The sequence below is a fragment of the Zootoca vivipara genome, chromosome 16 (assembly GCF_965207765.1).
Source record: "Zootoca vivipara chromosome 16, rZooViv2.hap1.1, whole genome shotgun sequence".
In the NCBI taxonomy this organism is placed as follows: domain Eukaryota; kingdom Metazoa; phylum Chordata; class Lepidosauria; order Squamata; family Lacertidae; genus Zootoca; species Zootoca vivipara.
Window position 1 is genome coordinate 24,301,379 of NC_142599.1, and position 279,407 is coordinate 24,580,785.

Genomic DNA, 279,407 nt, shown 5'->3' on the forward strand with positions numbered 1-279,407 from the left:
GCAAATAGGAATCAAAATATCAAATTATTTTTAATAAAGAAGTATTATAACATGCTACACATAAATAAGAGGAAAGTTGTTGTGATGATTTTCTACAGCTACACCGTGACCTAAATTACACGTCTCATTGCTATTATTATTATTATTATTGCATTTTATTTTTTCGAAGCAAAGCAACATATATCCTGTTTTCCTATTTCAGGTACCCGACTATGAAACGGAACCGCCCAAGTTGAGTGCAGTGAAAGAAAAAACAGAAAGTCAAAGCTTTGGAACTGCAGTCACTGGCTGGATCGTTGCTGAAATATGTCACACCTTACAGTTCAGCATCAACATCGAAAGGTCAGGATGAACCTTCACTATGAAGCTGTAACACCTATACATGATAATTTCAAGGAGGTTGTTGATGCCATAGAAGAACTTTAATCCCACAGAAACTGTCGAAACCAGAGAAGCAGCGTAAATGCTTTTGCCAGTAGTATGTTATTTTTGTTTTTTATGTTTTTCAAGTTTCTGGAGTAATGTCTTAGTAAAAGCAAATCACACTCAAAAATACCTACAGAACGTTGGAATCAGTTTTGAGAAGTGTGTTATCAAAATAAGAAGTCTGAAGATCTTTTTGAAAGACAAAAGAAATGAGATTGTGGAGACAGCACTGCAGTTTGCAACCGACACTTGTGAGGAGATGGACATTCCTTAAATGGAAAGAAGGATCGTCAGAAAGAAGCAAATGATACTTGGAGAAAAGGCTCAAGATGAACCACTCATGTTGAATGAAGAATTGAAATCCAATGAAAGAATTGAATGAAGATCAATGTTAGAGTGCATTGACAGGTTTTATCAAGAAATCGACACTCGCTGCAAAGACATGGAAAGTATATCAGCTCGGTTTGCAGTCCTCGAGCCCAAGAATGTGATCACAACTTCAGAAGACAAACTTCCACAGTTAATACAAAACTTTAGTCATAAACTACAATGAGCTGTCTGAAGATGGTATCCTTAGAGAGATTCATACCTGCCAAGTCTCTCGCGGAGAAATCCGGGATCGGCAGCCGGTGTCGCTTTGCCCATCTATGGGCACCAAAAATGGCCGGCGCTAGTGGCGGAAGTTACGTCTACACATGTCTGGAAGTGCGTAGACACAACTTCCGGTGCCCGCACCCGCCATTTTTGGTGCCCATCGATGGGCAAAGCGACACCGGAAGTTGCGTCTATGCACTTCCAGACATGTGTAGACACGACTTCCAGCGGCGGCCATTTTCTGGTGCCCATAGATGGGCAAAGCGGCACCAGAAAAATGGCCGCCGACAGGAGCCAAAATAAGGGAGATTAACAGGAGAGGAGCTGAAACGGGAGACCGCCAGGAAACGGTAAGGAAAAACGGTTTCCCGGGAAATACGGGGTACTTGGAAGCTATGGAGAGATTCCACAAGTAAGATGACATCTACAAGCTGCCAAAGTTTCAAAACCAGATTCTCTGAAATGGTCTTCTTTAAGATTTTTAGAGTTGTTGAATATGAACTTTCAGATTCTGTACCAAATCTGATTTTAGCCTTAAGAATCTTGTTAACGTTATGTGTTTCTGCAGCATCATGTGAGAGGAGTTTTTCCAAGCTAAAATTAATCAAGAGTTATCTTGGGTCCACTATGAGTCAAGCTCGGCTCTCTGGCTTAGCCATCTTGAATTGAAAACAAAGTAGTGAGAGGAATTGATTTTGATGATGTGCTTTCAAAATTTGCAGAGGTTCCGAGATGTTACTGATGAAAAATTTAAGAGAGAGTGGGATGTATACAGAGTTTATTTAAAAGAGCATTGCAAAAAAAAAAAAAAGAATCTGTTGGCAGGTCTGGATTGACGTTCTACGTGTAATGGGAGAATCTTATAAAATTAATGTAAATGAAATAACCTAGAGGAGACAAAGTTTAGTGTGCTGTTAAAAAATGTAATCTGGGAACCACAATGAGGGGACCAGAGGTCATGTGGAAGCAAACAACAAATTGCTACATACAACAAGCACCAACTTTGGAATCAATGTTTGTTTATTTTTTCATTTTTTTTCTGATTATTATGTTACATAGTTTTTAAAACCAATAAAGCATTTTAAAAATTTGCAGATAAAGTTAGGGGGAAAGAGTTTTAAGTGCTTAAACTCACAATGTTAAGTAAATAAACCAGAAAATAACACTTACAACTGTAAGTTTCTTAATTTTCCTTCTTTTAATAATTTCATTTGGGAGGGGGGGAAGTGACAAGAAATTTTCTGCACCGGGTACCTCCTGACCTTGCTACGCCACTGGCTGTATGAGAGAACAAATCGGTAGGTTGTGTGTGTGTGTGTGTGTGTGCAGTACCCTAAAGTCAGAAGATAAGTACTTTCATTTGCTTTTTAGCAAATGCCCTCTACTGGCTTGCGAGTAACTCCATGAAACCCAATGGGACTGATTTCTGAGTAGACCTGCAGAGGATTGGGAATTCTCATATGACCATGGTGAAAAACATTCTCTATAAGGAAACAGGGAACACACTAAAGATTCTGTCTCTGCCTATCATCTGAACTCTGGCTTCACCCATCACCAGAATTCAGCCTCTGCTAGGCTACCCAGAAGGGAAATTGAAGAAAAGAGGTTGCCTATCTTTGGTGTAAAGATTTGAACAATTCATTGTTTATGCTGTGCTTTGACCACCCACAAACCACAATGCTAAGTGCTGGCCTCAGTGTATTAATTAAATTGTTATACAAAGGGGGTCAGTCTAGAATCTAGATTATACCCATGCATCCCTTCCAGGCTTACATGAAGCTAGGATGTATAAAAGAAAACCAGAACCCCAAAAGCAAACCATTTCCTTTGTTAAGGTAATGGCCTTAGATACATACCCATCATCAGCAACTTTAAAAAGTTATCTCTGTTGCCATAGAGACAAATCGTTGGGTCTTTTTCCACTTCACCTGGCTGCCTGCCATGTCATCCAAGGACAGAACAAGAGGCCAAGGAGGGCTGTGTTTGGGTGAGTTTTGGCTGATCCTGGAAGCTGCACACACACACACAGGCATGTCTGCTCTGTGCTGGACCCAAATCTGTGATTTGGGGCTTCCCTGGAAACCCAGTGGGGAAACTCGGGCTGTATTTATGCCCTTATTTAAGATCTACGTAAACCAGCCAGCTAGTTACAAGTAGCTAGCCGTGTTGGTCTGACGTAGTCAAAACAAAATAAAAACATTCCTTCCTGTAGCACCTTAGAAACCAACTAAGTTTGCCATTGGTATGAGCTTTCATGTGCATGCACACTTCTTCAGATACAGTCAGCCAGTGGCAGCCTCCTCCATCTCTCTCCCAACCATTACCACCACCAGAATATCTCAGGGCAGCATACAACTTCCCCCAAACTTGGGGCCTGCAGAGGTTTTGTACCTCGGCTCCCATCAGCCCCAGTCTACAGTGCTGGGGCTGTTGGGAGTTGTAGTCCAAAATTCTGCAGCTCACCAGGTTGGGGAAAGCTACAGAACCGCATAGGACAGCACCATGTAGCACCAAAAAAGCATATCATGTGCATAACTCAGTGAAAGAAAAGAAGTGTGCTTATGTTTTTAAGTTATTTAATATTTTATTCATAAAACGCCAATTTTTAAAGCAAGCATATTACAGAGGCAGCCTGGAGGCAAAGGCACAGTAGTTACAAGCAGTATCTGTTCAGGGTATTTCAAGGCATGGGTCCTGCTGTGGACCTTAAGAGACAAGGACTGTGTAGCACCAAAGCGAGTAGATCCCTCCCCCCAGATGCTGGTCTCCGAGCAGGACTCTCCTCTTTTCTGTCCCACACACTGTGCTGACTTTAAGCAGGGCCTCTATACTGGCCCATAGAATCTCCTGTAAGCTTCTTGGATGCCGATGAGGTCGGCCATCTCGTCGCAGGCGGGGTTCGGCTCACAAACCTCTCGCAGGGGCTCAAGGGGGTCTGGGGTTGGGGCAGCACGGGCGTTGTAGAACCTGCCAGGGAGCAGCAGCCACGGTTGGAGCATTTAGCAGACATTTTGGGGCTATATCAAAATGTTCTCAGTATGCCAAAGGATATCCACGTATACAAAACTTTAACTAGCAAGATACACATTTCTTCATGAAAAAATCCCCATTAAAAATCTTCCAACGTTACTGTAAAATTTCTCCTAATTTTGCCCAGTATACATTTTTGCAAAACATTTGCAAAAACCTAACATAATGATTATGCACACTTTTACCCTAGTATATGCATTTTGTACACATTACACCACACTTTGGAACTCCCTGCCTATTGACTTCAGGCAGGTACCACCACTGTACTCTCTTCAGCGCCTGCTACAAACATTTTTCTTTGGGCAAGCCTCTCCAGATATGTAAAACATTGACATGTCTTTTAATCTGTTTTTTAGCTTAGCATAGATTTTACATTTTTTGAACAGTTGGATTTAACTATTTTTAATGGTAATTTTGTTGTTTTTATTTGTTTGGTAAGCTGCTTTGAGGGTACCCCCCCCTTAAAAACAAGCAGCCTATAAATTCTAATTAATGAAATTAATTCATTAACTAATTTGCTGGAGGACTGCATTGCAAAATTTGGGCATTTCAAAAGACAGCTGTGTTTCAGAAAGTAGGTCCACTTTTAAGCACAAATGGAAATGAATTTCTTCCCCTCCACTCGATGCCAGGGTGGGGTTGGGGGTAGAGATTTTTCATTAATTGCAAGGTTATACTTTCCCCCCAGCAAAGAGCTGCAAGGTGATCAGACACTGTAGGGATAGGAGCTAAACCCTCCCTTGTTCCATCTCCCACCGTTTACTCCTCTGCTCCAATCTGCATAGTCCCACCCCTTCATTTGCATACTCTTCCCCTGGGTTCTGTTTCTCGGTCACACTGGAATGCACATGTGATCAGGGCCGTCCCTAGGCCCGGGCTGGGTGGCGCAAGGTGCCAGGGCGCCTGGCCATCAGGGGCGCGGAAGGGGCACCAAACGCTGGTGTCTGCGTCCGCACGCCTCTGCTGTTGAGCGGCTTCAGGCAGCTCTCCAGAGGCGCGCGGGGAGTGCTGGCCTGGGGCCGCCTGAACAGCTGAGCGGCCCCAGGCTCACGCTCCCCGCACGCCTCCGGAGCTTCGCACGGGGAGCGGGAGCCTGGGGCTGGCTCCTCCGCGCCTCTCAGCTTTTGAGCGGCTTCAGGCCGCTCTCCGGAGGCGCGCAGGGAGCAGGAGCCTGGGGCTGCCTCCTCCACGCCTCTCAGCTCCCCGTGCGCCATTCCTGCCCGCCTCACTCACGGAGGGCGCCGGAGGGATCTTGGCACCAGGGCGCCAGATATGGTTAAGACGGCCCTGCATGTGATGCATCCAGCCAATTCTTGCAGCAGAGAGAGTAACAGCTTCTTTACAGAGCCCTGTGTTGACATTATCTGGGTAACTATTCTCCTCCGTCCAATGTTTGGGACCTCCTGGAGGCGTCTTCAAAGCCACTAGGGAGCCCACCCCCACCCCAGATTCCTAGCTCATGACAAGTTGCACATTTATCTTTACCTGTTATAGTTCCTCTTGTGTCTCTTCATTACTTGAGCACTGACGCGCCTGGAGACAAAAGCTACAAGAGGAAAAGTTGCATATTTTATCAACAGCGCTGCCTCAGCCCTCTATAGGAGGAGTTCTCCCTATTTGCCTCCTCCCTGCCATCAGTGGGGCTTGTGGCTCAGGAACGAAACCAAGGATCCTGACAGTCTCCGTTTTCATTTTGAAAAGCAACGTGATTCTAGCCCTCATTGTGGAACAGAAAGGGAAAAAGGAGATTTCCATACTTTTAGAAACATAAGAAGCTGCTGTGGTCCATCTAGCTCAGTATTGTCTACACCAGAGCTTTTCAAGCTGGGGACACACTTTTTGGACATGCATCATTTCACGAAACAGTCATTCAGTTTTACTAGTGAACTGGAGGTTAAACTAACCCAGAGGTTGGCAACCTTTGGCCCATGGGCCAGATCTGGCCCACGGAGGCCGTTTATCCGGCCCACGAGCCGCCCAGTCACCGAGCCGCCCACTCGGCAAGTCCCCCAGGCATTGTGCTAAACCGGCATAGCACAGCGTGGGGACGTGCGCAGATGCCAAAAATCGCTTCTGCTCATGCCCAGATGCCGAAAATCGCTTCTGCTCATGCCCAGACGCCAAAAATCGCTTCTGCTCATGCCCAGACGCCGAAAATCGCTTCTGCTCATGCCCAGACGCCAAAAATCGCTTCTGTGCAGGCACAATTTTTGGCTTCCGGGCATGCGCAGAAGCGATTTCCAGCGCCCCGGACATGTGCAGCACGACGCCGGAAATCGCTTCTGCGCATGTCCGACCCACGGACGATCGTCCATGGGAATGATCCATTCCACGGCCAAAAAACGTTGCCGAAGCCTGAACTAACCCCTATCCAGCCCTGGAAGGAGTGTTTGTGTGACACACTGCAGCCGACACACTAACATGTCGCAGCGCACAGTTTGGAAAGCTCTGGTCTACACTGATAAGCAGTGGCTCTCCAGGGCTTTTGATAGCCTCCCCCCCCCCCCCAGTTCTAGTTGAAGATGTGGGCAATTGAACCTGAAACCTGCATGCAAAACACATCACCACTCAGCTACAATTCTCCCACCTTCCCTAGTCTACCCCTCCCCCCCTCAAATTTTCCAAATTTGCAAGCCTAGGTCTCTTCTGCAGATATAAGTCTCTTTGAAGCAATTATCTAAAAATAAATAAAAATAAGCAAGAAAGGAATAAAAGTGGAGATAAACTGACCTTCAGAGCTGGGTGAGTCGTTGGCACTGTTGGAGTGGGCAGAGTCATCTGGAAAAGGAGAAGGGCAACTGCAATGAGCAAAAGGCTACTTGCCCCTTGGCCAAGTGAGGCACCAGGGAACAGTTGTGGTGCCTGTCACCCAAGGGCACGGTTTGGGCCTGAGCACTTCCTAAGAACCTCTGCTTTCATTGTAGCGATGTAATCCTGCTAGCCCTTGTGACCAGGATAAGCTTGGTAAGTACAGAGGCAATGCCTGCTGAAACTGTGGCCGAGGGATGGGTCAGGAATGATAGTAACCTTTATCTATTTCATTTACACCCTAGAGTTTGAGGTGATGTACACACTTCTTCCCAACAACCCTGTGAGGTAGGTTAAGCTGAGAGGCAGTGGCTGACCCAAAGTAACCTGGGAATTTGAACCCTGGTCTCCCAAGTCCTAGTCCGACACTCTAAACACCACCACCACCACTGGCATGGAGGGGGTGGGGGAGAAGAGAAACGGTCGGTCAGCTTTGAAGGCAGAAATGAATCTGAAGTGATGTTGGCATCTCTGGGTCCTGAAGGTTATTCTTTTTGTTTTGAAAAAAGCTGGCACACCCTGGAAATACCCACAATCTTAAAACTGTGATTTATTGTCTAAATATTTAGCTTTGCTCACATGTAGGTCCGTATAGTTAAAGCTATGGTTTTCCCAGTAGTGATGTATGGAAGTGAGAGCTGGACCATAAAGAAGGCTGATCGCCGAATAATTGATACTTTTGAATTATGGTGCTGGAGGAGACTCTTGAGAGTCCCATGGACTGCAAGAAGATCAAACCTATCCATTCTTAAGGAAATCAGCCCTGAGTGCTCACTGGAAGGACAGATCCTGAAGCTGAGGCTCCAATACTTTGGCCACCTCATGAGAAGAGAAGAATCCTTGGAAAAGACCCTGATGTTGGGAAAGATTGAGGGCACTAGGAGAAGGGGACGACAGAGGACAAGATGGTTGGACAGTGTTCTTGAAGCTACGACCATGAGTTTGACCAAACTGCGGGAGGCAGTGCAAGACAGGAGTGCCTGGCGTGCTATGGTACATGGGGTCACGAAGAGTCGGACACGACTAAACGACTAATCAACAACACATGTAGGTGCATATGAAGACTGGATTTTGATGGCACCTGCAAACTCATCTATGGCCACATAGAGAATCATAACCCAGAGATGGTTTGACCACTTACCTGCTTGGCAAAGGCAGAGCGTGGCCACTGCCAGGAAGCTCACCAGAATCAACTTGTTCATCTTGATTGATGCTGTTTGCTAACGGGGAGATGTTCTCTGCAGGTCTGGAGATGCTTGCTTCCTTCCTTCCTCTGGGGTCTCTTCCACCTGGGTCTCTGTTCCTGATTTATACTGTTTTGGCACCCCCCCCACCCCCCAGCCCACTTGGCAGGAGGGACAGCCCACAGGACCTCCTCCTTCCTCCTTGCTCTAACCACAGAAGGGGCAGAAAGCCAGGTCTATTTTGGAGCCCATCTGCTGGGCAGGAAGGCTGCCAAGTCCAAGCAGTAATTGTGGTTTGGGGGCAGGGATATCATCTGAAGAAGGCAAGCTTACTTGTCTGCAGGGAAGGGACAGGGCAGGATGGACGCCACAGTCAGACTGGGAAGCCATGATGCTTTTGCAGCACTGGGAGTTGGGGTGTTTTGGGGACCCAAAGCTCAGGAAGGAAACAGCTACCTAGATTTCATCCTGTTGGGTGGCTCAGGTTTCAAATCAAAGCAGACTGGGGACGCAATATATATTGGAAAGCTTATTTGAAACACATTTAAAGCACATAAAGGTAAAGGGACCCGTGACCATTAGGTCCAGTCGTGACCGACTCTGGGGTTGCGGTGCTCATCTCGCGTTATTGGCCAAGGGAACCGGCGTACAGCTTCCAGGTCATGTGGCCAGCATGACTAAGCCGCTTCTGGTGAACCAGAGCAGCGCACGGAAACACCATTTACCTTCCCGCCGGAGCGGTACCTATTTATCTACTTGCACTTTGACATGCTTTCGAACTGCTAGGTTGGCAGGAGCAGGGACTGAGCAACTGGAGCTCACCCCGTCACAGGGATTCGAACTGCCGACCTTCTGATCGGCAAGCCCTAGGCTCTGTGGTTTAACCCACAGCGCCACCTGATCCCCTCCAAATAATCCTGGGAAGTGTAGTTCCCTCCCTCATAGAGTTAGCATTTCCAGCACCCATAATAAACTACAGAACCCAGGATTCTTTGGAGGAAGTCAGCCTGGATAGCTGGGTGGTTAGAATGCAATGCTGATAGTGCCCAGGTTGCAGGTTCGATCCCCGTAAGGGACAGCTGCATATTCCTGCATTGCAAGGAGTTGGACTAGATCAGGCATCGGCAACCTCCGGCCCACGGGCAGGATACGGCCCATGGAGGCCGTTTATCCGGCCCATGGGCCGCCCGTGAACCGAGCCACCTGCTCGGCAAGTCCCCTGCGCACTGTGGTAAACCGGCGCCACGGGGACCTGCCGAGCGGCGCCAAACATTGCGTCTACGCAGCTGCAGAAGCGATTTCTGGCGCTGCAGACATTTTGGAAATGGGCAGCCAGTACCGGAAATCGCTTCTGCGCAGCTGCGGACATGTGCAGAAGCCATTTCTGGTGCTACGCTGCCTATTTCCAAAATGTCCGCAGCGCCAGAAATCGCTTCTGCGCAGCTGCGGACATGCACAGAAGCCATTTCCAGTGTTTGGGAAATGGGCAGCGCGGCACCAGATATCGCTTCTGTGCCTGTGCTGCTCATGTCCGGCCCACGGACAATAGTCCATGGGAATCCTCTGGCCCACGGGCAGAAAACGTTGCCGACGCCTGGACTAGATCAGGCATCCCCAAACTGCGGCCCTCCAGATGTTTTGGCCTACAACTCCCATGATCCCTAGCTAATAGGACCAGTGGTTGGGGAAGATGGGAATTGTAGTCCAAAACATCTGGAGGGCCAAAGTTTGGGGATGCCTGGACTAGATGATCCTCAGGGTCTTGTCCAACTCTAAAATTCAATGCTTCTGTGTGTTTTGCGCTGAATAAACTTTAAATGCAGTGTGTGGATCGAAGATTTGACCTCGTGCTATGCTGCAGCAGCTCAGGTGCAAGCAGCGAAGCTCCTCTTCAGCTGTCGCTTTGGTCATCAATTCACATGCCTCCAGTTATTATTCCAATAAAATATTTTTGGGTTAAGAGACAGTGCAATGCATAAGGGAAGTCCCCAGTCTGAATCTCGCCCCTTGCTATGAACACACCAAGAGTTCGTGAATAGCAGTGAAGCCAGGGGGGCTCTGGGGGGGGGAGGGAGGGGTGGAAGGAAACCCAACTACAAAAATAGACCTCCCTTGGATGGTCGCACCTCATAGGTTCCTCTTGTGGCAGGAGGGGGCCTGTGGGGAGGCGTCACGAAGAAGGAGGAAAATAATGTTGATTTTTTAAGAATAAGAATCGGAATTAAGAATAAGAAACCCGCTATAATGATATTAAGAAATTATGAAAATCAGGAAGAAGGGATCTGAGGAAGTCGCAAATACAACGTTTAACAAAGTAAGAAATTAATTGATTGTTTGTTGTTGTATTATGTTGGAGGATTATGTAGAAATAGTTGGGGGGTTCCCTATCCCAATCTCTCCTTTTGTCTTGGGGCCTCCTGGTGGCACCCCCTTCTCCAGGGGCTAAGGAGAAGGGGGTGAGGACAAACCCAGCTTTACAATGGACTACCTTCGACTCTCAACACCCGCAGGATCCACTTGTGGCAGAAGGGGACTTGTGGGGGGAGGGAGGGAAGGTGGGTAGAAATGTTCTTTTATGTCTTTTTTTTTTCTTTTTTTAAAAAAGCAGTGAAGCCAGCCTCCTGCTTAAGCTATAGGTTTTACAATATATGGTTAGAGATACAGTTTCACTAAAATAGGGAGAAGTGGGGATTGTGGGTTTGAGCCCCTCTTCCTCTCTGCAATCTGAACACTGCACAGAAGGTGGATTTAGACAGACAGTACCACTCTCACTGTCTCAATTTCTACTTCTTGATCTTTAAGGGCTGTTGCAAGGCAGATATAAGCAAGAGACAATTCGTTTGGGAGATAAAATGGCGTCAAAGCATTTGGATGTTTCCATTCATGTAACTTCCAATAATAATAATAATAATAATAATAATAATAATAATAATTTATACCCTGCCCATCTGGCCGGGCTCCCCCAGCCACTCTGGGCGGCTTCCAACAAAATATTAAAATACAGAAATCAAACATTAAAAGCTTCCCTAAACAGGGCTGCCTTCAGATGTCTTTTAAAAGTAAGATAGTTGCTTATTGCCTTGATATCCGATGGGAGGGCATTCCACAGGGTGGGTGCCACTACCGAGAAGGCCCTCTGCCTGGTTCCCTGTAACTTGATCCGATTCTATTCTTAATTGATATAGCACCGTGGTAGTTTACAAATAACAGGAAGGTCAGGTCCTTGCCCCAAGGGGCTTACAAAACAGACACAAGAAACAACCAACAGAAGAAGGGGAGAATAGAGGCACACAGGTAAGCAGGGGAGGCATATGTGGCTGTTTCAATTGCATGTCCTTTGGATTAGCCAAAGGGTTAGGGACCAAGGTGTGGAGGATCCAAAGGCTTCCTGGAAAAGGTGAATTTGGAGGAGGGACTTTGAAAAAAAAAAAAGGGAGGTGGTCACACAAAGATTTTCCAGGAGGGAGTTCCAGGCATAAGAGGCAGTGAGAGGAAATGGGTGGAGTCATTTGAGGGAACAAGGGATTTTCAATGACGGAGGGTGGTGGCAATAGATGAGTGAGGGTCACAGGATGGGACCTCTCTAGAAATAAACACAGATAGGGAGGCACAGAGGGTTCCAAAGGTTCTAGGAGCAGACACAAAACCAGTGTAAGGAATTAAGGGTGGGGAGGGCATCATTAAAAGTAACAAGGAGGTGAATAATTTTGGTAGCAGAGCGCTGGGTGGATGTGAGGGAATGAAGGTGAGACAACAGGAGGCTGCAGTCGTTAAGAGCGCATCCCAGCCAGGCAAAAAAAAGCACCGAATGAGAGTGTAGAGCAGGGGCAAGTGATGGGCATGGCCTGGGGAGTCCAGGAGGCTGGAAAGAGATGCTTGGAGGACCACATTCAATGCCTGGGAAAGACGGTTGGAGGATCCAGGAGTTGGCTTAGGAGGGCTAACTACATAAAGTCAAGGAGCAACAGCAGCAGGCAGTCATCTCCGTTTTCCATGCTCTTTTTGCGACACGGAAGTCCTTTCCATGTAAGGACTGCGCCTCACCCTTAAAGAAATCTGCCCCTGAAGAAAGGAGATCTGGCTCTGGGCCAAGAGTAACTGGCAGCCAGGGGCAGAGGAGGAAACAGCCTATAAGCCTGTAATTTACCCACAAACTGCAGAGATTTGTCGGGCTTTCCTTTCCATGTGGATGTGTTCAGGGCCAAAGAGAAACTCAAAGATTTAATTTGCCCTTGGCTCCTTCTTTTCCCTCATCCGATCACAGCAGGCCACATTGCTGAGCTACAAAGCCCCAGGATGGCCTCCAGATCTGGGGAGAGGAAATGGGACAGGGTATTTTGCCCTCACTTGCCCTGGATGCAAATCGCTAGCAGACACACGAGAAGAGAACCATGCCAAGATAGCATGCCCTCTCTCTCCAGTGCCACGTTGTACTGGATTAATGTTGCTTTGGGGCTGTGAAAGGCCACCCCATTCTGCTCCGAAACCAGGCACTGTCACAACACTGGGATGGGGTGAACAGCATGGAATTCTAACCCCCTAAAAATAGTTTTTGCATTCATGCAATGCTTCAGAATGCTGAAAACACTGCACATCCCACCATGGGAAGGGCCATAGTTTAGTGGCAGAGCACCTGCTTTGCATGCAGAAGGTTCCAGGTTCAATTCCTGGCATCTCCAGGAGAGAGCCCTACAGGGAACTCTGGAGGGATTCTGCCATAATGAGCTAGATGCACAAATGGCATGCTTCCTACATTCCACCACAAGCATTTCAAGAGGCCCATAAGATCAGTATTATCTCCGAAATGCAGGCAGGATTTCACCTGTGCAATGAAGCCAAGAGGCAGCGGCTTGTCTTAAGCAGATTTGCCAATAAGCCCCCATCTCCTCACCCAGAGAGATAAGAACTGCATTCTGCTTACGCCTCAATATTTTACAGCTAGACCTTATGCTTAGAACACATGCTTGAAATTCTAAATATCAAGCTTCTAAACCGGGCACAGGGAGCTTGTGACCCTCCAGATGTTGACTACAACTCCTATCATCCCTGACAGCTCAACGTGTTGGTTAAGGATAATGGGAGTTGTAGTCCAGCAACATCATAAAACCTGCAAGTTCCCCACCTGTGTTCTAGTTGTCATGGCTAGAATGGACCCTTGAAATGTGCTTGCTAAAATATCAGAAGCCAGGGATCACTGGGTATTGTTGCTGGGGGCGGCGGCGGGGGGGGGGGATCTGCTGCCACCTCCCTTCCCCTGACTAGCAAATAGAAGTTATAGGAAAAATATATATTAAAGTTTGCATAAATGTACACGTGTCACAAAATTCAGCCAAATATGCCTGGCCTGGAGGCAAAATTCTAGCAGCAGTGAGGAGCCAAGAGCCCTGACTATAGTCAGCATGAGATGGAATGCCAGCCAGCAGTGAACCGGTTGCCCTGCAGTTTGTTTGCCAATGACAAGACTCCACGTTTGTGGCATTCTACAGGAATCTTTGTTTTCAGCACTCCTCACATCCTACGTGCTGGTTCCCGAGTTCCCAGTTGCTCCCCGGCTCCTGGAACTACATCTGGAAAAGATGAGGCTGACTCGAGGCAGCCAAGACCTCTCCTAAACATCCCACGCTGGCCACTGTTGGCCACAGGGAACGTGGCGCAAGCCAAACAACAAGCACCGGTTGGCATCCCGCTCTATATTTACAGTGTAATCAAGGAACCCATGTTTATACAAGAAAAATATGTGTAGCTGGGTCAACTTTACATCCAAACACAAGCATTGTATCTAATTGGGAGCAGATGCTGACATGTACAATAGAGAAACACCCTCCTTCTCTAGCTTCAGGGGACTGGTATTCCATCGCTCCGAGAAACCCTTTCTATAGGGATGCGTTATTGAGAAACCTGATCAGTTCTGCCACGAAGTCCTGCCTGTTGAAGTGCATTGTGGGTCCTATTTAACACACATTCCATTCAAATGGGCCTCGCTTTTAGCCCACTGGTAAGCAAAGCATGCCCAAAACATACCCAGCACATTCACATTGCAGGGGGCTGGCAACCAAGAATTTCCCTAGAAGAAAATGGGTGACGCATAAAGCAGATTTCTACACACTCGGACTGCTGCTACAACTCAACCTAAGCAAAGCCCAGCTAAAGGTCCATCTTGCCCAGCACTCTGAGCGACGGGGAAGACTCAGCTCAGTCACAGCAGAAATATGTTGCACAATTCACTGCAACTCCAGCTTGGGCAGATGGCAATATTTGTGTTAAAAGAAATGCAAGGCAGAAATGGTAGCAATACTTTATAATGCCGTTTTAATCTGCTTCAAAAGTTACACACACATACACACGAAGAGTATTTCAGAGGAGAGGTTTGGTTGTACTTGCTTTATACATCAGTAACTAACAAATGTTTGCTTCCTTCAAACTAAGAGAGGGGAGGTGCTGCTGCTTAGGTCACCCCCCAATGATTCTGCTGTGAACATGGGCTGTTTTGTGGCAACCTTACCATTGACTCACCAGTAGCTCAGCTTCATGGTGGACAAGACATAGATGGGAGTTTTTGAGAAGTGTTAAGTAGGGAGGAACAGAAGCAGGGAAGCAACTTACAGAAAGAAACGAGAATGACTGAGAAGCAATAAAAACTGGGAGAATATTGCAGTGGGAAGTGACCTTCGCCTCAGTTTCCGAGGGAAAAGGAAGGTTCAAGCAGCTGCAAAAAGAAAAAAGCCCCCCCACCCAGCTTGTACAGTCCAGAGTGTGGTCATATAGTCCAGGTCCCAAACACACAGCAAAGACTTTTTTTTAATAGCCCAGCGGCAGGATTGTGAAAGTAACACTCTGCAAGAACTGGAAACCAGTGAGTCCCACACTGCAGTAGACTTGTGGCCTGTTAGTTCTTTGGGGAATCCCACCTCAGAGCCTATGCAAGTCCTGGGCTGGGATCCTGGCCTTCCAAAGCACCTTTTCAGTTGGGGCTCCGTTCGTGAAGAGCCAGCAAGGCTTTCCTCCTCGCTAAAGCTCTTCAAGGCTGCTCACGATCTGCTGACCTTCTTGAGCAACTGCCTGGAAGGAAAGAAGGAAAAATGATTAAATGCTAGCAAGAGTCTTTCAACATACCTCTTTCCCATTTGTGTTTCCTCCGTTAGATTGTAAGTCCGCAGGCAAGGGCTGCCTTCTTATTGATCTTAAGTTTCTCGGGGATCCTTTTTGACTCCTTAGCAGGGTAAAAATGCTTCCTTCTAGGTTCTGGGAAGGGTCTGAGGGCAATTTTGTTGTGGCTTTGGTCCTCCCCAGCGGGGTGATCCTTTAAATGTTCAAAAACTTGAGCTGGTACAAAATGCTGTGACCAGATTCTGCTTTTACAAGCAAACCCACAACAAAATGTTGCAGTGTGATAAGTGTGCAGTCTTGCAGCCAGCCAGCTAAGCCCTTTTCCAGGACACTCCACTCCATCCATTTCCTCCTCCTCCCCACGATCATTCTGTGTTCCATGACACACTGGGCATGCTCTGTTCTCATTATGGTTTCTTTTTCCCTCTGAAAATTTGTAACTTAGCAATATCGTAAGATGTGCAACTTTAAGAACTGGCACCTTTGTATTTTCTGCTCCAAGCCAGCCAGTTGCCTCCATCTTTATGTGTGGATGATACTATATTGGTTACAAAAGATCCGCATTTGGAGAATGAGTCCTGTGTATATGGGATTACTCATGAAGACTCCTCTTGCCACAGTGGCCCTATGTAGTGTGGGATAAAGAATCATCTCATCTCCCATGAACCTGCCACCGATCTCAGCCCTTGCTTTGTGTCCCATTGCCTTTAGTGGTACCATTGGCAGGGACGTGGGATAGCACATTTTTGGTCGGAGAATTCAGGTTGTGGGACTGAATTCTACGACTCCTTTTCTGGAGAAGTCTTGGTTGGCTCCTTCTTTTGCCCATCAAGCCAACTAAGAAAAACAAATTCATTCAGCAAGGATTCCACCTGACCGAATGTTTCTCACCAGTGTTTGAAGACAAGTGTGGGGAAGAGGGTCCATTTCTCTTCTCCTTCCAGGCTGTTGATGCGCCCCAAGCAAATGAATCCAATGCACAGGTGGGCAAGCTACCTGCGAGGCTCCACTCACCTGCCACTCTTCCTTCCTCTTTCTGATCTCCTCCTGCAGGTCTGCAATTCTCTTCCGGCCAGCCAGCACTGCTTCAGCCAACCTCGAGTTCGCGTCTTCCTTTGCTTTTATGGCCTTTTGCAGGAATCTGCGCTGCTTCAGAAGGTACGGCACAACAGCACTGTGGACGTCTTCCTCTGGGATTCCACTGGGGCGCCTGAATTCAATGAAGGCGTTACAAGAGGGGTGGGAAATCTCAGGCCCAGAGGCCAAATGTGCCCCCTCCCTCCGGGAACTCACTATCTGGTCCTCGGGACCCTCCTCAGGGCACATGCCTCAGCAGCCCTGCTTGTCATTCCCCTCAAGTGCTTTTTACCAGAAAATGCCCTTGAACTCTGTTCACACCCCTTTCTTGCCTGGATGGAGGACAGAGAGGGCTGTGTGAAGAACAAGCCTATTGTACAAAGGTAAACTTCACATTTGTTCCTCCGCATGCTTTTGCCTCTGGCCCTGCCCAACGTGGGCATGTGGCCCTCGAATGTTTCGCAGAAGGGGGAATGGCCCTCGGTCTGCATTACGAGGAACAAGGAATGAGCTTAGAGGCGGGCGATATAGGAAAGCATCGAAGTCACCAGCTTTTAGAATGTGCCTGTTGGTATGTGCAACGTCCGCACATTGCTGCAGAAGTGCTGGCAAAACACTGGTGCTGCAACAGGTGTAGTCTGTGCCTTCTCACAGAAGGGACCGCAGCCTAGCTTTTCATGCAGGAGGTCCCTAGCTGCTCAGTCCCCATCAGTGGAGCGGCAATAAATTGCTAGCACATTTGCAAAGCTAAGCAGGGTCTGGTATGGTTTCCTATTGGATGGGGGGGGGGTTGTGTTTAGAGATTCCCGCACTGCATGGGGTTAGGATAGATGACCTTTGGGTCACTTCCAACTCTACAATTCTATGATTCCATGATCTCTAGGTGTCATGTGTGAAACGTGTGTAGAGGCCGTCTACCAGATTCCCAAATAACAAAAGGTTGAAGGCGGAGGGTGTGTGTGTGTGTGAAGTTGCCCTCTCCCTCTGCTTCCCAGCTCTATCTAAATGGCTGCTGTGAAAAGAGGCTGCCCGACAGGACAGACCTCAGAGTCAATCCAGCCAGGCAGTTCTTATGCCAAGGGAGTCACTCCTTACCATGCAGGTGTACTCCTTTTCTTTGCTTCTTCTGCAAGTTCATCTAGTGATTTAAAGAGCACACTGAGATTCCCTTCTTCCTTCAGATCCTGGATCTCCTCCTGCACAAAAAAAAACACAAGACACACAATCTCTGCATATAACGTGAGGATGTACTGTTGGGTTTTAATTTTCACACCTGTAACATCTGATGTCTCTCTGAGCTGTACTGCCAAAGGTTCGTGCATTGGACACACATGCAAGACCCAAATCCAAACTATTTATTCTAGTTGTGGCTGTAGCTTTTAAATAGATTTGATTTAATATTCTTAAAAAATTAGGGACAAATTGCAGCCTTTTAAGTACAGCCAACAAATAATCCCACCTCAAACAGTAAAAGGCCTTTGACATATCTAAGGCCAAGACTGCAAGAGCTTTGCAATAATCAATAATGTTTAACAACTTTTCACAACAAGGTCTCTTCCCTGTAGCAGATAATGTGGCATGAATATGAACTTCATTACCATTCTCTCACTGGACTTCGCACACACACACACACACACACACACACACACACACACAGGCCTCCTGTTTTCACAGTAGTATCAGTTGCTATTTACTATGTTGCAGTCAAGTCACATCACATATGCAGGACCGAACCATCAAGCTGGTGAATGAAGAATTCAATCCTTCCAGGTTTACTATTTATTTAAAATGAGAAATCTGCACCCTTTTCTGAAAAACAAGAACTGCAGGCTGCACTGGAACCTATTAGGAAGGGTTTTGTGCTATTCCTTGGCCCTTACCCGAAAGGAGGTTTGCAGGTGGGAGATAAACTGATTGTAAACACACTTGGTGAGTTCAGGTTGCACTTTGTAAAGACGACTGTAACACTTCGCAAACCTATTGTAGCTATGGGTAGAGAAAGAAAATGCCATCAACATTTTAAAAAACCCTGCACATTGTTTCTATTATCTACGCACTAGGGTGCATAATCAAGTACTCATTTTTATATATTCTTGCTCTTTTTTGTCCTCTCCTTCCTTTTCTTTTCGCCGCTTAAATAGGATTTAATCAAGAAAGATACCTAATTTTCTGACATGTAAACTTTTCGTTTTCATGTTTATCCAAGCAGGATATAGTTGATGCTGCATGATTTAATATTACAGATTAATATGCTTTAAACATTTACAGTGTTTATATTGGAAATATTTCCATTTTTCCAAATCACAAACACACACCATACTCGTAATTTTTCATGTTTCCTCGCCGGAAAAGAGAATTAGACTGGGTGGCAACTCCAGACTTTTAACGGAAAAAAAATTGCAACAGCAGCATCACCTCTGACCATGGAAGTTCCATTAAAGGAAACCCTCCCCATAGCGCTTATCAAACCCTTAAAAAACTAATCTAAGCTCATGACAACATCATTTCTGTTGCCATTGTACTCATTTAACACTAACCTTTCTGTTGCACCTCATCCTGTGAACAAAAACATTCCAGGGAGGTGCCCTCTGTGCCAGGTTTTTAAATGAATGCTGCAAACCTTTTTATTCCACCAGGCCTATGGAGAGTACACCACCCACAATGGGTTACTGGTCTTTGGTTTTAACTGTTTGTGCTTTTATTTCATGCTTTATCTTATTTTTACCGTTGTAAACAGCTTTGATATGTTCTTGTGATATGGCAACAGGTTTTTTTTTGTTTTTTTTTACGTAAGTCAAAAAGCACCCTTCATACTTTCCACAGCCAGGCTCCCCCCAGGCTGACCACAATTCCCATCAGCCCCAGCCAACAAGAGTTAATGAATTCCGCGTAAACAACTCTCATGGGACCTTCCCCACTAGATGTCGCGATGCTTCCTCCTCATAACACCAAGCCAACTATCGCGAGAATTGCCTCCTCCCGCTTTCGCCTCCCTTACCTTCCCGCTTCCACAATTTTCTGCAAGGAAACCTCGACGATGTAGTCCAGGAGCTGCTCCCGGCTGGGGTTGCTCGGAGGCTCAGCAGCAGCAACAGCAGCGTCGGCGGCCTCCTTCTCCCCGTCGGCAGTACCCACCCCCTCAGCCACCTCAGTCGCCATTTTGGGCCCGCCACAAATCCAAACCCCTCTATAGCCCCGCCCACTGACGCCCACGCTGCTTCCGATTGGTGGAATGAGGCAGTTGTAGACACTCGGCCCCACCCACGTGATTTGTGGTCACAGAAGAGGAGGTAGGACCTGGGTTTTTATTTAATTGGACGCGGCTTCCGCTTGTGCAATGAAAATCCTTTAACGCAGAGCGAAGTACAATGCCGCCCCCTGCTGGCCAGTTTCATATGGCATCACTGATCGGCGTGAGTAGGACAGCCTGGCAACTTGACTATACAGTATTATTATTTCTTGCAACTTTGCTAACACGGTATTGTTATTAATAATTCTTTAAAAGCACCTATAGTTTTCCTAAGGAATACAGGAGATTAAAAACAAAGACATACCGGTAGTCCAATAACCACGAACGGCCCAAACGGAAAAAAGGAACGGCGAGAGAAAGGGACACGGAGATCATTCAGGAGCCATTAACTAAAAGTTGTTAAAATTGCCCTGCCTATGATGGCTTTAAAAGTGAAGTGGGGCAATTCATGGGAGGATAAGGCTCTGAATGGCTTGGGTCTACCTCCACTGTTCTAGGCAGTATGCCTTTTGAATACCAGCTGCTAGGAATTGCAGGTGGGGAGGATGCTATTGCACTCAGGTTCTGTTTATGGGTTTCCCAGATGAAATCTGGTTGGGCACTGTGAGAACAGCACGCTGCACAAAACAGCAAACTGACAAAAGAGAGTATGTGAGAGGGAAATCTCAACATGCAAAGGAATGATGGAGAGCAAGAGCCAGAGATCTGAAATTGGCACTGTGCCTCAGTAAATTCAGACTCAGCTGCCCCAGGACCCCCACGTATCCCCATGGAACGTGTGCAAAGGGTTAAGGAGTGTGCACACACAAGTCACACAGGAAGCTGGAGAGGTTTGTCTGACCTCGCCACCACTCCATATAAACAGCAGTAATGCTAAAAATATACCTCATTTTCATATCCAGCTGCTCTAGTAGGGAAAGATTACTAAAGAGCAAACTGTGTTGTGGTGAACTCTGCTCATCCACAGGCCATCTTTTCAGTGCCCAAGACTCTTCCAAATCCCCAGGCAAGCCTAGAAGCAGTCGGAAAGCCATTGTTTTAAAACAGGAACAGGGAACATCTGTCAAGATGTTATTGGATGTCAATGCCAACCACCCTTGACCATAGGCCATGCTGGCCAAGGCTGATCGGTGTTGTCAGTTCAACAACATCAGAAGGGCCAAATATTTACCCTCTCCTGATTTTGGAGCATTCCATCCCTGTTGAGCGTAAAAGGTCATTCGTTTCTACATCATAAGCAAAAGAAGATTCACCAGGAAAAGGGTCAAATAAATAATAAAAACTTTAATTACACTTCAAAGACTTTTTACAGTGCAAAATTGAAACCTGTTTTAATGTACACAAATACATTCAAACTCCATATTGAAACAGCAGGCACAGATATCGGAGATCGCTTGGAAATTCTCCCCATTTAGAGAAGACATGGACAGGCAAATCCTCACTTCTTGTGGCTGTTGAAGATTTCCTGTTGGCCCTATGCACCCCATGCTCAGATCATGTTTGCATCTGTTTTATAGGTAGTCACTACAGCTTCCTCAGATCCGTTCAACGGAGCTCCCTACAGATTCTTTGTGTACTAAAGACTGCAAAACAAAAATAATTCAGAGTATCATTGCACTTTAAAAAACAAAGTCAAGATAAAGAATGGAATGAGATTTCAGCCCAAAGTGGTTATTTGTACTTGAGAAGTGCATAGGACCTTACCAGGAAAAACACATGCCACAAACCGCTCATCAATCAACCAGCACGAGGGATCAGCTACTCTATATACAATCCACTGATAAGGCTCCAAGCATTTTCATAAGGGTTGGTCGTCATATAGCAGATGAACTGACATAAGTAACATACCAATGCAAAACCATCACAGCAGCTTTCCGAAGGGGTGGAGCATTAATCCATCCAACTCCCCTGAGATTATAATAATCTTCCTTTGCCACTTTATCTTAGAAGCAGGAGCGGCTAATGTTTTTTGGGACCCTCCAGGGGGCTGCAGAGAAGTAGTGGGTGTGGCACCCCATACTATAGCACACACACTTGCATGCAAGCACGCAGGACATTGTGCCTACTTTATTTTATTCTTTTGCCACCACTACCAACATTGCTGGAGTTTTGAGTCAGGGAAAGAAAATTTTACTTGGTGGAGTACATCAGGCCCCTGGATCAAGGGTTAGCTACCCCTTCCGCAGAAAAAGCTAATCCACCACACCATGTAGGTGCTCTTAACACATCACCATGTAAACAACCTCCCATCAAAGACAATTGCAAAATGCAATGGAGGTTTTTTTTTGTGAAACTTAAAAATACAGAAAAGTACAAATTAAGAGAAATATGTTTTGACTGCTGCTCTTACCAAGGGAAGGGGAGTCAAAAAATGCCTCCCACTTGGCAAAAATCAAATTCAACACAATTCCCAGCATGTTGGGGGTATTCTGCAGAGTCAACACTACTCCTAGGTGGCCAAAATATGGGCCTGGTTCTGCTCCCTGTGCATTTGCTGACTACGAAATAACCGTGCAGTATGAGGACTCCAAGGTCGCCTAATTTTTTTCGCTTTATTAAAGCCCGGGGGGGGGATCCTTCAGTCCTCCAACAGGTCACCACAGAAGCCCATGCCACACTCAAAGGCCTCATTCTAAGAGACTGAGTGGGAAACCTTATCTGGGCTGTACTATTTCAGATTCCGGAGGGGCTCACATGGACTGGTCCTCTATTTAAAATAAAGGGGGGGTGACCACCCATTAAGAAGGAAGCTCAGCTAGCAAACTGGCTTTCTATGGCAGGGTTTTGTGAGGTTTAAATATGGGGGGGGGAGTCATGTGAGCCTCAACCTGCACTACTACACCCCAGGCACGTGTCTCACCACCTCACTAAGAACTAAACCAAGTATATGGGGTACAAAACCTTATGGTGACAGGTCAAAGACTTTGTCTACTTACAGCTGATTTTGGCCAGGATTGGGATATTTTACCCCTCTTGCTTTCCTGCCCTTAAGTGGAAGTGGGTTGTTTGTCTAGTTCTACCCCCTGGCCCATCCCTTTTCAGCACACCTCCCTGCCTCAGCCTGGGGTGCATTTAGGTTCAGGGGAGCAGGAAAAGCATCAGAAGAGGGTTTGGGAGGGACAGACAGACTGGCCCACATATTCTACTTCCAGGGCCCACAACATGCCAAAAAATTTCCACAGTACAATGTTTATAGGGTTTACTTAAAGAACCCTATAGAAACTTATAGGGTTTACTTATTTGCAGAGTACAAGGTCCATCCATAGCCCCTTTCTTGGTTCCTGATTATGGCACTAGAGTAAACTCTGATCCAAGTTAATATATATATATACATATATATATTAAAAAAAACACTGCTTACTTTAGAGAAAAGGTCCAAAGTGCAGAGAATATCACCTCTCCTGTATTGCTTCCAAAGATGCCCACCCCCGTAATCCATTTTAAAACAAGTGAATTTACTTCCAACATGGTATTACCACCTCTACTCCCCAAACTGCAGCCTTTCACAGACTTACATGGCTACAAAAGCACTGTGGACACAGGGGAGCAAGGTAAAAACAAAACAAAACATGCAGAATCAGCACCAGTGACAATAAAAAATAGTGACAGAAGCAAGATGGGAGGACAAAATGGAAAGACGCCCGTCACTGGAAAGTGGGTTGCCCTGCTTCTCCTACTAGCCCAACAGCTGGAAGTTCTTAGATCAGAAACAGGAACCCAAAGCAACTTCAACCAAGGTGGAGCCAGACCTGCAAAGGGCTGCAGTCTCAACAGGCTGCCCTGCTCAGACAAAAGGAGAAGCTTCCACCCTTGCCCACCGCAAAAGTAGGTGCAGAGCTCCTTCCCAGTTACTACACTTTCATGAAACACTCATTCAGTGATTGAGACATACTTGTACAAAGATAAAAAAGGAAGTATTATACAACTCTTTTCAGCAAGATAATTATGTTCTGCCTTTCAGATGAATCCTAAAGGAGGGGAAAAGCAGATTTCATTGTGCTTAAAAGGAAAGGGTAAACAATTTTAGGGTAGGAATCTTCTTTCTTTTTTTAACACTCACATTTGCAAAGGCCACAGAATAAAGGGTGCGTCCTCCCCAGAGAGGACTTTAATCCTAGAAGATACATGGACGTACCAAAAGTACCACTGTGCACCTCTACTGCTGCAGACTCTCAAAAGGAACTCCTTGCTTTTGGTATTATCTCCCTGCTTTCAAATCTTAACTCTGTAGACATTTTGGAGCGATGTCTGAGGGGATTTATTATTACAGTATTATTTATTTACTAATGACTTCTTTCCAGGAGGTGTGTACAGTTGCTGCTGCAAGTAGCAGTTTCTGCAGCTCACGGGTGGTGGCAGCAAATAGCACAAAGTCTTCGAAGGTAGGAATTTGGCAAAACGAAGAATAAAAACACATTTTCAGAAGATCGTGTTGTTTTGCTTCATTCGTTTAGTTGTGGTGTGTTTCCTTTTAATTCAAAAAGGAAAAAAGAAGATGCGCCAAGGTTCCTTCACATATGAGCAAGAGGTTTTTTACAGTAGGTACTTTCTTTTACAGAATGCTGCAATCAATCCAAAGGGGTAGACAAATACTGGGGAAGGGGACTTTTTATATACTGTCCTTTGCATTTAATCCTTCACTAACAAATACTTGTTAGAAAGCTCTCCGGGCTCACTTTTTGGTGGCTTTTCAACCATGCCAATGGTCCAAGAGATTACAACAAAATCCGACTCCCCCTTCCCCGGTTTTGCTACCAGTGCCTTGAGTCCACCAACTCTGGGCGGAGGCTCAGTTTCTTCAGAGTCTCGTAGCCCACCACGATGACAATGGTGGAAGGGGTGGCTGAGATGATGCGGGCGGAGAGGCCTTTCATCAGGCCCCAGGGCCCTTCCTCTGCTACCAGCTGCTTGAATGTGAGAACAATGGAGCTTCTGCCTTCCACCTGAGCGGGAGAAAAGAACAGCCACAAAGTCAGAGCTTCGCACGGAAACAACACAGGAGAAAAAAACTGTGGACAAACCAAGCAAGCTTGTTTTCCCCTGCTCCAGAAGCTAGGAACTGAACCAAAGGAATCAAGTTACAAGAAAGGAGATTACAACTAAACATCACTAAGAGCTTTCTGATGGCAAGAGCTCTTTGACAGTGGAATATACTCCCAAGAGAGATAGTGGACTCTCCTTCCTTGGTGGTTTTTAAGCAGAGATCGAGTGGCCACCTGTCATGTATCATTTAGCTGAGATTCTTGCACTGCGGGGATTAGGACTAGATGACCCTTGGGGTCCCATCAAACTCTACAATTCTGTGCTTCTACGACCCACCCCACCCATCAAAACAATCATATTCAATGCTAAGAAAAGCCCAAGTTCCAAGAACCAGATACCATATTGGCCCAAATATAAGCCACACCCACAAATAAGCTGCACCTTTAAAATTCAATATAAAATTGGAAAGAAAAAGAAACAGCGGCGGTGGCAAGATGGGCAAGAAGAGACATTCTGAGGGGGGCACACAACTCGCCTCGCAGTACGTCAGGCGGGGTGGGACGGTGAGTGCCGGTAGGGGCTGCCATGGCAGCGCTGCCATGCGATTCCCCTCTGCCTGCCCCACCACTGTTAATGTAGCCAGGGGGTTCCCGCCCTGTGTCCTGAGTGGCGAGCGGCAGAGCAGGCAGAAGGGGATTGCATGGCGGTGGTGTGGCAGCCCCCACTGGCACTCGTTGGCCCACTGCCCACCGCTCCAGGCACTGGGTGGGCATCCCACCCACCCACCCCACGACAGCGAAGACGAACAGTGGGAAGCGCGAAGTGCCAGCACCCGCCACCCCTGCTCGCCAGGGCCCCAGCACGAGTTAAAAGAGTTAAGGGCAGGGTTCACTGTATGTCTGTTTCAGCCAATTTTGGTAAGGTCGCAAATATAAACTGCACTTTAACTTTTCATGGTCAGAATTTGGAAAAAAAAGTGTGGCTTATATTCGGGCCAATACGGTAAGTTACAGAAACTATAGAATTGTGCCAAATTCATTCTCTTTCCAATGTTTTCATTGTATTTCTATTTTATTTACATATTTTAAAGCAAACCTGCCTTTCACGCACAAGTAGCCAAGATAACACATGGCTACTTCAGAATCCTCAGCTTTGTGGGCCTGGGGCCTGCCTCAGGATCCTTCCATTTCTGAGCAGGACTCAAAATGGTGAAATTTACCTGTAAAGTTCGAGACCTGAAAACATGGACAGGATCACAAAGCTGGAAAGTAATTTAAAGGTCATCTAGTTCAAGCACAGGAGAGCATCCTGTGCCCAAGGGAAGCCTAATTTACCATGAGCCCCTGCCAAGGTAATCATTTAAAACGATGCTTTATTTGGCTGTAGGATGCTCTTACCTGCACACGAGCCCGGATGACATCCATGGGGTTGGTGAGAGTGGAAGCTGTCGCAGCGGCCATTGGCCCGGATATGGCTTGGAGGAGCAAGTGTGGACAGTCCTTGGGTGTCAGGCTGGAAAGCTGTTCTGGAAAGAGGAGTGAGAGCCAGGTTACGTATACCAACATATAGGTGTGCCATCTATCTACCTCACTGTGCTGGTGGTGAAGGCAGAGAACAGGGGAGGGCTGCTGCCTTCTGGTCCTGTATACCTGAAGGAGTGTCTCCACCCCCACCATTCAGCACGGACACTGAGATCCAGCACCGAGGGCCTTCTGGCGGTTCTCTCATTGCGAGAAGTAAGGTTACAGGGAACCAGACAGAGGGCCTTCTCGGTAGTGGCACCCGCCCTGTGGAACGCCCTCCCAGCAGATGTCAAGGCAATAAGTAACTATTCTACTTTCAGAAGACAACTGAAGGCGGCCCTGTTTAGGGAAGTTTTTAATGTTTGATGCTGTACTGTTTTTAATATTCGGTTGGAAGCCGCACAGAGTGGCTGGGGAAACCCAGCCAGATGGGCGGGGTATAAATAATAATAATTATTATTATTATTATTATTATTATTATTATTATTATTATTATTATTCTGGTCCAAACTGGAAGCACCTGTTTGGTAGTTGCTGTTGGGAGGGAAAGGCTGGGCTGCATGGAAAACTTAGATCCGGCAGGGATGATCCGAAGTGACATTTTTCTGTTTTAGATTACTGGTGCTTTGCCAAATGTTTTCCAACTGCAACAGGCAAAGCATTTAAATAAAAGGAAAAAACAAAACCCTTTAGTAGCTGGCTGTTTTAGATGAACTTGTAGCAAATGTTTTTTGTTTTTTCCTAATCCACACACAGGATAGTGAGACAGTATCATTATTAAGGTCAGTTTAAAAAATGATAATCCCGGAGTAACATGCAAACTTTCATGTCCCCCCCCCCTTTAGTCAACAAAGAACAGCCATTGTTTATTTATCACAGGATGTCTTGCTGCAGTACGGGACTTGTGGGCCCCAGGCACAGTCTAACCTGATTAAATCTGCAAAATGCTTCATCCATTCCATCTCAAGACTGCCACAACTTGCAAAAAGGGGCTATCCTCGTACCCAGCAATGTATATTCTCTACCACCCACTTCTTTGTTTTTTCAGGGAAAAGGGGTTGTACCCAGTACTTGATTTGGAGAAGAGTGCCAGAAAGCCTGAAAGGTTGCAGAATACATTGCAATTCTGGGGCTTATGCTAATCAAGGAGTCTTCTTACTCATACCACATATTTTTTCCCCCTGAAGGAGCAACATGGCCACTTGGCTTTTTGTATACATACCCTTAGCTGCAATAGCTTTTTGTAGCAAAACCAGCTAATAGTCTTGAGCTTTCCTTGGCATTCACATTTCAGATGTGCACATGCATTCAACAAGATAGGCTTTTCCAACAAAAGCTCAAAACCAATTATTGGGTGTATGGGAGAATTATAGACAGTCTTTACACCAACCGGTTCCCAAGGTGGCTCAAATTATTTAAAAAATATATATTTAAAGCCCAGTAAACAGGTTCACAAAGGCCTGTAAGCCTAGAAGGTATGGAATGTTGGCAACAATTGAGCCTATGGGGATAAGTAATACTAACTCACCCCACTGTGAATCTGGAAGTTCCAGATCCAGACACAGAATGCCAAATAAAGGATCTCTTCCCTTCGCTGCTACTTTTGGGGATGGCGTGGGATACACTGCTGCCTAATCACCTATGCTAAAATCCTGCATTTCTCCATTATTTTCCATAGGCAGCTCTCACTTCTACCCCAGAGGAGGGGGGTAAATGGATTGTGTCTGTGCGTGCAAAGGAACCAGACATCAAACAGACTGGTTGTCTATAAATTAAATTATGGTTGAGACACAGAAATGTTAAGTGTATCAGCTGGAAAAGGAAAAGGAGAACGATGGAGGGCAGTGGGAGAGGGAGTTGGCTGACTCAACTCCACAACAGCTTGTACCCTTGGAGGAGGGGCGGAATAGGGTTGTGGGGCATAACTCCCTTCCTTGCAGTATGCAGAGAAAGGTAAGAGAAAAGGTTAAAAGGGCATATTTTCCTCTTTCACCTCAGACAAGCCTATATACCAATTAAATACTCAGGTTTGGGGCTGCCAGCCAGCCCTTCACCTAATCCCTCTAGAGTTATACAACACAGCAGAGGCAGGCTTCTTTGACCATTTCCCACTTCCTGAAACTCCTCTGCAAGAGGCCTCAACAGCACTGCAAGGCTCTTGTTTGAAGTTGGCAGGAGCCTTGTATGGGACAATGCCTCTTACTGCAACATTTTGTTGCAGGTCTCACTTATAAAAGCAACTTAAATTCCTGCAACCCCCTACATCAGGCACAGCCAAACTTGGCCCTCCAGATGTTTTGGGACTACAATTCCCATCATCCCTGACCACTAGTTCTGTCAGCTAGGGATGATGGGAGTTGTAGTCCCAAAACATCTGGAGGGCCAAGTTTGCCTATGCCTGCCCTACACCCCCCACCAATAAAAAAAAAGCTCAGCAAGTAACATAGGGGTTGCTACCCAGGATGTGTCTTCTTAGCAACTTGCTCTTGTAATTTTTAAGTTGTTTAAAGCTGTTTTCAACATTGTGCAATATTGTGTATTAATGTTGTGCTTTAATTGCTGTAACCTGCCCTGGAAACTTAGAGTGAAGAGCAGGTAATAACACTGTAATAACAAATGAATGATGGTTTGAGTCGACAATATATGCTTTCAGTTCTAAAAGAGCAAATGAGATGCTTGCCAAGCACATCTGGAGAGGGAGTTCCACAACCTCAGAACTGCTTCCTAAAAGGTTCTGCGATCAGTCGCCGCCACTGACGCCCTCTCAGAAGGTAGGTGGCAGCTGGGAGCGCAGGGGCCAGATTGGCTTCCTTAACATTTGTACTGGGGTTTGCATGGGAACAGAGTCTTGCAGTTCCTCTGGTCCCAGCCTGTATGGTGCTTGCAAAGGCAGAGGGTGAGCTTTGATCACCTGCCAGAGAAATGAACAGAAGGGAAGTCCAAAGGCTGCTTTGGTTTCTCACCTGCATAGAAATGGTAGAAGGGCCACCAGACGGCGCTGTTGGGAATGTAAGTGAGTAGGGAGGCCACATAGCCCCTGTAGAACCCCCTCAGCCCGTCGGCCTTGAAGATCTGTGCGATGATGTCCCGCGTTTGTCCGAAGACCGGGAACCGTTTCCCCTCATGGGTCTGCACTCTGAACCGGCCCATGGTCTCGCCCATCCGTTGCATCATCAAATGCTGGGAGATCACATCAATGGGCACCGTGATGCTCTGGGCCACGAGGGAGGCTGAGCCACCGGCCAACAGAGACTTGACTGTGTTGCTGTTGGTGTACTGAGAGAAGTACTTGCGAGTGAGTTCGTACGTCGTCACGTAGCACTGGCCTGAGATCAGGGTGAAGGTGTTGACCAAGAAGCCCCGGTAGAGCCCAGCTGCCCCTTCTGCCCGCAGTATCTTGACAAAAGCGTCAAAGGTCCCGTTGTAGAGGCGCTTCCCCTTCTGGACCTGCAGTCGCGTCCGGATAAGTGTGAAGGGGTACACGCTGACCCGGATCATCATGGTCATGCAGACGCCAAAGACGTAGAATTTCTTCTTGTCCAGGTGCTCCCACTCGATGATCTGGATGTTGCGCTTGTCCTCCATGGCTGACGCCCCCTAGTAATGAGGCAGGAAAGACACACTGATTATTCCTAGACAAGCTGCTCATTTGGGATTCAGGCTCAGCTGCCCAACCTGCCCACAGTATTTAATCAACCATCAGCAAGGCTTTACAGCAGCTTTTGTCAAACCAATGCCCTCCAATTGTTTAGGACTACAACTCCCATCAGCCCTAGATGGCCTGGCTCTTCTGGATCATAACTCCCATCAGTCTCAGCCAGCACAACCTCTCAAACTCGCATGGAGTTTGTGCTGTGAGCCAATTCTAGAAGTCCATGGAAAGCAATTCCACAGAATATGAGCTCTCAAAAGGTTTCAAGTAGGGTTGCCACCCAATTGAAAGAAACTGCTGCTGATTTATAATTATATGAATGTTATCAAGTCTCCATAAATTTGCAGATGATAGCAGTTGTGACAAAGGCACTCTCTTCAAGTTTCAGATTATGTATTCACAGGCCCTTAACAGGCAGTATATTAGATGAGGCATTCCCTTCTATAAGAGAAGTAGGAATGCCTCTAAGATGGCATACATCGCCTGGTTTTGCTAGCTCCTTTAAATTGTATGAAAGATACTGAAAAAATCTGCCACCCAGTTGAGGGCACATTTTAAATAAAACAAACTGATTAATCAGCTGAGCACCATATAACCTAGTTGCCATCCTTTGCAGTTCCCAGGTGCTGAAATCTTTTATAGTGCTGACTTTGATTTCTATGATTTTCAGTGGTAGTGCAGCAGCAGCAATGGCGAGAACCTCAGCTATTTGCCCAACCACCACCTTTCACCAGAAAAAAAGGAATTATGCAAAACAAGATTTCTGTGCAAACTGGCCTAATTCACATAATAGATACAACTTGCAGTATTTCTTTTCAGTAGTCTCAAGCAAATTCCAAATGCTACAGCATTCTTAAAGGTTATCGCTTTAATTGTTCAGATTTTTATCACTTTGTTTTGCTTTTTTCCCTGGTTGCTTATCAAGGTTGGCCAGAAAAAAACCTCACACATTTGCCTTTTGAAAAGACAGGGCCAAACTATATAAACTAGTAGTCAGTATTTTCTCAGAATGTTTCATTCCACTTCTCACTCCTTTAGAGCAGCAATAAAAGTCTCAGGAGCAACTGTGTCCATACTGCTTCTGAGTTCACAACACAACCTTAAACTGGCTCTTCTAGAAAACCTGCCCATTTGGTGGGAAGAAAGCCAACGTCTCTTTCCTGACAGCTTTCCAAAAGTGGATTGAAAGGAAACTGGGCGGGTCCATGTTCAGGTTTTACCTGTGTAGCTTGGATAAACTCATTTTATTCTCTAGACCAGCCTTTGCAAACCTGATGCCCTCCAGATGACTCAGTTCAGACAATTCTCCCAAACCAGTTTGGAGATGTGGGAATGTGACATAAGCTCCTGTCTCTGATTCTGTAGCAGTTACGCTTTAGGTCCTGCTGGATTTTATTTCGGCTCTATGGCTTGCCTGCTGCATGATGCCTGAACTGAGTCATTCTCAAGCAGCGCAACATTCTGGATGAAGAGATGCTTATTTATTGGATTTATATATCTCCTTCCCAACAGAACTCATCAAAGGCAAAAAATGTAGCTACTAAATGGTACCTTTTACTGAACATGTAGTGCAGGAGGATTTGTGGGCAAAGATGAGATTCTCTCCCCATGCATGTTGAGTTCCCAGCTATTGCCAAACCGTTAGATTTCTTCCATTCCCGACACCAACCTTCTGTAAAGTAAAGAGAATAAGCATTATGTGTTTACAGGGGGTGGAGGTAAGGCAGAGAAGAGAGCTGTGGTGAAGGGATAACATGGCCACCACCCACTGTAGATGATATGCTCTCTACCATTTATGCCTTTGCAAAACGTAAAATACTGTAGGTTTTGCTCTACAATCCTAAAGACTAGAAACTTGATTTTAAATGACAGCTGAAATTCTCAGAAATCTGCAGAAGCAACCCCATTCTTATATTCAGTGCCACATTCCATCTCAGCTGCACAGACCGAAGTCCATCCACAGGGCAAAGTTGGACTTTCTGCGGATGGAAGAGGGAGCTTCCTCAAGTCACATTTTTCATTGACCATTGTGCTCCTCTCCTTCACATCTCTAACTAAGAAAATGTGTCCTATTCAGTCATTTCTAGTTGTGTACATATGAATGCAAGAAGCTGGCTTATGCCAAGCCAGATCAATGTCCATTTAGTCCATTACAATCTATTCTGATAGGCAGCAGCTTGCCAAGGCTCAATGTCCTCCCCAGCTCCAGCAGAAGCTCTTAAAGTTACTAAGATTTCCTGCATTGGCAGGGGTTGACCTTCGAACCCCTTCCACTTCGATGATTCTGGAATGAAAAAAGTGAAGAGTTGTCAAAGTGGAATTAGACCCTCCACAGCAGGGCTGATGGAAGCCTGGCTTCCTATCTCTCCCTCTGTTGCGACTAAATGGGATGGAAAATGCTCCCTGAAAATAGGAAATTAATTAAGCCACCAGGGAATAGGTTCTAGTTCAACCAAGCCTTTTCCCTACTCTGCTGATTTTCTATTTTCAGGCAGCTTTAAAATACACCCCCAACACATACACACTCTTCCACCTGCTGCAGATGAAGGCTAGCCTAAATGTCATTTGAAGCGCAAAATATGGCAAACTTGCAAATAAGTCTTCAGGTTATTAGCTTTTTGTTTTTTTGTTTGTTTTTTTACTAACCTGCTCTTCCAAAATTGCATATGTAAATTGTGGACCGGCAGCTAGAAAATACTGTAGACCAATAACTTGTGTCAATACATTTTAAGTGAGACCTGGCCTCTGTGAGCAGCACTTAGGAGGTGTAAGCAGAGCAACAAAGAGGTTAAGACATAAGATGCACACAAGACCATAAGGGCTAATGACCCTGAGAATAAAATCTATTGGCTTATTCATCTGAAATGGTCAGAATCCTCCATAACCTCAGAAACCCTTTTCTCCCACATCTTCCTTTCTGCCTTGTAACATTCACTTATGTTAGCCTTGCACTTTGTTTACAAATCAGCTGAGACACAACCTCCTTAGTGGTGGCCCCTACATGGTGGAAATCCACTTCTTAGCCAAACTCTAAGAAGGGAGTCTTTCTAATCAAGCGGTGGCCAGCTGGATGCTTTTAGGGATTCCATACCCCAGGGCTATTCATGAAGATGGTTGGGAAGCTGCAGCTCATGTAGAATGTAGTTGTCATGTTGTTATGCACGACAGCAAGATGGAGATCATGGACCATTGGTACTTAAAGCCCTGAAGAGCTCAAGACTCAAGTATTTAAAGGAACACTTTCCTCAGTACTTGCCACCAAGAAGATGCTCCAGGCTTAACAAGGGAGGACCTGCTCATGGTCCCCGACAGGTATTGCCTGTAGGGTGGTGACACAAAGTAAGACCTTTGTGGTGGTAGCAGTGCCTCAGTTGTGAATTCCCTTACTGTGGAGATAGATTGTCCCTCCTGTTATTCTCATCCATAGCTGGAGTGGTACTCAATAGTCTTAAGTATCACTGTCTGCTGAACTTTATGAACTTGGCTAACTCCCTAAAGCTATCTGAGGTCGTGGCTCTCACCATATCCTAAACATTTCTCACCATCCCTATTCTCCACAGCCTGCTGGTTTATATAGTCTGCATTTATTATTAAGATAGTGTTGCATTTTATTTGTTGATACTTTCAGTTCCTTTTTGTTAGTTTCTCTTATTTAATTTTTTTGAATGCTGCTTTGCATATAATTCTTGTATTAAAAGCAGGCTAAGAAATCCAGTTTGGTGTTTTTTTAAGGGACATGTTTCACTTCAGTAGTATAAACAAGCCCAAGTTTAGCAAAAGCTGCAGCTCTCTCTAAACGTGATTCTTTGGCCAATGAAGTTGGGGCTTTTGTGCTCTAGTCTAGAGGAGAGAAAAAAGACAAGGCTCTGGGACTTGCCCAGAACAGGAGCTGAGCAAGGGCCCACCCCACTTGACACAGTTCTCTAGGGACAGTAAGAAGTCAAACAACTGGAAAGGCAGCAGGCACAGCTAATTTTAATTCTGAACTCATCTCTCCGAAGGCTAAAGGAACTTAGGGTAGCCAAGTAGATTAACATTTACATAGTTTCTTTCCCCCAAACAAGAAACAAATATTGTCGTGTTAATAGCTGGAGCCTTTCTACAATGCACTTAATCATCTCCCTCCACCATCCCCAGTTCACAGTGGGGGGAACCAAGTCCTACCATGAACAAAGCCATGGTTTACAAGTCTGCAGAGTCACATGATTACACAGAAAAACTGAGAAGAAGAGTCAGGTATTGTGAATTCTAGAGTAGATTCTCAAACTGCTGGATCACAAGGCAGGACAAAAGTACCAAGATTCACATAACACTCTGCAGAGTGCTACAGAAATACAAACCCAGCATACTGCTGTATGCGGAATTAGCATAAATTATCTAATCTGTCCGCTCAACTCCTGCACTCATTTCTACATATTTCGAGACCCACCAAGCCCAATGCAGCTCTCTTGCAACCTATTGTGGGTTGCCTGGAACGGTTGTTTTCTCTGTCTCTCTCATCACATTTGCATAGCTGTCAACTTTCGGATTTGAAAATAAGGGATCAGGAGCCTCACCTGTCCACTTTCGGATTTGAAAATAAGGGATCAGGAGCCTCACCTGTCCACTTTCAGATTTGAAAATAAGGGATCAGCAGCCTCACCTGTCCTGGGGACAGTCTACGGTATATCTAACAATCCAGGATAGCAGCGGGAAACGGCGCTGGAATAAGGGAATTTCCAGCAAAAAAAAAAGGAAAGTTGACAGCTGTGGCTTGGAATAAGGGAGTTTCCCGCCAAAAAAAGGGAGGGTTGGCAGCTAGGCACATTTGGTGGTAGGCAGCAGAACCAGGAGTATGACTGTGGCTCCAAGGAGCCACCATAAATGGCTGGCAGTCTGTGTTTCGCTCGACAGGTTGTAAGTTAGGCAGGTATGCTTAAGTCTTTAAGAGACACTGCTTTCACCTCTTTATTTCCATGAACTAGAAACTTATTAAGGAGAAAAAGAAAGGGCTCCCAGGTGACAAACGCCAAGGTTTGTCACCATGCAGCAGACACATGGTTGTGTGAAAAAATAAGCTGGGGCAAATTCATGGACAACTAATATCAGCACCTATGAGGTTGCCAACGAAGTACCAACAGTCATACATGACACCTCAGAGGACTTCTCTGGTGCCTGGAGGTTCCCTTCTCTACCCAACCCCACCCCTGAAATCGGCCTTCAAAGACCTATTCTACTGTAGCCAATAGAGGAGTTTGCAGGCATGGAGGTACCTGCAAGTTTCTCTGGTTGAAATGGGCCCCAAAAGGTTGGCAACCCGTGTGCTCCAGAAGCAACTTCTATCCTTATACAATCTACAAGATTGCACTAGCATCCTTCTCATATCCTCTTCCTCCCACCCAAAGCCTTACATAATTTCATCTCCACAGTCTACGAGCCCCAATAGTACCTTTAGCATTGCTCCTACCCACAAGCTCAACAATTCTAGTCTGCTTCATAGCTTCTCCATAGTGCAGATTTCCCAATGAACCCACCTTGGTCCCCTGCCTGCTCCCCCAAATACTCTTTTTATATGCCCCAAATCCTCATTATCCTGCTCCCCATCTGCAGCCCACATCCCTATTCCCACCTCTCTTCTTTCAAGCCCTTTGTAGCATTTGTGTTTTCCACTTTAGACACTTGAGAAGTACAGTATATTTTTATGACCAACCTTGTTTTTGTAATTTTAAACTGTTGTGTGTATATAAAAGTTTCATGTTTTTGTTGCATTTTAATAGTTGCATTAGGGTGAAGGGCGGGAAAAAGATTATTATAGTAATACTATTTCCTCTCCACTCTCACCTCTCCTCCCCCCCGCGGTAAGCTGCCTCACAGGAACAAGCCTACTCCCCACAACATCACCTCCTTCCTATGGGGTGCTTTGGCCCTTTCCCCTTCACATGACCTCTTCACCCCAATAGGAGTCCATCCCCATTGAAACCAACTCTCTCCTAAACCTTATAACATAGACTACACACACGTATACATATAACACCCTCTCGAGGCCAGCTGTTTCTGTTTTTAGTCCCATCAGGGGAAAAGGCGAGGTATAAATAAATTAATAAAATATTATGGGCCCTTCCCCCAACTCTGAATACAGTACACTGCAGATACCTGCTCCCCTCCCTACAAACGACTCTCAAGGGGGACGGCGTCTTCGTGTCCCTAAACATCAGCTCCCGCCTTCATCACGCACCTTGCACCCCCACCCCACGAGCTTCTCCCCACGAGCCCCCCCCCCATGGCGGGTGGTTAGGCCCCTCCTCCTTTCAGAGGCCCCGCCCCGCGCCCCTCACTCACCTCCTGGCGGCGGTTGGGCGTCCCCCCTCCTGTCCCTGTCCCCTGAGGAACCACTCTCTTCCCTGCCCCAGGCAGCGGCCCCTTACCTTACCCCAGCGCGCCCCCTAGCAGGCTGCCTCTCACTGGCCCCAGCTCCGACTATGTCCCCTCAGCTTCTCCTCACGGTGTCCGGGCAAAGCCCTCGGGCCAAGGGGCGGGGCCTCTCGGCCACCCGCCCGAGCCAATCAACGAGCAGAAATCGTCCCTCACGCTCCAGCCCCCATCTTACTTCCTGGCTAACCGAGGCCTCCTGGCCGACTTCATCTTACTTCGCTTGCGCTCGCCTCGCTGCCAGTGACAAAGATGGAAGCGGCGGGTTGGCGGGGCAGAGGGGAGGGGGCATGCGACGCGTTAAGAGCGCATGGAGGCCGAAAGGAGGAGCATGGAGTTTCGAAATACTAGAGTGGTACTTCCTGTGAAAGACGCTGCGATTCTCTAGGGTTTATAGTTATTTTGAATTTGCGCTTTTCAGACTCGAGTAGGTTTTCTGACATCCGGATTTTTTTGGACCTTATATTCCCCCCACTATGAAGACGCTGCTTTTATTTAGCAATCGTTAGGGTTAAAATACTCTATTAATCCACTCACCCCTGAAAATGGGTTCAGGGTTCCAGTAATCTCCCTTTAAACCCAGGGGGTTGCTGTTTTTTTGAAGAAAAAAAGGTGCCACCATGAAGTTGTTATAGTAAGTGCCACACTTTAAACTCTTTTTAAGGTGCTGATACAGTGTGCTCTTGAGTACCCCCAGAATAAAAGCACTGCTTAAACCAATTTTTAAAAAGTGTTTGGACCACATAGCCTCTGCAGCAATTTACACCATGTTGGAATCAAACAATGGTGCTACATATGGTAGAAATTGCCCAAGGGCTTTTCATGGCACAGAATGTTGGTGGTTCTGGTGTTTTTGTTTTCGCTTCTAGCGTGCTTGTAAATTCTCAGTATAGGGCAGCTTGCCCTGTTTTAAAGTAAAGGGACCCCTGACAATTAAGTCCAGTTGCGGACGACTCGGGGGTTGCGGCACTCATCTCGCTTTACTGGCCGAGGGAGCTGGCATACAGCTTCCAGGTCATGTGGCCAGCATGACTAAGCCGCTTCTGGCGAACCAGAGCAGTGCACGGAAATGCTGTTTACCTTCCCACCAGAGCAGTAGCTTTTTATCTACAATACTTGCACTTTGACGTGCTTTTGAACTGCTAGGTTGGCAGGTGCAGGGATCGAGCAACGAGAGCTCACCCTGTCGCGGGGATTCGAACCGCCGACCTTCTGATTGGCAAGCCCTAGGCTCTGTGGTTTAGACCACAGCGCCACCCGCGTCCCACATGCAAGGGTACTTGGTTCCATTTTACAGCCATTACCACTGTGGTAATGTTTTAAAGCACACACTAAAAGACACAGGAAAACCTTCCAAACCCACCCACACAATTCTATTTTTTTAAAATAATTAATTTGCAGTAGGCAAAGCATGGAGCTATACTACATCTCCCACCTACCAAATATCTCAAGCGCATAATAGAAGGGCCCAAGATCACATGAGTCATACACAGGGCCAGCTCTGTCAAAAAGGAAAACGGGGATCCACCTCCACTGTAATAATGCATGGGGGTCCATGTTAACTCTAGGGAACCTTGCACAGAAGCAATCATACCCAGTGGGTCAGGCCTGTCAGTATCCCGTTCTGCAACTCTCAACATCTTCCTGGTGTAAATAGGTTGGGCTGCTCCTTCTACATAGGAAATCTACCTTAAGATTTGACTCCCTCGAATCAGGCACATTCCTCTGTAGCCTTCCTTTCTCTGGCAGTCTTCTGGGATGAATTACATTTAGGCAGCTGCATCTCAGTGTGAAAACTTTGAGCAAGGCCAAATAAACAGCCCTGACCCTACCACCACACCCAACACTGGCATTCACTCTGTTATAAGAATTTTAAGGTTATATATAAAGGTAAAGGGACCCCTGACCATTAGGTCCAGTCGTGACCGACTCTGGGGTTGCACGCTCATCTCGCATTATTGGCCGAGGGAGCCGGCGTATAGCTTCCAGGTCATGTGGCCAGCATGACAAAGCCGCTTCTGGCAAACCAGAGCAGCACATGGAAACGCCGTTTACCTTCCCGCTGTAGCGGTTCCTATTTATCTACTTGCATTTTGACGTGCTTTCGAACTGCTAGGTTGGCAGGAGCTGGGACCAAGCAACGGGAGCTCACCCCGTCACAGGGATTCGAACCGCCGATCTTCTGATCAGCAAGCCCTAGGCTCAGTGGTTTAACCACAGCGCCACCTGGGTCCCATAAGGTTATATATATATATATATATATATATATATATATATATATATATATATACACACACACACACACACACACACACACACACACACACACACACAAACACACCACATGTCTGAAAACAGGGAAAAGTCCCGAAACCATTTTGTCTCTCCCAAATTGACCTCAAATTGTCAGATTGTCTCTTTGCTCACAAATCCTGCCTTAAGGGCACATTTAAGATATGCCTGTGACCTGGACTCAGGAATTAAGCAGTTATCATAACAAACGAATAGCTAGGCTGTCTGGGTAAACCCATTAACGGCCAGGTAAACCAATCAACAGGTTTCATGTCAGACAGGGTTTTGTTGTAGACCATGCTTCTCTGATGTATGTATGATGTATTGGGGTGGTGGTCTTGGGCTCCAGGGTGGGCAATTTCAAATGTGTCTATATTAAGGGCTTGCGCACCATTGTTCGGGGTCCCTCCTGCCTCTTGCGTGTGGGAGTGAGCAGCACCCTGTTGCAACAGTTAATAAAGATCAGGCTTACTAGTGGCTTTGCTTCTCAATATGGTCTGGTTGGCCTCCATTATTTTCTCCTACTGATAGAGAACCTACAAAGGATTCTATATGGTCTCTTGGGTACCCCATAAGGGAAAAGTAGCAGTTTTTTCTTATAGCAACTCCAAACTGACAGCTGTAGAACAGAGATGGGCAAGGGGAGTCTGTCTTCTAAATTTTGGTAAGCATTTCACAGAGAGATTTATGGACAGGGCCGTCTTAAGCATATCTGGCGCCGTGGTGCCGTGGTGCGACGATCCCTCCGGTGCCGCCCCCCCCCCCCCCCGGGCCCGTTTCTCAGCGCGGCTGGTGGGCAGGCGCAGCCCGGCGCCACCCAGCCTGGCAGTAGGGCCAGCCCTGTTTATGGATTTGGCTGTGAGTATGGGGACCCTTCCCAGAATCCTGTCTATGGAGGTAGGGATGGGAACCTGAAAGGGCAGGAAGGATTTGGCCAGTTGTGTGGTGCTAGGTCCTGCATTTACATGGCATTGTACAGACAGAACTAGGTGGGAAAGAACTGCAAACAAGAGGTAACACCCTGTTTCCTGGTGGCATTTTGTAATAGCATCACAGTCGTGACAAGACTTTTCTTCTAGCTAGGTTGCCCGTGTGAGCTGGTGAGATCATGAAAGCTGGTGAGGAATCAGGTAGGCCAGGCTAGATTCTCTCCTCTGCCACGGCTCCTCTGGAGTCATCCCTGTTTGGCAGGCCCAAGTCCAAGCAGTTTTTGGTAGCCCTGATAGCCTGAATGGAGCACGTTGACATAGCAGGTGTTGGAGCTGTCAGTAGTTTTCTTGCAAGGGCCACTTGCAGAAGGCTCTGGCTGCCATTGAACAGGACTTTCTCTTGCCTGGATGTTTTATTGGCTTTGAGGGGGCTCCTGCACCCCTGTACTTTGCTTTTCACTTTCACTGTGTCTGGGTAGCAGAAGAAAACCACGGCCACTACGGCAATCAAGGTGATTGGCCTTGAGGAGGCTCTGCTCTTCCCACTGCTGCGCGTGCACAAAAGGCCCGGGTTCCCGGTCTCAACATCCTGCTTAAAGTCATTCTTTCCTGCCATGCTGGAACATAGTAAGAAGCAGGGATAGAGTAATCTGTCTTTGGGTCTTTCCAATCTTAGGGTCCATATGAAAATTAACATGGCTCCAAGTACATTTCGCCTAATATTAAAATGTTTTTACGCAATTGTCTGAAACATGCATTTTTGCAAAAATGACCCTACTTATTATTACTACTAGTATCTTGAAGCCCGTTAAATTAACGGGTGCTAGAACATGCAATTCCCCCCGCCCATTCCCCCCTCTCTCCCCCTCCCTTCTTTTCTCCACCCACACGTACCGGGACTCTCCTGGGCTGCCACCGGCGCTGCTCCTCTGTCGCTGCTCCGCCTCCTCCTCCTCTACTGCTGCGGTCCATGCCTAGGCAGGGGAGGGGGGAAGGTAGGGGCGGCCAGGGCCCTCTTTCCTTCCTGCCCTCCCCCTGGGCTCGAGCCTGCTTTTGCGAAGGGTTAGCGGGGAAGAATGAGCAGCATCCCTCCGCTGCCACCGGCTTTTTGCTGAACGCAGCGGAGGCACGGGGTAGCAGAGGAGATGCTTCACGGAGCAGGGAAAGAGGGGCGGGCGGCGGGCAGCTGCCACCCGCCCCTCCTTCCCTGTTCCCTGTCAAACATCTCCTCCCCCCCAGCTGCTCTTCCCCCCCCCATGCGCTGTCCCCGCTTCTGTCTGCCTCTGACCCTGCACCGCGAGGGAAACGGTAGGCAGAGGGTGGGGGGAGAGAGAGCGTGTGTGTGCGTGATGCCTGCTTGCTGCTGGTCGTCGGGGGGGGGAGCATAGGAGAGAAAAAAGGGGGGGAAAGCAGCCTCCTTCTCGCCTTTCACAACCCACCCAGAGCTGAGCCTGCCACATGCCGGGTGGGGGGAGGGGTTGGGATGCGGCGATGGGGTGGGGGTGGTCTCTGCGTCCAATCCCTGTGTCCGTGGGGCACATGCTCAGTAGCGCGGAAAACGGGACACACGGAATCTGGATGCAGAGACACAGGGACTTTATTATATAGGATTATTATTTATTGAATTTATATCTCGCCCTATACCCAGAGGTCTCAGGGCAGTAAAAGTAAGCCATTGCACTATTTCCACTAATATAAGCATTTTTGTGCACAGTTTGAAAAACTGCAAAATCTGGAGAAGTATGCATTTTGAAAGATGGGTTTCAACATAATTGTGAACTGACGTGCACATAAGGTAGGTTTGCATTAAAATGTGAATCAAACCAACCCCCTCCCCCAGTCTTACTAATAAATTCACCCTTTCACCTGCTATGTGCTTTCACAGACTTGTTTCTAGCCTGCAAATACCCACCTTTTGTATTTGTTATTCCAGTTATCACTGCATTTCCTTCCATCCCAGGCACAGTAAGGATCTCGTGCTAAAATGCAGTCGGGACAGGTTTTGTGAATGCCACAGTTGGCCAACGGGACTTGTACGATTCCTTTGGAATACCCCACATAAAGGATCCCCTAAGAATGCACAAACAGAAATATTTTGTTACTATTAGGAGGGCAGGCGAAAGGAAGACCTTCCTTACATTGTGTATGATTAACTTGTAGGACTTATTGCCATAAGGTGCAGTGATGGGCCCTAGCCTTAAAAACTATCTAAAAATGTAGTTAAATAAACATGCCAGTGCCTCATTCACCCCAAATAATAGCCAGGGATAGACTTAACTCCATGAAAAATTCTCCCCCTGCCCTTTAAAGGGACCATCAACCACCTCTCATGATAGCAAACTCCAGAGTTTGTGCTTTCCTTTTTGCCTGTGCTAAGCCTTCCACCAAACAGCTTCATTGCAGGATCCCATTGAAATGTAAGTAATTAAATTAAGTAATTAATTTATAAAAATTAATTACTCAATTAATAATAATAAATACTGTAAAAGTGTTATTTGAGAGGGAGAAAAAGGTCTCTCTATCCACATTCTCAACTCCACACACTATTTTATGCCACCTTTCATTATATCATACATTCAATGACTTCCCTCCTTTTCCTCCCATGGTTCATTTAGTTTATCCACCATTCCTACATATTTTTGCTATAACCACCTAATTCAGTTCTCCTGTCTTACATCACTCTAATATTTATTGTACTGTTGAATTTATCTTAATGCTGGCAGTATTTTCAGCTGTGCGCAATTGTTCTCCATAAACTCAGCAAACATTTTTCACTCCTCTTTAAATGTGTGGTCTTCTTACTCACTTATTCTATTCGTTAGACCAGCTAGTTCCGCATTTTCTATCATCTTAAGTTGCCACTCCTCCTTACCTGGGACCTCTTCTCACTTTCCATTTTTGGGCTAATAAAATCTAAGCTGCCGTTTTTCTGTACATAAATAACTTTTTTCTGACACCTGGGGACCTCTGTCTGAACAATTCCTAACAGAAATGCCTCTGGTTTTTGGGAAAGGTTGTTTTAAACATTTTTTTCATCTCATTATAAATTATTTACCAATATTCTTTAACCTTTTTACATACCCACCACATATGAAAAAAGTTCCTTTCATTTCTTTACATTTCCAACACAGATCTGATTCTACTTTATACATCTTAGCCAATCTACTCGGGGTTAAATACCATATTTGAATCATTTTCATGCAATTGTTTTTCAGTGTGTAGCAGGCAATGAATTTCAAGTCATTCTTCCAAAGTTTCTCCCAAAGGTTTAGTTCTATATTGTGTCCTATGTCCATTGCCCAGTGTGTCATTGAAGCTTTAACAAACTCATCCTTTGTTTCCCATTCCAATAATAATTTATACATTTTAGACAGTGGATTTTCCTTATTCTGTAATAACTCTCTTTCAAATTCTGAGTTTTGGTCTGAAAACCCATTTTTCTTATCTAGTTTAAACATATCATATAGTTGATGATACTGTATCTGTAACTTGTCTCCTTAATTCTTCCATTGGTTTCAATCTGGGTTCACTCCCTGAAAAGTCCAACAAATCTCTATAAGTCACCCACTGTGTGTCCATATTAATTCTCTTAATTGCAATTGCTTGAGTGGGTGATAACCATAGGTTTTTTTCTTTCCAAATTTTTATATTTCTTCCAGACTCTATACAAATGTTTCCTAATAATGTGGTTCATAAAACTCATAGATTTTTATCTTTCCCATACCAAAGACATGCATGCCAACCAAATTTTATATCGTGGCCTTCCAAATCTAAAATGTGTGCATTTTCCAATACTGTACAACCCATTCCTTTAGCCAACACAGACAGGCTGCCTCATAATACAGTTGTAGGTCTGGCAGGGCAAGGCCCCCTCTTTCTTTTGTATTTATTAATATTTTGTATTTAATTCAAGGCTTTTCCCCATGCCAAATTTAGAGATATCTATTTTCCATTGTTACGTTATTAACAATCAGGATCGATTGGAATAAAAACATCATTTTAGGAACTACATTCATTTTAATGGCTGAAATTCTACCTAATAGGGAAAGTTTCATCCTTCCCCATATCTCCAACTCTTTTTTAAATTTCTTTCTACAGTTTAGCATAAAACTATTTTCAACCTATTAGCTAAGATTGCAGCAAAAAGTTTATAGTCACAGTTAAGTAAATAAATTGGTCTATCGTTCTTAGTCCTTGTTAAATCACAGTCTTGTTTAGAAATTAGGGTGATAAATGCGTCTTTCCTCTCACCAAAATTCTGTTCATACTGTCCTTGAGTGGTTCAGTCAGTGCATCTTGGAGCTTTTTATAATAAATTGCAGTAATTCCATCTGGGCATGGTGCTTTACCTGTTTTCATTCAACATAACACCAACTGTAGTTCCGGTGTTGATATGAATGCATTTAAAGTTCTCAAATCCTCTTTAGATAATGTAGGTATATTATAGTAATTTAAATAATATTCCATTTTCTCGGGATCTTCCTTCTCACCCCAATATAATGCTGTGTAAAACTCTACAAACGCCTTTCTTATCTCAAATGTTTCCCTTCATCAGTAATTTTATTTATTATCTTATTTTTTCTTTCTTTTTAAAGTTGCCAAGCCAACAATTTGCCCGGTTTTATTTGCAAATTCAAAGGTTTTTTTGTTTCATTAATTTTATTTTCATTTCAATCTCTTGATTCACCAAGATTGAGAATTGTGCTTGTGATAATTTGATTGCCTGCAGAGTTTCTTTATTCTCTGGTTTTATATTTAATTGTGGCTCTCCAGGGTTTCAATCTTTTCCCAGCTGAGGATTGAACTTGGGACCTTCTACACATGGAGCATCTGCTCGACTACTGAGCTGTGGCCCTTCCCCTTAAAATAAAGTACGGTTCTAGTCCATGTGGTCTTCAATAAAGAACGAGTTTAAATAAGAAACTGCCTTATCCCACATCAAACTACGGGGTTGCCTAGGAGCTTTCCAGGGTTTCAGACGTTCTTGAGACTCAGCCTCTAAGCTAAGGCCATTTAACAAGCTTGCAGCTCCTGTTCCTATCCAACAGAGTCTGCCCACCTTTTCAGGCAAGAGCAGCAGGTTTTGGACTGCCTCTGGCTCCTCAAACAGCTGGATCTCCTCGATGATGTGAGCCTCGCTGCCGACGACCACCACTTTGTGAATGGCTCCCTGGTCTGTGGAAAACCAAGCAAAGATATAGAGTCTGAAATTTGATATGGTAGTAGCAGAACTGTTTGTTGAAACCCAGGCCTGTCCGTATCAAGTGGGTGGGAGCTGACGTTTCTCCCTCTTGTGCAGTCCATCCTCACTTAAGAACACAAGAAAAGCCTACTTGATTGGGCCAGTGGTTCCCAACAGGTGGTCCGGGGACCCCCAGGGGTCCGCGAGCTATGCCAGAGGGGTCCGCAAGATGCTATTAGAATAAAAATATATATTAAATATATTTCGTATGATAACAGATTTTTTGTTTTGGCCGCTTCCTGCATGAGCAGAGTCTAGCGCAAAACTAGAATTAGATAGAGGCAGTAGTTCTGCTGTATGCCGTTAGGTGGCACTTTACAAACACTACTGTTTTGCAAAGAGGCAGCGCGCGCATTCTACTAACGCTCACCTCCCCAAGATGCTTTGCGCGCGTCGGCTTCATTTGTGCGCTACTGCGCAGGTACCCTGTCTTCTCCATTCCCCTCCCTCCTCCCTGGCGCACGCTGCCTCTTTGCAAAACAGTAGTGTTTGTAAACAAAGCGTTGTTTTTCGCGGAAGCTACAGTTCGCGTAGTTAAAATTGGACCGTTGGTTAAAAAGTGGTTCGTTAAAACGACAAAGGCCTACCTACAGATGAAGAGGAAGAACTGTAAAAAACGTATAAATATAAAATATAAAAAGACTCTTAATTTGGCTCTCACTTTTTAATTTTAGGATTAGGAATTAATGGGGGTCCTTGTCACAATAGCGGCTCGATGAGGGGTCCTCAAGAAAATTTTGTTGGGAACCCCTGGATTGGGCTAATGGCCCATCTAGTCCAGCATCCTGTTCTCACAGTGACCAACCAGGTGCCTGTGGGAAACTGGCAAGCAGGATCTGAGCACAAGAGTCCTCTTCCCCTTGTGGTTTTCAGCAATGGAAATTCAGAAGCATTGCTGCTTCCGACTGTGGAAGATCGATAGCATGGCTAGATCGATAGCATCCTCCACGAATTTGCCTAATCCTTTTGTAAAGCCATCCAAGCTTGTGGCCTCCCATGTCTCCTGCAGGTGCAAACGCCATAGTTTAAATGTGCACTTCTACTTTCAGAGCAGCAACTGTTTAATTGACTGGCTGACCAAGGCTGGATCTACACCGACCTGTTTAACTTTATTAAAATGGTACAGTCGTACCTTGGGTCGCGAACACCTGGGACTCGGACGTTTTGGCTCCTGAACACCGCAAACCCAGAAGTGATTGTTCCGGTTTGCAAACGTTCTTTTGGAACCTGAACGTCTATGACGGGGCATCCACGGCTTCTGGTTGACTGCAGGGACTTCCTGCAGCCAATGAGAAGTCACGATTTGGTTTTCTAACGTTTTGGAAGTCGAACGGACTTCCGGAACGGATTCTGTTCAACTTCCAGGGCACGACTGTATTAGACATATCATTCTACCGGTAAAACGCCACAGGGCATACTTGTAAATCAAATATTTTTTTACCTTTGTTTCTTTCGCCAAACCCCTGTCTCCCTACTCCCAGTTGCTCCGCAGTGCCCTCTGGTATCACATTTTAATAACACATTATGAACATTAAAAGTACAGTCGTACCTTGGTTGTTGAACATAATCCGTTCCAGGAGTCAGTTTGACTCCCGAAACGGTTCGTAAACCAAGGCGTGGCTTCCGATTGGCTGCAGGAGCTTCCTGCACTAAATCAGAAGCCGTGGAAGCTACATCCTTTTGTGGCATTCAGGAGCCAAAACACCCGAGTACCAAGGTGTTTAACAACCAAGGTAGGATGTCATGTGTCCATATAGTTATCAGAACCATTCCTTAACAACTTCATTAACATTAAAAACCATGAGTGTAGATCTGCTCCAGGTAAGTCCTAGGAAAGTGAATACGTTCCCTAGAGCTCCCCATCCTAACTCCAAGGGTAAATCAGCTGCTAAGCAGAGAGAGCTAAGAGGGGTGAGGAAAGAGCTCTACAATCCCAGCAACCAGCTTTCTCGGCCTCTCCTGGGAGAACCATCAGCATCATCTAACCATTATCTGGCTACTTCTGGTGTAACAAATTTGACGCACAGGCCACTTCTGAGATTTCCACTTTTCAAAATCAAAAGCTTCACAATTGAGTCAGTCTTGCTTGCTCATTATCTGGCTAAACTAGGCTTCCTCAGACTCGGCCCTCCAGATGTTTTGAGACTACAATTCCCATCATCCCTGAGCACTGGTCCTGCTAGCAAGGGATCATGGGAATTGTAGGCCAAAAACACCTGGAGGGCCAAGTTTGAGGAAGCCTGGGCTAAACATTGCAACCTGTGTAATAAGCCCTTGCTGGGTCAAAGGAATAAGGAGGGTTACAGAGCAAATGTATTAATCTCGACCTCCAGGGCAGGGGAAAAAAAACCACCCATACCTGTCCCAAGAAACAGTATGGTGTAGGGAATTCCCAAGATGTTCTCAGTTTTGTGTACTGTAATCCGGGTGTATTTCACATTGAGCTTCACAAACACAGGCTGGTTATAGAGTGGCTGAATCGTCTGATCCATCATATAATGTTCTTTCATGAAAACGAGGGTTTTGTCTGACGGTGGGCTGGCAGAACACTGAAGGGGGAACAGAAAAAGAGGCCCATTGGATCAGGCTGAGACCCATCTAGTCTAGCATCCTGCTCTCACAGGGGCCAACATGCTCCTATGCTATGGGAAGCTGTCAAGGAGGACCTTTGTTCCCCTATTCGCCCAAGGCATGAAGATGTTACTAACACACTTAATTAGGAGTCCTCCATACTGTTCTCTTCCAGTTTTTATCCATGACTTAAGCTCATTCTGGTAAATATTCAGAGTCTTGCACGGTACAGGTTGAGTGTGATGTTCAGCCAGTTAAGTAGGGTGTGTTTTGTGGCTGTCTCACCCATCCGAGAAGCACCATTTTTATTTTGGCTCCACGTTTTGTAAAGACACACAGCCTCCCTGGAGGAGAAACCAAACTGTTTGTGGGGCAACTGTTCATTTCAGGAGCTAAGGACACACTTTTTTTCAAGGGAGATCTACTAAGGGTTCCAGAACCCCTTAGACCTTTCTAATAATTTTCTACAGCCTAAGTGGAATCCCCTACACCAGGGATAGTCAACCTTTTTATACCTGCCACCCACTAATGCATATTTCTTGATGGTAAAATTTCCTTGCCGTCCACCAGTGCTCGATGGAAGGAGGATTCAGCTTGTGCCTAGAATCTTAGTGGGTGTTGGGGACAGGTTGACAATCCCTGCCCTACACGGTCTTGGTTAAGGGTCATAACTGGATGATCCTCTCACTTGTGGACCAGCTGGCAGAACAGAACTACAGTGGTGCCTCGCTAGACGAAATTAATTCGTTCCACGGGTCTTTTCTTATAGCGAAAAATTCGTCTAGCGAATCCCATAGGAATGCATTGAATTTTTTTGAATTTTTTTTTTTGCCCATAGGAACGCATTAATTGAATTTCAATGCATTCCTATGGGAAACCGCGATTCGATAGACGAATTTTTCATAAAACGCATTCGTCTAGCGAGGTAACCTCCGCTCGAAAAATCCTTTCGTTAAGCGTAAATTTCGTTAAGCAGGGCATTCGTTAAGCGAGGCACCACTGTACAGGAAACACTGGAGATGCTGATCTTCTGTCAGGACAGCCTAAGGACATAAGTTTGCTTTAAGACTTGATGGCAAACTATACATTGCATCCCTGAGAACCCGCATTCCCTGATTCCAACAGGCATGTGCAATCACTTTTCAGTAGTGTAAGGGGGAGAGATTATAGAGAACCTCCCCCTCTCATCAGGAGCAGTTCATCCCCGAGCAGCCATGAAAGCGCAGGGTCTGAAGGGGCTAGTCAGGAAACGGAGAGAGAGTGCCAGGTCTCTGGCAGCATGGGAGAGCCCCTGCTCCACAGACGGGAAGAGAGAGGGGGGGAAAAGGGGGGACAGGGGAAAAACAGATTGTAGACCCTTTCCCCCGGCACCGGAATTAAGGAGGAGGAGAAAGGGGAGGAGATTCACTGTCCCGCAGCTTTTATGTTGGTCAAAGTCGCGTAAAGGGGCAGTGCCGGATTCTGAATCGGAATGAGCAGACATGCATCCAACAGCTCGTTACACTGTAAATAGAGTGCACCAATAAAGACTGTTAAAAGACAAGCATGGGGAAAGTCGTTACTCTAGAGTAGTCGCAACAACCTTGACAAGTAGCTTATTTCCATCAGTGCAAAAGGACACAAATTAACAGAAGGAACTGACAGCCAAAGCAATTACACAGGAACTTGCAAAAACATTCAGAAATAATTAAAATTTGATTCCACTTCAGAAAGACGACAACTTCAAAATCTGGGGTTAAATTAGAAGGAAGAAGCATTTCTCGGTATCAGAGAGGCCCCTGGTGTGCATTCCACATGTGTGATGCGATGTTGCACCATCTAAAGGAGGCTGAGTGCTCTGAAGGAGCCAGCCTCTGATGCTGTGACACACGGCACTTGTGACGTCACACCCACACCCCAACCCCATTCCAACAAATATTCAAGGGGCTGAAGACAACTTGCCCCCCTAGAGTTGGGGTGCCTGCTCAGTATCCACACCAGAAGCAGTATTCAGCTGGGCATTGCACACTTCCAAGCAGAGGGCTAAAAGCGGTACTTACAGAGCCAGGGCGAGGATCCATGGCCTCCCCTTCATAGGGCAGCCATCGGGAGCCATTGTGTAACTCTTTGTATCTCCCATTATCAAAGACTTTGTTGATAGCACAAAGGTCGAAGACGCAGACTGCCGAGCTCCAGAGACCTTCCACCTGCCTGCAAAGAGATGTACAAACCAGCTGCACCACTAGAAGGAATAAAGCACTCTGCATATGCTTTGAGTCAATTTACTTCACCAGTATTTAGCACATTGTGGGACCCAAAACAAATTCCAAGGTAGGGATGGATGAATTTGCCTATTTTGATTTCTCACTTTTCCAATTGTAAGTTCAGCTAGTCACATTTCTACATCAGTTTGTGACTCTTTTCTCAAAAAGTCCACATAAACGTGGTCAGCGTTGAGTGCTTATTTCCCCTAAGAGACACATTTTTGCAAGAGGTTTTGCTTCATATTTTTCATTGTGTATGTTGCTTTTCTCATCATATGCATTTTTGCACACACTACCCCGATATATGCATTTTTGCATGCAAACAGCATCACAACTCTGCAAATTTCCTAGGATAGTTGCATTTCAGTTCATTTATTGTTTGGGAATGTGCAAAACTAGGTAAGGACCCATTTAAAAAAAAGGTAATTGAACCAAATCCTATCCCCCATTATGCTGAATGGCTAATACTCTCCCCCCGCCTCCCCCCCCCCGGCTACCCGGCTACTAAGGATTCTCACAGCCTTACCATTGAGGAACGAAGACCCCATAGAAAAATGCACCACCTCCTGAGTGTGGAACAGCAAACATGTGTTGAATGACAGAATAAGGAAACTGCCCTTCCTTGGCGCAGGAAAGATGCGCTTTCAGAAAGGTGGTCCATTTCTTCTGCAGCAATGTTTTTCCTCCGACATCGTTCTGTAGAGGATGGGAAAGCAAACATCGCTGACAAATCAGATTGGTAGGCATAGTCCTTTTAAGGACTCTTTTGAGATAATCTGATTGCCGCTTTTCTCTATTCATCCTGTTAATTTTACGGTTTGCTTTGTTGCTTACTGTTTCGTCATGGAGTGTTGTACATTTCTGTCTCGAGTTCAGCAAGCTTGTAAGCTGCCTGGGAGGATTTTATAAGGGAAGCTGAGCTACGATGAAGACTGGTCATGTTCAGCATCAACTCAGCGTCACAGAATCACAAAATTGTAGAGCTGGAAGGGATCCCAAGGGTCATCTAGTCCAACCCCCTGCAATGCGGGGAATCTCAGCTAAAGCATCCATGACACAAAGCCACCCAACCTCTGCACATGCTCACAGCACCGAAAAAAAGTTCCTGCTCAAAAGCTTCTTTGATTTTGGAGGCAGCTCACCTTGCAGATGCGAGCAACCCTGGAGACGATCACTTTCTCAAAGAAGTCAAACTCCTTAGCTGTTTCCCAAAAGAAAAAATAGACTTTGTCGTCATTTGCGGGGGTTGGGATGTTGAAGGAGGCCACAAATGTTGCATCATCTGGGGAGGGGAGGGGAAGAAAACCGCCATATGTGAGATCTGATTTAGTTTCTAAGGCCCTTCCCCGCTCCCTCAGCATCTGCTCTTACCAGACATCCAGTGCTCATTCTTCAAAACGGAACTACTGCCTAGGGTTCGAATGATGACGGGCTCATTCCCTGGAAGGTTTTCCTGGGTGGCAGTGTAAAGTTTGCCATCTGCAGGGTAAAGGCAGGAGAGAAGGTGACTCCTCCTTCCCCTTCAGCCCATTTTCTCGAGCGCTTGTAATTCACTGCCCACAAGGCCAGTTCAATATGTTTTTGCACTTGAGGCGAACTGCAAAATGGTGCGTGTTCCCCACCAGGGAAGAAGAAGGTGAGTGAAGATGTCCATCAGGAACAAAGGTAGGGAGAATCAAATCAACCTTACCCAATAGTTGAGCCGGGAAACAAAGGCCGTCTCAGTGCCAGGTGGGCATGGGCACATAGCCCAGGAGACTCCAGCGGGCAGCCCCCATCAGCAGTGCCTCCTATTTACCAAGAGTCTGCTGTCGAGGTGGCATAGGAAGGGGGGGGGGCTGCCAAGGAAGTACTGGATCTGGCCTCCAAGGAGCACATTGCTGCCGCAGCTGGCAATACATTCCTTGCTGTTCCTGTGGATGCTGCTGCTTGAGGCGGTCGCCTCATCTTGCCTCGTGGGTGGGCCAGCCTCTTAATTTTGCCTTGTAGATACCTTGCTAAATATCTTGTAAGTCAGTGTGCTTTCCTAAACTTGCTCATCTCCCTCCCCAGGACCCCTACAAGTTAAATCTCAGAGGGGGTGGCTTGTCCCCCAGGGAAAGGTAGCCGCGTGAATCTATGCATTGTTCATCAAACTGCTTCACACATTGCAGTGCCTGGGGTATATTTTAATCACACTGCAGGGTGACATGTTGTCCATCTTTCAACAGGAGGAAATACAGGCAGGGGATGGGCTGTCGTCCTCCCTAGATGGATGTTCTCCAAATGATTTGGACTATAATTCCCATCAACCCTAGCCAGCACAGCTGATGGGAGTTGCAGTTCAAATCATATAGAATGGAGCACAACCTTTGGCAAGGAATTGAAGGGGTGCAGTGCCCTTTGGGGCGCCTCGCCCAATAAAAGCGCTTTTAAAGAGGGAAATCATGGCGTGAAATCACGTGAGATCATGGCATCAAAATGGCTGCCATTCTTTCACGCTGGAAAAGAAAGAGAAGGTGGCATCTGGGAAGATTGTGTTGCAGATTTTGTAGTTGAGTTGTTGGGGGGTACGGCGTGAGAGCTGGGGATGTTATAACAGACCTCTGTCTTCCTCTATGGAATGCAGAAGCGGGCAATAGGTAAAGGTAAAGGACCCCTGACAGTTACGTCCAGTCACAAGCAACTCTGGGGTTGCGGCGCTCATCTCGCTTTTCTGGCCGAGGGAGCCGGCGTTTGTCCGCAGACAGTTTATACGGGTCGTGTGGCAAACAAAGCTGCTTCGGGTGAAACCAGAGCAGCGCACAGAAACGCCGTTTACCTTCCCGCCGGAGCGGTACCTATTTATCTACAGTGGTACCTCTACTTACGAATTTAATGCGTTCCGAACGCACATTTGTAAGTCGAAAAAAATTGTGAGTCGAATCCCATAGGAATGCATTGGGAGAAAAAATTCGTAAGTAGAAGCAACCCTATATAAAAATTCGTAAGTAGAAAAAATCCTATCTAAACCGCATCCAAGATGGCGGACGGAGCTCTGTTCGTAAGTAGAAACATTCGTAAGTAGAGTTATTCGTAAGTAGAGGTACCACTGTACTTGCACTTTGACGTGCTTTCGAACTGCTAGGTTGGCAGGAGTTGGGATCGAGCAACGGGAGCTCCCCCTGTTGCGGGGATTCGATTGGCAAGCCCTAGGCTCAGTGGTTTAGACCACAGCGCCACCCGCATCCCTATACTTTCTATGGAATGCAGAAGCGAGCAATAGGGTGGTGCAAACTTTCGACATCCACGGAAGTGGAACCCCCTCCCCTTCCAGGTGGCTCACCAACGAGGATTGCGGTGCTCCCATAGTGAGGGCTATAGGGGGAGACACCCTTCCCTTGAAGGAGGAGGGGCTTGCCTTCTGCATCTTTCACCAGACTGAATGTTGTTAGATCCTAGCAAGGCAAGGGAAGGAAAAGGAGAAAGGTCAAAAGAAGCAAAATCGATGGGAAGGTGTCCTTCAGAAACAAGCATCCCCATGGAGCTGTTTATTGTTGAAAGGAAGCACAGGTTCTGGGCGCCTATTGATTTTCAGCAGGAATGCTGTCCCATAGAACAGGGTCAGCCACACTGAAAGCCCAGCTTCAAGTTGCTAGCCTTATAAAGCCCCCCCTCCCTCCCCAAGAACTCACAATGTAAGCGCAGGTGGGATTGAAAGCATACGTCCCGCAGGTGTAAAGGTGTGTGTTGTTCAGTTGCACCAGGACACGGATGAAATTCAAGCATTCCCTCTGTGGAGATGAAGGTGAGAAAATCAGGATTGAACTTCCAGTTACGTTTGCATCCCAAACGAGGTTTCCACTGGGTGGTTGCTAAAAAGCAACCAAGAATGCATGAAAAACCAGCCCCTTTCCTGCATGCAAGCGCATAATAATGGCAATAAACAAAATCTGCCCTTAGTCCCTCATGGGGTATACAAGAGCCCTTATAGAGTCCTTTGTAGGTTCTCCATCGGCAGGAGAAAATAACAGAGGCCAACCAGAGAATATTGAGAAGCAAAGAAGCTAGTAAGCCTGATCTTTATTGAACTGTTGCAACAGGGTGCTCCCTCTCACGCAGGAGAAAAGAGGAGGACCCAGAACCAAGGTGTGCCTGCCCTTATATAGACATTTAAATTTAACATTTTACTTATGTTTTACTTATATAGACATTTAAGACCACCCCCAGAAACATCCTTGCAGAGAAACATTTTGTCAGTTTGGGAGTCAAAAATGGTTTCAGGGCTGTCTTCCTGTGCTGCTTCACACATGTGGTTTATACATTTGTGTACGTGTCTGCTTGGTACATTGATGAGCATTTATTTTATATATATATATATATATATATATATATATATATATATATACACACACACACACACACATTTATTTATTTAATAATAATAATAATAATAATAATAATAATAATAATAGTTCTTGAAGAGGTTAAAGGATAACAGATTATTTATTTAGTCAAAATAAGCAGTGGTGCAACCAGATAATGCTGCAGTCTGGTCATAATGGTGTTTTGTTAGAACTGCCTTGCTCCAAAATGTGGCAAAACAGCCCTGCTGCTCACGAGGGGCCTGAACCTCTGCCCTAACGTCTTACCCTGATGGTGCCAGGTGAAGCTAAATAGCTGAACACAAATCTTACATGCTTAACATGAAAAGAGGCAAACCTCGGGGGTATTTTCAGGACCAAGGCAGCTCTCAGCACCCTCCAGGTAGGTACTTTGTCTTTTTTTTACCCTTTACTGAGTCAGAATACAGGAGCCAGATTGACCTATATGGTAATGAGAATGGTCCTCAAAGTTACCACAAAGTCAGAGATGATGGATATGGCTGCCGTTTTGGCACCCCTCTGCCCCAGGCGAGAGATGCAAAAGTCTGCAATGCAAAGAACGTCCAGGACAGCGGTGGTAGAAGTGTGGGCTACCTTTTCAAAACACAGATTTTCTTTTCTCCTGAAATGTCAGCAGATTTTTGGTGCAAATTCCTCTTAACATGCACATTTTTTGTGTGTGCTGTTTTTCCTAAAAAGCACATTTTTTTACAAAGCAGTTTCCCAAAATATAAGGCACTTTTGTTTGCTTACTTTCACCAATCAATAGGCACATTTTATGCACACTTTGCCATACAATATACATTTTTTTTGTACACATTACTTGGCCCGGAGAACTGCGTTGCAAAATTTGGAGATGTTAGGATTTTGAAGGGTGGCTTTGTCTCAGTCTGTGTGTTTTTTCAGAAAGGGCAAATTTGTTAAGTACGCCTTTAAATGAAAGCAGAATTGAATGCAGGGCAGTCTCGAGCAGGTCAGGCGCTGAGGCAGGTCAGGTGCTCTGGCGCCCCCGCTCTCGCAGCGTGCAGCACGGCTTCTGCGCGGCTTCGTCGCGCAACGCCCCACCTGCCGGCCGGAGCCCTAGCACCACGCACCACCGGGACTATACCTAGATTGAATGTCCCTGATTACTATCCTTCCTTTTAGAGCTGGGGTGTGCATAAGATAGTTCAGGATGTTATACTGGTATTATTTCTCAGCAATTTGAAAGAGGATCGCCCGTGGTTCTTCTTATACTGCCTGTGTTCACGCAGCTGAGTTTCTGTCTCCATCCCACCCACCTCCCACCCACAGGTCAAGTAGCTGCTTTGGAGTGGAGGTGAGCATTCAAACCAGCAAAAGGAAATGCACAGGCACATGCCATATTCCTAAACTAAGAGGTAGCACTTCCTCTACCCCCACTGCAAGTCAAGTACCTATTCCGGCGTATAAGACGACTGGGCGTATAAGACGACCCCAAACTTTTCCAGTTAAAATATAGAGTTTGGGATATACCCGCCGTATAAGAAATACGACCCGGCGTATAAGACGACCCCAGACTTTGGAAAAGATTTTCCTGGGTTAAAAAGTAGTCTTATACTGTACGCAGGAATATACAGTACTTTATTACGGTCATAGACCAGCATAAGCAAAACATCTAAATAAACAGCCTAACATTATGAATCCTAGCGAATAATTATTAAATAAATAGGAGCAAGAACCAAACGTAGATTTAAACATATACATAGAATACTTAATTAAGAAATGGGTGTGTAAAAATTTATAAGAAAAATTAAAAGATCGGTTAACACAGCTATATGGGGTGGGCTTCAGAAGAGCGGATCTAACAATAGGGGCCTTCAGTTTAGGACTGAATTGTAGCATAGACCAGTGTTTCCCAACCTTGTGCCTCCAGATGTTTTCGGACTACAATTCCCATCATTCCTGACCACTGGTCTTGCTAGCTAGGGGTGATGGGAGTTGTAGTCCCAAAACATCTGGAGGCACAAGGTTGGGAAACACTGGCATAGACCATACTTCGTGAAATATCTGTCCCCACTCCATTACCTCTTTGTTTTTCACCTTCAAGGCACAGTTATCCTTTATATCAGCCGTTGGACTCCACTGTATCTATTACAGGAAAAGGGGAGGAAGGGCATTTCAGAGGAGGAGAAACAAAAGAAGGGGGAAATAGTCAGATTGCAAATGCTCAGCCTTACTGGGATTCACCTGTGGAGTTATTTTGCAAATAGAAAGTCAAGACTAATTTTCTGTTTATAATATAGTTTTAACGGTTTTGTGTTATCTATACAGTGGTACCTCGCTTTATAAACACAATAGGTTCCAGAAGTCTGTTCATAAACTGAAGCGTTCATAAACTGAAGCAAACTTCCCCATTGAAAGTAATGGAAAGTGGATTAATCCGTTCCAGATGGGTCCGCGGCGTTCATAAACAGAAAATTCGTAAACCGAGGTGTTCGTAAACCAAGGTTCCACTGTATATATAAAAATGGTGAAGGTGCATGTGTGTTATTCCCCACTTTTCTCCCACAAACACTTACCCAATCGTCCTGAAATTTGGCCACAACCTCAAACTCACATGTGAGCATCATGCACTTACACTGACCAGCTGACAGGTATAAACCTGGATTTGTGGTCCAAAAAATTGCGCCCTCCTGTGGACACTCAATGAATAACGGACAAACATACTCCCACAATCCCTCACTCCCCGGAGACCACGCCTCCAACAGAGAGAAAACCGCTCGGAGACCAAGCCACTCCTCAGGGAACCAAGCCTGCCTCGGAGATCGCACATCCGAGACCAGGCCGCTCCCCAGGGACCCGCGCCCGCTCAGGAGATCATGTACCAGCGACCCCCTCCCCCCCCAAGCGCACTCCAGACACACACACACCCCACGGATCGCGCCCCCGCCGATTCTACCGCCTCGCACGACGTCCTTCCACCCCGAACAAGCCCACTCCGCACCCTCCCCACCCCACAGATTCCACCCCTGCCGATCCCGACGTCTCCCGGGGACCACCCCTGCGATCCTGACGCCTCAGGCCTACGTCACCACTCTTGCTTTCTGCAAAACCCTCCCCCCCCCTTGGGAAGGCTGCACCCAGAATCCTAAGTAAAAAGCCATTAAAACGAACCAAAGACATGATGATTAGTTTACCTACATTGAATCAGGACTTTAACCAACATTAAGCTGCTGCTTACCCTTCAAACCTGGTGCAAGCCATAGTTTCCTGGTTGGGGTGTCTTAATGACAAACAGTGGTTTGATAAAACTAGGAAGTAATGTGGTCTGGGGGCAGGGAGGGCTGAAACGCGAAAAACTCCAATGCACACATAGAAACATTTTTTTAAAGGCTCCTCAGTATCTCCCACAAAACAGGGAGCAGGGCTGAAAGGGTTGTCTTCTTGAATAATGTGGGTGAGCACCCTCATCAGAACACCACTCCAGACCTTTTCCCTCACTTTCTCCAGCACTCCTTATCCTGAAACCCCATTTCCCACTCACCTCATGCTTCACCCTGATGGTACCCATGCGAATGTCAAGAGCGAAGATAGTGTCTCTGGCACCCGCATAGAGAGTTTTCTTGTTTTTGCTCAGTAGGAAAGTGTCCCAATTCTGAACCCCCTTTTGCATGAATGGGAAAATCTTTCGTCTGGGGTCACCTGAGGATTAAAAAAAAATAAGACTAGGTACATTTTCAGCAAGCGTTTGGTAGCCAGTCCTGGTTTCCAGTGCTCAGTGGTGCTCAGCTTTTTCAGTTCCTGCTCCTTAAAGTCAGTGTGCCCCTTTTGTACCATGACCAGTGAGGGTGTATTATGGGGTGGATCATTGGGTGGTGTGTGTGAATATGTAGCAACTCTGTCCCCAACATGGGCAGTGTGCCCAGCATAGCGCAGTCTGGTGCCATTTTGAAAGGAACATCCTCACAATGGTGGGTGCAGACGGCATACCGTATGCATACAGTGCAAATACTCAACAGTCTAAAGTTTCTAGTCCTGTGCAAGTGCAAAGAATCCACAGGTGACAAACATCAGGAGCAGATGGGTGTGATCCTGCTCTCCCACCGAGATGTGCATGATCCACCAATTCTGAATGTTCACACAGGACTAGATGAGGTATAATAGTTTATTCCTACCAGTGAATACACTCACAGCCCACTGTTAACCTTTCCCATCCCAAATCTTGCTCATCTCCTTTGAGGCACCCTTTCAACTTCTCCCCTAGTGCACAGATGTTCACTCCGCCCTCCTTTGAGTTACTCACTTAATGGGGTGGTTTGCTTTGGCATCAGCTCTGTGGCCAGAGCGTTGGCAAACGTCAGAAGGCAAATGAAGAAGTGTTTGGAGTTCATGGTTGGTTATCAGCAGATGGTAGCTGTCAATAAATGCAGAAGAAAGAAAGAAAAGGGAAGGGAGGAAGGAAGGAAGGAAGGAAGGAAGTAATCACTAAAAAGTTAACGACATATTAAACTCTTGTTATATGAGGCCTAAGTGTCCTCTGTGGCTAGATGTCCTTTTCGCCAGCTTTGGTAGAGTGGAACCTCGGTTTTCAAACGTAATCCGTTCCGAAATGTTTGAAAACCAAAAACTGAAAGCGGAAGCTTCAATACAATAGGGAAACTCAACTGGCATGTTCGGCTTCCGAAAATCATTCGAAAAAAACAAAAGTTACTTCCGGGTTTTCGGTGTTCGAGTTCCAAAATGTTCATAAACGGAGATGTTCAAGAACTGAGATTCCACTGTACATTAGCTAAGGGTGTTTCTGGAACAGGGCCGTCTTAAGCATATCTGGCGCCCTGGCGCTAAGATCCCTCCGGCGCTCCCCCGCCCCATTTCCCAGTGCCCGCTGTGTGGCTGCGGCAGGCGCAGCCTCGCGGTACCCCCCTGGCGGCCCGGCGGCCTGGCCACCCAGCCTTGCTGTTCTGGGATACAGTAGGGCAGGCTGTGGGTTGATAATCCTGAGACTGGACTACTGCAATGTACTGATTGTGGGGCTGCCCTTGGGACTTGATCTGAAAGATACAGCTGGTGCACAAAGCAGCAGCCAGAATGCTGATGGGGGCAAACAGCCAACATCTTAGAATCATAGAATCAGAGAATTGGAAGAGACCCCAAGGGCCATCCAGTCCAACCCCCTGCCAAGCAGGAAACACCATCAAAGCATTCCTGGCAGATGGCTGTCAAGCCTCTGCTTAAAGACCTCCAAAGCAGGAGACTCCACCACACACTCCTTGGCAGCAAATTCCACTGCCAAACAGCTCTTACTGTCAGGAAGTTCTTCCTAATGTTTAGGTGGAATCTTCTTTCTTGTAGTTATTTCTTGTCTTCTAAAATATTGGCATTGGCTGGCCATATGCTACTGGGTCAAGTTCAAGTTTTATTTTAACATACAATGCCCTGAACAACTTGAGTACCAGACATTTTAAGGATCTGAGCACGTAACATATATCGCAGCTTCATCACAGGGATCACTTATAGGAATGCTGCTAGTTGTCCCCTGGGTTTCCAGATAAGTCAGGTATGTAAGCGTCTGGCCAGCATCCTCACTGTTAAATTGCAAGACTACCTTGAAGACCATTTTATGCTGACAGACCTATTTGGCTGTTTACATTTTCTTAGGTTGGACTCTGTTGGGTATTGTTGGTATGGTATTCTGTACTTTGTTGCATCTATTTTTGTATACCACATCGATATTTTATGAGTTTGGCAAGTGTGAGAGAAGTATTTATTACAAAATATACTGTAAAATCAACTACAACTGCTTGAAATGGGACGGCTGATCAGATATTCCTAAATATATGGCTCTCAGTTGCCACAATGGTACCTTTAGAATGCATCTGCCTGAGGCTCTTCTGAAGATGCAAGAAGGAAAATAGTAGTACAGTAGTAGTAGTAATTATTATTATTATTTATTTATATCCTGCTCATCTGGCTGGACTTCCCCAGCCACTCTGTGCGGCTTCCAACAAAATATTAAAAATACCATAATACATTAAAAAAACTTCCCTAAACAGGGTTTCCTTCAGATGTCTTCTAAGTCAGGTAGTTGTTTATTTCCTTGACATCTGCTGAGAGGGCGTTCCACAGGGCGGGCCCTCTGCCTGGTTCCCTATAACTTCGCTTCTCACAGTGAGGGAACCGCCAGAAGGCCCTCAGAGCTGGACCTCAGTGTCCAGGCTGAACGATGGGGGTGGAAACGCTATTTCAGGTATACTGGGCCGAGTTGGGGAGCTAAAGTTCTCACGTTGTGGGCGAGAGCTTCAGTGCGGGTGAGGTGGAAAATACCTGCATGGGTTTATCATTAGTTGTGGGAAGATCCACTGAAGAAGACAAGTGATGGTACCAACTGAAGGCTCGTGCTCTTTTTTATCCAAAATTCCTGGGGCGGAATTCCAAAGCCACAGAGGTGGATCAAAAGCTTCCCAGGCCTTCTCTGCTCATCCTTTAAATGTCTTTCCCCAGGTCCTCCTTTCCCCAGGACCCCACTCCCCCTTTCCCTGGACTCCCCAGGCTCAATTGCTCTTTCCCCAGTTAGGCCACAAGGTATTCTCCTTCACCAGCACCTACTCTTTTCTCAGGCTCCGGTTTTTTTGCCCTGCATTTGCTCTGCCCCATCTTGCACCAATCCTTGTTCTGACCTCTCTCAGTAAGCCCCAACCCTTTGGTGCTCAGCTCGTCTGTGACATCAAACAATGGCAACCGATGGCATCAGAAGTCAGGAGAAACAATGATATTTTTTTCCTTTTTGAACGGTGGCTAATTGCCCTGGTTCAGATGGAACCCTTTCCTATAAGATAACTATGAATTCAAACATCTGTATGAACTAGCGGCACTGGATGTGCATGGGCTTCTACATTTAATTTCAAAATCGAATCAAACCAGGCATTAAGAAAAGTGATCTTTAGCGCAGTGACTTTTGTATACATTACAGAGCAATTTGCCAGATCTTCCAAAAATAGGCTACTGAGGCCCAGGCTGCCATTAGGAGATGTGAAATAAGTTCTTTATTTTTCAATTCCCCATCAGTTTCCACTCATAAATTCAAGAGAGCTACAGAAGATGGATAGGCTGCCTCCTTGGTTTTTACATCAGTGTCCATGAAAACCCATTGTCCATAGCTCTTTAATTTTGGAACAATCTTACCACAAATGCTTCTGTTAAGGGGAGAAACAAATGACAAATGCTTTTTTAAAAAAAATCAAAGTTGTTTTTTGTTTTGTTTTTTACCACACATGCATCCCTCCAAAGGTTATTAGAAAAAATCAAGCTGAGCAACCTGATATTGCAGACATTTGGCCCGTTTTAAAAGGACCAAAATAATTGATAGGATTTTAAAACAAAATGGATCAGGCTGCAAGTGCCCGTTTGATTAAGCAGACTAATGTTTTAAATAAAATTGTGATGGGCTGTGGTGGGAGATCACATTGAGGGACGACATGGTGCTCTGGGCCTCAAGTGAGGCCTGGCCAGGAGGGACTTGAGAGCACTGTTGTTGGGGTAGTGAGAAACATGGCTCCCCCCACCCACCCACATGAACTCTCCAGAACTGAGTTCTGGCACCTCTCAGGTGGGTGCCATTGCCATTATCAAAAAAGAACAAAGGAGGTGTTCATGGTGAGTTCCAGCACCTCTTTTTCTAGAAAAACAGCGCGGGTGAGAGATGTCTTTGGAGGTGAGCTTCTTCATCATCGTGTAGCAGCACTGCCCTGAGATCAGGGTGAAGGTATTGACCAAGAAGCCCTGGCAGAGCCCAGCTGCCCCTTCACCTTGCAATTTGAAGCCTTCCTCACAGACCCTGAGAAAGAAAAGCCTGAAATTCCACGCCACAGCCTGATATCTGGCAAGCTTAGTGGCTGCAGGTAGTGGAAGGGGGGGGGAGGTTTAATGCTCAAGGTCCAAGCTTCCCCCCCCCTCTTTTTTGACCTGAGTTTTCGCCACGAAAACCTGCTCTTTAAAGCTGAATTGGAGCAAATGTCAATGTTTGCTCCAATTGAGCTTTAAAGAGCAGGGTTTTTGCAGGGAAACTTCCAGAACAAAGATATGGAGCTTTAAATCGTGCCTGGAAAAAAGCAGAGGAAAGGCAAGTACTTCTGACTCAGGTATTGCCTCTGACACACCTGCCCCAAGAAGAGAATCAGATACAATAATCAAGAGTTATTAACCACTAATACCACAATGCATCAAACTTTTTAATAAAAATAGTACATATAAACACATAAAAAAACAAGTTATAAACAACACAATGAACAACAGACAAAACACCCTGTTGGACATGCATTTTCCTCCATTGAGGAGATCAAATCAGGCTGGAGAGAGGTTGTTGTTTTTTTTCTGAAGGGCAATTTAAAGGGGGGGTCCCTGCTTGAGGTGCTCCCCACTTCTGCCTCCACCCAAGCAGAAATTAGGTCTTTTTTATTTTCCCGTTTTCAAAGGTCTGTTTGACCAGAGGCAACTGCGGAAGAACTGTGTACCTGTGCATGCCAGCCTTTGCTTACCTGGTGCCTTTCAGATGTTTTGGACTAACCAGCCCCTGACAGAGGTGGCCATTTCAGACTCCAACTCCCATCAGCCCCAGCCAGGAAAAGCATGAAGCCGGGAGTCCCAAACACCCAGAAGGCATGAGGCAAAGGCTAGTGTCCACCACAGAAAATGATTTTTCAACTGACAATTTTATCTCTCTCTCCAGCCTCAGTCACTCCAACTTAACAGCAGCCGATAAGAGCCATAATCCCCCCCCCCATCTTGGTAAAATGAGCTTTGCTGTGGGGTGAGGAGGGGGGGCATCATCTGACTGGATCTCAAGGAGCATGGGAAGAAAAAGCAGCTCACCTTTAAAAATCCTCATTTGGTGATACTGGCTGTGTACACACCAGACATTTAATTGGCACTCCCCCCCCCCCATGAATCCTGGGAACTGCAGTTAGGACTGCTGGGAATTGTAGCTCTCTGAGGTGTAAACGGCAGTTCCCAGGATTCTAGGTGTGTGTGTGTTTTAAATATATAGTGTGTACACAGCAGCAATATGGTGTGTGGCAGGGAGCTGTGATTCCCTGCATTGCAGGGGGTTGGAGTGGATGGTCCTGTGCCCCTTCCAACCCTGCAATTTGATGGCTCTGCAAACATGGGAGTGCTTTTGCTTATTCCTCAGAAGGGAAGGATAAATAGGCAAAAACCTGAGAAGTTGTGAGGACAGACTAAGTGATATAAATATTACTTCCTCTGGGAAAAGTCTCCTCCTATATTCCACTTCGCTCCCATTAAAACTTTTAGGACAGTACCTGTTTTTTGTTTGTTTTTTAAGTATACGTTTGAAGATTTCGCTTCCCCCGCCCCCTGCAACTCAATGGCCAATTATCAATTGATAAACAGTTAAATTAGCTGGTTGAGAAGGTGTACCGGCTAGGATTTCCCACCTATCCCTCCTTTGGGAAGAGGTACCACTCCAATACAACAGTTAAGAACATCACTCTCTTGCATACAAAGACACACAGACACATATATGTACACACACAAAGGAAAGGTGTGTACAAGGCATGCCAATAGCTGCTGCTGCTTGGAAGAAACAATGCGCCTTTTGAACTCAGGTCCTCTTTATACATCACTTTTTCTTCAGCGCAGGCCAAAGACGTTTTAAAGACACACCTAAAAAGGCAAAACATGGACACGACAAAGACTTTTATTCGCTAAAAGATTAATCGTGCAGGTATGGTCATCGTGGAGCAAGCCTTTCCTCTCCCCAAAGTGTACAGTTGGTTGCTACTGTATGAAACAGCCTCCGGTGGCAACGTATGTGTCTTCCTACGAGGCATGTCCACATCGCTGAGTCCAGAGCATTAGTGCGCTAGCGGAATCCCTGGACCTTGGAAGTCTCTCATTCAAATAATTCTTCTTTTAGACCAACAAAAACAATGCAATTTTAAAACAAGAAATACTGCAAGTAGTTTTGCATGCCCAAGGCAATGGCAGTAAAGACAGGCCTAGAACTCAGGACAAATTTTGTTTCACACACCTCCCTTCCTCCAGCAACCAAGGTCTGTCCACAAACAGAGCAAATACAACAGAGGAAAGTTGTAGGAGCAAAAGGAAGGCTTGAAAGCTTCTGTGAATGCAGTTTTGCTCACTAGAGGTCAGCAGAGCAACATACATGGGAAAAGAAAGATATGGGGGGGGCACAGGAAACTTCCTAAGGAGTTGTTGATAGGCTCAGTTCCAGGAGCCAAGACTTCTGACTGACTTTGGAAGAGGAGAAAAGCAAATGGGGAAGGGGGAGCCCCCTCAGGCATCCCTCTGCCAAGCCAGCCAAGGCACCTGTGTCAAGAGGAGATGCGATTTGGCTCTGTGCAGGACATTGGGCAAACTCCTTTTGCTGCCCACATGTCGAAGAGGAATAATACTGACCTACCTCACAGGGGGGTTGTGAGGCCAAACGCAGGTAAAGCACTTTGCAACTGAAAAGCGGGATTAGTTAGCAATGAGTCTTCTCACAGTAGGCACCAGCATGAGGCCCAATTGGCTGCCAAAATAAAACCGCCTTACAGGGGAGTTGTTCCCGTAGAGACTCCCACATGGAATCAGGCGATTGGTGCTACAGCGCAGCAAAGAAGATGGTTGGAAGTTGCCCGAGCTGCAGGGCAGGTATAGCCAATGTGGTGCCTTCCAAGTGTGGATGGACTACAATTCCCATCATCCGTAGCACCATGTTGCCCACCCGTGGTGTAAGGGAGCCCACTGCTTTACCCAAGCAATTTACAATGGTCTCCACGTGTGGGTAGCTCTTATATGTTGCATGCTCTAGTTCCGGAAGAACGTGGGCAAGGCGTGCAGAAAGCGTGGTATGCCGAGGGCAAGGGACCATCTTTCGAAGAATCACAGGTTTCACTTTAGGAAGTAGAAAGGGGCACAAGAATCTAGTCCTTATGGTTGCAAAGCCCATGCCTGAAAAACTAGGCGAGTGATGCCTGTGGAAATCGTAGAAGCTGGGGGGGGGGTAGGTATGTGCGGAAGATTTCAAGGGGTGGGGAGACACCCTTCAGGCCTTGCATAGCTAATTCTCCTGGCCCACACAACCCAGAAAACCAACATAAACTATGCAAACATGTCGTGCCTTTTTAAAAGGAAAAAAAGGACCAAAATTATGGCAGCCAACCAAGATTTCTTTTTTGCTTTTTGGCACAGAATTTCAATGGCCCGGCTACGCAAGTATGTATATTATGGAGCAGAGCACACAGACCTGCTACAAAACAGGTGAAAGGGGCCTCTAATGGTTTCGCAAGGTGTGGAGAAGGACTCCTTAGGTAAGCTATAAGAGGGCGCAGCTCAGTGGCGGACCATTCTGTCCCAGGCTCAGTCCCTTACATCTCTGGATAGGATTGAGAGCATCCCTTCTGATACCCTAGTCAGTGTTACTGAGCAGGACGGACCAGTGGTCCGACTCACTGTAAGGCCATTTCCTCTGCTCCTGAGCGCTCCTTGCAGGACACAGAAAGACCTTCCAAACACCTCCCACCTACCCACTTCTGTTTCTTTTTTAATTCAAAGCAGGCAAAATGGAGACCTGCCACACTCTCCACAAATGCAAGTCAGAGGCAGGCCTAGCTTAACCGCAAAGGAAGACTGAGAACCACCTTGGGCACGATAAGGCACAAGGGCCCCTCTGCTCCAGGGAACCTTGCACAGAGCGCCCTGTAGCTCCGTCCTCTCAGTATCCCTGTTCTGTGGCCCACTATACTTTGTAGAGCTGCCTCACGATGATCACTGAGCTTGCCCGTCTGCATAGGAAGCCCAGCCTTGCATCGCCGTGACCTTAAGAACTGCCACCCTCTCAGCCGAGGCCATTCCTCTGTAGCCCCTCTCTCACTCTGGTTGGCATCTAGGATGCATGGCATCCAGGCTGTTACCTCTCCATGGAGCAAACAGCCCTGACCCAACCACTCCTTGCCACACCTGCCCTTGACTCCTGAGCATCTCCAAACCCAACAGCTCTGGAGACCAGGAGTTAGCGAGGGGACTCCGCCTTCTGGGTTTTGGTAAGCACTTTGCAGAGAGGTTTGGCGACTTGGCAGTGAGTGAGCATTTGGGGGTGCTGGCCCAGCACTCTATGGATGGAGGTGGGGACATGAAAGCACGACAGGGATTCAGCCAGCGGTGCAACACTAAGCCCTGGGTTTTACGTGGCATTGAACAGACCAGAAAAGGGGGAGGGGGGAAAATACTGAAATCAGAGGTAACTCTGTGTTTTCTGGTGGTGTTTCAAAAGAGCACCACAGTAGTGCTAAGACTTCTGGTCTTTTCATTTTTGTCAGGTTGGCTGTGTGAATTTGTTGCAATTGGTAATGGTTGCTCCTGGCAACAGCTGGCGGGGGACAAGGTAGGCAAGGCTAGATCCCCTCCGCTGCCACGGCCGCTCTAGAGTCATCCCCATTGGCCAGGCCCGAGTCCAAGCGGTTGTTGTCAGCGTCGATGTCCTGAAAGGGCCCCCCCACTTCAACACAGCAGGTTTTGGAGTTGTCGGCAGCTTCCTGGCAAGGGCCCTGCATCTGGTATTCGCTGTTTTGCGGGGGGATCTGGCTGCTGTTGAGAGGGACCTTCTCTTGCCCGGAGGGCTTACTGGCGTCGGGGAGGCTGCTGCAGCCCTGCACTTTGCTCCTCGCTTTCAGCTTGTCGTGGTAGGAGAAAAAGGCCAGCGCTACCACGACGGCCAAGGTCATTGACAGCAGCACCGTCACAGTGACAAACTGGACCCAGTAGGAGCGATACTCCCCCACTGGCTCTCCTTCAGCATACGATTCACGGGCTCCGTCCACCCTGGCAGGGGAGTCACGGGTCCTCACGTGGTAGCGCGCCACAGATTGCTTGTAGCCGTTTTCGCTGGCCCAGCACTCGTAGAGACCCAACGTCTCCTCGTGCACAATGATGACCAGAGCCTTGTCGTCCTCTAGGATCAGCCTGTCCGGAATCTTCCTGTCTGGGTAGTTCCATGAGTAGTTGGCCAGAGCGGAAGCCTGCGGGCAGGGCAGCCTCACCATGGTGTTGAACGAAGCCGTCATAACTGAAATTTATAGGAAGAGAAACGAAGCTGTGATTCATGCCCTCCACCATTTCATAGATTAAAAAATAAGGATGCGTCGTTTGTACTTATAGCATCCCTATTCTCATTTCAAGAGTCACCATATGGGCTTGATGGCTGGGTACACGCTGCTAGACACTCTAGCATTCATGCACATGCATTGGTTCGCATGCACACTAGTACATGCATCTGCATCTCATGCCATTAAACATAGCTCTAAGGGGATTGCTCCATCAGCGCAAATGTTTCTGCTTGCCTGATGCAACAATCTCCTCTCTCCTCCTGAATTCTCCAGCCAATTTTGGGCTGTGTGCAGAGGGTGGGAGGAGAGCCCTGTTGCACAGGCTTCTGCTAGCAGGACTGGCTAGCTGAATATGCTCAAAAAGGATTCACTTTGGAGGGGAAGGACCTGGAATCTGATGGAACACACACTGTGGACACGATAAGTTTTTCTTTTTTTAAAGAAAACCATTACCAACATCTCCCTTAAAGACAAACAACAACCAGGGACTGTACCAAGGCAGCTGGAAAACACAGCGAACATGGGTGCACATGACAGTTTGCTACCCCAAACCCTCTCCTACCCTTCTGTCATAGACAGATCATTGCCCCCAACATGGTCTAGCTAGCAAATTTCTCCTCCCTGCTTGAAATGAATCTAAAATCCTCAGGAGCAGCAGAGGTTGCAAAGATAGTCAGTTACTGGAGGCGATGCCACACTTGTGATATGACCACAGCCATTGAGATTCCTAACACACATTCCCCTCCCCTATCATTTTCTTGGGTGGTCTTCCCAAAGGAAACGTGTGTGCGGCTTTAGCAAATGGGCAGCTTGTTTTCAAATGCATTGCTTTCGCAAAGCAACAAACAGCCTTGGGAAGTGCAAGGCCTTTTGTTTCCGAACAGGGGAAGAACCTTCGCCGATCAATCAAACTCTGCAAGGCTCATACTAAACTTGTTAGCAAACTGCCTTCAGGGCCACTCCGAGTCCTTGGTATGGCTCTGCCATTTCCGCTCTTGGGCTGGCACCCAGGATCTGGCTTCCCTGCCTCGATATCCTGCACCAAGTCATTCCTAGGAACAAGGAGAAGACAGGAAAGTAAGAACTGCCTTACTGGGTTGTACTAAGAAGCGGGGATGGAAAAATCGGTCTCTTTTGATTTTTCTCGGTTTCCCCGTCTTAAATTCAATTCCCCCCACTTCCCCATCAGACTGCAATTTCCCCAATTGAGTTTTTTTGGGAATTATACGGACAGAACTACCTCAACTGCACAAAAACCTATTCATGTATGCTTCTACAGTGGCAAGAATGTTACTTGCCCCAAAATGGAAAGAAGCAGAAGTCCCAGCAAAGGAAGAAGAATGGATACAAAAAACTTATGGAATATGCAGAAATGGCGAAACTTACCAGAAGAATAAGAAATCAAGATAACAAACTTTATAAAAGAATGGAAATGGTTTATTGAATATTTACGGATAAATTGTAAACAGATAAGAACATTGGCAGGATTATTGTAATAACCTGCAGTTTTTAAAAGAGTATATATTTAAAGTAGATGAATAAATGAGCAAATTAAGTTAATTTGGGTATGCAGAAGATATTAAAAATAAATTTAAGGAACTGCAGAAAGAAAGTTTTAAAATGTTAAAAAGATTGTAAAATTAGTGAAAAGCATAGAAACATTTTTTAAAAACAGATAGCAATTTCCTCTCACAAGTTTACATAATAACTTATACAAATTTTCATGTGCATGCGATTTTGCCTAGTATATGCATTTTTTGCAATAATTTCCCATATTTAATGCATTCTAGCACATTATTTTCACTAATAGAAGCCTTTATTCTTGTAAACATGTTTTGGCAAAATTTGGAGAAGCGTGAATGTTGAAAGATACTTGCATTTCAGTTCACATGTATTAGGTAAGCATGTATTAGGTAAAGGTAAAGGGACCCCTGACTGTTAGGTCCAGTCGCGGATGACTCTGGGGTTGCGGCACTCATCTCGCTTTACTGGCTAAGGGAGCCGGCGTACAGCTTCCGGGTCATGTGGCCAGCATGACTAAGCCGCTTCTGGCGAACGAGAGCAGCGCACGGAAATGCCGTTTACCTTCCTGCTGGAGCAGTACCTATTTATCTACTTGCACTTTGACATGCTTTCGAACTGCTAGGTTGGCAAGAGCAGGGACCGAGCAGCGGGAGCTCATCCCGTCGCGGGGATTCAAACCGCCAACCTCCTGTTCGGCAAGACCTAGGCTCTGTAGATTCTCATTTTAAAAATGTTTTGAATCAAGCCAAATTTCTCCCTCATCCGTACTAAGCAGACCAATCCAGTGTTTTCTCCTATGGCCAACCAGAGGCCTTCAAGAAACCCACAAGTGGAGCACAAAGTATAGCCCTGCTTTTGTCTTCAGCACATGGCATTGGAAGTTAGGCTATTCGACTGTCCATAGAAACCCCAATTAGCTCTTGTGGATTACAGCAGTTGACAGACCTCTCCTCTCAAAATTTGCATTTTAGTTCAGAGAGAGATAGAGAGAGAGAAGGTGCATGCCATCTTGCTGAAGCAGGTGTGGGACAGGTCTGGACAGTACCTGGATAGGTGAGTGCCTATGACCCATACAAACACAGAACGCTCCCTTAGCCTTTTAGTCCATCTGTCTACCAACTCTATCTGGCACACTGGCTGAGATCCCACCTTCCTGGCTACTGTCTCGCCAAAGTGGTACATGCTCTGGTTATCTCCCGACTGGACTACTGCAGTGTGCTCTATGTATGGCCACCTTTGAAGGTGACTTGGAAACTACAACTAATCTAGAATGCGGCTGCCAGACTAGTGATTGGGAGCAGTTGCCAGGCCACACAACACGGGTCCTAAAATAATTACATTGGCTCCAAGTATGCTTCCGAGCAGGGGCGTACGAAGTGGGGTGCGGTTTGCCCCGGGTGCCACCCTGGGGGTGTGTGACAAGATGGCCCCTGCCTCCTCCCAGTTGTGGAGCGGCTGAGGGCGCACGCAGTCCATATGGGCGCCGCTCACGCAGCATCCGTATGGGCTGCCGCTCCCACGCACCATCCATACGGGCGTCTGTACGGAGTGCGCATGTGTGGCATCCTGTACGGTCGCCGCATATGCGCAGTCCATATGGGCTGCCACTTGCATGGCATCTGTACGGGTTGCCACACATGCACACTCCATACGGGCTGCCCCGCCCTGAGTGCTAGAGAGGGTTCCTCCGCCACTGCTTCCGAGCACAATTCAAAGTGTTGGTGCTGACCTTTAAAGCCCTAAATGGCCTCAGCCCTGTACATCTGAAGGAGCGTCTCCGCCCCCGCTGTCCAGGCAAGAAACAGAGTTCCAGCTCCAAGGGCACTTCTAGCAGTTCCCTCACTGCGAGACCTGAAGTTACAGGGAACCATGCAGAGGGCGTTCTCAGTAGTGGCACCCTCCCTGTGGAACGTCCTCCCATCAGATGTCAAGAAGTTAAATAACCATATAACTTTCTGTAGACATCTGAAGGCAGCCCTGTTTCGGGAGGCTTTTAATGTTTGATCCCCTCCGCACTGTATTTTTGTTGGAAGCTGCCCAGTGTGGCCGGAGCAACCCAGTCAGATGGGCGGTGTATAAGAAATTTATTATTATTATTATTATTATTATTATTATTATTATTATTATTATTATATTGTTATTACTGCTTCAGTAATGTCTGCACTGATTTGGGCAGCGACTTCCCAGGGCTTCAGACAGGGACTTTTATCCTTGTCCTACCTGGTGGAGACGTTAAGGATTGAGTTTGAAACTTTCTACATGCAAGGCAAGTATTCTCCCTAACCACATGCACACCAACTTGGGTTCCATGACAGAAGAAAGGTGGGGTTATAAACCTAAGAAAAATAAATAAATAACAAGGGGAGGTGGGCGGGGTGGGGTGGGGATGAGAGGGTATTAACCTATATCTGAGATGCTTCACAAAAGGAGCAAGCACCACAATCCGAAATCGCAGGCTCCAGTGCCACCACAACACCACTAGCATTTAGGGAGCAATGAAGCTGAGCCATGTTGTATCAGACTGGGTTGGGTCTGCCCACCCCACTATCACATTTCCCACAGCAGCCAATCGGATGCTTCCAGGAAGCTTCCAAATAAGGAAGTTCCCTGCCGTTGGTTCCTAGCATCTGGTATTCAGTGATATGGACTGCCTCTGGACAGAGAGGTTCCATGAAGCTACGGGCGTCTTTCACGCTACAGTTGTGAAATTTAGCACAGCATAAGCTAGGGAGGGACTGCTAACACCACATTATGATGTCGTGAATGGATTGTGTCAGTTATCATGCACGTATTTGGGGGCCCTGTTGTTTTTTAATGCGGCAATCCCTGAGGGATACTGCAAATACTCACAAGTTGTCTGTAGCACCCCGGATATCTCGGCACTTCTGCCCATCCCAGCCGCAGTAAGGATCTCGCGCTAAAACACAGTTGGCGCAGGTGGTGTAGATGCTGCAGTTCGCCAAGGGCACTTGCAGGACTCCCGTGGAATAGCCCACATACAGAATCCCCTAAGAAGCGACAGGCAGAGGAAGACCACTGTCATTATCATTCTTATACTTGTTTCTCTCTTTGTGTAGCTATGAGATGGATGCCTGCATTTTTTTAATGAGATACAGCCCCTTAAAAGTATGTTGCCCCAATCCTATGCAAGAAAGGATGTCCACCTTTTCAGGGGAGAGCAGCAGGTTTTGGACCGCCTCTGGCTTCTCAAAGAGCTGGATCTCCTCAATGATGTGAGCCTCGATGCCAATGACCACGGCTTTGTGAAGGGCACCTTTGTCTGTGGAAGGCAAAGTATCAAGTGAGACATAGTGCTGGCAGAAGGGTTTGTTAAAATGCAGGCCTGCCCCCATCAAGGGCTCTGTGTCCCCAAAAGCGGCATGTGGGCATGGTTGTAGCCAAGGGGTGGGGGTGGGGAGGGGCAGCTGCCCCTACATAGTTAACTGTGATTCTGCCCCCCCTAACATAAGGCCTGAAACCCGCTGCCCCACAAAATCCTGACCTTTGACACGATGGACATGACATGTAGCTAGCTTCTGGGAGTGGTGGCGCCCACCCTGTGGAATGCCCTCCCACCAGATGTCAAGGAAATAAACAACTATCTGACTTTTAGAAGACATCTGAAGGCAGCCCTGTTTAGGGAAGTTTTTAACGTTTGAAGTTTTGTTGGATGCTGCTCAGAGTGGCTGGGGAAACCCAGCCAGATGGGGAGGGTATAAATAAACTATTATTATTATTATTATTATTGTTATTGTTGTTGTTGTTGTTGTTGTTATTATTAAAAATCAAAATGCTTGCGATCAATGCTGTTCAGCTCATCAGTTGGTTAAATGTTGCAGCCCTTGTTGGGTCAAAGGGAATAACGAGGTGACAATGCAACTAGCTCAATCTCTACCACCAAAGCAAACAACCACCACCACCACCACCTGTACCTGTCCCAAGAAACATCACGTTGTAGGGATATCCCAAGCTGTTCTGAGTTTGGTGCACCACAATCCGGGTGTATTTAACATTTTGCTTCACTAGCAGAGGTTGGTTATCGGTCGGCTCAATCTTCTCATCCATCAGGTAGTGGTCTTTCATGAACGTCAGAGCTTTGTCTGAAGACGGGCCAACAGAACACTGCAGGGAGAAGAAGCCCAAACATTATAAAAGATATAGGAAGCTGCCTTTGACTGAGTCAGATGATTGGTTCTTCTAGCTTTTTACTGTAAAACTCTATACAGTGGTATCTTGGTACTCAAAAGGCTTGGCTCCTGAACAAATTGGCTTTCAAACGCTGCAAATCCGGAAGTAAGTGTTCTGGTTTGCAAATGTTTTCGGAAGCCGAACGTCTGACGCGGGTTCCACGGCTTCCAAGTGAGTGCAGGAAGCTCCTGCAGCCAATCGGAAGCCGTGCCTTGGTTGTCGAATGGTTTCGGGAGTCGAACGGACTCCCAGAACGGATTAAGTTCAAGAACCAAGGTACCACTGTACTGAGCTGCTGCCCTCAGAATGGCCAATGGTTTGCGATGTCGGAAGCTGTCATCCAACGACTTCTGGAGAGCATCACGTCAGTTACCCCAGATCTATACTGACTTGCAGACACTTGCAGCCAGAGATTCAGGCAGGGGTCTTTCCCAGCCTTGCCTGGAGATGCCAGGGACTGAACCTGGGGGCTTTTTCCAGGCAAAGCTGGCACTGAGCTATGGTGAAAAAGCCAACAGGGTGACCAGGAGCACCACATAGCTCTTACTGTAATAATTAAAATATTGTTGTAGGTTTGTGGGGTTGCTCTGGATTATATCTGTGGGTCCCACCAAGCCTGTGATTTAGGAATGGGGAGCTTAGTATATAGCAGAGTGAACCTGCTGAACTGGTCAATCCAGTCTCTTGGTTAAGACAATATACCCTGGCCAATAGGGTGGGTCATAAAAAAGTTTTTTTTGAAAATGTTTTTTTTGAAAATTTAAAGGAGCTGTTATTACAAATGTTTCATCACATATGTTCTAGCACCCGTTAATTTAATGGCCTTCATGATACTAGTTAAGTATAATGTGATGTTTTGACACAACACATAATATGAGTGGTGTTTTATTGTTTAATGTTTATGTTTACTTGTTTAGTACACCGTTTGCTTAATTGTTCCATATTATTTGTTCAAAACCATTGGTTTTTCATGTAAATTATCAACATGTTTTATCTTAAATAAATAAATATTGCAGAAAATAATAGTATGCAACTATTATTGCTCTACATAAAACCTAAAATATATGTTTATTAGTTCACAATTTAACATACTGAGAATAAATGAGTCAAATTCCTATGTTTTCATCACTCGTAGTGAGGCAAAATTTCAATCTGTAGGAGCAGGGTCTAAATATTAACCGATTTGTCCCAAATTTGAAATTTGACTATGTTTATTCCATACGCCTGATATAAGATCAAGGGAGGAAACATTTTCAAAAAAAAAAAGTTTTTTATGACCCACCCTACTGGCCAAGCATCCTATCTGCATGTGCAAAGAGGTTGGCAAAGAGCAGGAGGTGTTTTCTCACAGAAACAACTGAGTGGGTTTCCCCCACCCCTTCACCTGGCTAGGGGTGACATGATCTTGTAGTTATGAAGATGACAGCCAGGGCTAAAGTGTCTGTGAATCTGGAAGGTGCTGGGAGTTGGAAGGACACAGAGAGGCTTGACTTGCTCTGTGTGCTGAATCGAAAGCTTTGGGGACCCTCCACCTACAGCTGACCAAATGCCATGAGAGAAAAGGGCTGGAACTTGGCAGGACAACAGGAGGAATAAAATCTGGTCCTGCGACTATTTGCAGAAGAAACAGATCAACATCATGGAAGGAACTTTTCCTCTCTACACGCTGACCTTGATAGGCCTCGGAAAAGGTCCACGGCTGATCTAGGTGAACTGGGAGGTTGACACTATTGTGGGGGGCACTATTGCAGGTACAGTGAGACACTCTCCTTGCCTGACATTACTATGATATTGTTGCACAACAGAACAACCCCTCCAGGTGAACTCGTGACCAACAGTGCAAACCATTTTACGGCAGCAAAATTCCAGGCATGCTGGATACATAACACCTTTTGCCATGTTACCACCAGCCCAAGCATATGGAGAGGCAGAGAGACAGGTACAGAGGGGACAAGAAACCTTAAGACAACATGTATTGCCTTTTTAGCTACAAGATTTGTTTCGATACACCACTGGATTGGGCCCAGGAGTATTGCTGATGGGAAGAACATCCATTCCAACCTGGGGGACAGTTGCCTATTCAGTTTACCAATGACTTATGGCTGCCTTTCTATGGCCTGTTAATTTGGTGCAAGAACTAGATTTAAAGGCAGGAAAGTTTATATCAAACTTGATTAAGAAGAGGGCAAGGCAGACTCTGGCTTCAATGCAAGGAGAATGCTAGGAGCAATACATACACTGCCAGGACGAGGGTTCATGGTCTGGCCGTTGTAGGTCATCCATCGGGAACAGTCCTTGTTCAACTCTTTGTATTTCCCATCAAAGGCCTTTTTGATAGCATCGTGCCTGAAGGCGCACACTGCTGAGCTCCCAAGATTTCCTGCCTGCCTGCAAAGAAATATGCAAGGTAGTTGCCCTACTAGAATTTTGCATATTCTCTGAGACTCATTAATTTATATCTAATTAGCACAATGCTAGACCAAAAATGAATTCTGAGGTAAGAGTGGATGATCTGTCAATTTCAAATTTTCCCAGTTTCTCATTTTTCCAATCTCAAGTTTAGCTTGCTGCATTTCCACATCAGTTTGCCTTATTATATTATTCTAAAAAGGTATGTACAAACATTTGTCAGCATTTTAGTGTGCATTTCTCCGGACACACATTTTTTAAAAAACGATTTTGCCTAATATAATTCCTTTTGGCTTCTTGCTGTCAGTAAGATACCGTATGCAAGTTGGGGCTGGAGAACTACATTGCAAAATTCAGAGAAGCGCAAGTTTCGAAGGATAGTTGTGTTTCAATTAATTTAATACTGTAAATTAAAAAATTGTCCAGTAGCACCTTAGAGACCAGCTATGTTTGTTCTGGGTACAAGCTTTCGTGTGCATGCACACTTTTTCAGATACAAATTTAATGTTTTATTTAATGTTTGGGGAAGTGCAGATTAGGGAGGTTCCTGTTAAAATGCAGACCAACCCAAATTTCTCCCCCTCCTTAGTCTCCTCACTAAGACCCTCACAATCTTACCACTGAGAACCAAAGACACCGTAGAAATCAGCGCCACCTCCTGGCTGTGGGAGGGCAAACATGTGTTGGATGACGGTATAAGGGAACTGCCCCTGCTGGGTGCAAGACAGTTGAGCTTTCAGAAATGTGGTCCATTTCCTTTGCAACACCTTGTCTCCTCCAACATCATTCTAGAGAGGATGGAAAAACAAGCATCACTAACAAACCAGGGAGACAATTTAACCCCTTCCTCGCTTACTCACTGTTGGTCTTCAGACAGCAGACCAATGGAAGGAGTAGACAGTGGGTATTTCGGTTGCTGAACATTTCGGAAGCCAAACGTTTCGGTTTCCGAATAGCGAAACCCGGAAGTAAATTGTTCTGTTTTCGAACGTGCCTCGGAAGTCCAATGGCTTCTGCTGAGTCCCCCCCCCCTTGATTTTGGCCTTGATTTTTATAATGAAACCTGAATCATGATGTATTAACCAACAACAGTGGTAAAAGCATATGCTTAGTCCTCACACTGAGGATGTGCAATGTGACTTTTCTTCCTATTTATTTAACTATTTATAATACACACTTGAAAAGTTGTTCATTGAGCCTGTGTGAAGTTTGCCACCTGTAATCTGGAGGCAGGTCTCAGGTTCAATCCCTAGCTGTTCCCTACATGGATGCCCTCAAAATACACTTTGTCCTTTCATTTGTCTGCCCCAAATCTACTTCTTATAATTCAAGCATTATGAGAAGGGAAGGGAAAATCATTGGCAGTCCACTATTGTCCAAAAGGGAATAAATCTCTATTATGTCTCCTTGCTCCAACCTACCAACCTTGGTCTTATTGCTGTCTTTTTTTCCTAAAGGAAAAAACCTTTCCAATGTGTTAGAAAAATAATTAAAATTAAATTCTGGCTCCAGTTCCTTCTTGGAAAACCCTCTTTTCCAATTCCAGATATGTGATGAATGAAGGCAAGGGACAGCCACTCTGCACATGCCCGTGTGTTACTCCTTCAGACATTCAAGAGCTAAAGCTTTGCCACGGAAAATATGTTCCTGGGGCTGAGCCCAAGCAAGTCCCAGCTCAAAAGCTCCCTTGATTCTTGAGACGGCTCACCTTGCAGACACGAGCCACCCTGGAGACAGTCAGTTTCTCAAAGAAGTCAAACTCCTTAGCTGTTTCCCCAAAGAAAAAGTAGACTTTGTCGTCGACCGGGATGTTGAAGGAGGCCACAAAAGCTGCATCACCTGAAGAGGGAAGCCAGACATGAGATCCACTTTGCCCTCCCGGTTCTTGACTCAGCTGGCGTGAATCCCCAGGCAAAAGCTTGTTGCCTAGGAGATGCATCTTCTCTGGGTACCAATCCATTAACTTATCAGTTGCCTAGGCGACCAGGCCATGCTGGATGGTGGGAGTCACTGGATTCTAGTTGGGGGTTGGACTAAGACCCTTCCCCCTTCCCCAGTCCTCCGGTTCTGCTCTTACCATGCAGCCAGTTATCTGTCTTCAAAACAGTCCTGCTGCCCAGGGTGCGAGTGATGATGGCCTCGTTGCCTTGAAAGTTGTTCCTGGTACCCGTGTAAAGTTCACCATCTGCAGAGTAAAGGCAGGAAACAAGATTATTCCTTCTCAGGAACAGTCTCTGTTTTCTGGAGTTCTGGTAATTCACTGCCGCCATTTTTTGCCTTTCTCAATATCTTGTCAGTCAGTATGCTTTGCTAACTTCCCCACCTTTCAGCTCCCTCCCATAACAGGGCCCATAACAGTTAAATCTCAGAATGGGCATCTCATCTCCAGTGCACATCCCTGGGAAAGGCACCACCATGGGTCTGGGCACAGCACAGGCCTCTATTGCCTGCTGGTGGGGGCTGATGGGAGAACATCTGGAGGGGAAGGCTGGATTAGAGCCTTCAGTAATGTGTCGTGGGGCAGGAGAGGGGGGCAGACAATGATTCTGGGGTGTTACAAGGGCTCACCGACTACGATTGCTGTATTCTGATGTTGGGGGTCAAAGGGGCAAATGCCCTTCCCTTCCAGGAGGAGAGGTTTGCCGTTCGCATCAGCCACCAGGGTAAAATTCTCCAGGTCCTAGCAAGCCAGGGAAAGAAAAGGGGGAAAGAAGGAAAAAAGAATATATTGGAAAGCGTCCTTCAGAAAGCACCTCTATTTGCTGCACAATTTGGGAAATGTCATTTCTTCCGCTTCCCTCTCTGCCCCAGGAACTCACAACGTAAGTGCAGGTGGGGCTGAAAGCGTACGTCCCGCAGGCGTAAAGGTGTGTGTCGTTCAGCTGCACCAGGACACGGATGAAATTGAAACATTCTGTCTGTGGAGATGAAGAGGGGAAAGAAATCAAGATTCAGCTCCCATTTAAATTTGCACCCCAGAGGAAGTTTCCACCGGGAGGTTGTCAAAACACACAACTGTGTCCTAAAGTGTACAGAATGCATGCGAAAGCAGCCCCTTTTCCACTGGCAAATTTGAATGGGTTTTCAAAGTGGTTAAGAGGTAACACCTGCATTGTTTTTTTCTTAAAACATGGAGCCTGCAATTCCTCTGCATGGGAAGCATGTGCTCTGTCACTGGGGCTCTGGGCCCTCCTTACAGCTTCTCTTCTGGGGAAACCCTTCCTCTTCCAAGGAGCCTCAGATGGCTCAGGGGGCTTTGCAAGCTTAGGGGTCATGACACAGAGGCATCATCCTGCTCTTCAAAATCTAGCAAAGGCCCACCATCAGTTAGGCTTGGTGGGCACTCCAGAAGACGCTTATTATTATTATTATTATTATTATTATTATTATTATTATCATATTACATATAAGTTACCGTACAATTTCAGTACTATATATAACATGTGGCTCTTTGGGTGGTGGCTCAGGTTTTGAATTACCTGCTCAGGTTTGACAGATTCAAGAGCTTTATATAGACCGCAAACTTCTATTTATCCAGACAAGCTTCAGCTTTTAGTTTCAAGTGTGGGAGGTTGCTGCTCCCCCCCCCACTTCTCTCTCCCCCCCCCCCATTTGTTTAATCAGCTTACAGTCAAGACTGTCTGTTTGTTTTTCATTACTGCTCCTTGAGGGTCTCTCTTGTCCAAAGACAAGCTATAAATTCCCCAATAAGCAAATGAATAAACTATCCACCAGGGGGAGCGACACTTGTGCATAATTCTGCTTTGACAAGTGCCCTGGGTGATTTGAAATACATCGGCAAGGATTTCTGATTCTCAACAGTCTAACAATGGCAGGAACAAAGACCCCCACCCACCCCTTAAATTATACTGTTGGAATGAAGAAATAGGGGTGGGGGGTGGGAGGCAGAGCAAGCAGACCAGGAATGGCTTTCTCTCTGTGTATTTGTGTGTGTTTATGGACTGTGAGCTCTATTCAGTTCTAGCACTCAAAACAAACTCCTGGGCTCAAAAAATTCTCTTAACTGTCAATGTACATGGTTCGCACCTGGCACCAGTTAATGGATCTGAGAGAGCAAGTAATTTCCTCATCCCCAAATACTGACAACCCCCCACCCCACTCAGGGTCTGCTTTTATATTTGCTGCACATAGACATACATAGACACAAAGCTATAATTACTAAGCAAGGAAATAAAGCTTCACACATAGAGAGACATAAGACATATCTTACCTCATTGCTTTTCTTCTTGAAGACGCACTCATCCTTTTTTGTGGCTGTGGGCCCCCACAGTATCTATCACGGGAAAAGGGAAATACTTTAGATAATAATAATAACAATAATAATAATAATAATAATCTGAGTTTCTCATTTTTCCAGTCTAAAATTCAATTCTCCACATTTGCATATCCCATTGCAGTTTTTTTTAATGCCCTTGTGAAATTTGTCAGCATTGTAGGGCTGATAAGCAAATTGCAGTATGCCGTTTCCTCTAATATAGTACACTTTTTGCATGTTATTTCCCCTCCTCTCCCTGTCCCAATACATGCTACTTTATGCCCACTTAGAGAAACGGCACCACAACATTTGGAAAAGTGCCAGTTGTGGCACATTTCTGCTGTCCCCAGTCTGCCCCTTTTAAGATTCTTGAGTCTTTCTAGTCCTCCATTATCTGAAAAAGGAGAAGTCCTGTGCACGAATTGAGATAATGTTGCGGTTTTCACTGGGTGGCTTATTCCCACCTTACAGCCACCTGTCTCTGGCCCCTGGACATTATTTTGGTTAAGGTGATCAGCTGGCTAATTCTGCTGCTTAAACAGGACCTGGGTTGGCAACTTTTAAGAGAAGGCTGTTGTTATATAATCCTGTGGTCCTCAATTAGTTGGACCATCAGTGCAGAGTGCCTCCACCCCCATCGTTCAACCTGGACACTGAGGTCCGGCTCTGAGGGCCGTCTGGCGGTTCCCTAACTGCGAGAAGCAAAGCTACAGGGAACTAGGCAGAGGGCCTTCTTGGTAGTGGTGCCTGCCCTGTGGAATGCCCTCCCATCCGATGTCAAAGAAATAAATCATTATACTGTATGACCTTCCATAGACATCTGAAGACAGTCCTGTATCAGGAATCTGATATTTTGGTGGGTTCTTTGATATTCTATTGAAAGCCACCCAGAGTGGCTGGGGCAACTCATTGAGATGGGCAAGGTACAAGTAATAATTTTTATTATTATTCTACACAGTAAGCTCTCAACTTACATGCATTTAACTTGTGCGCATTCAGCTTTACATGCTTGGCAAAAGGGGGGGGAATTAAGAAGGTGGTGGCAAGGGGCAGGGCATCTGGGGGGCGGGGAGACTTTGGCAATCCCACCCACCATTAAACCCTATGTCGACTATACACAGTTTTGCCTTTAGGCAGGATCCCCGGAACGCAACTCCCACCTAAGATTCCTGTACTTGAGGTGACCAGAAACCTGCCTGTAAGGAAACGAAACCTGGCTTGAACTGCTTCTTTTGCTTTTGACGTACTGTTCTGCTTTCACCTTTGTACTCTTGTCTCTTATTTTCTATCTGAGTCTAAAGAAATTCTAGGAAATTTGTTCTTGCGGCTAAACTGAAAGAGCGTTCTCCCCCCTCACGAGCCTAGGACCCTTTGGTTCATGATCTTATACAGTCATACTTCGGTTTAAGTACGCTTTGGTTTGAGTACTTTCAGTTTAAGTACTCCACGGACCCGTCTGGAACGGATTAATCCACTTTCCATTACTTCCAATGGGAAAGTTCACTTCAGGTAAAGTACGCTTCAGGTTAAGTACGGACTTCCAGAACCAATTACACTCATACTTCAGTGTGAGGGACAGGGGATACTGGGAGGTCCCTCCCATCTTAAGTACCAGCTCATCGCCAAGCGCTGGGGAAAGCAGGGAGAGTTCCGCCTCAAGTGGAGACTCAGGAAGTGGTGACCGAGGCTCCGGCAAGGTAGCGGAGCCCATGCATAAGGTGGGACAGGAAGGGGGGAGCAAGGGGGGAAGGCCGACCCCGCCGACCCCGGAATTATGCAAGAAACGTCGTGGGAGGAGATTAGGTCTTCCCAAACTTCTTTGCTGGAAGAAAACGCGCCAACCTCCATTCGGAGGTACTGACACCTGACTGACAACATGTATATGGATCGCTCCGAGCACTGTAAATAATCAGCACTTAATAAAAGCCTAAAAGGACAATGCTGTGAGGAGTCGTTACTCTAGAGTAGCCGCATCTGCATCTCTGACATTCAGGTTAAGTACGCTTCAGGTTGAGTACTCCGCGGACCGTCTGGAACGGATTAATCCACTTTCCATTACTTTCAATGGGAAAGTTTGCTTCAGGTTAAGTATGCTTCAGGTTAAGTACGGACTTCTGGAACCAATTGTGTACTTAAACCGAGGTACCACTGTAACAGCAGGCTTTGCTGGGCAAAAGTATATTCCTGTGTATAAGACTACTTTTTTAACCCAGGAAAATCTTCTCAAAAGTCGGGGGTCGTCTTATACACTGGGTCATATTTCTTAATGGCGAGTATATCCCAAACTCTGTATTTTAACTGGAAAAGTTGGAGGTCGTCTTATATACCCAGTCGTCTTATACGCCGGAATATACGGTAAGTCACGCTGGTCTTGAGGAAATGAGAAGGGGAATTGGTGCCTATCCCTGCTTCTCCTTGTGGGTATTTCTTTGGGATTCAAAGAAATCAACCTGGGGGTTGAGCTTTCTAAAGAGATGGGGTGGTAGCTATGCAAGAGGGGGGGCAGAAGGCCTGTCATCACCAGAACACCACGCCAGACCCACCCCCTCATTTTCCTCCAGCACGTCTTATCCCAAAGCCCCGTTTCCCCCACTCACCTCACCCTTCAGCCCGATGGAGTCAGGGCTGCTGATGTCAAGAGCAAGGAGAGCATCTCTGGCTCCCACATAGAGAGTTGCCCCGTCTTTGCTCAGGAGGAAAGTGTCGTAATTCTGAACCCCCCTTCGGTGGAATGAGGAAACTATTCGGCTGGAATCCCCTGAGGGAGGAGAAAATATGGTTAGGCTCATTTATGTTTTAGAACACCTCTTCAGAAATTATTGTGACCCCTAAAGGTGGTTAATAATTTTTGTATTGGGGGGGGGCAGCAGCAGCATCTACCCATAGCCAGCCTTCTGGGGTGGACATGGCCAAAAGTTGGCGTGGTCACACAAACCACTTTCTGCCTCTCTCGCACACATACGCAGCACACACAACCCCTTTCCCCAGCTGAGCTGTGCAAATCAGTGAGGAGGAGAGGTCATCACCTCCCTCCCTGCTCATCAACTGATCAAGTGGAAGATTCGCATCTCCATCAGGGGACTGGGCTGGGTGGAGAGGGTCAAGCTTCTTTGCCACCCCCACCCCACCCCGTTCTGTGTCTACTCTGGTGGCAGGGGCAGTAAAGAGGAAGGGGGGCTGGTTTAGCTGGTCTGCTTAATTGCATTCACTCTCAAAGTACAGACCACAGCCTTGCACCCTCCCTGTGGAAAAAATGAGGATAATAATTGGCCTACCTTACAAGGGTGGTGTCGGTAGGATTACAATGATGAGAAGTGCTAAGTTTGAAAGCAGCAACAGCTAGGTATTCTTATTATTTAAAGTTTTGTCTTTGACAAAAGGTAGAGAATTTTCTAAGTCTGGATCTGTGACCATTTTTTTTTTTTGGTGAGCAATTGAAAAAATACTGGGGAGAAAAAGAAGAAACCAAATCTCGGCAGCCACGTGAGCCAGTGAAATGTGTTGATTAGGGTTGTCAGACTAAGACAGGCATCCCCAGATGTTTTGGACTACTATCCCCATCTTCCCCAACCACTGGTCCTGTTAGCTAGGGATCATGGGAGTTGTAGGCCAAAACACCTGGAGGGCCGCAGTTTGGGGATGCCTGGACTAAGAGCTCAAAGACCTGGGTTCAAACCCCTTCTCAGCCATGAAGCTCACTGGGTGACCTTGACTTATCTCTCACCCTAGCCGACCTCACAGGGTTGTTGTGGGGATAAACTGGGAGGAAGAGAACCATAGATGCCACCATGAGTCCCTAATGAGAAAAGCAAGGTGTTCATGTAGCCATAACCTGCTCCATGTCAATCCTTGCCCGCTGCAGCCATCCTGAGCATATCTGCCAAGTTTTCCCTTTTCTCGCGAGGAAGCCTATTCAGCATAAGGGAAAATCCCTTTAAAAAAGGGATAACTTGGCAGCTATGATCCTGAGGCTGCTGGATGTGGAAATGGGGAAGCAAGCAAAGTGGAATGAATGTCCACACTTTTCATTCTAACAAGGAGGAAGTGAATGCAGTCAGGGCTGTCTTAAGCATATGCGGCGCCGGGGTGCAAAGATCCGCCAGGTGCTTCCCCCCCCCCCACACGCCTGCCCAGGGCAACAAACCAGCCCGAGGCGTCTGCGTCTGCAACTGAGCGAAGCTGGGCACCTCGTGGTGTACCTCATTCACAGTACTGAGGAAAAGAACCACCAGTAATGTTTCCCTGTTCACCTAAAAACAATGCTTATATGTCAAGAAGAATTATGGGATATCCTCACTCAGGAAGAGCTCTGCAGCATCAGACTAAGAGCCCATCTAGTCAAGCATTCAGTTCCTACTGTGGCCATCCCAGATGTTTATGGGAAGCCCTTGTGCAGGACATGAGCACCATAGCCCCCCCCCACTCTGTCATTCCCCAGTAACTCTGGCTGCATACACACCAAACATTTAAAGCACTTCTGAAGCACCCGCCCACCCAGAAAGAATCCTGTTAACTGTAGTTACACATCAGAGCGGCGTTTTCAAGCATCCTTCAGTTCCCAGGATTCTTGTAGTGCGTGCACACTTTAAATGTGCTTTGTCTCAGAGGCATGCTGCCTTTCGCACTGGAGATCATAGAATTGTGGAGTTGGAAGGGACTCCAAGAGTCATCTAGTCCAACCCTCTGCAGTGCAGGAATCTCAGCTAAAGCATCAATGACAGATGGCCATCCAACTCCTGCTTAAAAACCTCCAAAGGACTTTTGTTTTCCTCGAATTCCTTGGAAATACTTAAATCTAGTTCTGTATCACACACCAGATACTCTAGGAAGCCCACAACCATGACAAGACAGCCACCCCAGCAACAGGCATTCAGACAAACACAGAGGTTTCTAGGTAGCTGTTATAGCTAATAGCCACACACATCCTGTTAACATCATCCAAGCCTGTAACCATCATCACATCTTGTGGCAACAAATCTCATAGTTTAACTACGTACTGCACGGGCAGATATTGTGGTGCACCCCATATTATGTTGCTGGAGTACAATTCCCATCAGCTCGTACCAGCCCCCATATTGGATGGCTTGGGTTGGTGGGAGTTGTAGTTCAACAACATCTGGATTGTACAGGGTGAATAAATTTGTGCCTATGAATCTCCCACCATTGTGCGTCATTGGATGACTAGTGTTACGGAAGATGCGCAATGACGGTGATCCCATCCCTGTGGCTGTTAATTGCCTACATTCATTAAATGCTACGCGAGGTATATTTACATTGCAAGTGTATGCATGTCTACACAGAAGTGCACCCCTTGGGATTCAAGCGGACTTGCTCCCAAGCACACAGACGATTGCAAACTTTACGCTACCCAGCCTATTTACTGGTATATCCCGCTGAAAAAACCCACATGGGACTTGTGAAGTTGCAATGCGATATACACTTTACTTGGAAGTCACGAGGCTTCCTTTCTGAACAGGCAGCTCCGGGGCTGCATTATACACAGATTGCAAAACAAAAAGGCTCCCCAAATGCAAAACAAAAGGCACCCCTGAAATGCCTTTTTTTGCCCACCAACTTCTCAGCCACACAAGACCAGCCCCGACCTGGCTCATTCTCCCCTTCGCTGCTGTGAGGGACAGGGGATATCGCGAAGTCCCTCCCCTCCTGAGTTCAAGCCCATCCCCGAGCACAGGGGAAAGCAGAGAGAGTTCCGATTCCAGTGGGGAAGCAGGAAGTCGTGTCCGAGGCTCAGGCAAGGTAGCGGAGCCAGGGTCCCAGGTGGGACAGGAAGGGGCAAATAAGGGGGGGAGACCCATCCCCCCAACTCCGGAATTGCGCAGAAAGCGGAGAGGAAAGAGGATGGGTCTACCCAGGCTTTTGTGTTGGAGAAAGACGCGCCAAAAGCCATTCGGAGGTTCTGAACCCGACTGAACACAAAGCTCCGTGTAAATAGCAATGACTTCAGCACTGTAAATACGCAGCACCAATAAAAGAATAAAATGCAGAGCTGTGTAGAGTCGTTACTCTGAAGTAGCCCGCTCTGGCCACTGTGACAGCTGCCCCCCAAGAAGTCCTGACTTCCAGCATCCCTCCTCACAGACGCCTCGCAAAGATTTCTCCGTCCCCCACAGCGAGGCTCCCTCCACCGGTATCTGCGGCTGGGACACCTCCAAGTCCTGATAGTACTTCGCGGCCAGCAAGGCCGCCACCAGCGCCAAGGCCAGGCCCAGCCGATGCAAACGCAGCAGAGGAAGGCGCCGGGAACTCCTGCCACCGGCCTCACACTCGGCCTCGCTGGGCTCTGTTTTTGGCGGGGCGGCGAGGCCTCGGGGGGGCCTGGGACTCCCCTCTTCTCCCCTGGCCATTGCCCACTGCCACGGCCTCTTCCCTGGACTCCAACTCTCGGGCCCGGACTCCCAGCCTGGTGCCCCTGAGAGCCCAGCGCCCTGCACCACTACGGCCTATGGGTAAGATGGCCCTGGATGCAGTGAAATTAGATAATCACCCCCACCCAAACTGTTCAGCAGCTTAACAGGAAACTGAGTTTGAGTAAAATGTCTGCTTGCAATCTTGACAGTCCCTTTTAAAGTAACTTGCCCTGAATAAGATCCATTTCCTATAATTAACACCCTGCCTCCTGCTATCAGGAAATGGCTTGATAGTTAACCGAAACATGTTCATAAGGGCTTCATTAGGCTTCCTCCCTCCCTCTGGTCAGCCCCCCCCCTTTACTCAGCTCCTTTTCTGAAAACAAGTGTTTGTTTGTGTGATTTCTGTTTGGAAAGAAGCTATCCCAGGTGAGAGTTGGGCTAATCTGTTGATTTTGTTCTCTAAGTTTCCAATTCTTCCAATCTTAAAATTTACTATCAGGGTTGGGCCACCCAACCCATGAGGCATACCGAGGCAGTGCCCCAAGAGCGATTCCTGCCCACCCCCGCCAGTGACAGAGAAGTGGTGGCAGCAGTAGTGGAAGCTTCTGGCAAGATATCACCAGAACCTGCCATTGCCACTTCACAGGCACTGCCATGTGACTCAGGTAGCAGCACCTTCCTGTTTCACCTCAGGCGGCAAAACATGATGCACCCCCCTGTTTACTTTTCCACATTTCCACAGCAATTTGCAGATTTTTTTAAAAAATATTCACAGACGTTAATCAGCATTTTAGTGTGCATATCTCCTAATAAATACATTTTTGCAGTCTGGTCTAATGTACACACCATTGCAAGCAAACCTCCCTCATACAATGCATTTTGTTTGTTATTTTCACTTGTATAGGCATTTATGTGGACATTATACACTAGTGTGTGCCTTTCTGTACATGTTACTTGGCTGGAGAACTATATTCCCCGGAGCCAGTGTGGCAAAGTGGTTAGTGTGTTGGACTAAGGAACTAGGGTTCAAATCCCCACTCAGCCATGAAGCTTGCTGGGTGAACCTGGGCTAGTCACTCACTCTTAGTCTAACCTACCTCACAGGGCTCTTGTGAAGATAACATGGGGAGGAAGAGAACTATGTATGTCACACCTTGGGCTCCTTGGAGCAAGGTGGGATATAAATGTAAACAGAAAATAAATAGCAAAATTCGGCAAAGTGCGCATTTCAAAGGATGGCTGCCTTTCAGTTCACATCTCGATTCAGAAAGTTCAGATTAGGTCAGCTGGCCTTTAAATGTGAACTGAATTGAATTTTGCATCCATCTCTACCACTGTCACTGTGGGCCTCCTCCTCCGAGCACAGGAAATGCTGCAACGGAATTTGGCTGCACTCAGTGCACACACAGGACAGGATTAACCACATGCCCCAATGGTGGTTGATGGGCTGGAGGCGGAAAGGCAGAGTCTGGGAAGAGGTTCCTCCTCTTTTGGGTGCGGGGGGTGGGCTTTGGGCCCACAGACAGGTTGGGAATTACCTGTTTAACTTTGCAAAGCCATGGTGACCTGGTGAAGAAGTGAGGGCAGGGTCAGCATCCCACTTCACTGCCCAAGCATTTCCATGTGCCAGAAGTAAGGGGAAAGATGCATTGATGCCACAATGCCAGCTCAGCTGGTTACAGCATGGTGCTGATAAAGCCACGGTTCCAGGTTCAATCCCTGTATGGGACAGGTGCAAATTCCTGCATTGCAGGCGGTTGGACTAAATGATCCTCATGGTGCCTTCCGACTTTATGATTCTACTAGTGTCATTCAGCCCGTTTAGAAAACGGGCACTAGAAGATATGTGAGAGGAGCAGCGGGGCCGCGGCCTTCCCTCTCTCTCTGCGCTCGGTCGCGGGGTGCGCCGGGAATGCAAGTAAACAAACTTGCTCTCCTGTTGTGCCCCGCACCCATGGAGGCTGGCCCCTTGAGGGCGAGGAGCTCAGGACGGGCAGAGGCCAGGGAAGGTGAGGCACACTCGGGCCGGGCTGCTCCCGCTGCTGCTGTTACCGTCGCCGCCTCCGCCTCCTTCCTTCGCCAGAACAACGGAGGCTGGTGACGAAGGTGGCTCCGGGGGCGCCCATGGCTGTCGTGGGGCCAAAGTCGGGGCGGTGGCGGTGGGAGGGGGCGGGGATCCTCTAGGCGCCCATGGAGGCCGGCGCTGGGAGCGGCCTGCTAGCACAGCCTCCGGCGCCGCATGAGAGTGTCCTGGGCGTGCAACCGAGATATTGTCTCTGCGTCCAATCCCTGTGTCCGTGGGGCACATGTGCAGTAGCGCGGACACAGGGACACAGGGACTGGACGCAGAGACACTTGCATATTATTATATAGGATGATAACTTATATGCTAACTTCCCCCCCAAAGGCAAAGATGGGCAAAATAGCTGCCCAGGAAATTTGGTTGGAAGTTTCCAACCTAGAATCTAGCAAGCAAGCAAGCAAGCAAGCAAGCAAGCAAGCAAACAAATAAATAAATAAATAAATAAATGGAGAGAGTGATTTATCAAGGGTAGGGATTAGGAAATGCAAAGTTAGAACACTTGTACTTTGCGGCAGGATGGGGATATAGAGAGAGAATGTTGTTCACAGAATCTATGTGACTGCCCCCTCCCCAGTGAGGCAGCCCCCACCCCAAACAGTAACATATCGCTGCAAGCTTTCTATGGCTTCCTGAACACTGGTGCTAGAGTTACATTTGCTTGGGATCGGGACTGTGCAGAAGGACACAGAGACATAGGAAGCCTCCTTAGACAGAGATGGCCCATTTATCTCAGCATTGTCTACTGTGGATGGCAATGACTCTACAGAGTTTCAGGCAGGGGCTCTCCTAGTCCTACCCAGATGATGTTGGGGATTGAACCTGGGCAGTGCTTTTTTCTGGGGGTACGCATACCCCTAAACATTTTGTGAATCTAAGTTTGGCCACATCAAGGGACAGTATTTCAATATGAGTAGGAAAATGAGAGTACCCCTAAACATTTTTTTTAGAAAAAAAAACACTGAACCTGGGATCTTCTGCTTGCAAGGGCTCTCCCAATGAGCTATGGTCCTTCCCCACAGGTTATGTCAAGATCCAAATGAAAAGGACTATAACTCAGTGGTATAGCATCTTTTCTATGTGCAGAAGGTCCCAAGTTCGTCCCATGGCATTTCCAGGCATGATGTGCAACCCTGGGGAGCTGCTGGCAGTTAAGGCAGAACCAGATGAATTTATAGGAGGTAAGTTCCTAGGTTCCTGTGGAAGCCATTGGGGCTACATTGGGGCCCTGGGGTCTCTAGTTGCCCATTTGTCCTTTCGTGCCCTTCAACCAATGAACACACCAACAATACTTCCCAACATCTGCAGCAATATTCACTCTGCGCTGACACTGTCAGTACTTCTCTGAATGAAAACTCACCACAACCTTAGAGGGAGGAAGTGGTGAGATGCAGTTCAGATTAGAATTAAAACAGTGAGCTGGCCTGCAAGAGCAAGGGTAGGCAGTGGTCGGTTTGGGGACCAAGCACACCTAGGAGCATGCACCCTCTCCCAACATATAGAAACAGAGACTAAGAGCTCCCTCTTTGATTTAGCTTTTAGTTCCATTCCTTGACTTTTCTAGCAATGGAGCAGACAGATTCCTTCCTCTCCTTTCTGAGCAGAGCCAGTGAGATGACTCTGCTCAGCCTTCCAGTCCACCTGGATTCTGATTTAAGTTGGAGATGTCCTAAAATTAATCCCGCAATTGGAGAAAAACAGTCCAATTTGCATTTCTCATTGCGCTATGCTATAGTAACATCACACAAGTATGCACTGAGCCACTGCGAAGAAGCAAACCTGATGTGACTGTGCATTTCTTCCATGTGTTTTACTGATGTGTGCACATACACTCCTGTGGACTTGCATAAACTCCACACAAAATGGAATTTTAAGCACTTGTGCACACAATCTCATTGAGACTGCAACCTTGCAATATTTTCTTAAAGCCTACATGCACATCAGTAGCATGGCAAGGCAGTGAGGGGAAGCACAAATGGAGGGACGTAGCTCAGTGGTAGATCATCTGCCTTGCATGCAGAAGGTCCCAGGTTCAATCTCCGATGGCACCTCCAGGTAGGGCTGAAAAACAACACCCTTGCCAGAAATCCTGGGAATGTTGCTGCTAGTCAGTGTAGTGATACTGAGCTAGATGGAACAATGGTATGAGACAGCTTCTGCACAGGCACATTACAAGCTTCAGGTTTTTTTAAATTAAAAGAACAAGGGGTAATTCCTAATGCACTGGTACCACTTCAGAAATAAGAAATCTAGCAAGAAAATCAAGTGAGATTTTTGGGAGCACTCTTAAAATATGCATACAAGCACACGCATGTTGTTATGTGAGCAGGGCTATCAGTATCCTGAGGCAACACCTGGATTTGACAGAGTGTCAATAGCCTGGCAATATGTTGCCATGGGAACTAAATTGCTAGCCAATTGTTTCTGGATACAGGACCATTCCTATTTTTAATGTTCTGAAGCAGTTCTTCTCCTACCATCTGAAAAGCAAAGGATGTCATCCAGGGGTCTGTGCAAAGGGAAGACGGTCCAGACTGAGAACAGACACAGAGAGCAGAGTTTGGGTTTCTTAGGGTGCTGGCGGTCACCCTAAAGTCTGATATGGGAGCAGCAGACATTGGCTGGGTGCCTCCATCCCCTACACACAACTGGTATATCTGTAAATGGCTCTCAGAGTTATAAACTGGCAGTGAGCCCCTAGCTGTCTCATTCCAAAGGGCACCAAGCCTGAGTCAGTGCAGCACCACTGGAATTTAGGAAAATGAGAAGCTGTCTTACACTGAGTCTGTCTGACCATTAGTCCATCTAGCTCAGCATGGCCTACAATGACTGGCAGTGGCTCTCTGGGGTTTCAGGCAGCATTTTTTTCCCTAGCAATACTTGGAGATGCTGGGCATTGAAGATGAGACTTTCTGAATGCAGAGCAGATGCTCTACTCCTGAGCTGTGGCCCTTCCCAAAGGCATTCGGTAGCAACTTAGGAAGACCATTGTTCCAGGTTCCATCTATCTCAGGACTATCCAAGCTGCAGTATTATTATTATTATTATTATTATTATTATTATTATTATTATTATTATTATTATTATTATTATCTCTCCAGAGTTTCAGACAAGTGACGTTCCTAGCTGTGCCAGTAAATGCCAGGGATTAAAACTAGGAGCTTCTGCAAGCAGTGCAGGTATTAGATGCTCAGCCCCAGAACTATGGGGTCCATCACATCGAAATAAAGTATGTTTCTAGTCCACATGTTTTTGAACAAAAAGGCTGATTTACTGTAAATAGGAAGATTCCTTATACTGGAACTGCCCATTCATCCATCTGGACTGGTCATTCATCCTATTTACTTGACTGGCAGCAGCAATCCAGGGTTTCAGATGGGATCTCTCATAGCACTACTTGGAGATATCAGGGTTTTAAAACCTGGGACCTTCAGTTGGCTAAACACATACGCTCTCCCACCGAGCCAAGGTCCTTCCCAAACTTTCTCATGCTCTGGAGGTGTGTGCACAATGATAAATACAGTATATTAATCTCCACTTTGAGGATTTAAATTAGTTTGAGTTGGAAATTCAGATTATGTAACCCACATTTAAATTAAAATTTAAAAAATACCCTCTTCCCGACACCCACCCATGCACAAGTGTATTTTTAGGGTCCTCTCCTCCCTCCCTCCTCCCAAAAAACTCACAGGAATTCTGGCTCTTGTGTACATTGGCTTCAAGAGGTTTAAGTGCACTTAGTTTGCATTGGACAGCATCCATACAGTTTCCCTTAGGTCCAGGTTGGGCGGGGCGGGGGGGCGTCATAGTGTGATGACAGAACATCTGCTTTGTATGCACAAAGTCCCAGCTTCAATCTCTGGCATCTCCAGGTAGGGTCAGAAAAGACCACTTGCCTGAAACCATGGAGAGCCACTACCCGTCTGTCTTGACAGCCCTGACAGCGAGACGGAGCAATGGTCTGATTTTGTGCAAGGCAGCTTCTTATTCAAAGCAGCCCTTTATTCAGAAACATGTGGTCTAGAACCTTGCTTTATTCGGAGGGGAAGAGCCATAGCTTCATGATTCAGGGCTGGTCTTAGTCTGCAGCAGCTTCATCTCTAGTCCCCAGCCAGCCCCTGCCCACTTTTCTCTTTCTGACCCACTCCAGTCTCCATCTCTCAGCAAAAAACGATCGGAGAGAAGGAATCAATGGGCTGGAGAGGCAGCAGCTGCTGTTTGTTTCCTACACGTCGGCAGCACAGATGTCCGAGTAATTACTGCCGGAAGATGCTGCTTTTACCACACCGGCTCTATTTTGGGTTGACAAAGGAACCGCTGCCACCACTCCGTCTTCCTCCCACCCTCCGGCCGCTTGATAAGTTTCCTTTGCACAGAGCTGTTCAGTGGCCAGAGCTGTGGGCTGCTAAATTAAGCCAGTGTGGAGGAAGGAAGCCCCTCCGCTCACTTGCATTTGTGTGAGCAATGAGCGTATAGGCCAGGCATCCCCAAACTGCGGCCCTCCAGGTGTTTTGGCCTACAACTCCCATGATCCCTAGCTAAGAGGACCAGTGGTCAGGGATGATGGGAATTGTAGTCCAAAACATCTGGAGGGCCGAAGTCTGGGGATGCCTGGTATAGGCAGAGGATTGGGGCCACTGCTAGCACTACTCAGAGCAGATCTGCTTGAAATTCATGGAGCAAAGTTGGTCATGTCCATTCATCTCAATGGAGTCTGCTCTGAGCAACCCAAGGTGAGCTGAACCGGTCATGACTTCAGATGGCCGGTAAAGCATTCTCACCAGCCACCTGATGATGATGCTCTCCAGGTATTGTATTTATTATTTTATTTATATACTGCCCTTCATCAAAAGATCTCAGGGTAGTTCACATAATAAAATACAAGATAAAACACAGTAAATAATTAAACCAAAACAAACAGCCCCCATCTTCCCACAGATATATTTAAACGGCTATAGGATGTCAACGAGCCAAAGGCCTGGTTGAAGAGGAACATTTATGCCTGGCACCTAAAATATATAATGAAGGCGCCAGGCGAACCTGGGCATTTCCCACCACCCCTCACCCTGCTGGATGCCACCATCATCCTAGGAAAAGGAACAGCAAGCCAATGGAAGGGCTTTGTGTAAGAACATATGAACATAAGCAGAGTCTGCTGGAAAAAGGCCAGTGGCCCATCTAGTCCACTGTCCTGTTCACCTGGTGGCCACTCAGATGCCTTTGGGAAATCTGCTAGCAGGACCTTCTCCCAAGATCCCTCTCCCCTCCTGTGGGATTCAGGACCATTGTTGCCTCCGACCATGGAGGCAGAGCAGAGGTATTGTGGATCCTTATCCTCCATGAATTTGTATGTGGGAGTTTTGGCTGAGGAGGCAAGATCTGTTGGGATGTTAACGCTTTGAGCCCCCCCCCCCTGACTCCACCCCATGCTCAGTTTGTATATATGTGTGAATAAGACTATATAACCTAAGGACACCCCAGTCTCTGCTATCCTTCATTCCTAAAGAAATCAAACTCTGGGTAAGTGCCTGGAGTCTCTCACCGCTCGGAGATTGGGGCAGTGCACAGTAGCACCATCTATTCATTTAGGACATTTCATTTCATTTAGGAAACCCTTTCCCCTGAAACTTCCCAAAGCGATTTAACAATAAAGACATATCTAAAAACAATTTAAAATCCAATGCAGATGTCAACTGGGATAAAAATTACTGTTCCTCGGCCATTGATGAGTTCAAGGCAGTATGCAGGCTTATCTCTCTCTCAACCAGATGCCTCTTCTGGGGAGCTTGAAAGCAAGATCCGAGTGCAGCAGCAGCAATTCTTCCCACTCATGTTCCCCAGTAACTGGGAACCAAAGGCACACCACCTCCAACACAAAGCCATCGGGACTGGACCCTTCAATAACCTTATCCTCTACACAGGGGTGCCAACTTGAATGAAATATTGGGGGAGCCCAGGTAAGCCCTGCCCTGCATAATCAATCACAAAACATGGCGCACACATATCAACTTCGGGAGGGGAGGGCTGACCACCTCAGATATTTTATTGGAGGGGCCAAAGGAACCTCAGCTCCCAGGAGCAGACTCCTATGCCTCCGTTGATTTTCCCAGCCTCCTTCTAAAGCTGAAGGGAGACCACTGCATCCGGCAGCAGTAAATTCCTCAGTTTGGTCTTCCCAACGGATCCTGTGCGGCTGAGAGATGGGGAACTGCTCCAAGGTCACCTCACTGAGCTTCACGGATTCGAACCTGGGGTCCTCTCAGTTCCAGGTTCACCACTGTCACCACTATGCCACACTGGTGCACAACGAATGTGCATGGACACGGACACATATGAGCTGGTGCACATGGACGGTGCTGTGGCTGTAGCGGTGGAAATATCAAGGCAGGCCTTGTTTGAATCTGACCTCTGACACCATAAACTTGCCAGCTGGCACTGTCTTTTTGGCCACAGCCACACCATACATTTAAAACAGTCATGGCTTCCCCTAAATAATCCTGGGAGGCATAGTTTGTTAAGGGTGCTGAGAGTTGTTAGGAGGCCCCTATTCCCCTCACAGAACTACAGTTCCCAGAGTGGTTTAACAATCCATTCCTCATCACAGGGAGCTGCGACAATTGTGGGCAATAAGGGCCTCTTAACCGCTGCTATCAGCGATTTAACATCCTCTGCCCCTTGACATCCTATGCCCTTTTAAAATGTGTTTTTTTGGGGGGGGGGGTTATTGGGTTGTTGTTGTTTTTATTTTGATTATGTATTTTGTCATTTTATGTTACGCTTTTATTCTGTGAACTGCCCTGCGGGGTATAGGGAGGCATATGAATCCAATAAATAAAAATAAATAAATAAATAAATAAATAAATAATAAATGATAATTTAAATGTATGGTATCAGTGGGGTCTATGCTACCTAATTGTGTTAGAAGGGGAGGCCATTTTAAGCATGTTCCTTCATTTTTAAAATGTGCCCTTCAACTGATTGCTCACTGGAAGAGCACATACATTCTGCCCCAGAATGTTTTGTGAGGACACTTCGGTTGGGCTAATAAAGACATTGCCCTAATATGGTTTTTAGAAATAAGTGTCTGAACGCTGCTCTTCTGACATATGAGTCAGGCGTGAGCTGCAAGGCCCAAGCGAAGAAGGGGAGCCTGTGGCAGTTTAGCTTGGCCTGTTTGCCCCCCTTCTGGAGAGCCAAATCTCTGTCCTCCCAGTGTGAGAGAGGCTTGGCCTTCAAGGATAATGTCAGGCTACATTCATACCATACATTTAAAGCACTGTGACACACCTTAAACAGTCAAGGCTTCCCCAAAAGAATTATGGGAGCCGTAGTTTGTACAGGGTGCTGAGAGTTGTTAGGAGGCCCTTATTCCCCTCACAGAACTACAGTTCTCAAGAGCAGTTAATGATCGGTCCCTCTTCACAGGGAACTATGGGAACTAGAAAAGACATCTCTGCCGTCAATGCCCCTGTGGTATGTAAACAAACAAACACGAATCTGATGCTAATGATGTGAACGTGCTGATGCAAACAGCTAGAGGAGAAAGAGCCATGAAATGCCCCAGAGGACCAACAACTTCACAGCCTATCTTTGCCACCATGAGGACTAGAAACCTACTTGTGCTTGGTTTGGTGTTTTTGTTTTTTTTCAAAGAACCCTACTTAAATCCTGTGTGGAAATTCAGCACTCATTTCCAAGCTTGCATTCATAAGCAGTGCAATCATCGAAAACACTCATCACAACTCACGTTGCCTTCCCTCTTCCAAATCTCCCTCGTTCTCTTTCGAAGCCCCCTTTCAGTATCCCCCCCTGGGTGCTGCTGCTATCCCTGTCCTTCGAGTTACTCACCTTTCCGGAAGGTTATCCTTGGCATCTGATCTGTGGCCAGAGCAGCCGCAAACATCAAGAGGCAGCCCAAGAGGTGGGAAGACTGTCCGGAGTTCATGGCTGGTTATTAGCAGACGGCAGTAGCTGGGTTGGTTGAGAATGGCAGAGGGGCAGCTAGCTTGGTAGCTGTTAAAGGAGAAGAGGAGAAAAGAGGAAGTCAACCAATAGAAAGAGAACGTATTTGGCCAACTGCTTGTCTGGAGCGGAACTGGGTTGGCTGATCAGAAGGTAGATTTCGAAACACTGTATGCGGTATTTTGCTGCCATGATGGCAGCCTCAGAGTGTTTCTGCTTGTGGTTGTTCCAGTGAAGCAGGAAGGAAAAGAGGAGGCCTTTCTACACAATGCAACGCAGAGAGACCACGGCTGGGAATTGAATTAACCAAAGAAGAAAGCAGAATCTTAATTCTGAATTAACTCTGCAGTTTAGACTGGATCTGAAATCAGTTTACCAAAACCACTGTCCTGGTTTGGAAGGAGTGGAGAGACAGTTCCATGGAAGGGGGTCTCTCCAGAGCTGGAATACCCAACAGGCAGACTAAGCACGTGCTTAGGGCAACCCCCCTCCCCAAAATGAGAAACTTTGCAAAAAGCTTGACATTTGATATTTCAAAAAGGGAAACACTAAAGTAGGCATCATGGGAAAAACCAGAATTTTAAAAGAAATCTCACACCCATTTTTCTGTTCTCTTTTATTACTCATCCTGAAATAAACCAGGGGGCGCCCCACTAATGTACAGTACATCAAACCAGAGGAAGGAAGCCAGATCCTTTCCTGTGTTACACATGGCATCTATGCATGCCCATTTCAGCATACATATCAGTTTTGTGTCATTTCGAAAAATAAAATTATATTTCATGGTTTAGTGTTGTTTTCATTTTGAATTACACAGGCCTGGGGGGCAGGGGTTAAAATAATCTTTTCATTGGTTAGGACTTCTAAAGGTCTTAATCCAGCCCTGGGTCATAGAATCGGAGAGTCGGAAGAGACCCCCAAGGGTCATCTAGTCCAACCCCCTGCAATGCAGGAATCTTAGCCAAAGCATCCCAATTCTGCTTAAAAACCTCCAAGGAAGGAGAGTCCACAACCTTCTGAGGGAGACTGTGTTCTTTCTGTGTCTTCCTTTGGTCCTGTGGCAGTCTTTCTACTACCCATATAAATTTGCCCAGCTTAGGGACTGGTATGATAGAAGCTTGCACCAAGTAAGAGATCTTTATAAATACAAACAGCCTTTATCCATAGAAGGACTTCCCACAAAACCTCAAGGCATGCATGTCAATTAACTTCACATTCTAGACAGTCATTTATCAGCAATAAATCAAGCAAAGATATAGCACTGAGAGAGCTCAGCAGCTTAGAGCTCTTGATGGTAGAATATGAACACAGTACTAAGGGTCTGGTCCCAAAAATATATTCTCTATTAAATGACGAAACAACCAGCTCTTTTCATTTTCTCTGAAAGTGCTTTGGGAATGTGATATTGAGCAGTCTATCACACATGAGCGCTGCGCTGATATATGGGATAAGCAACTAGTTAAATCAATTCCTGCAATGGCCAGAGAATGCCATTTAAATTGGATCCGTCAATGGGATCTTACCTGGTCTGCGCCGGGCACACATTTCCGGCTCTTAGGGCTATAACTGCTAGAGAGGCTGTGAAGTTAGGCTTTTCTTACATACCGGTATGTGCTGGGATTGCCCCCACATTGTTTCGTATTGGAATGTGATATTTGCTTGAATAAATGCTACAAAGCATTTATTTGCTGTAAATGCAAACCATTATGTGACTTTCACTCTGCAGTTGGCTCTTCTCAGTATATGGGATGGAGAAAATGGGGACTTTGTGTACAGACCTTTGATAACTTTCTTTTGGTCAGACCAGGGTTCAAATCCCAACTCAGCCATAAAGCTCACTGGGTGGTGATCTTGGGCTAGTGACTGCCTCCCAGCCTAACCTACCTTGCAGGTTTGTTGTGAGGATAAAATGGGAAGGAGAAGTATGCATACCACCTTGAGCTCCTTGGAGGAGAGGTGGGATACAGATGTAATCAATGATAAATAAATAATAAATAAATTGGCTAAACACACTGTGGAGTATTGGAACTGTGGGGAAATTGACACTTGCATTAAAACTGGCAGAAGGAAAAGCTAAACTGATGAATTTCTTTGTGGTCTGGCACCATTCCACGGAGTACGTTAGAACACATGGACAGAAACCAAATCTGTCTCAGGCATTTCTTAGATTATGGGATGAACCCTGATGCTCTCCTAGAACAGCGGACAAAAGGATCTCAATGCTTTCATAGTACTTGGGCAGATGAAACACAAATGTTGTAACTGCAGGCACCAATCTTTTTTGGGGGGGGGGAGAGAAGGGATGTTGCTTGCATCTGATTTACTTTAATTTGAGCATTAGTCGTGCATCTTATTTGCCATATTAATGTTTGCCATATTAATGTTTCACGCTTTCATGTTTGGAATCTCTCATTCTTCTATAGGGTAAAAACTTTCGCAATAAAAATATGCAGAAAAGAGGAAGACTTAAGGGACAAGTTTATCATGCCCTACGTGAAGATGGCAGCGAGTGGGGAGTTCTGCAAGGTACCAAACAAAGAGGTGCCACTAATCCTGGGACTGTGGGAAAGATCCACCGAAAACAAGTGGTAGCAAAAAGCTAAGAGGGGATTCTGAAGCCAAGGAGGGGGATCATAAGCTTCCCATGTGGTTCAGTACTGGCACAAAATTCAGAGCAGTCTTTGCCACCTGGTGTTCAGCTGTTTTGGGCTACAGCTCCCATCATGGTACAAGAAGGCTGGTTTAAAGCATATCCACCGTAAGCTATGAACTGTAAAGAAATTTTTGTTTCTTTTATTTCTTTCACTTTTTCAATCCTTTATTATTTTTTCAATATTTGGCACAGACGGACTGGAAATTCAATGTTGTAAACTCTTTTCATTGTTGGCGAACCAGCGACCAGAAATGCTCAGGAATTGCATCGGACCACCAGGGTATTTGCGAAATCAGAGGGAGTAATTTGCCTTCTTGTTTCTTAAAGATTCCTGCACTGCAGGGGGTTGGACTAGCTGATCCTCGTGGTCCCTTCCAACTCTACAATTCTGTGCTTCTGTAAACAATGGAGGGGTACCAGGTGCTGGAGAAAGTCTTCTGCATTTTACCTGCTCCAGCCAGTTTACTTACAGCAAACGGGAAGAGAGGTTAGAAGAAGAGAAGAGGAGTTTGGATTTGATATCCCGCTTTATCACTACCCGAAGGAGTCTCAAAGCGGCTAACATTCTCCTTTCCCTTCCTCTCCCACAACAGACACCCTGTGAGGTGGGTGGGGCTGAGAGACTTCAGAGAAGTGTGACTAGCCCAAGGTCACCCAGCAGCTGCATGTGGAGGAGAGGAGACGCGAACCCGGTTCCCCAGATTACAAGTCTTAACCACTATACGACACTGGCTCTCAGGCAGCCTTTCCCCTATTGGTTTCTCTGTTCAAACTGGCAACTTCTCCAAAATTATTGGCATATGCTAGGAGATTGCTTGAGCATTATGCAGTCCGGCTCATACACCCATGCCTTTGTCTAAGCTGGTCCCCCAATTCTCCTTGGAGCTTTTTGTCCATCCGCTGAAACTTATGCCTTCAGGTGACCAAAGCTTGACACAGATGCTTAGCCAATTAAATTGCCCCTGGAAGGCCCAGAAGTAATCCCAAAGCATCCCAAGGAATTCACCTTGCGTTGCAAGCTTACAACGCCCTGTTGGATAATGAAAACAATACTGTAGCATGAGAGCAACCTGTCTGGCAACTCTGGCATTGGCACCTGCCACGTTTATCAAACATGTCCTCAAATTACCTTAATTACAGACAAGTAATTTTATGCAGATGAGCAATGGCCCTGCAGCCCATTATATTTGGCCACTGTGCCTACTAGCAGCCACATGCCCCTGCCTTAAGTCCAACCTTGTCTTCAACTGCTTGGGGCTTTTCCCTTGGAGATGACGCCAAGCTGAGCCTTTGCCCCCCTCCAGTCCTATTCCCAACACGCTAGCCTCTACCCCACACGTCGCGTGCCGCTGGCTAGACCATAATCAAATGCACAATCTGGAATTTAGCCTACAACAGCTCAAGTTGCAAACACAGTAAGGGCCAAGCTCTTGACAAGACACCTTTCCTGCATTGAGTAACTGCGTGAATGGGTTCTAGAGTAAACCACGGGTGCAGGGGCCCTGGCCTGGATTGGGACCACAGGAGAAAAGGTCCCCTAGCAGTGGGGCCAGGATTCCAAGCTGAATGGGGGAGTGCACCTGCTAAGAACTCTAGAACCTAAGCAAAATATTAGGGCAATGGTTCCTGGAATATTGCTTATGTGCTTTTATAATTATATAAGAAAGAGGTAAACACACAAAGAGAGATGCAAATGATATTAGTAGTCGTAGTACCGATGTTGCAAGACATGTCCAAATTAGCATCTTTCTCCCATCCCATAATACCTTTCAGGCCTGGCCCTTCAAGTGCTGAGTCAGCTGCCTGTCCCTCCTCCTGCTGCTGCTGCTGCTCCTCTGGGTGTTACAGAGATCAACCTCAGAAGCCGCCAGGTGACAAGTGGCTGACAGAGGCAGGACAGGCTGGTGATAAGGTCCAGCCAGAGCCGAGTCACCCTCATTTCCTGGCATCACCAGAGCCCGCCTGCAAGGCCCAGCTTCTTCTTCTTTGCTGAGCCTCGGCAGCCTTCATATGACTTGAAAGCAGGTGGTGGGGAAGCCAGCAGTTGTGCAAGGAAGAGCTACGGAAGCCCTGCTACCGAGTGAACAGAAGCAGCCGGCTGGGGCTGCTTCCGACACACCCCTCATTTGCATTTCCATGCATATTTTGGAGCTCCAGAATTACCCAAGTCTAGTTCCAAAACGTGACAGTGATGCATTAGGAGCGCATCGTCGTTCCATTTTCTGTTTTCAAATTTCGTACGGAACTTTTTTTGCATGACCAGGTTGCCACACCTTTCCATTCCTGGATCCCTTTTTATGCATCTCTGTTACACATGAGCATGTTGATATAACAAATCATGCTTCTTCTTCTTCTTCTTCTTCTTCTTCTTCTTCTTCTTCTTCTTCTTCTTCTTCTTCTTCTTCTTCTTCTTCTTCTTCTTCGTGTGTCTGTGTCTAATCCTCCCCCTTTCTAAAATTCATTTATTGGTGTGTGTTCTTCTTTTTGCAAATCCATCAAATAATAAAATAAAATCGGGATTAAGGGGTTCAAGACTGTGGTGGGTGTGCTATGTATGTCCCGTTGGTGTAGTAAGGGTGGCACTCATCCTTCTTCTGATAGGAAATATAGGAGGGGAAGAGAAAGAAATGTTCCTATTTTCATCTGAGGAATGTTGGAAGATATGAACTCTCCCAGGCCTACCTAGAGATGCCATTGGGGTCTGACCCAGGGACCTTCTGCAGATGGGGATTGCATGCGGTTCACGTTTTAAAGCGAAGTAATCTAATTTGTACCTCTCAGATTAATATATGTGAATTGGAATGTAGTTATCCTTCAGACCTCTCTCAAGTGTCAAAAACCAGGGTAAAGAGGTAAGTCTTCAGCATTTGCTGGAAGCTTTATAATGAAGGTGCCACACACTTCTCTGTGGGAAGCTCCACGATTAGGGGCTCCCACAGAGAAGGCCCTCTCCTGACTTGTAATAACGTTTGGGATTTGACCATAATGAGAAAAATAACATCTTATCTCAGAGCAAGAATCCCGAGTGATTATAGAAGCAAATCATGGGAAAGCTGGTTGCCTCTTATACAACACTGCCAATAAAATATTTACCTTCTGCAAAAAAACCAAATTTGAAGTTTTTTTTAGAAGAAATGCTGTAATTTTATGTTGTCCTATTTTCTTGCAGACTACTATACTCTGAAGTAATTTTCACAAGAACAATTTCATTGATTATCGTTAGTAGTTGCCAAGTGATTTTTTTTTAAGTGTTAAAAATGGTTTTTGGTCGCCTTCCAATGATTTGACTTACTTTGTTTTTGTGTTCATTTATTTACTTACAAAGCACCCCATTGGAGTTCCGTAACATTCCATGCTGTGACTTTTTTTGGGGGGGGGTCACATACAAAAACTCAGAGCGTCTTCAGGTAAGGTTAGGAGAGGCCCTTCCCTTAAACCCTGGCAAGCTGCTGGCACTCAGTATAAGGCAGTTAGCTTCCTGTGTCCCTATGCTTCACATCAGGGAGCAAGCCAACTGTGGAACAGCCTGTCAGATACCATTCCAAAGGAATTAATCGCACTGCCAGCAAAGAAGAATCTAATAGCCATTGTTAATAAGAGTAAAGGCTGAGAGGTCTTTTTCAGTGTCTGTTAAATCAGTGCCAGATATGTCACATGAAGACCAGCTGACTGTCATATTGTGTTATGTGCTACACAACAGATCAGTTGAACATTTCATGACCTTCAGAAGCATCAGTTGCCACACAGGGGATAAACTTCCCTCTGACGGCTCAAAAAATTGGGAAAGGCATCAGTCTCCATTGTAGCCAAAGCTATGGCCAAGGCCAGTAGTACCTATTCAGGGATGCTTTGGTTCCTAACATACCGTTGTTGGCTAGTCTGCTGTGAACTGGTGCATGGAAACTATTTTATTTGGGGTGTGTGTGTGGATTTGTTCAAGAATGATACACGTATTTCTCTCCATGAACCAGTCACTTAAGAGACTCACTACCAATTGAATGCCTGGGATGCCTGAATTAGTCTCAGAGCCAGAGGCCTACCTAAGGTCCTTGCACCTTTGACAAGGAACTATATTGGTGTCGTCGTCCCAAAAAAATCACTTTACCACAATAGCCATAGTAGAAATTACTACATTTTATGCAATCCAAGTGCTCTAAGTGTCCAGCATGAGGGTGAGATGAGGAGGAAGGATGAAAAAAATGCACGTCTATGCGCCGCTGTGCAAGAAAGATGATCGTCACACGTCATATAGGTGATTTTTGTGCCCCTGGTGGGGGCTGGTTTCACCAACGCCAGGTACACCTCTGCTCAGGGACAACAGCAAAGCTATGTATACCACAACATTCTCAAAGCACTAGGGAGAAACAAGGGTGATGAATCTCAAAAGGCAGTTGCAAGGATCCTAAAGGGGGGGGAGGACACTTTGGAGGCTGGTATTTTGTGTGACATACTATTTTATCCATTCAGCAGAAGCCATCTAAGCTTGCAAAGTGCTCAAACTGAGCTTTCACTGCTGTAAACCTACTGGGGAGTCCTCTAGAAAATGTTCCTCAGGAAATAGTGGGGCAGTTCTGACGACAAGACTGGGGGCTGAAGAAGGAGCACAAACCGAAAGCATAAATTAGCCACACACCGCAGAAGACACGTGACGATGCTGCCGCCCACAAATTGAAGGCTCGTTCCGACTTCTGCTTGTCCCACTGCTTTCCCTGGGAAAGCCCAATCTTTACCGCTGAATCGGAGCAAACCTCAACTGGGTTTTCCCAGGGAAAGTGGCAGGGCAAACTGAAAACTCGCCGGATCCATGTTTTCTAGACACAGGACAGGCGAAAGTGTGGGTGAGCCCTCAGTCACAAAACTGTCTTCAGATTCTTCAATCCCTGATGAACTGAAGAGAGCCCCAGAACATCAGGGGAAGGCTTAGGCCAATAGTGAGAAAGGTTTCCGTGTCCTGGCAAAATTTTCACCCCATATGTGCAGACTGAACATCTGTGCATGAAAATACCCAGACAACCTTCCAGGAGATTTTAATGAAAGCATTTCAGCCATTGTCAAGATCACATCCTTCTCGGATATTGAGAGAAAAGGCGATGAAAGCAGATGTGTTTGGATTCAGGACTTTCAGCTGTGATGGAAAATTACCCCCCCCCCCAAAAAAATGTTGAAACTGCATTGCATCTGTATTTGAGATGAATGATCAATCACTATAGTGGAGAATGTTCCTTTTCAAAAGGATTTTTTTTAAAAAAGAAAGGCTTCTGATCCACCATTCCTCAAGAGCACCTCGCTGCTTCATCCCCTCCTGAGTGCGGCAGAGATTGAATTTGTTAGATCTTTGAATTACGCCGACATGATTCATGACTTTGCCACATCCAAAGCCAGCAAGAGACAGGGGGAAATGTTTAAAAGAAATCAGCATAGTGAATTATTTATGCTTGGAAGATATTTTGATTTGAATATACTTGTTAATTTTTTGGAAATTTGTTTTGAGGGCTTCGTGATTCAATTTGCTTTTGTAGCAAGTTCAAGCTTTCGTGCCATCTTATTCGCAATACCCTAAAAGATCACATCATTCGATAGAGAGGCAATAGATCATTATGCTCCACAAGATAAAGCCTCCCACAGAAAGCATTTCATCAGGAGGTACCTTCCGTATGATGTAGGAACCAGGACTTTAGTGTGCTGCTGACACTAGTAGTGTGCAACCAGTGGACATGGGGGGCTAGGCAAGTCCCCTAAACGTTCCCGTTAAAAACGTGGATATTAGGAGGAATGCATGGTGCAAACCTGACAAATTTTCATTTTAAATTTAACTGATGCAGAGCGTGCCTTTCAATCTTAAGACTGGAAAAACGAGAAATGGAGAGATAAACCAAAACTGGTGTTCCCATCTCTTGAGGAGGCAAGAGGCTGAAGCCAGCCCAGCCCTGTAGGTCCTCTGTTGCAAGCCCCAGCTCTTTCGTCCTGGTCAAACAAATCTGGCAGGTTTCTGAACCACTCCTAAACCTCTGTAGGGAGAAGAGAGTGGGCTGCACTTATGCACTGCAGACGAGCAATGCATTTGTCATATCACAGCCAACAAAAATAGATATCATTCTCAGGGCTTCCCCCCAGCTGGAACTCACTGGAACTCAGTACTGGCACCTTTCAGGTGGACACCATTGCCATGATAAGAGAAAAAGGGAGGTTTCCATGGTGCGTTCCAGCATCTCTTCTTCTAGCACTTCTCATTCTTCCCCCAGAATTGAAACAGCACATGGATGGGCTTCCTTCTGCTCTGGGTACCTCTTTTCTTTTCTTCTCCTGCCCAGCTCCGCTGTTCTTCCCAGGGAACAGGCTGGCTCCCCACGTGTCCCCTCAGCCACACTTCCATCACTCCCTCTCCTTCTGGTGCTTTCTCCGTGCCCACCCTCTTCTCTTTCAGTAAGAGCAGCCCTCCCGCTGAGGCTCTTTCTAGTCACAGCACCGCAGAAACACAAACGCAGGCCAGAGCTCTCATCATCGCCACCAGGGGACATTTTCACCCAGGAGGCACCAAACTCCACTTCTGCTTAACATTCACTTGTCGTATGAATGGAGAACTTGAGCTGGGCCAGCAGAATTAGGCTGGGGCCGTGTCTGAACCCGGGATTGCAGGGAGAGAGAGGGCTGCCTCCCTCCTTATAACAATTAAGACCATTCATCCAGGTGTTATTGATTCATTGATTTGCAGTGTTTATGCCACGTCAATTAGCCACAAAGGCTCTCAAGAGCAGCTTACAAAAATCACTTCCAAGAGGGTCGCGGCCTGCAGGCTCACAATCTAAAAAGGCATGGCACATGAGGAGAAAGGAATGAGAGGGAGGAGGAAAAAGCAAGGCTCAAGCACACGTTTTTGAAGCTACAATGTCAGTGGGGGTCAGGTTCAGTATCTGTCTATTGTTGGTGGCTCATATCAAGGCACAAATGCAAGATATAAATGTTTTAAATGTAACGATAATGTACATGTATTGAATTATCCCCACATGGCAACCAGGCTGGTGGAAGATGTAGTTCACAACATCCAGAGGGCAGCAAAGCCATGAATTTCCTGGCCATCCCCTGGCCAAAACACTTATTCTTGTTATAGATCCTTTTGCTGCATTAACTACAGTCGCGTGTCTACATAAATAGCGTCAGAGAAGCCCAAAAGCAAATGTGAAGCTCAAGTATGTGAAAACACTACATGCATTTTCTCACACTCGTCCTTTCTCTCCCTCCCTACTTTCAAACTTTAAACCTCGAGGCAGATACCTAGCCCTGGAAAAAAACTTTGGTTCCTTTTGCTTGTGTTGCAAATCTGTCAAGGATTCCTTCTATCAGCCTTTACCAACCTGGCACCCTCCAGATGTTTTGGACGGGGGCTTGCAATCCAAAACATCTAGAGGACACCAGGTTGACAAAGACTGCCCAGGACAGTCCTACCCAAATGATTCTCTCTGACACATTCACAAAATGGGAATAACTGTGGCCTATTTGGAAGAGAGGAAACATGCCACATTTGGCACATTTCCTTTGCTGAAGAGCAAGCGACCTACTCATCCCTGAACCAGTTAGTAAAATTGGCAGCCTAGTTTCTCTCTCTCTCCATCTATTTCCCTCTCCTCCTACTTGTTCCCATGCACTCTGATGCTTGGACTTTGTGGTTATAAAGCAATCCTTGTTTTATGTTTTCTTTGGGCATTAAATTAAGTGTTAAATCCAGAGGGGAAAAGTTTGGGAGGCCATTGACTCTCCCAGCTGCTTCTGCCAAGCCCAGAACTATCTTGTCTTGTGATTCCGACTTTTTCTGTGCTCAAAGTTCATGAACAGCAGCTGTAAAAAAAACGCAGCATTCAAAGGATACCAGAAAAGTAGTACACAGCATAATTGCCAATGTACAGTACTCTGAAAACAACCCTAAAGAAAAAGCAGTTCTAAACAGCCACAATTATACAGCTTTTTCCCCAGCAGGGGCAGGGGGCTTAAGTTACGCACAACATCATGACAAACTCTACAACTGAATTGGGCAAATCTAGAGTATCTGCGCTGACATAACTGGGAGCATAAGCAAAGGGGAGCCAGATTCACCATATTTTGGGGCCGTCTGCTTAGTAATAACAAAATTACTGAACAGACGGGCAAATAGTGTGACGCTTCTGAGAAGTGGCATGCCCACAGGAGTGTGGGTAGGGAGTTTACAGAGACAAAGCAGAAGTAGGAGAAGGGGGAAATGAGGTTTCTAGATGAAGTCACGTCTGTATTCTACGCCAACCTAGAATAAATTTTACGCTATGGCTCTGTACTAATGGCGACCAACACAGACTAGGGCCACATTCACATCATACATTTAAAGCACTTAGATACGACTATGAACAGTCAGGGTTTCCTCTCAAAGGATTCTGGGAACTGTAGTTCATTAAGAGTGGTGAGAGTTGTTAGGAGACCTCTGTTCTCCTCACAGGGCTACATTTTCCAGAGTGGTTTAAAAGTCAATCCCCTTTCATAGGGAACTCCGGGGATTGTAGCTCAGGTATGATCGTGGCCTAGAATCCCCGCTGGACCCAACTTTATACAGAAAGGGAAAGAACCCATATATATATGGATTTTTCTTATTTTTCTCATTTATTAAATTTATACACTGCCCTTCATCCAAATATCACAGGGCAGTTTACAGGATAAAAACACAAAATGCATAAAATAATAACACCCCCAGAGAGAAAACAACAATAGCCCCTTCAAAAACATTTAAAAGGCCACAGATGGTTTAATCAGCCATAGGTCTGGGTGAAGAGGGATGCTTTCGACAGGCACCAAAATATATGTAGTGAAAGCATCATCCGAGTCCCCCGGGGGAGGGCATCCCACCAATGGGGAGCTACCACAGAACAGGCCCTGCAGACTTCTTGTGGAGGAGGCACACAAAAAAGGGCCTCGGATTCTGATCTCAGAGTCCAGTTCATATGGGGAGAGGTGGTCCTTAGGGTATTGTGGTCCTGAGCCTTTTTAGGCTTTATAGGTCAAGACCAGCACTTTGAATTGGGCTCAGAAACTATTTGGCAGCCAGTGTAGCTGGGCTAGGAATGGCATTATATGCTCAAACCGTTAGCACCGGTGAGCAACCTGGCCACCAAATTCTGCACCGGCTGAAGTTTCCGAACCATCTTCAGAGGCAGCCCAATGTACACAGCATTACACATTGCCAGCTTACCAGAGCATAGAAAACAGATAGGGGGTAGCTGGGTCACCACCCAAAGCCGATGGAAGGCACTCCATGCCCTCAAGGCCACTTGAGCCTCAAGTGACAGCAGTGGATCCACATCCACCCCCAAGCTACACACCTGCTCCTTCAGAGGAAGTGTAACCCCATCAAGAGCAGGCCATCTCCCATCCATCTGGTCTAGGGAACCATCCACTAACAGTGCTTCCGTCGTATCTGGATTGAGCTTCGGTTTATTGACTCTCATCCAGTTCATGACCAAGGCAAAACAATGGTCCACCACATCCACGGCCACAGCTACAGAAGAAAAGGAGAAGTAGAACTACGTGTCACCAGCATATTGCTGACAACATACTCCAAAACTCCAGATGACCCCACTCAGTGGTTTCATGTAGATGTTAAACAGCATGGGGGATAAGTTTGAACAATGAGGAACTCTGCACTGAAGGCACCATGGGGCTGAACGACATCCCCAGCATTATCCTCTGGAAATGACATTTGTCATCACCACTGAGGCTGATGGAAGCTGCAGCCCACAACATCTGGAAGGCCCCGAGTGGACAAAAATATGCCACAATGCAGGGAGACATCAGGTGTTTGCTAAGACTGGGAAGAGGACAGACCTCCCACCCTCCATTACCATAAGAGCATAAGAAGTGCCTGCAGGATCAGGTCAGTGGTCCATCTAACCCAGCAACCTGTCCTCACAGTGGCCAATCAGATCTCCAATGGGAAACCCCCAAGGAGGACACAAGAACAAGACCACTTTCTCTCACCGACAGTTTCCTGCAATTGGCATTCAGAAGCATTACTGCCTCCGACTGTGGAAGCAGAGCATAGCCAACGTGGCCATCGATAAGGCTTCCCCCTCAGCATTGCAAGGTTCAGGAACCCTCAGATCACATGCCTTTGTAGGTGAAAGGGGCTCCCTTGAGGAGGGTGCATTGGCTGCGGCCCCCTCCCACAAATCCCACAGCTGGCTCAGGAAAGAGAGACCATTACCATGAACCTCAGTCTTCCTCCCATGCCAGACCAAAAGCCACCTAAAACGCAAACCCTGTGACTTGGCAACATGGACAGTGGTGCACTGGGGTCCATGCAGACTGGATTTAAAAGCATGCTCTTGTTTAGATGGCAGTGCACCTTGAAGTGTGGCAGGTCAGCCCTGCGGCATTTGGCAGGCCCTCTTGCTGAGTGGGGCCCTGGACCTCTGCCATAAGTCCTGCCCTGACAGCGCCACCAAACACGAACGTCAAACTTGCACGCCCAGCAAAGAGTGAGGAAGAGGGGAGGGCATCTGTTACCTTTCCGGGAGGGTGTGAAGGCCAGGTTGCATTTGTGGGCATCCTTCTGTGGGATAGCAAATGAAACCACCCTTTGGCGATGGATGCCTTGGCTGGCTGGCTGGCTGGAGCAATGGTGGCTTCTGGGCCAAACCAGTTCTCCAGCAGCCTCTTGGACCGAGGCAGGCAAAGTTCCCCCTCAGCCACGATCTCCCCAGGCAGCTCTCCCAGCTGAAGACCTGGCTTCCTGGCTCAAGGAAACTCCAGTCTGTTTTCTTGCAAATAAATGGCTCTCTTCTTCCTCCTCCTCCAGAGCTATGCCTTTGCTGGAACCCCGGTTCCCGCTGGAAAGTGCAGAGAATGCTCTCCCCAGAGAGAGCGGGCTGTGGCTGTCACTCGCTGTGAGTCAGGAAACCAGATAGTCCACCCCATTCTCTCGTTCTCTCTCCTTGGTGGAGCAACACAGGCAGCGAGTCTCAACACATCCAGGGGCCTTTCCCTCAGCAGCAAAGGCGGCGCCCGCCTCCTGAAAGCAGCTTTGCGTACCACTCAAGGAGGGGGATATTGAGCTGCTTTTGGACTGAGAAAGTTCCTGCAAGGCCTTCCTGAAGCACTTGGGTTGGGTCAGTGCTAGGGGGCAGGTTGCGGACCAAGGCTGTTTTCACATTCCTGTTTGCTGTGCATTCACTGTGCTCGCGGGTCTGGGTTTCTGTTCTGTGCTCGCAGAATACAACCCAAAATTCATATGTATCCTGTGCATTGTTCTAAAACACCATAATACCGTTTGACGCATTGTTTCTCAAACCAGCTTCAGAGTGGTTGGAGTCCTATTTGGTCTCCAGCCAAAGTGGGAACACCTGTGCGGGGTGGGGGGCAAAGACCTCACCTGTTAAGGTGAGCACCAAAGGAATGATTCTGACATCAATGAAGCTGTGCTGATGTGAACAGCCTGGGGAAGGGAGAGCTGTGAAATGCACCAGGGGGACGGACAGCTTCAGCGCACTGAAAGGTGGTCACGCGAACACACCCCACATCCACCAGATTCCCAGTTCTTGGAGGATTTCCAGTGGTTGTCCCATAAGCATGGAACTCCCTTTCCCTAGAGGGTCCTTCAGAAAGGAACGCCATTCAGAACTGTTCTCACACCTTCCTGTTTGGCCTGGCATTCAGGTAGTCAACTTTTTTCTCGCACCGCTTTGTTCGTCCTGCTCCTCTGCCTGTTGCATGCACAAATTCAGCAGGCAAAAGTTTTCCCTGGCCTGGAGAGAGGAAGCTATCCGAGGAAAAGCTGTACCTGTTTAATGTCTGCGAGTGTGCCGAGCTGTTGCAAAAGGTGCAGGAGCAGAGGCAAGGACAAAAGTTGGCAAGCCAAGGTAACCAGAACTACAGCTGAACAAAAATGGAGTGTGTGTGTTTATTTTCTGTAAAAAGAAACCAATCAGGTAAATAAACGAACCATGCATTTTCACATTACAGCCTCACCGGGGAGAGGGGAATTTTGGCTGTATTATTCCAACTATTCTTATTTCAAGACAATAGCGTCACAACTAAGGATCTGTTTCTCTCCACCCCATCACCGTTAATTACCTCATAAACCCCTGTTCATTTGACAGCTGCGTCTCTAGACACAGTAAGATCAAGGACACACAAGAAGAGTAATGACTCAGTTCCAGAATTCTCTCTGAAAAACAGAAGGACGGGTTGTTTTCAAAGCTTTAGCTCTGTGTGTCTCTCCGCCCCCCTCCGCCCCACAATTCTCCCACATATTGTAGAACATGTTAATTCAAAATACAGCTTACAAAAGGATTCCACTAAAAGGCTATTATATCAATGAAGGTAGGCCCAAAGAGTCAGGGGTCCCACCTCTTTTTGGGGAGCTTGGGGATACATTTGGAAATCTAACAAAACCGGCATGGGCAGCAGAAAATACCCATTTCACATACAAAGAAGTAGTGATGTTCAGACATACCCGCTCTATAAAACTAGGGTTTTTTCCACACATACCTTTTTGCTCTGCTCTTTCCAGGCTCAGTTCATATATTTAAGCTCTGTGTCTGAGCTCCCTTTCCCCCCCCCCCATCTTTTTACTTTGCCTGCAAAAACTTGCTCTTTAAAGCTGAATTGGAGCAAACAGCTATATGTTGAAAACCCGAATTGCTGTTTGGTCTGATTGAGCACTAAAGAGCAGTTTTTTTGTCAGTAAAGCTCTGGAGCAAAACATAGAGCAATTGGACACGGAACTTTAAAGTCCTATGCCTGAAAACAGAGGCAAAAGGTAAGTTTGGATCAGCCTAGGTAAAAAAACCCAACCCTACACACCCTCCAAAGCAAGGAACACTGAGCCCAATAAAGCAGGCAACCCACCCACAAAACAAATACTCCCCTCAACTGAAAACCCTCCTAACGGGAAAATACCTACAAACAAAGTAAAACAAAACCAGACAAAATACACACCATGCAACAAAACAAAGGAGACTCGCATGTGGGGCCCAGAGGCATTGTGGAGAAAGTAGGCAAGGAGGCCAGACAAGACTGTATACAGTGGTACCTCAGTTTACAAACACAATTGGTTCCGGAAGTCTGTACTTAACCTGAAGCGTACTTAACCTGAAGCAAACTTTCCCATTGAAAGTAATGGAAAGTGGATTAATCTGTTCCAGACGGGTCCGCGGAGTACTCAGCCTGAAGCGTACTTAACCCGAAGCATGGGTGTAATTGGTTCCGGAAGTCCGTACTTAACCTGAAGCGTACTTAACCTGAAGCGAACTTTCCCATTGAAAGTAATGGAAAGTGGATTAATCCGTTCCAGACAGGTCTGCGGAGTACTTAAACTGAAAATACTCAAACAGAGGCGTACTTAAACCGACGTATGACTGTACAGTATATGCACTGTATATGCACTCCAGCCAGCCCAGTGCCACCCACAAAAAATAAAATAAATGAAACCCAATTTTTACAAAATTGGGCAATGTAGTGCGCCTACTCACATGCTAAGTGGGGGGGGGGGGTTTCGAGGGTGCCATGATGCCCATGGGCAAATTGGCAATCCCAGGAATGTCTTACAGAATCCTAAAGACAGCCAATTTACAGCAACAGAAATCATGGCTCTTGGGTAGTTAGAAGCTTCCTTTATCAGAGGCCTCCCTTATGCTTCCAGTGATTGTCTATGGAAAGCTCAGAAACCCTAAACCACAAGCCTCTCAGATGCCACCCACAGGACTCTCTGGGTGGATTTAGCAGAGTGGAGATGCAAAGAAGATCCTTGGACAACGTTGCTTATACGTTTTGAGAATCCGCAACTGCCTTTGCAACCAAAACGGGCTCTCCGTGTGGAGGATTAGTAACACACATATCCCCAAAGGAAAAATAAATCAGCATACTACAAAGAACATGAATTTATACGCAAATGGATGAAAAAAACTGTACTCCTGCAGGAGGAGAAATCGTCCTCCTCACCTAAAACATGGTTTCTGAAGGGAGGGGGGGGAAATCTACAGGGCAAATATTTCTATCTTCTTTGCTCATCCTTTTAAATGTCTTTTCCCCCACATCCCCTTTGCCCACCTCCCCAGGCTCAATTGCTCTTTCCCCTGTCCAGCCACAAGTTCTTCTCCTTCACCACTTACCCTTCCCTCAGGCTAATTTCTCTGCCTTCTGCCTGCTTGGGTCCCCTGCTTTGCAGCTATCCTTGCTCTGACCCCTGTCACTAAGCCCCAACCCTTTGGTGCTCAACTTGTCTGTGACATCAACCAGTGGCAACCAAGGGCAGCAGCACTGGGCAATTTGAGCAACAATGACACGTGTTTTTAAAAGTTGGAAGTCGCCCACTCCAGATGGACCCCCCCCACCACCACCACCACCACGAGATTAGGTTTTGAATAGGCTGCTACGGCTTCGAAAAAGAGGTCATGTGCATTCCTCCAAAGATAATGCAAAAATCAAGTTGATCAACCTGATGCCATGAAGATTGGGGCATGTTAACCAAAACAAAATGCTTGTGAAACAGCTCATCAACGAAAAGGGTGAAAATAAAACCTCTCCAGGGTTGCAGAAAGGCGGCATTCCTAGCCCTAGCCTGGAGACCCCTGGCAAAACACAAGCTCTGTCACTGAGCTTTGGCTCTTCCCTACTGTTCTCCAAATGTTGCATGCCATGAATGCCACCTGCCCCAGATTTTTAAGGGCATTCCTCTGGTGCGTCCCCCCGGAAATAAACGATGCTGTCCCTGTTCAGCCTTTTGGGGAGAAGCAATTCTACAGACTTCAGTGGGGCTTAGTGCAGTGTAAGGATAGAAAGGATCTGTCCATTTCAGTTCTCTTGGGTTCTCATTTTTCCAATCTTAAACTCAGGCCTCCACATTTTGCAGCTACATGTCAGGAAAATTCATCAGCATTCTACTGCAAATTTCTCCCCGTAAACACATTTCTATATGCAGCTTTAACTAATGTACGCATGCTGCAAGCAGATTTCCTCTAACACAGTGTATTCATTTTTACTCACGCTTTCCCCTAATACAGTCGTACCTTGGAAGTCGAACGGAATCCGTTCCGAAAGTCCGTTAGACTTCCAAAACTTTCGGAAACCAATGTGCGGCTTCTGAGTGGCTGCAGGAAGCTCCTGCAGCCAATCAGAAGCCGCAGAAGCCTTGTTGGACATTCGGCTTCTAAAAATAGTTCGCACACCAGAACAGTCAATTCCGGGTTTGCAGCGTTCGGGAGCCAAAACGTTCGAGAACTAAGCTGTTCGAAAACCAAGGTACGACTGGAGATGCATTTTTTTTATAAACATTGCTTGGCTGGTGAACTGCATAACCATTTCAGATAGGTGGAAATTTCAAAGGACAACTGTGTTTCGGTTCCATTATTATTATTATTATTATTATTATTATTATTATTATTACCCCAGCCACTCTGGGCAGCTTCCAACAAACTAAAATACCAAACACAGTAAAACGTCAAACATTTAAAACTTCCCTATGCAGGGCTGCCAGTACTGTTTCAGATAGTGTGAATTTGATTGATACAGCTTCAAATAATATCTGAATCGAATTTCTCCCACATCCCTACTCCAGAGTATGTCCACATAGGTTTACAGCCACAATCCCGTGTTCAGGGATGAAAGACAGACGGGAAAGACAACTTTTCCTGTTTGACGGCAATCTTGCACACACTTGCTCCAAAGAAAACATGCCCACGATCAGGACGCAAGTGTTCATCTGATTAAACACTCTTAGGTTCTAAATAGAATTGTGATGATGGACAGTTTCCAAACACCCTCCTGCTTCTGAAGACAGAGTGGGGCAGAGGGGGAGAGATTTGGTTTGATTCATATTTTAAGGGGGAACCGACCTAATCTGCACTTCCCGAAATGCAAGGTAAACCAAAACTCAGCTATCCTTTGAAATTCACGCTTCCCCAAATCCTGGGATTCGGTTCTCTAAACAAATAGTGAGTGCAAGATGCCTATATTATGGGAAGGGGTGCATAAAATGCATGTGTCTCGCCAGAGTGGTGCATGCTCTAGTTATCTCTCGCTTGGACTACTGCAATGCGCTCTATGTGGGGCTACCTTTGAAAGTGACTCGGAAACTACAATTAATCCAGAATGCGGCAGCTAGACTGGTGACTGGGAGCGGCCGCCGAGACCACATAACACCGGTCTTGAAAGACCTGCATTGGCTCCCAGTACGTTTCAGAGCAAAATTCAAAGTGTTGGTATGACCTTTAAAGCCCTAAACGGCCTCGGTCCAGTATACCTGAAGGAGCGTCTCCACCTCCATCACTCTGCCTGGACACTGAGGTCCAGTGCCGAGGGCCTTCTGGCGGTTCCCTCGCTGTGAGAAGCCAAGTTACAGGGAACCAGGCAGAGGGCCTTCTCGGTAGTGGCACACGTCCTGTGGAACGCCCTCCCACCAGATGTCAAAGAGAAAAACAACTACCAGACTTTTAGAGGACATCTGAAGGCAGCCCTGTTTAGGGAAGCTTTTAATCTTTAAGAAATTAGTGTATTTTAATATTTCTGTTGGAAGCCGCCCAGAGTGGCTGGGGAAACCCAGCCAGATGGGCAGGGTATAAATAATAAATTATTATTATTATTATTATTATTATTATTATTATTATTATTAAATGGAAATACTGAATGAAATCAAACCTGAATTAGAAAGAGCAAGACTTTGCTCCTGCCATTTGGTTTTGGGTGGACACAGTTTTGCCCAAGTCACAAGGATTCTGTTCTCCAGGCCACAATTTCATTTCCAGGGAAGATTTTTTTTTTTAAAAAAAAAGCTTCAAAAAGAACCAGGCAATCTGTTCTCCACTGTCTGAATCTAGAGAAATAGTAGAGAAAGAGAGAGAGACGCCAAGGAAGACCCAAAACAAACCATTAAGCCCTTTCTCCATCATCTGGACTTCCTGGGTCATTTTGAAGCTGCTTTGAGGTTTTCCTGGTGCATGTGTAAGACTGCTATTCTCGACAGAATCATAGAATTTTAGAGTTGAAAGGGATCTGGGTCATTTAGTCCAACCCCCTGCATTAATTACATCTGTCAATTATTTACACATTGTCTAAAAACACAGCAGCAGTCTCCTTCCTCACAAAGCAATCGCTTCAAGTGGCGCCTGAAAATTTTGCTTCATAACTTTTGTTCTCCAAGGACTAGAAACTTGCTTTTTAAAATAATTAAAAATAAAGTACAGGTTTTGGGGCCCCTGCTGACTCTGGGCCAGAACACAAAAGTGTCCCCTGTCTCTCCGCCCACCTTCCAGTTGGCCCTGGAGCTTCCCAGAGGCATCCATGTTTAACAAACCGATCTGATTTAAAAAAAATAAAATCCTTCCAGTAGCACCTTAGAGACCAACTAAGTTTGTCATTGGTATGAGCTTTCGTGTGCATGGTATCTGAAGAAGCGTGCATGCACACGAAAGCTCATACCAATGACAAACTTAGTTGATCTCTAAGGTGCTACTGGAAGGAATTTATTTATTTATTTGTTTATTTATTTATTTATTTATTATTATTTGTTTCGACTACGTCACACCAACACAGCTACCTACCTGTAACTAAACCGATCTGAATCAATCATGGAGGAAGAGTGGGGTGGGGGGCAATTCTAAAACCAAAAAAGGGAAGGAAAGGCGAGGAATGCTGAAAGCGCTTTTGGTCAGGCAAGCCTACTCAGATACGTAGAATGTTGACAGGTGTTTTAATGAGGCTTATTGTGGATTTTAATTACTTTTTGAGTGTTTCAAATAGCAGGGTTTTTGTGTTTTTGATAGTTTTACTGTTCATTCTTTTGGCAAACCTGCTTGAGGCTTTTTCCCCCTTGTAATTAAGCGGCGTATAAATTTTATGAAATAATATGAATAAGTGCCGTTATGTTGACTGGCTCATGCTCTCTTTTGGAACCTCGCCTGGAATGACTCCACTGCACCCCAAGCTCTCTAGCCCCATCGTTCGGCCTGGACACTGAGGTCCAGCTCCGAGGGACTTTTGGTGGTTTCCCTCACTGGGAGAAGTGAGGTTACAGGGAACCAGGCAGCGGGCCTTCTCGGTAGTGGCGCCCGCCCTGTGGAACGCCCTCCCGTCAGATGCCAAGGACATAAACAACTATCTGACTTTTAGAATACACCTGAAGGCAGCCCTGTTTAGGGAAGTTTTTAATGTTTGATGTTTTGTTGTGTTTTTAATATTCTATTGGGAGCCACCCAAAGTGGCTGGGGAATGAAGGAATGAATGAAATATGTAGTATATAAGGACCCTTTGCGGAGAGCCGTGGTGCAGCTGTAGATTCCTGGATTTGTATGCAGAAGGTCTCAGGATGAGCACCTCTGGGTGAAAGAATCGCACAGAACAAATGGGGGGGATGCCTTTAAAGAAAAAAAAAAAGACCCTATAGAGCTGCTCCCAGGTAGAGGAAACCAAATGGAGTGACGATCACCCTACTCACTTTATCAAGGCTAAAACTAATCTGTGCCCTTCACCACTCACGTACGTCTCAGTTTTGGCTCCAATGCAGATCCTCCTGGAATTGATCGAACACTGTAATTATTTTGTCATGAGACGCTATTATGCCATACTTCCCCCCTTTCCCCCCCCTGCAGGGGTGGGGGGAACATCCCTTCCTTGGCGAACATTCAAAAGGTTCTCAACACTTAAGAGGAGACCCGCTCTTGTGGCTTTTTGCGCCTGGCTGGTTAGCTAAATCAAGGGGAAAGTGGAGAATAAGAACATAAGGCCAGTGGCCCATCTAGTCTGGCATCCTGTTCTCACGGTGGCCAACCAAAGATATGAGGGGGAACCAGTAAGCAGGACCTGAGCCCCAGAGCCTTCTCCCCTCCTGTGGCTTCCAGTGACTAGTTTTCAGAAGCATTACTTCCTCCAACTGTGGAGGCAGAGCATAGACATATGGCTAGGAGCCATCGTTAGCCCTCTCCTCCATGAATCTGAGGAATCCTCTTTGGAAGCCATCCAGGTAGGAAGGCCACCACTGCCTCATGTGGGAGGGAGTTCCATAGTTTAACTATGTGCTTTGTGAAGAAGGACTTTCTTTTAACTCTTGAAGGTGAGTTCCACAGATGGGATTGACACTGCCCATCTCAACTCCATCTCCATTATTTTCCACTAGTACATTCTACGGAAGGTGTGGGGAACCTAAGGGCCTCCAGATGTTGCTGGAGACTGATGGGAGTTTTAGTTCGGTCTCATCTGGCAGGCCAAAGGTCCCTCACTCCTGCTCTACAGAGTCAGGCATTCACCATGACTCCGTCTCACTCGGGTCTCATTTTTATGGAGTTCTCAACCTGTGTGCAAGCTGTACCACTTCTGAATGAAGAGGGGGAAGGTCTCATCTAATGGAACGCTATATGCAAAGAATTCCTCCCCATACACGGAAAACAAGTGTTTCAGGGAAGATGCCAAGGTGGAACTTGGAGGGCTAGATTTCTGCATGCGGACTTCCTAAATGAGGGGCATTTAGTAATGAACCGGTCCAGGGACCAAATGCAATCTTTCGGGGGAGGTGTTACTTGCTGTTTTGTCTGTGCTTTATTTGGGGCAGGGGGTGGGGTATAGTGCTTTGATTTGGGGGAAGGGTCCTGAGTATCACAAGATTTTTTTTGTCCGTGAAATGGAAAGCAGCCCACACCAGCTCCTTAGATTTCAAAATGTGCCTCCGGGTGCAATAAAGCTTGGGAACCCTTCCAGCACAAACCATGAACAAAGAGCCATTCCTATTTCAAACTGCTTCCAATTGTCTGGGTAAAGAAAAAAATGTTCTTCTCTGCTCCAGCCTTGGTCAAATGAGAATATATACAGTACATGCATATCGGCAAATTTGCAATCCATTCCTTTCTCAATCTGCCCAGCGTTCCATGCCTCTCAAATTCTGGTTGAACTAGAATGATTTCTCAAGTTCTGAAATATACTCGGAGTTGAGAGTGAATTTCATGCTCTTTATTCAGCTCATAGTCATCAAGGAGGAGAAGAGAAGACGAATCGCTCTTTTCCCAAAACCAACTGCTTATATACATTATTTACACAATGGGCCTTGCGTGATTGGCTACTTCAGGGCTACACCTGTGGGCCAATTATATTGTGGATTGACTTCTGCCTGCAGCCTGATTGGCTGCTCCTACAGGCCAATCAGGTAGCAGATTCACTTCTGCCAGCCGCCTGATTGGCTGCTCCAGCAGGCCAATCAGGTTGCGGATTCACTTCCACCTGGAGTTGGATTGGGTAGCTCCCGCTGATTCTGAATCCTATTGTTCTAGGATTCAGCTCAGTACATAACACCCCTCCCCTCTAAGTTCCAGTCCTGCCCGGGAAGTTGCATTCGTAGTCCCCAAGGTCTGCTGGCCGCCTCCGTGTGCGTTGTGGCCTGGGGTGTTCCTTGGTCAGGGGTTCTGGTTCTGGCTCGTGTTCCGAGGCTGCTGGCTGTGCCGGGGCTGTCTGGTCTGGCGCCACTGAACCACTAGGTTGTAGCTCTGGTTCCGGTGTCCTTCCAGCCTCGGGGCGCCCCTCTGTGCCTACTGCTTCTGCTTCCCCTGCCCACCCCTCTCGCTCTACAGGCCTCACTGCCCTGCTGTCCCCTTGGGACCCCTCTGTCCCGCTCTCCTCCCGGGTTCCTCCTGGGAATCGTCGCCGTAGCTGGTCGCAGTGGCGGCGCCAACATTGCCCCCCTTCCGTTAGTACCTCGTACGACACGGGACCGGTCACCTTGGTGACTGTGGCGGGTACCCATGCTGGGCCTGCCCCAAAATTCTTTGCATACACTGGGTCCTGGGCCACAAATGTCCGGGGGTTCCTGCCTTTCCCCACCACTACCTCATCCTGAGCTCTGTCGGGGTGAAGTCGGTCCAGTCTAGTTGCAAGGCGCCGGCCCATTAGTAATTCAGCTGGGCTCCGGCCCGTCGTTGTGCTTGGGGTGCTGTGCTGTGCTAGAAGAAATGTGGCAAGGCGGTATTCCCAGTCCCCTTGTGTCATGCGGCGGAGGCTGTCCTTGGTGGTCCGCACCATGCGCTCCGCTTGGCCATTGGTGGCAGGGTGGAATGGTGCTGAGCGGATGTGGCGGATGGCGTTCTGCGCTGTGAAGGTCTGGAACTCCTCTGACGTGAATGCGGTTCCATTGTCCGAGACGAGGGTGTCAGGGAGCCCGTGGGTCGCAAACAGCTTACGTAGTACCCGGATGGCTGCCGCTGTAGAAGTGGATGGTACCAGTGCGACCTCCAGCCATTTGGTGTAGGAATCCACCACTATGAAGAATGTTTTTCCCTGGAAGGGGCCAGCGAAGTCCATGTGCAAGCGTGACCATGGATGTCGGGCGGACTCCCAGGGCTGTACTGGGGCCCTTGGGGGATCCGGGCGGGATTCTTGGCAGGTCTGGCAGTGTTGGACCCAGGCCTCTATCTCTCTGTCAATCCCCGGCCACCACACATAACTCCTGGCAAGGGCCTTCATCCTCACTACCCCTGGGTGTGTCTCGTGTAGGGCTGTGAGGACCCTTTTGCGGAGGGGCTGGGGAACAACAACCCTGCTTCCCCATAACAGGCACCCCTTGTGGGCCGACAGTTCATGTTTGCGGTTTGTGTAGCCAGCGAATTCTGGCCCGGGGCTGCTGCTGGGCCATCCTCGCCACACCCAGTCCAGGACCCGGGAGATGACCCTATCTTTTGTGGAATGGTGCGCAACTTCTTGTGCCTGAATGGGTCGGTCGGGAAGCAGCTCCAGGGTCATAACCTCTTGTGCAGGCGCTGGGTCGGGGCCTGTTTCTGGTAGTGGTAGCCTGCTGAGGGCGTCTGCGTGGCCCATCGCCTTCCCAGGGCGGTGGATTAGTGCATACTGGTAGCCGGCAAGGAAAATTGACCACCTGAGGACACGTGGAGACAACACTTGGGGGGTCTGCTTCTCAGGGGCAAACAGGCCAAGCAACGGCTTGTGGTCAGTCACTATGGTAAAGGGCCGCCCGTACAAGAAATCATGGAATTTTTTTACGCCCTTCACGATTGCCAGACCCTCCTTGTCAATCTGTGAGTAGTTTCGTTCGGCTGCAGCAAGCGTCTGGGAGAAGTATGCCACCGGCACCTCTCTTCCATCCGGGAGTTGGTGTCCCAGGACAGCGCCGATGCCATAGGGAGAGGCGTCGCATGCCAGCACCACTGGCAGCCTCTCGTCGAAGTGTGCTAAGACCGAGTTCGAGACGAGCAAGTCCTTGACTGCCTGGAATGCGGCCCTTTGTCGCTGGCCCCACACCCAAGGGGCCCTTTTATCTAGGAGTCTGTGTAGGGGCTCCGCTACCGCTGCCTTATGGGGAAGGAAGGCATGGTAAAAGTTCAATAGTCCCAAGAATGACTGAAGTTCGGGCTTGCTCTTGGGCGCTGGGGCCTCACAAATGGCCCGTACCTTGTCACCGGTTGGATGGACCCCTTCTGCGTCCACCTTAAATCCCAGAAAGTCCACCTGCGGCACTCCCAGTAAACACTTTTCCCGCTTCACCTTGAGGCCCGCCGTCTGGAAACGGTGCAGGACGGAGCGGAGGCGGTCCTCAAATTCCTCTGGTGTGGGCCCGGCGATCAGTACATCATCGAAGAAGGGGGTGACGCCAGGAATCCCTTTAAGGAGAGAGTCCATTAGATTCTGGAATATGCCTGGTGCCACGCTAACGCCAAATTGCAGCCGCTTTACTCTGAATGCCCCTCTGTGCGTCACAATCGTCTGAGCCTCTGCTGTGGCTTCGTCCACAGGCAACTGTTGATACGCTTGGGCCAAGTCCAGTTTGCCAAAGATTTTTGACCCAGCCAGGGTGGCGAGGACATGGCTGACCACTGGCACTGGGTATGCATGGGCCGTGAGAGCCTTGTTTATGGTGCATTTGTAGTCTGCACAGATGCGGACCGAACCGTTAGGCTTGACGGGTGTGACAATTGGAGTTTCCCAGGGGGCGTTGGGCACCGGCTCCAGCACTCCTTGCTCCACGAGCCGGTCCAATTCCTCGTCTATGCGGGGTTTCAGGGCGAACGGGACCCGGCGGGCCTTGTGTCTGATGGGTCGTACAGCGGGGTCTAGCTGTAGGGCAATGGGGGGTCCTGTATATCGTCCCAATGCCCCATCGAAAACCCCTGGAAACTCTTTGCATATGGCGTCCACGTCCACTTGTAAGCTAGTGCGGTTCACCCCGGTAACGGCTAGCCCCAGAGGTCCAAACCATGCCAGTCCCAGTAAGCTAACGTAGGGGCCCTTAACTACCAGCAAGTCCAATTGTTGCTTTCGCCCTCGATATTGCACCCTGAAGGTCCCCACCCCCATAGTAGGGACCTTACGTTTCTGGAAGTCCCGGAGGGTGAATGGGGCCGGCCTTAGTTTGGGACCCCCATTAGGGCACAGTTCCCTTAATGTTCGGGCCGAGATTATGGATAGAGTTGAACCCGTGTCCAGCTCCATGCGGCATGGGGCTCCCTCTATCTGTACCTCTATATAAATTTTCTCTGTGCTGGGATGGGGCAACTGGAATACCTGGTAGTCCGTGATCTCCGTTGAGTTGCCTTGGTGCATGGTGCCGTGTGACCTGGGGCTCCTGGGTCGGTCATCTGATGCTTGTCGACGGGTGAGTCGAGCCCGACACACCCGGGCGATGTGTCCCAATTTTCTGCACTGCCTGCACTCTGCGTTGCGGAAACGACAGGTCCTCCTCTCGTGGTTCTCCCCGCAGCTTGCACAGTTCCCTCCTTCTCGTCGAGGCTGCTGTGGTGTGTGTGCTGCTTGAGTGCGCCGCTGTACTCGGTGTACTTCCTCCCTGTCAGATTCGGATTCGTCGGTGAGGTCTTCGTGGTAGACCCTCGGTTGGGATGGCGGGGCCGGTCGTGCCTCTTGCGTTGACCTCTCGGCGGCTTCGGTTGCCAGGGCTTCCTCCAGAGCAATCTGGAACGTGAGGTCTTTTTTGGCGTAGAGGCGTCGTTGCAACATCTCGTCCCTCAGGCCACCGACGAGGCGGTCACGAAGCATGTTCTCCAATTCTGAGAAGTTGCATAACCGGGCGGCTTGGCGGAGGGAGGTCACAAACCCAGTTATGGTTTCCCCCGGGGCTTGCCGCTTTGCGTAGAAGGCATTTCGGCAAGCTACCACCGAGGGCTGTGGTGAGAAGTGCTCCTTCAGCCGTTCCATTATTGTTTTGTAAGAGACGGTAGCGACATCTCTAGGTGCAAGGAGAGCCCGGGCGATTTCAAACGTCTCCTCTCCACAGACGCTGAAGAATGTCGCCCTCTTCATGGCATCGTTGGTGACTTCTTTCGCTTGCAGGAGGAAGTTGAAACGGGCGGCGTACCCTTCCCAGTCTCCTGATGCTGGTTTGAATGGCGAGAAGCTGCTGTCGGTTGCCATTCTGGGTTCCTTGGGTCCTGGAGCTGAAGCCTGGATGCACGGTGCGATGCAGCGGTGCAGCAGGTGGCGGTGCTGCGGTGCAGTGCGTGGTGGCGGTCAGCTCAGCAGGATCCCACCTTCGTCGCCAGTGAAATATACTCGGAGTTGAGAGTGAATTTCATGCTCTTTATTCAGCTCATAGTCATCAAGGAGGAGAAGAGAAGACGAATCGCTCTTTTCCCAAAACCAACTGCTTATATACATTATTTACACAATGGGCCTTGCGTGATTGGCTACTTCAGGGCTACACCTGTGGGCCAATTATATTGTGGATTGACTTCTGCCTGCAGCCTGATTGGCTGCTCCTACAGGCCAATCAGGTAGCAGATTCACTTCTGCCAGCCGCCTGATTGGCTGCTCCAGCAGGCCAATCAGGTTGCGGATTCACTTCCACCTGGAGTTGGATTGGGTAGCTCCCGCTGATTCTGAATCCTATTGTTCTAGGATTCAGCTCAGTACATAACAAGTTCATTCCAGATTTGGACCCTGTGCCACAACTTTTCAGTTGCAACTTTTTTTTTTTAACTGCACCCAAGAAATTTTGATGCGGTTGCAGTGTCTTCATATCAAGATGGTTCGGAAGCTGTTTACCAATTCAGCTCATTGGTCCCTCTAGTTCAGTAGTGCCTGCACTGACCGGCAGTGCCAGGGTTTCGTACAGGGACTCTTTCCAAGCCCTACTTGGAGATGCCATTGGGGATGGAACTGAGGACCTCCTGCACGGAATCATAGAACTGTACAAGGGTCATCTAGTGCAACCCCCTCAATGCCCAACGTGGGGATCGAACCCACAAGCCTGAGATTAAAAGTCTCATGCTCTCCCGGATTGAGCTACGGCCCTTGTCCAGAGTCAGCGTTTTGTGTATTGCAACATACACTTTCAGAGGATTGGGAGAGAAAGTCCCAGATGAACTGAGAGGGATAGCAGACTGAGCATGGTTTGGACATATATATATTTTTTATAAACAGGAGGATTTCTAATGCCACTCAGAACTCTCCAATCCAATCCAAAAGTCAGATGAAGGGAATTTCAGAAGCATCCCTAACTTTGCATCCACCTGGATGAGAACAGCGCGGACTCCTGACTTCTCTGTCACTTGGCCACCATAAGAGGGTGAGGGGTTTGCATTGTGCTCCTTGTCAGATGAAGGCCAAAAGCCCTGAGCTTTGGCAGCAACTCAGCCCCACACCAGCCACTGCTTTTCCTCTGAGAAGGCCTCATGGAGGAGGATGTGAATCGCTGAGCCCATTGTCTGGAAGCCGGGGGGGGGGGAGAGAACGCTCTGAGGTTGGCGGGGTGCGGGGAGCAGAGCGTGTCCCAGAAGCAAGACAGAAAGTTCCTTGTAGTAATGCAGGAAAAACTAGGTTAGCCCCGGCCGGATTTCACAGTCTGCCGTGCACCGTTGGCCGAGAAACAGGGCCGCACAGCATTTTGAGCCCCTTGCCATTGTTTTGGGCTGGGCCCCTGCCACAGGAAAGGACGTTAAAAGGCATTCCTCCTTCCCAGGGAGAACTATCAAGGCTCAGCTCAACGTTTTCAACTAGTGTATTTTTAGCCTTCGGGGGGTATTCCTGCAAGTTCCGATTCAAAAGGCTTGATAGTGTGGCCACGAACCTCAGAGTCCCCTGGTCCAAATGCCAAGTCTTGCAAAAAGAAAAATCTGGCTCCCCTTTTGCGCCCTTGGCAGCTGTCAGCATGCATCAATTGATCAGGTTTGAAGCCTTTCTCCATTGAAAACCTCCATGCCAGGAAGAGGCCCGATTGCTAGATTTTAGCATGCCAGCAGCTATTTAATTTCTGCTGCTATAGGCAGAGGAACAAGGGCCAATAAAAACGTTGGCAACCCTGCCTCTGCTACAAACAAACAAGGTTCCCTCGCACTGGGAACTATGCCTCAGTCTTCCACCTGGAATATGGGGATACCAAAACTGCAATACCAGAACTGGTGTAAGGGTGACAGGAGCCTGCTGCACGTTTAATGCGATGCACAAATGCTGGTTGTTATACCCATAGAATAGATAGTAATATATTCATAATAGAAGAAAGGACGGCCTTCTTGCAGAGGGCAAGCCCCTGATATTCTCCATCCCCCTCCCATGAAGGGGGGGGGAGGCAGCTGATGGGCAGATCCTGCACAGGAGAGAGCGAGAGCGTTCAGCTCTGTAATGAGAAGGGATGAGCGAAACAGCCTCCTCACCGTTTGCTCACTGAGTTACGAATCCAGCATAATAAGCCTTGAGGGAAAACCCTCTCCTATTTCAGGGCTTCAAAGTATCTTCGGAGCTTCGTGCTTGCGTTACCCAAATGCATCCTGCGAACCCTGCACGTGTCACATGCTGCTCTTTTCCTCCCCTCGCGTTGCAGCATCACATCTCCTGATTAACCCTTCCCGGACTGCTTATTGTTACATGTGCTTTCCAGCCTGAGGGCCACATTCCCTCCTCTGCAGCCGTCTGGGGGCCACCCGCCAGTTTGGCGCAAGGCAAGAGGCTAAAAGTGGGTGGAGCTACGGATGTGCCTCTTGCCATTGTATAGAAGAGGCTACATTCATTCAGCTGGACGAAAGTCAGGTGTTTCTAGATACAAGTCTGTCTAGCCTTTGCCTTAGGGAAGTGAGACGCTTCCGCAATTCAAGGGCACATTCCAGCCAGGCTAAAGAGGATGGGGTAGAACAGGGCTGGTAGGGGCGTGGCCTGAGGAAAGGGCGTGGCCTGGAAAAGGGCCAAATTGAGAGGCCTGGGGGCCTGCAGGTTTACAACGGTAGATTAGCAGGCAGCCACAGCTCAAACGGATTGGCTCCCTTTGGCAAATAGTTCGAGCGAAACCAACCCCCCTCACATGCAAACGGGACGTTTTCATTTCCTTTAGAAATTAAAGGGGAGCAAGCAACTGAGCATCCAAAACACATTTAAAGCACATGGTTCCTCCCAAAGAATCCTGGGCACTGCAGATTGTTAAGGATGCTGGGAAATGTAGCTCTGCAAGCAGGGGGAACTACAGTTCCCAGGGTTCTTTTGGGGGAGCCATGTGCCTTACAGGTGCATTCGATGTGCTTTAAAAGTATGGTGTTGATCTGCCCTTCGTCCTGCAACCATGCGAGCACAGAAAATATTCACTTCATAATCTATCTCTGTTTGCATTATGAAAACAGACCCGTCAGGGCTCACGGCACATTTGAGACTTACGAACCTACCAGATTCGATTGACCAACCGACTAATTTCAAGTTTCAGTTCCACCACCAGCAAAGAGGGGAGTGGAAGTGAGTAGCCTCCAGGCAAAGCCTGAGGAAGCTCCTTGCTAGCTTCACTTAAACTGCCAATACACACAGCAGCTTGTGAGCCAGTCTCAGCCTGATAGGAAGTGCCTGTAGCAGCTGCCCTCCCCACCTGTGGGAAGCCCCATTTCCAACTCTAGCATTCTCACCCCTTCCCTGATGTAGCAAGGCCTGGCTTCTCCTGCCAGGGCACTGAGAGCGCTGGAAACACCTCTCTGCAGCTGCCTGCAATTACTGATCCTGATAGCCAACACTACAGTCACCAAGAGGCTTTTAGAACCTGGTTCACAAACCGTTGCATGAATCAGCCCAAAGCCCATAAAGGGCTCTGAGGACGCATAGAGTTCAAGGGCAGGGCGCATTGTGCAAAGGAAGAGCACAGAGTATGTCCCAGAGGATTATTGGATAGGTTGGCTCTCTCTCCTTCCTGGTCAAAAGGACATAATAAATAATAATAATAATAAATTTTTATTTATACTCTGCCCTCCCCAGTCGAAACCGGGCTCAGGGCGACTGACACAGTAAAATTACAATAAGACATAAAAGAAAAAAACAAATTAATTAAGATACAGGTTAAGATACAATTTAAGATTTTAAAATGCAGCCTCATTTTAAAATAGCCCAAATCAAAACCATAGGGAGAAAAACATAGGGGTCAGACTGAGTCCAGCCCAAAGGCCAGGCGGAACAGCTCCGTCTTGCAGGCCCTGCGGAAAGATGTCAAATCCCACAGGGCCCTGGTCTCCTGTGACAGAGATCATTCTACCAAGTCGGGGCCAGTACTAAAAAGGCCCTGGCCCTAGTTGAGACCGATCTAACCACCTTATGGCTCAAGATCTCCAAAATGTTGTTATTTGTGGACCTTAAGGTCCTCCGCGGGGCATACCAGGAGACAGCCAGATTTCCCCTTGTTCCAAGAGCACTTCCCTCCATAAAAGAATTCTGGGGGCAGATTGTGCTGTTTTCCCCCCACCCCAGCATACATACTCTTCATCTCGGGGTTCTCTGGTATGAATTCTGCCCTCTATAAAAGTCCGCATCGTCTGCCCCCACTGACTGAAGTACAGTGGTACCTCTACTTACGAATTTAATGCGTTCCAAACGCACATTTGTAAGTAGAAAAAAATTGTAAGTCGAATCCCATAGGAATGCATTGGGAGAAAAAATTCGTAAGTCGAAGCAACCCTATCTAAAAATTCGTAAGTAGAAAAAATCCTATCTAAACCGCATCCAAGATGGCGGACGGAGCTCCATTTGTAAGTAGAAAAATTCATAAGTAGAGTTATTCATAAGTAGAGGTACCACTGTACTTGACAATTATATATCTAGATCAGGCATCCCCAAACCTGGACCTCCAGATGTTTTGGGACTACAACTCCCATCATCCCTGACCACTGGTCCTGTTAGCTAGGGATGATGGGAGTTGTAGTCCCAAAACATCTGGAGGTCCAGGTTTGGGGATGCCTGATCTAGATCGAGATAGATAGATGTGCCCACTCTCTGACCCACATATCTGACACCCCACACAGCTTTACGTGACCATCTCAGACCATGTGGTTGAGAGAGCTGGATTCTTCCTGCAAGCACAGAGATGCTCCCGGGAGGAAAGATTGCAGACTGAGCTCCGTCTTCATTTTCCCACATCCGACCAGATGCAGGAGCCCCAGCCTTTATCAAATTAAACCTGCTCCTCTCCTCCCCATCCTTCATTCCCCTGCCTCACAATTCCAGCTCCGGCTACCCAAGCATGAAATGGAAAGCTAGCTTCCTTCGGAATCCACCCAGAACATCATGCAGAGAGACAGTGGAAGGGGAAAATCCCCCGACGCTTAATTTCATGCAACAATCGCAACTTAACGTAATGTGTGGGGAAACTCCCCGACATGCGCCGCACGTGCATTTAAATTCTTCCTCATTAGATCCTTGCAAATGAACCAGTGTGAAATCGGTTCATTCGTTTATGGGGCTCCGGCGAAGGCGGAAGAAGCCGGGTATCCACGCCTGTCTCACTCCATTTACATCTCTAAAGGGTTTCCTGGCTGGGAAGCCCACTCAGAACAAGAAGGGGGAAAGAGAGCAATGCTTCTACGCTCTGTGTCTGCTTCTGATGCTTTCAACAAGGAAGCTCCCGCCAAACCAAAGACACACATGTTCTCACTCATACGCCTCTCATTATTCCATGAGAAATTATGGCTTTCAGACGGGAAAATGTTACCTGGTGGCTCAGCGTAACCCAGATCTCCATTGTCTTGGCTCAGTTGTATCGGAAGCACAATGCCAGACTCTGCCCAGATCAGGTCCAGTCGCGGTTGCTACAAAACCGACCTGCTCTTCCCAGCCGTGCGGAGAGGAAAACCCCCTCTGTCAAAGCATATCCCTGTGTCATAACAGCCAGACTAGCTCTGCGAACATCCCTGGCGTTGCCATAGCGACGGCTTACCTCCAGCAGTGGTCCAGGGGCTCCTGCTCTTGAGATCTCTCCAGCGTCAGCCGTGCAGAAAAGACCTGCGAGAGATTCCCGGTTCAAGTTCCAGATGCGGGACTCGGACAGACGGACAGATGGAGGGTGCTCATCCCCCACAGGGGGCTCATCGTGTGGCTGCTAAGAGAGAAAGACAAACATGAATTCATCGGCCTCTCTCCAACGAAATCTGCCGCCCAGCCAGATGTTTCCCTGTAGCAGCCAACAAGGCATTAGAGCAGCTCATGAAGGCAGCCCTTGTCCCCGACACGCCCAGAACAAGACGAATGATCTGATCCCAGCAGTTTCCTTTGATCAAGCTTCACACTGAGCGTGTGGAGTAAATCATGTTTTCCCCGAGTTGCAATTCCATGCCCAGTTATGAACGGGCAATATAAGCATCCTGGATCCTCAAACCACCTGCAGATTCTTTGCAAAGGAATAGCAGGTGCTTGTTTTTATTGGGGGAGCGAGGAAGAAGAGCCCACTGTGCAGAAGATAATTACTTTAATTATACATATGCATTTTTCGACTCGGTATTTTTAGCCTTCCCCACATTTGTTGGCGGCTTACAAATCAACGAAATCAAGCACGTGTAATATTCAACTGAAACTGAAGTGCAATTCATCACACAAAGACCACTCGTGCGTTGCACAGGCAGATGATGTTTCAATTTCCCCCTTTCCTAAAGACCTGAGCAGCTGCAAAGGCTTTATTAATACTAATGCTAGGGTCCCCAAAGTGGAGTCCGTGGGCACCTCTGTACCCTCTGACACCAACTTGGCACCAGAAAAGTCCATTTTAATTCCCCCCCCCCAAAAGACAAGATCATTACAAAAGAAGTACAATATTTTATCTATATGTATACAAATAAAACATACGGTAAGTATAATTTAATTTTTTTGGAGGGATTGTTTATTTTGGGAAAAGATATTGCCTGTTCTTTCGTCTGCGTTTTATTTGTTATGGGGTGCCTGAAATGGTTTGCCTACTTGGCAGGGTTCTAAGTGTTTCTTGCGTTGCAAGTGTTTCTTGTGAAATATGGGTATTTTAGGAATAAATAAACATTCTTTCAGGCAGGGGTCTCTCTCTCTCTCTCTCAGCCCTACCTGGAGATGCCAGGGATTGAACCAGCGACCTTCTGCATGAACATAGCGGACAACTGCGTCTGGGGGAGGGCTAATCCAGAACCCCCCCCCGCCACGCTGGGAGTTCTCTCTGTTGTGCCGGAGAGACCTTCCATTATTGCATTTTATACCTGTAGGACCCAGGTGGCGCTGTGGGTTAAACCACAGAGCCTAGGGCTTGCTGATCAGAAGGTCAGCGGTTCGAATCCCTGTGATGGGGTGAGCTCCCGTTGCTCGATCCCAGCTCCTGCCCACCTAGCAGTTCGAAAGCACATCAAAGTGCAAGTAGATAAATAGGGACCGCTCCGGCGGGAAGGTAAACGGCGTTTCCGTGCGCTGCTCTGGTTCGCCAGAAGCAGCTTTGTCATGCTGGCCACATGACCCGGAAGCTGCCTGCAGACAAACGTCGGCTCCCTCAGCCTATAGAGCGAGATGAGCGCCGCAACCCCAGAGTCGGACACGACTGGACCTGATGGTCAGGGGCCCCTTTACCTTTATACCTGGGAATCCAACCAAGGAGCCCGACAGACCCATGTATATTTGGAAGGAAAGGAAATAAATGGGGGAACAGGACCCCCTTGCCTCCCACAACAAGATGCCAAGATTAAAGGGCTTTCTTCAGTCCCCTTTCAAGATGTATCCAACTCACAAGGTTATCACCCGCCTGGCTGATTAGTTCATCATACGACCGATGGCTAAGATTACGGAGGTAGTGGCCCTTCTTCGTCCCCTGTGAGGACTTGCAGCTGGGACTTTTCAGGGGGAGATTTGAGTGTGCAGACCCCTCCACATTCGCACCATGAAATGCAGGGCTCTGAAATGCAAAGCAGTATATTCGCATTATAGATTGCCAAGGATAACTAACTGTCCGATTCTATGACTGCAAGCTTTACTTTCAGAGAGAATTTTTACTGGTAAGATCCATGTTGTTGTTTTTAATAACTGAATTTCTTTGCCCTTGGGGATCAGATTCAAGAAAGGGGTGGGGGAGGTAAACAAACAGACAAAAAATAAACTAGCTATCTCCCGGGCTCTTCGCTGATCCAGCTGCACACCATGCGTAATTGTATACAGCTTTCAAGGATAGGAAAGACCCTCTTGCCTCCGATCCCCAGGGAGGGGCTGCAATTAACGCATAGCCCAGACAGTGATGAGACAGAGGGACTAAGGATGCAAGTCGGTGAAAGGAAGCCTTGGATATTCCTGGCAATATTTAGGGTATTAGGGGAGGGGTACTACCTCTGATGGAGAACATGTCACGCTCCTGGGCAGGAGTGCTAACTTGAATAAAATATTGTGCGGGGGGGGGGGCAGGTAAGCCCCACCCCACATAACTGATCACATGACACAGTGCATACACACCATTTGAATGGGAATGCCCATCAACTTTGTGGGGGTCCGGCTCCCTCAAATACTTTTAAGGGCTCCTAGGAGGGCTCCCATGGCTCCTAGGAGTTGGCTCCTATGCTTCTAGGATAGTTTGTCCACCTTTCTACAGCAGGCTAGTTTACACACACACACACACACACACACACACACACACACACACACACACACACACACCACTTTTCTATCCTCCATCCAGGCAAGCAAAAGGCAGGCTCAGAGTTGTAGGCCAAGCAAAGTCACCCCAGGAGGGTGTGAAGCAAAGTCAGTGAGGGAAGTAGCCTGGGGAGAGTTCGGAGGGCCTAGAAGGCCTTGACAAACACCTTAGGCCTAAGGTTCCTCACCCATCACTTAAAAAAAGAAAGAAAGACGTAATAAGTCTATTAACCCTTATCAGCCACGATACTGAAACTGAACCTCCACGTTAAGAGGCACTCTACCTCTAAGTACCCGTTGCCGGGGGCAAATGGGGGGTGAGGGTTGCCTGCCTTCATGCTCCAGTGGTGGAGGCAGGTTCTGCCTGGTCACTGCCGGACACAAAACTCCCTGTGGGGTCCCCTCCTCCTCTCCACGCCATCCGGCCCAATCGCCAGCCCTCTCCCCCAGTGCCAAATCAACAAAACTACCCAAAGGGAAAGGAAGGATGTACAGTAGCTGCATGTCCTCCCCACCTTGTTTTTGTTCAGAAGGGTCAAGGGGAGGAAGAACAGGGCCAGGAGGCTCCGGAGGCCAGTGGGGCTGGGGGAGCAACTGCCGGTACCTGCGATGGTGTGGGTGGGCCCTGGGCCTACTGCAAGCACCCAGCCCTGAGTCTTACAGGAGCCTCAGCAAAGGAGGAAAGTGGCTGGAATGTGGTGCATATTTTTCCTTTAAAAAGAAGCAGCAGCAATCGAGGCCTCTCTCTCTCTCTGCCACAACCCCAGCCTATGAAGATGCTTCTTGCCCAGGGCCGGAAATGAAAGGAGAGATAACGTCTTAGGAAAGATAAATACCGTGGAACAAAACAAATCTTCGGGCCCGACAGGAAAATGTACAGGACAAACTGGGTTGAAGTGGAAACGCAGCAGCCACTTTCGTTGCGCTGATAATCCACCCACCACGCAGACCCATCCATCTGGAATCTCTTTCTCTCTTTCCACACGCACAGACACTCTCCTAGACTCATAGAATTGCAGGGTGGGAAGGGACCCCGAGGGTCTTCTAATCCAGCGTTTCTCAACCGGTGTTCTGCGGCACAGTAGTGTGCCACGAGACACCGGCTGGTGTGCCGCGACGTGCGGCGAGGAAAAGGGCGCTTTGCATTGCTGACGGACTTCCGGCGAGGCAAGATGGCGCGCGGCACGGCAGCGCGAAGCTCCTGAGAGCGACCAGCGTGCCCGTGCCGCCAGCCTAGCCTCCGGACCGCCGGAACCGCCGCCGGTATGCAGGCGTCAAGTGAGCCCGGCGGATCGACCGGGGAGCCGCTGGAGGCCCCCCCCCCCGCGACCCCACCGGAGCGACACCGAAAGCGCCCGGCTGGAGGATCGACGGACCCCTGGGCTCCACGGCAGCCGCGTGGGCGTCGGAATCGCCCGGCGGATCAAGCGGGAAGCCGCTAAAGCCCCCCAGCGAGCCCGCCTGCGGCCGGGAAGAGCTCCAAAGCCTGGGACCTCCCACCACGCGACGGCCCTGCCTCGTCGCCGCAGCCGTCGCCACCCCAGCCGCCCCAGGAGAAGAGGAAAAGGAGGGAGGCCCCCCCCAGGTGAGGGAAAAGGGAAAGATAGGGAGGAGAGGGCCCCTCGCCACCCCCCAACCCAGGTGAGAGCGCCTGGTGGGTCCACCTGGCTACCGCGCAGAAGTTCTTCAGTGGCATGCTTTACGTCTCCCCTCCAAACTAAACTAAATATAGGGCGGCACAGAGTTGGTGTGCCGCGGGATTTTTTTTCATAGAACAAATGTGCCGTGGCCCAAAAAAGGTCGAGAAACACTGTTCTAATCCAACCTCTTGCAATGCAGGAATCCCAGCTAAAGCACCCATGACAGAAGGCCACCCAACCTCTGCTTCCAAGGAAGGAGAGTCCACCACCTCTCGTGGGAGTCTGCTCCTTTCATCTAAGTGGAATCCATTGGTATGGGTCCTACCCTCCAGGCTCCAAAGCAGGAGAAGACAAGCCTGCTCCATCTTCCATGTGTCAGCCCTTTAGATATTTGGAGATGGCTGTTGTAGCTCCTCTCAGTCTCCTCTTTGTCAGGCTAAATATGCCTGACTCCCTCAACGGTTCCTCATAAGGCTTGGTTTCCAGACCCTTGATCATATTGGTTGCCCTCCTTTGCCCACACTCCCAGCTTGTCAAGATCCTTCTGTAATTGTGGTGCCCAGAATTGGACACAGAATTCCAAGTGTGGTCTAACCAAGGTGTAATAGAGCGGGATTATTGCTTCCCTTGATCAGGACACTATACTTCTGTTGATGTAGCCTAGAATAGCATTAGCTTCTTTTGCTGCTGTATCACACTGTGTTCTCTCTCTCCATCTCCCCTTCTCCCGCCACCTCCCCCCCAGTTTCCTAACGTCTTGCCCCTTCATTCCATCTGCATGGTGGGATGGGGGGGAGAAGAACTGCACTTGTGGAGTGCATGCATGTTAGTTCTCCCTTCCGGTAAGGGTTGAACTGGAAAAGCTGCCTGCCTGGAACCCCGAAGAGCCATTGCCCACAGATTGTCTCATCAGAGTGGCGCATGCTCTGGTTATCTCCCACTTGGACTGCTGCAATGCGCTCTACGTGGGGCTACCTTTGAAGGTGACCCGGAAACTACAATTAATCCAGAATGCGGCAGTTAGACTGGTGATTGGAAGTGGCTGCCAAGACCATACATTGGCTCCCAGTATGTTTCTGAGCACAATTCAAAGTGTTGGTGCTGACCTTTAAAGCCCTAAACGACCTCGGCCCAGTATACCTGAAGGAGCAACTTCATCCCCATTGTTCTGCCCAGACACTGAGGTCCAGCTCCAAGGGCCTTCTGGCAGTTCCCTCACTGCAAGAACTGAGGTTACAGGGAACCAGACAGAGGGCCTACTTGGTAGTGGCGCCCACCCACCAGATGTCAAGGAAATAAACAACTATCTGACTTTTAGAAGACATCTAAAGGCAGTCCTGTTTAGGGAAGTTTTTATTGTTTGATGTTTTATCATGTTTTTAATATTCTGTTGGGAGCCTTCCAGAATGGATGGGGTAATAATAATAATAATAATAATAATAATAATAATAATAATAATATAGCCAATCTGCACAGACAACCCTGAGCTAGGTAGACTAACAGTGTCACAGTCTTCTTCACATGCATAAAGTCCCAGGTTCAACCCAGTTGAGGCTGGGAAAGACTAACCAAGGGTGAACCAGAATATCTAAGTGCACACGATCACAGTGTGACCTTATGACCCTCAGCAGCATCACCCTTGTCCTTTTAATTATCCCAGTGACTTGAAATATTTTATACTGTGTTGCCAATAAAGGTATTTGATTTGATTTGACTCCGGACCAACATCCTGGAGAGAGCCCACTGCCAGTCAAAGTCAAGAAAACTGAGCTGGATGGGCGGACTCTGCAGAAGGCAACTTCTTATGTTCTCAGATTTCTTGACTCTTTAACAACAACTTGCCCCATCATTCCACCTGCATGGTGGTGTGGGAAGCATGGAACATGTGCCCATTAACCAGCTGTTTGTTTTTTTAAGGGCTGGCTGGCCCTTTGAAGAAGTATCTGAAGAAGTGTGCATGCACACGAAAGCTTATACCAATGACAAACTTAGTTGGTCTCTAAGGTGCTACTGGAAGGAATTTTTTTATTTTGTTTTGGTTAAAGGGCGTGTGTCCATTAGTGAGGTCACACACACACACCCTGCTGCATCTCAAGCTACATTTGCACAGTGATGTTCACATCAAGAGGGGACAGATGTGTCTTCACACACACCCCACATGACCATTTTGGGGTTTCCCTGCCCCCACAAAACTCCTACTCATTGAAGCATCGCCCGTGCATGTGCGAAGGAAATGTCCGCATTACCACTTGTTCCACATCCAGTTTTCTAGCCTGATTGAAACTAGCTTGAGAAATAAAAACACACATCCAACACAGCAGAATTTGTCAAGAAGCTACAGGATCAATAGGGAAGATGGCTAATGGTGTATGAATATGACTTCAAAAACTAGCCATGGGAGCCCACAGCACGAGGGAAATAGGCGGTAATGGAAGCAGCCCCTAAGTGGCAGGGAAGGAGCAAGCCCCCTCGCCCCACTTTGCCAGGATTCAGAGCTGGCCTCTTCCCACGGAGCTCTCCGTGGCTTAACATACTTTGAGCTCATGGGCTTAAGAAGCTTGGACTTCAAGCTGGGTCATGCTATGAAAGGGTTCATTTGCAGCAGCAAAATCCAAGCAGTCTTTCCCAAAACTCACTCCTCTCTCAAAGCTCGCAACAAAGACACACCTTCCCAAGAGAACCTAGCTGGCTTTCGCGCTGCGTTATATAATGTGCCTAAATGAAAGCCGTAGTTTGGCCAGGTGTTGCAACGGAGCTTATTTACAAGGAAATGAAGCAAGGCTTTACTAAACATGAGCTGCTAGATGGGCTCAGATCTTGCAAGGAAGGAGCAGGTCTGTGCATAAATCTCAGCCGGCCTTGCTTGTTCTACAGGAAGGAGGTCAAAACAGATGTGACCTCCAGCATCCACCACACCACAGTCCTCCTGCTACAGGAATTAAAGGGGGGGGCAGGGAAGAGGATATCCCCATTGTCTCTGCAAAGCAAGCTTCTAAATAGAATCACCAACACTTAAAATCCTCTCCTCATCCTGGCTTCTTGGATTTCACCAGTCAGACTTCCCTACACACTTGCAGCATTGCGGAAGACCGGAAGTGTGTCTCCCCACCCCACCCCGGCCCCCTGCAGATGAAACCCAAAGGTCTGACAGCCCACAGCAAATTAGAAATTGATGGCAGCAGGCACGTTATGCTGTAGCTTATAGCGATCTTTCTCAAGCAACCGCACACACCAGGCTTCAAGCACACAGGAGTTTGAAACCCGGCATCCTTCCGTTCGGCCATGCCGCTCCTTCAAACCCTTCTGCGCACCCCGATGCCACAGCCGTGCCAGTGAGTGCATTGTTTTGCACCGCAGGTGATGTGCCACGTAAACCGTACCAAGTCAGATCGTCGGATCAAGTCGGACCATTCGCCAGCCAAGCTCAGAAATGGCTACACCGAACTGTAACAGCTCTCCAGGATGTTTTTCAGATGTCAGAGGCTGCACTTAAGGCTCCGCTGCTGAACTGCAGACCGTGCACAACAGATTTTGCAACTAGTCCCCCACCCCACCCCCGTGCAAGTCTGGGTGATGAGGCTTGCTCGCGCATCGCCGTGCATCTCATGGGTTTGCACGGACAGCCGCAACAGCCTCTTCTTCCCCACCAGATCCACACATTCGGGGCCCGTCTGTGGAAACTGCACAGACTGCATTCCATCTGCGCTCCATCTGTGCGGAGAACGGTACAAACACATTGGAACTTGCCCGAAAACAAAGCCAAGCCCTCCTGCAAAGGAAGAAAAGTTAGCGCTTTTTAGAAAAGGGCACAGATTTCATACCACAGGATTCCCAGAGGCATCCCCAACAAACTCACGTGGCTTGTCTTGGGTCCAGTTTTCGCTTCCTTGGAGGTGTTCGCTCTTTGCACAGCTGGGAAAATAAAAACAGAGCCTGCAAAGGGTGTGTGGGAGGCGAGCTTCCTCTTGGCTCCCCTTTTCCTTTTGCAAAACCGATTGACCGCGGACTTTAAACAGTCCCTCCTTCTTAGCCACCCTGGGAGAATTAGCGCTGCTGTGATCTCGCTGCCAAGTTGCCTGCCAACCGGGCTCTGCCGCCTGGCACATCCATGGTCCCTCGGTGGCTGCTTGAAAAGCCTTGCACAACTTCGCCAGCGAGATAAACACTCCAGAACTCCGTAAGAGCCAATCTCCAACTCGCCGTTTATCACATAAACCGGGGAGTCAGCCGCACACAGGCACACACACACATGCAATCCCGTCCCAAGGCTGCCAAATCCAGGCCAGGATTTATGAGGAAGGCTCGGCCACAAAGGGTTTTATCTTTGGCTTTTAGATAAACGGTCCAAAAGTAGCTTGTGAGTTTCTTGGGGCAAAGGGGAGGGGAGAGGAATCAAACAACAGGCCTTCTCAGCGATGTTTTCTGGACCATGAAAAGGAGGAGGTGCCGCATCATATGATCGCAGCCTATTATTTTAAGTGAGCAGCAGCAGATTCCAAGTCAGGACCGGCAAACAGACAACAGGGGCTGTGCCCTCGAAAGCAAGGAGCAGAAGGGGCCACCCACCACCAGGGTCATCTAGTCCAACCCCCCTAAAATGCAGGACCCCAGGCTGGTGCCCTTCAGACGTTTTGTGGCTTCACTGTCCATCAGCCCCCCCCCCCCCGCAGCATGGCGAAAGTCCAGGGATGGTGGGTTCGCAGTCCAGCAAAACCTGAAGAGCAGCAGCTCGGTAAGGCTGGTCAGGGCCATTCAAATGCTGCAGCAAGAAAAGCCTGATCTTGTAGGCTGCTATGAATTATGCACACACATATCATTGCCCTTCTTTTGCATAATTGAGTCTGCACTTTTGCCTGTTTTGTATAATTTATTCCACCTTTGCAAGTCACAGGGCAGAAGGAAAGAGCTGTGCAAGATGACCCCACCCTCAGCTATTGCAAACTTCATTCCTGTCATCCCCACTGGCTTCTGTGTTGGGCTTTGAGCTAACCGGGTCTCCTCCTTTCGGACTGCAGCTACCATCAGCCCGTCACCATGGCTGTGCTAGAGGGCATGCAGTTGGCTAAAGCTTTGCTAATATTTGAACCGGCATTGCCTGTCTGCTTCTAGGGATGAAGGAGAGATTCAATTTTGTTTGCGTTTTAGTGAGAAGCAACCTGATTTGCACTTCTCAAACACTTGTGCAAAGCAAAACATACACCAGTGTGGCATAGTAGTTAAGAGCAGTAGACTCGTAATCTGGTGAACCGGGTTGAGTCTCCGCTCCTCCATATGCAGCTGCTGGTTGACCTTGGGCTAGTCACACTTCTCTGAAGTCTCTCAGCCTCACTCACCTCACAGAGTGTTTGTTGTGGGGGAGGAAGGGAAAGGAGAATGTTAGCCGCTTTGAGACTCCTTCGGGTAGTGATAAAGCGGGATATCAAATCCAAACTCTTCTTAATCATCAAACTTTGCACTTCCCCAAATGTTGTGATGCAGTTCTCCAGCCAGTTTGTATAAAAATGCCTAATTATTGGAAAGTGCGCCTTAAAACACATACGTCCCTGAAAGTAACAGCCAAAAATTTCATTATATAATAATACATCGTTTGACGGAGTGTGTCTATTAGCCAAAACTGCATCCCAAAATGTGTATATGGCTCTGAAATGCTGACAACTTTTCATAAGGATTTAAAAAAAAAATCTCCAGGATGCTGCAGAACTGTGGAGAACTGAACTTTCAACTGGAAAAAATGAGAAACAGACAGAAACTGAAGTGGATAGATTTGTCCACCCTCATTCCCTGCTTTATTTCTCTGGAAATAGAAAGCTCAGATCACAAATGTGTCCTGGGGTCTCTTCCCTACCTGATATATTTGAACATGCCAAGATCAAGGCTCTCCAAAGAGGCTGGAGGAGCACTTATTTGCTGTAGGCATATTAATAAAACTTCCAACTGGTAACCAAATTTTGCCATGCCCTTTAACACCCTTCCAATGAGATGTTCAGTGTTCTGAAAGAGCTATGTTCCATTCTCTTGTGCACCGTATCTTCCTGTTCATTTGTGTGTTTTTTATGCTGTTAAAAACACTATTATATTTTCATGCTGCAAGTCAGAGCTCAGTGGCTCTGATTGTTCCCAGCCCGCATATCAGGCCAGGAAGTGACCAGCTCATGGGTCCAGTATGGCTCAGGAGGCCTTTTCATCTTTCCCTTTGGACTCTCGCCAGACCCCACCCCTCACCAGCCCACCTGAGTCACAAGCTGCTGTTGCTCCACCCACTATTGTCTCTGGCCCCACCCCCACAGGCATGCAGCCCCGCCCCACCCAGGAAGGTTGTTCATAAAAGAACACAGCCTTGGGTCTGAAAATGGTTTCTGACTCTTGCTGTAGTTGCTATCAAGCAGAGACAGTGCAATGTAAAAAAACCTAATAGTGTTTCCCTTACCATCACCACCTGGCTTTCTATTTAAGTCGCCTACCGTAGCAGCATCCATTACATCAGGGGAGGTGGAGATGCAGAACCTCTCCATAAAACCTGCCAAAGGTCCAGCAAACTTTGGCTCCTCCTCTCTGTATCCTTCCAACCCTGGCGGGCCTTTACAAGAACTTCACTAAGGATTCAGCTACGTTAGTAAAGAAAAGGCGCTTTATACGCGTTATAACACTGTGACACCAGATGGCGCTGCCGAGTCCCATCTTTCGCCAATGTGATTTCCCACTATGACATTTACAATGCATTTTCTTGAAATGCTTTTTTCTGTGTGTCTAGATCCAGCCGCTTGGGATCACTTTCAACTCAATTCTAGAATTCAATTACTGTGACTCTAATAACTAGCCTCTGAGCTTTTTTCTTTACCCGCCTCCCTCCCCATTGCTTATCCTTTTGTGTCATGTCCTTTAGGCTGTAAGCTTGAAGGCATTTGTAAGCCATTCTGGGAGCCCCTTTTCAGCTAAAGAGCGAGATAAACATTTTTTTAAAAAAAATAAAAGCCATGGTGCTTGCATTATGGAGACCAAGCTTCAGTGTGGTATGATGCTTGCTAGCGTATCCCTGAAGCGACATGGTGTAGTGTAGATTGCTGAACTATGAAACTTGGAATTTAATTTGCACTGGGAATAGACATACCCTAACTTATATCATAGGGGAAACAGGGTTGGAAGCAGGGATGCTTCTGAATATCAGGTACTGGAAACTGCAAGAGGAAAGAGGGCTTTTATGTTCGTGACCTGCTTGCAGGTTTTCCCCAGGCATCTGGTGGGCCACCGTGAGAACAGGATGCTGGACTAGATGGTCCATTAAAAGATAAAGGGTAAGGGGACCCCTGACCATTAGGTCCAGTCGCGGATGACTCTGGGGTTGCAGTGCTCATCTCGTTTTACTGGGTGAGGGAGCCGGCGTACAGCTTCCGGGTCATGTGGCCAGCATGACTGAGCTGCTTCTGGCAAACCAGAGCAGTGCACGGAAATACCATTTACCAGGCACCCCCAAACTTTGGCCCTCCAGATGTTTTGGACTACAATTCCCCGACCACTGGTCCTGTTAGCTAGGGATCATGGGAGTTGTAGGCCAAAACATCTGGAGGGCCGCAGTTTGGGGATGCTTGCCGTTTACCTTTCCGCCGGAGCTGTGCCTATTTATCTACTTGCACTTTGATGTGCTTTCAAACTGCTAGGTTGGCAGGAGCAGAGACCGAGCTACGGGAGCTCACCCCGTTGCGGGGATTTGAACCGCCGACCTTCTGATCGGCAAGCCCTAGGCTCTGTGATTTAACCCACAGTGCCACCCACCATTGGCCTGGTCCAAAGTTTCTTACATTCTTAATGTTTGCTGGAGAACAGCATAACAATCATGACAGGCACCATCTAGAAGCAGTTCCAGATCCCTTTGTCTCAGCCTTTGCCGCCTTAAAGCATTCAAAATATTTTGGACTACAGTCCAATGGAGTTGTACTCCACAATATCTGAAGGGCACTACCTAGGTTCCTGATGGCAGCTTTACAGAATGAAGCCTTGGAGAAGGCAATCCTGACCCCTAGTGGCCACAACTACTAAATGCACAAGAGACAGTCTATATAACATGGGTAGGGAAACTAAGGCCTGGGGGGGGGGCAGATCCGGCCCAATTGCCTTCTCTCTCCGGCCCGCGGACAGGCCAGGAATCAGCATGTTTTTACATGAGTAGAATGTGTTCCTTTTATTTAAAATGCATCTCTGGTATATTTGTGGGGCATAAGAATTCGTTCATTCCCCCCCCCATATATATATATATATATATATATATATATATATATATATATATATATAGTCCAGCCCCCTCACAAGGTCTGAGGGACAGTGGACCCCCCCCTTGCTGAAAAAGTTTGCTGACCCCTGAAAAAGTTTGCTGACCCCTATACTGTATGTTCAAAGCTCTAGGCTGGAACATCCTTAAGGCAAATGGGGATGGTGGGAGAGGGGCCTTCTCGCTCATGGGATACACACCTTCCTGTCATTTTGCTGACTGTGCTTAATAGAGATTGTAGTAGATGACATCCACGAGGCATGGAAGAGTTTGCCACAATTAGAGTTGCCGTATTTCAAAAGGTGAAAATCCAGGCACAAAAGTTGTTGAGCTTTTGGGAGCAAAGCTGTTGATCTTCTTTGACAAAACTGCAAAAATAGTGTTTTGGAGCTAATTTTAAGGAAAATCACCAAAAATGTCACTGCCGACATGAGTTGCCATATATGCACCCGGATTTTTTGCGATTTCCGCGTAGACACTACTTCCGACTGCAGTATTCCAGTTATGTCTGGGAAATTCCGGATGTGTGGCAACCCTACCCACAATACAGTATTGGGCCAATGACACTGAAGAAAGAATTTACAGTCATACCTCGGTTTCAGTTTAAGTACTCCGCGAACCTGTCTGGAACGGATTAATCCACTTTCCTTTACTTTCAGTGGGAAAGTTCGCTTCAGGTTAAGTATGCTTCAGGTTAAGTACAGATTTCCGGAACCAATTGTGTACTTAAACCGAGGTACCACTGTATTGCGATTGTCAAATGATGCCTGCGTTTACAGTGCAGATATTGTTTTGGAAAGCTGGAATTGGGTAGGGTCATCGTTCAGCGTGAACTGAATTGAATTTCTCCTCAATCCTTAGTTCAGGCTGATGGGATTTGAGTTCAACATCGTGGAGGATCTAGACGGGCCTGAGTTTCTCCTCCAACCTGGTTGAAAGCTTCTCCAGGTTGGGGGTTTGGGCGGGGGCAGAACTGTAACCGGAGCAGGTTTCACCCTGAGCCAGCTCACACACAGCCGTTTCAGAAATGATTATAAATATAAAATTAAAAGCCGTCATAAAAATTTAATTTGGCTTGGTGGCTTTCTAGAACGTTAATTAACATCTATGGGCATCCCAGAGCACCAGTGTGTGAAATCCTTTTTAACCGTCAAGAATTGATTAAACCTGTGACCATCCATGGTTGTTAGGCCTGACCAGGGTGCCATATTTAACATTTTTATAAGAATACCCAAGTATAGAAGAACCATTTTATGGGCTCATTTCAGTGTCTTACCTTCAAATATTTTAGATGGCAGATGGGCCCGAGACCCAGACAGACGTGGTCCGTGTTAACTGTGCAGAGGTCAATCTCTTGTGTTCTTTTCCGGGCGTTTCCATAAGGAGCTCAAAGAACACATAGTACATCCTCTTTATGGCAAGTTTCCTGCTTAATCTTCAGAGAGCCTCCTGAGTTCCTTCCTCAAGGACTGATGAATTTATTGCCACACAAGTGGCCCAAATATCTGAAGTTATACCACATTGGCCTGAATATAAGCTGCACCCTCAGATCAGATAAGCTGCACCTTTAAAATTCAGGGGGGGGGAGAAAAAAGACAATACCCGAATATAAGCCGCTCCTTTAAAGCAGGTGGCGCTGTGGGTTAAACCACAGAGCCTAGAACTTGCCGATCAGAAGGTCGGCGGTTCAAATCCCTGCGACGGGGTGAGCTCCCGTTGCTCGGTCCCAGCTCCTGCCAACCTAGCAGTTCGAAAGCACGTCAAGTAGATAAATAGGTACTGCTACAGCGGGAATGTAAACGGAGTTTCCGTGTGCTGCTCTGGTTCACCCAAAGCGGCTTTGTCATGCTGGCCGCATGACCTGGAAGCTGTATGCCGGCTCCCTCGGCCAATAACACGAGATGAGCGCCGCAACCCCAGAGTCGGTCACGACTGGAACTAATGGTCAGGGGCCCCTTTACCTTCAAAATTGTGTCTTATGCTGGTGGTCCTAGGAGCTACGCGCTACCATCTTGCCTCGCCTATTTTTGCAAGGTTGCGAATTTAAGCCGCACTTTAACTTTTCATGGTCGGAATGGGGGGGAAGAGTGTGGCTTATATTCAGGCCAATACGGTAGTTGCTGTGATCACTAGCTTATTTAAAAAAATAATCTGCTTTTGTTTGCAATTTGTCTTCTTACAAGTCAGTGGACAGTAATGAACATCTGACTGACCAATCCTGTTCACAATATGCTCAAGTGCCTTTGTTACTTTGCATGGCTGGGATAAGTACGGTAGCTGACACCCACTGCAGCCTCTTTGTGTTCGGCTCTTGGGAGGTTGTCCTCGAGGTCGCCCTGACTGAAAACGATTTCCCCACCCTGCATTATTCTGCAGTCAAAGGACTAGGGATGCTGCAATACGTTGTTGCTGCTTTTGGTAAATTGATGCCTAGGCCGCGTCTGATATCAGCCTAGCGATGTAATCTACTCCAGGAGCATTCCTCCTCTGGTGGATTTCCTTTTGCCTCTCACCCCACCTCACTTTTTGCCGGTTTCTAGTGTGCGGTCCCCCCAGGTGGTCACCGGTGAGGAAATATGGACCACCCTCTTCTCATGAACTGGCCTGGGCAAGGAGCCAAGGCCCCCCGCTCTCCCAGGAAGGCCCACTTACATTAAAGGCCGTGAAGCCCCACTTCCCACCTTCGTACCATAGATTAAGATACCACAACGCAAAAATGAAGGAAGACACAAAAGGCTGGTTTGGTAGACATTTTTTAAGTGTATTTGGTTTAAGAAAATACAGGAGCACTACTGCCACATGAACAGCAAACGTAGGCCGCAGAAGAGGTCAACAGCAGAAAAAACACCCTCACAAAAGCACTGGCTTCCCCCTGGAGAATTGTTTTGGGGGGTTGAGTCTTGCTAGAGGGGGGGCAATCAGAGAAAGAGAGCAATGACATTGGTGGGTGTTGAATCGGGGTGAAGCTCTTGTGAAGACAAAAACAAACGAGAAGCAAGATTGCAGCCGGCAGCAGGCAGGCACGTTTTCGGTTTAGTGTTTTAATTCTGCACCATGCCCTACCCCCACCTGAATTAAGGCAAGAGCACAGGCGCATTGCAACACACAGCACAGGTTTTGCTACGTTGCTGCCCCATCGAAGAGGGTGCATTGCAAGCTACTGGCAAACGAAGCTGCCCAGAGGTTCCTGAGGAAAGTTATTTGCCTGCAATCCAAAGCCGCATGCAAGGATATATGTGTGCATGGAAAAGGTGCCCCCCGGTCTCATCACACACCTCACTCTAGTTCCACAGTGGAGAGCATTTTTCAAAAACTGTTTGTCTACAAGAAGAAGAAGAAAACAGATTGGAACTGTGGGGCACAGGGGAAGTGGCTGCTGTTTAAGGGTGAAGGGGAGATCCCTGCCTGAGACACACACATGTGAGAGGGGCAGCTTTCCTGGGCCAGAGGCTAGGTGAAAATAAGAGCCCCTTCGGAACTCCCTCAAAACTACGTATGAAGATTTCTCTAGGTCCTATTAAGAAGTTCAGCAAATTTGTGGATCCTTGAGAAGCGACCAGATGGCTCTGGCTGAAGGGATCAAATGAGATCGTTCTCAGAGCACCCGATATTGCCAGTCTGTGTGTACAGCTCACACAACAGCCTCGCAGGAGCCCACCATTCAACAAGGCCCAATTTAGGGTACGTCAGGGGTAGCCAACATGATGCTCCCCAGGTGGTGTTGGACCCCCATCAGCCCCATGGTTGTGGATTATAGGAGTTGCCATGCCGCTTTGGGTCCAGGCTAGAGAGGAACCATGCAGGGTGTGCTTACAGACCAAGGGCCCTAGGCCTACTCACAAGTAGGGGGTCCATGATACTCCTTCACTGCCTGTTAAGAATGTCTTTGGGAGGCCAGGTATACAAGGCCCCCACTTGGGCCTTCCATTTGCTAGAAGCAACACAGGCCTCATTCCCGCCCCCCACCTTGCTGAACTCTCTCTGCGCTATTGACCTTGTTTCTGGACCACGTTTTGGACCTAGACAGATTCTCTGTGCCTGACCCTGCCTGTGTTGAGACGTCACTGCACCCTTAGGTGACTTAGATCCGGCGTGTCTTCCAAACTTAACATGAGACACACACCTGAAAACTGAGGAGACCCAACTGTCTGCTGCAAGAGAAGGTGGCCTTTCTGAATCCTCGGCTGGGCAGGGAAGAGAAAGAATATCTTGCAGACAGGACCCCACCAACAGAAGACCATGGTGGGAATCCAGCCTTAGTCAGAGACAAACAAGGGCCTCAAGGCTGACAGGGGCTTGCCCCATGAGCATCAATGGGAGAAAAAGGTTCTTTGAGAAGAGGAGAACTTGTTGCTGGGCACTGTGGCTTCCCTCACTTTGCATCAGCTGCTCTGATTTCACAAAGGGGTGGGGGGCTAAAAAGACCTACAAAACTCCCCAAACCTACTTGGTGCTTTGGCTAGGAAGCTTTTTAGCTCAACAGCCCGTTTAGGGCATCGTAGTCAAACTCAGGCACAGGAAAAAAGCTGGTCCCGGAACTGAAAACAAAAAGGCGCGTTCGCTACACCTTCCCATAGCCCTTAAAAAGGCAACTAAAACAAGAGCACTGGCTACGGCAGCCATCTTTCAGCAAGGAGCTGCCATCCTTTGCTTCTGGGCTGCCAGTCTGGCGAAGACCATCCTTGCCAAGGCACATCGCGACTACCACCCGATACGCACCCACCCACCCTTTTCTCCCTCAAAGCGCCGCCAAAGAACAATACAGTACGTAAATGTCAACCCTACAGCATTTATATTGGCTATTATAGCATAGCAGTTGGTTGTAAGGAGGAGGGGAGGAGGGTTAACAGCAGCTGCAACTCGAGCAAAGCAAGGCAAGAGAGGCAGAGAGAAAAAGCTTTGGAGAGAATTGTTTTGGGACTGGACAGCTGTCAAGCCCCAGCTGCCAACAACCTTTTCTTACAATGCGGGGGATCTTACATGCTTGTTTTCCAAAGGAAGGTGGTTTCAATTTTTGAGCCGAAACATTTCCTTGAAGCAAAAGCGGGTGTTGAAATTGTCATGTGCACCCCCAAAACTGTCAGGAAGGGCATCAAAAGTACACATCGGGTCAAGTATATGAGCTGCTTTGCGGGGTGGGAAGAGCTAAATCTAGATTTCTTCATTTAAAGGCGCAAATGTGGATGCAGTTCATCTGAATTTGGTTCACTCAATTATTTTGTATTAATTCTGAGTGGGCGAAAAGTAGGGGCGCAAACTAAATTTTAAGATGAAGTGTTATAATCCCGGTCAGTTTAAGGGCTGCTTTGCAATGTAGCTGCCTTAGAGGGCCTCATCAGCATGGAGTAAAACAGCCTGACAACAGACATTGGATTAAAGTATGGTACATTTCTTGTCCAGGATCTCAAACCAGAACTTAGACTGAAAATTAATGTGGGTTTTATTTTATTTTATTTAAAAGAAGAGTCTCCCACTCACATTGACACTGTAAACAAGGCTCCACTCTGAACCAAGAGGGTGTCTCTATGAGCATCAAACTGTTTTACCTCAGGTGTGTAGGGGCTAACTGTGGGTTACAGCTGCTGTTAGCCAAGAGTGGCTAATGAGTATAATTCATCTTTAGCGTATCCCACAGGGAAACGGCAAGTGCAAAAATCCCTCTCAGAGTTTGTCCCTAAGGGAGAATATAAAACCAAGAGAGCCTTGTCTCTGTTGGCTGTTTTTCTTTTTTTTTCGTTTTTACGTACAGATTCCAATGAAAAATCTCTCTATATATATCTCTATACATATACACACCCCTATGTTAAAGTAAAACATTTCCCCCCTCCTTTTTGGCACCAATAACTCAAATTTCTTTGGCTTGGTTGTGGTTTTTTTTAAAGCTTTTTTTTTTGTTCTAGAAAAAAAAATTCTTAAAAAACCCCTGAAGCATCTTTAGCATTTATATATATTTTTATATATCTCGATATGTAATAATAAAGTATAAATTCCTGCAGTAGAAAATAACTCCTTTTATAAACGTTTCTTCTGTGCATGTAAGGAATAAGTTGCTTTTTGTCTAGCAGGCTGTGAGCGTTGTCGGGGAATAGCGGCAGGTTTACATGATGCTGCAGTTTTGAGGGCCCTGGATGGAGACACACAGAGAAAGATTTTTATTAATAATATTTAAACTAATTAGAAACTTTTTTTTAACAAAGGCACCTCAAAGCAACTTGCAAACGCCCACCCACAAAAAAAATCCATACACTAAAATATACATATAGACTCAGTCAAAATTCTGAGAAATGAATTCCTCAAATTCTGAGGTTCAGGACCTTCCCCTCCAAGGAAAGGACAATAAAAATGGGTTGTTTTTTTTAATAGTTCAGAAGATGACTGAGGAGAGAAATGGAATTTCAACACCACAAGGAGAAAGTTGGACTCTCCCTCAGTGCCCTGAAATAACCCAGTAGTTATTGCAGATCATGCCTAGTCCTTTATTCTTGCAAGAGGTCAAGTAGTTTCACTGTTTAGTCAATGCAATATTTTTATGGCCGGCATCAAATCCCCTTTTTTCTTCAGCAAAAATTCATAGCAGTTGAGATAAATGCTGAAAGTGCTTGAAGCCTAAAGCTGACGGTGCCTGTACTTTGTGGCGCTGCAATAAGATCGAGAGTTTCTCGAAGACAGTGGGCAGCTCAGTTTAAGACTGACCCTGCATTATTCTTAGGGACAGACAAATCTGTCAGTTCCAGATTTTATTCTTCAAATATTAAATTTAGTTGTCCACATTTGGACATCAAGTTTTCTTTTGTTTCTTTAAAGTAACCTCACAGATTCCCATCACCCCCACCCCCACCCTCTTACTATACATAAGGGTCTGGTGACTTCTGTTTCAGTGTATATGAAGAAGTGTGCATGTACACGAAAGCTCATACCTATGACAAACTTAGTTGGTCTCTAAGGTGCTACTGGAAGAATTTTTTTATTATTATTTTGACTGCGTCAGACCAACACAGCTACCTACCTATAACTCACATAAATTGATAAGCATTTCTCTTGATACATTCTTTTGTATGGAATTTCCCCTAAAATCCACATTTGGCAAGCAATTCTCCTTAATATAATTCTATTTGCATTAACATTTGCATTTTATATATTATTTATTGCATTTATAGCCCACCTTTTTCTCCAAGGAGCTAAAAGTGCGGTACATGGTTCTCTCTTTCCTCATTTAATCCCCACAACAACCCTTTTGGACAGGTTTGGCTGAGAGGCAGTGACTGGCCCAAAGTCACCCAGCGAGCTACACAGCCTCGGGAAGATTTTAACTCTGGTCTCCCAGGTCCTAATTCAACACTAACCACTGCACCACACTGCTCCCACCTTTCCCATATATACACAGCTTTGTACATTTCTTTGGTTGTCAATTGCAAGATTCAGACAAACACAAATTTCAAAGGGTAGCTGTGTATCAAATTTGCACCCCCCCAAAAAAAAGCCAGTGAATTAGGTGGGCTTATATAAAAAGGTGAACCAACTTTCTCCCCAATCTCTAGTCATTCTCATTATCACCGAGCCCCCTGTGCACATCACTTGGGAATTTCTATGCACCTCAGGCAACCTGATCTGGTTTGTTAAAACAGCTGCCACATTTCAGTTGCCTCCAACAGTCTTAATCCACCATCACTTAACAAACAGGTGCAGAAACATGGTAGAAGCATTCATGGCAAAACTGACTGATTTCATTCATATACAGAAATGCAATTGGACAGCATCTGTCGTTTGGGAAAAGCCTTGTGATGCCTTTTTAAAGTTAGACGAATTCTCCCCAGTGATAATAGACATGTAGAGTTGTAGCCAACTGGGTTCTACTCAGAGTAAACCCATTGAAATTGCTGGGCCTAAGAGAGCCATGCCTGTTAACCGCCATGGGTCCACACCCAGTTGGGCTGTGCCCAATGCTAACTCTTTTTTTTTTTGCTGGTCTGCTAGGGTCTTGCTGGAAGCATTTGGGGAATGTTATTTCACACTTAGCCTTGTGTGTTTTCAAGGGTCTCCAGACATTACCGGTAACAGTTGACAATGCCACAATGGATGCTACAGTTAATGATGGGACTCCCTCCCCGCTGAACGCCCTTAAACTCTGGCCCCCCAAAGCCCAACCCACTGACCTGCTGGCGTGGGCTGGAATTGCCCAGGATGTAGGTCCGGGGGAGCAGGTTTTCCCCAAGGCTGCTGCCTCCGGTACGGTAGCTGCGTGTGATGGTGAGGCTGGAAGAGGAAGAGCCAGAGGACAGGGTGCTGGTCGCAGCGTTGGTGGTACTGGCCCCCTTGTCTGCCGGCTGCCCGCAGGTGCCGCAAAGCACAGTGCGGGAACGCAGGTTGTACTCGCCTGGGTCGCCAGAGCCGCTGCAGTGGCTCTAGAGGAGGAGGAAGATCAGAAGCTGAACCACACAGAGAACAGGGATGGGGAACCAATCGGCCTGCCTGGGGCTGCTGAGATGCTCCGCTCCAGGCAGGTGGGTTGCAGTCCAGGCAGGTGGTTGCAGTCCACTGTCGGGAGTGCCACAGCTTCCCCATCTCCAACGCAGAGACAGAATCACCAAAACTTTCGATTAGAAGCAGGAAAAAAGCTTTGAAGGATAGCAATGGACGTTTTATTCAGTCTTTTGAAGAGAAAAGCAAAAAGTCACGCACTAGGTTATGATTTGGGATCTGCGTATGTGCCTAACAGTGTGCAATTGAAAATTTTGCAGCAAATGTTTAGAAAGTTTTTCAGAGGAGGAATTAACCCTATGGATGGGGAGATTTGAAAGGGAATATTAATATCTAAAAAGTATGTAAATTAATATCTTTTTAGCAAGGCTTTAGAAGCAGGACGGTGATATACGGGAGGAATTAAAAAGGTGGAGAACCTCTGGTCCACCAGGGGGAGTCTAATTTGGCCCAAGAGGCCAATTCCCCTATACCTCAGCTACCTGTCCATCACCTGAGAGCAATGGGATACCAGCTGATGGAGGGAAGAGGAGGGTTCAATTCTGCATTGGCTGTGAGTGGCTGTTCCCAACAAGGAACTGGCACCCACAGCCAAAGCAGTGGGGTTTAACCGCCTTTTAACAAGTGCCAAGCAGGCATTAAATGCTGCTCGGTATCAGAGGCACCAAGCAGCAGTTGTGCTTGGGAGAAGTCCCTCTCACAGTGGATCTGCAAATTTCTTCCCCCTGCTTTTTGCAGATCTGCTGCTAGAGGGACTTCTCTTGTCTGAAATGCCTACATAATGTTGACTCTTTTTGCCCCCCCCCCCGTGGGTGTGGGGGGAGAAGAACCACTTGCAAGTAATTAATTAAATCATTAAACAATGACTTCATAGAAGGGACACCATGGCCACAAACTTAGTGTCCCTCTAGGTGACAATTCCTAAACTTGTTTAAACCCACTTTTGTTGAATCTTACAGACCCATTTCCCTGCCTAATGTATATTATAAGAGTTTTGCTTCTGTCCTTGACAGTTGCTTAAAATGAAATATAGGTGATTACATCCATGTGGACCAAACTGGCTTTATCCAGTTTGGTCTCCATTTGGAAATTAAAAATATTAAGTATTAATAAGTATTATTGTTAGTAGTAGTAGTAGTAAAGGTAAAGGTAAAGGTAAAGGGACCCCTGACCATTAGGTCCAGTTGTGACCGACTCTGGGGTTGCGCGCTCATCTCGCATTATTGGCCGAGGGAGCCGGCGTACAGCTTCCAGGTCATGTGGCCAGCATGACAAAGCTGCTTCTGGAGAACCAGAGCAGCACATGGAAACGCCGTTTACCTTCCCGCTGTAGCGGTACCTATTTATCTACTTGCACTTTGACGTGCTTTCGAACTGCTAGGTTGGCAGGAGCTGGGACCAAGCAACGGGAGCTCACCCCGTCACAGGGATTCGAACCGCCGACCTTCTGATCAGCAAGCCCTAGGCTTAGTGGTTTAACCACAGCGCCACCTGGGTCCTTAGTAGTAGTAGTAGTAGTAAGTAAACAGAAATATCCTTAGCATCTTTAAAATGTTTGACTGTGTGGAATGGGCATTTCAAATTGGTTTAGTTAAAAGCATTAAATTTGGCCCTAAATTTATGTATAGTCTTGTGGGTGAAATTAAGAATAAGTTTAGACTTTAAACAAATTGATCACTGGGGTACAAGGTGAGGCCACCCCCGAGTTTGCTTGTGATTTTTTATGCAAAGCAAAGAAGAGCTAACCAAGGCTCACGGTTGCAATGCAAACATTTCTAAACTCTGGTGGGAGCAAACTTTGAACATGCAAACTCAGGGGCTGCCACAAAAAGGCCCCCTCTGGGGACACCGCCAAACTTCTTGGGGATGTGAAACTAGCAAGAGGGCCCAACTCAGCTGATTTTAACACCAGGGAGGGTCTGTAAGGAAGGAGGTTTGTCTTCCAGGTATCTGGGACCTAAGTTATTTGGGGCTTTCAGTGCTAACATGAGCACCTTGAATTGGGCCTAGCAATGAACTGGCAGCCAATGCAGCTGTTTTAAAATGGGGCTCTAAAATTATTGGTTGTAGAAGGTTTAGCAACTTGTCCTACTACAGAAATTGCCTCATAAGTTAAAATTAATGAGAGGGCGGTGTAAACAGGATTCATTTCTATTTTCTCAGTTTGATTTTACTTTATTGACTAATAGACAAGAGATTGGAAGGTCAGTCTCCACAGCATTGGGTGTAACTGACTGAAATAAAAGTCTTGGACCAGGGATCTTCAGTTTAAAATATGGGTTTCAAACCTGCAAGGAAAGCGGAGAATGTGGTTCAGCACCTGGTAATATCCCCCCATGATTTGTATCGAATTAATGTACATGTCATACTATGAAATATAGGAGAAATGCATGTTTCAGTACAGTCGGTTTAAGTCCGCTGCGGTTTGAGTACTCTTGGTTTGAGTACTCCGTGGACCCGGAAGTGTTTACTTCTGGGTTCCGCGGCACATGCAAAAGCGCTCTATTGGCGTACTCCGTTTAAGTATTTTTTGGGGAGTGAATGGCTCCCGAGAACGAATTACGTACTTAAACCGAGGTATTCAACTTGTTGGTGGGCTATTCTGCAAAAAAAAAAAAACATGTTTGCCTATGGTGTGCTGTTTTTCTTTTGTACTTTGGGGTAAGAGAGAAAGCTAACAAAAATTATAGACCAAATCAAAGGAGCACACTCTGTTTCAGGAACCAGGACAGACCAAGCTAATACAGGGATGTGCTAAAATACAGGAAGAGAAGGGGAGAGAGGCAGGTCTCTCAAGGAGCCCCAGACAAGAGCAGTCTCCTAATGTGCTTCCGTAGGCTTTTATTGCCCTCCTTTATTAGGAGCATTGCAGTAGCGCATGGAAGCCTTCCGTGAGAGGGCGGGTCATGCCTGCTCTGCAGCCACTCCCCCTGCTAGCAGAGGACCCCAGAAAACTCACATGGTGGTGGTGGTGGTGGTGGCCATCTTCATCCTCATCTTCATCGTCATCGTTGACAATCACGGTGCGCACCAGCTTCCGCATGGCCACTTCCTGCGGAGGGAAAACAAAGAAAGGATGTCAGGTGAGTTGCTGGTACTTTGCTCTTCCAACTGGGCTTTATGTCAAAGAGGCGGACAGAGAGGACTATGACCTGGTCTTGGTACTGGGAAGAGGGGTTTGGGAGCGGTTATCGATTATCACCGTCTCTTAAACCTCTTTTTAAAAATGGGCATGTAACAGTCAACAGAGGAGTCACATCCACACTGGGAACTATAGCTAAGCTACAGTTCCCAGCACCCTTCACAAACTACAGTTCCCATAATTCTTGGGGGGAAGCCACCTGCTCTAGATAGATGTTGATGTGACCGGAGCAGTATCCTATAATTTAAATTAAGAGGTGGGGCACTCTAGGCCCTGAGACTCTGTCCAGGCCATACTCTGAGAACTTTTGCCTGGCAGGAATGGATCCCTGATAAGGCCTCTTTGCTCAGATGCAAGGAGGAAGGGGGGAGATGTGTGTGTGGTTGTTTTAACCTAGCCAACTGTACGTGTTGCACCGGTGGCTCCACCCATATTTTTGCTCTGCCCACCCCATGAGGAAATGTGTCCCCACCCCAATAAATTCGCAGGCATAGCAGGAGGAGGAGGGGAACACGAGAGGCATAAGCAAAGGGCAATGTAATGGAGTCCTGGGCTTTGAACAGCAACAATTCTGGCCTCGCTGAGGAATAGTGGCCCCAACCATCCACCACAGGGTGCCTTACCTCTCCAGAAGAGGTGAGAAGAGCAGTGCGCAAGCTGTCTCCAGTTCCCCACGAGCTCTGGTTTTTCCACACCATATCACTGGGAGGGTTGTGGGTCACCCCGGCACCAGAGGCCCAGATCTTAAGTGGGGAAAGAGAGGAAGAAGAGAAAGTCATCAAGGGAGACGCCGACACACAACAGTGCTGTATATTGGAGGGGGGTCCAGGGGGCTGCGCCACATCCATGCATTCATCCTCCTCCTCCCGCAGTCGCTGGCCCCGTCCTGGGGATTATGCACTTCTGCTTTGCACGAGGCTCGCAGCTACTCACCGTAACCAGCTGGCCTGCCTTCAAGGTGAACTTGGGGGGGAACCTGTAGGAGATGGGGGCCTCGTCTCCATTCTGGCGCTTGATCTGCCAGTTTCCCAGGGACTGGTCCTAAAAAAAACACAGAAGAGGGATGGCCGTGGTAAGTGAGCCCCATTGCAGGGGAGGCACCAGCAACTGTGCCATCTCCCAGGAAGAAGTGTGGATGTGGGTCTCTCTTGAGAAGGCCTCATGAATGCATCTCATTCCTGCCATGCAGAAACCAGCAAGAAGCAGCTTCCCTCCCTACTGGCTGCTAGGAAATCTAATCAAGCACAACTCTGTATATGAAATAAGAGTGTATTGTACATTAAATATCTCAATGCAACACATACTATAACTCAGTATAATGTGAGCTTAAATTTTATATATGTCAGGGATGAACCAGAGGTGCTAGGTTTCCCAGAGGGGGAGACGTTGGGGTGGAAAGACAAGGAGGTGAGCCCGAAGGGGAGGGGGAGGACAGAGCTGTGGAGATGGTTCCTGAAGAACAGCCAAGAAGGGAGGTAGAAGCGGGAGGTTCACAGGAGCGGCAAGGGTTAAGTTCCAGCTCAGACTCAGGAGGCGTGTACAAGCCGGCTCTCCGTGTGGAAAAGAGGCATGGCGAAAGACGGAGCTCAAGGGTTCGCCATTTTCTGGCATGCTGGCCTGGGCGAGACAGGCATCAGCAGAGATCTGAGATGAGTGACTCTGATGAATGATCATGACTTGCTAATGACTGCTTGTAAATAATGAAAATAAAAAGCCATAAAAACGCCAGGAGGCTCTTGTGATGATTGTATGAAGAGGGGAAGCCTGTCAGCCATGACTAAGTATATATATCATTTTATTTATATTATATATATACTATCTTGTTGTTGTTGTTTAGTCGTTTAGTCGTGTCCGACTCTTCGTGACCCCATGGACCAGAGCACGCCAGGCACTCCTGTCTTGCACTGCCTCCCGCAGTTTGGTCAAACTCATGTTCGTAGCTTCAAGAACACTGTCCAACCATCTTGTCCTCTGTCGTCCCCTTCTCCTAGTGCCCTCAATCTTTCCCAACATCAGGGTCTTTTCCAAGGATTCTTCTCTTCTCATGAGGTGGCCAAAGTATTGGAGCCTCAGCTTCACGATCTGTCCTTCCAGGGAGCACTCAGGGCTGATTTCCTTCAGAATGGATAGGTTTGATCTTCTTGCAGTCCATGGGACTGCTATCTTACATATTACTATTTAATGTCACCAGGTTCAAGAGTTCAACTGTAATGTCCTGAAGACCAGGGTACAGATTCTCTGTGTTAAATCTTGCAGTTGAGAAACTATAAGATGAGGACTCCAACAACGAGATGTTCGGGTAAAATCTCTCTTTCAACACCCTTTTTCAGGTCGGTCCAAACTTGGACCTGGTGACATTGAATAGTAATCTGTAAGATTGTATACAGTGGTACCTCGCAAGACGAATGCCCTGCAAGACGAATGCGTCTTGCGATCTGATGGTGACCCGCAAGACAAATTCGTTTTGCGAAAAAATTCATCTTGCAAATCGCGGTTTCCCATAGGTATGCATTGAAATTGAATTAATGCGTTCCTATGGGCAAAAAATGAAATTTCAATGCATTCCTATGGGAAACCGCGATTCGCAAGATGAATTTTTCGCAAAACAAATTGACTCACGGAACAAATTAAATCCGTCTTGCGAGGTACCACTGTTTATCTCTTCAAGATGGATCTGAGGCTGTTGTTATATATATTCTTTAAGCTCACGTTATAGTACATGTTGCATTGAGATAATTTAGTGTACAATATGCTCCAATTTCTTATAGAGAGTTGTGCTTGTTGAGATTCTACTCTCTGTATTCCTTCATTGTTTAATGCTAGGAAATCTAAACAAAAGCGGCAGCTGATGCCCAGTGGGCTTGGTAGGACGGAAGGCAGGGAGCCCAACAGCAGGTGGCGCCAGAGGCAATGGCAAGCAGAGACAAATAATTCTAGCCCTATCCCCACCCCTCCTGAGTTCTACAACAGAAGCACCTTCTGATAGGCAGGGCGGATGGTGCAAAATGTGCCTGGCACCTGGCAAATTTTGAACTTGGCTGACTGAAAAGCTCATCAAGATCTACCTTATGGGCAGCTTAACATGCCACTCTCCCCCCCCTGACCACCCGAGGATTTCTGCCAAGCAGCAAGGCACTCCCCCTCTCCCGTCCCCACCACGAGGAAACCCACCTCATTCGACTTGTTCCTCAGGCGGACAAACTTCCCTGCCAGGTCAATTTCCTCCACAGCCACGCGGCCGCTGGTCCGGGCATGGTGGGAATAGCTAGTGCGACTCTCTCCATCCTCGAGCTTACGCTTCTTGGAAGAGCTTTGCATAGAAGAGTGGGAGATGCGTGTCCTGGTGCCCCCCTTCTGGGAGGTGGGGCTGGGGGAGAGACGCAGCCTGGGGGGGGGGAGAAGAAGAGAAAAAAGAGGGTGTCAAGATGACTTGTCTTCAGATGCATGCAGGAGCTGAAACTAAGAACTTAAGAGCCCTGCTGGATTGGCCCATCTAATCCAGAGTCCCGCCTCTTCTTTCTGTTCTTTTCCAATAGCAGGCCCATTTGCAAAGCTCTCCACTCAACCTACATTCAGACCCACCAACACAGAAGGAACAGGAGGCCACCGTCTGAGGGAGACCACCCTGTTTTGACTCCAGCCCCCCCTGGGTCAACATCCCCAGCCCTGCACCTACCTCTCCTCCTCTCCCTCCAGGAGTTTGCGGTAGGCGTTGATCTCCATGTCCAGGGCTAGCTTGATGTCCAGCAGCTCCTGGTACTCATCCAGCTGCTGCTGCATGCGGGCCCGCATGTCTGCCATCTCCCGCTCCTTTTCGGACAGGATGCGGCGGCTGGTGTCACGCTCCCGGGCAAGAGCGTCCTCCAGGTCACGCAGCTTTGCTTCCTTGGCAGAGAGCTGGGAAGGAGGCATAAGAGAGGAGCTGGCAGGTGGAGCAGGCCAACGGCACAAGCGGCATGGAGGTGGGATAGAAATTCACTAGATTCTCACAGTGTGGGGGTGCTCATTATTACTTTACACAGGGTTGGGAATCAGAAAGGGCTCCGCTCAAAATCCCTTAAGAGTTAAGTGGGCAGCGTTTCAGTGCAATGTAGCTGTTAGCTGGAGGAGTAAGCCTCAATTTAGAGCACCCTGGGCAAAGACATTCAGCAGTGCCACAGTGTCATCCAGGGAGCCAACAGCACTCGAAACAGAGAGCACAGCACTGGCCGCCTGTCCCTGGTGACCCTTCCCGACCCCTCACCTGCTTCTGCAGCTGGCTCAGCTGCGCCGACAGGCTGTCGATGCGGATGCGAGTCTGCTGCAACTCTTCGTGGGCTACCCCCGCCATGCTGCTGTTCCGCTCGGCTGACTGCTTGGCGTTTTCCAGCTGAAAAGGAAGATCGGCCACGATGAGGCACAGAAGAAACTGGGCGCTCCATAAAGGAGGACAGAAAGGAACATTCTGGGACATGGGCTGCCTTTGTCTAAAGCAGCCTTCGCCAACCCGGTGCCTTGTGGGTGCTTTGAACCACAACTCCCAACATCCCCCAGCCAGCATGGCCATCTTGAACTACAGCTCCCATCAGCCCCTAGCCAGCACTGAACATGAGTTTGCAGTGGGTTGGGAACACAGTTTAATTTCTTTAACCTGCACCGCAAGTGGAGGTGGATTTTTTTTTACTTCTGGAAATCCAAACCAGCCACCGACAGAAAGTGGCTATCTGGGAGCAGTATTTCATTGCAGTGTTTCAAAACAATATTTAACAGCCCTGATTGTTGTACAAGACAGAGACAGAGAGAGAGAGAAATACAGTGGTGCCTCGCTTAACGAATTCCCTGCTTAACGAAATTTCTGCTTAACGAAAGGATTTTTCGAGCGGAGGTTGCCTCGCTAGACAAATTCGTTTTACGAAAAATTCGTCTAGCGAACCGCGGTTTCCCATAGGAATGCATTGAAATTCAATTATTGCATTCCTATGGGCAAAAAAAAAAAATTCAAAAAAAAATTCAGTGCATTCCTATGGGATTCGCTAGACGAATTTTTCGTTATAAGAAAAGACCCATGGAACGAATTAAATTTGTCTAGTGAGGCACCACTGTAGTGGCTATGATAATGTATTAGATATGGCCCTATGTGCATAGACCACAATGCAAGGTTGTTGCAAACCACTCTTCTCTCAACTTCAGTGCCGTATCCAACACACGCGACTATCCGTAGACTACACTACTACAGGGCTGCTGCCATCCATTCCCTCGCAGCCCTCACACCCAGCCTGCGAAATGGGGAGAACCACCCAGGACCACCTCATGAGAAGAGAAGAATCCTTGGAAAAGACCCTGATGTTGGGAAAGATTGAGGGCACTAGGAGAAGGGGACGACAGAGGACAAGATGGTTGGACAGTGTTCTCGAAGCTACGAACATGAGTTTGACCAAACTGCGGGAGGCAGTGCAAGACAGGAGTGCCTGGCGTGCTATGGTCCATGGGGTCACGAAGAGTCGGACACGACTAAACGACTAAACAACAACAACAACCCAGGACCATTGGAAGAGCAGTCCTTTGAATGCAGGCAGTGACCAACTGGCGTGCAACCATGCATGTGCGCACTGCTGCAGCCAGGAAGGTGGCAGAGGCAGAGCAGGGCAGAGCAAGCAGACACACAGAGTGTGTAATGTAGCCCCCACACAAATGGGGTCACTGCCTGTACTTCAAAAACTTGAACTCCTCACATTTCCTACACCAAACAGGACCTAAATGAGAAATAGTGTTAACTCCTGGACTTTAATTCTAGCTTTTTAGTTGGGGCTGGTTGGGTGGAGAGATAATATGTGTAAAAGGGAACGCAAGGCTGGCCCAGGATGTTTTGCCACTTGAGGTGAGACAGACAATGCTCTCATGCTGCCTTCTCCTAACCCCCTCCCCTGCCCCCAGGAGGCTGGAGAGGAGCAGGCGGGTGGAGGTGGGTGGCAGCCGTGGGGGGTGGGGGTGGAGGCCCAGTCTGCCACCTGAGGCGACTGCCTCACGGGTGTGCCAGCCCTGAGTTAAAGTCTTGAATAGCTCCACAATCTCTTAGGAGCAGGCTGCCACTGCGGTGCAAACCGGAGGAAATAAACAAAGAAGTTGGCACCAAAAGTAATGTAGAAAAGGCTCCATCTCTCCGGCAAAAGGTAAGGAGTTTAAGGCCAGGGTGGTACCTTGGAGCCATAAGTCTTCTCCAGCTCTTCCTTGTACAGCCTGACTTGCATTTCGTGCTGTGACCTCAGATCATGCAGGGCGTCGGCCAGCTTGTTCTCGAACTCCCGCTGGCGCCCATTGTCAATCTCCACCAGGCGGGTCTCGTGGCGGCGTTTGCTCTCGCGAAGCTCCTGCAGGAGAAGGCGGTAAGAAGAGTCATGGGGGACAAAGGCTATTCATGGCTGGCAGGCAGGGGCAGAGAGAGGGGGTTCTTGTGCTCGGGTCTTTTTTCTGGGTTTCCCCAAACAACCTTCAGCCTTACAATGCAGGGACAGGAACTGTGGGCAAGCCCAGGGGGTTGGGTGAGGGTATGTGCTGCTGTGCCGTTTTTTGCAGGCCGCCCCACTCACCTCTCCATAGATGTTCTTCTGGAACTCGAGCTCCTCCCTCAGGGTCTGCAGTCTGTTCTCCGCATCCACCCGTCGCAGCATCTCGTCCTGAAGTTGCTTCTTGGCCTCAGCCAAAGCAGCTTCCAGCTGTGGGTGGATTGGCAGGGAGACAGGGTGGGATGAAAAAAAGAGAACGGGAGAAGCATGTCAATGGGATGGAAGGTGGCGGCCTTTATATATGCCCACCTGAGCGCTTGAATCCATGGAACTGGCCCTGTTACAGATGCCACATAATACTCATTCCACATTTGTAAGAAATCAATCTTTTAGTGTGTACTCTTTTCAATGCCCGCTAAAATTGTTTTTGTTCCAGCAAGCCTGTCCAGATTTGTAGTACGTTGATCTGTGTTTCAATATGGTTTTTAGTTCCCTCTTTGACTTTATTCTAACATTTTAAAAAGCTGTTTTTAATAGCAACTTTATTGTTTCATTCTTTTTGCAAACTGCTTTGAGGTTTTCCCTTACAATCAAGCGGTATATGCATTTTGTGAAATGAATAAATTATACTGGGGGCAGACTGAAGCCGTGGCTGGGCCAGGGACTGCCGTTTCCCCCAAGCACTGTCTCTCAGATGGGCTGGGAAATCTCTGGGAGCACCTAGATGCATTTCCACTTTGCTGGCATTCCAAAAACCAGCCCAAGAATAGGGGCCAGCCCCGGCTTGGCACTCTCATGGGTCACAGGTGAAGCTGCCCTCTGCAAAGCCAGGCCGTCTATTGCACTCAGAAGCTTCTGCTGAAAGCAGCTTCCTAGCATACAGAAAAGACATGTGGTACAGTCCTCCTTGGAAGTGAAGCTTTCCAGATGGGAGGGGGTGAATAACAGCTTTGTGTGAGCACTGCGAAGGGTGCTTCACCACATATCCTCCTGCCCCCACTACAGTCTGAAGTAGTACCAACAGCCAGAAGGTCTACCCCATATGCTTTCACCTGCAGACATGAATCTGCTTTAAAATCCAAGAGTTATTGTTGGGTTTAAAGGACTGCCTTGCCCAGATGGCAGGCTGTGCTGCCATCGCCTGGCTGTTTTAAATCTTCATGGGATAGATGTCCTAAACTCTAGAGCTTCCCACTCCCCCCCTCCCCCAAAAAGGTTCCGGGACATTTATGGACTAGGGTTGACGAAGGCAGGGGTTTATAAATTCACTATGGGGTGGGGAGAGGGAGCCAGCTTCCTCCTCCCTCTCCCATAACAGAAGAGCTGTAGGTCACCCAATAGAACGGGCTGGCAGACCAAAGAAAGCACAACGCAATTGGCCAGGTGAGATTGCTTTCTTTTTAAAAGGTTAGTATGAACTCGTGGAAGAGCAGAAGATCTATCTGCAGCGGTTAACCATGAAAGCCAAGTGGAACCTCCAAGACCCAAGGCAGTCTATCCTGATTGTCAGATGCTGGAGTCAAATGACAGGCAACCAACAGTCACCCTTCAGGCCATATGTGAGTACGCTAAGAGGCAAACCGACCGGCAGCTGCTCGAACAGAAAGCTGGCCCAGACAGCATTATGGTCTGAGCCAGCAGAGGTCTTTCACATTCTTAAAGATTACACCATCAAGGGCAGGCATGGTCAAACTTTGCCCTCCAGCTGTTTGGGGACTACAACTCCCATCATCCCTTGCTAACAGGACCAGTGGTCAGGGATGATGGGAACTGTAGTCCCAAAACAGCTGGAGGGCCAAGTTTGGCCATGCCTGATCTAGGGTGAACTTCACAAGTCCCCACCTCCCACCCCATGGATAAATTAAGGTCCACTGCAGAGAAACAGGAAAACAAGATAAAGAGGGGAGCTGACCTCAGCAGCACCCACCTCACAATGGTAGCCTTTCCTAAGGGGGTCAACTGCTGGGGTGTGTGTGCATGAATTATCAGTAAAAAGTGGGTTGCTTTGAAGGCAGCTCCAAAGGAGACTGCTGAGCTGGTGGTCCTCACCTTGGCCAGTTGCCCCCGCAGATCACGGAGCTCATTCTCCAAGTTGCGATTCTCTCCCAAGGCAGTGGTGAGTGCTGCTTCCTTGGAGTTCAGCAAGGCCTCGACGTCCTTCAGGCGGGCTTGGGCGGTCAGCAGCTCCCCTTCCTTCTTGGTGTTCCTAAAACGGGGGAGAGAAGAAGGCACAGCTGTTAACCCAGACTGGAGAGAGGCTTTTTCTTCTTCAAGGACCAAGGTACAAAAAAAAAAAAAGCCGCGACAATTTGTTATTATAAAAATGGCAAATGACAGAATCATTACAAAAGTAATAAAATGGTTCATCTGTTTTCTTTGTAAGTCAGTCTGCAATGAGTACGATTTCATAATATAATGCAGAAAATGCAACGCAAAGTTCTTAAGCGGCAAGATCGACAAGACACACTGGGCTTTGCTGGGTTGGGACACAGAGCCATCTAGGTCAAGCATCCTGTTTCAAACAGTAGCTTGTCAGATGCTCTTAAGCAGGTATAGGCAAACTTGGCGCTCCAGATGTTTTGAGACTACAATTCCCATCATCCCTGACCACTGGTCCTGTTAGCTAGGGATGATGGTGGGAGTTGTAGTCCCAAAAACATCTGGAGGACCCAGTTTGCCTATGCCTGCCCTTAAGGAAGACCTTCAACAAAGGTATGGAGCCAGCAACCTGTCTCTGCTGCTCACCCTTAGCAACTGCTATCCACATCTAGACTGCCTCTGGACTTGGAGGTTCTAAAAGAAACAACATCAATCAATAACACTGTCTCCCGCCTCTGTGAAGTTGCCTAGTCCCTCTTTGAAGGCGCTGTGAGCCAGCAGGCATCACATTTCCAGAAAATTCCGTTTTCTGCACCTGAACCTCAGTTTCACTAAAACAACCAATTATGAGAAGTTCTTTCTATCCACTTTTGCCACAACAAGCGTAGTTTTATAAACTCTCCTCATGTCTCCACTTAGCCTCTCCCCCCCCCCTCCAGGAAGGGAGGAAACTGGGAGACGTGCAATGCGGCACAGACAAGCGTTCTGCAACCAGATGCCCAGGTTACAACTTTTGCAGTCCAAAACATTGTGAAGGCTGATGTGGGCCACTGTGACCCTATCCTGTAGCAAGTGTGTTTAGAATTATGTATAACACTGTTTTAGATTAATCCACTAAGGGTTTTGTTGATTAATCTACCAAGGTCCATTTCAGAAGTTGAAGGCACAGGTTAGTTTTCCATGACTACTTTGGTTCTGGTATGTTACTGTCACAGATAAAGGGGAGAAAAATATGAGACAAAAGGAGGACTTCCGTCCTAACACAGAGGTGTAGCCCCTTACATATTAAATGTCACGTTTTCTTAACTGCCTTTAAAAAGAGATTAATGTGTGTATGCCTTGGTACTCAAACAACTTGGAGCCCAAACACTGCAAACCCGGAAGTGCTCCTGTTTGAAAACTTTTTTTTGGAAGCCGAACGTGCTCCGTTTTGAGTGTTACGCTTCTGATTTGAGTATTACGCTGAGGCCTGTGTTTTTGCTATTTATTTTGCATTTTTGTTTTTGCGGCTCTTTTTGTTTTGTTATTGATTGATTGATTGATTGTGTGAGTGACTGCAGTACATTGCTTATTGCTTTCATTTTATGGATCAATGGTATTGTTAGATAGTAAAATTCATGTCAAATTGCTGTTTTAGGGGTTGTTTTTAAAAGTCTGGAACAGATTAATCCACTTTGCATTACTTTCTATGGGAAAGTGTGCCTTGGTTTTGGAATGCTTTGGTTTTGGAACGGACTTCCGGAATGGATTAAGTTTGAGAACCAAGGTACCACTGTATGCAAATTTAATCAATCAAGGGGCGTATTAGCAGATAATCTGGTTGGCTGACAGCCCTTAAACACAGGGATGGTTTTGACGGAGCTTTTCATGTTCCCCAGTTCTAAACAGGGAGATTTTGTGTCTCCTTGACTGGCTGGGAGCTCACCACAACCTGAGCATCTTTGGGAAAGCACTGCAGGAAAGTTTTTACACCAACCTGTTGCAGGTGGCCTAAGAGGGAGAGATGGGTGATGCTAAGCTGCAAAGCTCCCTAGTAGACCTTGTGGACTGATCAACACCTGTCAGCCTGGCTTGCCTCTCACGGTTGTTGTGAGGGTAACTGGGGGTGTTGAAACATCTTGAAGGAAAAGAAAATGTAATAGGAGATGGTGTGAAGGGAGATTTATATATCTAATTAAAAAGGCCAGCAAATAATTTCACAGGAACCATTGCATACCAGATAAAGAAAACTCCTACTCCAAGAAGAGGGAAAACTGGGCCTCAAGATCTTTTTATTTAGGTTATATATATAACCTAAATAAAGGAGGGAGACGAAGAAAGCTATAAATAAGGCTGAGGCAAGAGAAAATCCAAACGTTGGTCGTCAGCTCAGATCCAAGTTTCCATTACTCGCTTACATTCCATTATATTTTGCTTTCTTTTCTTTTCCCCCCATCCCCTGCCAAAGAAGATGGAAGACCACGAGACAGAAACACAGCTGCTTCAAAAAGCATCACCCACCAAACAGATGATTTGGGGGGGGGAGGAAACAAACTAAGAAAGTCAGAGCTGCAGACAGAACCACCCTGCCTGGCTGGAATGTTATGAACAAGGGAGTCCCTCTTAGCCGATCAAATGCCACAACTGAGCTCATCTCCAACGTTTGGTTGACAGGGCAACAGGCTATGGGGATTCACAGGTCACTCAGATAATGTGCACAGTGCGTTTAAAAAAAAAACCACACCAAAGCAACCTAACCCCACTTGCAACAACAAATAAACACCATGCATTAAGGCCAACATGAAACAGAGTACAGAAAAATCTAACACACATTCCTGATTTTAAAAGGCAGGATTAAGATGGTTTGAGTATATAACACCTTTGATCACCCACCTCTGTGATCATTCTCCTACGCCCTTGTTTGTGTGCAGCCTCCACAAGTGGTCTGGAGGATGGCAGTATGAGAACAGGCCTTTTCTGTGGTGGCTCCCCATTTGTGGAATACTCTCCCCAGGAAGATTCACCTTGCACCCTTGTTACATCCCTTTAGGCTCCAGGCAAAAAGATTCCTGGTCTCCCAGGCCTTTGGCTAATTAATCTATAGCCTTTTACACTTGGGGTGTGTATGTTGTTATTGTTTTGTTTGTTACTACGGTGTGTATTTTTGTGCTTTTAATATTGTAAACAGCCCTGTGATCCTCGAATGAAGGGCAGCATATAAATCTTTTTAAAATGCATAAATAAAATTGAAATGGGCAGATTTGCTCACCCCTCACCATTGACTGGCTGGAACTGGGCTCCCAGGAAGGGGTCCGGTAAGTTACCCTTACCGTTTGGGAAGCGGATACCTGAGGGATTTGAGGGCGCACAGGATGGGCTCTCCAAGCTGTGGAGCCTAGTCTAGCTAATAGTGGAAATGCAGAGCTGGTGAGGTTCGTTCATGGGCAGGTGAGTCAGTCTCACCAAGCCCAGCCCTGTTTACTGCAATAACAAAGAGCGGATTCCCCAGGAGCCTTTCCTAAACAGGAGCAAATGCTGAGCCAGAAACTCCACTTGTGTGCACTGTTCTACTGAGCCACAGTCACAGATATGTAAAATTTTGCTCACTTCAAACTAGACTGCTTGTCCGATCAGGGAGGGGAGCTTGTCAAACAATTCTATACAGTACATAATGAAATACAAGCATAGTTTGGAGAGCCTATTTCTGGAGTCCACATCCCTGTATACTTTTGTCTGGGCAGACAAACTTCTCTCCTGGACTGCCTTCCACAGAAACCAGCTTTCTGAATTTTACCAGCAGAAGCCAGCTTCGAACAGCACTGTTTAGCTGGAAACAGCACAACAACCCCCCCCCCCGAAAGAGTTTTTCAATGCTTTAAAAAATGACTTTTTTTTAAGAAGGAGGGAATTAAAATAATACAAATGTAGCACTTTAAAGATTTTTAAACTGGATATCTCTTAAAAGCATGGTGGCAGGAGCCAAGACGACAGAATACCCACCCCATCATTTGTTTTAGCTGGGTGATGTATCTTGTCACATGTCAGAAAACGTAGAGGGAGCCAAGGGAAATCCCAGAGACACGGTGGCTCCCGATTTGAATGCAAATTCATACACATGCCAATTATTTTACAATTGCTTTTATAGACAATCTGCGGTCTGTTGTATTATGTGATTTCTTGTTACGGCCTTGAAGCTCAACTTGATGAGCAAAGGTTCAAGACAACAGCATTACTAGCAAGAAGAAAAGTGAAATTAAAGAAGTTAAATAAAATAACTTCGCTCTCAACAGTTCACTTCCGTCTGTTTATTTTCCTCCTCTTAGTAGTAAGTAACATTCCAGTTCAGCGTCTAGGACAAATAAGGCATGAACAGCAGTTCTAGAGGAATGCTCCCCTCCAACATTCAAGCTTGGCTTTGGGGGGGGGGGGGAGGCAAAGAAATGAAGGAAGCTGACAAACCAGGTTGCAAAAGGCCACCAGGCACTGCTTATCAGCAGAGGAAATCGAGACTTTTTGCACAGACAAGATTCTACTGAGCATGGCAGGCTCTGTTTTCATAGCACATAGGTATTTTGCCTGGGCCAGAGAACCTTAGGCTCTATTTTGCAAAAGGCAAGAGGCATTTCTATCATTATTAGGTTTCTCTCCTAAATCGGCAGCTATCAACTGCTCCCAGTCTCAACACTGAAACCAGACTGCTTGCCTTTCAAGAGATGTGTTCCCCCCATCCCAGTTCTATTTCTTCGAAAGCATTTCCAGCACGAGTAAAAAACCAGCCATTTTCCTTTTGTGTGGCTACACCAGAACAGGTGGATTCCCCTCGAGACCTGAAAAGGGAAACAGCATCTCCCCAGCTTAGCCACATAGATTGCAATCATTCGTTTCCTAATCATGAGGCAAATCGTAAAGGCGGGGAGGGGGGCGGAGAAACTACTAGTTTCTATTTCGAGTTCTTCTTGAGTTGGGGAGATTTCCCTTCCTGGCTAAGTTTATAAAGCTGGCAACAAACTGACCATCCAAGCTTAATATCAAACAATCAGTGAGCTTCCTTCCCGTCACCTTCTGCCAAAAACCAATTGACCAGTTAGCACAGTGCCTTCCGAGGCTCAGCTTCCTAGCAAAGCTCTTGGCAGAGAGCCCTCATCCACCTTGCCCTTTGCTTCATTCTAGCTGCACCGCCTTTGCTGCAACACAGAGGAAGGATCAGCAACCATACAGCCATTGGGCCAGATCAGGCCCACGGATAGTGCCATCAGGAGGTGGGGGCAGAAGGAACAGCAGGTGTGAAGATGGGGAACTCGCTGGCAGGCAGACGGGACCGCCTCTCCTGGTATGCCCCGCGGAGGACCTTAAGGTCCACAAACAACAATATTCTGGAGATCCCGAACCATAAGGTGGGCTAGATTGGCCTCTACTAGGGCCAGGGCCTTTTCAGTATTGGCCCCAACTTGGTGGAACGCTCTTTCACAGAAGACCAGGGCCCTGCGGGATTTGTCATCTTTCTGCAGGGCCTGCAAGACAGAGCTGTTCCGCCTGGCCTTTGGGTTGGACTTAGTCTGACCCCTGTGTTTTCCTCCCTCATGGCTTGGATTTATGGACTACTTAAAATCAGGCTGCATTTCAAATTTTAATGCTGTATTTTAATCTGTATTTTAATCAATTGCTTTTTATGTTTTATTGTAATTTTATTGGTGTGAGCCGCCCTGAGCCCGGTTTTGACTGGGGAGGGCGGGGTATAAATACAGTGGTACCTCTACTTACGAATGTTTCTACTTACGAATGGAGCTCCGTCCGCCATCTTGGATGCGGTTTAGATAGGATTTTTTCTACTTACGAATTTTTAGATAGGGTTGCTTCTACTTACGAATTTTTTCTCCCAATGCATTCCTATGGGATTCGACTTACAATTTTTTTCGACTTACAAATGTGTGTTCGGAATGCATTAAATTCGTAAGTAGAGGTACCACTGTAAAAAATTATTATTATTATTATTATTATTAGAGAGGCGCTCTGGCTGACTCCACCATCTCCCTTCCCAAAGTAGCCCTCCAACTAGACAATCATTTGGACTCATGCCCTTCAACATCAATCCTTGAGCCCCACCCCGACAACCCCCAGCAAAGCCCCTTCCAGTAGAATCAGCTGAAATCAAGCGTCCTTTGATTTCTCCTCTCCTAAATATCCTCAGCAGCCATTCCATCTGGTCAGCTATGTAACCGTGTAATAACCGGTACCTGAATTTGCTTCCCTCCCCTCTTCCCTCTACATTCTTTTTCCTTTTGTGTTGTTCACATCTATTGGATTGTTCATGCGTGGCAGAAACTGTCTTGGTTTTCAATCTTTGTCCAGTGCTTAGAAACTTTTCAATGCTTTATGAATGATGGTTGTTGTTGTTGTTGCTCTTGTTCTTGTTGTTTCTGTCCCAGGAAGTCAGATGTCACACAGGAGTGCCAATCCGGCACTAGGTTCTGCTAACTTTTGCTGCAGGGGGACCACAGTGCCTTCTGGCGCACGTTGCTCCATGACCAAACACCTTTTTTGGCACGGCAGAGATATGACGGGGAGGGGGGGGATGCATGGATTGGAACAAAACACTTGCCAGGAACAAGCACATAAAATTGAATCAAAGGGGAAGGAGAGCTGGCAGAGTTTGAGCTTTTGACATCCCTGGTGGTGTCTCTGGAAAAGAATCCCATCAAAAGCAGGAAAGGGACAGGGCACGGGAGATCCTGTTGTTTCTGGAGAGAAGCGGTTTCTTGTGACCCAGGCCCATCCAAGTGGCTCTGACTCACCCATTCTTTTTCGGTATCAACGGCACCATTGCCAAGCCACCAGGGATGTGCCACGTGGGACAGAAACGTGAGCAAACGCCACCAGCTTTCTGTCGGAGCCAGCTGGACAGGATTCAGGATTGAGGGCGTGGCCCTATTGCAAGGCAAGAAAAGATGTTTGCTGCCCATGGTACAGCGAGGGCCACACCCAAAAGGCCCCAGAAAAATGTCAAGAGGGGATTTGCGGCTCTCACCTTCCAGATTTCTGAGCATTCCAATTGCATGTGGAGCCCCTGAACCAGGCACCCTCAAACTGCGGCCCTCCAGATGTTTTTGCCTACAACTCCCATGATCCCTAGCTAACAGGAGCAGTGGTTGGGGAAGGTGGGAATTGTAGTCCAAAACATCTGGGGGGGGCGAAGTTTGGGGATGCCTGCGAACCCTCAAGAAAGAAAGGGAAGCAAAAGATTCCTGCCGTTTTCATGGAAGATTAAGGAGTTGGGGGTGGAGAATTAGGCGAAAGTTTAAAAGGGCGGGGGCTAAATTCAAATATCTGAAGTGCAACAAACAAGCAAGCCCTCACAAATATAGCAGCACAGATAGAAGCTTCATCTTCAGCTGATCAAAAGCACAGTCAAAGAGGGGTCCTGTACCCAGGTCACAGCAGGAAACAAACCCATATTTAAATGAGTTTTTGCAGTGCCAAAACAGAGCAACTTTTAAAAGTTTCACACGTCTCTTTTGTTGTTGTTGTTGTTGTTGTTTAGTCGTTTAGTCGTGTCTGACTCTTCGTGACCCCATGGACCATAGCACGCCAGGCACTCCTGTCTTGCACTGCCTCCCGCAGTTTGATCAAACTCATGTTCGTAGCTTCGAGAACACTGTCCAACCATCTTGTCCTCTGTCGTCCCCTTCTCCTAGTGCCCTCAATCTTTCCCAACATCAGGGTCTTTTCCAAGGATTCTTCTCTTCTCATGAGGTGGCCAAAGTATTGGAGCCTCAGCTTCATGATCTGTCCTTCCAGGGAGCACTCAGGGCTGATTTCCTTAAGAATGGATAGGTTTGATCTTCTTGCAGTCCATGGGACTCTCAAGAGTCTCCTCCAGCACCATAATTCAAAAGCATCAATTCTTTGGCGATCAGCCTTCTTTATGGTCCAGCTCTCACTTCCATACATCACTACTGGGAAAACCATAGCTTTAACTATACGGACCTTTGTCGGCAAGGTGATGTCTCTGCTTTTTAAGATGCTGTCTAGGTTTGTCATTGCTTTTCTCCCAAGAAGCAGGCGTCTTTTAATTTCGTGACTGCTGTCACCATCTGCAGTGATCAAGGAGCCCAAGAAAGTAAAATCTCTCACTGCCTCCATTTCTTCCCCTTCTATTTGCCAGGAGGTGATGGGACCAGTGGCCATGATCTTGGTTTTTTTGATGTTGAGCTTCAGACCATATTTTGCGCTCTCCTCCTTCACCCTCATTAAAAGGTTCTTTAATTCCTCCTCGCTTTCTGCCATCAAGGTTGTCTCTTTAGGAAGCATTTTAACCTCGGATGCCTCCACCTGTGCTGCAACAGAACACTGCCTGTATTTTGACAACTTGCCATGGTTTGCTTTCAAGCCAGAAAAGGGAATAAGGGAGGTCTGCAGACTATTGACATGATGATGTTTTAGTAGCATGCCATTTTCATGAACAGCAGACACAGCACTTGGTGGATACACTAAACTAGATTGTTGTCCTGCAACACAAGCCAATACAGTATACTCATGCAAGTAACTGAGCTCCTTTGTCTGTTGTTTCTAATCTTTAAAGGGTGCCCCTCCTCACATTCGCAAAAGTCTCAATTTCCCCGCCCCGTCAAAAAATATATATATAAAGAAAGAATACTAGACTCTTGTACGAATCCTGCGGATCACGCTGAATCCATTTAGAGGGTGAGAGGAGACACCTGAAGCGCCAGGGTTAAAAAATGGCAATTCCCTGCTCTTTTGCTGAAAACTACGAGGCGTGTACACAGTAATACATTATAATCTGCGTGTAATCTTTGGTGTTACTGTAACAAAATGCGCAAGCAATCCGTGCAGCTGCGGCTTGCTTCAATTTATCAAACACAGGAAACGCGATATTAAATAGTACATTGAGGGAGGGAAAGGAACAATAAAGCGAAGTCTTGGCTGCGATCGTCTCCCCGCCTCCCGCTCCCCTGCCAACGCCTCTGTTCCGGCCCCACCCGGCGGGGCTGAGTCATCCCCGCCGCTTCGTCCGCAAATGGAAGCCGAGGGCCTCCTCCTCCTGCTGCTGCTGCTGCTGTTTGGGCCAGCCTGGCCCTAGCAACGCCGCAGATGGCGCGAGCGGGGCCGGGAAGGGAAACGGGATTCGAGGCGCTCTCCGGCCCCCGCGCAATGACGCCTCGGGAAGAAATGACTCAAAGGGACGGCCGGCCTTTTGCGCGCACCAACCTTGGCCATTTAGCAGACATTGGGAGGCCGCGAGCCGTCTGAGTGAAATGCCAGTTTTGAGTTTTGAGTTTTTATTTCTTTTACACACACAATAAAACGAGGCCGAGTGATCTCTCTCTGCTTTTTGTGTAAGAGAGAGAGAAAGTTGAGCAGCTTTGCGTCGCGGGAATCCTAGGTGGTGCCAGCACGAAAAACGCAACTGCTGGGAGGCAGGCGAGGGACATTCCTTTCGGCTGAGTAAACCAGCCAGCCAGCCCAAACGCCAACGCCGAAGGAGGCCCGCAGGCCTCCCCAGCCCCACAGCGCAAAGAGGCACCGCGAAGCGAAGCTTGCCGCTGCGCACGCTCCCTCGAGGCGCCGGGCGGTCGCGCCTTTTCCGGTTCGAAAGGCGCCCCAAACCCGCGCGGCCGCAGCGACAAGCCTCCGAAACCGCAGTTGGATGCGAAAGGCCCCGGCCGCCGCTCACAGCGCGCGTGCCTACGTAAAATCATCTGGGTGCAGGGATGGGGGGACCTGTTGCATTGCAACTCCCGCCATCCCTGACCGTGAGTTATGCGGCCCCGGGGGCTGATGGGAACTTGGAACCCCCACAACGTCTGGAGGGCTGCCCCACACTTGCTGGAAGGCAGCCTCATGCAAGTCTGGTTCTACGCAAAAGTTGGGGACTTTCTGCGAGTTTAATGTAGCGAACCGCGTATGGCACAGCCTGTTTGACACTTGAGACCCAGAGCCAGGTGCCTTTTGATCCAGGAAGCTCAAAAGGGATAAGTAGAGAGGGGGGCGAGCTCCTGTGTAACAAAGTACCCACCAAATTGCTTGTTGTTTATTTAGAAAATGATATGAAAAATCCCTCACAAGGTGGCCTTGGGGCAGGTACTCCTTTACAGCCAAACCTTCCCTCACAGGGTTGTTGTGACAAAAGGATCTTGCATAAGGCATCAAGTAAGTTTGGGAGTGGGTGCATACTGCCCATAGGAAGTGGGGAAAGCCCCCTACAGACATGCCCTTGGGAAAAGCCCATTCAAATGCAACTCAAGATCTCTGCTCCTCATCTGTTGCAATGAGTGCAGACTTCTTCAGGTTGAAGCCAGGGAGCGCCATTTCTGCTACTGTGCAGAACCCTTGCACAATTCCAGCTTCCTTCCTAGCTTATCTGGGTCAGACGTCATCTCGGGACATGCCCCCCCCATCCCACCCCCCTCAGTCTTCCAAGATGCCATGAGATCAATGGGGTTCTCTGTTCACCAGTGGGATGGCTTCAAAGGAAGCAAATGAAAATCAGCAGGCTGGAGTGCGTGTGCCACTTGGTGAGAGACGAAGGCCTTGGGCTCTGGCCCCGCCCTGCCACCACACACACACACACACTTTCCTTACTAGCAAAGTCACCGGTAACTTCCCAACGCCCTTGCCAAAACAGGGAGGAAACGGCAGCTGTCCCTGCTTGCCAACCTGCCCACAATTCACATGGCTCACAGCCTGTGTACACATGCCCCGTCCCTCACACTGCCAACCCTGCCACTTTCAGAACTTTCCCAGTGGAATCCAGGATATCCTGGATGTGCAAGAGAGCCTCCACACAACTTCGGGGTGCCAGCTCAGGTTTCGCAAAAGCCTTGCATCCAAAATGGCCCCTGCAAGCTGGAGAGGTTCGGCATATTCTTCAGAGCCAGTATCCCAAGTTGTAGGCCTGGAATAATTCCTGCCCAGAAGTCAATGAAAGGCTCTCTGGCTGAGGAGGGTGACGCAGCCTTTGCTCACCTAGTGCCCTCCAGATGTTTTGGACAGCGATTCCTATGAGTCCTGAGCTAGCACAGTTGTCTTGGGCTGCAATTCCCATCATACATATGCTCTTGCTGAGGCTGATGGTACTAAACAGAGGGAATCTAGGTCAGCACAGTGCAAAGACCTGGGAGCAGGCACTCAGCATCACTTGCGTCCAAGTGACCCAACAAAGAGGCTTTTTAAAAGGTTGGCTCCTCCAAGTCACTAACATTGGTATATGGGAGCAATCAAGGCAGTAGGTTGCTGTCAACTTACGTGTGCATGCTGCCAGCTTCACAAATGTTCCTTAAGTGAGCCATCAAAGTACAATATCTGACACACATTGCAGAAACCAACATCCAAGCCACTTCCCCTGGCTACCAAACCCTGTCGCCTCAAGTCACATTTTTACACTCCACATCTCTTACCAGCCGTGCCACTGACACTCCTAATAATGTAAATGCCACCTTGCTAGAACAGTGCAAAGAAGTCCCACCTCTCCCAGCATCCTGAAGCCAGATTCCTTCTGGGGTGCTCTCAATTATGGCATGGCAGACTGCCTTTCAACAAAGGTTCCAAGCTCTTGCATATAATAGCTATTGGTAATTTTTACTGCCTTAGTAAATTGATAGACCTACCCATGGATTTTCCCACTCCCTAGCCAAAATAAAACAAATCCCACTTTCTGCAAACACACACACACACACACAAACAAGCTCAGCAACCTGAATATTCAAAACAAAGCCGAAACAAAGTACAATAAATATTGGACTTTATGGGCAGAATATTTGCTTACTAATATTTGCACAGGCACCATATCTCACAAGCAGAGCCATACACTTTGCATGCAGCTGTGGCACCTACAAAGTTTGCATATGGCAGAGCTGGGGTGCCCCTTCTGTCTGAACGACAGAGTAGACCAACCTCATTCAGCCTGGTGCCATCCAGATGTTCTCTAGACTACTAGGCTAGGCCAGGCCAGCTGTCAGGGCCTGGAGTCCAATGCTGGCTAGGGCTGATTAGCAGTCCAGAATAACAAGAGGGCTGAGAGAGGCTGGAGGTGAGAATACTGTGTTAGATGAACCAATGCTACAATTTAAGCCTAGTATATACAGGCTCATGTGCTATTGGAGAAGAGCCACAGAGGGCACGCACTGCATGCAGAAAAGTCCAGGTTACTTCCTGCTGGCATCTCCAACTGCCTGACTCAGTAAGGTGTAGTACACACCAGACTGTAATGTGAACCCTCCTTTCCACACCTCCGCTCAATGGCACAGTTCAAAGGATCCCGAAAGCTCCGCCAGGCTGGGTAAGGCTTTTGAATCCACCCTCCCAGCAGCTGAAATCTATTCTGCTCCAAGATATAATAGGAGGTATTGTGAGGCCTCTGTTTGAACAGATCAGCCTCAACCGGCCCAGGCACAACAGAAGATAGCTTTTTATTATTTTGGCTTGCAGATAGAAACCCTGGGTAATTATTTACAGTGCAGGCCAAGGAGAGCGCTGGTTCTGTTTTGCATGAGGCAGAGGGAGCTGGGGGAGCTTTGCAAGCAGAGAAAAAAGCCTGGCAGCTGCAACAGAAGGCAGCTTTTGGCTAGGTTTTGGGATGAATGAGTCACCACCCCTTTAAAAGGGGGAGAAGTTGGCTGCAGTGGGATTGATTGACGTGGCACTGAGGACTGGAAAGACCACTGCTCTGCTGCCTGGGTCAGAAATAGGAAGAGCCATGTGCCCAGAATTGCCATATGGGCAGCTGCCAGAAATGCTGGGCATAAATTTTGAACAGGGTTAGGCAAATTCACGAAGGAGAGAAGGTTGACAGGCATCCATTAGCCATTAACTAAACCTCCATGTTCAAGAGCTGTTTACCTCTGAATAACAGGCGTTCAGAATATAGATGCTAAGGATATAAAATGTGGGCAAACCATTGTCTTCATGCCCAGCATGAAAGTATTAAAGAAGAATCTGCCTGACCACCATTGAAGGCAGAGGTGGATGGACCCAGGTTTCTTTTTTCTCATTTTCACGTAAAAATGTCGTGGCCAATGTTATTGTTTTATTGCCCTCCTATCTCTTTTGGAAGGCAGCAGGGAGACCCAACACCACCACAGCATTTCTAAGAAAATATGGTGACGTTCTGAGAACACTCTGCACATGCTTAAACACTGCGTTGTGAAAATGTCACGTGACTCAGGTGATTATCCTCTCGCAAGGGCGCTGCATAAATAGCTCCTGCCCACATGACAACCAAACATCCAACTTCTCAGGAAAAGTGAGAGGCGTGGAAAATATTTTCAGCAGCACAATGCTGGTTCCTTGATCTTGCCGCAAAAAGAGCTGGCTCTCGCTCAAGTCAGAAAGGTCACCTTGCTGGCCCTTTCTTCCTTAGCCTTGTGGGCGACCCCTTTCCATGCCAAGGCATGCCACCATTTGCAGCTGGCACGGCACCCAGTGTGTGGGAGCCTCTTGCCTGGAAGGGGGCTGTCCCCAGGGTGTGGCGGGCACTTTGCCACATTGCGAGAATTCGGGGCCAGCCTTCTGCAGGACACTGTAAACAGAGCAGTTTTCTTGCCGGTTGGCACAAAGCTCTGGCACATGCTCAAGAGATAGGCGAGAGCAGACTAACCTGGCTGCGTTCCCCCACGTTGGTCCATTGCCGGTTCTTCACAATATGTTTTTACTGGTTCTATTAATACCCACAATGCCAGAAAGGACACCTTCCTCCCTCTTGCCCACATAGCCTACATCTGACAATCATGGGGCTTAACAAGGACATTTCTAACTGAATTGTTTTACCCGACTCTTTCCCAATCAGATCAATTCCATTTCCATAAATGTGCTTGTTAGCAAAAACCCAAAACGCAGGTGCTTTCTAGGTATTAAAGGAAGTGAAACAATTTCGTCCTTTTTAAGGCTACATTTGCACCATACATTTAAAGCTCTCTATCACTTTAAACAATCATTGCTTCTCCCATCAAAATCCTGGGAAGTGTAATTTGTTAATGGTGTTCAGAGTTGTTATCACTCTTGCAGAGATACAATTCCTAGAGTGGTTTAACAATCCATCCCTCTTCCCAGGGAACTCTGGGAATTGCAGCTCTGGGAGGGGGACAACAACTCTCTGCACCCATAAAAAGCTATACTCCTCAGTATTATAATTTTTTATGGGGGGGAGCCCTAACTGTTTTAAATGGTAGCACAGCACGTTAAATGTATGGTGCAAACGTCGTCTAAGTTACCTCTTTGTGCCAGGAGGATAGGACATTCTTAATGTGCCCCTCAACCGATTGTTCAGTAGTGGACTGCATACTTTGTTTGCAAAAGGTCCCCGGCTCAATCTCTGGCATTGCCAGCTGGAGTGCAGCTGCCAGTCCGTGTAGGCAATACTCAGCTAGATGGCCCAATGGTCTGAGTCAGTAGAAGGCAGTTTCTTATGAATAAAGTTTGCCCTCAGTATCTAAAAACGATATGGGTGTTATATTGGAGTGGATGAAGTGAATATTGTTTATATATAGTGGACAGATGAAGAATGGGAAGTCCCCCTACCTTCTGAATTTTATTTTCTCTCTTAAGCGCTTTTCTATTTCTTCTTATTACTCAGTATGTTTTATTGAATTTAGACCAAAGTCTTAGTTTGGACACAAAAAGGGACAAGATATTTGATAGTAAGTTTTGTATTTTTTCTCCTAATACAATACAATTCTCCTAATACAATTATTTTATCCTAATACAATTATAAAAATGGGATCACACTCACTTATAACTTTGGATAAATCAGCTATCAAAACATGCAGCCTTACTCATGTGTGTTGACTATTACATCAAGCTGCAGGAGACAGAGGGTGGGGGCAAGGCAGAAAGCACTTGTAAAAATAGTACACACCTCTTAAGCATCCCCCAAGATAGCTAAGGATGGTCTGGGTAGACAAAGCAACTGGCTCAGCCCACACAAGAGTCAAGGTCTAATCTGCAAGGAAGTCTAAACTTTCAGAAAGATCTTGGGAAGACTCCACACACTCAAAGCCAGGGGCCAAAGGGCAATTCCCTCCTGGCGCACATGGCTCAGCAACTGTGGCTTAAGAAGAACTGGCTGCTGGATCAGGCCAAAGGGGGCCCAATCTAGTCCTGCACCCTGTTCTCTGTGGCCAACCAGGTGTCCCCAATGGGACATCCACAAGCACAACAACACTGCTTCCCAAAGTGAGGGAGAACATAGCCACCGATTGCAAGGAAAAGCTTTGGGGCTCATGTAGCTCTTTCCCTCTTATCCACACGCCAGTGTAATTGATGTAGTTAGCTATAAACAGCTGTATTGCATGTACCTAACAAAAGAGGTTAGCTCAGGGATGGGGGAGCTGCAGCCCTCCAGGTATTGTTGGACTTGAACTCCCAGGCAGAGAGAGAGAGAGAGAGAGAGAGAGAGAGAGAGAGAGAGAGAGAGAGAGGAGAGGAGAGAAGAGAAGGGAACTCCAGGGGTTGTGTTTTGCTTCCCCTGCACTGTCTCAGCTTTGTGGCTATTGGTTTGTTTCGGATTCCAACACCAACCATACCCAGATAGCATGGACAGCAGTCAAGGATTATGAAAAGTCGGAGTCTAGCAACGTTCAGAAGGCTATAGGTTGTCCATGCCATGCACTAACTGCATGCATTCTGAGTTTGCATGCATTCGGCCAAGTCTCCTTTCAGTACCAAATCTGAGTCCCTTCCCCCTCCCCATCCTTGGTGCAAAACAAAATGTGGATGCACAGAGCAACAGTTTCAGACACAACCAAGCCAGATTGGCAGCTGGCCCAATGTGGCAGCATAGAGCTTTGCTGCTGGGTAGGCAGCCCGGTTCCCCAGCTTCGCTGCCAAGAGAGCCACTCCCCAAAGTGGCATTCATGGGTGTCGGATCACATGTCCAGGCCGGCGGCCGCTTTGGCTCATGACCACATGGGAGGAAATAAGCGGCTGAGGCCAGAGAAAGCAATCCCCTCCTTTCCAGGGAGAAGTCACTGCCTTTTTATCATTGCCTTTTTTGAAAAGTATACCAGCTCAAAGCTATTTGAAAAAGAGCACTGAATCAGACACGTTCTAAGGCAGGCATCCCCAAACTTCGGCCCTCCAGATGTTTTGGACTACAATTCCCACCATCCCTGACCACTGGTCCTGTTAGCTAGGGATCATGGGAGTTGTAGGCCAAAACATCGGGAGGGCCGCAGTTTGGCGATGCCTGTTCTAAGGCCATGTTCCCTTAATTGCAACCTTCCAGGGGCCACATGTGAGTGGGTGGGGCCAGAGGCAAAAGCAGGTGGAGCAACCGATGTGAATTTGAACAGTAGGCTAGGTTTTATTACACACTTTCACAGGCACTTCTCTTTCCTCCTCCGCCCAAACAAGCAAGATGCAGTGTCAGAGTTCAATGACCCATTGAAATCGGGTGTAATCATTCCGGTCGCAAAGTGGGGGCCGTGGTTCAGGAGGGTATATGGCCGAGGGAGAATCCCGAGGGCCAGATAAAAAGGCTGGAGGCCACATTTGTCACCTGGGTCCAAGGTTCGCTATCCTTGTAGTATGGGAAGAACACAGGGTGACGGGGGGTTGCACAGCTGTGTGTCCATTGGGGAGTAAAACTGGGCTTTATTTCACCAGGGTCAAAGACCCACTTTGGCACACACACACCATGCACATTTGCACACACGCTGGGAGACTCAACGGCACCTCTCCGGAGGCTTCACCCAGGGCAAAAAACAACAACATGGCTACCCCCTCCATAGCTAGGGCACATGCCTCTCATGTGAAACTGGGCAATACTAGAAGCAGTCTCAGTTGAGCTTCAGCCAGGGAACCTCCACAGCCCCCAAATAATGTGATCTAGCCAGGTGTCAAGATTTTGACCTGTGCTTCCAAGGGTCTTGCCTCCTTCCTCAATGTCTCAGGAGGACTAAAATTGTCAGGCAAAGTGAGAAACCACGAGGGCACTCAGTTTTTTCTGCCTGGCTTGAGAGCTTTGCTATTCACTCTTTCCTCGCGAATCACCTGGGCTGCACCCTGAGGTACCCACCTTGGCCATGCTCTGCCCACCTGGTGGAATCCCCTCCACTCCCCACAACGTTCCACCCCCTATCTAGGAGATTCCACCCCTGGATTCCCAAGGTTGGAGCTACCACCAGAGACACAGAAACCCTCACTAGGACACAAGTTGGTGCATTCCAAAGTTGCCACAGCTGCGAAGGAGAAGAGAAAGAGGGAAAGCAGCCGGTTGTTCCGGCTGACACAATGAACCCATTGAAGGAGGAGAAAGAGATGCAGCAATCGTGGGACAGGTGGACAGCTCAAGATGTACAAGTCACTTAAAAACCCTTCTCCTGCTGCTGGGATTTGGGTAGACTGAATGCAAGAGGCATGAAGGCTACAGATGAGAGAAAGACAGAAGCATAGGCTGTGCAAAATGGAGAAGAATGCTTGGAGGAGGGCCTTTTTTATCTTAGCAGATCAAGGCAAAGGTATTTGTACACATAGTTCCATAATAGGCCAGCTCAATCTTGACTGTCAAGAGCATGGTTCCACCAAGTTGAAGAAAGCACAGCCAGAGAACAAAAAAGTCTTAAAGTCTTTCTGGGTGCTGAAACAAAGTTATTGCAGGAGGTCATATCTCCCAACAGGGTGTGTGTGTGTGTGTGTGTGTGTGTGTGTGTGTGTGTGTTTGTTAAAACTTCAAAGCAGCTGGGCAAGGGGAGGAGGCTCCAGTTGCTATCAGAGAGTCTCTCTGCAGCTGCTTTGAAATAAACACAGTCGGGGTTGAGATCTGAGGACTGATAGCTCCTCCACCCATCATTAGGCAGGTGGGAGATGCACTGTCAGCTCCCTTGCAGATTAGAAGAACTTTCTGGCCTGCTGCATTAACAAGAGCTGCTGCATTAGCAAGAGCTTTGAACCATCCGGTTGCCCCATCAAAATGCAGAATTCCGCAACCTGCAAAAATTATGCAAAGGATGGAATTCATCAGCGCTGGTCCTAGAATTAGGCAGAATGAGGCAGGGAGTGGGGAACAGCGCTCTTTTGCTCAGGTCCTCCTGCATCTGGTTGGCCGCTGTGGGATCAGAATCCTGGACTAAATGGGCCAGTGGTCCGATCCAGCAAGCTCCTATGTTCTTATGCTTCAAGCTGCCAGTGCCAGTAACAGGAATGAGGTAGGTGTGGAAGAGGGATGCAGTCTTGTCTCAGGCTGGCCCCAAACATCACGGGTCATTCTGCAAAAATCTGCCCATCTAGTCATGGGCGGGGAGTTGAGGAGCAGAGAATGCAGCCCTAGAATCTCCCACTTACACAGAAGCTTTCGAGCAAAGCCACATTCTATAAATCTTGCTCTTTGGAGAAAAGTCAAGGTGCTTTTGAGATGCCAAATCCTATGCTTGCAGGTGGGAGCTGCGGAACACCCATAACCCTTATTTTGTAAGTCAACAGAGACTCCTCACACAGCAAGCAACACACACATGGAATGAACCACACAAACCTGTGGTCAGATCAGCTGCTCAAGTGGCGCTCAGTCCTACAAGCAACGTGGCTTAATGGATCCCAGTCCCAACAGAGAACTAACAGCTGGTTCTCTGGAGATACTGCTCTTATACATGGGTGTTCTATTTGAGTATGTTGGTAAAAGGGCGTTGAAGTAAGCACTTGGCAAAAGAAAGTGGGAGGAAGCAAAATTCTTCCTCCACCCTCCCTGCCTCCACCCGAGCCTCTATACCAGGCATAGGCAAACTTGGCCCTCCAGATGTTTCGGGATGCAACTCCCATCATCCCTAGCTAACAGGACCAGTGGTCAGGGATGATGGGATTTGTAGTCCCAAAACATCTGGAGGGCCAAGTTTGCCTATGCCTGCTCTATACTCTGTCCCTCTAATCACAGGCATGCCATTGCCACCCCCTTCTCCTGCCCCCCTCTCCGAGAAAATGAGCCAAGTCCTCATCCCCAACCAAATCTTCAGAGATGTGCACTAGGGTAATCTGTTGCTCTGACTCACACCCTGCCAATTGAAACATGCCCACTGTGGATATACAACACCCCCCTTACATAGCTAGAAGCCAACAATTTCACACACACACACACACACACACACACAAGCTGCCTTCTCCTCACTCGCTCCCTTGTCTCCTGAAAGGACCTCAACTGCTGAGAAGTGCGTCTGAGTAGAGACAAAGGCCTCGATCTTGAAGCAAACAACTGTGCCTGGGCTACCCTGCTCCTGCCGTTAGGTCACATTCACACCATACATTTAAAGCACTGTTTCCCCTTTTAAATGTATGGTGCGAAACCATTGAAATTTATAAAACATAAGTAAAAATGATCAAGAAGATCAATTAAAAGAGGTGTGGGAAAAGGAGACGACAGGGCACATAGGTGGTCAAAGCTGGGGAGAAATATGGGAGAATCGTACGTTGAAAAAGTTGTCTATAAGAAGAAAATTACAGTATTATGAATTAATTTGGAGGTGGTATTTAACACCAGTCAGATTAAATCAAATAAATAAGGAATATTCAGTGTTATGTTGGAGGGGATGCCTGGAAACCAGGAATTATGCTCGCAAGTGGTGGGGGTATAAATATGGTATGTACAATTTTTCTGGCAAAGGGTGTTTAAGGAGATAACAGAAATCACTGGGTTAAAGCTGACCGAAAGTCCAGAGATAGCATTTCCAATTTACAATGGGGTAGAAGATTCACAGATATCTGAAGAAGTGTGCATGCACACAAACGCTCATACCAATGACAAACTTAGTTGGTCTCTAAGGTGCTACTGGAAGGATTTTTTAAAAAAATTTGTTTTGACTACGTCAGACCAACACGGCTACCCACCTGTAACTAGTACCATACATTTAAAGCTGCCTCCAAAGAAACCTGGGAACTGTAGTTTGCACTTCACAGAGCTGCAGCTGCCAGCACCTTTAGCAAAGTACAGTTGTCAATATTATTTGGGGGAAGCTGGGTGCTTTAAAGGTGCTTTTCATGTATGGTGTGGACACAGGCTCTTTGGAGAAAGGAGACAGTTCATCTGCACAACTCTGCACGAGCCAGACCGCTCCTTAAGAGCTTTCCAATGTGGAAAAAGAAAGAAAGAAACATCAACATGCTCCGAGAGCTCAAACTTCTGTGAGGGTGCCTCTCGCAGCCAATTGGCTCATTCAAACCCAGCAAGAGAGCAGAGTTAGTTTCTGTGGGAAGGAAGCATGCTTGTCCCATGCGTCACACAGAGGGGAAAATCATCCCCAAAGGAGGGAGAGCTCTGTAAACCCCTATATAAAGCTTTTAGAATGCAAGAAGTCCCAGGTTCAAGCCCCAGGTAATGCTGGGGAGGTCCCCTGGAGAGTCAGCATGGCCCTTACTGAGCTAGCTGGACACTTGGTTTGACTCCATATAAGGCCATGTCTTGTGTTCGCCACAGATGGGGGAAAAATAAATCACATCAGTTTGGGGCAGGAATGGCAAAAGCTCTGAAATACGTAAAGACAACAGTTCTGTTGCCTTTGAAAGGATGCAGATATTGGGGTGGGGGTGAAAACTGGTCTTCCTGCATTTTTCCTTACATAGCCTCCATCTCTACACTGTCTTAGGAATGGCTACCTTCTGCTCCAAGTAGGTAAGCCACCATTCACCATGAGTAGAACCTCCTTGTCCAGAGGCAGTGTACCTCTTTAGTTCTAGGTGCCAAGATACCAACCTATTGACCCCAGCATGTCCTGCTTGGCAACACCCACAATGTACTATTATTATGAGTTGCCTTTGTATCCCACCTTTCTCTCCAAGGAGCTCAAGGTGGCATTCATGGTTCTCCCCCTTCTGCAATTAATTCCCAGAGCAAGCCTGTAAGGTAGGCTAAGCTGTCCCATTACAGAAGAGATTGGGGGACGTGTGTCCCCTGCCAGATGTTTTGGACTGCAACTCCCAGCAACCGCATCAAGCAGGGCTGGCTCTAAGGCAAGGCTGGGTGGTGCAATGCGGCCGGGCGCCGGGCCAGCAGGGGGGCGCCGCGCTGGGAAATGGGAGGGGGGGCACCAGAGGGATCTTCGCACCACAGCGCCAGGGCGCCAGATACGCTTAAGAAGGCCCTGGCACCAAGGACAGTCATGCTGGCTGGGGCTAATGGGAGTTGAGGTCCAAAACATTTGGAGGTGCATGTGAGGTTGGGGAAAACTCTCATCAATAATAATAATAATAATAATAATAATAATAATAATAATAATAATAAATACCCCAGGCACTCTGGGAAGCTTCCAACAAAACAGTAAAATACAATAATCTATTAAACATTAAAAGCTTCCCTAAACAGGGCTGCCTTCAGATGTCTCCTAAAAGTCTGGTAGTTGTTTTTCTCTTTGACATCTGGTGGGAGGGTGTTCCACAGGGCGGGCACCACTACTGAGAAGGCCCTCTGCCTGGTTCCCTGTAACTTGGCTTCTCACAGCGAGGGAACCACCAAAAGGCCCTCGGCACTGGACCTCAGTGTCTGGGCAGAACGATGGAGGTGGAGATGCTCCTTCAGGTACACTGGACTGAGGCTGTTTAGGGCTTTAAAGGTGAGCACCAACACTTTGAACTGTGCTCGGAAACGTACTGGGAGCCAATGTAGGTCTTTCAAGACCGATGTTATGTGGTCTTGGCAGCCGCTCCCAGTCACCAGTCTAGCTGCCGCATTCTGAATTAGTTGTAGTTTCTGGGTCACCTTCGAAGGTAGCTCCACATAGAGCGCATTGCAGTAGACCAATGCTGGCTCTCCATCCTATTAAGCCTCCTGAGCAGAACAGACCCACGAGCCATTCAAACAAATAAGCAGCTGGAGGCACGATTACCTGGAAGGGCTGGCCAACAGTGTGAGTCTCGGGCCCAGCTCCTTGCAGGCTCCAAAACATCCCAGAAGGATGAGCTTCTTCTCCCAGGCTTCCGCACACAGGCGCCAACCTCCAAATTCAGTGTCGCGTTAATTATGGGGAAAATCTGCTGCAGGTAGCAGAAATGTGACACAAAAGCAGCTGCTGTCCATTCACACCACTTTCAGGCTTTTGCATGGTGTGCTTCCAAGCATTTCCAAACAACAAAGAGGGCTGGGAGCTTTTTAAAAGCAAACTTTTTCAAAACTCAGCAGAGGTCTCAGGAAGTTTCTCTGTGAGATGGGAGCAAAATCTCATGATATGCAGTGCATGGTATTCCATCAGCTCTCTGTTCTTCTCTCCAGATAAAGAGAGATAAAGATGAGGGTATCACGATGGGGAGGAAATCTAGACATACCGGTACATGAAAAGCTGCAGCAGTAGAAAGCTGCCCCGAGATAATGCTGGCGGGCCTGTCTCCTCCAACAGTTATTCTTCCAGGTAGAATGGTCTGAATGCATTCACACCCAACTGCAATCTTGACTTTAATAAGGAGCTGGGACTCTCAGAAGCCAAAACAACTGTTTTCAGGACCACACAGAAGATGGAGAATAATCAATGACCCTCTGGAACTACGGGAGTCAAAATAAGGGACTCGTTGGCTATGGTCTGAGTCCCCTTCCCATGATGGGATTAATATTTTTTTTTTTAGAATGAGGACGACATATTAAAGACCTACATTTTGCAAAACTTAGTAAGCGTGGATGCAACCCAAAGGAGTAATAAGAAAGGATCTCAAGAATTGCACTCGGACATTTCTGTCTCTCTGAGAAGGTTAATAGGCACAGCTTTGAAGAATGGAGGAGTCAGGAAACACAAGAAAGCTCTCTCTACACCCCCACCCCACCCCACCCGGCCCCTCTCTCCTCTTCACCCGCTGAAACGTGCAGGCAGCAGATCCCTGGTACAGAACTGGCTGTTCCAAAGTGTGGTTTTGGATGCAAGGGGAAGAAAGCAGAAGGAATCAATTAAGATCCGAACAAGAGCCCCACCCGAAAGCCATTGAGGCTTCTCGGGCAAGGATTGGGAGAGCTACAAACTGCTTTTTACTTTGTATATTTTAATTATTACTACTATTCTATTATTGTTAGTAAAAGGTTGGTTTCCTTGTTTCCTGCTATTTGTCATGGGCAAATAACTACTCTGTGTGTGGGAGAAAGGGGGCATTCAGGAGGTTAACTTTTTAAAATAATGTAGCTCCTGTACCAGCTAATAACTTTTATTGACTGTTGGGGAGAATGCAGGCTACATGTTACACTTGTTACAGAACCACTGTAACTCAGGGGCAAGCAGTGGCATGGCACCCAAATGAGTCACAATGAATTCTTAATGGCTTTGGTGAATTATTAAATGAAGGGCAGCATCTAACAGGAGGCAGAGCAGGGGAGGGGCTGCTTAACCCTCTCCTCACAGTTCCTTCATGCCCCCTACGCTGGCTGCTTTTGCCCCTGCAGGGCTCCAGCTGAACGCTTAGGGCTAAAATATGCATTTGAAACCCTGGTGCGTGGAAGAAGGGTTGAAGGAATGAGCAGAACAGCAGCTAATAGGAGAAAAATTAAGCATTGCCCTCACCCTACCGCTCCTCCAGTCATAGTTACAGCCTCCCGAGGGTGCTTTTCTTGTATAATTCAATGGAACTTCCTATACCTCCCTTGCTTCTTCCCATTCATTTTATGTGTCTAATATAACTCACATAGAGGTAGGTTATTTTAACAACTCATGGGCAAATATTGATACCAATTGTAGGCATTAGGCACTATCATGTTCCTTGTCTCGGAGCAGCAGTTGTTCTCAGCAAAGCACAAACTGGATCCATTGTTAAATTAAACAGGCAAGCGCTTTCCAGGTTTTCTGACTGGGATCTCTCATAGACCTACCTGGAGATCTTGGGTATTAAACCAGGGACCTTTTGCATGCAAAGCTGATGTTCTACCACAGAGCTATGGCCCTTTGCTGCCAGTGGTGTAACAGAACCTGGGGGGAGCAAGTTCTGAAACTGCAGCAGGTGAAGCTACATGAGAAGGGCTCCTGTGAGTGACGTCTTGGCTCGATGGCACACATGCGGCCTCATTCTATTGTCTCTATAAAGGAAGAGAACAGGGTCCTGGGCTCAGAGAAACCTCAGGGATGAAAAGGTGACAAGTGCTTCGAGGAATTTATTCTTGGCATGAAAATAAACAGGCAGCATCAAGGCTTTGCGAGGGAAGGTAAACGAGAGACACAGAAACAGCAGCTTCCTAAAATTGTGGTATGGTGATGGGCGGGATGGTATTTTGTCAAGGTTCCTGGAAAAAAATGCACAGTCCAAACCAAAGTTTTGCATAGGGGCACCATTCCTTCCCACAGTATTTGGTTTTCAGTGGCTGAATTCCCCCAATCATCACCAGCCATGTTTCTGCCCCAGAATGCACTCAAGGCATTAGGTTATGGACTCAAACTGCCAGCAAAGAGATTTTACCAAGCCTGTAGTTATGGCTGAATGTCACATTTCGCCTCCCCAAGGAAGGAGGCGCCAGAAGGGGCATTGGAAGGAACACGAACACACACACACGGAGCCTTGCTTAAAAACAGCACGTGAACAGGCAGGATATTGGATTGCCAGCAACAAGCCACCAAGAATCCCAAATCCTTGGAATAAATGCTTCTTGCCGGAGCAGAAGGGCGTTGGCCACAGCCATGAGTCAGAAACGGTTCTGGTACAGAGTGCCAAGCATGTGCTCCGCCCTTTCGAATCCAAACCGCTGGCTGGTTTCTATAGGGTTGGCCAATCCAGAGCTTCTACAGCAGCATCCCTAGTTCCCATTGGCCCACTAGAAGACGCCAAGAGCAGGGGGCTGATGGGAAGCCTCACCCGTTAGGCACACATGAGGGGTGCAGGGCTTTGTCTGTGCCAGGTCAAAGATCTGTAGCCATTTCTGCCTGGGGATTGGCATGAGCCTTGAAGTACCATGCCTTTACCAGGCTCCCCTGCTGCCTGGCTTTCATACTTTTCCAGGCTCCCTTACTGCCTGAGATGCAGGTTCTAATCCTGACAGCCTTGTCCAAATCATGCACTCCAGTCCTAAACTACTTTGCAAGGCACTTGCAAAGACAAATGCAACTTTGTACACACAGGGCATGATTTAAATTTATTCAGTGTTGCTCTAACCTGCTACAGATACCCAAGAAGGGAAAGGGTATCTGATCAGCTTCCCCTGTAGAATCGCGGCACACACTGATTAGCTTCCCCTGTAGAATCGCGGCACGCACCCATGCCCACAAACCACAAGCTACGGGCCTTTCCTGCGCTTTTTACATCCGTTGCAGGTAATTGCATTTTAAAGAATGTCACAAGTTCCAGGTAGAATTTTGTACGAAGGTGACATATGCGCAACCAAGAGAAACTGAAGAAGGTGCCTCTTAGCAGGTCTGGCCAGTGGCCTACCATACCTGGAATTGTCTATTCTGGCTGACAGCAGCAATGATGACTTTCTGGAGCATAGCTCGGTGGTCTGCATGTCCCAGATTTGATCCCTGGCATCTCCAGGTAGGGCTGTGAAAGAGCCCTGGAGAGCCACTACCCAGTAAGTATAGACAACAATAGCTAGATCAGGATCTCCAGCTGTTTTTGGACTACAATTCCCATCATCCCTGACCACTGGGTCCTGCAAGCTGGGGATTATGGGAGTTGTAGTCCAAAAACAGCTGGCAACCCAAGTTTGGGAAACCTTGAGCTAGATGGATCAATGGTCTGACTCTGCATGAGGCAGTTTCCTATGTTCCACTTCTGTTTTGAGACCCAGCTGAACCATGGAAAACTTGTATTCTACCACCAAGCTTCAGGCCATTCCATACATCATGATGAGCAAACAAAGCCACATAGGGGAGGGTCAGATAACAGCAATGAGTGGTAAGAGTCAAAGTCTGACTTACATACGAAGCCCATTTATTTCAGTATCACTGCCCACCCATACCAACACAAGGCATTTCTGGCAAATCGACAACCTGAAAACGGGACGGGAGTTGAGGAGCAGCCAACCTCATCAGGTTTAGTTAAACTTCCTCGCCTGCTCACCTGGAAACAATCCTTACTCACCACAGGTGAGCTGGCAAGTGGTTATAATATGCACACAATATACCTGGATATCAGATGCTGGGGATAGACAAACGGAAGCCACACACCCTTTTATGCCCAGCATATATGTTCCCTGGACGCTTCTGGCTAACTACTGCTGGAAACAGAAGTCTGTGCCTTTGGGCCGAATAGAACAAGGCATTCAAAGTACAGTGCACATGGTCCTAAGATTTAAGGGGAGCCCGGAACCTGATTCAAGTGTTACGGCTCAAGGCATAGAGCATGCCAACAAAGAAAGAGTGCCTCTGAGCATACATGAACCAATTTTTGCTCACCACCAAGTTAACTACAAAGCTCCTTTAGAACCACAGGGGCTTTGTTGCTGCAGCAAACCTGCTCAGCAACTCTGGCCTCTCTCCAAGCTAATGACAGCTCAGCCTATGGACGCTTGGCGCTTCCTTGTATTCCTTTCTTGTAGCTCATACCTGGACGTGCCCACAAAAGTCCTCCAAGAACACAGTCCTCCAGCACAGATCATAGATCACAGAATTGTACAGTTGGAAGGGACCCCGAGAATCATCTAGTCCAACCCCCTGCAATGCAGGAATATGCAGCCCGTATGGGATCCCCGTATGGGAATCGAACCTGCAACCTTGGCATTATCAGCACCACACTCTAAGCAACTGAGCTGTCTGTCTGACTCTGTAGGCAATCAAGAACTCTGGCAGCAAGCGGTTCGCCAAGATATTACTTGTACTGGCCTGTTTGGGAGTCCTGGTTACCTCCTTCGCCAGCCACTGCTCAAGGGGGCTATTCTGCCTGAATGGTGATGTCGCCAAAGAGGAAGGGTCAGTCAAGAAATGTTGCAGGGGTGGGAATTACTTTAAGGAAGTGGAAGATCAGCATAGCTGCCAAGTTATCCCTTTTTTTAAGGGAAATTCCCTTATGCTGAATAGGCTTCCTCGTGAGAAAAGGGAAAACTTGGCAGCTATGAAGATCAGTGTGGCCGCAGGGAAGAATTCAGGAATGGGGAAGCCTGTGTGTGGCGCATTGTGGTGTTAAGGTAAGCAAGACAGTTGGGGAGATTATTTGCTGTTATAGGGAAGAGCTGCAAAGAAGCTCATTTTTTTAACCGAGTCAAAAATTAAAGGTTAAAAACTAGCATGATCCGCTGTGTATCTGTCACTGCACTCTAATTGGGACGGATGTCTCCCATTTGCGCCCTGGCACAGGTGGGTATTTCAACATGACCAAAGTTACGATGGGCTATTGATTATGGCAAGGGTGACTAACCTCTCACCTAGGAGGGAGGCCTGATGCAGACCCCCAAGACCCAACTGATTTGGCAGTAGCAAAAAGGTAAGAAAAATTAAAGTGGGCTCCTCTCCACTCAGCTGCTTGATGGAGAATGCCAGAATACATGTTTGTCGCCAAGCCCTGATGTACAGTATTTGCTTCTGGTTCTCATGGTCACAATGATAAGCTGGAGAAAGCTAACAAAAGCTTCAGAAACTAGGGACACTCCAGCCTCGAAGAGACAGACCACATCCTACCCGGCTTCCTACCCGCGGGATCCATTTCTTTGCCTCTCTGCTTTCAAACAAGAGGTTCGGACAACGGTTAAGAGAAGAAATCCAGCTGCACAATGCTGATAGTTGCCTTGCCAGGGTGCAAGCCGAGTCTGGGTGGCTGAGATACCAAGTGGCTGTTTCCACCCAGCCTCCAGATTAATGAACTCCTGGATATTAATGAATGCCTACTTGTATGCCCTGTTGCACTCTGTGGGGCCTAGCATGCAATGCAAGTAAGGCACCCTAACTACTAAAAAGTCACCCCGAGGGGGATCCACTGACCAGTCAAAAAGAGAGAAAATCCATTCCTGAGACAGGGCAAGTGCAATGCAAAACTATTACCATTATTATTATTAACCACCAAGCATCAGAGTGGAAGGCACAAACAGAAAGGAACTGAAATCTAGTGAATTAAGAATTCTAGAGACTCCAAGGCGAGCAATATGTTTAAAGGGGAAACAATTGTTACGGATGGGGAGACTTCGTCACACAGCGTGCTTTGATCTTTGCAAAGCTACTCCTAAAAGGGGAACAGCTTGCAAGGTAGAGGACTTTGCTTCCAACCACAGGCGGGGCCCTCCATCCGCCTCACCCTCACGCAATGTCTAGCTCCCCCCCCCCCCGGCCTGGGAATTTCTATTTGCCCTTCTAAATCAATGAATTAAGATTGTAGTTTCCCTTCGGCTGACTCATACTGCCTCTTGTTTGCAGTCTCAAAACATTTGCTGCCTCCCCTGGCAACTGGTATTGTCGAGCTGTCGGACAAGGCAGGCAGGCAAACAGGTTAATTGCAAAGGAAAACCTTTTGCAACCAGCCTTGCAAAAACAGAAAGACAGGTAGCCAGCGCCCCACGGGAGGAGACGCAAAAGGGCCCCATGTGCTGCTGTTTGTGGCACAAAGCACACGGTTGTCAAGACCCGACACGTGGGTTGCAAAGCCTGCCTACTTCTGGGGCACAGCACAATGGCTGACAAAGCAGAGACCTGGCAGCTAGACGGGACTTCCAAAAATATTTCCTTCCTGCTGCTCTGAGTTTGTCTACTCCTACAGAAGAGAGGCAAAGCTACAGAACATGCAACTGCAGTTGACAACAACTCTTTCCTTTTGCATTAGTTAAATTGTAGTTAAATTGTAGTTAAGCACAGGGGCATATTAAAGAAGTGGCAACCGTGGTTAGACGCCCCATGGAACACACCGAACTGCTACCGTATCTAACCACAATCTGAGGCTTGCAGTATGAATCATCTCAGCTGCAGCATACCAATGCCTGACGAATCTTCAACCAGGTTGGGGGCAGAGGAGAATAAAAGACACACCTGTAATGCCCCTACCTCCTATGTCTCAAGTGAACATGCAGTAAGGCAGAGCTTTCCAAACTGTGTGTCGTGTGAATGCTCCCTGCGCTTCTCCCAGGGCTGGAAAGGGGTTGGTTTAACCTCTGGTTTGCTTGTAAAACTGAATTACTGTGTGGCGAAATGAGGCATGTCTAAATGCGTGTCACCAATATGAAAAGTTTGGAAGAAGAAGAAGAAGAAGAAGAAGAAGAAGAAGAAGAAGAAGAAGAAGAAGAAGAAGAAGAAGAAGAAGAAGAAGAAGAAGAAGAAGAGTTTGGATTTGATATCCCGCTTTATCACTACCCGCAGGAGTCTCAAAGCGGCTAACAATCTCCTTTCCCCTCCTCCCCCACAACAGACACCCTGTGTGTGAGGTGGGTGGGGCTGAGAGACTTCAGAGAAGTGTGACTAACCCAAGGTCACCCAGCAGCTGCCTGCATGTGGAGGAGCGGAGACTCGAACCCGGTTCCCCAGATTATGAGTCTACCGCTCTTAACCACTACACCACACTGGAAGCTCTGCAGTAAGGGATATTAAATCACTTGGGGTGAGTAGGAATCGACACCAGATAACCAGGCTGGTCTTTACAAAAGCTTGGCCAGAAAGCATGGGTTTATGCAGGCAAACAAGCCAGCAAAAACCCTTGTGCTGCGGCAACTTGGGTGGAATTAACTGCAAACCATTCCTTGCCCTATCTCTGGCTAATAATAATAATAATAATATTTCAGTTGTCATTCACACAGTGCATTTCAAATCTGTAAAATTATTTGCAGACATTGTTTTAAGTAAGCTGCACCACAGCCTTATCGGACAGAAATATTGGCCTATCATCCCAATTTGGCAGATTAGGGACCGAGCTAAAGACCAACTAAGGCTGCAACTCTGAGCACAGACAGCTGGGAGCAACCCCTCTGAAATAAATGGGGCTTAGATGTGAAAATTAAAAGCATGTGTGTCTGGGCTGCAAGGCCACCCAGGGAGCTTGAGTCACAATTTGGGAAGTTCATCTGAGTGCTTCAGAGGTAATCTGAGGCAAGGCAGATTCACCAGCCTTCCCCAGCTAGTGCCCTCCAGATGTCTGGAACTACAACTCCCATTGCTGCTGCAATGGCTGCACTGACTGGGGCTGATGGGAGTTGTAGTCCAACACACACACCCCGCAAAAAAATGCCCACATAAAGAGCAGCCGCTCAGCACCTAGTGCAGCAGACTTTTCAAATGATTCTGCCACACATAGCACAACAGACCCAGGATCTAAATGGAGACAGGCTCGCATTGCCATTGAGATGAGCACAAAGTTATCTAAAGCGGGATCTGCAATGGGACACATGCAGGTTAAATATAAAACTGAGCTGCATGCGGGCGGCATCTGCAAAAGGCATTATTTATGGGAAAGGGACTCTGCTATTTACTCAGAAAGGACCCAACGACTCACCTCCCCCGCCCTCACTTCTAAGGCTTCTCAACAGAGAAGGCTAGGAAGCCACAGCAAAGCCAAAAGCTGTAGGAAAAACGAAACTGGCCTGCAGACTTTGGCATAAGGCTGCTGTAGCCTCCAGATTCCTTGCTGCCTATTAGAGTTCAGTTACGTCCTGAAGCTGAATACTGGCAGGGCCAGGGAAGGCAGGGGGAAAGAGGTTACAGTTGTTCAGCATGCAAGCACAGCACTATCAAACCATGCAGAGCAGAACACAGTTACTACAGCTGCACCTTAGTTCCTTTAAAACAAAAAACCTCCATGTTGAGTTTTGAAGTTCCTAGTCCTTCTGGTTCAAGAGCAAAAAAAAAACTAACAAAATTGAGGGAACACAAAAAACTATTTAGAAACTAGAGGTGGCGAGGAAGCAGAGGGGAAGGACTGCTACTCGCTATAGTTCCTGCTCCTTTGCTATGACCACCAGGTCTTCCCCTCTGCACAGCCTGTTTCTCTGCAAGTCTGAACTCACATTCTCCAGCACATGCCTAAGAAATGCGGAGGAGATGCATTCCGCACCACCACCACCCCGGGCCCACCACAAAAATGCAGCCAACGCACAGTAACTAAGCATGTGGCGCAATCTGCCCAATGTGCACAATTTATTCCAGTTGCAGAAAATTAGGATGAGCGGAGTGAAAAAAAACCATATACTGTAATCACATAATTCCTCCACCACACCCGAACGGAATATTTGAGCCAACACAGAAAAGGCTCCGTAGGAAAATTCTAAAAGGGAGACAATGAAGGTCAGAACGGGAGCTAATTCAGCAAGCAGTTTGTTAAACCAAATGCACCCCTGGATGGAAAAGGGTTCAGCTTGAGTAAAAGTGATCATAGGTGGGGTGGGCACTTCAGAACAGAATGTTCCCCTCTCCAACCAGCAGAGCAGCAAACATACTGTACTGTAGTTTGGTTCTACTGAAGAGAAAACTTGCTAAGCTTAGAGGCCCAGGGAAGCTTCCAAGAGAATGAAAGCTGTGCCTTGATAAGAGAAGCACCTATCTCTCAGTCTGCCCCAAGAGCTTGCTGACACTTCCTGGGCACCCCAAACTCAACGGTGATCTGCCACACAGAGGCTTTTGGCAAACCACTCAGGCAATTCATGAGACAGCCACATACACAAATAGTCCTTGCCCAATTTGGAGTGTAGACTAAGCTGTGTATACACACTCCCATTCAAGTCTGCACTCAATGCGCTCCTAGCTGCTGGTAAGGGAAGTGGCGTGCACACAACACAAGCCACAATCCATATCTATCCTGACGTTTCTTGTGAAATATTGCATTTTAATGCACTTTCTCCCCAAACCAGCTTGGCTCCAAATTGAAAAAACAAATGACCCAGGTGTGTTTTAAGCCAGCTTGAGTTGTTTTCAACCAAGCCTTACTCAGAGTGAACCCACAGAAATTTATGGAGCCACCTTAGCCCGGCCCATTCATTTCAATGGAGTAGGCAATGTGGTGCCCTCCAAATGTTCTTGGACTAGAACGCCCATTGTTCCTCTCCACTAGCCATGCTGACTGGGGCTGACGGGAGCTGGTCAAATATCTGGAGAGCACCACACTGAGGACCCCTTAATCTGGTCAACACAAGGAGAGGGCAACTTATGCAGTCTTAATGGAGACTATTTGTGGGTTGTCTCATTGCCGGCACCAAAGCCATCCACTGTGCTTGCTCCCCAATGCACCCCAAACCAGGACATGGATACAAAATATTAATTTGAAGGCCGTTGGTGGAAATTTAAGACAGTTTTTAAAAAATTCTGATTACTCCAAGATATTCTGAACACAGCTACAGTGTCAAGGAGAATAAAGCTGGGGTCCTTGCCCCCAAGCTCCCTTTCTAAGTTTGGGGGATCCATCCAACTATTGTATAAGATATGCTGGGCACATACCACAGAGGTAAACTTTCCACTGCCAAACTGGGAATTCCAGGCAGCCGCGACAGATACCACAATGCCAACCACACAATAAAACCAATTGCCCACAAAAGAAAGTGTTCATTGTCAAGACTGAATGTGGGCTTGGGGAAGAATATGCCTCCTTCTCCTCTGCCCACAACAGAGTCGCAGTCTTCCCAGCTGGAGAATGACATTCTTTGCCCTCCCAGCTCATATGATGGCTGCCAGCTCCCATGCCCGCTTGGTCCCTGCCCAAAATCCTTGCGGGCCACCATTCACTGGGCTTACGCTTTTGACGCAATCCTAACTACTCCAAATCGTGTAGAGGTGGGTGGTGGGTTTTTGGGGGGGCTTGGGGGGGACGACTGAAGAAAACGCCGTTTGGACCAAGGGGGGGTTCTCTCCACCCACACCCCGAGTCCCTGGGCGAGCGCACCTAGCCAGCCCCTCCCCGGGCGTCTTACCTGGCCTTGAGCTCCTTGAACTCCTCGCGGACTTTGCTCAGCTCCAGCTGGAGGCGCGCCCGCTCCTTGGCCACCGAGTCGAGCGTCTTGCGGGCGTCGGCCAGCTCCGCCTCGTAGGCCGACTTGATGCCCGTGACCTCGCGGCTCACCTCCTCCTCGGACTCGGTGATGCGCAGCCGGAGCCCGGCGTTCTCGGACTCGAGGGAGCGCACTTTGTCGATGTAGATGGCCAGGCGGTCGTTCAGCTCCTGCAAATCCTCCTTCTCCTGCAGGCGGGTGATGCGGGCGGGCGAGAGCGGGGTCGAGCCCGCCCCGCTCCGGGTGCTCCTCTTCTGGCCGGGGGTCTCCATGGCGCAGGCGGGGGTTCGGCGAACGAGGAGGACGAGGGAAGTAGCGGCGGCGGCACTGAAGGAAGCAGTAGAATTCCAACGCAGGCCTCACCTCGGCTCTCCAAGTGACAGGCGGTCTGAGTCACGGGCTTGGAGGGCAGCTCATATAGCTTTGGGAAAAGGCGGGGGAGGCAGGGAAAGAGGAGGGGAGGGGCTAGGCAAATAGCACCAGCCCCTCATTTACATAGTTAAAGGAAAACTGTCCAGGTCCAGGACTGGGTTTTTGTCACATTCTCTGATGCTTCCCTTCTTCTTCCGTCTCCATCCTCCCGATCTGCTTTGCCTTCCCCTCCGCTCAGGGTGTTTCGACGTTCCAGAGAGCAAGGAGCCTGTGCGCGTAGAGCAGCCTTTTCTCAGACGGCGTCGGAATGCAGCGCCCACCATCCCAAGCTAGCAGAGAAGATGGGTCAGGGATGATAGGAGCGGTAGTACCAACAGCGTATGTGGACCCAAGGTTGAGAAAGGCTGGGTTCGTTGGAAGGGACCCTGAGCAGCACCATCTAGTCCAACCCCCTGCAATGCAGGAATATGGGGATCGGACCTGCAACCTAGGCCAGGGTTCGAATCCCCATTCGTAGGGAAGATCCCAGTCGCCGGCTCTCAGCCTAGCCTACGGTACTTCGCAGGGTTGTTGGGGATTGAGGAGGTGGGAGGTGGAGAACCATGTCCGCCCCCTCGATCTCCGTGGAGAATAAAAAGGTGCGGTGTGGTGAATGCAACAAATAAACAAGGGCCAGTTGTTTCTGTGTGGGTATGGGAAGCAGGATTGCAAACGGTGCAGGTCTTGCACTGAAAGGGGGTGGCGAACCAGTCAAAGTGCAAAATATCTAGAGGACAGCACGGTTGGCGGGGAGTGCTACTCTGGATCTCCCCACTCCAAAATAAAAGCAAACACAAAATACTTTATACTAGCCGGGCGCGGTGGCGCGTGCCTGTAATCCAGCTACTCCTGGAGGCTGAGTCTGGCGGATCGCTTGAACTCAGGAGTTCGGGGCTGCTGTGGGCTATGCCGATCGGGTGTCCGCACTAAGTTCGGCATCAATATGGCGAGCTCTGGGGAGCCGAGGCACGCCATGTTGCCCAAGGAGGGGTGAACCGGCCCAGGTCGGAGACGGAGCAGGTCAAAACTCCCGTGCCGATCAGTAGTGGGACCGCGCCTGTGAATAGCCGCTGCAGCCTTACCTGGGCAACACAGCGAAACCCAGACTCTAAAAAATTTTTTAATTTTTTTTTTAAAAAAATACTTTATACTGCAGGCCCAAAAAATACTTTATACTGCAGGCCCAAAAGCAGATCCACAATTCCAAAATAGATGCACTTCTGGAAACCCCCGGGAGAGCGGGCCGGTGTACTTACCCCTCTCGTAAAGGAGCTAAGAAGCTTTTGTTTCTCATCTCTCCACATTAAAAGGGCCAGAACCCTTTCTCCACCCCTGACCAGTAACAACTACTGAAAGTGAAGTCGACTCCACGCTACAGCCGCACACCATGCATAAAACACTCCCAAGAGTCCTGGGAACTTTAGTTTACCTGTCACAGGGATACAGTTCCCAGCAGCCAGGATTCAGAGGCTGGCAGGGCAGAGACTGGAAGGGGGGGGGAGAGGGGGAGAGAGAGAGAGAGAGAGAGAGAGAGAGAGAGAGAGAGAGAGAGAGAGAGAGAGAGAGAGAGAGAGAGAGAGAGAGAGAGATGCTTTAACTGTAGTTGGACCCCCCCCCCCCCGCAGCTGGAACAATTTGCTCCAAATTATCAGGACTCTCTCATTGCAGCACCTTCCATTCTGCAGCCAATGACAGTCCACGCTGGGTCAACCGTGCGAAAGGATTCTGCCTTTCCTCACTTGGCGCATAGGTAGCCTTGAGAGGCTGCCATCTTCGGATGCTCTTGTGCGCTTTTTGGCACTGGAGCGCACTGGTGGGGGCGGGGGGGGGGAGCAAGTGAAGCTTTAAAACCGCTTTGTCCTCAGTGCCCAAGAGATGGGGCTGGTTTAACTTGTCTAAGAGTCTTTTCCCTCTCCTCAGGGACCCCTGGGAGTTGTAGTTTTCTGAAGGGGCCCAAATCAGTAATAGAAAAGGCCAGCACACTCACTAAACTACAGTTCCCAGGATTTCGGGGTGGGGTAGGGATGGTAAATCATTATAATTCATCTAGTATACTTTTGGTATGCAAATATGCCTTTGCTTGGGAGAAATAGTCTCTTCACTGAGCTACAATTCCCATAATTTCCTGGGAAGAGTAATTGGTTATTAAACCACTCCGAAAATTATAGCTCTGTGGGGGGAATAGGGACCTCCTAGCAACTCTCAGCACCCTTAACAAACTACATTTCCCTGGGTTATTTGGGGGAAGACATGGCTGCTTAAAGTGGTACCATAAATGTACTGTATAGGGCAGAAGATGGAGCCTATTCAGTTTCACTAGGTTCAATGGAGCTTACATCCACATAAAGCTGCGACAAGGAGTCAGATTCCAAGCATATCCACAGCTTTGGGTGCAGGGATCCAAAAACACTGCTCAAGTATATATATACACACACCTCACAGATTTAATTTGAGATCTGAGGAAAAGAGAAGTGAAAATATGAAGAATGGCGAGGAAGTCTGGCAAAACATTCACCCGGCCTTCCCCCAAAGGAAAAGAAACAAGATGATTTACCAGGCACTGTCCCTAGTGTTATAAAAAAATTAAGGTCTTATATATCTATAATAGATGTTCATAAATGTACCAAGTAAACACATACAAATATGTAAACCACATGTCTGAAACCCACAGAAAACTCCTGAAACCATTTTCTCTCTCCCAAAATGACCTCAAATATTTCTCTGCAACGTTGAAAGAAATGGGAAATCTACCCATTGTCTCTTTCAGGGGTGTAGCAAGGGGGGGCGGAGGGGGCGGGCCGCTCCTAGCTCCGTCTTTTGGGGGGCAGCGCGAGTGGTGGTGCTGGTACCCCGCTACGTAGCACACATGTGCAGCGTCACTACGTAGCAACGGATGCGTCGTAGTGACGCATACGTCGTACGTAGCGACGCTGCGCATGCGCGCTACGTAGTGACGCCCTGCCCCCAGGTTCGCGTCATGTTTGCCACTCCGGGCACCAAAGCGGCTTCCTACGCCACTGGTCTCTTTCACAAATCCTGTCTTAAGGGCACATTTAAGATATGAATAGGGTGAGCCTGTGACCTGGACTCAGAAACTGAGTATTTAGCATTACAAAGGAATCGCCAGACTGCCCAAATAATGTAATCAGTTATCATTCTCAGATAACCTGGAAGACAGGTTTTCTGTTGTAGACTGTCTCTTCTGTGATGTAGGTATGATGTATCTGGCTGGTGGTCTTGGGCTCCAGGACGGGGCATTTAAAATGTCTATATAAGGGCTTGCACACCTTTGTCCTGGGTCCCTCCCCCCCCTCTGTGTGTGAGGGAGCACCCTGTTGCAACAGCTTTAATAAAGATCAGGCTTATAGCAGCTTTTCTTTTGTATATCCTGGTCTGGTCTCTGTTCATTTCCTGACCGGTTTGAGCCTTAAAAGGTACGCTTTCTCCGAAGGTCCAGTCTTCCTTAAGAAGCTGAACGCCTTGAAGAGACCCCATTTTTATTCTTATTTCACTAGTAAACAGTGACATTTGGAAATCATACTGTTGGGTTTCCAATCCAGCCAGCTAGATCGTTCCTCTGAATTACAGTTCTGGGAATAAGGTGCTTTGAAGAGTTAGAATAATAAAATCATAGACTTGTAGAGCTGGAAGGTACCCCAAGGGTCATCGAGCCCAACCCCCTGCAATGCAGCTAAAGCAGGCATCCCCAAACTGCGGCCCTCCATATGTTTTGGCCTACAACTCCCATGATCCCTAGCTAACAGGACCAGTGGTCAGAGATGATGGGAATTGTAGTCCAAAACATCTGGAGGGCCGAAGTTTGGGGATGCCTGAGCTAAAGAATCCCTGGCAAATGAAAGAGAGTCCACCACCTAACGTAGGGTTGCCATATTTCCAAAAGTAAAAACATCAATTCCGCCTTTGAAATCACAGTGATGTCTGGGAAAATTCGGACATATGGCAGCCGTATCCTAACATTTACTCAGAATCTCCCTTCTTGTAATTTGCTGCCAAGGAGTGTGGTGGAGTCTCCTTCTTTGGAGATCTTGTTTCCTGCTTGGCAGGGGGTTGGACTGGATGGCCCTTGTGGTCTCTTCCAACTCTATGATTCTATGAATCCATTGGTTCAGGTCCTCTCCTCTGGAGCTGCAGAAACAAGCTTGGATTAATTTCCTTCTTATACAAAACCCTTGCTGAGAATCAAGTTTGCCCCCAACCAACTAAATCTAAACAGCTGGTGGGAATTAAAGTGTGTTACGAACATTGAAAAGGGTAAGTTGAACAAGTTGAACAATTGATGGCCAAAAGCACCATATAAATCTGTGTCAACAACTACTAGGGAATGTTCACTAAAAAAAAAAAGTGCATGGATGGTGATGTTATGAGTTTGGGGGCAGGGAGCAGATCCCCTTAAATTAGTAAATGTTGTAATATTTGGAGTTCGAGATTCAGGTAGGTAGCCATGTTGGTCTGACACAGTAGAAATACACACACACACACACACACACACACACACACACACACATATATCTGAATAAGTGGGCATGCACATGAAAGCTCATACCAAGAACAAACTTAGTTGGTCTCTAAGGTGCTACTGGACATTATATATATATATATAATTTCTAATATTTGGAGTATTAAGGGAAGATGCATATGCCGGTTTTACTGCTCAGGGAGATTGGATGACAGAGGTGTCATTAAGAGACAAATAAAGTAGGCCAACATGGAACAAAGTACCATATTCCATAAAGACACTATAGCCTCTGTTGTGCCTTAATTTTCCAAAGGGATAACAAACCCTGGTTAAGTACCAAGAGCCCTGGAATTCCATGCACCGCTCAGCAGAGATTGGGGTGGGCAGTAACACTGGTGTCAGGTGTGGGATCTGTGTTTTCAGGCAGAAAAAGCCTGCAAGCAAAGAGTGTCTGGAGTCAAAATGGAGGGAGGAACAGCAACACTCCTTGAACAGCTAAAGCTGTTGAAGGGGCAGCAGAGCAAGCAACTTGAGAGAGTGGAGCCAGCTGTTTGACACAATGATCCAGCAGCAACTCCATCTGTTAGTGCAGCGGGTGAAGAGCTTGCAAGCAGAGTAAATGGAAAGTCTCCTTGGGGAGAAAAGTGTGACCCCCAGTGCGGGCGGGAGGCCCACCTGGTGAAGTGCTGCAAGGGGCTGGAAATGACCCAGGGGTGTAGCTGTGGTGGGGCTTGGATCGCAAGTCAGTAGCTGGAGGCGAGGGAGCCTTGCAGCAGGATGAACGGCCTGGAGTTATGGAGTCAGCTCTTGCAGGATTGGAAATTGTTCCTGAGAGGTGGAGGGAAAAGCCAGCACCTGTCCTGCAAGGAAGGCAGAAGTTTCCTGTGTACCCATGGAAGAGACGGTGGTTTCTTGTTCACCGAAGGAGAAAACAGGGGGGCCACAGGCTCCTGCTTTGTGATGGAGGAAGAAAGCGGTCTGGCAATGTTTCCTGCAGTGGGGAGAACATGCAAGGAAAGCGCCAAGAAGAGGTGTTTCTGTGTGCATCAGAAGTGCAGAAGGCTCCTGTTGGGTTGGGTGAGATGAAGGTCACCAGTAATTTCGCCCCTTGCGTGCCCCAATATGGCCTGGTGGGATGGGGGAGCAGTTGCAATGCTGGGGGCAACAGCCAGGGTCACCCAAAGTCTTGTGGGATTGGGGAGCAAGAATTACTGGGAGGGTTACGTGCCCTTGTTTAGCTCCATAAAGCGTTCCAGAGATGCTGGGAGTTAGCAAAGAGGGGGATTTCTGGCCCCCAATTTGGGTGGAGCATGCCAGTGAATTCTGAAGTGTGAAACCACCAGATGAAAGCCTGGTGGCAAGATTCTGATTTGGAGTTTGGGGGCAGGAGATGAAGTGGACTGGGCCAAAGGGCAGAGAAACGAAAGGGCTCTCCAATGTACCAGAGAGGAAACAGATGGGATCCTGAAATTATGTCTTGAAGTGGCTGCAGAGGCTGTTTGGGGGGTGAGGTGGGGGTGGGGGGTTGGAGGTTCTGACCCACAACACTCGGAAAGGCCAAAAAGTAATAGACAGACTGAACCTGTGATTTTTGAGCTCCAGAAAAACTGCTTAACTTGCTTGAAGTGACAACTTTCTGAGAATGCCACAAACAACCCTGTGTAACTGTGTGATTCGCTCACAAAGAATAACTCTGTGAAACCCCAAGGCACACAACCATGCAGGCAGCTGGCTTGCTGGGGAGCGAGAGAAGTTTAGGTCTATTTTCAAATATTGCTTATTTTTCCTGCAGGGATCTTTCCTGTAAGATAAATGCTGTTAATTTGTGCTTTCTACATGTTTCTGGTGCTGGGAACTGGTGAATGATTTGTTGTTGTTAGAATTGTTCAGATAATCATCGTGTGTGAAAAATGTCTTTGAAATGCAGATTTGATTGGAGTATGCACCCAGAAGGAAGGAGGAGGTGGAGGCCTGGGGGATTCCTGAGGAACTAGAGATGGTCGAAAGCAATCGGCACTGTGCTGAGTTACAAGAAATGTGCTCCCATTAACTTTTTCTGTTATTTTTCTATAGGATATTCTTATGGATTTTGCATGGTCAGATGCACGTTTTCTAAGAGGAGGGTGATATTATGAGCTGGGGTGGTGGCAGATCCTCCTAAAATCTAAAATTAGCAAATGTCATAATTTAGCTAATGTTCTGAGTACAGTGGAACCTCGGTTCTCGAACTTAATTCGTTTGGGAAGTCTGTTCGACTCCAGAAATGTTCAAAAACCAAGGAGTGGCTTCCAATTGGCGCAGGCACCCCGGAAACAATAGCTGACAGCTGCATCGGACGTTCTGCTTCCAACAAAAAATTTGAAAACCGGAACACTTACTTCTGGGTTTTCGGTGTTCGGGAGCCAATTTGTTCGTCAACTAAGCTGTTCAAGAACCAAGGTTCCACTGTATTAAGGGAAGATGCCAGTCACAGCATAAAAATAAAGGCTATGCCATTTTTTGTTTTGTTTTGTTTAGATCAGAAGATAGAGGAGCCCCTTAAGAGACAAAGAGAGTAGAGCATTGGGCCATTAAGGGCAATTTGACAATGTAAATAATACTTAGTGTATACTGTATACAGAAGGAATGGGGGGGGAGGAGTTTGCCAGGGTTACAGTGGGCGTGATGTCACCACAGGAAAAAGTGCCTTTTGCAGGAGGCTTTTGAAATGAAGGTTTACAGTGGGGTGGTGGTGCTGAAATTAGAAAGGGAAGAGTTGTTTTCTGAAAAGGCTTCCGAGAAGGAGGAGGAGGGAGCAGACCGCACCCAATGCAGGTTGGCTGGGAGAGGCTGCAACATGGCTGACCTCTGCTCTGGACCCAAGCCAGCTGGAGCAATGGGAGATGTAAAAAGAGACACTTTTCAGGTGCAATGTTCCGTACTCCCTTCCACTGAAGGCTTCAGGTTGTAAATAAACCATATTTCATAAAGACACTTGGCAAACTCCTTGGTTTGTCAAGAGTGTGGTGGCATTTCAAAGGTCAGTATCTGTTGCCACACCCAGTGCTTTTTTTCTGGGGGGGGGGAATACAGGGGGACGCATACCCCTAAACATTTTGTGACTCTAAGTTTGGCCTCATTGAGGGGCAGTATTTCAATATGAGTAGGAAAATGAGAGTGCCCCTAAACATTTTTAGGGGCGGGAGAAACACTGGTCACACCCCAACTTCAATTTGCTTCTTGCCTTTCGTGTGCATGTACACTTCGTCAGATAAGTGTATCTTATCTGATACACTTCGTCAGATTCAGTGTATCTGACGAAGTGTGCATGCACACGAAAGCTCATACCAAAATAAAAACTTAGTTGGTCTTTTAAGGTTCTACTGAAGGGATTTTTTTATTTTGAAAAAGCAGGAATGTGTGTAACCCACATAGTTTGCTCCAGATGGTGTTGGACTCCAACTCCCATCAGCCCCAGCAAGCCTGGTCAAAGGTCAGAGACGGTGGAGGCTGCATTCCAGTGATATTTGGAGGGTACCATATCGGCTGCCACTGGTGTAGGCTAACATGCCAGTCACATCTACAGGACTCGCCTTTCTGAAAATGCGCTGGTTTCACCAACTCTTTGCTTTTGTTCTTTCTTTTTAGTTACAGTACTTTGCAAGGGCTATATACTCAGCAATTTTGGACATTTTCGTTTAGAGAAAAAGGCAAGTACTATAAGAGGTGACAATGATAGAATCTGATACAATTCTGCATGGTATGGAGAAAGTGGATGGAGAAAGCTTTTTCTCCCTCTCTCATAAGACTATTATAGTCATACCTCCGTTTCAGTACGCTTCGGTTTGAGTACTTTCAGTTTAAGTACTCCGCGGACCCGTTTGGAACGGATTAATCCACTTTCCATTACTTTCAATGGGAAAGTTCGCTTCAGGTTAAGTACAGACTTCCAGAACCAATTGTGTACTTAAACCGAGGTATCATTATATTATTATTATTATTATTATTATTATTATTATTATTGAACATCCAGTGAAGCTGAATTATAGGAGGATTCAGGACAGATAAAATAAAGGACAGTACATAACTAAGCTATGGAGCTTGTTCCCACAGGAGGCAGGAGTGGCCACCAACATGGATGGCTTTAAAAGACAAGGGAAATTTATGGAGGAGGATAAGACTATCAATGGCTACCAGCCACAATGGCTATGCTCTGTCCCCATGGTCAGAGGCAGCAATGCTTCTGAATACTAGTCGCTGGAAGCCACAGGACAGGAGAGGGCTCTTGTGCTCGGATCCTGCTTGTAGGTTTCCCGCAGGCATCTGGTTGGCCACTGTGAGAATAACCAGAGGCAGGTGCACAGCGGCGGAGTGAGGCCGGGCACCCATAGAAAATGTTTTGTGGGTGCCTGGGCCCACAGGGCTCCCTGGGGTTGGTGCCCCTGTGTGTGTGGTCAAATAGCCTTCATATAATAAGAGGGATGTTGTAAACATATCCTTATTTCTATCTCTTTCTATCTTTTACAGTGGCAGCTCCTACACTTTGGAACTCCCTGCCTCTTGACATCATTGTACTGTTTCGGGCACGTGCTAAAACCCCTTTTTTTGTTAAAACAAGCCTACTCAGATATGTAGAATGCTTGCATGTGTTTTAATCTGTTTTTACCTTACCACTGATTGTTTTAACTTTTTTCGCTGATAATTTTATTCTTTTTCGTAGACCACCTTGTGGTGTTTTTTTTTAAGCAATCGAGCGGTGTATAAATGTCATGAATCAAATAAAAATAAAATAAATAAAACTGAGCCTGAGCAGTTCCAAGGTGTGGCTGAGTCTACACGTTGCAACAGAATTAGATGGTAGAGCTGTGGCATGGCAGGGCTGTACCACTTCAGGCTGCCTGTGGCAGGGGATCATTCTCTCTCTTTTTAACTCATTCATACTGTGCAGAACAAACAAACAAAAACCCTGCAAGAAAAGCAAAAAACTAGCAGAGGAGTCTGGCTTAACCTAAAAACCTTTACTTCCTGGTGTGTTAATATTTTTTTACTTGCTGGAAACGGTAGCTGCTGGGTTGTGTAAAATAACCCCAAAAACCCCCAAGGGAGAGCATTAAAAAAATGATGCACCCACCCCCACCTCAGCAGCCTGTAATGGTACAGCCCACACTATCGTCTCCTTCTGCTGCTAAAGCAGACCTATCAACCAGGCTGCTAACAAGGAGACCAAACATCCCTTCCGAACCTTAATTAAAAATAAAGGGGGAACCCACATCTGGTTTCCCGGCAGCACGGGAGTGACTCATTCTGTTGCCATGGAGACATGCACACACACACACACAACCTTTTATGAACGAGTAATCTAATATATCTCACTCATGGCAGGAGTGAGTCACCAGTTCTCAATGAGCAGACACCGTTTTCCTCCTCCCTACATAACCAGTCTCAGACTCCACTCTTTCAGCGTCCTCTCTGCAACTTTCGAAAACTTTCCCCAAATATGCCCGCCCCCCAAAAAGAAGCCACATCTCCGCAGAGCCTTGCCAGGAGTGGAAGGACAGCTCATGGGCAGAGCTCTGTGCCCAACCAGGTTGAGTCAATGTGGAGGGTTGCAGAGGTGGACTGGCAGCAGGTCTTGCGCACTCTGGGGTTTGTTCTGAATAACTGGAATCCCCGTGGTTAGAAGGGTGGGTGAACCTGCCAATTTCAGTTTCTCTCAGTTTCTTCTTTTTCTAGTCTTAAAAGAAGTTCTCCACATTTCCACACACTTCCCCCACCCCCATCTAAAGTCAAGATAAAAATTCATCATCACTCGGGTGCGAATTTATCCTGATATACATACAGTGGAACCTCGGTTGTCGAACGGAATCCGTTCCAGAAGACCGTTCAACTTCCAAAATGTTCAACAACCGAGACGCAATATTGCCGGTTGACAAAACCCATTGAAGAAATGGAGAAATGTGCCTCACAGGGGCGTAGGAAGAGGGGGGCGATGGGAGCGCAGCGCCCCCCGGCAGCGCAATCCCAGTGGGGTGCCATTGTGGCTACCCCCCCACTCACGCTGGGCGAGCGGCAGTCCCCACCCCCAGAACGCGCGCAACGCCACTACAGGCGGCACGGCACGCCCCCCAGAACATGTGCCACGCACCAGCCCTACCCCGCTTGCTCTCCGCACCCAGTGCCGGAGCATGAAGCTCCGCCACTGGTGCCTCAGAAGCCATTCGACTTCTGAGGTGTGTTCGAAAATGGAAGCATTCACTTTTGAGTTGTCGGTGTTCGAAAGTCGAAACGTTCGACTTCCTAAACGTTCGACAACCAAGGTTCCACTGTATTTTTGTATGCACTTTCCCCTACTATATCACATTTCTGTAAGTATATATTTTCACTAATATATGCACAGCATATGCATCTGGAGCAAGGTCATGACTGAATGGTTGAGCCCATGTTTTGCGTGCAAAAAGTCTCAGGTTCAACCCTGGCATATCCAGGAAGAGCTGAGAAGGAACCCTCTGGAGAGCTGCTGCAAATCAGTGTCAACATAATAATAATAATAATAATAATAATAATAATAATAATAATAATAATATTTATACCCCGCCCATCTGGCTGGGTTTCCCCTGAGCTAGGTAGGTCAACAGCCTGCCTCTGCATAAGGCAGCTGCCTATTTAATTTGGTCCTTCATTTGGAAACATAAGGTCTTACTTTAAGTTTATGGAGCACACCGTAACTCAATGGTAGAGCATCTGTTTTGCATGCAAAAGGTCCCATGTTCAAGCCACAGCCATCTTCAGGTAGGGCTAGGAGAGACACTGGAGAGTTGCTAGTGGTCAATGTCAAGAATATTGAGCTAGACAGACCAATGGTCTGACTCTGACTATGTTCCTAATCAGCAGCTTCCTGGCTCACAGCTGATGCTTTCAACCACCACAGCTGATGCTTTCAACCACCACATGGCGCCCATTCTCCTTGTTCAAGTCCCAGCACACACAAGCCACAGCACAGAAAGCATGGATTATGCAACAGCTTTGTGGATCTTGCCAGCTCCTGCCAGGTGGAATACCTAACATGGGATGGAAAAGTTGGCTCAGGAAGCACTCGACTTCACCATTCAGGTATGAACAGGTTTTCACCAGGATTGGAAACTGCTTGGAATCAGGCCCATTTTGCTTTTCTAGCCAAATCAAAGAACATTCCAGGCAAGAGGGGTTTGGGATCCCCTTGTTTGCACTGACAACAGTGTCTGTCTTGAGTCTGGAACGATGAAGCATGTTTGCAGACAGGGCCGGTGGAACCAAAGCAGTTAGGATTGAAAAGCCCTGCCAGGGTGCTCTCATCTGCCATTGTCTTCTGGGGGGGGGGGACAAGCCAGAGCTGCAGATTCAGACAGGAACTGATGATCTGGAGTAATTAAAATAAAATTAGAGGGCTTGAAAGAAACCAGCGCTTTGCTTTGTCAAAGTAGGAAGTCTCTTTGGAGTTTGCCTCCGGAGGATCTGCTTCTGAATTTCAGAGCAGGGGAAGTAGCCCTGCACCAGACAAGGTTGCTGGCCCACCTAGATTCCTAGAACAATGTTAGAATCATAGCATTGTAGAGTTGGAAGAAAGCTCAGCGGTCATCTATTCTCATTCCTGCATTGCAGGAATCATAGGTAAAGAACCTCTAACAGGTGGCCATCCAACTTCTGCCTTACCTTTCTCACCCTGATCTGGCCACAGTGATCCATGCGACGGTCACCTCCAGGCTTGATTATTGTAACTCGCTCCACGTGGGGCTGCCCTTGAAGCTGAGCCAGAAACTTCAGTGGGTGCAGAATGCTGCAGCGAGGCTCCTTACAGGGTCCTTGCCACGGGATCACATTCATCCAGTGCTTTACCAGCTGCACTGGCTCCCGGTGGCTCCCGGTGGAGTACAGGGTCAGGTTTAAGGTGCTGTTTTAGACCTTTAAAGCCCTATGCGGCCTAGGACCCTCGTACCTATGGGACCACCTCTCCTAGTATGCCCTGTGGATGACCTTAAGGTCCAAAAATAACAACACTTTGGAGGTCTCGAGCCTCAAGGTTAATTTGGTCTCAACTAGGGCCAGGGCCTTTTCAGCACTGGCCCGACTTGGTGGAATGCTCTGTCACAAGAGACCAGGGCCCTGTGGGATTTGACATCTTTCCACAGGGCCTGCAAGGCAGAGCTGTTCCGCCTGGCCTTTGGCTTTGACTCACTCTGACTCCTTATATAGGATTTGGTATATAAATTTTCCCTTGGCCTTTTTGCTGGCCCATGTAGGACCAGCATGGATAGCTGGCTCGGGTGAATATCTGATGTTTCCCAAGTTAAAACAGTACAACGCATCATCAGAGATCTACAACCTCTCCTGGACAATGACAGCTCTCTTTCTCAAGCTCTGGGAGGAAGACCTTTCATTGTCTACAGACAGCCACCCAATCTTAAACAACTCCTCACCCACAATAATACAACCACCAGACTTAACATGGACACTGGTACCAGAGCCTGCAATAAACCCAGATGCCAACTTTGCTGCCACATACACCCGGACAACACCATTACTGGCCCCAACAACATCCAACATACCATCTCAGGACTATTTAATTGCTCATCTTCTATGCCATCAAATGCCAACAGTGCCCTTCAGCTCTCTATATTGGACAAACAGGCCAAACCCTACGCCAAAGGATAAATGGACATAAATCTGACATCAGGAATCACAAGACAAAGAAACCAGTAGGAGAACACTTCAATCTCCCAGGACATTCTATACAAGATCTCAAAGCAGCTGTTTTATTACAGAAAAATTTCAGAAACAAACTGGAAAGAGAAGTTGCTGAATTGCAACTCATTAGCAAGCTTAAAACCATGGAGCCACCTGGAATGAACAGAGACATAGGATTCTTATCTCATTATACATGATCAAGCTTTCCTTAGCACCTCAGCCCTTGCTTCCCCCCCCCGCAAGACCAATTGCAGTCATTAACAGTCATCAACAGGTTTACCACTCCTATCAGCCCATCACCCATTCCCATCACCCCACCCCCACCCTCTGAATATACATAAGGGTCTGGTTTCTTCTGTTTCAGTGTATCTGATGAAGTGTGCATGCACACAAAAGCTCATACCAAAATAAAACTTAGTTGGTCTTTAAGGTGCTACTGAAGGAATTTTTTTAATGATGTTTCCACCCTTTATGGTATTGATTTATGGGCTATTACTGAAATGAGGCTGCATTTTAAGCTGAATTTTAAGCCATATTTTAATTAACTGTTTTTGTTGTTTTTTGTTTTGTTGTTTTGTTTCCTATTACGTTTTATTGTAATTTATATTTGGTGTTAGTTGCCCTGAGCCCTGGCCCTGGCCAGGGAGGGCAGGGCATAAATATATTATTATTATTATTATTATTATTATTATTATTATTATTATTATTATTTAAAAACCCAATAAAGGAGAGTAGTCTGAGGTATTCTGTTCCACTGTCGAACAGCTCTTACTGTGTCAGAAAGTTCTTCCTAATGTGTTGTCTTCTCTGACTTGGCAGCTTCCCTCAGACCAGGAAAAGGTCTCTTTCCCATCACCATTCACTTTGATCCCTTTAGATGGAGGCACCCTTGGGAGTTCACTGGAGTTCAGACAGTGGAGGCTGCCCATGAAGGCAAATGGGACACAGCTCTAGTATCACCCTGTCTGCCCTCCACTTGCCTGCCTGCCTATTACAACTGGTCCAGATATGGATAAATACAGTGGTACCTCTGGTTACGAAAGCTTCAGGTTACAAGCTCTGCTAACCCGGAAGTAACTGCTCCTAGTTGTGAACTTTGCCCCAGGATGCAAACTGAAATTGAGGTGCACGCGCAGCGGGAGGCCCCATTAGCAAAAGCGTGCCTCAGGATAAGAACAGTTTCAGCTTAAGAACGAACCTCCGGAACGAATTAAGTTTGTAACCAGGGGTACCACTGTATCAGAGCCAGCTCTCCCAGGAAGCAAGGTGAGGCGATTGCCTCGAGTGGCCAAAGACCACAAGATGGCGCCCCCATGGGCTGATTGTATAGAAATATTATCAGTCCCTTTTGATATATGTGCAGATCATACTGATTAAAAATACAGCTGAAAAATGAGCATGATGTTTACATGGAGAGATGGTTGCGTATGTTTACAACGTGCTGGAGGATTGAGGATTTCGGCAAACTGCCCTTGGCAGATGAAGAGAACAGTTCTTTGGAACACAGCTGGAAGGGACACACACACACACACACACTCTGTCTGCAGTAAAATGGGACAGCAAAGTCATTAGGAATTAGATGGACTATGGGACATGCATGCTTGTAAAAAAAATGGGACAGGGAAAGAATGAAGGAAAGAAGGAAAGAAAGAAAGAAAGAAAAAGAGGCCATGTGCCAAAGCCACAGAATACAAACTGTTCCACTGTGTAACGGAAAACAGGTTTTAGCTCTGGCCTTCTCTCGTTCAGTTTCCATCTAAGATGGATTCAACTTTCAATAAATAAGAGAGCAAACGTTGCTCTCTCTTCTTGTTCTCTGTCTGTCTGTCTGTCTGTCTGTCTGTCTGTCTGTCTTTCTGTCTGTCTGTCTCCTTATCTGGGTTTCAAGTCACCCCACCCAATGCCACACTTTCCTCCTAGCCATGACCCTTCCCATCCATCTGCTTCCCAGATCTCCCCTGTGAATTCAGAGTGCAGAGGATCAGGACAGGGGCCAATTCACAAAGCCAGTGGATGTGACTCATTCTTACCAAAAAATGCCAAGGCAAGTGGAAGGCAATAAAATAAAACAAAACAAAACAAGCCAGAGCCTCTCCTACTTCTTGCTAGGCCGGAGCAGCTGCATCTTCCACCATTTTCTTCCACTGAAATCCAGCTTCCTTTTAGAAAACACTTCTCACTTCCACAAAATACCTAGCAATCCTAGGCAAGCTTATGTAGCTAAAACAATGTGATTCATGTACAAGGACGTATTCCCAGGCATGGAGGAACTCTCCTCTCCCCATTTACAGAATATGTTTTTTTTAAGTACCAGAAACAACAAAGTATCACCAAGTGCAAAAACATATATCCCCTTTTCTCTGTGGAAAGGATATAAGTTCAAATACAAGTTGTTGTTGTTTTTAATGGTTTGGAGTCAGGGCTAACCTATAGTAGCCCAGCATCTAATAAGAACACAAGAGGATGGCCCATCTAGTACAGCATCCTCTTTTCACACTGGCCAGCCAGATGACCATTACGAAAAGCCTGCAAGCAAAGACTCGAACACAACAGCAACTCTGCCCTGCTGTGGTTTCCAGCATCTGGTCTCCTTCATTTTGCCTCCAACACGTATGCCAAGGCCTTAAACGTTTGCTGTTAAAATAAGAACATATCCACGGGATCTCCCAAATGCGGCATCTCTGTGTCAGGGATGGGGAAGGCAGACACACAGCTGGATTGGCTTCTTAGACAGCCAATGCATGAGGGAAGCAAGAGTGCACTTGTTCACCCGAAACCCTGCAGGAAGAAGAGTGGATCTCCCATTTCAGTCAGCTAGTGCACAACGGGGCAAGGTTTCAATCCTGCTTGGTTGCTATCTCCCTGCATTGGCAGCTGAACGCATCGGCCCGCAGTGGGGAGGGAGAAGTAAATGTTGTTGTTGTTTTTACTTATTTATCTAGTTAATGTATTTATATCCCACCTTTCCTGCAAGCTGGGATTCAAGGTGGCTTTCAACATTTATAAAATACAAAGGAAAAAGAAACCTTGTTAAAAACAATAATTAAAATACATCAGAACATGTTAAGACTAGCCATTAAAATACCATTTTGCTCTGTAGCAGCCCAGTGATCAGCAGTGTCGGCACCTTAGTTTCCGAGGGCCTGTCTGAATGGGAAGGTCTTAGCCTGCCAGCAGAAAGATAACTAAGAGCAGGCTTCCTCAACCTCGGCCCTCCAGATGTTTTTTGGCCTACGACTCCCATGATCCCTAGCTAGCAGGACCAGTGGTCAGGCATGATGGGAACTGTAGTCTCAAAACATCTGGGAGGGCCGAGGTTGAGGAAGCCTAAGAGGATCCGGCCCATTGGGCCAGACGATTCCCTACCTGTACTCTATGTGGAATGGCCAGGCCATTGGGCCTCAATAGATGTGTTTCTCATGAGGGCCAGGAGTGGCTCGTCTGTTCAGTGAGTGGGGCATTGCCCCACCAATCTCCCCCTGGCTGCCTACATTCTCACAGCCAGTTCAGAGGGTGGTGCTGCCTCACCTCTGCTCAGAAAACAGCTGCCTTCTGCCCTCCTCAAATGCCATCCAGCTGCAGCCATTCCATCAGTCTCCCGCATCTGTTTCCATCCCAGCTTGCTGTTATAAAACTGTGACTTTAAATAAGTGGTGCCCAAGCATATTTTTGCTTCCTCCCTCCCTTTTCCTTCTGTGTTATGCCATTTTTGCACACCTAAGGGCAGGAACTGTCTTATTACTTCGCTTTGCAAACCACTTTGAGGGTCTTTAGGACTAAAGAGCAGAGTAAAATGCTTTAAATAAACCGACTCTAGCCTGGAGTTTGTGACATTTCCAGAGGAGCTTCCTGATATATAAATGAATCTCTGCTTCTTCTGGGCTCCTCATGCATTCATGACATTGTTAAATGCCAGCCCATATCCACTCCCATTTAATCTGGATTTACCCTTTCTAGAGTGAAATCCGATCAGTTAAAAAAAAATGGTTGCCAATGACCCATTTGCAATATCTGAGTGACCCATTTGCAATATTAAGCCCCCATCTCGAAGCACTCCTGAGAGAGCTGTATCTGATCAGATTTAGAATAGATCAAGTTTGGAGAAACTCTTCCGTGTTTAAAGTTTAACGGAGGCTCTCCTTCCAATCGTATCCTGGAATCTCTTGCTCATCTGCAGAACACAACATAATCAACCTCTTCCACTATGGGAGTGCAAGAAAGAAAGAAAGAAAGAAAGAAAGAAAGAAAGAAAGAAAGAAAGAAAGAAAGAAAGAAAGAAAGAAAGAAAGAAGAATTCTAAACCTGCACACACTGTGCGAATGATGTAATTATGTGCATATATTTGCTTAAGTTTCTCTAAGTCAGTTTTTGCAAGCCACAGGGGAAACTGTGGAGGAGTCTGAGGCCACTGTGACGTTGAACTACTGCTCAGCCCCTCCCTCTGGACTCCCTCTTATCCTTGTTTTTTCAAGCTTATATTTGTAGCCATAACAACCAGACACTTTGTGTGCGTTTTATGGTTTTATTTTTAGTGGAAGCCGAAATTCTCAGGATGGTGATGACCGTGCACACTGTAAGATCCTGGAGAGACGAGCTCCAGACACCCCTTTTAAATGTTTTCTTGATTTATTGTGTTTATTTACGATCAGGGAGGTTACATGGTCCAGCCTTCAATACAAAAGTTTGGTGTCAGCCACGTGGCTTCATTTCCAGTCAGCGCATGTCTCATAGGTTCTTGAAGGAATCCTGGAGTTTTGTATACCACAAGCTACAACTAATCCAGAATGCGGCAGCTAGACTGGTGACTGGGAGCGGCCAGCAAGACCATATAACACAGGTCCTGAAAGACCTGCATTGGCTCCCAGAACGTTTCTGAGCACATTTCGAAGTGTTGGTGGTGCTGACCTTTAAAGCCCTACACGGCCTCAGCCCAATATACTTGAAGGAGCGTCTCCACCCCCATCGTTCTGCCCAGACACTGAGGCCCAGCTCCGAGGGCCTTCTGGCGGTTCCCTCACTGCAAGAAGTGAGGTAACAGGGAACCAGGCAGAGGGCCTTTTCGGTAGTGGTGCCCACCCTGTGGAACGCCCTCCCATCAGATGTCAAAGAAATAAACAACTATCTGACTTTTAGAAGACATCTGAAGGCAGCCCTGTTTAGGGAAGTTTTTAATGTTTGATGTTTTATCATGTTTTTCATATTCTGTTAGGAGCTGCCCAGAGTGGTTGGGGAAATCCAGCCAGATGGGTGGGGTATGTATGTATGTATAAATAATAATAATAAAATGTTTGGTTGGGGTGTGTGTGCGAGTCCTGCTTTTGTGGCCATAATGTGGTAATATCCGGGAAGCATCATAGAACAACGAATAAAGCAGAATGATGTGTATGGATGGTCCATTACAAATCCACTACAAACACAATTATTATTTTTGTTCTTTGTTTATTATTATTTTACTAGTGTCATTCAGCCCGTTGAGTAAGCGGGCGCTAGAACGTATGACAATTCTTATTTTGTTTCGGGCAGGGGGGAGGCGGCAATCAGAGGTGAGAAATGCGGGGGGGGGCTCCAATCGCAAGTTCAGCCTCGGCTACGGAGCTGCGTTCTTCTTTGTTTGCAGCGCTCCCTCCCACTTCTTGGTGGGGTGGGAGGAAGAGAAAAAGATAGAAAGGAACCCAAGAAGTCCCGCCTTCGGAAAACCGTGTTGCCCCTCTTCACTTTTCCTGCATCTTCGGCTCTGCCCCCCCCCGATGCGCTACAGCTCGGGGAAGCAGTCAGGGAGACGGCAACAGCCCGCAGCTTCCCGGGCGCCCAGGAGAAGGCTGCGATTCGGCCTCTTTCGGCGGCGGCGGCGGCAAAGGAAGCAGCCTCCTCCTGGCGCAGTGAGGCGCTTGTCCAACTGGGAGCGGCGGTTGGCAGAGGGGGGTGGGGTGGGGAGAGTGTGTGTGTGTGTGTGTGTGCAGTCTCTGCGTCCAATCCCTGTGTCCGTGGGGCACATGCGCAGTAGCGCAAACCCAGGGACACAGGGAATACTGGGCGCAGAGACACTTGCACTTTATTATATAGGATTACATTTATATGTAATATAATGGTGTACACCATTCTCCTTCTCTCTACAGTGGTACCTCGGGTTAAGAACTTAATTCATTCTGGAGGTCCGTTTTTAACCTGAGGTACCACTTTAGCTAATGGGGCCTCCCGTTGCCGCCGCGGCGCAATTTCTGTTCTCATCCTGAAGCAAAGTTCTTAACCCGAGGTACTATTTCTGGGTTAGCAGAGTCTGTAACCTGAAGTGTCTGTAACCTGAAGCGTCTGTAACCCAAGATACCGCTGTATTTGGGTTAGGCTGAGAGGCAGTGACTGACCCCCAAGGTCGCCCAGTGAGCTTCATGGCTAAGCAGGAATGTGAACTCTGGTCTCCAAGTTCCTAGTCTGGCGCTCTAACCACTACACCACATTGGATCTTATTATTGCATCCATGACATGCTGCAGAATGCTCCCTCTGCCCACCATCGGCCTCGGGCTAGCTGGGCGTGAAAGGAGTTGTAGTTCAAAACTTATGGAGGGCACCAAGCAAGCAAAGTACTGCTGCGAACGGTTGGCTATCTTGCTTTTGCTTCCTCCGACCTGCCCCACAACGTTCCAGAGTGTTTGGATCAAGGATCTTCATTCATCACACCCTCCAGCAAAAAGATTCCCTCCCCTCTTTTTCATCCCACTCTTCTCCCAGCCACAGGCTTCTCTAATTGCTGCACAAGGCAGAGAAATGTGGAGATGTGAGCTGGCAAGCAGCAAAACGGCTTGTGTTGGCACCATTTCCTGCCCGATGGCTGCAAAAACTAAGTACACCCCTCTTAGCTGCCAAGGAAAGGGCGGGGAGCTCCAATGCAAGCTGGAACACAGGCTGGATCCATCACAGAAGAAGCCCCGATCTCTTGGGGCTCCTTGCTTGCTTTGTTGCTGCTGAAATGGCATGATCCTGTAAAAAAACAAAACTTTACAGGGATCCTAGAAAGGAGAAGGGGTGGCAAATGCAATTCAGCAGAAGTGAATGTAAGAACATAAGCAGAGCCTGCTGGGTATCAGGCCAATGGCCCAACTAGTCCAGCATCCTTTTCTCACAGCGGCCAACCAGATGCCTGCAGGAAACCAGCAAGCAGGATCCGAGCACAGGAACAATTCCTCCTCCTGTGGTTTCCAGCAGCTGGTGTTCAGGAGCATTGCTGCCTCCGACTGTGAAGGCAGAGCATGGCTATCACACCTAGTAGCCATGGATAGCATTACCCTGCATGAATCTGCATCTGCACTGCTGGGGGTCAGACCAGAGAAGGGATATTGGGTTCACTGTCGTGGACAACTCAGTGAAATCCTCAACCCAGTATGTGGCAGCTGTGAAAAAGAGCAAATTGCATGCCGGCGATCAAGGAATAAGTATCTTACAATCCTTAACTGTGTGAGAGGAAATGCCCTCTCCCCTTATTTCCCATCACTAGACTTCCCCAGTTGTTTTATTTGTTTTAATTATTTTTCATCATAAAAATGAGGTAACATGACAGTAGTTTGTTAAATTATGCCTGGCATGAAGAAAGTGAAGGGAGAAAAGCTTTTCTCCCTCTCTCACAATGCTAAAACTGGTGGACATCCCAGAAAGCTAAATGCTGGAAAGATAAAAGAAAGTTCTTTTTTATGCAGCACATAAACTATGGAACTCTCTCCTGCAGGAGACAGTGATGGCCGCCCATTTTGAAGGCTTTAAAAGAGGACAATCAAGCAGTTTAAACGTTTTATTAAACAAACAAACAAGATAGTGCTGCACTGTGTGGTCCAAGAGATGTACCCCAGAAATATTAGAAGGGGGGTGTTTGGCTTTGTTCAGGGGCCCTAGTAAATTTGAGCACTCTGTAAGCAGTGAGCAGCCTTCATTCATGGCTGCTTCCCTCCCTCTGCAAACCCTCCCCCCCAGTTTCTCTTTTTGGGGGGAAATAAGACGTGAGTTTAAAAATAAAGCAGTCCCAGCCCCTCCCCTGAAGAGCTGGTCACCGGCAGTGACTCAGAGGCTTCTTTTTTTGGTCTGCTGGCTCTTTGAGGTGGTTTCCTTAGTGACAAGAGGGAAACCCCAAAGCATCTGGTTTTCGATATGCCACATCACATGTCTCCTGAGCACAGTGTCATGCGCTTGGGGAAGACGGGGAGGGGGGGCCACACAAGCACATTCAGCGAAACTCCATTTAATACTTTTTCACCAGTAAGGATGGAAGGACTCATCAGTTTTGGCTTCTCTCAGTTCCCCATCTTTCCCATCTTAAATTCACTTCTCCACACCTCTGCATCAGCTTGCAATTAAAGAAATGAAGTTCCTATGAAAATTCTTCAGAGTTGGAGAGCAGTTTTCTCCTAATGAACATATCATCGAATGTGTTCCCCCCCAATGTACACATTTGTGCAAATCAGTTCCTACAGAATTTATTTTGAAATGTGATTTTTGACTATTTATTTCTATGCACACTTTACCATGGTAGGTGTATTTTTGTATATATTACTTGTCTAGAGAGCTGCAAAATTAAAGAGACTGTGAATTTCAGAGGATGGCTGTGCTTCGGTCTGCATATTGTTTTGGAAAGTGTGCATTTATGTAGCATCCTGAGATCTTTGGATAAAGGGTGGTATATTAATATTAATTTTAATACTACTACTACTACTACTACTACTACTAATAATAATAATACCGGTAATAATAATAATTCCATATTTAAATATGAACTGAATCAAATTTCTTCTCCATCCCTCGTTAAACGTAACCATCAGGGATGGCACAGGAGATATGGTGAATGAATGGGGGATGCCACCTCCAGCACCCCCAAGTCACAGTGCACAATGCCCAAATTCAATCAAAGCACAGTACCATTGGCTACTAGCCATGATGGCCATGTTCTGCCTCTACTGATGGAGGCAGCATGCCTCTCAATACCAGTTGCAGTGGGATCATAGGTGGCGAGGAGACTGTTGCACTCAGGTCCTGCTTGCAGACTCCCCAGAAATGGCATCTAGTGCACCACTGTGAGAACAGAGAGCTGGACACGATGGGCCTTTGGCTGGATCCAGCAACCAGGCTCTTCATATGTTCTTATTACTAACAACTGGCTGCCCTTTCATGACACTCCAAAAACAGCTGCCGGAGACAGCAGCCTCAGTCTGCAGGGAGCTTCCCTGGAGCAGCGCAAGAGCGCTACTATGTGCAAACAGTGCAGTAAGTGGTTTGCACATGCTACTTTACAGTGCCGTGCTCTGACTGCCCCAAATTGCTCATTTGCTACAGAGGAGCAAATCTATGACTTGATCATGTGCTCCGCAAAGGCAAGGAAGCCAGAACTTATTTGTTCAGGACGATGTCACTGTACCAGATCTGAGATGATATAGATATAGTTATAGACGATATAGATACAGTATATAGATATATAGATATAGATTCAGCAGTTTGATGCAGTAGCACAAAAAGTCATGCAATTCTAAGCTGTCCCAACAGAAATATAGTGTCCCAATCAAGGGACATAATAAAGGTAAATGTAAAGGGACCCCTGACCATTAGGTCCAGTCATGACCGACTCTGGGGTTGCAGCGCTCATCTCGCATTATTGGCCGAGGGAGCCGGCATATAGCTTCCAGGTCATGTGGCCAGCATGACAAAGTCGCTTCTGGCAAACCAGACCAGCACATGGAAACGCCGTTTACCTTCCCGCTATAGCGGTTCCTATTTATCTACTTGCATTTTGATGTGCTTTCAAACTGCTAGGTTGGCAGGAGCTGGGACCGAGCAACGGGAGCTCACCCCGTCACAGGGATTCGAACCGCCAACCTTCTGATCAGCAAGCCCTAGGCTCAGTGGTTTAGCCCACAGCGCCACCTGGGTCCCCCAAGGGACATAGTCCTGCTCTATTCTGCCTTGGTCAGAACACACCTGGAATACTATGTATTTAAGAAGGATGTTGACAAGCTGGAAGGTGTGCAGAGGAGGGTGGCCAAGATGATCAAGGGTCTGGAAAACAAGTCTTATAAGGAAGGGTTCAGTCGGTTGAGTGAGTTGGGTATGTTTAGCCTGGGGAAGAGGAAAGTGAGGGGAGATATGATAGTTATCTTCAAATATCTCAAGGGCTGTCACATGGAAGATGGAGCAAGCTTGTCTTCTGTGCTTCAGAAGGGAGAACCTGAACCCATATTCAAATTACAAGAAAGGAGATTCCGACTCAGCATTAGGAAGAGCTTTCTGATGGCAAGAGCTGCTTGGCAGTTGAACAGGCTCCCTTGGAAGGTGGTAGACTCTCCTTCCTTGGAGGTTTTTAAACCAAGGTTGGTTTAATCCCCTGCAGGGATTCTTTAGTTTTGATTCCTGCACTGCAGGGGGTTCAACTGGATGGTCCTTGGGGGGTCTTCCAAATCTACAGTTCTGTGATTCTACTGTTTTTATATCTGTTGTGGTTTTTAATTGTTTTTATATATGCAATATGTTTGCCTCAAAGGCCCAAATGTCTTGGGCTGGCCCTGAAGGGAACCTCTGATCAGCCACCCGCACAGCCAACCCCTTCAATCCATATCAGGCAATTCTATCACCAAACTACACGAAAAGGCAAGTTTTGCACTGCAAGCCCAGACTTGCGTGCGAAATCAGTACATGTGCTTCATTCATCCCCTTTCCCTGCTGATTTATGCTGCCGATTGCCTGTACTATTTTCTCAAGAAAAAAAGGTGAAAGATCAGAACTTCTGCCACATGTCTGGCTGACTTGAAATGCAGCTTCCTCCCCATTGCCATCCACTTTATAGGGTTGCCATATTTCAACCGAAAAGTTGTTAAGCTTTTTTTTTTTTTTTTTTTGCAAAACCGTTTCTGAGAGTATCAAGGTGATGGTCATACACAGCTTTAACCTCTAATGCTTCTCTACAGTGGTACCTCGACTTACGAATTTAATGCATTCCGAACGCACAATCATAAGTCGAAAAAATCCATAAGTCGAATCCCATAGGAATGCATTGGGAGAAAAAACCCTATCTAAAAATTCGCAAGTCGAAAAAAATCCTAGCTAAACCGTATCCAAGATGGCGGACAGAGCTCCGTTCGTAAGTCAAAACATTTGTAAGTTGAGTCATTTGTAAGTCGAGGTACCACTGTACTGGGAAGGTTAAGAAACTCAGGGAGGGAAAGGCTCCCAATGGCCACATTTGCACCATCCATTAAAAGCACTATGATACCACTTTTAAACAGTAATGGCTTCCCAAAAAGGATTCTGGGAGCTGCAGTTTGTAAAAGGATGTAGAGAGTTGGTAAGAGGCCCCTGTTCCCTTCCCAACACTAGGATTCCCAGAGTTCTTTGTGAAGAGGGATTGATTGCTAAGCCACTCTGGAAATTGTAGCTCCATGAGGGCAAACTGCAGCACCTAGGATTCTTTGAGGGAGCCATGACTGCATACCCTCCAGCATTTCTCCAATAAAAATAGGAACGTCCTATTCCATAATAATAATTTCATTATTTCATTATTTATACCTTGCCCATCTGACTGGGTTGCCTGAGCCACTCTGGGCAGCTTTCTGTCTTGCCAGAGTGGTGCATGCTCTAGTTATCGCTCACTTGGACTACTGCAATGCGTTCTATGTGGGGCTACCTTTGAAGGTGACCCAGAAACTACAACTAATCCAGAATGAGGCAGTTAGACTGGTGACTGGGAGTGGCCACCGAGACCACATAACACCGGTCTTGAAAGACCTACATTGGCTCCTAGTACGTTTCGGAGCACAATTCAAAGTGTTGGTGCTGACCTTTAAAGCCCTAAACGGCCTTGGTCCAGTATACCTGAAGGAGTGTCTTCACCCCCATCATTCTGCCCGGACACTGAGGTCCAGTGCCGAGGGCCTTCTGGCGGTTCCCTCGCTGCGAGAAGCCAAGTTACAGGGAACCAGGCAGAGGGCCTTCTCGGTAGTGGCACCCGCCCTGTGGAATGCCCTCTCACCAGATGTCAAAGAGAAAAACAACTACCAGACTTTTAGAAGACATCTGAAGGCAGCCCTGTTTAGGGAAGCTTTTAATGTTTAATAGATTATTGTATTTTAATAGTCTGTTGGAAGCTGCTCGAGTGGCTGGGGAAACCCAGCCAGATGGGTGGGGTATAAATAAATAAATAAATAAATAAATAAATAAATAAATAAATTGTTGTTGTTGTTGTTGTTGTTGTTGTTGTTGTTGTTGTTGTAACAACACACACACACACACTTTTTTTAAAAAAAAAATCCCTATACAGTGTTGCCTTCAGATGTCTTGTAAAAGTTCTACAGTTACTTATCTCAAAATAGGAAACACCCCCCCCCCTAATTCTCAAACACACAATCACAGACAGTGCCTGGTTGCAAAAGAGAGGAATACCACCATCTAGTGGTGAGTAATGGTTTTAAAAAGAAACAAAATACCACTGACACAAGTTAACTCAATGCCTTTTCTTTGGACCAACAACCTGTTTCCAACATAGTATGGGAGCATTCAGGTCACACAGAGCTCGCTGTTGTGCTGCATGTTGTAAAATACAAACTCCCAAAAATCAAGGGTAAGGGAATTTTTCAGGACAAGGTATGCTGTCCTTGACAAACATAGTCTGGATTGTCCTATGCCAATGTCTCAGTATAGTCCTACCAGGTCTTGAGAGTCTGAATGGGCTTCCTGTGGAGGACATCATAGATTGGAGATGTTCTCACTCTGCCACTCTGGGTTCCTCATGGCATTCACTGCTGCAGGGAACAACTCAGTCCCTGACCGGCCCAAATCAATGAGAGCAAGAGGAGAAAAGATGAGAGGAATCGGGTAGAGATAAGAGGCGCCTCAGGTCAGGAGGCTACACTCAAAGGAGGTTATTATCTGCATGCCTGATTTGAAATCATCAGCCACACCTTTGGCTATGGGGTATTCTCATTTCAGTTGATCATGTTAGGAAGAAGTTAGCTCAGCCTTCTGCAACCTGGTGCCATCCAGATGTCTGGGGCATGCCGTGCTGGATGAGGCTGATGGGACTTGTAGTGCAAAACATCTGGCTGTGGAAGACTGAGGTGGCTTATTCCCCCACACAGTTGCCTGATAATTCTCACAAGGCCAGAGGTCCCCAGGAGCATGCTCATAGACAGCATTTGCCCTCCTGGGAGTCTGGATCGGAGACAGCTTAGTAAGAGGGCAACCCCAGAGGAGCCCCAGAGGCATAGCTGCCAAGTTTTCCCTTTTCTCGCGAGGAAGCCTATTCAGCATAAGGGGAAATCCCTTTAAAAAAGGGATAACTTGGCAGCTATGCAGAGGGTTGTGTGGTGCCAGGGGTGGAAGAGGAGTTGAAGATACACATAGAAGGTGCCAAAAAGAAGATGCCTTTGTTTATAGCCCTAACCTGCAAGCTGGTTAGGACCCAAACCAATGGATTCAAATGACAAGAAAAAAGATTCTGACTAAAAATTAGGAAGAACTTCACGAGGATAGGAGCCATTTGACAGTGGAAAGGACTCCCTCGGCAAGTGGCGGACTCTCCTCCCTTGGAGGTTTTTAAACTGTCTGTTAGGTATTCTTTATCCGCAATTCCTGCATAGAAGGCGTTGGACCAGATGAACCTTGGGGTCCCTTTCTACAACTCTAATTCTACGTAATTCTACGACTCTGTTGCTTTCTTACTTCTTCACATTTGCCAGTTGCTGACTCTCCATTTTGAGAGGCAGCCTGTCCTGTGCTCCCATACTGCAGCTCCATTGTGGGAGCGCTCACACCAGCCATCCCTAGAGGAAACTGGGAACGCTCACAGGCCTCTCCGGTTGCAACCTGGTGAATGAAACGAGATCGCAAGGGAGGCCCCGTCAGCCAGGCCACCAACTGGCAGGTGGCATCAAGCCCCACAACCAGCCCAGGCCTCAGCCAAAGAGGCTCCAGTAACTCCAGCCAAGTGAGAGGGAAAGCAGCCGCTAGGGTCTGGTTTTGAATGTCATTAATGTGGCTCCCTCCCTCTCCTCCCCACCGCCGCCCCCATGCAGCTCATAAGCTGAGTCACCCTCAAGCTGGTGGGGGAAGAATAGTTCAATTTACGCCTTCCCTTGGGCCAGCTGAGCTCACCCAAAGCTGCCAGATGGTTTCTTATTTTGCAGGGGGGAAACATACCCTCCTGAAATGTAAAGCGCTCGACAACGACGGCACCAGGACCGTGCGGGTTCTGTGTGTGTGTGTGTGTGTTGGGCAAGTGTGCCAGATGGAGCCGTGAAATATAATGAAGGCTTTAGCATTCATGTGATCTCCGCTTTCATTCTTTCTTTAAAGCAAGTTTCAAGTCCACATGGTTGGCGGGAAAATGGTTGCTGGATTTGTGACCAGATTGGCTAAGGGAATAATAATAATGTTAAGATTTGTACCCTGCCCATCTGGCTGGGTTGCCACAGGGCTCAACTAGTAAAATTGTATGTGTTGGGGGTGGGTGGGTGTTAATTCTTTTTTGCTATATGGGGGCACATATATACAAATGCTGTACATGTTTTCAGATTTTGTGATTAGAAATCTCTAGGAAGAAAGGAAAGAAACACACCGCTCTGAACTCGTCCATATGAGTTGCAGAGGTTCATTTTTCATGCTTCTTTGTATCCCTTGATTTGCTAAGTCTTTTTAACTTTAAAAAGCGGCATTTCTATGAGCCTGGAGGTGGAGCCAAAGGATGCCCCACCCTCATCAACTCTAGCAATGAACTGGAAACACCCTCCCTCACCCTCAAGAGAACAAGCTCCCAAAATGCTAAAATGGACAATTTCCACTAATTACAGTGGCACCTCGCAAGACTAATGCCTCACGCAACGAAAAACTCGCAAGACGAAAGCGTTTTGCGATGTTTTTGGCGCTTCGCAAGATGAAATTTTCTATGGCTGTGCTTTGCAAGACGAAGTTCTTCGGCGGGTTTTTTTTTCTTTGCCGCAAGACAAAATTATCGCAAGACGAAGTGACTCACGGAACGAATTACTTTCGTCTTGCGAGGGCCCACTGTACCAGCAACCTGCCATAAAGCTCTGTAACTTTCCACTATAAACCACTCTGGAGAATGCTGCATGTTGCTGAACAGAGGTAAGCCACCCCAATGAACGAATTCCCTTATTGCAAAAATTGTTTGGGGCATGGAAATCATACAACTAGTGAAAACAATATCTTCCTGTATACATAAAAATGTTTACTGTCATCACGCTCTGCAGTTCACATGGCTGTCAACAGGTGGCAACACCAACTGCAATTGCTTTAATGTCATATGCACACAACAGCTCAGGACTGTCTAAATTTAGTGCAGTTTAGAGTTATTTTTTTTTTACCTTTTCTGAAATAAAAATGGTAGTTGTTTTTATTTCGGCTACAGGAACCTTTTGTAATTACAGAGTACACATATTTTCCCTCTTGGTCTGTTTCGTTACTGACTCAGTATATTACAAAGCTGTATCCTATTTTTTTATTGTCAATTGCAAAAACTTGTTCTCCCTCCTCGCTCTTTCTCTTTTTTCTGTAACCTGTTTGTAGCTATTAAAATTCAATCTAAAGAAATCCTGATTTGTTCCAAACAGCATGCTGGTACAACAGGCAGGAATCCAACAGGCAAACTCTTCTCCTCTGTGCAAGTCAGGGTAGCAAGGTATTGCATTTCTGCCTGTTGATCAGCTAGTCAAGGCCCTGGAACATCCCCAATCAAAGTCTGCTGTCCTTTAATCAAAATGGGTTGCATAAAAGCTGCTGAGAGCCACAGTGACCTGCATCTCTCAGCGAATGACACACCAGGAAGGGGGAGGAAGTGTGAGATGACAGAGCCATTTTTACCCACCATTTATAAATCAATAAGGCCAAGTGGGCGTGATTTATAACAAGCAGAGCCTGTAGGAGAGCTCTTTGTGTCCCCCTCCCTCACAAGAGATGGGGCTGGCATTTACGGGGCACACTTTTCAGGAATCTGTCCCCCACTTCCATTCCCCTATCATGTTATCACACGGGTCACCTCCAGACTCAGGATTTTGTGGAAGGGATTCAAGGACGTACTGGAAACTTAAGTCCACGCAATCAAAGTGGATTAGAGGGCTCTGCCTTCCTGGCACAGCAAATCCACCGTTGTTTTTCAAACACCCTTTTTGCAGTTACGGAAAGTGTGAGTTGAACGAAAGGCAGACGGGAGGACCCAGAACCATCGCACCAGCAAATCTGGATGAATGCTCAATAAAGACCAGACATAGTCTAACCTCTGTGGGAGCTTTGTGGGAGCAAATCAGGATTAATGCTCAATCAACAGGCTGTCTGGGGAAGCCTGCAAGCTCCCTTTCCTTCTGCCTGAGAAGACTGAGATCCTTTAAAAAAATGACATGGCATCATTTTTAAACATTTAATTCATGCTTTGGTTACATCCCAGTTGGACTACTGTAATGCACTTTACACGGGGCTGCATTTGAAGTGTTTGGAAGCTTCAGCTGGTCCAGAATGCTGCAGCTGGAATGCTGGCTGTGACTGATTACAGAGTGCATGTCCATTTCCAAGGACAATTCAAAGTGCCATTTATGATCTCTAAAGCTTGGGTCCAGGCTACCTGAAATATGTCTCCCTTTACAATCCTGCCCAGCTGTTAAGCTCCTTCTCTTGTTGCCAGCAACGTTGGAGGCACAAATGGTAGTGAGCTGAGACGGAAGCCTTTTTGGTGGCCACTTCCAGATTGTGAAATTCCCTCCCAAGAGAGATTGGACTGGCCCCCTCTTTACTATCCTTCTGCTGGCAGGCCAATACCTTCCTGCTCAGACAGGTAGGTATTTGGAAATGAAGGGGAAGATGGTGGGGGGTGAGTGTTCAGACCCCTGGGCTCTCACTTGTGGGGTGCCTCAGGGTTCTGTCCTCTCCCCCATGCTTTTTAACATCTACATGCAGCCGCTGGGAGACATCATCAGGGGGTTTGGGCTGGGGGGTTCATCAGTATGCGGATGATACCCAGCTCTACCTCTTTTTTAAATCAGAACCAGTGAAGGCGGTGAAGGTCCTGTGTGAGTGCCTGGAGGCGGTTGGAGGATGGATGGCAGCTAACAAATTGAGATTGAATCTTGACAAGACAGAAGTACTGTTTGTGGAGGACAGGAGGCGAGCAGGTGTGGGGGACTCCCTGGTCCTGAATGGGGTAACTGTACCCCTGAAGGACCAGGTGCGCAGCCTGGGAGTCATTTTGGACTCACGGCTGTCCATGGAGGCACAGGTCAATTCTGTGTCCAGGGCAGCTGTCTATCAGCTCCATCTGGTACGCAGGCTGAGACCCTACCTGCCTGCGGACTGTCTCGCCAGAGTGGTGCATGCTCTAGTTATCTCTCGCTTGGACTACTGCAATGCGCTCTACGTGGGGCTACCTTTGAAGGTGACCCGGAAACTACAACTAATCCAGAATGCAGCAGCTGGACTGGTGACTGGGAGCGGCCGCCGAGACCACATAACATCGGTCTTGAAAGACCTACATTGGCTTCCAGTACGTTTCCGAGCACAATTCAAAGTGTTGGTGCTGACCTTTAAAGCCCTAAATGGCCTCGGTCCAGTATACCTGAAGGAGTGTCTCCACCCCCATCATTCTGCCCGGACACTGAGGTCCAGTGAGAAGCCAAGTTACAGGGAACCAGGCAAAGGGCCTCCTCGGTAGTGGTACCCTCCCTGTGGAACACTCTCCCACCAGAGGTCAAAGAGAACAACAATTACCAGACCTTTAGAAGGCATCTTAAGGCAGCCCTGTTTAGGGAAGCTTTTAATGTTTAATGGATTTCTGTATTTTAATATTTTGTTGGAAGCTGCCCAGAGTGGCTGGGGGAACCTGGCCAGATGGGCGGGGTATAAATAATAAATTATTATTATTATTATTATTATTATTATTATTATTATTATTATTATTATTATTATACTGACCTCTAGGATGCTGTCAAGGCAAACCAGATGTTCATTGCTGGTACTAAATGTGTTTTGATATAACTATTGTTTTTTATTTGTTTGTATTTTATAATGATTTTTTTGAAAATGCTTAAGTTGTCTGGAATTCCCACTTGGGAGAAAGACAGGATATAAGCACATTGAATAATAAAACGATCATAATAATTTGGGGATAGGCAGCTTAGTGCCTTCCAGCTACTTCTAAAACCAACCATTTGTTTCAAACTAAGGTTGCCTAGTGACCAGAGCAACTCAAAATTGAACTGTTCCTCAGCCTCTAGGAGTTGTTTCATCTGTAGAGAGTGACGATTGTCATGGAAGCCAAACTCAACTGCAGATCAAACTGCTCCTAAAAGGATAAGTTCAAAACTTGGCCACTACACAGACCAGTTCAGAAGTTGGCAATTCTTTCTAAAAGCACAAAAAGAGTGTCCTGCTGCCCACACTCTCTGCCCTAGAGTGCTCCCCCTCTACTCCCAGATGTGTGTGAGGACTGGCCATTGTTACGGGAATAGGACTCTGCCTATGCTCAGAGGCCCTCTAGAGTTGCTTCACAAGTTCTAGAGTCCAACCCCGGCATTGGAAATGGAACCTGTAGGTGGTACATAGGTTGAGGTAGTACATAGCTTTAGGAATCATAGAATCGCAGGGTTGGAAGGTACCCAAAGAGTCATCTCCTCCAACTCCCTGCAACACCGGGATAACAATTCTGGAGAGACTGTTCTGGAAATTAAATCTCTACACGCCAAATGGATGTATTTTGCCTCTAGCACATATGTCCATCAATGCACATACATGACCACTAAGGCACCCACCATGCATCACATACCCTGCCGTTGAGGCTGTCGAGGCCTGGTATGAACTGTTGATGGCACATTTTAGGGTGTCTTTACCCCAAAGAACAAACACATTCTTGGTGTTTGAATCCATGGCGGACAGGCTATCTGCAGAATAAATGTATATTTATTCATATAAATGTTCTTGTTCTTGTTTTCCCCCCCCTCCATTTTTTATTTATGGAATTTTATTTACAACATAACACAACTCCCCACCCCCCAATACACAAATCCACCCTCAGTAAACATGAACATAACATACAACAATACAAACAACCAAATAAAAGACTTCCTTTATCCTGTATCTGGCCTCCTTATTTACTTCTTATAAACTGTTTCCTTTATGAATAATTATTAAGATTTTTCTAATTATAACTTAAATATCCACAGTCCCCTGCAGACATTAATCAAAACAAGTCCAGGTATGTATTTTAGGGCACTGTTGTTCTTGTTCTTGTTGTTAAAATTTGTATACTGCCCTTCATCCGAAGATAACAGGGTGGTTCACAACATAAAAAGACTATATGGGGACAGAAAATGATAAAACAAAAACAACCCCCCTCCCACAAACAGATTTGAAAGGCCATAGAATGCTAATCAGCCCAAGGCCTGAGACAGCAAAGAGGCCCCAACAATACACAACAGGGGAGGAGGTGACCCTAGTGACAGTGATATTGATGAGAGAGTAGGATGATACTACTACCCTACAACCAGGCTCCACCCTATTTCCTAAGAAATGGCGGGGGGGGGGGATGTTGCCACCTCAGCATCCCAGCTAGGGAGCATGCCAAACCCTGAGATTTCAGGGCCCAAACCTGAAACCGAAGGACAGCCTCCAGCGATGTCACAGGGGGTGCGTATTGATGATGTTACAGAGTGGTGATGTCAATAAGAAGCAAGACACATTACACATGATTAACCAGTCTCTGACAAAAACCCCACACATACCCCACCACCTCCTGAGAGTCTATATAATAATTTGCAGCTAACCCTTGCCAGGCTGAAGCTTGCAAGCAGCACACATCGTCTTCTTAATTTAAATACTATTACAAATAATAAGTCACTCTTGCCCACCTGGAGAGTCAAGCCCTCCATCTTCTACCGGGGAGCAGGCAAACCTGGAGACTTCAGGTCAGCACTAATTGTCTGGCAACCCTGGTTCTAGCTGACAAAATGTACCCTTTTTTCATCAGGAGGCTTTGGCTTTCAAAACCATCCAGGAAGGCACAGTGGCGCTCAAGCAGGCTCTGTGGTCATTGAACAAAATCAACCTCACCTAGGCCTGCGTTTGTGACTCTCAAGCTCTCTCTGACACACAAACACACACTTCAAACGGAGCCAAGATTAGTTGGTGAACAAGCCCAGGATGGAAAAGGGGAGTTTCTCTCTCTCTGTGAGTCTCTCTCCTCCACTCTGAGCCCCCACCTCCCTCTGACATCTCTTTCCTTTGTGCTTCTTGGGCCTTGGCATGCCAGAGACTCCTGGGCTCCCTTTGGGGGTGTTGCAGAGAGGCAATTGCGTGTCCCTTGTGAGAACATTACACCACCAAGCCTCCCCTATGGGCCCCATCTAGACAATAATAATAGCATATACCTTTCTGTTTGTGCAATGGGAGGGAGGGGGCACATAAGCACGGGGGGGGGAGAGAGAAACAAATCTTCTCCTTGTCTCCCCCCCCCCAGTTGTGGGTGTGTTTGCACACACATATTTTTGTTCCTCAACACCTGTCTTTAGCACACCCACTCTCCTAAGCAGCTGGACCTGAAATGTCAGGGGGATCAGATTAATCCTACGGGGAGAGGTGGGGGCAGGAAGGTTTAATCACTCCCTCTCCCATCACCACTAGCTTGGCCGATTTGGAACAATGGGCCATGCCTTCTCTACCTCTTCTCCAGCCGTGGCTATGAAGCACACCCACCCCAGCTTCCCAGCCCCACCACACCGAACCTCTGCCCCATTATGAACCATATTCAAACGGTACAGCGCAAAAAGATAAAATAAGGCTATTAAAAATCCCTCCACAATGACCAAACTTGCATCAGGGTAAATTAAGGCACAGTCCAATCCTTCCCATCCAGGTGGCAGATATTTATCCTAGGTGTTTTCTTGTGTCTTCCAACACCCCAGAAGAATTTGCATTGTGGTGTGCATTTCTTTTCCCTTGTGAGCGAAAATAAGCACCTCGCTGCTAAAGACAAACAGGTGCACGGAAAGTGGAAAACAAGTGTAGAGAGAGAGCGGGTGGCCCCAATTCAGGTGAAGTTTGCTTTGATGGTCCCACTGAAACCAAACAAGCCTAGTTATTTGTGATTGATTCAATGGGATGGATTGTGATATCGTAAACAGAGTTTGCCATAATGTTTGAAACAATGCCATCTAAGAAGCTGGGGTTTGAGAATGGCCAAACCAGGATCTGAAACTGTAGTGTGAAGCTGCTGCAAACCATGGTTGGTGAATACAGTGGCTTGGCTTTATAACCACTCCAACTAACCATGGCTTGGGCACATTGCTTCACCCTCAGATGCTGCTATTTGGGACAGTACCTTGGGTTCTTCAGGAAAGTGCAGAAAGAAGGAAACCACAGTTTGCCTGAACATCTAAAACACAAACCATGGCTGGGAGTCTATAGTTAGTGTAAATCATGGCTTGGTAGGAACCAGTCTTGCTCATAACTAATTCTAACAAGGGTTGCAGGACAAGCGTTTAGTCCATTTTGAGCAGAGAAAGATATAGTTACCCTAGCAATCAGAAGAAGAAGAAGAAGAAGAAGAAGAAGAAGAAGAAGAAGAAGAAGAAGAAGAAGAAGAAGAAGAAGAAATTTATCACTCCATTTTCCCTTGACAGGACTCAAGACAACTTACAGGTAAAATCAAGAACTGTCAAAAACATAAATAAATTAATAATAATAATAATAATAATAATAATAATAATAATAATGTGTGTTTGTTGCCCCTCCTCAGGGCTGGCCCCAAACGTGCTGGTGCTTGGGGTGATAAACACGATGGTGCCATGTCAACGGCTGACTGGCCTGGCCATGGAATCTTCTTTCAGCACTGGGGACAGGATCAGGTCCACTACTGCACCTGAGGGCCACAGGCTAGCTTGAGGATGGAGGAAGCCTGAGGCAGCTGCTTCAAGTTGCCTATTGGAAGAGCCAGCCCTATCCCTACCTCCCTCTTTGTCCATTTGCGAAATGTAGAGATTAACACAAGGTCTGCCACCTCCAGCATTAAAGGCTCTCTGGTTCCTGCCCCTTTTACAACAGTAGTAAGACATAAACAGCTGAGACCATGAACAAGAACGAAGGCCCCTTCCTTTTTGCACAAAGCTGGCACCTGCCATATGTTTCCTCGGCTCCTCTCTCACCCCTGGCACCACACAACCCTCTGGGGCTCCTCTGGTGTTGTCCTCTTACTAAGCTGTCTCCAATCCAGACTCCCAGGAGGGCAGACGCTGTCTGTGAGCACGCTCCTGGGGACCTCTGGCCTTGTGAGAATCATCAGGCAACTGTGTGGAGGAATAAGCAGCCTCAGCCTTCCATAACCAGATGTTTTGCACTACAACTCGCCCCAGCCAGCAGAGCATACCCCAAACATCTGGAGGGCACCAGGTCACACAAGGCTGAGCTAACTTCTCCCTAACACGATAAACAGGAATGAGAAAATGCAACTTGGTTTCCTTCCCCACTTCCTAATCCCTCCATTCCCTCACCCTGCTGTCTGGTTCTGTACCACAAGCACCTCCAGAAAGGCAATTTTGCTTTCCTCTTGCGGTTGTCAATGTCCATGTACATTGAGGGCATATTATCTTCTTGCAATCACTGTTCAAGGAAGGGGTTGAAGAAAACCCATTATTTAGTCACCATGGGACATTGTGCATATCAGCAGCTGCAGAGGGACGAGCAGAATCTCACTCATGGGCTCTTGCTGCCCATGTTCAGCTGTGTTTTCTGCATGCAAACGGTACATATGCATGCAGCACCAGGAGTCCTCTATGTGCATACAGGTTTTACATGTGCATTCTTGCCCAAGTTATGCTGAACGCATGTAGGGAGCATGCAAGAAGCTAGCGACTGCAGACAGGAACGTTCTCGCTCTCTCCCACATACACATTGAACGTACACTCATGTAACATGTGTAAGCAAAGCACATTCCAGGATAAATTACTGGATGCACAGACACATGACATTCATAACTTTCTGGCGTGTCTTGAAAGCAATTCTGCTCCTAGGGGAAGGGCCACAGCTCAGTGGTAGAGCATCTGCCAAGTTCAATCCCCGTCATTTCCAGGTAGAGCCGAGAGAGAACCCTGCCTCAAACTCTGAAGAGCCACCACCAAGGCTGGCCCAAGACACTTTGGCCCCTGCAATGGGCCTCCAAAATGGCGTCCACCTCCCTGCCAGGGAAGAAGGGGTGGGGGGAAATCTACATCCAGAACAATGGGGAAAGAAAGGTCTACATCAGGATTTGCTACCCCTGTAGATTCTGCCGCCAGATGTGGTCACCTCACCTTGCCTCATGGGCGGGCCAGCCCTGGCCACTGCCAACCAGTGTAGGCAATACTGAGCAAGATAGGCCAATGGTCTGACTCAGTATGAGGCAGCTTCCTATGTTCTTAGAACTTCCTGTCAAAGGAACACACACAGAGAGCCACTGCAAGACTGCCTTAAGCTTTGAAACAAGAGCTTACCTGTAATACAAAGAGGTTGGCATCCGCTAGGATCACAAAGTTGGCACTGTCTCTCCAGCTGTCTTTGTTGTTTCAATGCCAGCGCTCCTCTCTTGTGGTCTCGGCAGCTGCTGTCTGTCTGGACGGCCTGTGGACTGACTGCCGCTGCGGTAGAGGTGGCAGGGAACAGCCCGCCCCGTGTCCATCAGGCCAAGAAGCTGGGAGATATTGCTGCACCCTGCCTGCTTGCCTTGTTTCTCATCCGTATGCACCATGGCAGGTCCCGTTTCCATGCTGCTGATTGCAAAAGCACGGGACATCTTAGAACAGATCTTGCATCCTGATCCCCCTGGTTCTGCTTTTGTTTGTTTGTTTTTCTAAGGTTTTTAAAACACATTGCAAAATTTGAAAGTTTATTGTCTGCACATTAGGGGCTTTTGGTGTGAGAGAGCTGAGGAGGCGCAACTTTCTAATACTTTTTATTGTGAAGATCCTCACAGTCCAAATAATGGCTTGTCGCAGCCAGACCACCAAGGGTCATGCAGAAATCTGAAGGCACCCTTTCTCCCAATATCCAAGTCCAAGGCTCTCACCACTGTTGTACACTGCCATTTTTTCCACTTTGCACATTTTTATATACTGCAGCTAAGGAAAAAAGGGGGGGGGGACCACAGTCAGGTCCAGAGGGTGAGAATGTTCGTTTGTTTTTTGTTTTAAAAGCACTCCTTAAAGCCCAGGTACAATACAAAGGCCTAAGCATACATAGCTTAGCAGCAAATGTGGATTTGCAAACAGGTACCCACAGGACAGGAAACAGGGGCTTGTCCTGGCTTCCCATGCATGCGCATGCATGACACATGCACAGAAACACGTGTTAGTGGTTCTAATGGCATGCAAGAAGTATTTGATACATACCTCTACTCTAACCTCCCAACTCAACTCTCAAAACTGGGATTGGGGAGGGGAGAACCATAGTGTGTGAAGCTCCCTTTGGAAATATTTGTGGGAATGCCATAGCCCTGGCTCCCAGTAGCACTTACAAGTGTTATGGCATTTTATGTCCTTCTGCTCTAAATGAGCACGTCAAGTTCTGGATATTCAGAAGTGAGCTGCCGCATGCTGCCCACTGGGTTCCAGCTTCTTGTTCTGGAGGGGTAGCTGCCTTAGTCTGTTACAAAAACGGGGGGGGGAACCACCAAGTAGTACAGATGGATCTGGCGGTTTATCGCCCTTTAAAGGTGCCACAAGACTCTTGCTGGCTTTTCCATGAAGGTCGGTGACCAGGCCAGCTGGGAAAAGTGGAAGACTTTCTCTTTTCCTAAACTAAGCAGCGACAGACTCTGGTAATATGGCACCCAGAGGAAGGACAAAATTTAGCGGCATGCCCCTCAAAGATTTCTTATTTTTACAATAATTCATTTTGGTACTTTGAGTAGGTACCTGTATAAATATAGGCATTATTATTATTATTATTATTATTATTATTATTATTATTATCATTATCATTATCATCACCATCATTTATTATCATCTCCCCCCTCAGCTCAGCTCCCTGTGTGAGGGAACCACCCACAGCACCCTTGTCAAGCCAGAGAGGCAGAGACAGAACTGTAACAGTGCCTTACCTTGCAGAACGGAAGAGTGTCTGCTTAATTCTCTTGGTAAGTTGAGACCCTTGGCTGCAGAATCAAGAGTGAAAACGTGAGAAGGGAAGCGGTTGAAGGCCAAGGAAGAGAGGGGCATTTACAGGGTTTTCAGCTTAGTCAAACAATAACTTCTCTTCCATCCATCCCTCTCCATCTAGAAGGAGATGCAGGGCAGAATGACTCCAGCTGGACCTGCAACACACCCAGAGTCTGAATGGGAGATGCGGGGGTCCTTACTTCTCTGTCTCACTCTCACTCTCTCTCTCTCTCTCCTCCATGAGCTCATACAATCTCATTTTATGGGAGAGACATCTGTTTCGACTCAAAGGGGAGTGGAAGGGGGGCGCCTTCCACTGCCAACAACAAAACAAACCTCCCATCCCTGAGTCACCCCCTCATTTCAATAAAGAAAGAAAAAAATACATTTGCTTCCTTTCCATCCCCCAGCCCTTCCTAAGCTTCTGCATTCGGGAAAGGGTGCAAAAGCAACACTTATGTTTAAAAGGCAGCTGGGGGAGAGGGGAAATGCCAGCCTGAGTTGCAGAGGGGTTCTCTTTCATACTTGCATTGTTCTACATAAGGCAGAATGCTTGGGTGTCACACACATATCATTTCTGGAACACCCCCTCTTTGAATGTTGCCCATCTCAATAGGGTCATCACAGTTTTCAAATGTTTAGAGGGGGGGCATAACTGCCCCTACAGCCTCGGGGAGGGAAGGGGTAAGAGAGTTGCCTACAGGACCCACCAGCATAAACAGCCAGTTTCCTTGGGAAGGAATCTGAATCCCCTCTTAGCACCAACACCCCTTGCAGATCATCACATAGTGGAAGTATATACTGTAGTTTATAGAAGCAGATAGATAAGTAGACAGATCGTAGAAACAAGTGGATGAGAGGGCCTATAACCTAACGGGAAGAGCACACACTGTGAATTAGCGATGTGGTAAAATCTGCCCTCAAATTTTCTCAAACGCTTTCTTCTCCTGTGAAAGATACTTAATTGCATTACTTAATATGTGCAATTGCGATGATTATTAGTAATAGGAACGTTTGGTTCTGAATCCTGCATTTGTATTACATTTCAAATATTGATTCCTTATTGAGGGGATTTGTCAAAACCCCTTAAGACATTTCTACTGGAATATAAAGCAGTACTGTATATAAATTACCGGTAACTAAATAAATGAAAGAAGATTCCAGTTCCACACACATTTTGTAATTTTCCTCTTTGGAGTTTGTGACATGATTGTAACTTCCAAAATGTCAATGCCCATCTTATTTTACTTATTTATTTTACTTATCTTTTATTTACCTTGTTTTACTTGTTTCTTTTATCTTAGCATGCGCATTTGGATAATATGTGTTTCTCATTTTGTTTCTTTAGTGCTGGTCATTGGCCATAACAAAAAGGTTTGGTTGAGTGTCTGTTTTTCGGATGTCTTCTTTAAAGCCCAGGAACTCAGAACACAGACTATTGGGGAGAAAATCTGTATAATCAAAGAAAGGACATGGGTAAACAACCCTTGGCCACCTGAAAAGTAAGCCAAGTGTAACAACAACAACTACAAGGCCACACCCCAATTGATGAGGATTTTCAAACACATTTTTTCTCTCCTCAATAACTGTAGAATCGTAAAAACAAGAACCCCACAGGATCAATTTATGGCACAGCGCTACGTTGAATGAATGGGAGTGCAGCTTCCCAGTGGACTGTGAGTGAGTGAGTGGGTGGGTCCTTTCAATTGCTCTGTCTTGAGCACCAAAACATCTTGCACCAGGCCTGTTTTTACTCTCCCTTTACGTATCCCAGACCTGTTAAGAAGAAATAGAGCTCTGCTGGATCAAGCCAATGGCTCATCTAATCCAGCATCCTGTTCTCATAGCCACTTACAAGATGCTTATGAGAAGCCCACAAGCAGGACCTGAGCGCAACAGCACTCTCACTTTGAGCTGTTTCCAGCAGCTGGTATTTGAATGCATTACTGCTTCCAACAGTGGAGGTAGGGTGCAAAGCCAACAGCCCTTTCCTCTTGCTGGTCTGACACATAACTGGGGCCAGTGGTGGCATAGGAGTTAGCATCGGACTACGACCTGGGAGACCAGAGTTCAAATCTACTTGACCATGAAGGTCACAAGGGTGACCTTAGGCCAGTCACTGCCTCTCAGCCTAACCTGCCTCACAGGGTTGTTGTGGGGATTAAATGACAGGGGGAACTATGTACTCCGCACTGAGCTCCTTGGAGAAAAAGATGGGATATAAATGCAATAAATGAACCCTGAGGCACCCTACAAGTGAGATCCCAGGGGTCTGAACACTCAACCCCTAACACCACTTTCTGGACATGGCCCAGGAGGAAGGAGCGGAACCACTGTATGACAGTGCCCCCAGCTCCCAGCTCCTCTAGATGGTTCAGAAGGACGTCATGGTCGATGGTATCAAAGGCCACTGAGAGATCCAGCAGAACTAGGAAACAGCTTTCACCTTTGTGAAAGCCCATCGCCCAGCCCTTCCCAGCTCTCTTTTATGAGCCAGGATGGGGAAGGATCAAGGAGACAGGTGGTCGGTTTCACTCATCCAAGCAGCCTGTCCACATCCTTGGAGGTAACAGATTGGAATTGATCCCATGCAACTTGACTAGACAGGACTCCAGCACTCTCCCGCCCTGACCCTGCTCCCACAGTGGAGTCTACCTCTTTCAAATCTGAGCAACTTTATCTGCAAAAAACTCTGCAAAATCACTGCAGATCTTGGGGTCCTTACTAGGCCCCAATAGCGATATTGGTTCCATTAGATTGCGAACCACCTGAAAGAGTATCCTACTGCTGTTTTCTGCAGATGCAAGAGAGGCGGTAAAGAAGGTCCTCTTTGCCATCGCTATCACCACTTGGTAGGCTTGATATTGAGCTCTAATCAGTGTCTGGTCAGATTCAGAATGAGTTTTCCGCCACCAGCGCTCTAGTCGTCTCAGCAATTGTTTCGTTGCCCTCAGCTCTGGGGGAAACCACAGGGCTGTCCGGGGTCCATGCAATCGGAGAGGGCGCTTCGTAGCCAGACAGTTGACAGCCCTGGTTAACTTGGCATTCCAGCAGGCCACCAGGGAGTCAGCTGAAAGGCCAACAACATAGGATAAAACATCCCCAACCACTCTCTGGAAACCATTTGGATCCATTAAGTGGCAGGGGCGGACCATCCGAATCTGTCCCACCTCCCTGCAGAGGGGAAGGGTCGCAGAAAAGTCCAGTTGCAACAGGAAGTGATCCGACAATGGCACTTCTTTTGTTTCACTTTTACTTAGTATCAGATCACCCACATCCATAGAGGTGAACACCAGGTCTAAGATGGCATGTCCGCGAATATGAGTTAGGCCAAACTTATTCAGGGACAACTCCATGGAGGCTATATAACTCCTGTATTTAAACTATTTAAAACGCCTAAAAGCATTTAAATAATTACTTAATAACATTAACACAGGGGGCGGCCCTCACCCATGTCTCACCCCCAAAGAGCCAACCCCAAGGGACAACCCCCTTTGGTGCCCCCCACTGGGGGTGGCCCCACCCCCTATGCAGGTAGGCTTTATAACACTGCCCCAGCAGCTGGACCCAGCCCAGCTGGGGTAGCAGCTGTTCCCACTTTGCCTGCCTGCCCAGGGACCTGGTCCTTGCAGTACTTTCTGCAGTCCTCTTCGCTTCTGTAGCAGCAGCAGTCCTCCAAGTGGGGGAGACAGCAGTCCGTCCCCCCCACAGCTGCAGCAGGAGTCTCTGGGTGGGGAAGATGGCAGTCCCCACTGAGGGACTGCAGAGCCAGGTAGATATTGTCCCAATGTACAGGAAAATAAAACTTTTTTGACTGGCACCAAAAGAGTGCCAGTGCCAGGAGGGCTTTGCTGGGGAGAGTTCTCTATAATCAGAGCCAGTTTCAGATCCCCCCTCCCCGGATGTTTGGGGGAGGGTGATGTGTTACCACTACTCATACACTGCTACCATAGTTTCTTTATGTGTAGCCATAGATGTGATTCTTGAGATGGTTGTCTTATTAGTGCATTAACGAGTGCTATGTTTTTACCACTGTGTTTTCATTCTGTTTGCATGATCACCTCCAGGCTGTTGGTATTTTGCAGGAGGGATTCGGGTGCATACCAGAAATTTAGGTTTGCACAATTAAAGTGAATTGAAATGCTCTGTTGCCCTGGTGTCACATATCCACTTAAAACAAAACAAAACCCAACTAGTATTTGCACTTAAGACTAATGAATATAATAACAGTACCTCCAGTCCCACCTCCACCCAGTAGGGACAGTAGTGGGGCAGGAAGTCAATGCAGTCCTGAGCCAAAAGGGAGGTTGGGAGTGGAGAGAAGAGAAACCCGGAAGGAGGCTACTCAAGCAGTCTAACCCAAGCCTTGCTGGACCTCACTGGTGAATGGCAATAACTGTCCTTTCATGGAGTGAAATAAGATCCCTGTTGGATCAGTCCAGTATCCTGTTCTCAAAATGGCCAACCAGATACCTGTGAGAATCCTGTAAGCTGGACCCGAGCACAAGAGCACTCTCCCCCTTGTGGTTTCCAGCAACTGGTACGGTATTAGAAGCATGACTGCCTCTCTCTGTGACATATACAGGAGTATACAGACCCAAGAGTCTGTAGTCCCATTTTGATCCTGGCAAGCAAGTGTCTCAGTGGCGAATCAGCATTGCCATTTTTAAAATAAAAAATATAGTTCCATTTAATAACTCAATGCCCTCCAGATGTTTCGGACTCCAATTCCCATCAGCCCATATCAGCGAAGCTGGGCTGTTGCAGTCCAAGGCATCTAGAGGCCACCAGGTCAGCAAAGGCTGCATTAAATCATGACAAGCTGACTTTGGGCTTGCTGTGTGTGATTCTGATGCAAAAGCTACCCTTGTGAACCCAGTGACGCATGCCTGAGTAACCATCTCTTAAAAGATTTCACAGTAATTCTTGAGTCTTCACACAAATGCTTCACCACACCAGACCCACCCACCCCTTTCCGCTCAACGGTCATGCAAACTGGAGGTGTACTTTTAACAAAAAATCTGGAATCAAGGTAACAAGGGTTGCTCTGACCCAGGCCAGGAAATGATGTCTGTGTCTTTGTGGGAAGATTAAAAGTGCTTCCTTTGAAGCCAATTTTCGGAGAGAGGGTCATGCAAAGCAACTCGGACCCTTGGAAATAACCTGCACCCCACACCCCCATCCAAATGCAACTGACTGAAAGGTTGCTTCTACACAATTCTAAAGATTTCCTGCATCAAAGCTGGGTTGGTAGGTAAAGAGGGAGCTCTGTGTTTCCATGCCCCCCGCCCCGTTGCACATGCCACTCACATTTTCCACTGGGCTCAGGTGGGTCTCTCCAAGCAAACAGGAACCCTGGTCTGGAGGAGGGGGGCGGACGTGCCCTCTGGCCCAGCAAGACGGGACTAGAGCTAGACTCCATTCCGCTGGAATGCCAAAGGGCTTTTACCCAGGCTTCGTTAACCCTCGCTGCCCCTTCTCCCATCAGGTCCTCATCTAGGGGATTCCTAGCAAAGGAGCCATAGAGGGTTTGTCCTGCCTTCTCGCTTCTGCCGGCCAAATTTCTACATTACAGGAACGCAGGAAGCTGCCTTATGCCTAGTTGCTCCATCTAGCTCAGGACCGTTGACTAACAACAACAATAACAACAATAATTTATTTATTGTTGTTGTTGTTATTATTATTATTATATTTTGGCCAGCCCTATCTGTCCTTGAGATGTCGGGGTCCGAAGCTGGAACTTTCTGCCTGCAAAGCAGACGCACGGCTACTGTGCTATGGACCTTCCCCGCAAAACATAGCTGCCAAGTTATCCCTTTTTTAAGGGATTTTCCCTTATGCTGAATAGGCTTCCTCGTGAGAAAAGGGAAAACTTGGCAGCTATGCCGCAAAATAAAGAGTAAGGTTCTAGTCCGCATGGCTCTGAGCAACGGGCTGATTTAAACAGGAAGCTCCCTTATATGTACAACGTCACACCGAGGTCAGTGTCATCTGCACCGCTGTCCGTGGGTTTCAACCGGGGCTCGTTCCCGGCCCTAGCCGGAGATTGAACCTGGCATCTTCGGCATGCAAAGCCGTTTGCTCTCCATGCACTGAGCAGTGGCCCTCTCCCTATCTCCCTTCCACCTCAGTCTCTTTAACTTCTCTTTGTTTCCTTCTCGATTTTTCCCCCTCTTCCCGCTCCCGTCCTTCCCTCCCGGCAGCGCACTCAGGCCGCCGCCAGAGCTAGAAAAGGGGGTGTGTGCGCCTTCCCCGCCGCGCGGAACTACATCCCCCATCAGCCCCCGGGCCTCCCTCTTCCTGAGTGTCAGTTTCACGCTGCAGCCAGGGAATTTAAAACAAAAGAGACTTCTCTCGCTCTCCCTCCGCCCCTCTCCTGCTGTTGCTGGTGCCGCGATCGACTCGTCCTGCTCCTCGCCGGGACTCAGGCGCTCCCTTCACCGTGCCTTTTGCTGGCTTCTTCGCACGCGCGCGCGGGGGTGACTTGGGGGCTTTTCCATCCCGCCGGATTTTCCCCCGCTCCTGCTTTTTTTTTTTGCCGTCGCCCCCCCTCCCCGGACTAGCTCTCTCTTTCTTTCTCTCCATCTCCACACCCACTTCGGCGGCCAGGCGGGGTCTGCGCGACAGCACAGCAAGAGCATTTTAAAAAGAAAAAGGGGAAAGAGAGGGGGATCTTTGTGCGCCCAAGAGCCACACTGGGCAGAAGGGATCAGGTTACAGCAAAGGAACCGAGAGAGAGAGAATCTGCAAGAAAGAAAAAGAGAGGGGTCGGGGTGAAGGGGAGGGGTGAGGGAGAAAGGGGGCTTGGCCAGCAGGGAAAAGAGGGGTGGTGGGCGGGGGTCTCTCCCTCTTTCTTTTGCCTCCCCCCTACCTCTTTGTGCCTCTCCCCCCTCCTCTCTAGCAGGCTCTTTGTTTCCCCCTCCTCCTCTCCTACCCACCCGCCCCCTCCCCATCCAAGCGGCAGCAGCAGCAGCAGCAGCAGCAGCAAAGGCAGCAGCAGCAGCAAGCCCCATCCTCATCATCACCATCCCGCCGCCGCCGCCGCGCCCCCCCACCCCCCTCTCTCCCCAGCCTTTGTTAGCCATGCCTAGCCTGGTAGTGTCAGGGATAATGGAAAGGAACGGGGGCTTCGGGGATCTGGGCTGCTTCCCAGGGAGCAGCAAGGACAGGGCGCTGCTGGAGGATGACCGGGCGCTGCAACTGGCCCTGGACCAGCTCTGCCTACTGGGCTTGGGGGAGCCTTCGGCCGCCGCCGCGCCCTCCGCCTCGGCCCTGGGGGTCGGTGGCGGAGCGGTGGAGGACGGCATCAGCAACAACCAGCCGGCGCAGCCCCCGGCGCCGCCCCAGCCGCAGCAGCAGCCCCAGCCGCCTCAAGCGCCCCTGCCACAGCCGCCGCCGCCTCCTCCTCCTCCTCCGCCAGCTTCAGCAGCGCAGCAGCAGCAGCCCCCGTCGCAGGCGGCTCCCAAAGGCTCCTCGGTGGCGGCGGTGACCGTGATCCCACCTCCTCCGCCGCCGCCACCCGCTCCGCCGACCGGTGCCGCCGCCGAGGCCGGCAAGCTCTGCGTCCTGTACAAAGAAGCCGAGCTGCGCCTCAAGAGCAGCTCCAACACCACCGAGTGCGTCCCGGTGCCCAGCTCCGAGCACGTGGCCGAGATCGTGGGAAGGCAAGGTGAGCGCTCCGCGCGCGAGAGAGGCTCGCCGGACGGGACTGCAGTAGGGAGGGGGGCCGCGCTCCTCCGCGTTGCCCATTGTCTGCGCCGCGGCGGTGCAACCCCAGCCCGCCCGCGAGCAGCGCCCCCCACACCGCTCCCCGGGTGGCTAGCTGGCTGGGCAGGCGTTGCGCCGGACGGGGGTCCTTCTTTCTTCTTGCTCACCCCCTCCGCTCTTCTTCCTCCCAGTTCTCACTTTCTCTCTCTCCCCACCGGTTCCCCCTCTTTATCTTTCTTCCTCGTTCCTTCTTTCCTTCCATCTTTCTTTCTTCTTTCTTCCTCCCGCCCCTCCTTTGTCCCGAGTCCTACCGTTCTCCCCCTCCACTGATGTTCGCCTCCTCGCCCGCCCTCCCTCCTTCCTTTCTTTGTGCCTACAGTAAGTCTTTTCCTCCTGCTGCTGCTACCGTCGCTGCACTTGTTTTTCTGGCCTCTTCGCTCCCCCCCCCCCGCCACGTCTTTCCCAGTTTTGTCTGAGAACCTTCATCCCAGCACCCCACTTCTGTCCTGTCTCCCACACCCCACCTCACGTCTTTCCTGCGCTGGTGATGTTGCCCTTCTCGCCCCTCTTTCGTTTTCTGCTCCTTTCTTTTATCCGGCCTTTCCAGCTCTCTCCCTGCTGCACCCCCTTCTTCCCCGTCGCTCCTGTTTCTTTCAGACTTTCCTTTGCCCCTCTTCTTTTCCTCCACCCGCCATCTCTCTCTCTCTCTCTCTCTTATCCCCCCTCCCCTTCTCAAAAAAGTTCAACTTGCCCTTTCCTCTAGCCTCGCAAAAAACCACTACTCTTGTTCCCACTGAAACACTTAATGTTGACCTGCCTTAGAAGAGGGGGGCATCAGTGGATGCAAAGTTAAATAGTGTTTCACACACCACACCCCCACGCCCACTTCGTAGCTCCCTTTGCTTTGTATAAATCATTTCCAGGGCCACTTGCTAGATTTTCTCACCTCACACTTAAGATGAATAATGGCCACTGCAGGGGGTGGAAATGGGGGTGGGGTCCTTCTCCATCAGGCATGGGGGGAAGGCAATGGATGTATTTTGAGAAAGGGTCACAAATCCATACATTTTACTAGCCACACAGTGCACTGTAGAAATAAAAAGGACTGGGAATTCTATCGCTCTAAGCTAGATAATAAATAAAATGCATTAAATTTATAGGAGGGGAAAATGGCAGAAAGTTCTCTCTCTCTGCTTTCTGTCTTGTCTTGTGTCTCGCTCTGTTTTTCAAAAATGGAAATGCAAAATCTGAAGTGCCCCCAAGACACTCTGAAAACACGCCTGTTACTTTTAATTGCATCCTGATCTATATTGTATCTCTCTGGTCTTACAAATATTACAGTCTCCCGTCTTGAAGATTTGGTGCACTTGCCAATTTTCAATGGGCTGGTGCTAGGGACTCGGTGGGGAAGGCTGAGAAAATCCCCCCTTTTGTTGAGTGCATTTCTGGAAGCAAAAGGGGGTGTGGTTCTCTTCTGGACTGTAATAGTGGCTGGTGCGCAGGGCTGTGTGTGTGTGCAGAAAGGTTGCGAATGCTTGGAGCCTATAAAGGATTGAAAAACAGATTAATGAAAGTTGAACTTGTTATGTGGCCTGTATTTGTTTGTGTACGTGCTTGTGTAGAGATGACAGTTTTTGTTTTAGAAGCCCTCCTTTTGTCTTCATTTATGCACACTTTTCTTTCCTGTGGCTTTTTTTAGTGGTGCTCTCGCTGCATGATAGACAACAGCTGAGAGCCCTAAAAAGCAAAACAAAATTACATCCCATGTGTGTGTGTTATGTCCTATCCATACCCCTGGAGGAAGATGGCCAATAAATTGTCTACCGCCCCCCTCATCTTTGTCAACACACCAGTGCCAGAGTCTGCTAAAGTTGCCTTGTTCCAAAAGGAGGGGGGGTCTCCACATTGTGTTGTTTTTGCTAATACTCGTGTGTCTTGTCAGCCCTGGAGATGTGGTTGCAACTCCCAGTTGTATGTACCACATGGAAGGGGGGGAAGTTTTATAGGGCCTCTTGGGAGGGAAGAAAGGAAATGGGGTTTCAGTTGCAAATTGTGTGGCAGAGGGGGGCAGGATTATGGGGCAGAGGAGTGAAAGGATGATCCACCGCAAAAAACAGAGCCATGTTATTAGAACAATGGAGCTGGCAATGGCAGGTCTTCCTACAAACAAAACCAACGGTTAGAGACTTTGGGGCTCAGCAGCTGGGCCCCTGCAGCATAGAGATGAGCCTTCACCCCCATATCCAGGGGAGCAACACCTTTCTGAGACTGTATCAGCACTGACCTGGTTGTAAAGCCACTACCTCCAACCTTCCCCAGGGGATAAACCAAACCAAACCTTTCCTCCATTCCCAAAGTCAGTTAGAGTTCATTCAAAACCTCTGCAAAGAAAAATGGGGGGGGGAGAGAGCAAGGTCGCATGGAGCAACACATGAAAGGGTGGGTGGGTGTGCACCCACCGAAGGTGCCCACCTCTTCCTCATCTTGTTCATTGTCCATATTGACACACTACCACAAGTCCTGTTTTGCCCAGGTGCTCAACACTGGTGGCGCAGGCGAAGAACTGGTGTGAGGTGCATTGCAGCGAAAGATGGGCCTCTCTTTGTTTAATTATGCTGGGTTCTTGGAGGGGGTGTGTGGAAAGGTGTGTGTGTGTGTGTGTGTGTGTTGTTTTTAAAATAAAATTGCCTTTTAAGCCAAATCCAAAATGGAAGGGTTGCATAGCTGCAAAATAAGATGCTGCTGTTGTGTTCTCTGGGATAACCCTGCTGACCCACACTCACAGGCGAAGGGGGTGTGTGCATGGCATACAGCAGTGCGCTTAGAGAAGGGCTGGTGGAAACTAATGGCTTTTTCTCAAGAGGAGAGGTGGGCTTCCTCCCACAGTTTTAGAACCCTAATAAGGCAGCTCCTCAGTTCACGTGCACCAGCACTGCTCAAAATCTTTTTGTTTCTTTTATTTCCCATGGAGTGGGACTGCTTTTGCACTGCCCCAAACCTGAAACTCAAAAGCAGATAAACTAACAAGGCCTGGGATGGGAAAGGCTAGGTTCCTGAAGGCTGGCTCTGAAAAGGGCACCACCACATCCCCTTCACCTCAACAAAGAGAGGGTTCTCAGCCCCATTGTTCTTCATGGGGCCTGCTATTGGGTATCTTTGGAAAATCTAACCAATCCATTTTGCCAAAGGCAGACACCATGGCTTCCAGCCTTTTCTAAGCACACTGCTCTACACGGTGCCAATAACACACACACACCCTCCGCCTATTGAGTGTGGGTCAACAGAGTTACCCCAGAGAGCACAATAGCAGCATCTTGTTTTGCTACCATGAAACCCTTCCATTTTAGATTTTGCCACAGGACAGAGGATTACTAGAATATCTACTGGCTTGGAGTCTGTGAGTGAGTGAGTGAGTGAGTGAGTGAGTGAGTGAATAAAATGAAAATTTGGAAGTGGTTGAGAAAACTAAATTTAGGCATGACTAGTTGAATGAAGCAGAAGATGGGGGCTATTTAAAAAACCTGCAGGGGGATAAAAATGCAAATATTCAGCTTGCTCAAAATGAATGTTTGGCCTTCATTAATCTTCTCCCAGGTTAAATACAATCATGGTTTTCCTCTGCTTAAGTAGCTTTCTTCATCAATCAAAGCACAGATTGTTAAAATATCCAGTGTTGGGATGGCTTACCATACATGTTAAAGGGGGCCATTCAGTGACATTGCTAAATAGCATTTTTAATTAGCAGCATAAATACCCACCGATTTGCTTCCCTGTTGCCCTTGAAAGTACATTGACAATGGGGTTGATTTCCATTCCCACATCCTGGACTTCAGGAATAAAGAGTCCAGGAGTCCTCCATCCCTAAATGTAAAAATGAAAATCAGATGTAGCTATTTTTGATGAGCAAAAACTGTGCCCCTCCCCATCTAGGTTTTGGGGAGAGGTACCCAAGCATGGATCTGTTTTGTGCAAAAGACACCATGAGAGGCAAAGTTCTGCTTGGAGCATATGCATGCTCCTTGGAAACTGTGTTTTTAAAAGAGCTGCTTGCATGCTCTCGACTTAATCATGGAGCAAAACAATGCGGCCCTTCAAGTTACAGGATTTATAAAGGATGCAAGATAAGTTCATATTCTGAGTGCAGGCATCTGCCAAGGGCACTTTATTTAATTATTAATTCTTTAATTATCCATCCTGATCTCCACCCTGCTCCAGCTCAGCAGCTCCTGGGCAGGGAAATAGTACATAAGGAAAAACAAGGTGTTAAAGATATACAAATGCACAAAAAGCAAATGTTTGTGGAAACAGGTTCAGTTTACCAAATACCTAGTTATCCACCAATGAGGAGTTTCAAGCCTTTGGGGGGAAATAAATTTTATAGACATTTTATAGAAAAACAGTTCCATTCCTGTGAGGCAACCCTCCACATAGCCTTTCTGCATGGACTTGGTGCATAGACAGTGGGCGCTCTGGGTTGGTCTTAAAACTGGTGATGCAACATGAGACTGAATGTGTTATCTTAAGGGCTGAGCTAAACGCTAGGAGAATCATGCAGTACAACCCTCTGTCCCTTCAGAATGAAGGTTGTGTGAATCTTGAGCATGATAACATGTAAAACCTTCCTGTGGAAATCTAGTATGTAAAGGAGAAGGATTCTGTCCTTGGCCTCTTGCTGGCATGCTACTTTTTTTACAGACAGGAAAGCTATGGGTTGTAGTCAACTAATTCCTACTCAGAAGACCTACTAAAATTAATGATCCTAAGTTAGTCATGCCTAGTAACATAAACATGGCTACTCTAAGTAGAACTAGCGTTGAATACAACTCTTTGCCTTTACATTGCATCCATTTAGTGAGCATTTCGAAGCAGTATCTGATCACATAGATCATCTTGGATATCCAGGTGCGTCAAGAACAGCCAAAGAAGGACCTCACTATTTTTTAAATAGGGACTGCTGGAGCCATCATGAGATGCATGACTTTGAGTGCAGGAGGCCTTTGTTCAGCCCAATGGATTAATGATGTGGTGATAGTGTCATGTAATACAGTATATAGATAGAACGTTTCGGTCAAAGTGGTGGAGTTATGTGGAAAGCTGTAACTTCATTGACTTTTAGCAGAAACCATACTATTGGTGAAATTACCCTCCTTGGCATTGTGGATGAAGGTGGTAGCACTATACCCCCAACCACTGCAAGTAGAAACCCTGATTTCTCTGCACAGCGTGATGGGTGGAGCATGTCAGGTTGTGAATGATGCTTCAGCCAGCTAAAGTCACCATAGTTTGGTCTTAGTTTTTTTCCACACTCACTTTTGCACATACCTGCACCAGTGATTTATATACCATGACCTACGTTTAACAGGAGCCACCTCTTCTGCAGTTGTGTAGTATGGCAAATAAATTGCTAAGTTTAACTGTGATTGTTCTCCTCTAGCACAGAACCAGAGAACTTCCCAGGAGAATCCTGGAGCTTACTCCTGTGCAACACAAAGCAGATTGAACTGCACAAATAGCAGGGTGCGGGACTTTAAAAAAAAATGTTTCTAGACCTCACGATTGCAACAAAATAGTGCTTTCTTCTTTAACAATAATACTTAGGATTCATAAAGTGTTTCAGGTGGTTATCTTTACAGCAACCATCACAACTAGAGTGGGACTCCCCTTAGTGCTATTTGAGGGAGAGGGAGTTACACCAAGACTATGCTGGCATGAACTGGTGGAAGTTGCAGTCCAAAAACACTTGGAGGGCACTAGGTTGGTGAAATCTAGTACAGAGAGGTGGAAAGGAAAAAAAGTCACCAGTTCTAGACAAACTTCTGGTTTGTCTGTGCTGGAGGAAGGTGCCTGGAGAGGTTTTAGAAAGTTGTTGTTTAGAGGCTTGCAAAATTGGAGTAATTTTGTACCTGGCTTAATTAGACCTGGCTTTTTTTTTCTTCTAGTGCCAAGACTCAGCTCTAGAATGCATGTGGTAAAAATGGATGAAAGTGCTGCTGAGAAGGCGCAGGGAGCATTTCCTTCACTTATGTAAAATGCATTTCCTTTGACAGTGAATAGTTACAGTGTCCTTGCACGTTAGGGAATGGTGAGGGGTGTGTTGTTGTTGTTTAGTTGTTTAGTCATATCCGACTCTTCGTGACCCCATGGACCAGAGCACGCCAGGCACTCCTGTCTTCCACTGCCTCCCGCAGTTTGGTCAGACTAATGTTCGTAGCTTCAAGAACACTGTCCAACCATCTCATTCTCTGTCGTCCCCTTATCCTTGTGCCCTCCATCTTTCCCAACATCAGGGTCTTTCCCAGGGAGTCTTCTCTTCTCATGAGGTGGCCAAAGTATTGGAGCCTCAGCTTCAGGATCTGTCCTTCCAGTGAGCACTCTGGGCTGATTTCCTTCAGAATGGATAGGTTTGATCTTCTTGCAGTCCATGGGACTCTCAAGAGTCTCCTCCAGCACCATAATTCAAAAGCATCAATTCTTCGGCGATCAGCCTTCTTTATGGTCCAGCTCTCACTTCCATACATTACTACTGGGAAAACCATAGCTTTAAGTATATGGACCTTTGTTGGTGAGGGGTGTTGTTGTTGTTGTTTAGTCGTTTAGTCGTGTCCGACTCTTCGTGACCCCATGGACCATAGCACGCCAGGCACTCCTGTCTTCCACTGCCTCCCACAGTTTGGTCAAACTCATGTTTGTAGCTTCAAGAACACTGTCCAGCCATCTCGTCCTCTGTCGTCCCCTTCTCCTTGTGCCCTTCATCTTTCCCAACATCAGGGTCTTTTCCAGGGAGTCTTCTCTTCTCATGAGGTGGCCAAAGTATTGGAGCCTCAGCTTCAGGATCTGTCCTTCCAGTGAGCACTCTGGGCTGATTTCCTTCAGAATGGATAGGTTTGATCTTCTCTGGATTCCAAATCGGCAAGTGGTGTTTCCAGCGAATTTGAATCCTGAGACCTATTTTTCTATTTTAAGTGGTATTCATGAGAAAAATATAGGTAAATCTTATTTCAGGTTTCTATAGGTGTAAGGTAGAAGTGAGGAATCTCCGGCCTGGAGGACAAACGTGGCCCCTAAGCCTCTATTTCTGGCTCCTGGGACTTTTTCCACAGGAGCCAAACTCTCACTGGCTCTGTTTTGTACCCTAGGTGTTTTTGCCTTGATGGAATGTGTCCTTGAACTCTAATAATGTCTCCTCCTTGCTTTGATGAAAGATAGCAAGGGGTGTGTGAGCGTGTGAAGAAAATACCCTAATGTACAAAAGTAACATTTGCATTTGTTCCTCACCCCTAGTATATCAGATCCCATGTGCCACAGGAAGGAAAAGATAACAGCACAGCAAGCACTATTGCCTGTTTCACGTATTATTATTATTATTATTATTATTATTATCATCATCATTTATTAGGTATACATGCCAAATTTTATCACATGTATTTCAACAAATGTAACTTTTTTGATGATAGTAAGCCCCAGAAAGCTGATTTTTACCAGAGCCTCTGAGTCACACCTGAAAGCCAGTTGCACATTCTCCACATCTTGAGGCGAATTCTGGAGGGTTGTTCATATTGTAACATAGCAATTCCCAACTTGCCATTGAAAGTACCGTATATTCATCAGAAAGCTGCCAGTACTAGCTCCTGAATGAGACGGTTCACACAAGATAACAGAATCAAGTGAGGAATTGCATGTGTAATGCAGAACCTCCATTTCACCTCACACTATCTTTAAACAAGACTTTTCAGTTTATACATTTCAGCTACCAAACTTCAAGTGTTCACTAATGAAGTGTATTTAATGTACGTGTATGTGTGAAGCAAAGACACTTAGGTTTGCAAACCTGGGTTTGTCACATGGATAATTCACATTTGTTAAATGTATGTGGTTGGGGGGGGGTTGTTGTTGTTTTTAAAAATACACTTTTAAAACAGGCCACCAACACTTATGGGTCCGGAGACACACCGGGAAATCTAAGAAACTCATGGGCACCACAAAATATTCCTTTAATGGAAGAAAAACTGGTGATACTCAGAACACCTACAGCAAAGCGAAACATCTACACACACTGCAAAATAAGTAGAATTAGCAAAAGAAGAAGAAGCAGGCAATACACCACCCAGCAATCAATTCCTCTTCACAGGAAACTCCAGGAGTTGTAGCTCTGTGAGGGGAATTTGTGGCCTCCTAAAAACTCTCAGCACCCTTAACAGGTTACAGCTCCCAGGATTCTCCTGGTTTATAGTGATATCATAGCACTTTAAATGTATGGTGTGGATTCGTCCTTAGTCCGCCTGAGAGAAGCCTGATGCTTTGTATTTTATACCATTCATTTGTTTTAGTATTTTAAAACTGTGAACTGACTTGGCAGCCAGGCGGCATATCAAAACAAAGGAAGAAAAGAGCATAGGGTTGTCAAGTGCGAATCAATTCTGAGAGGAGGCCCTGACAGAGAATTCTAAGGGTGGACTAGCTTCAGCAGGGTGGGGCTGTTATTTCCTTCACCTTGGTACTTTATTTGGTTTTCTCAGACCACTATTTATACATGTCTCTGGCCTTTTCTGAGCCCTTTCCTCAGCCCCCATTTATTCAGCCCTCTCCCAATTCTCTATAGAAGTTGTGTCTTGAGAGGGTTTGAGAACATAAGAGTCCTGGGACCCTCTTATATTTTCATTTTTACCTCATGTTTACCTCATGTGTAGGCACCAAACATCAGAGGCTGGATCACAATTCCCTTCCAGAAGGTTCTGAAGGGCCAAACCAGTCCTTCAAAATTGCCCACAGAACATGGTAGCTGGGTTTTAATGGCTTTCTTGCATGCCTGTATAAGAGAGCCTGAGTGAAACCAGCTTTCCCTGAGGGCTTGGCCCTTTTCATACATTTTTTGTTCACTAATGAGCACATGGGGTGTGTGTGTGTGTGTTTGTATCAAATTCATAGCCTGCCCTTCCAAAGGGAGCCCAGGGCATTTCACATAAATAAAATTACATAAGAACAATTAAAAGCAGCACACACCACAGGCAAAAGTAAAAACGTCATAAAATTATCAGCCAAAAGTCTGGACATATAAGAAAGTCTTTAGACGTTTCTTGAATTCAAGTAAAGAGGGAGACTTCCTGATTTCCCTTGGGAGGGAATTGTGAGGGTGCCACCATTAAGAATGTCCTGTCTCTGGTACACCCCGCAAGCTCCCTGTGTTCTGAGGTAATCTTTTCAGGAACCTATGCATGTGCACCCAAACACATATAGGCTCCTCTCTGGAAAATGGAGAGTCACAGATCACGTTTAGGATGCTGTACAGTGGAACCTCGAGTTGCAGACGTAATCCGTCCCAGAGGCACATCCACAACTCTGAGCGTTCGCATCCAGAAGTGCCCCGTCTGTGCATGCCGCGACGCGATTTAGCACTTCTGTGCATGCGTGAGCAGCAAAACCCGGAAGTAGCTGTTCCGGTACTTCTGGGTTGCTGCAGGACGCAACTTGGAAGCAGACGCAACATGAGGTATGACTGTATATGTTTGAGTGCAAGAGCATAGGTCCCATGCAAGTGATACACTTCCACCATATGAAAACAGCTCTTGTCTTCCTCCAGATGGGTTATGAAAGAGGTGTCAGACATAATAAAGCTTTATTGGGATGTTTTAGGGTCCACCCCAACTGCTATTCAAATGACTGAACTATCTTTGGGGCTCAGAAACTGATGCAAAAAGCATCTCATCACCCTCCCTTTCTTGCCATGAACTCTAAAGCAGCATTTTCATACCATGACCCATCTTCAATTCTAGCCTGCAACTTGGGATCCGTTTTTCTTTTTACTATACTAATTTCATTTTAATGTTGTATTTTCCTGCTTCTCTTTCTCCTCACCGTTTTTCGGGCCCTCCCCATGTCTTTCTGCTTTACCTTCTTATGCCCCACCCTCTTTTTTCTTAGCTAATAAAAAGGGTATTGTGCTGAGAAGATGCAAACCTCCAGCCTAAAAAAAAGCAAACAAACCCTGGAGAGCACAGTTCTATAAATTGATAGTTTGGGCTAGCCCCAAGCTTTTTGTAGGGGGCCCAACAGGATGCCATTATTGGTCGTGGGACCGCCTTGTCAGCAAACTTGCCCCAAGAGCCACCATGCACATGAACCAGCAGCAATGAGGAAGAAAAGCAGAAGTCACTACTTAGTCAATGCTTGCCTGCTCTCCTTCCGGGTGGTGGCCCCCCATGTTCGGTTTCTTCCTTTTTTCATGGTGGCCAAAATTGAGCCTGGTAGGCCCAGCCCTCACTATGTCCCTTCGAGGGGTAGAGCAGGCATCCCCAAACTTCGGCCCTCCAAATGTTTTGGACTACAATTCCCATCATCCCTGACCACTGGTCATGTTAGCTAGGGATCATGGGAGTTGTAGGCCAAAACATCTGGAGGGCCGCAGTTTGGGGATGCCTGGGCTAGAGCAAGGGGGTGAGGGCAACTGCAGTGTCTCTTCAGCACTGTGACCACTCATTCACTTGAGGTGGGCCTGGTAGTCTTGGGCTCTGCCAGAGGTCACCAGCTCCTGATGCTGGCTGAGGCAGTCGACTTCAAAATTTTGTGCCTCTTTCAACTCCTTTTATTGCAGCAACCTTTTATTTAATTTATCCATCTATCGAAAACACAAATAAAAAATATCCGAAGCAGTGCACAAAAGCAACCAACAACCATCCTAAAACAGCAAAAGACACGTAATGCCCAAGTGAATGAATTCAAAACAATATGCACTACTGTAGATGGTGGTATGTGCCAAATCAGTATTAATGGTCAAGCAATATCTGAGTGGACAATATTTATTTATTTATTTTGACACAGGCTAAAACCAGGGCCAGCTCTATTATAAGGCAGAGTGAGGCCGCTACCTTAGGTGGCAGAAGCTGCTGAGTAGCAGCAGCTCACAATTGCTTTTCTTGAATTCCCCTTTGTTGCCACACGGCCTGTTCTAGCATAGCTGCCAAGTTTTCCCTTTTCTCACGAGGAAGCCTATTCAGCATAAGGGAATTTCCCTTTAAAAAAGGGATAACTTGGCAGCTATGGTTCTAGGCCCCTTAATCTGACCAGCTAACGGTTCCTGTCACCAGTGCTGAAGTCAGATTTCAGTGTTAGTCCAGTGGCTTTTCTATACATTGAATTGTGAAGGGGCACCATCTTGTTATTTGCCTCAGGCATCAAAATTTCATGGGTCAACCATACCAAAAACATACAGTAGTATGGTCATACTCCGAAACTATCTTCACAGCTCAATGCCTGTAGTATTAAGTGGGATTTACTCCCAGGTAAATGTAACCATAAGTTGTCTTCCCTCTGTGCTTAGCTTTTTTCTGTATGTTTTGTTTCCTTGTCTTCTTTTTCCTTTGCATTTTGTCTTCTTTTAAAAAACTCAAAACACCTTTTTACCAAAATAAGTGCAAAGAAAATGGTGACAGTGTCATGGTGTGACAGTGACCCACCTGAAGCCAGGATGTGACCCACTTGAGGGTTCCTCTGACCCACCAGATGAAGATTGATGCTATAAATTATTAAGAACAGGTGACATGCAATAATTGTTCTGTGTGTGTGTGTGTGTGTGTGCGCGCGCACGCCATTCTTGAAATCAGAGGAGGACCCAGGCACTACAGAGCAGGGTCCAAGATCATTGGAAGAAGTGTAATACGTTGCAAATGCACTCTTTTGCAAGATAGAAATGAAAACAAAAGCTATATACTGTATTCAGTTTACTACTTTTTAAAAAGTATATTTTGGGGGTGGGGAAAAGGAGCCTCGCCTCTTTCTTTTCTGTCAGCTGGGCTACAGTATCTAGTCACCTGGCAACCCTAAACAGTGGGATTATTAATTTGGTGTCAAATTCTGGTGGAATTGACTTATTTGTGCACACTTGGGGGGGGGTTAAAGGCCTGGCCTCCAGGTATCTGCTCAAGTGAATGAATAAACATTTGAAATCAACAGTCCTGGGTTAAAGCATGAAACTACAAAGCAGTGTTTTGAAAGCCCTGCTATCATACTGGTATACACACCAGAGATCTGCTGCAGCTCAGTGGCAGACCTGGTTTTTGTTTTGTTTTTCCTGCTTAACATACAAATTAGTCAATGTTTTACAAACAATGGATCTTGTGGTAGTCACTGAGATTATTCCACTAGGAGAGGGTTCTTTTTAAATTATGGCTTCATTTCCAGAAGAGATTAAGGCCATTGCTCTGGATAGTGTGTGTGTATTCTATGCCATAGTAACTGCAGGTCTGTACCAAGAGAAGCTGCATTCTGCATCCTGGCAATGCAAATTTGAGTGACAAACTTGCTTCATTTTACAAGTTTTACACAATTTATTTCACCATGTTACTGTTGGGCATTCTGCTGCCTCTTGTCATGGGAAGGAGCTATGGAGGACTCTGAAGTCTCCCAACCTCTGAAAACTTTAACCAGCAATTTGCCAGCCATCTGAGTTTCACTACCGTATGAAGCAAATACTCATAACCCTAACAGCCAGAAACTTTCTTCAAAAGAGAGAGAGCGAAAGCGCTCAGATTCTTAGGAATGCTAATTTGCACCTAATACTGTATGCTGCGCTTTTGCAGAATGACAGTGCACAAGCAGCCCCAATACCTCCATCAGGTAATCAGGTCCAGAACTCCCACTGAGACCGGTGAAATGACGGATGCCCCACTGAGGCAGGCCCAACTCATTCAATTTTTTTCCATTGCAATACAGTAGATCTAGAGCCAAAATAGATTGCCAACCTGAGTGCCTCTTAGTAATGTGAACAAAACCACGCAGCAAGTGCAAATGGGTAGGCCAGAGTGGGGAGTGTGCGCTGAGGAGGAAGAAAAGTCCCTGAATGAGCATGTAAAATTTCTAGTAAATTCAAGCATACCTTGGTTCTGCAGATCAGCCTGGCTTAGAATCTAGGGCAGTAGGAAATTGTCTCCTGAAGCTCAGCTTAATTCAATTTCCTTCTCCCCCTCAAACAACCCAACGCCTTTACCTCAGGACCCCTCCCCCTATACTTTGCACCTGCCTAAGCTTCCTTTCCTGTTGTCACCCCCTCCCCTTCCTGTTCGGGCATGGAAAACATGTGTCCAAGATGACCATCCCGACAGTGACACACCCACTTTCTACTGTACTGCGATACGCGCCTGGCTGCTGCTGGCAGTGCCATTTTTTCATGCAACAACAGTTTACACTGGCAATGCAGTGAGGCAGAGCTATCCCAATGGTTGGCTGGTGATCTGTAGCACATGCTTTAATAATCATCATCATCATCTCCAGGTTTTGTTTAGCTTAACCCCTCCCCCCCAAAAAAACCTGTTTTTAACTGTACAGCAGATAGATAGATATATATCACCTTTATTTATTTTTTACAAAGCCCGTAGGAGCATAATTGCCTAGATATCTGTTTATTTCATAAAGGAATCATTCTAATTATTATTCAGCCTGTGCTGCAAGCCAGGGTTAAGATTTTCAAGATGCCCGCCTCTGTCTGGGTAAGTAAAGGGATTTTGATTCTACGTCGTAGAATGGATGCACACCTGAGACATATTATGAACACTGAAAAAGTGTGACTATGACAAGCAGGTGTTAGAAAACATGATGGTAATATCGGGGTGCTGCACCCTCCCTAGGATCGCCTCAGGCTCCCTATCTATCTAGCTTTGTTGCAGTGTCAAGCAGCCCACAGTATAAATCAAGACATAAATTCCCTCACTCGCCAAAGAAAAATTGGAAGTCCAAACAGCATTGGCTAAATTATAAGTACCGGTATTTGCAAGTAACTGCTTTGAAACTACGAAAGATTAGATCCTTAAAAGAGCAATCTTTGGCCTTTCCAGACTGGAGACAAGCCTGTAACTTACCATGTAGGATCGCACTGCTGATTTTCACCTTCCTGTTTATTTATGTGAACAGAAGAAGCTACCTAATGCAGAACCAGGTCACTAGCCCAGTGCTGCCTCCCCTAACTGGCAGTGGCTGTCCCAAGGTCGCAGGAAAAGGCATTTCCTTTTTTAGCCACCTAAGGTTTGTTACGAGATGTCAAGGAGTTAAGTTGGGGTCTTCTGCATGCAATGCTGGTGCTTTACCCTTGAACTGGGCCCCTGTCAAGCTGGTATTGTCCCCTCTGTTTGTCTCCTGTTTGATTTCATCCTTCTCTCTGTCTTTGTACAGTATCTCAAACTAACTCTCTCTCTCTCCCCACCCCCTTGCACCTCCAAATTTACAAGGAGCAAGAGGCTGGGATCTGGCGCAGGGCCTTTCCCATTATAGCATCCATTCTTTGGAATTCACTGCCTGGGAAAATCCACCAAGCTATTTCCTTTGTTCTTCCACCAGCCTTCATACACACAAAACCTTTCCCAGACTATTGTTATTGATGCTGAGTTTGTTATCCTGATTTTGACTGGTGTTTGTGTTTACATTGTGTTTCATAGTGTACTTCTATAGACAACATTGTGCAGGAAAACAGGGAAGTACCTGCATAACTGCAACACCCTTGCTTTCCAAGTACAGGAAGAACCCCCCCCCCCGTCATTTCACATTTCCACCTGCTGAACATGATTAAACTGATCTTAAGTCTTTATTTTTAAAGACTTGTAAATGTTCATCTGAATGTATAATCTAACAATTGTTCTGGCTGTAGGTACGAACTAATCGTGACAGATAGCTTGTGTCCATGTGCATGCATTTATTAGTGCATTTAAGTGCACTTGTTGGGATGCAACTGCAGAGAGTCTTGACTTCTAAGAGACCAAACATCCTTAGAAGGCAAGATAGAGACAAGCGTGGAGTTCATGAGATTATTTTAAAAGATATTTCATGCAGCAAAGCAACTTGTGGATCTACAAAGCTTGGGTTACTGCACTACTGTGTCAGGTAGAAGGGTCTCGGCCTTCATTTCCACCTGACATGCTAGGTTTCTATGTGCAGGGAGCATTCAGTTACATGAGCTGCAACCTGAAATTATACAACCTACTTAACTTAGGGCCAAAGTTGACATGATGGCAGCTGTTATGTGTGTCCTGACCTCTAGCACTACCCCAACCACATAGGAGCAGGAATAGGGGTGGGGTCTTGTTCTTAAAATGGGGGCATGGCAAACATGTGAGCCCCCCCCCATCTTATGGTGTGCTTCTCTACAGCCTCTCTCCCAGCTCCAAGTAGAGAGAGTTCGGCATGCCTCACTTCCTTTTGCTTTTAAACTTGCAGACACACTCACTTGATACATAACGGGGTAGTTTAGTGTTTAAATAAATCACACTCTTCCCATTGCATCTATATTTGTCCCAGGAACAAGGCCTAATAATACAGGTCTTCATGGTTATTTGAGATGTCCAGAGAAACAAACAATTCAGATGTGCACACAATTTCTCTCACTTTCATGCTACTAGTGGTGCAGTAATAAAACTGCTAGCTAAGCAGGGTCTGGTATCTTCAAACTAGATGAGGGAACCTGTGCTGAGATTTCTACATTGCAAGGGGTTGGACTAGATGACACTCGGGGTCCCTTCCAATTCTATGATTCTATGAATGTTTTTTTCCCTTTGCTTTTTGGCACGCTGGAACTCAAAAAGCTTTGCTTCATGGATTGGTTTCCTTAATTAACAAGGCCCTTAATTAACGAGTTCTTGTTTAGAAGTGGGGGAAGATCCCACAGCTCCACTTGAGGTTGAGAGAACATCTACTCCACCAACATATATTGGTTTTATACCAATTTGGTTGTCACGTGTCCCTCCCCGCAAGAACACAAAGTATCCTGGGAACTGTAGTTTGGCGAGAGAGTATCAAAGCCCTATCTCAGAACTACAGATGCCCAGAGCATGGAAATGACTATAAAATCCGTTCAAGACTGTACTGCAGATATGTTTTGAGTATGGATATAATGGGTGGGAAAAACTATCCCAACAATTCAGTCCAAATTCACAGCAGAGGAAAACAAGCTCTGAAATGGTTACGTTACAAAAATTCAGTTGAATTAGTAACTCGGGCTACATTGCAGGTGTGCAATTACTTGGAAAGGGATTTCATTTTTTAGGCTTCTTTGGAGTATGGGGGACTTTTAGCACAGCAAACTTGTTATTGCAAGCATTCCTCCATCAAGTCATGTTTGCAGCTCCGCACCCTATTCATTCCACTTTGAGGCAATTTCCTGGGACATGGCAGAAACAACATACATGACAGCATTCACGAGTCCAGCCCTGCCAGGCAAAACCTAGCAAGGAAAGTTAACAATTTCTCTAGACCGCTTCCATGTGCAAAGGGGTTGGCACCAATATTGTCTTCAGCTCACCTACTGCTCAGTAGTTTGCCTGCTTGGGCTGGGAGAATGGGGCAGAATCTGCAGGGATGTGTACTTCTTGCTTCCTTCACGTGTGTGAGGGGGCCTCCCCTCCCTCCAACTCTGTTTCAAGAGGAAGGGTTCCCTCCATCTGTCTGACTCTGCGGCACCCTTTGTCCTGTTTCTGGGCCAGTCACAGCCCCCACCCACCCACCCACGGTTGCCTGCCTGCCTCCTTTTGTCTGTTCCTTGATTCCCCCTCCCCCTTTCCTCCTCTATGCTCTCCTTGTCAGGGTCCCTTTTGCCTTTTGGTCTGCAGTGTGTGTGTCCCCCCTCCTCTTTTTTTTTACCCTGCCTGCATCCCTTTCTCCCCCCTCCCCAGAGAGCCTTGTGCAGCAACATTTGTCCCCAATTACATCTCTGCCTTGGTTTCCTTCCCATCTGCGCCCAGCATGGGTTTCCCCCATCCTTTGTCTCTCGGTCTCCATCACCCCTTTGTTTCACCTTTCCTATTACACGAGGGCTCTTTCATTGCTCTTCCTCCCTCTAGCTCCGCTCAGCCACTACCACCACTACTACCCATTAAATCAGGGAGGGCCTCCATGTCTATCTTAGCTGAACACATCTGGGAAGAAGAATCGGGTAGCGGGGAAACACAGCCGTTGTTTTGTCTCCTAAACAGGCCCTGGACGGCGGCAGATTTTCACAATGCAGATTCCCGGCCCCAATGAAATTGATCCTTTCGGTGCAGTGTGAGTGTAAGAGAGAGAGAGAGAGAGAGAGAGAGAGAGAGAGAGAGAGATCAGTCCATTAGGGGCAGCATTCCCCCCTCCCCCCCCCAACTGCACTGCATTTGTTTCCTCCCAAGGCGCAAAGCAGCAGTGAGTGGGGCTCTCTGGCTTCCTGCCAGTGCTTGCCATCTAGACTGGGATTTCTGAAAACATACCTTACCTCAAGTCTTGGGATAAATTATTTATCCCAGTTCCATGAATATAGAGGAGGGAAGAAATAAGTTTTTGTCTCTAGGATATTTCGTCTTGGAACATCCTACTTTTCATTTCTTTGTTTAATGGTGTTATGCCATAAGGGCAGGAATGGGGAACTTTTGGCCCTCTGGGAGTTGCTGGACTACAGCTTCCATCAGCCACTGCCACTGGTCAGGGATTGTGGGAGTTATAGTTTAGCAATGTTCTTGTTCTCCAGCTCCCATAAACCCCCAGCCAACATGGCCAATGATCAGGTAGGATGAGGGTTGAAGTCCAGCAACATCTGGAGAGCCACAGATTCCCCATCCTTGTTCAGTGGAATTCTCTTTTTTTCTGCCATCTTCACTAGCATTCATCAGACCTTTTATAAAACGCAGTTGTGCTTTAAATGGCCTCTTACGTGGGGCAAAGAATTGCATCCAGGTGATCAGGAAGGCAAGTCCATTTGGCTGCATTACAACATGTGCAAGGGCAGAGCGGCTATTGAAAGGTGTGTGTCTGTCCTGTTATACAATGCCTGCCTTTCTAGCCAGCAACTCCTGGAGATGCGTAAGAACAGAGGAAGAGCCTGGCTTCTGAATCAGACCAAATGCCCATATAGTTGCCAGGTGGACTCTCCAAACTTGTGATTCCCAGTTGCTGGTATTCAGAGGTGCACTGGTTCCAATACTGGAGGTGGTACATGGCTAACATGCCTGGTAGCCACTGATCCTCCATGGGTTAGTCAAAAGTAAGGACTTAGGGCATTTACACCCAGTAGTTTATTGTGGAGTCAGTGTTTTTTACAGCATCCACATGACGTCATCCTAATCAAAATCCAATATCTACCCCCTCCCCATTCCAGTTTAAACCAGATTTACTATTGGGGGGGAGGGGAATTATCAGATTTTTCCATAGAAAAAGGATCTCGAGATTTAGTAAGAAAGTAATATGGGGCAGCATTTTGATGATGACATCATATGGATGCTTTTTATTTGTGGGGAACAAATCATGGAATGTTAGCACTGGAAAGGAGAAATGTAACCTAGGAGTCAGCTAGATTGGTAAAGAAAAAGCAATTTACATGTGTTGTATATGCGATATAACATTGTGCCACCAGATGGCGATGTGGACTCCTATTTTTCTCTACTTGTTTTCCCTGTTTAAATTTACAACACATTTATCTGAAACGCTTCTTTTATGTGTCTAGATCCAGCCCTAGAGGGAGGAAATGCTACCTTACCCACAGCGTTCCAAGAGACTGTCTTGCTGGATCAGACCAAAGCGTCAGCTAGTCCGGTTCCCCACAGTGACCCACCCCAGCCACTGATATTTGGGGAGGCAAACTACCTTTGAACATGGAGACTTGATTTTGTTATCATGGCAAATGGTGACTGAAAAATCTCTCTTCCATAACTTTGTCCGATCCCCATAAGGGTTCTTCCCATAGACTGGAATAGATGGATCTTTGGTCTGATCCAGCACAGGCTCTTCTTACATTCCTAAAGCCACATAGAATAGTGGTTATCAGCACACATTTCTCCAACAAATCCCCTTAGTTGTCTGAAGAAATAATCTTCTCTGAAGCTTATTTAAAACGCTTTAAAACTAGTTTCAATCATAAAAATAAGGTGGGTCCTGAAAATATGCACTTCAGGTGTCAAAATCCAGGGTAAAGAGATGTGTCTTCAGTATTCTCTGGAATATTGAAGGTGTCAGACTCACCTCTGTGGGGATGGAGTTCCACAATTTAGGGGCTACCACAGAGTATGTTCTTTCCCATTTTTCCACATGGCGCATCATTTCATGAGCCCGTTAGTTGTCTTTTTGCTAAACTAAAAATCCCAAAACATTGTATGTAACCTTTCCTCCTAGGGGTAGTTGCTCCAGCGCACTGATCATTTTGGTTACTCTTTTCTGTCCCTTCTCTGATTCTTCAGTGTCATTTTTAAGGACTTTGTGGTGGCCAGAACTGTACATTACACAGATCCTCAGTGCCTTTCAGAACTGGGCCTACCACTAACTCTTATATCCTTTGTTTCTTTTCTGTCTTTAAAGGTTGCAAAATCAAAGCTCTGAGGGCAAAGACTAACACCTACATCAAGACTCCAGTACGTGGGGAAGAGCCTGTCTTCATGGTGACTGGGCGGAGGGAGGACGTCGCCATGGCAAGGAGGGAAATTATTTCTGCAGCCGAGCACTTCTCCATGATCCGCGCTTCTCGTAACAAGGCTGGCACCACCTTCGGCAGTGCTCCAACCTTGCCGGGGCAAGTCACCATCCGAGTCCGGGTCCCATACCGCGTGGTAGGCTTAGTGGTGGGGCCTAAAGGAGCTACCATCAAGCGGATCCAGCAGCAGACCAACACCTACATCATCACACCCAGCCGGGACCGGGACCCTGTCTTCGAAATCACGGGAGCCCCAGGCAACGTGGAGCGGGCCCGAGAGGAGATTGAAACTCATATAGCCGTCCGGACAGGCAAGATCCTAGAATACAACAACGAGAATGACTACCTGTCCAGCAGTCCTGACTCGGGCATGGAGAACCGATACTCAGAGGCCTGGCGGGTTCACACTCCAGCCCCTGGATGCAAGCCTCTCTCCACCTTCCGTCAGAACAGCCTTGGGTGCATTGGCGACTGCTCTGTGGACCCTGCCTATGAGACACCCCGGCTGAATGACCAAAACGACTTCAATTACAGTTACCTCTTCCCCAACTATGGTGTCAACAAACAAGATCTGTATTATGGCGTGCCAGAGTCTGGTGCTCCTTTGTGGGCTGGGCAGGAGAACACCAACCCTGTCTCGGTCCTCTTCTCCAAGCAGCAGCGATCTAGCAATACGGGCTCCATCCATCCCAACTCGCACCGTTCCCCATCCTCATCTATACAAGAGCCTACCCTCTCTGGGCTTCCTAGAAGGTCTCAGGGGGAGCCTTTGCAAGGGTTTTCCAAACTGGGTGCTTCTACTGCCACCCGGACATCCATCTCCAGCAGCCGGGAGTGCATGGTGTGCTTTGAGAGTGAGGTGACGGCAGCTCTGGTCCCCTGTGGCCACAACCTCTTCTGCATGGAGTGTGCCGTGCGGATCTGTGAGCGGACTGACCCAGAATGCCCTGTGTGCCATGCAGCAGCCACTCAGGCCATTAGAATATTTTCTTAAGAGAGAGAGAGAGAGATTGAGAGAGGGGGAAAAGACAACATAAGGGGAACTGGAGTGGGTGACAGGACGGGAGGGAGGGGACAGCAGAGAGCGAGAGAAAAATACAGATATGAAATAATTTGAAGAATGAACGAATTAGGGGGAAAAACAAAATGAAATTAATTTAAAGGAGAAGAAAGAAATTATTTTAGGAGCAATGTAGGGTTATTTTTAAAGAAAATAATAAAGATGATGATAAAATTAAAATGGAGAAGCCAGGAATATTTGGGAAGGTAATCACTACACTATAAAGCCTGTAGTGTCATTTTTAAATCGAGAAACTCTTTAACACACACACAAGTGATTCTCAAGCAACGTGGGAGGTGCGATGTGGTGGCATTTTGGGGCAGGGCCTGTGGTTTCTGCCGGCAACAGAGAGAAGTTATTACTGGACAGGTCAGGGGTCGTCTTCTCATCCCGCAAACCCAGCCTTGGCCTGAACGTGGTCTGAAGTTGCTGGGCCCTTCAACCTGCCTGGTGGATGAAAAGCTCAGAAAGGAAGTAAATCAGGAAGGGAAACAAGAAAGAATAATGAGAGAAACCATCAGCCTCTGGGAACCCGATCAAACGAGGGCACAACTGTATTACCTCAAAACACTTAAAAAGAAAAAGAAGCAGCTAAAGATCTTTATATTCTTTTTCCTCTATTTTTTTCCTAAGAAAAAAAAATTAAAATGAAAAATAATATTTGAGCCAGTGAAATGGGGAAATGGGGGTGTTAGAAGAGCCCCAAGATAAAATCCTCCTGGCCACCATTTTATTTTTCCATTTTGAATCTTCTGAGCCACCACAAAACTCTTTTGAACTTTGATTTTTCTTTTTCCTATTCGAGCAGGGATTCATCTAATAAGAATCAGGAGTCACTAACAGGGTATTTTCCAAAAACAAACCCCCCATACCACAAATCAACGCTTCCATATTCCCACTCAAGGGGGATTTGGTGAGGGTTGACATCCAGGTTTCTGCATTTCGCTCCCCGCACTTGCCAAGCGATGCAATTTCAAACATTCATGCAAAAAGACAAGCCTTGTTTTTTCCTTCCTTTGTTTCTCTTCATTTCGACAACGACAATTTCGCACCAAAACCTAAGAATGATGATCATGCAATACTGGCAGCGAAGCCCACTTAAAACAAACCCACAACCCGACAGAAAGCAAAAAATATATATATACGAATTAACATGTTTATATATAATTTTGTCGTCTTTTTAAAATGGACCAAAACTTTTGTTACACAAAATCAAATAAAGAGATAAAATAAGAGTATATCCTTATGGACCAAAACCTCTTTTTGCTGTCCTCATCTGGATCTTCCTGAGGTTGCCCTAGTTTTATATATTATATTTTTTTCACAATGAAGCAAACAGACACATGCTCAAAAAAAAAAAGAAAGAAAAAATAATATTGAATTGCCTTGTTAAACATCCTTAATCATTTCAAGACATTTGACTCCTGCTTTTGTTACATAGGATGCTTTATCAAACTTTTGGGAATTGGAGAGACAAGCACTCAAACTCGCTTCCCTGCCAATTTCAACGGCCCCAGCAACGTAATGTAGTCAGGTTTTTTCAAGTTGCTACATGGATGCCAAATTGCCAAGATTCAGAGGGGTGGGTTAAAAATAACAGAGTTATATGCATTAAGTGTGTGTATGTGTGTATGTATACACACTTACACACATGGTATATGCTCCTTCCCATTCCCGTTTTTACATATGCTTACACTTCTCGGACCCTTATTTAGAAGAAACCGTTGGAAACAAGAAACTTTGCAGCTTCCTATAGATGGTTCTAGAAGATGAGAGCTTCTCAATTTTTATCTTTGTATGATATGTTGCAGGAAACATGACTTTCATCATCACATAACATGCTTCCTGATGGAAGCCATCCCCTCTTTCCCCCCCCCAAATACTGTCCTATTGATTTGTCCTAAATGGCCCTCAAGTCATCCACTGACAGGGCTGGGTGTGCTCTTGTGCTAAACAGAATCCCTTCAGATTCCACCCCAGATTTTGCAAAAATTATTTGACATAGCTGTTAGCCTTGGGGAGCACAGGGCTATCTATGCGCAACACCAAAGTTTCATCCCTTGGCCAGAGGAGGTTGGGCTGTGGCTACCTATACTCCCTCCCATGTTGTCCCATTGGGAAGCCTCCTTGGATCCTGATTTCTCATGATGCCAAATTCCACCCCTTATACTTTATCCCAGAAACTTTCAGAGAGCACACACAGCCCTGCAGCTCTACCATTTTTTTATTTCTGCAAAAACCCAAACTGCATTCTGCTGAATGTAACAAGTGACTATGATCCATGTCTGAAGGGAGGGAGCTGGGGGTGAAGGTGTTGCTTTAAATGATGACAAAACATGTGTATTGTGCTGGAATTGGAAGAAGAAGGGGTTAAGATGAAGGGCGATCGCCTCCTAGGTTATTAACTTTACATCCAAAGGACAATGCTCTGCTAAAGGGGACACTGTCAGTTTTACTTGGGACTTCCCACCTACACCCTTGAAGCTGAAGTGGCTTCCTTCTGTATTGCAGTTTTGTGCAGGCCCCTGGGTGTTTTTCAAAAAACGAAAACCACCCCTAATCAAAATTATTTGCATTCTTTTTTACATTCAGGTGAGCTTGGCAACATGAATTACCTGCTCTCCTTTCAAATTCCAATACATAACTGCCTCTAAATTGTGCTGGATTGATGGCAGTTCCACAACTTGGGTCAACCACCATGGAAAATTAGAATCTAAGCATGCCAAATCCATTCATGACAAACCCAGGTGAATTTTTCTCCTTGAAAGCAAATGTGGATGGTTGCAAGTGGTCGAGATGGAGCTGATTCAGGTGGCCTTCAGCCTCTCGGTTTCCAAATCTGGCAAAGTGTCATTGTCAGCCTTGGCCAACCCAGTACCTCCAGATGGCAAAGGCTGGCCTTGCCATCAAGATTCATCTGGAGTTGCCTTCAAAGCAGCTTGATCTCCACACCACGTGGGAAGTGAAGTGTGCGGCTTGCCCTCTTCCGTCCTTGGCACATCCCTTGGCATGCCAGCAAAACAACTTTCTATGCATTCCTTTTGAAAGCCTGCAAAGGCTTTTGAAATACTTGGTAACTGGCCTCACCAGCTTTCCAACCCCCTTCTTAAAAACAAGTCCCTTCATGGACACCACAAATTCTGACAGTTTCCCCTTTTCTTTGAAAAAATAATAATGAAAAGTTCTGGTGCCTGTTTTGTCAAATAGGACTGTATGACTCCTGGTATGAGAAATGGGGAAAGGAAACGGGGGCTGCGGGGGAGGAGGGTGGGTGGGGGGGAGAAAAATACATTTTTCTTTTTTTGGAGAAAGAAAGAAAGAATGCAAAAGGAAACGAACGGATACTGACGTGATTCCATTTGTTCCTGGTGTGGGAGGGGGCTGCCTGGCCTTCTCCCACTCATGTAGATAAAAGGGGATAGGGGGAGGAGGAGGAGGAGGAGGATGAACAAGAGGGTGTCCCAGACTTTGTGGCAAAGGAATAAAGGGTGGGGTCAGAAGGATGGCCCCCCTGTCTGATGGTGCTCCCTCTGACGACGTTGCGCCCCATTCGGGGATGGATATATTCTTTGGATTTAGTTGTTCTTGGCGGAGTGAAGTCTGTTTCGTAGTTAATGTGAGAAAGTTTTCGGTCAATGTTTTTTTTAATTCTTTTATTGCCAGGCAATGGAGAAAGGATAACTGAGGAAGAGGAGAGGTCTCCCAATGTGGGGAAAATACTTATTGGGAGGTTGGGGCAGATTTTAGCTCCGGCCCTATGGGGTGAGTAGTAAAAGGGTGGAAGAATGGCGACCGGGAGCAGGGGAGGGGCATGTGGATCGGTTCCTATCCTTCCCCCCCATTGTCTTTCTTATTAAAACAAACATTTGAAACACTCTTCCCCACCCCCACCAACACACATGCACGCATGGTGAAAATCGATGGATATTCCCCCTTTAAAAAATAAAAATAAGAGTATAAAACCCAAACCAACATCCACACTTGCTAATTAGAAATGGAAGGGGCATGTATCCTGTCTTAGAACAAATGTTCTTCATGAACCAGGCAGGTCTTGCCTCTTTTCAGTTGATTTTTTTAAAAGAGAAAAAAAAAGACCCTTTTTCTTAGTTCCAATAACTTTTTATCTATCTATCTAATCTATATATACATATACATATATATTAAAAGAAAGCCTGATGTAGCAACTCTAGTTTAATAGCAGTATTTTAACTCCCATCTTTAAAAAAATATATATAAATATAAATATATATATATATATTTCCGCCCACTTGCCCTCCCTGTTATTTTTTAATGTAGCCAGAAAAGAGAGAGAGAGAGCAGAGAGAACCCCAAATTGCAGAACCTTAGTTGTAAAACCCAACAGCTACCTCTGGTCTGAGGGGGGGGGCTGCATACTGTTGGGGGGGGGACCCTGTACGGGGCCTCACACATTGAAATTCCAGGGACCCCTTGCAGGAATTGGGTGGGAATACATTGGTGTGATTCCTTTTTCTTTTTTTTAAATATATGTATATATATAAGTCATAAAAGAAAAAGAAAAATGTCCATGACCTTAATTTTTTCCTCTGACATGTATCTTCCTTGATAGGTATGTAGGGATGGCTTGTTTGTCTGATTCACCAGCAATAGACAAAAACTTACGATAGCTTTTTATTTTTATTTTTTTAAAGTCATCTCTTCCAGTATGATCAGATGAGCTCTTGGATCATTTGGGAGCTTTTAAATTCCAATCTGTGCCAATCCCCAAATCTGCACTGTTTTTGTCAAGAAAACACCACCCTTTCTCTCCCCCGCCCCCCGCCCCAAAGTAAAGATGTCTGCAGGGGCCAGAACTAAGTGCTGAAGGGTGTGCTTCCTACACAGAGAAGATCCCCGATTCAATCCCTGGAATCTCCAGTTAAGGGATCTCCTGTAATACCAGATTGGAGTGAGGTGGGGGACACCCTTTGCCTGAGCCCCTGGAGTGTTGCTGCCAAGTACTACGCTAGATGGATCAATGGTCAGTAGAAGGCATCCCAGTATAAGATGGGGCTGCACTGAGGAGGAATTAAACTCCACCACTCATAATCACCACTACCTTGTAGCGACGGGGGGATGGGGACCTGTGTCTTGAAAACTCACACCAACCACAGGTTAGGCTGCTCATTTGATGGGGATCTCTGCCTTCCCACTTTTTTTCTTGCCAAATGCATAAATGCAACAGTCAGCTCTGTTTTCACTTATTATTTTTACCCTAGAGAACAAAAACTTGACATTTGGGAATTTAGACATTCAGGCCTGCAGTGTACCAGAACTGGAGTCAGGCCTGGATAGCAGCACCCCAGTTTCTACGATTCTTGGGGGGGCTGTGATATAAAGCCAGTATAAGAGGATGGTATTCATATACCTTGAGAGTAAAGAGATGGATCAAGAGATGGATAGTGCGGGCATACCATTTAAAAATGCCCTTTGTTGGAAAAGGCACCCAGCACCTACCCCAGCCCAAATTCAATTTTGCCCAGCCCTAGCTAGCTACAATCCCAGACTAGTGGCATGCCATTTGGACCCCATCCACTCCACTGGGTGATGTGATTTATCTGCAAAGGCACCTACTTGTCTTTGCAAAAGGTTTCAGATGAGAATAGAAGATTGTTACCATTTTGAATATTCAGGGTCCCAATTAGGGTTGCCAGACTCAATAGAGGACAGGACTTCTGTGCCTTTAATTGTCCTTCTCTCTTTTGAATCTGGAAACCTTAAAGAGAAACCAGCAGACCCTTTGTTTAATTTCCAAGCAAAGGGTCTGCTGGTTTCTTTTTAAGGTTTCCAGACTCAAAAGAGAGAAGGACAATTAAAGGCACAGAAGTCTTGTCCTCTATTGGGTCTGGCAACCCTAGTCCTAATGGAAGATTCTGAGATTTTGAGAAGAAGCTTCCTTGATTTCTTGGCAAAATTAAATTTTCCAAGAGTTTCCATGGCATGCCGTTAGTCAGGTGGGCGGCGGGGAGGGGGGGGGATGTATTTGAACTTCTGGAACCAATTGTAATTTTGACAAAATTCAAAAAGTGGATTTTGGAACATCAGATTTTTCAGAACTTCTTTGAAACACTCATGAGTGGCTTCTCTAACACCAGTTTATTGGCAACAAAAGGCAACATTTTGAAGGTATCAGCTTTGCTTCAAAATCTTCAATTGCAAAGATATTATAACTAAAACATATAAAAAAGCACAGTCATCGGATTAAGGAAATCTTGGTTGATTAATCATATGTCTTTCAATCTGCATAGATTTGAAACCTTTAAAAAGCTACTTTTAGAGAACAAAAAATGGTTTCTGTGTTTTTACTTATACACACATACATGTCATGGCAGTAGAAGAGGCATTCCCTGTTCTCTTTCACACAAGAGGGAATAGTTCTTAGGAACATAGGCAGCTGCCTTATAATGAGCCAGATCTTATACTAGCTAACTATTTTCACAGCTGGACAACAGCTCTCTTGGGGTTTCCAGCCCAGTTCAGAGATGCTGGGGATTGAACCTGGGACCCCTTGCATGCCAAAGCAAGTGCTCCACCACTGTGATATATTATCCTTCCTCTCAAAATGAATTCATGTTCTAGCTAGCCCCAATGGTTCTGAATAAAGGGCTGGTTTAAATACAAAGCTGCCTTATACTGTATCAAACCATTGGTCTATCTAGCTAAGGATTGGCAGCGACCCTCCAGGGTTCCAGGTAGGGCGTCTTTTCTAGCTGGACGTGGAGATGCCAGGAATTGAACGCAGGACCTTTCGCATGCAGAGCAGATGCTCTCCCACTGGACCACAACAGCCCTTCCTCTTCTTAGATGGTGCTTGCCAGTTTTCAGAGGTTACTAGTATTAAAAGTAATGCTAAAGTAATTTAACTAGATAATCAGGGCACCTTTTTAGTTGATTGATTTTTTTTAACCCAATTAATCAACCTAAAGGATGCTGCCCTAAAATTGCTGACATGTTGTTTGAAACTTTGTCAGCATCAGAATCTTTCCCTTTTGAATTTCAACCTTTAGCAAAAAATATATATATTTTAAAATCCTGGAATTTCAAATTTGAATGCCATCTCTCAGCAGTGTGAGACATAGTAGCAGATTTCAGCTCTCCCCAAATGGGGTTAATCGCCAACATCTGTGGTCAGATTCGAAGCCATTGTTTGAGGTATCTGTGTGTTTGTGTAAAAGGGTGGTAGGAAATGTAATTGGGGGTGGGGTGGGGATTTCCAATTATCATACTCCAATAACTGCTTCATGGATATAAATTATATAGAGAATAGTATTACTGTAATGCATTTAAAATGATGAAATGAATTTGGATTTATATTTAAATGAGGAGACCTTATCGAAGTGGCTCTCCCAGCCAGACTAGTTGCAGAAGTATTTTTAGCTGGTGGGAAGATGATTTCTTACCCCCCCCCATCCCTTCCCACCCCCACATGCTCTCTCTCACACACTCACTCTCACACACACTTTTTAAAACTCTCCAACAATGCAAAGGCTATGACTGTTAAATCTCAAAACCCTCCTGAATCAACAGCAACGAACATTTCAATCTTTTAATCCTTTCATTTGTTTTTGCCTTGATGATGATGATGATGATGATGATGATGCATTTACATGCCTGGTTGCTTGAGGTTTTTGGTTGTTGTTGTTTTTCAATGGAGAGGGGGGGAAGACAAAAAAAATTAGAACATTTCTTTATAATTTAATATTTCTATTTTAATAAATGCATTTATTACATGTAAATGTAGTAAGGAACTGGGCTAAATAAAATACTTTTTATTAGGTAATTTATTATAAGGAACAAAGGATATTTTATTTTATGATAAAGTGATCCTTAAAAAGATTAGAATGTTTAGAATATATGTAGGTTGAAAATACATTTGTATCCAGAGTATTGCTTAAAAAGTGTTTTTAATATATGTTTCATTCTTTCCCCCTTCCTCTTTTTCGTGCGTGCCTGTGTGTATGTATCAGTGGGTAGTTACAGTAAGAATAGCCCTTCCCAGAAAAAAAATAGTTATCACAAAGTTGTATTTAAAAATGATTAAAAGTGATGAACATTACAAATCGGACAAAAGAAATGCCACTTTTAAAACAGTAAATGTTTGCCTTTGGTTTAAAATCATCCTCAGCTCACCAACACCTGGGTATGCAATTTTCATTATTATTGGATGTTTAAAAAATAAGCACACACTTAAGAATTTAACTGCATAGAACAAATTTGGGTGAAGCTGGATTGGCAAACTTGCCTCTTAGTGGATCTGCTTAGATGAGCCTATGCCTATGCCATCCTAAGGTAAAGGTAAAGGGTACCCCTGACCATTAGGTCCAGTCACGGACGACTCTGGAGTTGCGGCGCTCATCTCCCAGGTCCTAATCCAACCCTCTAACCACTACGCTGCACTGGCTATCAATTTATCAAACTTACCAGACAAGCTAACATGTACTGTGGCAGCCATAAAGGTAAAGATAAAGGTACCCCTGACCGTTAGGTCCAGTTGCGGATGATTCTGGGGTTGCGGCGCTCATCTCGCTTTACTGTCCGAGGGAGCCGGCATACAGCATATGTGGCCAGCATGACCAAGTCGCTTCTGGCAAACCAGAGCAGTGCACAGAAACGCCATTTAACCTTCCCGCCAGAGCGGTACCTATTTATCTACTTGCACTTTGACGTGCTTTCAAACTGCTAGGTTGGCAGGAGCAAGGACCAAGCAACGGGAGCTCACCCCGTCGCGGGGATTCAAACCGCCGACCTTCTGATTGGCAAGCCCTAGGCTCTGTGGTTTAGACCACAGCGCCACCCGCATCCCACATGCCACCCTAGTGTCCTTCAAATATTCCTGGACTACAAATTCCATAGGAATTACAGTCCCTGGAGGACTCCAGGTTGGCAAAGGGTGGTGTGGACTCATTGGGTCCATGTTTCCAGAGTTGGAATCAAGGGCTTTGTGGGCAAATTGTCAGACCAACACTAAGCAGGTCCTTGTCTCTGAGCTCTCTTCAGGCCCATTGGGGTACCAGAAATCTTTCCTCAAAACATCCTCTTTGATGAGCAGGCAGGTGTGGGGTTTGAGATGGTCTAGCTTGCATGAATACTCAGGACATTCTTTTGGGTCTGGCCCTGGCTTAGTAGAGCGGGACCCTACGTTTTTAAGCTAGTTTTGGATCCTGTCACCACCCTCTTCAGCTGCTGCCTCTTCCTATGCAGTCTTTATCAGGACAGTTTTGGACCAGGGACCACAACCCTTTCCCTTTAAACATGGAGATAGATGCAGGGTGAGTACGACCACAGAATATGACTCTGGGCAAATAGACATAAAAATGGCAGCCAGCCACAGACTGTTGCTAGTCACCTGGTGATCTGTTGTGCCATATCAAGCAGCAAGGAGAATTCCCCATAACTTCCTATTGGAAATCCAAGGGATCCGGGAAATGTAACAATTCTGCCATTCCCTTAGCTGTCTAATAACACCCACACCATGGTAAATTACTACTTTGTAAATGGTTGCCTCTATCTATCCTCCATCTTTACTGGTGGGCTAAGTATTTTGGGTCATCCAAAGAGGACCTTCTCTGCCCCTATGGAGAGTGTTAGAAAGACAAAAAGCAATTTGCTTCTCTGGAGTTATTCATTTCCTATCACAAAATTCTTAAGCTTGTGCATTGGTTCTTTTATTATTTAATATATATATTTTAAAATCTTAAAAGCATAGGGGTAATGATCCAGGTAACAGTTTATTCCCACATGTTGCTGGACAGTTGCCTTGTTTTGCTAGAGATTCAAAGTACTTTTGTTGGTGGTTGAGTACCCAGCACTGTGCAGGATAGAACCCTCCGAGTATATCTCTACACAACAGACTTAAGTGGGATTAGTCTTCATTCACTCTTCCCGGGAGACTGTACATTATTTGTGTCAGGGAGCTAGGAATTGTATTTACAGGAAGAAACCCTCACCACGCTGCAATCCCCATAATTTTCTGGGGCAGGAGCCATGACAAACTGGTATGAAACTGACATACATTTGCATTATAGGTGTTTGCCTCCTGGTGGCAGCCAACATAATGCCCTCCAGATGTTGCTAGACCACAACTCCCATCATCCTGACCATTGGCCATGCTGAATAGGCCTAATGGGAGCTAGAGTCCAACAACTGAATGGCACCATCTTGGCAACCCGTACACTTTGCAAACTTTTCTTTGTTTTTTTTAAAAAGCCATGAATATCCCAAATCTACTTTTCTTAGAGGACAGGGACATTTATGAGTCTTCTGCCTTTCAACAAAATAACCTTAAGGTAAGAAAGCCACACACACCCCAGCTCTGTTGGCCTTTGCTCACAGAATCATTTTGTAATTTTTAACCAAAAAGAGAGAGGGGGGGAGAGAGGGAGAAAGGGAGGGAAGAGGAATCACTTAAGTATATTAAAAAAAATCTTTCTAAAAGTATAAAACTTTCTAATGTATTTCTTATAATCCTATAGAAAATAATAAAAATGAATAGTAGATGATATCAATATAAAATATAAGAAAAGTGACGATCCCAGACTGAGCAGAATGTAAAATAAACTCTTAACCAAGGTCAGGTTTGTTTTCGTTTTATTAATTTTCCTGCTAATGCTATGCCCCCCACCCACCCAGTACTACATTCCTTAGCTGAAATTTGAACCACGGTTTAGTAACTTTGTGTCAATCAAAGCTGCAATGTTATTTTTTTATAGGGGGGGAATTATGGGATCTAATAATATGTATTTTTTAAAAAAAGAATTAAGTTTTGGTGGTTTTTTATGTTGATCTTTTAAAGAATATCCATCCAATACATTAGAAAGGAAACAAAGATTAGACTTAACCTTTTTAATTCTGACTTCCAGCACTGTGCTAGGAAGGGTTTGAGTTTTGAACAGAAATTGGAACATTTGAGAGGATGAGGTTTTGTTTTTCTTTAAAGGCAAAGCTGGTGTTTTCCTTCAGAGAAAAAGGAAAGAAAATTTCTCCAAAATATCAAGAGTTTTGGAAGGCCTTTGCAACACGCTGGTTGAAATAGCTATTATATTCTACATCTAAATTAGGTGATGAACATGGTTGATATCAGAGCACTGGGGCTCAGTGATCAATGTGGAATAAATCTCTAGCTGATACAGTATTCCTTATCTGTTTGGCCCTGTCCATTTGCACTCTTGATGAATATACAGCAGCAGCAGCAGCAGCAGCAGCAACAACAAATTCCTTCCCTGGAATTTTAAAGGCAACCCTGGATTAAAATGGGCTTGCCCACTGTTTATCTGCGTGTAAGGTGGAACCATGTGGGAAAATAGCTTTGTTAAGTAAACTTCAGGAGGCGGGACTCCAGTGCCCCTTTCCAGAAGCTGTGGGGTTTCATTTGGGTAATTGGCTTAATTAAGGGCTTATCCACACTTTACCGTTCCTCCGTATTTTAAAACTATGTCCAAGTGCCCTTTTGTTTTGCTCCAGAGCTTTCACCATGAAAACCCACTCTTTAAAGCTCAATCAGAGCAAATGCCAGTCCATGGTAAACCCGAATTGCCATTTGCTCCGATTCAGCTTTAAAGAGTGGATTTTCTTGGGGAAAGCCCCAGAGCAAACGGGAGGGGGGGGAGTATGCTCAAACATGGAGCTTTAATACACAGGCCTATGCCTGAAAATAGTGGAGCAAAAGGTTAGTGTGGATAGGCCCTAAAACGCCTATATCTTCCAATCAGCTAAGGTTTATTTGAACAGATGACACTTCTGTTAAGCTGACAGCCATTCTGCCCCTACCTCTCCTTCCCCAATTGCCTCTGCCAAGCTTATCTGCCAGGGCTACAAAAATATATATAACCTAGGCACTGATCTCAAATTTGAGTGCCTTCAGATTTGATCATTTCCCCTAGCAACATTTTTCAATTTAATTAACTGGCATGTATAGCATTTGTATAAAAGAAAATCTGGGGTGTTCGTGTATAAGAGTTTGACTTCCCCACTCCCAAGCCCTGATCTCTCCAGTTTTGTGCTCCCCAACAAAACCCAGTGCTTTTGACAAGCCAAACCCATAGTTCTAGGGAAAAATTATGCCCAGCAGACTGAGAATGAGCAAATGTGGAATTTGGATATTTTTAGGAGTGAGATGAGAATACCACTTAGAACAGACTGAGCAGTACTCAGTGAAGTTCTCAAATGTGTACATTGAATTCTTTGTGTCTGTGAAGATTTCAAAGGGCTTAAGAGCCCCCAGGTCACCTATGCCCCTGCCAAGTGGTCAGCGGCCAGCCTGCTTCCTTCCCTTCTAGACATTCTGAGCCTTATTACCTGAAGAACATATTGCGCCGAGTATCGTCTCCCGGGGTAGCTGGGATCATCAGCCTTTGCTACTCCAAAATAATTTCAATATTATATGACATTATTATAATAAATAATAACATAGTTTTAAAGTATATAGGTACTATTATTAATTTGAGTGGTTTTGAACTAAGTCTCTGAGAAGTTTAGGAGTGGCTTCTTTTAGGCTGAGTCATTTTCTTGTTCTGCAATAAGGGAAGTCAGATGTTGAGGGATGCGCCTGCAGAGTCTCAAGGTGGGTGGTTCCTTTGGCAAGCCTCAGAGCCGCTGTGGTCCATGATGTTAGTACTTCTGGAGCAAGACTGGACTCATTTTTCACGGAGCATACAAGCGTTGTGTCGCTATTCGGGCCAGGGATTAACCAGCACTGGTTGGGCAGCTCTGGAGTGTATCGCCCATTCTCAAATCTTTCCTCCTTGTGCAAATCTAGATCATAGCTGTTCAGACCTCATTCTTACCAGATTGCCTTCTTTTGCTTCCCCCCCCCCCTTAGAAACCCAAGATCTATGCACCAGGTCCTAGGTACAAAGGATGCATAGACAGAATTCAAAAACTGCGTGCCCCTGAGCACATCCTGAGCCTAGGAATTTGAACTGCAGTCACAATTCCTTTTTAGATAAAGGTTAATTCCTGGTTTCCCAGAATTGCCTTGTTTCAGCAGTCTAATCGAAAAGACCTTTTTGTGGTTGCCATAGTTTTTGGAATTGAGGTCCCTTGCCAATTTCTTGCAAAGCACCAAGTAGTCTACCAGTAGGTCCTTTCCAACCCTTTGCCCACCCCTGGTCTCAATTAGCAGGTTTGTTACTCCATCTTTTCTCATTTCCAAGTAGGCCAGTATGAACCTTGAGCAATTCCTCCATATCAAATTCGGTTGACTTGTAAATAATGGCATCATGTTCTACAAACCTCTTTCTGAATAGGCTAGTCCTGCTTAAGTTGGTTGGGGTTCTCGCAGTGCTTTCTCTTACCCGAGGGTACATCTGATCTCTTTTAAACAATTACTTGCGAGGTAACAGTTTGACAAACCCCTGGAACCTTTAATTTGTGAATCCAATCTTAGAAACCATTTCCTATTATCAGAATCCAGTTGGGAACAGGATTAGGTTACAGAATCTCCTTTGATTTGTTTGGGCAGCTGGCATTTGTACTAGCAGACCAAGAAAAGAGACAGGCCAGCTTCTTGTTTTTATTTCATTCTTTTGTTTACTTGCTCTTTTATTTTACCTCAATTTGTTCTTTTGGTTTGATACTTGAATGGTGATACAAATATCGCCCTGGACTGAAACTCAGATGCACTTTATAGATCACACCACTTTTCGCCAACCTGGTGCCCTCCAGAGGTTTTTGGACTGCAACTCCTCAGTTGCCATCCCAAACCTCTGGAGGGCACTAAGTTGGCGAGGACTGCATTACGTCTATACAGCAAATTTAAACCGGTTGCAAACCAGGTTAATTGCCGGGAATCTTCAAAGAACCTCAAGAATTGCAATTTTTGCAAAGGTACTGAGAACTCTCTTAAAGGCCTTTTCCCAGGATTTCATGTGGGACAAAGCCATGATGATAACCCGGTTTAAATTTGTAGAGTAGATAGTTTCTAATATTTGTACACTAGTCAGCAGATGGCATCCTTGCTTCAGTCAAACGAATGGCCAACGTATTTCTTTGTTGGTTTCCGTGACTTGGAGGAGTTGATCTAGCGGATGCTAACATTTCCAGGAACATTTCACAGTTCTTGGGAACGATTTGTGCTCTGATTTTTACTATTCCCTTTTCTTTATTCTTTTTAGTCATAACTAAAAGCCAGGGTCCACTTTTGTTAGTACTTTTGTACAATGTTAAGACATCTCATTGGCATCAGTGAAACTTCTGGCATGTAAGATCTGACCCCCCCCCCAGTTGTTATTGAAGTACTGTAGAAGGGAAGTCAAGTACTGTACAGCATTTGGAACCAGAATTTCACCTTGTGAGTCATGTGAGAGAATTCAGATTTGTTGCCTTTTCAGGTGCCACTGTCATCAGGAGAGGGGGGGAATCAATTATTGATGAACTGGATGTGGCAGCCATTATTTCACTCATGTCATTAAGGAATTGGTCCAGAGTAATTTCAATTTAGGAGGAACTGCTTTTGCCTTTAAATTAGTGTGGAATTCATGTACTGGGTTTGATGAAACCTAGAATAGTTTCCCTCGTTACAAAGTAAGAATTCCAATGGAAAAACAGTAGAGAAAACTTGAGTTCCACCATAATCGCCAAGGAGTTGTATTCTACTAAGCTCTACTCAAGAGTAACCCTTTGAAATTAAAGGACCTAAGTTAATCATATCTATTAATTTAAGTGGGTTTATTCTGAGTCGGGCTAGCATTGGATACAATCCAAGAGTCCAATCTAGTAATGTTGAGACAAATGGGAATATATCCATTGGGGCATATTCTGGAACTGTTGTAATGGGAACAGATTTATCCTTGCAAGTGAAAAAAAAAATCAATCTTTCTAAAGTTCTTCCACAATCTTCCACATTTCTAAACAACCAACTAAGAAGGGTTTGCTGAGAGCCTCACTGGGTGAGAAGGTATTCTCTTCAGGAGGGCATCCGAGTTTAGATTGGGGGAGTTAATCTTTTGGCCTCATACCAAGTCTGTGATGCAAACAACCCCCTTCCCAAAGCTGCATTGAGTTGTGCATTTCATCAGTGGCTAATAGCAGCTTTGGGAGGGAGGGTTGGAATTTGTCTCAAGGAATCTGTGCAGGGAGCAAAGGGTTAAATCCCCCCTGCACCACAGGCCTGGTCCAAATCTGAGGTGCTTTTACCTCCAGCCATGGGATTTTTGCATCCCAAATCGTTTTGGCCTTTCATTTGACAAATCTGCAGCTGTAGCTGTCTGGCTTAAAAAGAAATGTGAGGTTGTTTGCCTTCTGTCGAAATGGACATTCTGCACTTCTTTGGGGGGGGGGACATTCATTTTAACTGTTTCTGTGCTTATGTAATGACCTTTTCTGCATGGAGTTGCAAATGAATTTTTCCTTCCCCAGCTGAACTCTGCTATTCCTTTCCACCCCATCCTGCGCCTTGGTTCCATTTCAGCACCACTTCAAGAGTCAAAACAGCTCTATGCTGCTGAGCAGCTTTTGCCAACCTGGTGCCCTCCCACATAGTCCCACTATGACTCCCGGAACAGCAGGAGGGCAAATGGTTGGCGAAAGTGGCTACAGACTTTTTAAAAAATCATTTTTAATGCAGTTCCCAGGTTCCCTAGGGAGAAGGTGCTTGTGCTCTTTTCCTAGAGAATAATGGGGCTATTCTACAAGCAGGAACTCTCTCAGCACCTGCACTAGAGTGCAGAATAAAGCTGGGGGTGGGAGAACGGTTATGGCAGTTAAATGGGCATAGGTTTCAACGGAGAATGCAAACTCTGTAGCTTAGCTGAATCCAGCAATTTATTCCATCATATATCTGGGCACGTATTGGAGGGTTGCTGTGGACTTCAATTTTCTTTTTCAACATGGTGCAGGACATTTTCTCCACCTGTAAACAGTTCCGTCTTATCTTTGACCATTCTTGTCTCAATTTCTGGTGTTGCTTTTTTTGTCATAGGAAATCTATAATCAGTCCTTGGAAGCAGGTCATGCATTCCATCCAGGGTTTGGGTTTTATTTTATCAGTTGTTACCTGGTTTCCCCAAACCCCTTTCTTTCTTCCTCTCTCTCTCTCGGTCTGTAAAAACCCGAAAGAGGAAGAGAGAGAAGCCAAGAAATATTAACCCATCCATAGAGAGAAGAAGATGATTACTAGTTAGACTCAGTGTCTTGAGTTCGGAGGCATATAGTAAAGAGGAGATTTTTTAAAAGTCAAAAGAAAAAAGAAAAGAAAATAATGATGTTGCACAACTTGTAGGAAAACAAAGAAGGGAAAGGGTTATTGTATTAAATGTGCTAAATTACATTAAGAACTTAATTTTATTAAAGTATTATTACTTAAGAAATGCAGGGTCTTGGTCTTCATTGCTTCAGTTTCTCCGTTCGCTCTTTGCTCCCCCCCCCCGCCCCGCTTTGCAATGCAATGATGGTGTAACAGCTGCTACCCTGCAGATATCGCTGGACTACAACTCCCATTAAGGTGACACAGAGGCTGTTGGGAACTGTAGTCAAAGCACCAGGTTGGCAGAGGCTGTCCTAGCCAGTTATTTTGATACTCAGGTGAGGTCCCCAGTGCTAAGCACACATCGTAAACTTGCACTCGGTGGCTTGGGAATTGTGTGCAGACATTTGGGAAATGGAGGAGGCTGTCTTATACTGAGTCAGGTCACTGGTCCATCTAAGCCAGGCACAGGCAAACTCGGCCTTCCAGTTGCTTTGGGACTACAGTTCCCATCATCCCTGACCACTGGTCCTGTTAGCTGGGGATGATGGGAGTTGTAGTCCCAAAAAATCTGGAGGGCTGAGTTTGCCTATGCCTGATCTAAGCCAATGTTGTACTTTGGGTGGGTGGGGGCATCACCACCTGATGATGATGGAGGACAACCGCCATCAGCCCCAGTCAGTTTAGCCCAGGCATCCCCAAACTTTGGCCCTCCAGATGTTTTGGACTACAATTCCCATGTTTCCTGACCGCTGGTCCTGTTAGCTAGGGATCATGGGAGTTGTAGGCCAAAACATCTGGAGGGCCGAGTTTGGGGATGCCTGGTTTAGCCAATGTTCAGGGGTGGTGGAGGTGGTATGGGGGATCCAAGCAATGGTGGCTGATACCCACAAGAGCAGATGGAGCCACAGCCAATGACATGCAAAGCCAAGCAACCAATTATAGCTTTGTCCTCTGAGTTCCACAAAGGGAACACTTGAGACTAAGACAGGCATCCCCAAACTTTGGCCCTCCAGATGTTTTGGCCTACAACTCCCATGATCCCTAGCTAACAGGACCAGTGGTCAGGAAACATGGGAATTGTAGTCCAAAACATCTGGAGGGCCAAAGTTTGGGGATGCCTGGACTAAGACCACATCCATGCCATACATTTAAAGCACTATGATACCACTTTAAGCAGTCATGGCTCCCCCCAGAGGATCCTGGGAAGTGTAGTTTGTTAAGGGTGCTGAGAGTTGCTAGAAGACCCCTATTCCCCTTCCAACAGTTTCCAGAGTTCCCTGTGAAGAAGGATCGATTCTGAAACCACTCTGAAAATTGTAGCTCTGGGAAGGGAATGTATGTGTGCGCGTGTGTGCACCTGCGCGAGTGCGCGCTCAAAACTCTCAGGACCCTCCCAGAATTCTTTGGGAAAGGCCATGACTATTAAAGGTGGTATCATAGTGCTTTAAATGCCTGGTGTAAATGTGGCCTAAGGAGGAGGAAGCCAAGGCCGCCCACTGCTGTTCTGCCAAGGGGCAGAGGTTCTCCTAGGATCTGGAACAATAAACACACAAATGGGGTGAAGACTGGGTATTTTATTAAATAGCCCAATGAAAGCTACATGGTATTGTCAATACCTTATGTCTCCTCTCTCTGCTTGCTGGGATCTCCTGTTAGCAGTGGATGTGGTTCCTGCAGCTGTGGCCAGCCCACAGCACTTTCCAAACCCAGCCTACATCAAAGTCCTCAAGTTCTGAAGCTCTCCAGCAGGCATCCCCAAACTGCGGCCCTTCAGATGTTTTGGCCTACAACTCCCATGATCCCTAGCTACGGTAACAGGACCAGTGGTCGGGGAGGATGGGAATTGTAGTCCAAAACATCTGGAGGACTAAAGTTTGGGGATGCCTGCTCTCCAGCTCTGAAGATCTGACCAAGAGATATGGCTTTGGACTTCTACACTTTTTGGGGTTATTACACAAGCCACACCTGGTGTTTGGGTTGTACATCAGGCTCCCACCAAAATGAAAGAACATTGACTAGGCCAGCCTTTGGTATCCAGCTGTTTTTGGACTACAACTCCCATCATCCCTAGCTAGCAGGACCAGTGGTCAGGGGTGATGGGAGTTGTAGTCCAACAACATCTGGGGACTCGAGGCTGGTTTAGGCTAACAGATACTGGTTTAGGCTAACAGATACTCCTTTCTATCGTAACATCTAAAATCCTTACATTTTGCCAACCAGGCGCCAGCAGTGAGAGGCCTCACAACATATAACTATGAGAAACTCTCTTTGAAATAAACAAGATCAACAACCACTTAAAGGCCCAGATCCACAGGATTTCTGGGTATGTAAGGAGCACTGTTCCATGCCACCAAATAGCAATGGTCTTCCACAATATGGAAATAAACCTGCACTTGTAAATAGGAAGGTAGAGGCTGGCTGAGTG

General features: G+C 46.9%; 7 protein-coding genes, 1 long non-coding RNA gene and 1 other non-coding gene across 22 annotated transcripts; 3 read left to right on the forward strand and 6 right to left on the reverse strand.

Moving 5' to 3' along the window:
- Positions 1 to 2,302: 2,302 nt before the first annotated feature.
- BGLAP (bone gamma-carboxyglutamate protein) lies at positions 2,303 to 9,126 on the reverse strand. The gene is made up of 4 exons (XM_035099422.3): positions 8,000 to 9,126; positions 6,781 to 6,828; positions 5,536 to 5,596; positions 2,303 to 3,987 (listed from the first exon to the last, which is right to left on the reverse strand). Exons 1-4 carry the CDS (start codon positions 8,058 to 8,060, stop codon positions 3,846 to 3,848), a joined length of 312 nt encoding a protein of 103 aa, XP_034955313.3. The 5' UTR covers positions 8,061 to 9,126; the 3' UTR covers positions 2,303 to 3,845.
- A 5,208-nt stretch (positions 9,127 to 14,334) lies between these two features.
- PMF1 (polyamine modulated factor 1) lies at positions 14,335 to 19,562 on the reverse strand. The gene is made up of 5 exons (XM_035098831.3): positions 19,225 to 19,562; positions 18,107 to 18,212; positions 17,322 to 17,422; positions 16,164 to 16,359; positions 14,335 to 15,101 (listed from the first exon to the last, which is right to left on the reverse strand). Exons 1-5 carry the CDS (start codon positions 19,383 to 19,385, stop codon positions 15,051 to 15,053), a joined length of 615 nt encoding a protein of 204 aa, XP_034954722.3. The 5' UTR covers positions 19,386 to 19,562; the 3' UTR covers positions 14,335 to 15,050.
- A 1,178-nt stretch (positions 19,563 to 20,740) lies between these two features.
- SLC25A44 (solute carrier family 25 member 44) lies at positions 20,741 to 36,178 on the reverse strand. 11 transcript variants are annotated; one of them, XR_015947364.1, is made up of 6 exons: positions 36,039 to 36,178; positions 31,186 to 31,306; positions 28,946 to 29,579; positions 25,857 to 25,979; positions 23,612 to 24,419; positions 20,741 to 21,059 (listed from the first exon to the last, which is right to left on the reverse strand). XR_015947364.1 is itself a non-coding variant. In XM_088659154.1 (5 exons), the coding sequence occupies exons 3-5, from the start codon at positions 29,565 to 29,567 to the stop codon at positions 24,106 to 24,108; spliced, it is 1,059 nt and encodes a 352-aa protein (XP_088515280.1). In that variant the 5' UTR covers positions 29,568 to 29,579; positions 31,186 to 31,306; positions 36,039 to 36,178; the 3' UTR covers positions 20,741 to 24,105. The 11 variants fall into 11 exon arrangements, 6 of the variants coding, with proteins under 6 accessions (XP_088515280.1, XP_034954874.1, XP_088515281.1 ...); XR_015947363.1 differs by having other exon boundaries at positions 23,537 to 24,419; XR_015947366.1 differs by having other exon boundaries at positions 25,857 to 25,984.
- A 2,978-nt stretch (positions 36,179 to 39,156) lies between these two features.
- Positions 39,157 to 58,080, reverse strand: LOC118076207 (semaphorin-4A-like). The gene is made up of 13 exons (XM_035098832.2): positions 57,927 to 58,080; positions 57,168 to 57,325; positions 55,709 to 55,771; positions 52,973 to 53,071; positions 52,624 to 52,735; positions 50,691 to 50,798; positions 50,462 to 50,601; positions 49,846 to 50,015; positions 49,116 to 49,266; positions 46,865 to 47,054; positions 44,323 to 44,438; positions 41,176 to 41,333; positions 39,157 to 39,880 (listed from the first exon to the last, which is right to left on the reverse strand). Exons 1-13 carry the CDS (start codon positions 58,012 to 58,014, stop codon positions 39,475 to 39,477), a joined length of 1,959 nt encoding a protein of 652 aa, XP_034954723.1. The 5' UTR covers positions 58,015 to 58,080; the 3' UTR covers positions 39,157 to 39,474.
- LOC148683116 (uncharacterized) lies at positions 49,274 to 50,524 on the forward strand. Its single transcript, XR_015947368.1, has 3 exons — positions 49,274 to 49,386; positions 49,829 to 50,058; positions 50,191 to 50,524. It is a non-coding gene; the product is annotated as an uncharacterized LOC148683116 (long non-coding RNA).
- A 6,576-nt stretch (positions 58,081 to 64,656) lies between the features above and the next one.
- Positions 64,657 to 136,663, reverse strand: SEMA4A (semaphorin 4A). Of its 3 annotated transcripts, XM_060269981.2 has the most exons (17): positions 136,524 to 136,663; positions 130,135 to 130,299; positions 128,338 to 128,496; positions 95,447 to 95,611; positions 81,745 to 81,905; positions 79,103 to 79,165; positions 77,691 to 77,789; positions 77,440 to 77,551; positions 76,949 to 77,056; positions 76,580 to 76,710; positions 75,490 to 75,659; positions 74,700 to 74,850; positions 72,207 to 72,396; positions 71,439 to 71,554; positions 71,125 to 71,282; positions 67,684 to 67,802; positions 64,657 to 66,710 (listed from the first exon to the last, which is right to left on the reverse strand). In XM_060269981.2, exons 4-17 carry the CDS (start codon positions 95,541 to 95,543, stop codon positions 66,040 to 66,042), a joined length of 2,346 nt encoding a protein of 781 aa, XP_060125964.2. In that variant the 5' UTR covers positions 95,544 to 95,611; positions 128,338 to 128,496; positions 130,135 to 130,299; positions 136,524 to 136,663; the 3' UTR covers positions 64,657 to 66,039. The 3 variants fall into 3 exon arrangements, with proteins under 3 accessions (XP_060125964.2, XP_034954041.3, XP_034954042.3); XM_035098150.3 differs by lacking the exons at positions 128,338 to 128,496; positions 130,135 to 130,299; positions 136,524 to 136,663 and adding an exon at positions 108,735 to 108,868; XM_035098151.3 differs by lacking the exons at positions 128,338 to 128,496; positions 130,135 to 130,299; positions 136,524 to 136,663 and adding an exon at positions 99,980 to 100,090.
- Positions 136,664 to 143,670: 7,007 nt separating this feature from the next.
- On the reverse strand, positions 143,671 to 194,271 carry LMNA (lamin A/C). 2 transcript variants are annotated; one of them, XM_035097758.3, is made up of 12 exons: positions 193,804 to 194,271; positions 161,082 to 161,238; positions 159,117 to 159,242; positions 158,727 to 158,897; positions 156,794 to 156,919; positions 156,227 to 156,447; positions 155,722 to 155,935; positions 153,484 to 153,591; positions 153,174 to 153,293; positions 152,368 to 152,460; positions 149,084 to 149,332; positions 143,671 to 147,054 (listed from the first exon to the last, which is right to left on the reverse strand). In XM_035097758.3, exons 1-12 carry the CDS (start codon positions 194,151 to 194,153, stop codon positions 147,028 to 147,030), a joined length of 1,962 nt encoding a protein of 653 aa, XP_034953649.1. In that variant the 5' UTR covers positions 194,154 to 194,271; the 3' UTR covers positions 143,671 to 147,027. The 2 variants fall into 2 exon arrangements, with proteins under 2 accessions (XP_034953649.1, XP_034953650.1); XM_035097759.3 differs by lacking the exons at positions 143,671 to 147,054; positions 149,084 to 149,332 and adding an exon at positions 151,062 to 151,696.
- An 832-nt stretch (positions 194,272 to 195,103) lies between these two features.
- On the forward strand, positions 195,104 to 195,403 carry LOC148683117 (signal recognition particle RNA). The gene has a single exon (XR_015947656.1).
- Positions 195,404 to 239,412: 44,009 nt separating this feature from the next.
- MEX3A (mex-3 RNA binding family member A) lies at positions 239,413 to 262,019 on the forward strand. Its single transcript, XM_060269474.2, has 2 exons — positions 239,413 to 240,284; positions 259,610 to 262,019. The coding sequence occupies exons 1-2, from the start codon at positions 239,699 to 239,701 to the stop codon at positions 260,713 to 260,715; spliced, it is 1,692 nt and encodes a 563-aa protein (XP_060125457.1). The 5' UTR covers positions 239,413 to 239,698; the 3' UTR covers positions 260,716 to 262,019.
- The last annotated feature ends 17,388 nt before the right edge of the window (positions 262,020 to 279,407 follow it).

What these genes read in the sequence shown, in the direction of transcription:
- BGLAP (XM_035099422.3), bottom strand. Translation starts at nt 8,060, where the DNA reads ATGAACAAGTTGATTCTGGTGAGCTTCCTGGCAGTGGCCACGCTCTGC. An exon ending in CGACTCACCCAGCTCTGAAG is followed by an intron (nt 5,597 to 6,780) that starts GTCAGTTTATCT and finishes TTCCTCTTGTAG; the next exon opens with CTTTTGTCTCCAGGCGCGTC. An exon ending in CACAAGAGGAACTATAACAG is followed by an intron (nt 3,988 to 5,535) that starts GTAAAGATAAAT and finishes GCTCCCTGGCAG; the next exon opens with GTTCTACAACGCCCGTGCTG.
- PMF1 (XM_035098831.3), bottom strand. Translation starts at nt 19,385, where the DNA reads ATGGCGACTGAGGTGGCTGAGGGGGTGGGTACTGCCGACGGGGAGAAG. An exon ending in AAAAGGAGTACACCTGCATG is followed by an intron (nt 16,360 to 17,321) that starts GTAAGGAGTGAC and finishes CATTGAATTCAG; the next exon opens with GCGCCCCAGTGGAATCCCAG. An exon ending in AGAGGAAGGAAGAGTGGCAG is followed by an intron (nt 15,102 to 16,163) that starts GTGAGTGGAGCC and finishes CTTTCCTTCCAG; the next exon opens with GCAGTTGCTCAAGAAGGTCA.
- SLC25A44 (XM_088659154.1), bottom strand. Translation starts at nt 29,567, where the DNA reads ATGGAGGACAAGCGCAACATCCAGATCATCGAGTGGGAGCACCTGGAC. An exon ending in CTTCTACCATTTCTATGCAG is followed by an intron (nt 25,980 to 28,945) that starts GTGAGAAACCAA and finishes TTTCCAGAACAG; the next exon opens with CTTTCCAGCCTGACACCCAA. An exon ending in TCATCCGGGCTCGTGTGCAG is followed by an intron (nt 24,420 to 25,856) that starts GTAAGAGCATCC and finishes TCTCCCGCTCAG; the next exon opens with GTGGAAGGCAGAAGCTCCAT.
- LOC118076207 (XM_035098832.2), bottom strand. Translation starts at nt 58,014, where the DNA reads ATGAACTCCAAACACTTCTTCATTTGCCTTCTGACGTTTGCCAACGCT. An exon ending in GGGGTCTTCGTTCCTCAATG is followed by an intron (nt 49,267 to 49,845) that starts GTAAGGCTGTGA and finishes ATCTCTTTGCAG; the next exon opens with GCAGGTGGAAGGTCTCTGGA. An exon ending in TGGATCCTCGCCCTGGCTCT is followed by an intron (nt 47,055 to 49,115) that starts GTAAGTACCGCT and finishes TTCCCCCTTCAG; the next exon opens with TGTTCTGCCAGCCCACCGTC.
- SEMA4A (XM_060269981.2), bottom strand. Translation starts at nt 95,543, where the DNA reads ATGAACTCCGGACAGTCTTCCCACCTCTTGGGCTGCCTCTTGATGTTT. An exon ending in GAATACAGCAATCGTAGTCG is followed by an intron (nt 77,057 to 77,439) that starts GTGAGCCCTTGT and finishes TTTACTCTGCAG; the next exon opens with ATGGTGAACTTTACACGGGT. An exon ending in CGTGATGTTTCTTGGGACAG is followed by an intron (nt 71,555 to 72,206) that starts GTACAGGTGGTG and finishes TGCCTTCCACAG; the next exon opens with ACAAAGGTGCCCTTCACAAA.
- LMNA (XM_035097758.3), bottom strand. Translation starts at nt 194,153, where the DNA reads ATGGAGACCCCCGGCCAGAAGAGGAGCACCCGGAGCGGGGCGGGCTCG. An exon ending in AGAAGAACATCTATGGAGAG is followed by an intron (nt 158,898 to 159,116) that starts GTGAGTGGGGCG and finishes CTTCTCCTGCAG; the next exon opens with GAGCTTCGCGAGAGCAAACG. An exon ending in ACCACCACCACCACCACCAT is followed by an intron (nt 149,333 to 152,367) that starts GTGAGTTTTCTG and finishes CTCCTCCTCTAG; the next exon opens with AGCCACTGCAGCGGCTCTGG.
- MEX3A (XM_060269474.2), top strand. Translation starts at nt 239,699, where the DNA reads ATGCCTAGCCTGGTAGTGTCAGGGATAATGGAAAGGAACGGGGGCTTC. An exon ending in CGAGATCGTGGGAAGGCAAG is followed by an intron (nt 240,285 to 259,609) that starts GTGAGCGCTCCG and finishes CTGTCTTTAAAG; the next exon opens with GTTGCAAAATCAAAGCTCTG.